The following is a 282,922-nucleotide window of genomic DNA, read 5'->3' on the forward strand; positions in this document are numbered from 1 at the left end:
AATCTGCCGATGACTGCATGAAATCACATCAAGAATGAGTTAAATAAAGCAAATAATACTGAAAGAAGCAAAATGTAAAAGACTCTTAATGAAGTCTCCTTACATAGACAATGAGTATTTTGATAAATCTTTCTCTCCAACAAGTGTGGTAATTAAATCTATCATTTGTCCAGAGGCAGTTTGGAATTCCACCTATAAAAACATGTTGCCAAAGCCAAAGAGAAAAAAAAGTTCAGCATTATAAAAAGCTAAATGCAAAGGCCTCCTTGCGCGTAAAAAGTCCCACCTCATTAAATAATTCAAGAAGATCAACATAATAAGGCTTTCCTTTGAAGTGGTTCTTCAGAATTCTTGGGATGTGGTTGCGAAGAAGTATGCCATCATTAGCAGCAATCATGCCTACCTGCAAGAAATATTAAAACAATAATCACTCGCACAATCAAATCACTGTGTAGATATAACTGCCCAACACTTCAAAGAGCAAAATAGTACTCCCTCCATCCCAATTTATGTGAAGGTGTTTGACCACGAAGTTTAAGAATGAAAAAGGAATTTTGAAACTTGTGGTCTAGAACAAGCCATAGATATTTGTGTGACTGTAAATCATTTCAGTAAGGGTATAATTGGAAGTTTATAGTAAAATTGTTACTAAATAATAGGAATATGTCATTCTTTTTGGGACTGACTAAAAAGGAAAAAGTGTCACATAAATGGGGGTGGAGGGAGTAGTCTTTTAGCATAACACACACACCTTGGGTAATCTGAACCAGCATGGTTGACCTCGGCGTGTATGAGAGCCATCCATTATATCATCAAGAACAAGGAAATATGCTTGAAGCTGCAGGATACATTCCCACCAACCATACACTCAGAAGAATTAGAAAAATAGCAAATGTTTATTGGGGGTTAGAAATCAGGCTCAGGTGTTATGTTGCATACCCATTCAATGCACCAGCCAAGGGAAGACGCTTGAAAGATTTCATCACTGGTTAGTTCTTTCCCCTCTTTCAACAAACTGTAACTATCTATAACAGAGAGCCCCCGATTCAGTTTTCCTGTACACAGAGTATGCAGTACTTAGAATAAACCCTCTAGCTACGAAAAACTACGAAAGCAGTAGAAACTTTCAGAATTGCTAGAAGTAGAACTTCATTCCAACCTCCAGGTACATTGTAGTCCAACATCTGAAACAATCACGAAAAAGTATATATTAGATGTGTAAGACGAGGACAAAGTGAGACATTGGACATTGGCTGTAAAGAAAATTCAATAACTCGGGAAAAAGCAAAAATTAACAGAAGTTGGCCTCTGGCTGTAATGAAGGTAGAAACTTGTTATATCAAAATTACTCAAAATGTAATGAAGTTAGAAATTTGTCATATCAAAAGTAATAAACTGACATTCAAAAAGCAGCTAGTTTATGTTGCATGAAGCATCAGGAGATAAAACACATTTGGGACCCACTTACGCTAAATCAAATCATAGATTCGCCTCTGTCACAAAGATATTAACTAATTCTCTATTTATATCTTTGTAAAAACAAAGAACAGATCTGCAAGCATTCTCCACTTCCTCCCCCGGAAAAGCATAAACACCCAGTAAAACTGCACACACTCTCAATTAATGAGATCTTGGATTCCAGTTGGTGTATATGAAATAAATTGGCTATCCTTTTATAACATCAAAATTTCTACTTAACAAGCATCTTCTTCAGTGGACATTTGGAGCATATGGTAGAGGGGTGTAAAACTAATCCCTTTTCAGTTTATATTCCATTATCAGTCCAATATCAACTGCCTTTCATGATAGTTAATAAAGTAGTTTTCTGAATTATGTTAGCTCCCTTTCCCTCTGCTGAATTTTGTTAGCACACAGATTAGTTTTTTTTTGTTTTGGTCATCTAGAGCTACCAATTTAACAAGATTAGCTTATTCTCTCTCTGTCCCTAGGGACTTTGCTAGCTCTCTGTTCTAGCATAGACATATTTAATGGAGCTAACGATACATATTTTGTATACATTGCATTTTCTTGATGCCAGTAACGAAACAACTAACTTCATAAAAAAAGATAGTCGAGAATAGTTTCCTTCTGATGCAATGGAAACATCCTTGTGTGCTCATTTCTTTGTTCAGTTGATCACAGATAAGGTTTATCTTTTGCCCCCCCAAGCTAGAATTACAAGGCCAACTCTTTTTGATGGAAAATAGGACTTAGTTCAAGTACTGTCAAATAATGAAAGGTCCATTCATCTACTTTACTCCCTGAGAGAGTTGAAAGTGGTGACAAATGGGTCGATGTTAATGTTTGTTTTAAAGTAGTATGTGGTATATATAGAGAGAGTGATAGTAAAAGATTTTTGGGTTGTTTGGTAGTCGGTTTTGAGGTGAATTATGCATATACATATTATGTTTGGTAGTTAATATCGGTTTTGCAATTTGGAAATATGCATAACTAATACATATATAAGTTATGAGAAATTTATGTATTATTTTATATAGATAAAAGTTGAAATAACTAATCACTGCATAACTAATTCTTGCATAAACGAAAGAATAAGCCTTTATTTTACCTCATGTTAATCAGTTCAATCACAAACTAAGTATACCTTTCCATATAAGACTAGCATATCACTCATAATATGATAACATGCCAAGAATCACCAGCTGACCATCTTTTATATTTTGGATCCAATACCACACTAAAAACCTTTTGGATAACAGGACTGGGATGATAAGAAAATGAACTCTAGACCTAACTCAACCCCAAAAGCTAACTCACTCATAAGTTGAGGATTACTAAAGACCATATAAAGAGACCAAGTCCTCCGCACACCTAGGCCTACCAACTGGAGTGTGAACAATATAATCTGGAGGCCTAACATCTGATAAAGAAAGAATATTGATATACTATGATAATAAAATGAACGTTGGGCCTAACTGGTGAACAAAAGCTAGCTCATAAAGTGAGGATTGCCTAGGACCAGAGAGCAAGTCCTCATCCCACCACATCAACAACATGAATAAATGATAAAAATCAAACCATTATGTTAAAGAAGGAAATTCTTACAAAAAAAAAAAAAAAAGATTCTCCCATAAGAATGAAGCATAAAATAACTCTGATTTCCTTTCTTAATAACCATATCAAAAGCATAACCTCAGTAGTATAAGAGAACCACATCAAAATGCACTTAAACAGTTCAATCAATCAAGTTTTGTATCCCAAAACTGTATGAATCTTTTGAATCAATTTCTAATCCACTATATGAATCTTTTACGAACCATTTCATCTACACGGGTCATTTTAAAAAATACTCATATAACCATATTAAAGCATGATTTCAATACAAAGAAACCACATCAAAATGCACCTACACAGTTCAATCAATCAACTACACCTCAACCCCAAAACTATATGAATCTTTGGCCCATTTTTCTATCTGGGACATTTTAAAAACTAAATATCAAAATAGGAAAATAAGAAACAGAAAAAAAACATCAAATGCACCTAAAGAGCTCCCAAAACTATTGAATCTTTTATATCAATTTCTAATCCAATATATGAATCTTTTATGCCCATTTTATCTATCTGGGTCATTTTAAAAACTAAATATCAAAATGAGAAAAGCAAAAAAGAAAAAAAAAATTAAAACTGTATGAACCATATTAAAACATGATTTTAGTATAAAAAAACGGTGACGGATCCAGGATTTTCACTAAGGGGTTCGCAAAAAAATAACAAAAGCTAAATACAAAAAATAATATTGTCCATTCCCAAGAAGGAGTGACAATTTTGAACACCCTAGACCTCTTGAGCTAAACTTTTGCATTTCAAAAGTTAATATACATACATAAACACAGAATATCTACCCTTTAATATACAATGTAATTTTTTGCGGAGAGTTTTCGGGTGAAAAGAAACCACATCAATATGCACTATATGAATCTTTAATGACCCATTTTATCTGTATGGGTCATTTTAAAAACTAAATATCAAAATGGGAAAATCACAAAAAAAAAAAAAAAAATTACCTGTTCAACCCATTGACGAGCATCATCAGTAAACTCAAAATCAGGATCATTAAGAAGCTCAGATTTTAATACTGCATAAACCTCCAAAAACTTCGACTTCAAATCACTCATTTTTGTTTCACAAATGAATTGTTCCTTAGTTCTTGAGAAAAAGGATAATTGTTGTGTTTTTGGAATGCAATATTGTTGTTGTTGTTGTTGTTCATATATAGAAGAAAAAGAGAGTTGTATTTGGTTGAAAAGTTGGAGAGTGTACTTGTAATTTGTCAGCAGCCTACTTTTTTGATGTAGTAAGTACATAATAGTATTTGTTGAATCGAATCGAATCAACCAGTCAATTATGTATCCATTTCATTTTTAAGTTAGCCATCAATTGTGAAAGAATAATACAATGAATGCTACGTAAGACTACCTACTTTAAGGTTTTTTATTTATTTTTATTTTTTATAATGATGATGGCATAAAGATGCCTTATACATATATGTTGACTTAAAAGACATAACTCAAAGATGTTCATGGATTCGATGTAGATTATATATCACAAGACTTGTAATAAGAAAAAGCCATTTACGCTCAAATCCATTTAGTGAATTTGTTTGTCTTTTATTAAATCTTTTTGCGTTAAGACATAGATATTGCATAAGCCAATGATTTTTAAAGCTTTTTCTAAATTATTTTTATGTTTACTTAAGGCAGGTTCAAATCTAGAATTTTAGTATTTTCAGCTATCTTTTCAAGCGAAGGACAAAACTTAAAGGCGACTAATTTGAAGGACAAAATTAAAAACTTTTTATTTTTATGCTTGAGTAGGGTTCAAATCTAGAATTTTAGTATTTTTAGCTATCTGATTCTAGATTTGCAAGCAGCCCAAGCCCATATCAAAAGCCCAAAAAAGCCAATTAATTTGTAAATCAAGGACAAATAAAGTCCATTAAAAACCACTCCATAAATTCTTCTCTCTCAAGAATGCCAAAAAATGATTCTAGTAATTTGATTTTCAATTTTACTTCAAGCCCTTATGAACTGTTATTAAGGGTTTATTAGTGATTAAAAAACAATGTTGCAAATATGTAATAAGAGAATGAGATATGAAATATTTATTTGTCTTTTGAAAGGTTATTTTCGATTTTACTACTCAATATTGAGCTGCCTGGACTATAGAAATAAGATTTTGATTCAGTTTTTTTTTTTCTCTCTGATTCTACCATTGTTCCTCGTTTAACGTTAGGTAATTTGATTTGCTCTTGTAATTTTACTTCAATTTCCGTTATGAACTGTTATTATAGGGTTTATTAGTGACTAAATCGCTGCAACAATGTTGTTTTTTCTAGGGTTTAGATACATGTTTATGTTTATATATGAATTATACTTATTTGCTTCTTTTTACACTAGTTTATTTTCGATTTTACTACCAATATTGAGCTGCCTGGACTATAGAAATAAGATTTTGATTCAGTTTTTTTTTTTTTTTTTTTTTGGTTGAGTTTATTAGTATTGTTGTTGTTATAGTGATGGTGATCATGACATTAGGTAATTTTGATTTAATTTTTTGTGTTTTTACTTCGATTTCCCCTCTAAACTGTTATTATAGGGTTTATTAGTGTTTAAATAGCTGGAACGATGTTGTTTTTTCTAGGTTTAAATTTTTGTGTGTTTATATGCAAGTTTCAATGTTTGTTTTTTTCTACCACCGATATCGAGCTGCCTGGACTATAGAATTAGATTTTTATTCAGTTTTTTTTTTTGGTTGTTGTTTTTGTTGTTATTGTTTATATATGACATTAGGTAATTTTGATTTAATTTTTTGTGTTTTTTTTTCCCCTTTAAACTGTTATTATAGAGTTTATTGGAGTTTAAATTGCTGGAACGATGTTGTTTTTCTAGGGTTTCAGTACATGTTTGTGTGTTTATATGTATGGTTTCCTTCGTTTCATGTTTATTTTCGATTTTACCACCGATATTGAGCTGCCTGGACTATAGAAATAAGATTTTGACTCGTTTTTTTTTTTTTTTTTTTTTTTTGTTGAGTTTATTAGTATTGTTGTTGTTTTTGTTTTTATCATGATGATGATCACGACATTAGGTAATTTTGATTTAATTTTTTGTGTTTTTACTTCGATTTCCACTTTGAACTATTATAGGATTCATTAGCGTTTAAATTGCTGGAACGGTGTTGTTTTTCTAGGGTTTCAGTACATGTTTGTGTGTTTATACGTATGGTTTCCTTCGTTTCATGTTTATTTTCGATTTTACCATGAATATTGAGTTGCCTGCACTAAAGAAATAAGATTTTGATTTAGGTTTATGAGTTTGTTTGTACTTTTATTGTTGTTTTTTGTTGTTATAGTGATGGTCATCATCAAATCTACAACTTTTTAAGATCAACGACATGAATCCTACTGTTCTGTTTAACTTCAATTTTCCATGTGAACTATTATAGGGTTCATCAGTGTTTCCATTGCTGCTACGATCTTGTTTTTCTAGGGTTTCAGTTCATGTTTTTGTGATTCTACGTATTGTATTAGCTTAATTCTTAGATTTCTATGGTGGCTTCGTTCGTTTCACGTTTGTTTTCGCTTTTACCACCGATTTTGAGCTGCCTGCACTAAAGAAGATTTCTATTCAGGGTCCCAAGTTTATTATTATTAATAATTAGTAGTGGTGTTGTTGTTGTTGTTGTAGTAGTCCTTGTTATTGTTGTGATGATTATCATCAACTCAATTATATTTTGTTTGTTTGTATTTTCACTTCAATTTCCCCTTTGTGAACTATTATAGGGTTCATCTGTGTTTCCATTGCTGCAACTATGTTGTTTTTTCTAGGGTTTCAGTAGATGTTTTTGTGTGTATATAAGTATGGTATTTTTTATTTTATTTTTTGCTTCTTTTACCCTAGCTTAATCCATACTCATATGGCGGTTTCCTTCGTGTCACATTTGTTTTCGCTTTTACCACCCGTATTAAGCTGCCTGCACCAAGGAAAGAATAATTCGATTCATCTTTAACACTTCTCAAAAAAAAAAAAAAAAAAAAAAAAAGAAGAAGAAGAAGAAGTAGTAGATTTTGATTCAGGTTGCGGAGTTTATTAGTGTTGTTGTTGGTGTTGTTTTTGTTATTATTGTGACGATGATCATCAACTCTACCTCAATCGAAAACAGTTTAGGATCAACGGTTCTAGTTGTACCCACTTCCATTCCAGTTTGGGTTTTGAGTTTCATCATCATCATCACCAATCCTGAATTAGTTGGGGTTGTCTATATGAATACTCTGTAACAAATCCAGGCTATTTGACCCCATGTAGTTCCAATTTTAGTTGATGAATTTACTTTTACTGTTATTATCAACAATGAGTGAGTTAGTCTCGCATTAGTTGGATCAGTAGTCAGCACTATGAGTCATCTCTACCCGTTTGGTACTATTTGGGCCTATTGATTCCAATTTGGGTTTCTGATGAAAATTACATTTTTTTGGATAGATTTTGTCTTGGAGAGCTAGAAGATATGACGACGGCAGCTAGACCTACTTGGGCACCTGCTAAAGGTGGCAACGAACAAGGTGGAACTCGGATATTTGGTCCATCTCAAAAATATTCTTCAAGAGACATTGCAGCTCATACAACATTAAAGCCCAGGTTAGTATTCTTGTCCCTGTCCTGTCCTTTTATTTTCAAGTTTGTTCGACTTTTAAGGAGCTTTTGTACCATATATTTTCCAATGGGCATGAAGAGACTTTAACAGTAGGTGATGTCTTACCGAGTATAGGAGATATGGGCTTGTGGAAGTTCATTGAATTAGTAATATAGTTTTCCGAAGTCATTTCATTGGGTATGATTTGGTGCTGTTGGACGATAGAACAAATGAATGTGATAATAAATTGGTTAAAATCATGATAAAATTAAAGTTGTTAAAATCAAATTGATGTTCCTATGATGATGTATCTATAACTGAGATACAGGGATAACTATGTGATTTCACGTTTTCACAGTTCTTTATCAAGTGATTTTGTTTAACATGTTCCATAGCCAGTAGGATTCTAAAATTATTAGCAGAAATATTTGGGAACTTGTCAGAAATTTGGGCTAAGACTTAACTTTGATCTGTTATTCTGTGTTACATATATCTTATCCACGCCCCAACAAAGTAAATTAGTTATGACCACCCGATGAAGTGGGTTGGAGTATTTATTTATTATTTTGGGGGTTGGGGTAGGGGTCATGGATGTATCCAAAATTCAATTGCAGTCTGTGTGTTTTTTCGAAGTAGAATCTCCTTGAGGCAGTTGCACTGGATATTTTCTACTGACTCCTCTTATTATTCTAGTGGTCAAAAGTCTGTTGGAGATTTAAGCCCAAAGCGCAATTAAACAGTGGCCTTAGCAAAGAAAAGTGGCAATGAAGAAAAAATAAAAAATTGAAATGTAATACAAGCAGTGTTGTTAAAGGCGAGCGCCTTCTCGCCTTTGGCGAGAGGCGTGGCGGCGAGGCTCCATCGCCTTTTATAGGCCTTCGACAAAAGGCGAAAAGGCGCTAATGGCGCCATGGCGAGGCGCCCAGTTATGGCGAGGCGAGCAGAACTCTTTCTAAAAAAAAAAAACTGTGGAGGACTTAAATAAAAATTAGGGTTTTTTGTTTGCCTCCTCCTCTCTTCTCCTTCAAGGTTTAGGTACGTCTCTTTCTCCTTCCTTCTTTTTCTTCAGTTCTTCTTCTTTCTTATTTTCGACTTCTGCTTCTTCTTCTTTCTTCTTCTTTTTTCCGGCGACAACTGCCCTATTTCCGGCCACCTCTGTTTTTTTTTTTTCCCTTCTTCTATTCTCTTCTTCTTTTTCTGTTTTTTCTCTGTTTTTTTACCCTCTGTTTTTTTCTCCTCTGTTGTTTGCTCTTGTTTTTTTCTCTCTGTTTTTTCCTCTGTTTTTTTTTTTCTCTGTTTGGACCAAAAGTTCAATAATTGTTTAAATTTTGTTATACAGCTACAAACAGTAGGTTCAAATTCAATGGACTTTTAGTATTGCACTATTTAAGTGTTGCTTGTCTTGTCACTTATGAATTATTGAGTCATTGACTCATTAGTTCTAGAAGAATTTTAATTTTTGGAATTGAAATATTTGCTAATATGTTATTGCTAGTGAGATTTTGATTATTTACATATGCAATTAAATATTTTAATTTTTTTTTTAATTGGCGCCGCACTTCAAAAAATACAAGAAATGGAACTATAAAACACTGAATACAAGAAATGGAACTATAAACACAAAAGATAATTATTTGTACAAAAGAATGGCAAAGCTATAATTTGTTTACATATGTTGTTGAACCCTTAAAGATAAAACCAGCAGGGAAGGTGCACCCGCTTTTAGCACCTTAACACCTACACTAAAGCGCCACTTAAGATAGGCAAAGCTCATTACTGATCTTTAGCGAGTTTCAAGGCGGAAGTGCTCTTTAAATGAGCCTTTAACAACCCCGCTCTTTTTTTTAATAGCCGTGGTATGCGGGCCAGCTTTCATGCACCTTGACTAATTCTATAAGGTACCTGTTACCTTCCACCAATACAAGTACCGGGTAAATTTGTCCACCAAGGCTTGGGCAGATGGAATAACCACCTAGTGTTTTCTTTCCGCTGGGAACTGAACCTGAAACCTCATGTTCTCAATCTTCTTCATTAATCTCTAGGGCACAACCTTGGGTGCGAAACTGCTAATGAACCATCTTTTTTGTTAACCCAAAAAAAAAAAAAAAAAAAAAAAAAAAAACTAATAAACCTCTAACAACACCACTTTGAAGTTGAGGTAGTTGCCTATTTGGGGACTGGTAATATTGCTCAACCAACTTTGCCGCAGTTGAAGTTCAGGTGGAAAAGGTTGAGCCCTGCACTATGCGAACTAAGCCTGGTATTTAAGTTGAGAACAGTGGACGAGCTGATCCATTATCACTGAGTTTCGGAGGCTGCAATTGGTCCTAAGGATTTTGCCTCAGACAGATTTCTCGGTCATAAAAAATATTGCTTAACCAACCTATGAGAGTAAGCCAAGTCAAGATTTGTTCATAGATGACAACACTGTAATGTAAAAACGTTCTTCATGTGCTTCCTGTATCAGAAAAATGTTGAGAGTATTCTTCATTTGAGTCTTTTGAAACGTTATGATTCAGAAGTATGATAAGGACCTATTTGCATCTTAAAATTTCCAAAGAAAGGCATGTGCAATTTAAAATCGTTCCACTTTTATTTGAAAGTAAAAGATGTTTGTGATAAAGATTTAAAAGCTAAAAGATATAACATGATGTGTCTGTTTTGGGACCAGCTTGAATGGTCAATACTTAGATTACTTCTACATTGATTGATGAATTTCCTGGAATGTGAAATTGGAATGCTTATTACAAGTTCTAGAGTTTCTCATTGCCTGAATAACTTTTAATTAGTTGTTCTTGAGATGAACTCTTAATTAATTGTTTTCTAATCTATAAGCTGATTCCAAGTTGTTAATGTCTTTTACTGTTGTCATGCATGGCACAGAAAGGAAGGACAAGACACCCAGGATGAGTTGCAGAAGAGGAACCTACGGGATGAGTTGGAGGACCGTGAGCGGAGGCATTTCTCTAAAGATAAGGGTTATAATGGTAATCAAGTCTCGACATCACTCTCTCCTGTTACCCCCCACAACCAAAAAAAAAAAAGAAGAAGAGGGGGGGAGAGAGAGAAAACATACCTACCCGCAGACTTTTAAATTGTAGGCTGACTTTGCTCAATGCCTGATTTTTGTATTGTTATTCGATTGTAGATGACAGAGATCGTAGGAAAGGTAGTCAACTCTTTTTGGAAGGTGAGTTGCTGTTATTTGTTGGATTAGTCTTGGATTGCAGACAAGTTTCTCATGAGCTTTCTCGATTAATTGACGATATTGTTGTTGCAGGATCTAAACGAGAGATTGAAGATCGTATTGTTCCACGGAGTGCTGATGCTGATGATGCTGATGTGAATGTCAAGAGTGATGATGAGAGGTTTGTAACTTCTCCTGTATTTGTACAGATAGATTGTTATCCATTTACAACTTAAGGATTAATATTCCCAGGAAAGGCACATCGTTTATTCATCTTTCTTGTACTATAACTAAACTGGTAGAATGTCACGCGCTAAGTAAATGTGTACCATTGCTTTTTCAATGTGATTTCTTCTCTTGTTTGTAGAATCTGCTGTTAAACTTTATAATAATTGTGAGTCAGGAACTTATAAGTTGTTAATCTGTTTTCCCTGAGATTAGTGATGATGATGATGATGACGACGACGAAGATGATACAGAAGCTCTCTTGGCAGAACTTGAACAGATAAAGAAAGAAAAAGCAGAGGAGAAACTTCGGAAAGTAAGTATAATTAGATGCCCATACTTTATTTACTTGTAACTTTAGCTATTAATTTCGTTGTTCTATAGACTACAATTATTGAGGTTAAGATCATATGGATGGAGAGCGCTCTCTCTTGGACGAGTCTTCGTGTGAAATTTCTGTAATTTTGCCTGCTGCCATCCAAATATGGCATTATGTGATGGGATTTTATCTAATCATAAAGAGGAACTACCAATTTCACATTCATGTAAAAAGGCAAACAGTCATGCAATGTAGTCTGACTTGTTATTCGCTTTGTAATTGTGTGATTTTGGCAGGAAAGGCAAGAGCAAGAAGAAGAGCTTAAAGCAAAGGAGGCAGAATTATTGAGAGGAAACCCTCTGTTAAACAGCAACCAGCCAACAACTTTCAGTGTGAAGAGAAGGTTATCCACAAGATCTGGCTTTTACAAGATTTTGTAGCTTCTTTTTTTGTTTTTCCTTTTGTCTAATCAAAATGCTTCTCCTATTGTCAGGTGGGACGATGATGTGGTTTTTAAGAACCAAGCTCGTGGTGAAATGAAGGCAACCAAGCGCTTTATCAATGATACTATCCGCAATGATTTTCACAGGAAGTTTCTTCACAAGTACATGAAGTGAAACACGTCTCTGAAAAATGCTCCAAATGGCCAATATTGTGTGTCCATTCATGCTTAGCATGCAGTGTACCATCAACTTAATCGAAGCGAATTGAACTGTTTTGTTGTGTTTTGTTTACTGTAGTGTGTATGTATTATCCTGTTAACAAGCATTTATGATCCTTAAGTTCTATGTCACGATAAGTACCGTGACATTGCCATATTGACTAATATGCATTTGCTGTGATTAAACCAAATCGCTATTTTTCATCTTTCTATTAGGATCAAAAGTCCCGAATTTGCCTATGCTTACTTTCTAGGATTTCTGGTTTCATATTTCAAATTGTTCACCTCTTAAATTTCAAGAGTTGATTGCGCCTATGGCTGGCACTTGTTGGCATTTTCCTCCTGATTTAAATTGATTTAGGGAGAATTGTGCAAATGCCTGGTTTAAGAAGTTGTCATAGCACTGGTTACTTTAAAGGTGCAACCAGCCCCATGTACAATATTATCGATTGAGTTTAAGTTATACATGTTCTGATGGTGTAAAGTTTATTTGTTGTCAGTGACTATAAGAGATCATTTCCTCGTTTATTATTATTTGAACTATCAGGTAATTTATTAGGTAATGATAGGTAAATTTCTTGATAAGCATTACTTAGTAATTTAGTAAAGATAGTACGTAATTAACTGGCTATTACGGGTTAAAATTCATTAATAGTATAAAGAGATTTAAGATCAGTGTATATGTAACTTAACTCATCAATTTTATCAGTTTGTTGCATCCGCAATGAAGTGAACGACATAACAAATGACAAGATCTATAACATAACTCTCTGATAGAAAACACTCAAAGGCGTGACTTAATAGTCAATGAAGAGAGATTTTGCCAGATCAAGCTTCAATTCCCAATGATAAAATGACTCTAGATGATTTCTTCGTATTCACCTAAGCATTAGTGAGCATACATCGTATTTGTGCTGGTCGGAAATAGCAAGTACCTGGTGAATTATTTAAGTTTCAAAAAGGAAAAAAATGAAGAAGCTCTTTGATAGAAAGAATTGGCTGAAATGCTTCAATGCGAAGCTGCTAATAATGTATGATGATTTCTTTTCCAGCAAGAACCAAGAAGATGAGTATATGCATGCCATATCAAGAAAATATTAGTAAAAGGGAAATAAGACATTAGAAGCTTGCAAATTGTGGTAACTCTCTTCACACAAACCAACATTCAGAAAAATGATATACATAAATATACAGTAACCAAGGAGCTAGCAACTTACCTACACAAATTGACAGATCTTGGAGGCATACATAAGACCTCGAGCCAATTTGCTGAAAAAGAAGAATTGACAGATGTTGCAGACATACACAAATATCGAGCCAATTTGCAAAGAAAGACGAATTGACAGATTTTGGAGACATAGTGACATACATAAACATCGAGCCAATTTGCAGAGAACAAAGACAGTCAATCACAGGGAGAAACAAAGCCAACCATTGATCCGCGAAAAAGATTCAATGCTATTGTAATACTTCGCGATCAAGCTAAGTTGCAGCATTTCTTCCCATGGCTACGAAATGTTTTCAGCAGGTGTTGGAAACACTGGTTTTTGTTCTACTCATTCCTTCTGTGCTTCCAGTACAAAATCAACATACAAATCTTTAATTCCAATCACAACTGTAGTTATTAGCGGCCCCATTATCGCTCCCTGCATAACATAACCACGAACAATTAATATCAAGCAACACCACCTTTAAAACGAAAAAAACAACACATTCTCTTTCTAATGCTTTTAGGAAAATCACATGCATTTCTTCAGCTAGCTCCGCACACCTCCACGATTTTACCAGTACCTGCTACCTCTCATCAGACATGTATGAGCTATGAGGTATCAGGGAACTCTTCCCACCAAGGGTTAGGCAGATGGGAAGAAATTAATGACCTATTGTTTTTTTTTTCCTACTAGCATTTGAACCTTTGTCCCCAAGGTTTTCACTTATTTTATTGACTGCTAGGCCGCACCCTTGGGTGTTGGCACTACATAAAGAATATTGCTACTCTCTCTTTTCTCTTCTTCTACTTCGTCTATTATTCTTCATAGTGTCCCATAATTCGGAAATACAGATTCGAAATATTCTATTAAACTGCTGCATAAGTTCTTTAGGTAACGCCATTTCATCTGAAGTTAACTGAGCAGACTCTTCCTCTAACGCCATTCATCGGATCCTAGTTATTCATGGAACCGGTAATTCCTCGACTTCATAGGCATGACTTAAACTAAGGTTGAGAGACAGAAGAATAGAGTTTAACAGGAAGGCACTGTGTTTTTTTTCCCCAAAGGGAACATTTTTCTTTCTTTTTTGTGTTTTTTTCGTTCTGTTGGATAACGATATATGAGCCTCTTACACTTTTTCTTCGCATGGTCAAGTAGAGAAAAAAGAGAAGAAAATACAGTCAGACCTCTCAATAACAATCCTCCTCTATAACAATATTTCACTATAATGGACAAGTTTTTTCTTGGAACTGGTTTTACATGTTATGTTATACATGTTCTCTACAACAGCATTTCGCTATAGCAGCAAAAAAATAACGCCGTTATATAAAGGTTTGACTGTACTTGAAACATATGCTAACAAAGATGCAACTATGCAAGGAAATCTATGATAGCAACTTAAGGGAGAAAGATGTTTGTTATTTACCTCAACTGCTGAAGAACACAATGTCATTCCACCGATAATGCTGAGACCAGTGAGATAAGCACTATAGCCCTGTATATCATCTTGAATTTCGGAAGTACCATAATCCATAAGCACAAGATGAATAACGGATAAGCTAACGGCCAATATATATCGACCTTCAAACACTAACTGTAATGCTGCTGGAACAGTCGAAAGCCATGTAGGGAAAATCGGAAACAGAGGACTGATAAATGCAAGGACGGTCGACATGTACAAAAAATGTATAGAGTATAATCTGAACAAGAGCCAAGTCAAGCATCCCTGAAAGAACGCAATCTCAGCAGTCGCTAAAATAACTCCAGAAATTGCTTTATCAAGAACTTCAACACATCGAGTCCTTGCAGATTGGGATATCGGAAGCATGCATATTACTTGTTCCGTTGCTCCTCCGGACTCCGATGTGATGAGATAATATAGTACCCAAAAGAACACCATCGATTGAGACACGAAATTGAAAATTCCTGCAGCTCCTGAAAGTATAGAACTTCCGATCAAGAACATGACCTGCACCAGTGGCGAAGCCAGAAATTTTGCTGAGGGTGTTCAAACTTTAATAAGTAATATATATTTACAAAAATAATTTTTGACATATATAGACAATAGTATTATTTTCTATATACAGAGTATAAATTTTGACAAAGGGTGTTCAACTCATCACCCTTACTGACCTGCACGCTGCTACCTAAAAGTGACGTGCCAGTAACAAGTACCCCTTGCATAACATTTGTTCCTTGAAGGGCAAAGCCTTTTGCCTTTTCAACCAAGTCCTTTCTAGTGATCAGCAATTCCTTGAAAATCGCATCCGCTTCTGCGTACATTTGTGCCCATTCACGATCCTTAATCCTCCTTTTAACGCTCATGATTTTCTGAGTAAATCGAGAGCGGGATGACAAAGCCGTAGACCGTTCATTATTCACCGGTGTCCTAATAAAATGTTTGATCCCGGAAACAAATTCAGTCATATTGTATTGCTTCGCGTAGCTATCCATCTGGTCGAATACTGTCTCATACAATTGACTAGTATAATTATCCACCATCCCAGGTACATCATTTTCATCCATCCATTGTTTGATGCCAATTTTCTCAGCATAATTACTCTCTTCTACACGGGATTTCAACGCAATAACCGCGTCTTTTCCTTCCAATCCAATTTCATATGAGAAAAAAACCGTACCTGCCAACGAACCAACACTCAATCCGATAATCAGTCCTACCGCCACTATTGTTTTCAATCGTTTCAATATCCCTCTAGTGAAAAAAGCCGATATCGACAGTCTACGGAAACTTTGACTTCTAAAAGACGTTACGGCATTCATAGTAGACTCCACACTGTTAGCAGGAACCATAAATCCCAATGCAAGAAGTACTAGTGATCCAAAGAGACCAATTTCCTCATATGCCATAACAAACACCCAAAATGAAACTAGCCACCGAAACAACATAAAAAACCCGCTTCGATTGCGCTTCAAAGTACTGCCTTTTTGTCTCCTAAGAACAATTCTGAAAATCATTTCCCTAATATCAACAAGGGTTCCAACAAAAACGTGAAATACAGCAATAGGGACAGCCAAAATAGTCTCTGTGAGGCCTAGTTTCAAAGGTTCAGACCAAAATTTAACAAGGGCTTGCTGAATTCCTCTTAAAGGTATTGAACAAAGCACTGCCCACAAAATAGGCCTCAAATATTCTTCAAGCAATTTGCCAACAGCATAAAGAATGAAAATTGTGAATGCAAGACCAGCATGAGCCATGGCTATAAAGAGGGCCAAGCGTACCTGCTGAGACATAATATAATTAAGTTATTAAAAGTATGCTCTCTCTAACATCTTAAGCATGTAGAGGTGCTAGATTTAAGTCTTACTACAACAAATTATAAAGAAAAGAATTTCAACGTACGTGCCCCATGAAAAAGGAATCAGGCCCCCACGCGAGGAGCATATTGAGACATAATATAATTAAGTTACCCATTGTATTGTATTACTACTTTAATACAGTGTCTGTTTTAGTTGTTATTTAAATTTTATTAGTATCGTATTGTTAAATCTGTTGTTATGTAATGACGAAAAGTGTCGGTTTATGGAACTACCAATTTGGTGTTACTAATCCTATAGTACCTTCTACCTTACCTTTTCTTTTCTACCCCTACTGTACTTTTTTGTTTGTTTATTTGTAATATTGTAATTATTTTTCAAATTGTTGGTGTGTGGCAATATGACAAGACAAAAGACAATGACAATAAGGCTATCCAATCATTGTATTTATCAAAACAATACAGTACAATACGATACATTATGAAACAATATATAACAACCGTCCAAACAATTAAATTAAATGACCACAAATTGAAATAGTACCTGAGATTCATCTGATAAGAAGTTATGATCTTTGGTTTCTTGGGTTTTAGGGGGAGTTTGTGTTGAGCCATTGTTCTTGAATTGTGCATCAGTTTTCATCATTGAAGCAGATTGGAACATTTCTTGCCATGGTGGACTAGAGTTACTTGATTCATTCATGGGGTCAGAGTAACTTACCAGCTCCATTAACAACACACAATCTTTCTCTCTATTTCTCTCTCTCTCTCTCTCTATATATATACTGAAAATGTCAAATAAAAATCAAATATTTGACACTTATATTCCAAGAAAGTTTTGGGAAATCTAACAGGGCAAGAATGTTGGATTTTTTTCAGGAGAATAAAGTAATATGCTGACAAAACAAGTTGCAGAGTAACTGAAAGGAAGGAGGCATTTTGATTCCAAGAATGGGAAAGTGTAGTTAAACTTCAGTCACTGACCACAAATGATGTCAACAGTATCTTTTCTTTTTTGTTTTGTTTTTTAAAAAGACGTTACTTAGTATTTTGTTTTAATTTTCTTTTCAATGACATGATTATTTTTCTTAACTTTTTGGAATCAAATATCTCACTTAAATTAAAATGATGAAAGTCATGTTTGTTGGTTCCAGTGGGACCTGCCTTACTTTGTTTGCTGTCAACTTGTCTCCTCATTTTTTATTCATAATTCCTTATATTAGCACCTTAGTCTTAAGACCTGTTTGACCACAAGAATTATTCACTTTTTTCCGATTTTTTTTTTAATTTTTTCCGGAATCAGCGTTTAGCCATGAAAATGTCAAATACAATTTAAAGTTGTATTTGGAAAAACAAGAAAAACTTGTTTTTCAAGTTTTTCACAATCAAAATAAGTACATTTCAACAAAAAAATACAATTTCAAAAACTATGGCCTAACACAACTACAACTCCAACTCCAAAATTTCAAAAAAAAAAAAAAGTGAAAAAGTTTTTGATTTCTATGGCCAAACACCTAATTAAAAAATCAAAAAAGGGTTAAAAATGACTCCAATGTATGGAAAATAATTTATATTGCCCTTTTTTCATGTATTGGATCACACTTGCTCTTAACGTTAAATTTTGGATTGAAAATGTTATCAGTCAAACAGGTACAAATATAAATTTGAGGACACCGAAATTTAACTTCAGACCTATTATCTGAAGTTTGAACTTTGCGTGCAAATTTCGAACTTTTGGATTTAAAGTAAGGCTTGACAATCCCCAACTTTAGATCTGCAAGGCTAAAATAAGCTATTTCCAACTTCAATCTCGTGATTAAAGATTTTCTCAGTTTTCTCAATGGAACTAAAACATAAAGAGCTTGAGCTCTTTTTCTGGTTGACCTTTAGCCACGCGTTGCGGCTATGCACATGTATCCCAAAGTGATGTATATTTTTTGGTAATGGGTATACTCTAGAGAAAAGTTTTGAAATTTGACCTCCCCTTATATGCTCTAAAAAGGGGTCACAGATGCTTTTTTGTTTTGAAGAGATCAAATTTTAAACAATTTGCAAATTTGAGCTATGCTTTAAATAACGTCTCCAAATGGTGGGCATTTGCCCCGAAAATATCCGCCGAAACTACAAATAATCCAATATGAGACTTGTAAAAACACTTTTTCAATTCACACGTTGCAACAAACACAAATTATTCTCTGCTTGTTGTAGTAATAGGGATCGAATCAACATACAGGATTCACCAAAACGCTTACATAAAGATGATCCTCCATGCGTCAAAGCACAAAACTTACACATTAAGAACTATTTCGGTCACCTAGTACATATAGAAGATTAAATGATCACTTGTTCATACATTATAGACTATTTTCTTTACACGGTGTATATAAAGCACTAAAATGATCATTTTTTCCATACATTAAGTATTATTTCGGCTATCTCATATATAAAGGACTCAAATAATTATTTTTTCAATATATTAAGTACTATTTCGGCTACGTCGTATATACGAAGGACTAAAATAGTCCAATCCCCCATACATTAAGGACCAAATTGATCATTTTCTCCAAATAATTCAGTAGCATAGTAGGAGTAAAACACTTCTAACAATTTACACATTGCAACAAACACAAATTTTGCTCTGTTTTCCTATAACGGGGATGGAATCAATGTACGAGATTCATCAAGACGCATACAACAAGCTAATCCGAAATGACAATAATTAACAATTTACAATATTTAAAAGACATACAAAAACATTCCGGTAAAAAAAGATTTAGTTGACTCTCGAAATTTGAAAGATGCCACATAAACTGAGACGAATGGAGGGAGTAATTTTCATATATTACTGAATCTGAGCTTTTTCATATAGTAAGCTCAAAAAGATATATATGAAAGATTAAAATAACCACTTTTTCAGAATTACGTGATATATACGAAAGACTAAAATAATCATTTTTCCATAAGTTAAATACTATTTCGGCTTACGTCCTATATATAAAGGACTAAGATTGTCCAGCCAGGAGCAGAGCCGGTAAGTGCCAAGGGATGCATCCAAAACCCCTTTCGGCGAAAAATTACGAGTGAAAATTATTTTATATATATATATATATATACTAGATGTTAAACCCTTTAACTTCTTCGTTTATCTACTTCTTCATATTTTTGAACCCTCTTAGTTAAAATCCTAATTCCGCAATTGTCCAAACCCCATACGTTAAGTACCATTTTGGTCATTTTCTCCAAATAATCCAGTGTTCTTAGCTTCAGGTGCAATGGTAATGGAATCAACGTACGAGATTAACCAAAACGCATACATCAAGTTAATCCTTCATGCATCTAAGCACAAAACTAACGCCGTTAACAGCATTCTCATCGGCCGTATCTCCGGCGACGATAACAACGCCGTCGAAATAACGGAATCCGTTCCGTTATTCCATTCACAAATTGGCCTACTTCCTCCACTTGAAATTGCCCTAATTATGGTCCGTATACTAAACTGAAATTAATTTTTTTTTTTTTGTTGAATAAATTATGTGTATATATATACATACACATAATATGTGTGAGTTTGTGCTTATAAAAAATTGTATAAATACTGCATTTAATTGGACCAGTATAGAAATTTTTTGTTTGAGTGTATATATGAGCTGACTTAAAATCTCGGATCTGCTCTCATATAATACGTGTGTGTTTGTGTTTATATGTAAATTTGTATAAACAAGTGAAACTGTGTATAATTTTTTTTTTTTTTTGGAATATATTATGTGTGTATATATATAGAGGCAGATCTAGGATTTGAAATTTACGAGTTCTTACAATGACCTCAAGTTAATATAGAAAAAACCGGGTTCACGGTCAAATATTTATATATATTTAATGGATTTGTTATTGCACATTCACTGTGTTCAACTGGAACTGTATACAATTCTGTTGTTATTTGCGGATCAGGATTTGAAGTTTATGAGTTCCTACGATGGCCTCAAGTTAATATATAATGATAATTGAGTTCACACTCAAATATTTATAGATATTTAGTGAATTTGTTAATGCATAGATAGTGTCTGTGTAAAAGTTATTGGATCGCCCCTGTATATGTACATACTCTGAGCTGACGTAAAAACTCAGATCTGCCATAGAAATTGCCCTAATTATGAATTTATTAAACTTCATATTGCAATATTCACTGCGTTCAATTCTAACTCTATATAAATTGTTTGTTTGAATATACTATGCGTATATATATATGAACTGACCTAAAATTTTGGATCTGCGTCTACGAATATGTGTGTGTTTGTGTTTATATGTAAATCTGTATAAATATTGAACAAGTGAAGCTCATATTGCACATTCACTTCGCTCAACTGGAACTGTGTATAAATGTTTTGTTTGAATATACTAATACACACACACACACACACACACGTATACTCTGGGCTGACCTAGAATTTTGGATCTGCGTCTACGATTATGCTTGTGTTAGTGTTTATATGTAATATAAATATTGTATAAGTGAAACTCGAACCAATTTTCACAGGGGAGTGGTGGATATGGCTGAAAATCATTCAAATGGAACTGTATATAGATTTTTTGTTTGAATATATTACGTGTATTTATAGACATACTATGGCTGAAAATCATTCAACTAGAACTGTATATAATTGTTTTCTTTGAATATATTACGTGTGGATATACACACACTAGGAGCGGACTTTAATCTGGATCTGGCTCTGAGAATGTCTATGTGTTTGAGTTTTATGTGGAAATTTGTAAAAATATTGTCTAAGTGAAACTCGAACCGATTGTCACAAAGGAGTGGTGGATATGGTGATACTTAGCACTTGCTGACTGAAAATCATTGATCTGCCTATATATAAATATTGTTTTGATTATCCTCCAACTCGATATTTAGTGAGTAAACTTTTCAATTGGAACAATATAGAATTTCCTTAATATATTATGTGTATATGCATACTCTGAGCTGACTTAGAATCTTCAATCTGCCTCTGAGAATATGTGTCTTGTGGTTTATATGTAAATTTGTGTAAATATTGTATAAGTGAAACTCGAACCAATTGTCACAAGGAAGTGGTGGATATGGCTGAAAATCATTCAACTGGAACTGTATATATTTTTTTTGTTTGAATATATTATGTGTGTATATTTACATACTATGAGCTGACTTAAAATCTCGAACCTGCCTCTGAGAATATGTTTGTGTTTGTGTTTAGATGTAATTTGTGTATATAAATGAAACTCGAACAATTGTCACAAAGGAGTAGTGGATATGGCTGAAAATCATTTAAATGGAACTGTATATAAATTTTCTCTTTGAATATATTATCTGTATATATTTACACACTATGATCTGACTTATAAAATCTTGGATCTGCCCCTGATAATGTGTGTATTCGTGATTTTTATGTTAATGAAACTTGAACCAATCGTCACAAAGGAGTAGTGGATATGGTGATACTTCATACTTCTAACTTGCTGAATGAAAATCACTGATCTGCTTCCAAGTTCTGCGTTTAATTTAGGATTCTGATCCTGTTTTATTTGGACAGATAGAGGAGTATTATTGTGATAAAGGTTTAAGCATTGTTGGTTACTTTCATGCCAATGAGAGATTTGATGATTCCGAGCTAGGAAATGTTGCCAAGAATATTGCAGATCACATCTACCGATATTTCCCTCAAGCTGCTGTACTCCTGGTAAGTTTTTGTTGACTGAACATTGTTTTTCTATGTTAATAGAAAAGTTTGGATCTTTGAATTGTTGTTGGCAAATTGCTTAAGCTGAGAGTTTTACGGTTTCAGTTGGATAACAAGAAGTTTGAAACTTTATCAAAAGAGGGGAAAGACAGGAGTCCAGTAATGCAGGTCAGTATAGAACTTTATGTAGCCATTGGGTTTTTGAATTGAAGCTTAGCGCATGGCTTTTAGCATTTTTCCTCCATCTAATGATTGCTGATGAAGTTCAGAGTCCTCAATCTATTTGGTTTTTGTGGGAGCATTAGTATTATATATGACAAAATATTTTTTATATGGTTAGTCGCTCCCCACCTCTAACACCTGCCAAGGTCAGCAGCGACCTTGATGCACGGAATATGTAGCCTCATGATAGAATTAGCTGCCGTTCTGAAGTAGGCATAGTCTCACAGAGTTATGCTTGTTTGTTTCTGTTTGATGGCAGTTGGTAATTACTCATATCCTTGTGCTAGTATTACTTTTGATCATTGCCTAATCCTTCCCCTTAAATTGTTTTTACGGATGATGGACAAGTAACCATTCTGCCACCTATCATGTGTTTTCTGGTGAATAGTTCTAGTTTGCATCAAGGTTCATTATCAAAAATAGTTCTAGTTTGTATGGAGCTGTCAAGGTCTCCCTAGAATGTTTGTCTTGGCTTGTTCTATGTTCTTGCACATACCTGCCATCCTGATGCATTCTCCTTGCAACTAGTTTACTAATTTTTGTTCTCAATGATTAGTACTGGGACACTCTATGGTTTCAAAATAACATGTTCTCCAACTTATATGATAATGCTCTGTGCCCTTGCCATGTTAATATTATCGTTTTTCTCTACATCTCCAAGTTGACATGAACAACAAGAAAACATAGTAGTCTTAGTTTTTGCTCCACGTTGGTTTTGGTCCCCTTATTTGTTGGCAACATATCTGATTGTTCATAATTTTCACATTGTTCATGATAGTTCTTTTTGTCTTGATCATTCACTTGTGTTTCATAAAAAGAAATTGATCATTCACCCGTCTTGCTAGTATACCATGATTCTCTTCTCCGATGTTGTAATTATGATCTACAAAAGTTGGTCCTGCCTCTAAAGCAGTTCCGTTATTGTATGTTTTGCTTCTTGTTCAGCTTTACACCAAGGATGCATCTAGGAGCTGGAAACTAGTGGGTTCAGATGGAAGCAGTCGCTTGAAAATTAAACAGCCATCAGCAAATGTGGTCCTTCTAGATTACATTTCATCAGGGAAATGGAAGGATATTATAGATTTCGATGACCACCTTGATGACATTAGCAAGTAAGAGTTTTATACTATAGATTGATTGAACACGTCAGTGTCCGCATTCTTTCTAAGAGTCAAATGTGTTTTTGCTTTTGCTCATCAAATTGGCAGGGACTGGGTGAACACAGAGCTCTTCAATTGAAGTTTTTATATGGAACGGGCAATTGGCCTGTTGTTGCCGTCTCTGAAGGAAAGGATTCATCACTTCAAAGTTTGCAAACACGAGAAAAATTCACCATTTCAGTTATGGCATTGTGATCCTATAGAAGGTTGCCTGGGGTTATATTCTCACCAAAAGCGACACATTTGTCAAAAGTGCGCACAGTAGTACCTGTGCATGAAACTACATATTATTTGACCTTGGTGGTGACTGATGATGAGGTTTTACTAATCTTCAGCTTCTTTTATAATCAGAAATGATTACGATTTAGTTGTCGTTTTACTATTTTAGTGTAACAAGGAAAATAGTAAATTCTCAAAGTGTTTAGCAGGTCAAAGTGAGAACAGAGAGATGCTTCAGTTTTACTGTGTTTGGAATTCTTCACGTTATGCTCTTCTCATAATTACAGGCTTTGGATTATGCTTGTTAGTGATATTGGGAGATTATTCCAAAACGAGATCTTCTTTTTTACTTATATAAAAAGAGGCAATATCATGACGTGATAAAGTCACATGACCCTCCAAAATAGAAGCTTCAATCATGCAGTGACAAAATAGCTTTGATTTTGGTTGAATGCAACTGAAGTTAACTAGATTTAAGTGTTTTTCATTTATAGGATTTGGAGAAGTACTGAAAAGAAAACTAACGCAACCAAAAGAACTTTTAGCAGCCTATGACTGATACGTTCTTTTAACCTTAATGGAAAAGTGGGGAAAAGAAAAGAATTACGTCTGTACAATTATTATTATTGTTATTATTACTATCATCAGCTTCATGATTCAATTATTCCTATTGGTGATCATAGCAATCCATTTATTAGATTGGAGAGGCGAGAGGTCAAACGATATCATGGCATATTGGCATGTCAGTCCTGTGGATGCCAAGTCCCTGTTTTTTCCTTTCGTTCCAATGTGAACTGAATGAGTATAAGCTTTTGTTGCTCGAACATGACTGGTGCATATCACTTTTAGGTGCTACCGTGGTAGCAGGAGAGGTCAGATGATAACAATATTGATAGGTCTGGAAATGGTAAAGTATACGCAGACCTTATTTCTACTTTGGACGGTAGAGAGGTTGTTTCTAAAAGATCCTCGGCTTAAGAGAAAACATGACGAAAAAGGTCGATAAAGATAAGTTCAAAAAAGATCCAAATGAAACTAACAAAAGCGAAAAATGATAAAAATTAAAAAAGGAGCAGTAGCTAACACGGATAAATAAGATAATCTAAGTAGAAACAATAAATAGTAGCAATAAACGATAGAGCAAAATTGCGACTACTAGTACGAAAGGATAAACTATCTGCTAGCCTTTCACCTTAATGTGAGACATCTCCATATCCTCCTATCTAAAATTATATTCTCGGTAAGTTGAAAAATATTTAAAATGGTAATAGAAGACCACACCTTTATTTGGCTCATCATGAAGTATAGTCCATATCCAAACATCTAATTGAAAAATGGGTTAATGCACATGAAGCTCCGGCAAAAAAAGGAAGTAAAAACGTGATGAAAGCTCTAGAAACTTAGCTAGTCTTCTCTGTTTCTCTTTTTGACTTTTTTTTTTTTGGACTATTCATATTCATGTGAATGAAATAAAGAACAGTTAGACTCTTTCTGTTTGTACAAATTCTTGTTAGTAAATAGACCTTTATGTTTAGCTTAACCTTCCATCAGTCAACTAGAAGTGACTGGTCAATGTTTGGTTTAATAAGTGACCTAGTGAATACGTCTGCATCCACACAGAAAGCCTGAAAATCATTATAATCATACAAAAATGGATACCCAACTTCAAAAATATTGCACCTAATATGGACCATAACCACTAGTTTAGTTTTTTTTTCTTTCTTTTTGGATTTATATCTTACTGTATAATATTTCATCAAAATCTCTCTCTCTCCTTTCTTTGGGAAAAGATTCAAATTTTTCCAAGGCTATATGGAAAATTTCAATTTTGCCTTTGCGTTACATTTTTCGTCCAATCATTTCATACCGTTAGCAAATAATCTCATATTTATCCTTGTTTTAGTATATTCTACATATTCAAATTTTTAAGAGTGTTACATCTTTGGTCTATTTTATCGTTAACAAATCATTTACTCGTAACATTTACCTTTGTTATTGACGGAATTCCAGCGTAAACTTTGTTAACCTCTATGCATCCAAATTTTTATTAGAGAAAAATATCAAAATATATTCTTTAACTTTTGATTATGATTTGTAATTCCTTTCAAGTGAAAGCTCCATTAGGAGTTATCGACAAAAATGACTCTTTTTTCTAACTATGAATGGATAATATTAGTCAAAGTTACTCAATCTCTTTGACTCTTCGTACTTCTCTTTAATTCAACTGTCAACAGAATTTCTGAATGTTTGGCAGATCTTTATCATCAAAATATTAGGTTTGAAAATTCTCTTTGGATGAAGTGGATAAGTGAGAAGATCGGAAATTTTTCTAATTTACTTACTAGTACTATATATTTATATAATATAATATAATATAATATATAATGAAAGCATGAGAGACAGGTTGGAGACTGTGGTGGCCCATATGTTGATCCAGACTCCTGTTTGGGACAAAATACCAATGAAATAATTGAATATGAAAAGCTTCAAACATACCAACAAAACTTGTGCTAAGTGATAAGCACTTCTTCACTCATGATTTGAGTTCTCAAACTTGAATCCTGAGTATGAATTCACATTTGTCGAGGAGCTTTTACCTTCCAAACTTTCAACGTGAGATTTTCTGCCGCGAATTCAAATTTAGTCATATCCAATACAAATACGGAACATCTGTTCGAGTTGAATTTTTTTTTTTTTTTTTTTTATAAAAACACCCACCCCCTTTAAATTACCAATGAAAATAATTGAACATGAAAAGCTTTCGACACACCAACAAAACTTGTGCTCAGTGATAAGTACTTCTTCATCCTTAATACGAAGTCTCAAACTTAAATCCTGAATATGAATTCAACGTTTGTCAAGAAGCGTTTACCTTTCAAACTTTCAACGTTAGATTTCCCGACGCGAATCCAAATTTATTCCTATTCAATACAGATACCGAACATCTGTTCGGGCTGAAAATATTTTTTTTTTTTAATTTAAACCCCACCCCCTTTTCTCTTCCCCATCCAAATTACCAAACTTCAAACACACCAACAAAACTTGTTCTCAGTAATAAGTACTTCTTCATTCTTAATGTGAGATCTCAAATTTGAATCCAAAGTATGAACTCGCATTTGTCAAGTAGTGTTTACCTTTCAAACTTTCAACGTAATATTTTCCAACGCGAATCCAAATTAAGTCATATTCAACACAGATACCGGACATCGGTTGAAAATTAAAAAAAAAAAAAAAAAAAAAACCCATCCCACACCTTTTTCTCTTCCCCATACAATTGTTAAATGTATTTTGTTTGGTAAAGTCCCCAAAGCTTCTTTATACACTCTCAAAAAAGCACTTCTCTTCTTTCTTCCCTCTCCACACAGTTTTCTTTGGAGGTCCCCTCACTCTCTTTATCTCTGTCAACAGTAGTGCTGCTAATTCCCTCATTGCTAAAAAGTTTTGATCTTTGTGACACTTCAGGTGACCATTCTTTTAAGCTGCTTTTTTATGCACTTTACAAATGGTCCTGTGTGTTTCTTGATGTGTTTCTTTCACTACTTTGTTTTTTAGCATTTTGGGTATTTCTGGGCAAGTTTTTTGATCCTTTTTGTAGGGTTTTCTTGGAACAAGATCTGTATACTTTTTCATTGACCCTTCTATATTGCCTTTTTCCTTGTTTTTCTATGTGGGGTTGTGCTTATATTATGCTATGTGGTGTTTAATGGCTTTTAGATGCTATTGAATGTATGCATTTTTTGATTTGTTGGTTTTTTTTTTTTTAACACTTCATGCTTCTAAGAAAAAAATTTGGGCTTTTGAGGTAAATCACTGAGATTTTAGTTTCCTTAGTCTGCATTTTTTTGATGTTGTATTCTGTTTCACTTCATGGTTTTAACTAAAGATTTGGTCTTTTGAGGTAAATGACTAAGATTTTAGTTTTCATAGACCCTTCTACATTGCTTTTTTTCTTGTTTTTCTATGTGGGGTTGTGCTTATATTATGCAATGTGGTGTTTAATGTGTGCATTTTTTGATTTGGTGTTCTGTTTCACTTCATGGTTTTAGCTAAAGATTTGGTCTTTTGAGGTAAATCACTTAGATTTTAGTTTTCATAGACCCTTCTATATTACTTTTTTTCTTCTTTTTCTATGTGGGGTTGTTCTAATAGTATTATGCTATGTGGTGTTTAATGTGTGCATTTTTTGATTTGGTGTGCTGTTTCACTTCATGGTTTTAGCTAAAGATTTGGCCTTTTGAGGTAAATCACTGAGATTTTAGTTTCCTTAGGCATTTTCTTGCTCTAATTCTGATTTGGGTCTGCTAAATGAGTTGCTTATTGAATGTGGATTAGGCATTTTCTTGCACTAATTATGTCCTGTTCATTTATTTATTTAATGTGGATTAGGATATTGTGGAGTGTGGACTTTGTTTTTCTATGTGGGGTTGTTCTTGTATTATGCTATGTGGTGTTTAATGGCTTTTAGATGCTTTTGAATGTATGCATTTTTTGATTTGGTGTTTTTTTTTTTTTTTCATGCTTCTAAGAAAAAGATTTGGGCTTTTGACGTAAATCACTGAGCTTTTAGTTTCCTCAGGCATTTTCTTGCACTACTTATGATTTGGGTCTGCTAATGGAGCTGCTTATTGAATGTGATAGGCATTTTCTTGCACTAGTAATGTCCTGTTACTTAATTTATTTAATGTGGCTTAGGATATTGTGGAGTGTGGACTTTGTTTTTCTATGTGGGGTTGTTCTATGTGGTGTTTAATGCCTATTGGATGCTGTTGAATGTATGCATTTTTTGATTTGGTGTTTTTTTCCACTTCATGCTTCTAAGAAAAAGATTTGGGCTTTTGAGGTGAAACACTGAGATTTTAGTTTCCTTAGGCATTTTCTTGCACTGCTTATGATTTGGGTCTGCTAAATGAGTTGCTTATTGAATGTGGATTAGGATATTGGAGATTATGAAGTCATCATGTATATCTCTCAGTCTGCATTTTTTGATGTGGTATTCTGTTTCACTTCATGGTTTTAACTAAAGATTTGGTCTTTTGAGGTAAATCACTGAGATTTTAGTTTTCATTGACCCTTCTATTTTGCTTTTTTTCTTGTTTTTCTATGTGGGGTTGTGCCTATATTATGCTATGTGGTGTTTAATGTCTGCATTTTTTTGATTTGGTGTTTTGTTTCACTTCATGGTTTTAGCTAAAGATTTGGCCTTTTGAGGTAAATCACTGAGATTTTAGTTTTATTAGGCATTTTCTTGCACTAATTATGTCCTGTTACTTATTTATTTACTGTGGATTAGGATATTGTGGAGTGTGGACTTTGTTTTACTATGTGGGGTTGTTCTTGTATTATGCTATGTGGTATTTCATGCCTTATGGGTGCTGTTGAATGTATGTATTTTTTGATTTGGTGATTTTTTTTTTGTTTCATGGTTCTAAGAAAAGATTTGGGCTTTTGAGGTAAATCACTGAGATTTTAGCTGTCTTAGGCATTTTCTTGCACTACTTATGATTTGGAGTCTGTGTAATAAATTGCTTATTAAATGTGGATTAGGATATTGTGGACTTTGAAGTCATCATATATATCCCAGTTTGCTTGTCCTGTTACTTTATTTAGATCTATATTGTTTTCTCTCTTAAGTACCTTTTGTTGTTTATTACTACTATATGTTTTCTGTCATTGTATAACAGTTTTGAAGTTATCTTAATTTATTGTACTTTACTTGATCCTATCGATAACCTGGCCTCCAAGTTCACTTTATGTCTCTTGTGTGTATACAGTTTCCTACTTCCAATCTGGGAACTTTTATGCTGTTTATGGAGCTTCTGATCATGATCACTCTTGCTGAGTAATGGCTTCGGTCGAGCTGACTGCATTGAGGAATCTGCCTTCTTTTTAATGGCGTCAACACCACCTATCAAGAGTTCACTTGAAAAGGTGAATAAGTCAGCCGGAATTCAAGCAGTAGAACGTAATTCTCGGAAATCAGCACCTTCCCAAGTTTCAAATAGTAGCAAGTCTGAGAGCACAATTTCCAAAGAGCTAAATAGCAATGATTCTACCGACTTATTGGTCGATAAGTTTAATTCGAGCTTATATTTGGGAAACCTGAAACATGCTCCAAATGTAAGCTCAGCTTCAGCCAAAGTAAGCGATGGGGCCAGTAGCCTTGCAAAAACAAGTGGAAGTGGCAAACCTAGTGATCGAGCTGATTTTGTTGATAGTGGAAAGAGCAGCATCTGTAGGGGAAGCACAAGCACCGATGTAAGTGATGAAAGTAGTTGCAGCACCTTTAGCAGCAGTATTAATAAACCTCATAAAGCTAATGACTCAGGATGGGAAGCAATTCAAGCTATTCGAGCTAAAGACGGAGCGTTAGACTTGAGACATTTCCGGTTGCTAAAAAAGTTAGGAAGTGGTGATATTGGAAGCGTCTATCTGTCGGAGTTATGTGGAACAAAGTGTTATTTTGCCATGAAAGTTATGGATAAAGCATCATTAGCTGGCCGTAAGAAATTGCTGCGTGCTCAAACGGAGAGAGAGATATTGCAGTCCTTGGACCATCCTTTTCTGCCAAGTTTATATACCCATTTTGAGACGGAAAAGTTTTCGTGTCTAGTAATGGAGTTTTGCCCTGGAGGTGACTTGCACACACTTCGTCAGAGGCAGCCAGGGAAGCATTTTTCTGAACAAGCTGTGAAGTATGATTACTTGACCCAAAACCTCTTTATTGATTAATCTATTTTTTAGATAAGTACTTAATTCATAGTCTTAACATGGTTCGCTTTCTTTTTGTTTGCCTGGTTTTGATGTTTAGTGTTAATTGCTTTCGGGGTCGTGTTTGCTGGTTAGGAAGTGAATTTTCATATATTAAAACCAGGATAACTAGTACCTTGTTTGGTAGCATTTTAGTTGTTATGTATAAATTTCAGCACACTAAGTTACCAGTTTACAACCCCGCATAATTAAAACATGTATAAACTGTGAGTCAATTTATGTTCTATTTTATGCAGGGTAGAAGATGGAATAACTAATATACCGACTTCTGCCAGAATACCGAAAGGTCCTTAAAAATTTATGTTACATAACTGGTTTATCTTTTGTCTCTGGACCATTTGCATTGCAACGTTACCTCCTGCAGTTTTCTCTTCCTTTATGGTTAGCTTTATTTACTCAGTGGTCTTGAGTTCCTCCTTATCTTTGCGAGATAAAGAGTTCCTCCATATCTTAGGTTCTTAAACCAATATGTATAGCCGTGGCCGTTTTAGTTAGTATGTCATTTTTTATGTTTCTTTTCTTGTATCCAATAAATTTTGTTTCCTTAGGACCATTGATACCAAAGCTTTCATGTTACAGAGTGTTCCTTCCAGTCCATATTCCTGCCAATGCTAATTTTGCCTAGCTTGATTTACTAGTTAACGGAAGAAAAGAGCTTGTTTTAGATTCTGTTGGTATTACCTTATCAAAACAAAAACATTCTGTTTGCATTATTTTATGAAGTGTTAATTTTTATCTCAAAATTTCAGGTTTTATGTAGCAGAGATCCTCCTTGCAATGGAATACCTCCACATGCTTGGCATTGTCTATCGCGACCTCAAGCCAGAAAATGTGCTTGTTAGAGAAGATGGACACATAATGCTATCCGATTTTGATCTCTCGCTTCGCTGTTCCGTGAGTCCGACACTCGTCAAGTTATCGTCTCTTGATGTGGACCCACTCCGGAAGAATAATTCCGGTTACTGTGTGCAGCCAGCATGCATCGAGCCGCCCTCGTGTATCCAGCCAGTGTGTGCGGTTCCTACAACATGTTTCGGGCCCCGCTTCTTTTCTAGTAAGTCGAAGAAAGAAAAAAAACCTAAAAATGATACAGGGAACCAAGTTAGTCCGTTACCGGAACTTATGGCTGAGCCTACTGGAGCACGTTCGATGTCTTTCGTTGGGACCCACGAGTATTTAGCACCCGAAATAATCAAAAGTGAAGGGCATGGAAGCGCAGTGGACTGGTGGGCTTTCGGGATATTTTTATACGAGTTATTGTTTGGTAAGACGCCTTTCAAGGGGTCCGGAAATCGAGCTACAATTTTGAATGTTGTGAATCAACCCCTTCGGTTTCCAGAATCTCCGGTGGTAAGTTTTTCAGCTAGAGATCTTATACGAGGGTTGCTCGTGAAAGAGCCACAGAATCGATTAGCATACAAAAGAGGAGCTACAGAAATTAAGCAGCATCCTTTCTTCGAAGGCGTAAACTGGGCTTTGATTCGTTGTGCAAGCCCGCCCGAAATCCCAAGGCCAGTTGAATTCGAGAGAATCTCACCACAGCAGCCATCATCGACTAATGAGAAACCCGTAGCCGTACCTGTCCGACACCAGCAAAATTCTGGTAACTATCTCGAATTTGATTTCTTTTAATCATTTTTTTTTTCGTTTCTTCTTTTCGTTAGTCAAAGATACGAAGTTGTACAACATTTTGAAGATGTCAAATGGTTTTTTTTTTTTTTTTCTTGTTTGGTAGTTTGATGATCATATATATTGTTTGTTCTAACTTATTAAACAGTTACACAGTTTGTTGTATGGCAAATGTTGTTAGTGTTGATGCTACCAATTGATACTGTGAATTTGGCAGTTAATAAGCAGTTCTTGTGTACATGTTTAGGTAATGCTACATTTCTCTTGTTTGATTTCCCAAGTTGTTTTTGATGTAATTCATGAACTATCAAAAGTATACACGTTAATATATTGTCTCCTAGACAAATGTGTCGTGTTAGTTGGAGCAAGTTATATGAAGTTAGACGTCAAGATGATTGTAAGGAAATGACTTATGCCCATAAGCGAGGGAAGCCATTTTTCCACCTTTGATGGAAGAAATTTCTTTAGAGAAATTTTCTCGGAACCAAACACCAAATCCTTTTCTTGAAAATCGAGAAATACCTGAGGGCTAGAGGCTCAACGGTCGAAACTCGGCAATTAATGAACATCGCTGTTATAGTGAAATGTCGGTTATAGAGGATGGTTGTTACAGAAAGTTCTGAACTCGTGATGTGTTTCTGACTCAGACGTCACAAGCAACGCTCTTATCAATAGGCCATTTGTTTAAAGGTATAAAAGCAAAATAGTATTGTTAGAGGAGAACCATTTGTATCATTTATCTTTCTTACTTTATGCTTAATGTTATTTAAAGGTATAAAAGCAAAATAGTATTGTTAGAGGAGAACCATTTGTACCATTTACCTTTCTTACATTATGCTTAATGTTACCGTTTTTAAACTCTTATTTTGGCGTAAAATAATTGGTCCTCAGAAAATCAAATACTGTTATAACTCTACACTATACTCAAATGTAAATATTTGCAACAGAAGTGAAAGACCGTTGCTTATGATGTGTGAGTTAGACGTGACGAATTCGAACCTTGCCGCAAATAAGTAGTACATAAAAACAAAAACAAAAACAAAAACAAAAACTGGTAATAACTCTTTATGTAAAGATAATTACATTACACTATGCTCAAATGTAATATTTGCAACAGAAGAGAGAGTAAAAGAGAACAGATAATGCGGTGCACGTGGATCGAACACGTGACCTTTAGATCTTCATCTCCTAACTTAGCATATAAATCTATTTCGTTGTATGCGATTATACTTTAGCATGACTAACCTCCATATTAAAATAAATTTAGCACAAATTATACCATGCTTGTTCTGAGTTTGAAGAGATTTATACGATGTTTGGAAACAACGCGACCACACGTCAAATCAGTTGTTACTTAAAATGGGTGTTTTTATTGTTACGTAACGATAGATTTAACAATACAATACAACAAAATTTAAGTAAGAAAATATGGTATCTGAAGTAACAATACAATACCATGTAATAGTTAACAAGCATCCAAACAACATGCATTAATCTCCACGTAGAAATCAACATAAATTGTAGTGCAATATTAATAATACTAGCCAAGAAATATTTGCATTCTAAATGAATCAGTGAGCTGTGAAAAAAAAAAAAAGGGCTCTTGCGGTGAACGCGGATCGAACACGTGACCTTCAGATCTTCAGTCTGACGCTCTCCCAACTGAGCTATCCCCGCTTGTTGATACGCTCCGTACTACAAATTTTAATCTTTCTACAACTCTGACTAACCATAGGATGATACAAAATATATGTGGATATATAAACTAAAAAGGGAAGCTCGGTGCATGAACGCGTTCACTCAAGGTCCAACATGTACTAGTTATGTTTAACGTGTTATAGAAAATTATTGCTTGTTCTTGTGCCGAGGGTCTACCTCCCAAGGTAGAGGTAAGGTGTGCTCTGATACTCTACCCTCCCCAAACCCCAATTTGTTGGATTTCACTGTGTATGTTCTTGTTGTTGTAGAAGAAAATTATTAGGTTAATTACCATTAATACAATTTACTAATTACAGTTAAATTATATACTATGTGAATGTAAATATTCTTTTGACATTATCAGATCACCCAAATAATGTCTTACCAAAATGTAATTGAAAATCAAACAGCTAAAGGTTGCATTGAACGATGAGCCTCTTGTTAGTTTTGCAATTAGTTCTGTGAGCATTGATGAAATAGAAGAAGACAGAATGGCTAAATTGAAGAGTGTATCTCCCTTTTCAATTTGAAGTTGGGTCTTTAATTTTTGTCCCTTATATTTGTGGCATTTAATTTTTGTTCCTGTGGCTTATTTAATAAAATCATTCAGACATGCTTCTCTCGGCATAAGTTCTGTAAAAATTTATTATTCGAAAACTGAACTTTTGTCTGGCTCAGCACAAGTTTTGTAGAAATTAAGTTATGCGGTATAAATAGTATGTAATTTTCATTATATTGAGTGTTGAAAGTTTTGTCTTATTCGACCTTACTTGTAGGATGTTATAATACATATGCCGAAGTTAAACATAAACTTTGCCAAACAAAATTTAAACAAAATTTAAGTTATGTTGCTCCCAAAACACTGAAGGATAAAAATTAAAAACCACAAATTTGAGGGCCTGTTACAGTTAATTTCTTCTAGCACTGAGTCACTTTTGTACTTGAAATCTGCAAAAATGTAACCAAAAAATAAAAATAGAAAATGTAAAACCACGACTGACATTCTTAGGATGTTTTTGCGAAATTTGTAACTTACATTATATTTGGCGTACAAAAGCTTTTGTATGAGCAGGGTCAAGTATTATAAAAAATTTCCTTTTGAACAGGTACTATGTTTACAAAAATAATTTTTTTAGGTGAAAGCTAATGTTTAAAAAAAAAAAAAAAACTGAAACTAATGTAATACAAGTACATATAAAAACACTTTCAAGATTTTTATAACCACTTATTTCCATTTTATTTTATTTGAATTCCATAGATAGAGAAGATGATTTTTTTTTCTTTCATTTTGTCTAAATATTATAGTAGGGATTTCAATATTCTTACAACTAATTGAGTAATGCAGAGAATATTTGAAGACGTATGGGTTAAAAAGAATGTAGTATCAAAATTGCACTACAAAAAGCACAATATAGGAACATTATAAAGTTTTGTCATGTAAATCAAGTTTTGTTACCAAAAAATGTAAATAGGGGTGGTATATGTAATATCTGAAGTTACTGATATTGAGGCAAACGTGGAGGGAGATCTCTTAAACTATCCCAAACACTCTATTGTTAATGTCTGTATAAGATGATGCTATGATCTTCATTTTGTTAATGTCTTAATTAATCTGTGAACTATTGGCTAAACCGGGTAATTATTTTGCCCTAATTAACATGGAGTGTAAAAATCCCTACTTTTAATGTCTGTATAAGATGATGCTATGATCTTCATTTTGTTAATGTCTTAATTAATCTGTGAACTATTGGCTAAACCGGGTAATTATTTTGCCCTAATTAACATGGAGTGTAAAAATCCCTATTTTTAATGTCTGTATAAGATGATGCTATGATCTTCATTTTGTTAATGTCTTAACTAATCAGTAATCAGTGGACTATCACTACGGAAACATATAATGTGATCAAGCTTGGTGCTTTATTTTCTTTAAAAAAAAAAAAAAAAAAAAAAAAAAAATTGTTTTACAACCTTTTTGTTATTTTCGTTTGTCGCTTTTAACTTTTCTTTATAAAAATTGCCTTTCAATAGATGATGCAATCAGAAAGATAAATCACTTTCTAAAATGAAAATCTAAAAGATAACATATCTCCTAAACGTATGATTGGAAGAGACATACAAAATGAATAATTCTATTAAGAGAACAACACAACAAGAAAGAAAATAACAGTTAGTGTGTCATTTGATAATTCTAAATTCTATCAGTTGGGTTAAATTTACAGGACATAAAGTAATTTTACGTATGTGTAAAAATATTAAGTTTGAAAGAAAAGGGCTACCAAGGACATATTTACAGTTATAGGCCTATGCCCTATTATGTATCTTTTTTAATTTATAAATAAGAAATGCTCGATGGCTAGTGACCCACAGATTGAAATTTATAAATAGATTCGTCCCGCTATCCTTTTTCATTTAAATATCAGCTTTTTTTGCTTATGATTCGCACCCGTGACGTGCATATGTATCATTTGTGTAGAGGTATAAAAGCAAAATACTATTGTCACTTTGTACCATTTTCCTTTCTTACATTATGCTTAACTTCAGAATTTATACTCTTATTTTGGCGTAAAAATACTTGGTTCTCATAAAAAGATTGATATACTACTCTTTATGTAAAGATAACACATATGTAAACTCAAATCTAAATATTTGGCTATTTACAACAACAGAGAAAAAAAATCAATTATGCCGTAATGTAAATAATTTGCTATAGAAGAGAAAATAAGAAAATATAAAAAAATATGCGGTGAACGTGGATCGAACACGTGACCTTCAGATCTTCAGTCTGACGCTCTCCCAACTGAGCTATCCCCGCTTTGTGTCGATTGCCTGGGCTCGTTTATTGCATCTTGTACATTGAATTATAATATAAGGTTTATAATACGAAAATTTAAATAATGACGGAATTATATTGTGGATCTATTTTTTTTTTTTTGTTTGTTTGTTTGTTTGTTTGGTTTATCAAACTAATAATGAGATATACCAGTATATATACTAGAGAACTAAAGGCAAAGAAAGGATTTTGAGCTTATTGGGACGAGATTCTAGTTCTTTTGAGTTAATGGGTTCTAAATTAATTATTTGTACATGTTTAATAGATTTTTAAGATAAATACAAAATTTGCACCACCACCACCACCAACAACAACAACAACAACATACCCAGTGAAATTCACACAGTGGGGTCTGGGGAGGGTAGAATGTACACAGACCTTACCTCTACCATGGTAGAGAGGCTATTTCCAGTAGACCCTCGGCATAGGAACAAGCAATTCAAAGCAAGACGAAAAAGGAATAACGAACAAACCATGAAAACAGATTAATACAATAGAATTTGCACCAAAGTTACTGAATTTTGCCCAACGAGTAAATTATACTCCAACTCTACCCCTGTATAGAACATATGGTTTGTTTTACACTAGATAAACTTTTATTTCCAATTTTCATATTGATTTTCTTAGAAACTTCGGGAGAATAGTTTTGGAGAGGGACAAATGTGCCTTTTCTTTGTTTTATTCCCGGGATTAGTAATTCCCGGAATAGTTATCCCATATAGATGTGATATTAAAATAATACTTATCACAGCAAATAATCCTGAGATTGCTTATACCAAAATTAAGAATCAAATCAAATAGATGATAAAATAATCCCATATTGTATTCGAAAATTATTATTGCTTTTATCATTTTAATCAAACGATCCGTAATACTGTATGTAAAGTTTCTTGGTGCAAGTAATAAGTGAATTATCATTTCTTATCATACCTTTTAAAACAACAACGAATATACGATTTAGTAGAGAGAACTAGTGGATTTTAACATGTTTTTGTTTTACACGTTTTCAAAGTAGGATCTCAATATAATTATTCCATTTTAGAAACTTTTTCTCCTTTCCATAATTTAGAACCTACTCTTTCTAGGAAAGCAGAAATTCTATTAAACTAGGATTATGTTAGAGAATTAATATTAAACATTTTAGAATTTAAACCTACTAATTAACTTATGGAAAGGAAGTCCTAGTTCAACAAGGTTTAGGCTATGGAAATATGCCCTATAAATAAGTTCTTTGGCAGAGCTTGCCAATACAAATTTCATTACGTTCTACTTGTTAATCAATTCTTTCTTTCTCTTATTAGTCTTCGTATTGGACAAAAAGAAATTAAAATGGCAGTATATCTCGTCCCTTCTACTAATCATTGGCAGAATGCAAAGTTTCCCGTTATTGGGAATGCTACTGATTTTTATAACGTCGGATCAGTACCCCGACAGACTGATGCACCCGTCTATATCAGTTGGTCGTTTCCTCCGTCGGGGTTTATTAAGATAAACACGGACGGGAGTTTCATGCCAAACTCAGGGTTAGCGGGTTTTGGAGGTGTTGCAAGGGACGATAAGGGAAGGTGGTTAGGAGGATTCTTAGGGCGACTTGGTGTGATAGCATCGTCGAGTCTTACTGCAGAACTGTGGGCCATACACGGCGGTTTGACCCTAGCTTATAACTACAGGTTGAAGAAGGTCATCATCGAGACTGATTCGAGTGACGCCTTGATGCTGCTCACTGTGGGAGAGGTTGTCGATAGTCACCCCGATCGCGCTGTGATAGAGGAGTGTCGACGTCTCTTGTCCGAGCTTGGGATTTCCGTGATGCATACTCTGAGGCAAGGAAATAACTGTGCGGATCACCTGTCGAAAATGGGAAGAATGCAGCAAGAAGACCTAGTAATACTACATCATCCGCCACATTCCATGCACCAACTACTTCTCGCGGACATGGCTCACGTAGCATACCCTAGGTACCCCAAACATGTACGGTAGTCTAGTAAATATAGCACAAAAATATGAAGTTTTAAACATTTGTACGTAATATTGAAGAGAATACAATGATGATTGAATTCCCTTTTAAATGTCCGTATAAGATGAGGTTATGATGTTCATTTAGGTAATGTCTTAATCAGTGGACTATCACTGTTGAAAATATAATGTGATCGTTTTGTTATTCTTCTTCGTAACTTTTTTTTTCGTTGCCTTTCAATAACTCACTTAGAAAGATTAACAGCTCTATTAAGCGCACAACAAACAAGAAAATAGCAAAATAGTATCCATTTATGCGAAGACAGTGCATACATGCGGCACAAGCAAAATTGCCCAACATTAAGTTATATTTAACATGTTATAGAAAATTATTTAATTTACTTTTTAGGTTACATAATTCAAGTTAAGTATTTGCTTATACTATCAGATTACCCAAAAGATATCTACATATAAACTTTCTTAAAATATAGGATTTAAATTTTTTAAAATAAACAACTACATTACAATAGACAATACTGATCTGATGGTGTACAATTCTTAAGCCAATGTTACATACTTCAACTCATTCAATATTACCTAAATTTGATGGTAAATTAAAATTATATACTAATATTGCACAGAAGTTTAATTCACAACATAATATATAACCGATTCAAACTATACTACAATAATGTCAATAAAATTCCAATTAAATAGAGAAATTACAACTAAAGCAAACTATAAAAAACATGAACATATATCTAAAACATGAAAAAGTATAAATACTTCTACATGAGTAAATAGAGAAAGACCATAACACCCCCAAGAGCAGTAACAAAATACGAAAAAACAGAAAGTGCCATTGTAGAATTAATCGACGGTGGGCCCAAGAAGTCAGAAGCCCACCCATCTCCGCCATCATCACCACCACCAACGGCCGGTGCCGGTGAAATATCCGGTGCAGCTACTGGTGAAGAAATTTCAGAAGGGTGCATTACACGAATAATGAGTCTCTGGCCAGATTTGCAATTACTTTTGTGGCCACTAATGAAATAGAAGAAGCCAGGATGGCTAAATTTGAAAACTGTGTCTCCGGTTTCATATTTGGAAATTGGGCTTGATGTGTTGCAGTTGAGGTAATCAGCTGGTGTTACTTCTAGTACTGAGTCACTTTTGTACCTAAAATCTGCAAAAATAGAAAGGAAAAAAAAAATATAAAACCACAAATGAAATTTTTACGATTTTTTTGGGTATAGTTTGAAACCTACATTATATGCTATAACGTAGGCAAGATATTGTACGACCAAATTAATATTTACTTTGTAGTAGTTGTAACTTTAAGCAGTCTTAGACTGTATATTTGCAAATTTATTTAATTTTAGAGAAATATCATTAATTATATGCATATGGAGTATAAATAAACTTTTTGCCACGAGGATATTTAATAAAGGGTGTCTCAAACACTAATTACAATTTACATGTATTTGTTTATTAGTACGTATCTAATATGCAGGATATGCACAGTGAAGGAGAAACACCTTTAATTTTACTATGGGGTATCATCCATCACAAAAAAGAATCTCATTTTATAAGCGTAAATAATATATATATCTCAAAAAATTATTTACACCACACTACTCCAAAATCATTTTGAAATGATAAAGAATATATATATTAATTTGAAAGAAAGGGAAGTCTTAATATTGTAGTAATAATCTTGTGCAAAATTTTTTGTACGCAACTAAATATGCATGGACAATTTTACAGTTTTAGTACATTCATCTAACACAGTCATGTTAATGAAAGTGATGAATCCATGGAATATTGTAGCTTCAAACTAATCCTTGTAAACAAATTTTATAAACGGCCAAAAAACAAGAATATTAATGCATGATAATTATGAAACAAATTAAAGATAAATAAATAAATCTTACAAAGGGTATCTCCAATATGAAACCTATTTCTTGCAGCCCATTCATTATAAGTCTCAGACTCGTTACCAATTGGTTTAGTCCAACCAATTTCACCTCCAACTCGAAATTGAAAAGATGACACGAAGATGGTTGCAACAAACATGAACGTAACAACAAATGTATTAAATCGATAGAGAGTACTTCTCGAAAAAACCTCAAAAGAAGCCATAGCTAGAGAGAATAATTGAGCTTAATGGGTACTTAAAAGGATGAAATTAATTACTCCAAATTGCTAATAGGTTTCTGCTCGAGTGTTTTATGTGTAAATATATAGTGAAATCAATTAGATGGATGATGGCAGTTAATTAGTGAATGGGAGAAGTGGGAATTAGTGGGTTTTGTGGTCAGTTTATGAAGGTTTAACAGTTAACACTACGTGACTTATTGGCGCCTAAGACTAAGTCAAATCTCATAACTAAGGTCTAAAACTGATCAGATGGATAATTAATATTTGGTATGTCATATAAAAAAAATTAATATCGGCAAAACTAATTCATAGTTTGGTGACAACTGACAAGTGAGGGTGTTTAGTTGGTAAAGCACCTTCACCCACGACCGGTAGGTCCAGGTTTCAAGTCACGCAGGAAGGGAAGTGTGGAAACATTATTGATCCTCAAAAATGGGGGGAATAAAAAATAAAAAATCACAGTTTGATTATTGGTAATTACATCATTACATGTATTAAGTTGTATATATGAAAATTTGTATATTAATTTATACTTGCATATAGACATGAATAATACATTAAGCATTCTGAAAATTAGTAATTCCTACGTGATGTTCTGTATTAGTTTTTCATGGTGTAGTAATCTCTGCTCATTGTTAGTCGCATAGTGATTCCTTTACGGCTTGTTTGGATGATTGTTACCTATTGGATTGGATTGTATCGTTAGTTTAAATATAATATTTGTTTTGATTGTTATTTAAATTTTATTGTATCGTATCGTTAAATTTATCATATCGATTTAATGTGATCGCGTCGTCGCTTTTTTTTTTTTCCCCCTTCTCATTTTGCTTTGCTTATTATCTAATAATCCTATTTTATCCTTACCGTACCTTTTCATAATAGCTTCTACCCCGTACCCTACTATTCTGATAGGTTTATCCTTCAAATTGACAATTTGTAATACTGTATAACGACGGAAAATGATATAATTTATTTAAATATTATTTTAATATTATTGCAGATTGATACTGAACTAATGTGTGTGAACAGAACTAAATTAAGTAGGGGTTTGGCCATAGAAACCCAAAAAAAAAAAAAAAATCACTTTTTTTGGAATTTATGAAGTTGGAGTTGTGTTTGGCCATAGTTTTTACAAATAATATTTGGTCGTTGAGATGTACTTTTTCAAAAAAACATGAAATATGATTTATACCCCTCAATTTCTAAAAACTAGCAAAACTATCCAAAGCAACTAATAAACATAATCAGTGCGAGAAATATAGCAATTATACTTGAAATCAGGTTATGGAGTGCTCAAAACTGATGGTTTCTTTCCATCAAAAGGTTTCAACTGGGAGGCTTACTGGTGTACACAAAAAAATATATCATTTCTAAATATGGTTTTGTTGCAAAATTCCCACCTGCTTTTTTTCTTTTAGAAGCTTTTTAGCACATGATGTTCAATGTTATTGGAGTGGAGAGAAACTAAGCAACATAAGTTGCCTTTGACCAATTAAAAAAAAAATGTATGAACTTTTAGGGTAAAAATTGAGCAACATAAAAATTGTTGGGATAAAAAATTGAAAATAAAAAAATAAAGTAAAGGTCCAAAACAAAAAATGGAAAAAGTGAAAAACAAGATTTTTGCTGTTTTTCAAAAAATTGTATTTGGAATTTTTATGGCTAAGGCCATGTTTGGCCATAAATACAAAAAAAAAAAAAAAACACTTTTTTTTGAATTTTTGAAGTTGGAGTTGGAGTTGGAGTTGTGTTTGGCCATAATTTTTGAAATTGTAGTTTTTAGTGAAATGTAGTGTAAAAAAGTGAAAAAAGTTAAAAAATTTTGAAAAATAAGTTTTTTTCGTTTTTGGTATTCCGGAGTTGTATTCCGGAAAAAAGTGAATATTTTTTATGGCCAAACGCCAAAAGTAAAAAGTGAAAAAAAAATTCGAAAAAAATGAATAAATTTTATGGCCAAACGCTCACTAAATATCATAAAGTAAAAAAATATTTCCAAAAAAAAAGTAAATAATTCTCATGGCCAAACGGGTCCTAAGAATGTTTTAGTGTGACGCATGGGATGACCTATGGGAAATCTAACGCCTAGTTGTCCCACTCTGAAGTGACAAAGAACCTGTGAAGTACGTTATATATGTGTGTTAAAAAGTAGTATTTAGACAGGCACAAGTAACATGGTCGAAATCTAGAAAATCATGTGAGTTATTGCGTTGACAAAAATCAGAATTCATAAAATTAAATTTTTTAATTTGTCTCAGATAAAATATAGTACTACATGATTGAAGTTGTGAAGAGCATCTCCTTATCACAAAAAATAGTGGCGGATATAATAAGTATCTCGTCATTCTTAATCATAAGTCTCTGAAGGAAAATATTTTATTGATAGATTATATGAATATCTACAATATCTTTCGTTTATCGATCTCTCTTGTTACGAAATAATTTATATCCTTATTTATAATAGTATAAAACTTATTTTAACTCAAAACAGAAAAACTTATTCCTATATTAATTTGACTATAAATCCTAATTAGACATGAATTAAAATACCAAATTCTAACCAATTTTGATTTCCTACAATTTTGAATTATTATTTCCAACATTCTCCTGTAATTTAAAATTGTATATCTAATTCTTGATCCACTTGTCACAATCTTTAAATTGCCGAGGCACTTGTTTCCAACCCATCAATCGTTGAAGCACTTTCTCTTCAACCGTCACTCACCATCTTCCGTTGAAGCACTTTTTTTTAACCGTTACAATAGCACTTTCTCTCCTTCTTCACAACCGTTGGAGCACTTTCTCTCCAACATTCCATGACTTGAACACTTTTTCTTAGGCTTCAATAGTTGGAACACTTTTTTCTCCAACATTCCAATTTGTTGATGCACTTCTCACCAACCTTCAAAATCAAGATTGTTCTCTTCAACTCTTCATAATCGTTGGAGCACTTTCTCCAACATTCAATTGTTGATCTGCTTTCTCATAAACCTTCAATTAAAATCATTTCTTAACCTTCACGATCGTTGAATTTTTTTCTTCTCATCGTGTTTCACTTTAACACTTTCTCTCCGATTCCAATTTTGTTGATATACTTTCTCTTGAAGCATTTCTAATAAAAATAGTTAAATAGACTTTATCTCCAACATTCAAATTTTGTTGATGCACTTTCTCATCAACCTTCAATTGTTGAAGCATTTTCTCTTCAACTTTCACAATCGTTGAAACACATTCTCTCCAAAATTTCAATTTTGTTGATGCACTTTCTCACCAACCTTCAATTGTTGAAGCACTTTCTCTACAACCTTCACAATCGTTGGAGCACTTTCTCTCCAACATTTCAACTTGTTGATGCACTTTCTCATCAACACCCAATTGTTTTTAACTTATCCTATACAGAGAAGAAGGTTTATTCTCTTGTCATATTTTCTTGCACCTCTTTAAACTTGTAATAGTTTCTTAGTCCTTCTCTTTGATGATTGTTTTTCATGCATATCAAAAAGCTAACGTTGCCAACATCATCATCATGGCCGGACGGGCGCATATATGAGTCATGCCATGCTAAACGGAAGCACTTTGATTTTCTACTAGGATCGTAGAAGATCTGATACCAATTTGAAGGAAAATATTTTATTGATAGACTATATGAATCTCTACAATATCTCTTGTTCTCTCTTGTTCTGAAATAGCTAGCAGCATCCTTATTTATAATAGTATAAAATCTACTTTAACTCAAAATAGGAGAATCTATTACTACATTAATTTGACTATAAATTCTAATTAGACATGAATTAAAATACTAAATCCTAATCAATTTTGGTTTCCTACAATTTTGAATTATTATTTCCAACATTCTCGAGTTCAAATTTTGAAAATGAATTTGCTTTTGGTAAAATGAAAAAATTTAAATGAGACTTTCCGGCACAAATTTAAAAATAGAACGGCACTGTACAAAGATGAAAGAGGATTTTTTTTTATTTTTTTAAAAAAAAAAAAAAAAAAAACAACAACAACAACAAAATAAACATCATCTTATTCGAACCATCTTTTACAGTCCACTATATCAGTCTAGTGTCATACTTTGAATTCAAACAACATCTGTCCTTGACTTTGAATTTAAACAAGTATCGTTGACAGACTTATTTGCCTAATAGCAACTTTGACTAGGAAACTGATGAAATGGACTGGTTTGTTTATCCTTAATTAATATTTTTCGGGGGGGGGGGGGGGGGGGGGGGGGGGGGAATTGAGAAATTTTTAGTAAAAAAAATTACTAACTTTTTTGGTGAATTTTTTCTCCAATGCATAAAACTCCAATTTTATATTTCTAGTGAATTGCATTTCTAAATATAATAAACAATTTTCAAATATCATTTTTCAACAACAAATACCTGCGCGCGCAGGTGTTTACACCAAACCATATAAATTTACTATAATTGAGTGACATAAGGAGGTGAATGAAAATGCATACTAGATAACCATGATTAGCCTTAAAGTCTATGTGTAAACACATATCGTACATCTAATGTTTATTTAGCTGGATCGGTACTCAGGATCTTTGGCCTTTATCCGGATCAGATGAAAAAAATTGAAACGCTTCTTATGGACTCTATGAGAATGATTCTAATCCAGTTCATGATCTATTAGAAATGGAAGGTGCTCAGGTAGAATCTTCATGGACAGAAAAAGATAGCAGTCAGTCTTATAACAATTCAGTGAAATTGCTTCTTCAACTCAGATCGAGGAATCCCTAAGATATGATGCAAAAGGCATGTAAACTTTTATCATTCTTATACTTCAACATTTAATTTATTAAAATTTCAATCAAATCTATATCCCAACGCCTACTAATTAATCAGGTCAATAAATCTCCCACATAAATGATAATGAAAATATATATATATATATATATATATATATATATTGAAACTATATAGAAGCATGAGTTTGCACACATGCTTCGTCGTCCGTTTTCCACTAAAAAAAAAAAAAAAAAAAAAAAAAAAAAAAAGGTGTGAGCCCCAACAAAACAACAACCAATATTTAAAAAAAAAAGTGTGGGCCCCAACTAAACACCAACCAATATTAAAGAAAAAAAAAAAGTGGAACCCACCATCTCCAAACTCACGAAAAAAAAGTGGACCCCATATTAGCAAAATCAAGCAATATAAAAAAAATGAATCCCATAAAAAAAAAGAAAAAAAAGTAGAACCCACCATCTCCAAACTCACGGAAAAAAAAAGTGGACCCCATATTAACAAAATCAAGCAATATAAAAAAAAATGAATCCCATATTAAAAAAAACAAACAATGTCAAAAAAAAAAAAGTGCATCCCATATTAAAAAATCAAACAATATTTATGTAATTTCCAAAGTATCTCATTAAATCAATAATGATGGATTCATTGCCACATGCGTATCAATCCATTAGTGGGAGCAAATTAAATTATTGTACAGCAACATACTTAAAATACTTATATATTAAAACAAGATAGAATTTAATTACTTTTTCATTTTTTCCTTACTCTAATAAATGTGAAAAGAGATTAATGTCATAAAAGAAAAAATAATATTAAATGGAGATCAAATAATTAATAAGGTAAATTAGTGAAATTCTAATTCTAATTGACGTTTCCTTAAAAAATCATGCAAAAGAAAACATGACAAGTAAAATGAGTTAAACCAAAAATATTTACCAAAAATTAAAAAATAGTAGTTCTTCATTTAAATAGAAAATCAAATTTCTACTTTGTTTCATTTTAAACATGTAAAATTAATATAATAATTTGAATTAGAATTATCCAAATCAAAATTTGATAAAAAATAATAGGTATTGTTTAGGCCCAATCTACATACATTAACAATAGAATATTTTACACCTTTAAATTAATCGAATTAAAATTCAAAGTATCAACTGATGTTTAAATATTGCTATTATTTTATCTCAAAGAGAGGAAAATAGTTTCCTTTTAAATAAGTCTATTACTAAATTTTTACCAACTTTGTATTCGTAGCAAACACTAATATAATAAAGTTTTGGATACGGAGCACAAACTACAATGTTATATTAATCGTATTTTGAACAATATTATATTACTTTACTACTATATAGAAGAAGCGGGTTTATAAGCAAGATCGTCCGTCATTCTTTGGTCCACTTTTTTTATTTAAGGGCAAAAAAATCCTTTGTGGTCCCACCCACTTTTTTATTTAAGGGCAAAAAAAAAAATGACATTTTATACTCTATATTATCAATTCTTTTAAAAAGTAGATAGAAATACTTTATTATATTTCTATTTTTCTATTATAGAAGCATCGGTTTACCATGCTTCGTAAATGGAACCACTCTTAAAAAAAAAATGCTTCTATGTAGTTAAAAAAAAAAAAAAAAAAAAAAGTGGACCCCACCCTCTCCAAACTCATAAAAAAAGGTGGATCCCACTCCTTCCAAATGAAAAAAAAAGCAACCCCATATTAAAAAAAATAAGTAATGTTAAAAAAAAAAAAAAACGAGCAATGTCAAAAAAAAAAAAAAAAAAAAAAAAAACGTGCACCCCATGTATTAAAAAATCAAACAATATTCATGTAATTCCCAAAGTATCCCCATCAATAATAATAGTGGATTCATTGCATACGATTAACCCATTAGTGAGAGCGAATGAAATTATTGCATAAAGAAAAAAACATAAACCCCATATTATTGTTTTTCTTCAAAAGGTTTAGTAGGCAAATACATACAATTTCCTTTCTTTTCTTATATTAGCCAGATCTAATCTAGATATTTAATTCGTATTTACTATTCCCATGTCATTTATTTGTTATGATTACTAAAATAAATATACTTAAAATATTTATATTTTAAAATAAGATAGAATTTAATTACTTTTTCATTTTTATTCTTACTCTAATAAATGTGAAAAGAGATTAATATCAAATGGAGATCAAATAATGAATAAGGTAAATTAGTCAAATTATAATTATAATTCTAATTCACGTTTCCTTAAAAAAACCATGCAAAAGACAACATGACAAGTAAAATAAACTAAACCGAGAATATTTACCAAAAATTAAAAAATAACATTTCTTCGTTTAAATAGAAAATCAATTTCTACTTTGTTTCGTTTTAAACATGTAAAATTAATTTAATAATTTGAACTAGAATTATCCAAATCAAAATTTGATAAAAAATAATAAGTATTTTACACATTTAAATTAATCGAATTAAAATTAAAAGTATCAATTAATGCTTAAATATTCTTTATTGTTTTATCTCAAAGAGAAAAAAATAATTTTCTTTTAAATAAGTCTTCTCTTTTAAAAAGTATTAATAAATTTTTATAGCAAATACGAATATAATAGAGTCCTTCCAATATCCACTTTGGGAATACCGTACAACTAATCAGTTGAGTGGGAACCCCGCGACTTGCTTGGAGCTTAATGCTCACTAGTGCCAAGTTGTCAATGTCAATGTGTGATGGCTTAAGGCCGTTACCTTATTTGTCAATCAACAATAATTATGACTCCCATTTAGATTCCATGTAAAGTAGGTAAAATTGAATGTAGATTTGGTTTAAAATATCCATTGTGTTTGGTGTCACAAATTTGAAATAATATTTGGAGATTATTTTAATATTATTTTAGATAAGCGTTTGTTTATTATCCATGTCTACTAGGCCTGTGCATGAATCTGCTTAGTTCGATTTGATTTCCACCGTCATCGGTTTGAAATTTCAAATTTCGATTATCTAAAGTTCTCATCCAAACTTGATCCATTCAGGTCCAATTCAATTCGTTTTTTCATTATTTAGGTTCGATTACACGAATCGATTTGTTCGATTTCAAAAATTAAACAAGCAACTATATTTATTTCAGTTTTAGAGGAAACATAACCAAAAGTAATGAAATCCGAAATTTGCAGCCTTATAACCAAGACAATAGCCAAGAAAAAATCATAAACTTGCAAGCATAATAGCATATAAGTAGCAAAACAAGAGTTGACAACTTGTGCAAGCATACAACCCCTGCAGTCAACAGTCAACAACACATGAAAGTCACTGTAAACAATTGGAATCTCTGGACTCTTGAGATTGAGGTAGATTGTCTATTGAAGGGGAGTGAGAGAGTTAGGCTGAGAAATGCAAGTTTAAGTCTAGAAATTAGGAAATATCGAAGGAGATGTATTGGGATTTAGACATGGGCAATTAAGTATATTAGTCATATAGTATATACACAAATTCGATTTGTCGGTCTGTTGAGTTTGTAAATATGCCCAATCGTATCCGAACCGAAAAATCATAATATTTTATAATTTAATTCATAAACCAATTTCAAATTGTTCTATCCAAATTGTATCTGAATCGCTACGAATCGGTACCGGTAATTCGGGTTGAACCGATTTATGCACAGGCCTAATGTCTACTATTCAACTTCAAACTTGAAATATGAAATTCAAAATTTGCAAAACAAAGTTCTAAATATACTTCAAATTTACTCTCACAGAACTTCTATTGTATTTTCATGTCCAAAACAACTTCAACTTTTAAGTATAATTTTTTCGCCTTAAGTCCAAATGCTCTCTTCCAGAAAATATCAACAAATTCATATTCAAACGAAGGGCGGATGTAGCAAGCCTTTCGGCTACGGATTTATCTGAATTTATAACATGCGCTACAAAATATAGATGCATATGTTTAAAACCATAGTATTAACATTAAAATAAATTCAATGCTGCAAATCTTAAAGTTGAACCTATTAAATTTAAAATCTTTGAAATCGCCTCTAATCCAAACACCTACTTAATATAAATACCCTGTATTTCAAATTTATAATTTGACTAATTTAAATCTACATCGATCCACTTAAAAGAATAATTTTATCCATCTCATCACCCCCGCAAATAAGTTAGAGCTTTGTAATATTGGTGAAATTACTATAGCTTCCCCACCACAAAAGCCGCCACCAAAGAATGTGGTGCAGTGAATGTGACTGTTCCTTCTTTAATGGTCTCAGATTCAAATTCTGTATATGAAAAAATTCATATTAAGGAGTGCGCCTCCCGAATGGACCCTATGCGGCGCGATTCCGAAATTGATCAGACTCCAAATTAGAAAAAAAAAAAAAAAAGACCACCGACGAGGCGGCTTTTGTAATGGTGACCCAAAATGACGCAACCAACTGGTTGTATTATTCTTTGGGAACGTGTCACTGGGAGGTCCCTCATTACGCATACAACACAGAGTCGTCTTTTTCGTCGGCACAATTCTGCCCATTCAACCTTGCTACGAGCCTACGTCATTATAATCAGAAGCGAACTCAAAATTTTAAGACGGCGAGTACATTATTATCTTAACATAAATGTTAATAAAATTTTTAATGATGATTAAGGGATAATACTGTATTAAATCGATTATTAATAGCGTAGCAGTGATGAAAATATAAGTATTAAATTAAGTATGTGTAATAAATAAAATTTAATACAATAAAGAAAGAGATAGGCTGGTATAAATTTGAACGATTAAATATATACGATTAAATATATATTAATTTTTTAAAATATATATACATAATTTAAATGATAAGATCATATAGGTGGGAAGAACCAAAACTAAAAAAGTTTCTGTATCGACCACTCAGCTAACCCCAGCCCTGCCTATTTATTTCTTTCTCATTCAATGTATCGCTTGCAGAACCAAAACTTCACATTATTATCACCTTAGAAATTTGGTGCATTGACAAATAATTCAGTATTTTCACCTAAGCAATTCAAAAAAGCTGAAGCTCCATTTTCAAGGCAATTATATACTTTCTCAACCTTATCAGTGAGTATTAATGGTTACTCTACTGAATTTACAATATTCTGTTTTTTATTTTCTGAACTAAACTGTGCCTTATAACCTGTTTGACTAAGTTTTTTTTTTTCTTTTCCTTGAAAGTACTTATTTTTTCAGTAAAAAAGCTTATTTTAAAAAAGTGAGATATTTGACTAAGTTTTTAGGAGAAAATAAGTGTTTTTGAGAGTAGCAGAAACAGTTCTTTTGAAGCTAAAAAAATAGCTTTGCGTAAAAACACTTTTTGAAAAGTACTTTTGAAAAAAATACATTTTAAAATATTTTTTTAAAAGTTTGGCTAAATACTAATTCTTTGTTCAAAAGTATTTTTTAAAATAATTAGCCAAACACAAGTTGCTTTTAGTCAAAAGTACTTTTTTGAAAAATAATTTTTTTAAAACACTTTTTAAAATAAATTGATTTTAGAAGCTTGGCCAAACAGACTATTAATCTCAAATTAGTTGTACTGAACTCTGTAAATTAGTACTCCCTCAGTTAAATTACTTCCTTCGTCCCATATTACTTGTTTAGTTTTCCCTTCATCCGCCCTTTAAGAAGTGATAAATAAATGTATACTTTTATAACATTACTCCTATACCTTTCCAATAAATTGCGCTTTGAAGTATAATTTGATTGTCTTTGCTTCATTTTTTTTTACATGTACACTTTGTTTTTCTCGCTTTTACCTTTGGAAAACTCGTTGTTTAGTTTGTTATGAAGATGAATTTTCTGTGTTGGATAAAGTCATTTTTCTTACATAAGTAATTTGGTGAATAATTTTATCAAACAGTTAGTTCGCGTGCTTCTGCCTTTTTTTTTTTTTTTTTTTTTTGCCTTTCTGAAAGCTTTATTCTACTTTGAAAATTATTATACCGGAATTTTTTTTGTACAATATTAATTTATTGTTATTGTTGTTGTTGTTGTACTCCCTCCGAATCAAAGAGAGTGTACACTTAGTCTTTATTTTTAGATTCAAAAAGTGTGTCCACTTACCAAATCAAGAAAGAATTTAACCTTATTTTTTCAAATTTGCCCTTATTAACTGTTAAGTAACCAAATCCCAATACCTATTTAATTAGAGATAATTTAGTCAAATTACCTACTTTTGCTAGAAGTTAGTATTTTCTTAAGGGTGTGCAAATGACTAAGTGGACACTCTTTTTTATCCGAAAGAGTAGTATATGGCTAGACAAATTTCTCTAGCTTGTGTTAGATTACAAATTTGTGGTTTCCGACATCAATTGGGCATGGAGTTATTTCCTTTTTTTTTTTTTTTTTTTTTTTTTTTTTATAGTATATAGTTTTAGATAAATCTCAACTTATGTATGATAATTCTCAACTTATGCACTAGTTTTTGAAAGAGTTATTAAGCCCAATGCCCATTTTCTTAACATAATATGAATCAGTAGCATTCCAATTCTTTGTTTACCCAAATTAATATCGTCCACATTTCAAATGTTTAATTTTGGGAGTGCAAAGGTGTTGATTTCCTGCATCAATAGAGTACTTTCTTGCTTTTGAGGTTGAGTTATAAGCTCAAAGTACATTTTCTTTTATAAATTCAAAATCTTTTTTTTTTTGTTCCCCATATAAATTGGAAGGAGAAAGTACTATGTCCTAATTTATGTGGATTGTTAGACAAGGCACAAGTTTTTTTTTTTTTAAAAAAAAGAAAAATGAAGATTTTGAAATTTGTGGTCTAAAACAAATTTTCATATTTGTGTGTCTATAAATTATTTCATTTAGATAAAGAGTAACTTTAAATTTAAGTTGTCTCTAATTATAAAAAAGGGGATATTTTTTTAGGGACAAATTGAAAAGAAAAGTGTGTTATATTAATTGAGACGGACGTAGTAAAAATTAATGAATATTATTACTTATTTATTTTTACTTGTTCGCATTTGATTTTGCACGCTCCTTAAGAATTAATAAATGAACATATTAATTGGTATATAATTTCAATAGACTTGAAAAATGAGTTGGAATGAGTAATTAATGTTAATGATAAAATAAGAAAAAAAAATTATCTATTTATTTTTAATATAGTAAACAAATAAAACTGAAGGACAGGAGTGAATTTCAAATATATACGTAACTCTAGAAGTACAATAATTTAAATGGTAAGATTATATAGGTGGGAACAATCCAGTCCTTCCATTTATTTCCTTTCTCATTCAATGCATCGCTTGCAGCAGCAAAACTTCACATTATCACCTTACAAAATTTGGCTTAAAATAATATTATTGTCAGTTACCCAAATTTAAACAGCATTTTATATTTTGTCCATGTTTCAAATATTCAGTCATGTGGGTGCAGATGTGTTTGTTTGCAACTTTGGGTGCCTTCTTGCTTTTGAGGTTGAGTTATTAGCTAGAAGTTCATTTCCTTAACAAAAATTCAAAATCATTCTCTTTTAAAACCTTTTCTTTGGTGCCTCATGTAATTAGGAAGGAGAAAGTGCTAGATTTTAATAAATACTCCCTTCAGTTTGTTTTGTTTGTCATGTTTATTTTTTTCACGTCCCTTAAAATATATATTAACTAAAAGAGTAATTTGACTAAGTTACTTTTATTTATTCTTTGACCTCAATTTAATACTACTCTTTTTTCCACCGTATTAATCTCTCTCCACGTTTGTTGAGTAAGGGTAAAGGTTGAAACTATTAATTAATTATATTTTAATTTTCTAAAATGATAACTATTTTAGACTATCTGTTTTTAATAAAGACGACAAGTAAATTTAACCAGAGGGAGTATTAAATTCCAAATACAACTCTCTCTGGTTCAAAAAGAGTATTTACTTAGCCATTTAAGAAAATACTAACTCCTAGGTAAAAATAAATAATTTGACGCCCCTAGTTAAATAGATATTGAGATTTGGTCACTTAACACTTAATAAGAGCAAAAAATAAGGTTAATTATTTCTTGATTTGATAAGTGAAAACTCTTTTCAAATAAAAAAATGAAGGCTAAGTGGACACTCTTTTTAAACTAGAGCGAGTATATATTTCTAAAAGTAGAATAGAATAATTTACTCCCTCCGTTCACTTTTACTTGTACACTATTCCTAAAATAGATTTTCATTTTTACTTGTCATTTTTCACATATCAAGATAAGACAAATTCTTTTTTTCTGTTTTACCCTTAATATTAATTACTCATTCCAAATCATTTTTTCAAAACCAATACCATTATATACCAATTAATATGAGTATCATAATAAAATACACACTTTATTTATTATTTCTTAAATAACGTGAAAAGTAAAAAATAGATAAATAAAAGTGAACGGAGGGAGTAAATGGTAAGATTATATAAGTGGGAACAATCATAACTAAAAAGTTGCTGTATCAACCACTCAGCTAACTCCAGGCCCGCCTATTTATTGCCTTCTCATTCAATGCATCCTTGCAGCACCAAAACTTCACATTATTATCACCTTACAAATTTGGCACATTGAGTAAATATCTCTGCCTAATTTACTCCACTATTTTCACCTGAGCAATTCAAAAAAGCTGAAACTCCACGCAATTATATACTTTCTCAACCTTATTATTAGTGAGTATTAATGGTTACTCTGCTGAATTTACAAATCTCAGCGTTTTGTCTTTACTCAATTAAGAGCCTGTTTGGATGGGCTTAAAAAAAGCAGCCCAACTTATTTTTTTTTGTCTTATAAGTTGTTTTCAGCTTATAAGCTAATTTACATAAGCTAAGTTTTAACTTATAAGCTAGATTTATATGAGCTAAGTCAAACGGGCTCAATTATTTTTTTGGATTTATTTTAATCACAAAATAACTCATAAGCTGGTGAGCGAAACACTCAAAAAAGCTTAAAACAGTTATAAGCTGTTTTTAACAACTTATAAGGCAATCCAAACGGGCTCTAAATTGCGTCTCAGAGCCTGTTTGGATTGACTTATTTTAGGTATTTTTAAGCACTTTTATAGTATTTAGATAAAATAAAAAAAAGCTTTTAAGCTCTTATTTTTAAGTCTAACATAGCAAAAATAAGCTAAAAGCCATGAGCCTAGAATTTTCAATAATTTTTAACTTATAAGTCAAAAATCATAAGCCCATCCAAATAGGCTCTTAATCTCAAATTAGTTGGAGTTAATTATTTAAATTAATACTCCCTTCGTCTTAATTTATGTGGCACATTTCGAATTTCAAAAGTCAAACGAGTTTATCTTTGACCTCAATTTTTTCATGTTTTTTTAAGTAATTTGAGTTGTTAATTGTTGTGATTTATGATACTTTTTACTCAGTTTTTAAATATATAAATTTTTTTTTTTTTAAAAAACTTAAAGTTTCTACGTTTGAATTTACCGTCAAAATTAAGAAGTTTTAACTTTCGAAAACTAGTCGTTTAGTTTAATGTGAAGATATATTTTCTGTGATGGATAAAGTGATTTTTACTGCATAAGTTATTTGGTGAACAATTTTATCAAACAGTTAATTCGCGTGAGATTCTCCATTTTTTTTTTTTTGTCCTTTCTGAATTCCTTATTCTGCTTTTAGAATTATTTAACGACAATAGTTTCCATATGTATAATCATAGTTTTAGCCAATCCAAACTAATTTTGAGGTGAGACATTGTTGATGATGTGATAGCCATATTTTGTTAGATTAGAGGTGTCAGGGAGCGGAGCTATAATATTAGATACGGGTTCGGACGACCCCTATAGCTTTTGCTCATATCCTGTATTTGAAGGGGGAGCGTTGGCGTAACTGGTAAAGTTGCTGCTATGTGACCAGGAGGTCACGGGTTCGAGCCGTGAAAATAGCCTCTTGCAGAAATGCAAGGTAAGGCTGCGTACAATAGACCCTTATGGTCCGGCCCTTCCCCGGACCCCGGGCATAGCGGGAGCTTCGTGAACCGGGCTGCTCCTGTATTTGCAGAGGCAGAGCTGAAATTTTGAGTTTATGGGTTCTGGATTCTAGAAAAGTCAGTTTACTGGGTTCTCGATAAACCCATAAATTACTTATAGATATTTTGTGGATTTTTAAACACTAATACAAAGTTTGAACCAAAGCTACTGGGACCGTAAGACAAACTGTAGCTCCGCCCTTGTGTATTTGTATTAGGAAATTCATTAAATTTGTATAAATATTTAATTGCGAATACAACAATTAAAAGGAGCTATGGATTAGTTACCAAGTTCAGAACTCATAAACTGTAAATCCTGATGTGTCTATGTTATCCAGGGATTGTGTTTTTCAGGTGTGCAAGTAGAAATTTCTACTGCACAAATTTGGGCTAAGTTGAGATCCTATGGCGAAACTCGTGTTTCAAAATGGTTTCAAGAAGGATGAATTGCTTCCTGCAGTAAATGATGATCATATGGAAAAATTCGTGTTTCAAAATGGTTTCAAGAAGGATGAATTGCTTTCTGCGGTAAATGATGATCATGGAGGAGTTATAGTGGACTTAAAGGAGCCTATGGACCCCAATACCTTTCAAAACATGCTTAAAGCTTCATTATCCAAGTGGAAGTTGCTGGTATGATGCTTTTTTCTTCTTATTTTTGAGTAAAGATGAGCATTATTTTGATGTTGTCTGTCCTCCAGTTTGTAGCTTCCCACTGAATTATGGCTGAACAATAGAACCACTGGACACCACAATTATCCAAAATTTCTTTATCCATTATTTATTGCTGTGTGTGTTATACCACATATTTCCCCTTCTTACGGGCATTTCGTATTGTTAGGATGAAAAGTAGAGTATGGAGAGAATAAGTGAATCTTCTTTTAAACCAGGAAGTTCTCTCACCATTATGGTTGTGGTTGATTTAGTATGAGAAGTTTCTGTTGACAGAAATGGCAATGCAAACTTAATAGACCGTCTAGCGCCTTCTGGTTAGGTTAGGTTGCTTGAGTTTTTTTCTAGTATCGAAGGCAGTCAACGGTGTAAGCCATTCTTCCCCCATTAGACTTGTCAATTCTTTGCTCTTTTTCTGTATCCTTTCCCTGATTCTGACGTCCCGGTAATTCTCGTGACTTGTTGGCAAAGAAAACATGACCTTGCAGAGTCAAAGCGACCTGATAAAGGGAAAACTAAAAACAGGAGAAAAAAACGGATATTTTACACAAAAATCATTTGTTTGTCTTTCTAAGGATTAATTTTACTTGTCGTAGTTCATATTCATAATCAAGTTTTAAAAGTTCTTCTTATTGTGGAAATGGAGGGAAGGCAAGAGTCCGTAGGAGCTATTATTAAAAAAAAAAAAAAAAAAAAAAAAAAGAAGGTCCGTTGGAGGCCAACTATCAGTATTAACTGACTATAGTTTTCCTGTTTGGCTGACAAGACTGTAGCAGTTTCATAAAAACTATGGTTCCTGTCTTCGTTTGTTCGATAATCTGCAACTTGCGTGATGTTTTGACCTCTTACAGTGTTATATGATCATTCTATTGTCAAAGTGAGCTGCTTGGCCAAAACAGCTCAGTAATAGAGTGTTTATGGTAGTGGGCTAATTTTGTCTCTCAATTCTTTTCTGAGGGTTTGACATTATATATTTTGCAGGGGAAGAAGGGTGTGTGGATTAAAGTGCCGATTGAACTTGTAAATTTGGTTGAAACTGCAGTTAAGGTAATTTCTCTATACTTTTTTTGGAACTTGAATTAATATGATAGTGGTTATGTTGACATAAGGAGGCTCATGTCAGGGGCGGAGCTAAGGGAGATGAAACCTCTTTGTCGGAAAATTACACTGTATATGCAAGGGTCAAAATTATTTTTTATGTATATATAGTAGATGTTAAATCCCCTTGGCTTTTTCATGCATTTACTTCTTTGTATTTTGAAACCTCCTAAGTGAAAATATTGGCTCTGCCTCTGGCCCACGAGATCTCATTTGTACACTTCAATGTGTTGGAGACTTGCTACTCATACTAGAGGCTTAAAATCCGTACCATGTGCAATATTTTTTCACACAAACGGACTTGCTAATAAACCAAAGCCATTGAATAATGGGCATTGTTATATTTCATGCTGTTACGACTTACGATCGATGTTGTTGGAAGTTGAAATTAGAGAATCACCCTTGAATCTGTACATAAGTTTTCATTTACTTCGAGAAACTAAAAAACAACATTGTTGAACAAACTCAAGTTCTTAGTTGTCTCATATATCATACTTTAGGTTGAGAAGAAAATATCACTAGTTTTGCGATGAGATTGACCCAAATGTATGAAATTGACTACAGGAAGGGTTTTGGTACCACCATGCAGAACCTGATTACCTGATGCTTGTGTATTGGATTCCTGAAACTGAGAATACCATCCCTGCAAATGCCTCACACCGAGTGGGTATTGGCGCTATAATCTTAAATGAGAAAAGAGAGGTAACTCAGAGCTGCTTTCATTATATGAAACTATTGGCTCCCGTTCTGGTTTTGTATCCATGTAAAAGATATGGTAATATTTTTGTCTGTGATTATTTTACTTTCCTCAGTTTCTTGTTCCCTGATCGCATGATTACACTTCTGTAACTTTAAAGTGGTATATATAGGATGCACTCAGTGCTTCAAATGTCTTTCTAGATGATTAATGGTTGCTTTCGACCAATCAACTAGCTTTTGTCTGTCATGATAGAAGGCGAAGCTTATTTTCATTTCATGCCTATGAAAAAAGGTTTTGCACACTTCAATTCTTTAATAAAATGTGGATTCTCAGCTAACAACTGGCCCTGCTGATGCAGTTTCACTTTTAAGTGTGTTAAAAATAAGAGCTCTATCACTTGTAAAATGCTACCTATTGGTGGATTTACTGATCTATCAGAGATCACCTTGCCTAAATAGTTCGATTGCACAATAAGTTTGAAACGAAGGAATATTTTTTATCATTAGAAATATTTCTTGTTCTCTCAGATCACTATGCTTGAGCATCTTGGTGCTGATAATTTACAGGGTTCACAATTTTCTTGTCTAAGTTTGGGAAATGTTTTGCTTTTAGTTGCTTGTAGTCCAAGAAAATAGCGGCAGATTAAAGGGAACTGCTGTATGGAAGATCCCTACTGGCGTTGTTGAGGAGGTATGCACATGCTCCGTTGAGCTAAAGTCAGCAGCAAAATTAGTCACACGCCCTCTAAACTGTATGTTGATAGCTTTTATTCTGCAGGGCGAGGATATATTTGAAGGCGCGATAAGGGAAGTAAAAGAAGAGACAGGAGTAAGTTTATTAAATACTGAAAGCTACATAATCAAAATAAACCAATACGTGTCTTTTTCCTGCTGTACATGACTGTTATTGCTTCTCTAATATTTGTCGGATTCCATTTATTGCAGATTGATGCTGAATTTCTGGAAGTTCTTGCATTCAGGTAGGAAACCCATGCCATTTTTATTTTTGTGAGGTTTAAGTACATGATAAGCTACGAGTCTGCATCTTCTGCTCGAAAGTGATCAGAAGATGCAGACTCGTGCCATTTTTTGTTGGGGGAAAATTGCATATTCTGCTCTATAGTGATCCAGTAGTCTCCTTTTGCTCCTTACATTCCCTTGTTGGGAAATGAAGCAAAACTAAAATTTTCCACCGTAATCACTCAGTGAGATCACCTCTAGTTTACAGAGAGTGGATTATGGAAGTGGAAGAGGGTAGACATCAGTTTGGCCTAGTTTCTACAACATAGGTGCTTGCAAAAGAAAGGTTCTAATTCGAAATGACAACTGCTCTTTCTCTATGCATAAATATATGCTTAGGCTGTTTGCACCCCCATGTTGTGGCTCTAATTACTGTGATACTAAAGAAAAGGAAAACCAGGAAAAATGCAAACAAATTACGAAAAGACATCAGATCTTCCAAAATTGAGCATTTTCTGTGAATGAGTTCAACTTAACTTATGGAGAATAAATTTGTATATTCCGAACCTTAGAAAGCATTATGACATGCAACCTTTTTCCATTTTAGAAGTTTTTAAAATGTCAAAAGCTTTATGATCAAAGATATTGAAATTTGATTATCACAATGTGAAGGAGAACATTCAATTTGAAATGAAGTAGACATTTTACCTATGTTTGAGAAAAGATTAGTTTCACGCGATATGTCTTTTGGATAGTTTTGCTGAAGACAAGGAGGAAAAGTTATTCAAAAAGGAAGTACATCTTAGCATTTTGAATGACTAGAGGATTGTAGTTTAGAGCTTTCTTGTCTGTCATGCCTAGAAATGTGCCCATGTCTGGATTTCGGCAGCAATAACATTTCTTATCTACAGGCAAACGCACAAGGCATTGTTTGGCAAGTCAGACTTATTCTTTATTTGCATGATGCGCCCTTTATCATTTGACATTCAAAAGCAAGATTTAGAAATTGAGGCAGCCCAGGTATGTCTCTGTTCAATTCTTAACAGTATCCTCGAGTCCAGTGGCGGAGCTAAGAATTCTAACAAGAGGTCTCAGAAAAGTGCAAAAATGACACTTGAGATCTGCCCCGAGGGGTTTATCTCAATTAGCAAAGGTTGACGGACTTGTGACTAAGGTCACAAGTTCGAGCCTTGCACCAAGTGAACTAAGTCCAGTATTTAAGTAGAGAAAGGTGGATGGTGGGTCCATCATCCCCGAGTTTCAAAGGCTGCGATTGGCCAAAGAGTTGGCTTTAGATTATTTTTTTGGTCATAAAAAGAATGACACTTGCTATCTTCCTTCATATTAAGGGGCAATTCAACAAATTTTATGTATTCAAAGACCTTACTTTTATCCCATTTGCAAAACACGACATTACAATGACGGGATTCAATTGAACCTCGTCAATACACTTAGCTACGCCACTGCTCGAGTCCTATAACAAAATTTTAACATAGTGTTACTGCATTCTCAGTGGATGCCCGTTGAAGAGTATGCAGCTCAACCTTTCGTTCAGAAACATGTCCTTTTCAAGTACATCAAAGATTTATGTCTCACAAAGTCTGAAAGGAGTTACCCGGGATTTACTCCTGTGCCGATAACATCATTTTTCGATGCTACTACGAGTTTCCTGTATCTGAATAAGGATGGTCTGGACCAGGAAAGATCTGCAATTCATCTCTGAAGGAGGTTTGGAGCTTGAAACTTGTATAACTATTTTGATCTAATTCATAAATTAATATTTTATAGTAATTATTTCAATCTTATATGATGAAATAATGTGTAATTTCAATTTTCCTTTGTCATATAATCTATGCGTTGATGCTTGCACGTCATATTGTTTTCTTTTTTGTATTAACAATCCCGTTTAGGACCCACTGGTCCTATTAATCGGGAATATAGGACTCTAACTTGATACTTCTGGTTAAGGATAGAGGAACCGTTAGCATTTCACAAAAAAAAAAAACTTGTGGTCAGTGGCAGATCTATGTTGGAGGCATGATGGATTCACCTGCACCCCAGGTATATTATCTCTTCAAAGGTAATATATATATGTGTGCACTCAAGCTCAAAGAGTCATATGATGGAAGCGTTATTGGGTGCACCTCTATAAGTTAGGTCAGGTGTTCAATTCTCAGGTTCATCTTCTTGTTTTCATTTTTTTGCGCGGAGTGCCCTTCTTTTGGGGTGGTCTTTAAATTTTGCCCCTCATATTTGTGGTCTTTAAATTATGCCCCTCATATTGCCGGTCTTTAATTTTTGCCCTTCAACTTTGAAGTCTCTGAGTTCGAACCCCCGCTCAAGCAAAAATTAAAAAAAAATCGCAAGACAAGGTTTGAGTCGCGTGTATGCCGGACCCGGCATACTTTTGTTAAGGAATTACAAATTTTATGCCGGACCCGGCATACTCATGCCTTATGGGCATACTTTGGCATAAGTATGATAACTTTGATAATTCCTTAAAAAATATACTTTTAATGGGCAAACTTTTATGCCGGACCCGGCATAACTTTGTGAAGGAATTATCAAAGTTATGCCGGACCCGGCATACTTATGCCAAGTGCTAGCCCAACTGCGAAATATTGCGGTTGCAGGTCTTGAAGGAAGATTCTGTGTTTATTGTGACTTCAAAGAGATCGACTCTTGATAAATGTAAGCTGCCTGTTGGGCTTCGATTGTTTGTCTCAGCAGGGCACTCAAAATATATGGAGAAAGCTATATCATTGAAGAGAGTCGCAGCTTTATTATTGACAGATCAGAGCTAGCAGAAGGAGGTTCATCATCTTTAAAGTTTACTGAGATGTGGTGAAATAGGTTCATGGTAAACTATTAAAGATTCTTTTTTTCACTTTGTTGTTCATTAGTGTTTGCATGTCAACTTATATTAGATAGATCAAGATTTACTTCTTGAGGTTGCCATGCTGCAAAGGCCACAAGGCCACTTTTATGCCGGAGTAACGTGCAGGAATTATAGGTCAGGTAGTATGCCGGTGATAACTTTGGTAATTCCTTAACAAAAGTATCCGGGGCATATCGAAATTTAAACTTGCCTTGCGAATTTTTTTTTTTAAAATTTTTGTTTGTTAGACCGGGCGTTAAATTTTAAAGATTTCAAATATGAGGCAAATTTAAAGATTTCAACCCCAAACGGTGCATGTATCTAATTTTAATCGTCTCTCTTGTTTTTTCCTTTCTTTTGTTAGAATTGAGCCCACCAATGGGAGATGGGTATGCCTGGTGTCCTTTCACATGTTTTAACGATCCCAACATTTTCTACACGAAATATAAAAATATATGTAAATTTTACTAGAATTTCAAAAAATAAAATAATTTGTAACCTATATAATGGGGTCTAGATATAATATTTTATCGATATTTTAGTATATGAGTTCAAATGAACCCATAGCCAAAAAGGCTACATCCGGTGTTGTTACTTGGTACTTGGGTTAGTGGAAGGTAGCGGAGGTACCAATAGAATAGTTGAAAGTGTGTGCAAGTTGTCTTTGATCAGGGGCGGAGTTAACCTGTTATTGGGTTCACGTGAACCAACAACTTTCACCCAGATCCAATAAATGATTGTGAAGCAATAATTATTATATATTAACTCGAGGTCGCTTTAGGAACCATAAATTCAAATTTTGGATTCGCCTCAACACAAACTTCAATGAAAAAAAAAGAGAGATTTCTTATAAACTGCACAATGACTTTGCCTGTTTGCGAAGGTAAACATAAATAGGTTCCACGTAGTCGATAATGTTCTCACGTTTCATAGCTCGTGTAGTAGGGAGCTAAATAGGGGGAAAGAATCAAAGGATGAAACTTTTCCACTTGTTGTCGAATATATAATGCTACACAAAGACCAAAAGCAACTTAGTACTATTTTTTATAATCAAGAAATCTGTCTGGAACCGATTCTATAGATCATCCACAGTTTTTGGAACTCGAGATGATGGGTCGGTACTTCTATCCTTCTTCACTTAAATACTAAAAGCTAGATCGCTTGGTGCAGGTCTTGAACCTGAAGCAACTTAGTACTGTTTTCCTCCACTATTTTGGCTTTTGGGGGTTATAATTCAAGTTATTGAGAACCAAATGATTAGTTTAAGACTTTAAGCCTAGACAATTTCTACTAAACTTTTTAACAATTGAAGCTAGGCCGATGAATATGTAACCAAAAATTAATGAAGCCAGCAGTCTTTCCGGTGCTTCATAAATATTAAATAGACCAAGCAAACCTGTCTGTTGTTAGAGTTTAGCCAGAATATATCCTGTCCTTAAGTTCAATTAATTATAGGGCATTTTACATAAATAGCAAACATTTGGGGTTTAATCAAACTGCATAGCTAATGTTTCAATATTTACGTTCTGTAGCAAATCAGCCTAGCTCCTACATGTGTATTCAATTTTTTTTTTTGAGCTGTATTCATGAATTCAACAATTTTTTTTACTGTATTCATGAAATAACTATTTGTATTCATAAATTGGCTTGTTGTATTGATGAATACAACAAGTAAAAACTGAATACATATACACCAATAATTACACAAATACATCATATTTTTCGGTATGTATACAATAGATACAGGCGAAAAATACAGTATAAAACATTCATACACCAAAAAATTAACAAAGATGCCATATTTTCCGGTATGTATACAACAAATACCAGCGAAAAATATTGTATACACGGTAAATATACAACAAATAAAGTGAAAATCTGAACTTTTTTCAGATCACCGGAAAAAATTCCGGCGAATCCAGATCTGACCGGAAAAAATTCCGGCGAATTTTGATGTTTGGATTATTATGCCCACTTCTTACCTGTTATTAAACCCGTAAAGAAAGTCCATAAAGAAAAAAAGAAAGAAGTTTGTTCTAGGTCGCCAATTAGTCAAAAAATGTATGCGCATAAGGTGACCAGATCGTGTGTAATGCATGAATAGAGGAACAGAAGCTTTTTTGAGTTGCAAACAAAAAGAAACGAGGCACTTGTAAGTCAATCCCATCTGAGGTTTTTTTCTTCTTTTCCGGCATAGATCTTAGTTTTTTTTCTTTTTTGCTTCCAACAATGCTCAGATCCGTCAGTATTCCGGCGATCCAGATCTGACCGGAGTAGTGCGGAGAAGAGGGACGGCATTTTCGCCGGAGTAGTGGAAAAAAGGGCACGGCATTTTCGCAGGAGCAGTGGAAAAAAGGGCACGGCATTTTCGCCGGAGCTCCGACGGCGGTGGTGGCCAGCGGCGGAACAGTGAGGAGAAGAAGGGGGGGGGGGGGGGGGGAATGGGAGGAATGGGTTGAAAGTGAATAGTGGGATGAGTATTTTATTTTTTGTGTATATGTATATATATATATATATATATATAGTTATTAAATGGTATTAATACACAAATGTTTGCTATGAAAAGTAATTAAATTAAACTGTAGCTACTAAATGTCAATACCCACTATATGTTTGTTATATCATGTAGTTATCCCTTAATTATGCATACATGGCTAAACACTTTAAAAAAAAAAACATATAAATGATTAAATTCGTCCTGAATTCACCGATTAATACAATAATAGCAAGTGCAATAGTATTATGCATTTATTAGCTTCAAATTTAGATCGGATTCTAACTAACCATACAACTTCCGAATGGCTCCTTCATTATTTGATTAAAAGAAAGTTGTCTCTTAACGTTTTACTGGCGATTAACTGACGCCCATGACGGAGGTCGGGCAGATAAGAGCGGGTCACAGAAAAGGAAAAACAGGATTTTAAGCCGACGAGTTTCTAATGAAGGGTCGCACATGATAAATTAGGTGAATCTCACATTGAAATAGAAGAGTAAAGTGAAAAGCTTTATATGACATAACACAAGTTCACATCCTTCGCGTGTTTTTTGGCTCAATGATAACATAGTTAAAAAATATAAGTCAAAGTCATGATAATTTTTTCGAACTCGTCCCGATTTTTCATTTAGACTTCAATCGGTGGTCGTACCATATGAACCCTTCAAGACCACTTTATTGTACCACTTGGACATAATTTGTTGACGTGGCACAGTGTGTGAAACACACTTGCTCTGAGTGCGTGAAACAATTTCAAAATATAATTTTTTATTTTTTTTTAGCTTGGAAATATGTGACTATAAATAAATAATCAAAAAAGAAAATAAAAATTAACTAAAAAGGTAAAGGGCAATTCGCAGAATTGTCCTTCTTTTGGGGTGGTCTTTAAATTTTGCCCCTCATATTTAAAATCTTTAAATTTTGCCCTTCGGCTAAAATCCATGGGTTCCAGGTTCGAACCCCCACACAGTCAAAATTTTAAAAAAAAAAAAAAATTGCAGTAGTTTAAATTTATTTATGCCCCCATCAAGACACTTGTGAAGGAATTATCAAAGTTACGACCCGACATTTTTATGCCTTTGCGGCGACTTGGCATAAGTATGTCGAGTCCGATATAACTTGGTAATTCTTCAGTTGTTTACGCCGGTCCATAATAAAAGTTTGCCCATTAAAAGTGGCGCCCCCCGGCATAAATTGTTAAGGAATTACCAAAGTCATCGAACCCGCATACTTATGCCAAGTTCCCCTACAAGGCATGAAAGTATGCCGGGTCTGACATAAATTTGGTAATTCCTTAACAAGAGTATGTCGGGTCCGGCATACACGCGACCCAAACCTTGCCTTGCAATTTTTTTTTTAATTTATACTTGAGCGGGGGTTCGAACTCAGAACCTCATGATTTCTGCGTGAACGCTCAAAGTTGTAATGCGAAGGGCACAAATTAAAGACCAAAGAATATGAGGGCGATAATTTAGCACTTCACACGAATAAAGTGCAAAATTGAAAGACCACCCCAAAAGTTATGGCAATCCGCGCAAAAAAAATGAAAGGTAAAGTCATCTTCACGCCTGGCCCACCCATCACCACTTCACCATCCTTGCCATTGCAGCCACCGTCGCCCCTCCCCCAAGCTTCTATTCCTTTAGTTTTTTTATTTATATCTTTATTAAACATATGATACAATAATTTTCAGTTAAATATAGACGAGCAAGAATCCGACGAGAAATTATAGCGAGATCGCCTTTGCCACCACCATCTGCCCAGATCATCACCATCTCCGCAAAGAGGAGAGCACGCCCACGACCAGATCTTGTCTCTCTTTTGCCTTAAAAACAGAATATAACAAGAACAACAATGGATTAGAACTGAGAAATCAACGAAATAGACTTGTTAGAAGATCTGAAAGGGACAACTCCAAACATGTGATTTTCTTTTTATTTAATGCTTTCGCCGAAAAAACGCCGGAGAAGCATCAACACGACAAGGCGTCTCTTTGGAAATTTCGAGAGTTCAGTGTTAGGGGAGAAAGGAGGGAAAGGGGTGAGCATCGTGATTGTTTAATGGTTGCTCCGGTGAAGCTGCTCGATGGGGAAAGTGAACAGTGAAAGAGAAGAAGAAAGAAGGGGAGTCCGGAACCAAAATGCCCCCAAAAAAACCATTTTGATCCAAAATACCCCAACAAAAAAAAATATTACCGAACTATCTTTAGCGCAAGAATTATTGCGCTAAAGCAGATAACGGGAATGGCTCCGTTAATCGCTATAGCGCAAAGAATTTCCTTCCGATAGTGTCCGTCTTTTTTTTCCCCTCTTTGGTTAACCCTTCTTCCATTACACTTTTTAACGTACTTTGACCATAGATTAATCATGCGGGACCCCGAAACTTCAATATTTTATATAGAACCCTACTTATTTTTGTACGATTAATAAGGTAGGATCAATACATCAAGGATACACAAAAATTCGGATGGCCGTTTTAGTGGTTGAAAAGTGCTCGAAAGCCATTTTCGTTTGAAGGCTCGGTGTCATTATCTTGAAGTTCTTTACGAATACTTAAACTTGTTCATTAATAATTAATCAAAAGTTAGTCAAAATGGCAGCATTCATAAAAAAAAAACTTCATTAAATTGCATCATTCATAACATTGAGTAGATGAAAATACTTAAACTTGTTTATTAATAAGAAACCCAAACTTTTTAAAATACAATCATCAAAGTAAGAAAAAACTTAAAAAACATTCATCAATTAATTCCCTTGAGTTGATCTTCGCCACCACCACGAGATGTGCCACCACCACTAGATCTACCACCACGAAAGTTTCCTCCACCACGAGAGGTACTTCCACCGTGAGATGTAGTTTGACCACCATGTCGTAAGGGAAATTTGCGCTTATCATGACCAACATAATTGCAAAATGAGCATTTTCGAGTGTATCTCCCTAGTGGAACATCCATTTCATTATGAATACGCGAGTATGCATTCTTTCTGAATTTACGGATAAATGCTTTATTTGCAACCATTGAAAATGGATCAGGTGACGATAATTCTCACTACAGTGGGTAGAACCTTCCAAAGATACGTTCTTGCATAATTTTCAACGTATATTCCTCGGCCGTACGGAGGCGTTCTTTTCCCATTGCGATAAAACACTTGAAGGCATGAGAACATGGTACGTGATATGATTGTCTTTTGCCGCGTGTGCATGTTCTTGGAATCTCACAAATTGTGTGGATGTTACCTCTTTTACCTTGGTGCACACTTGTTGTGAGTTCAAATATGCGCTGCGTAGTCGTACTCTCTATCCGGCAATGTTTCTGAGCCTTATATTTGTGGTACTCGAACAGTTTTGACGGTTTTGGCCTCTTTTGATCTATTGACGAACTTTGGCCTCTTTTGATCTATTGACGAACCGCTCCACAACCTGCTTAAATGTCATTCTCACCATTGCGGTGACGGGTAGTCCCCGTGCAGATTTCAACAAGCCATTGAATGACTCGTTGTTGTTGTCGCATACCCATCGCCTACCTTCGTCCTCGGTGTAATGTCCATTTGTCTTTATCAATTGCATTCAACCAGTGGAAGGCTTCCTCATTCGCTCGCCTAATAATGTCCATCTGCAGGTTAAACTTCTTCTCCTGATGCTCTGTTGCAACCGCCCACATCAAATTACAAAGTGCTGGGGTTTGATATGCCTTTTGAAAGTTTGCCTTCAAATGCCTTAAACAATAACGATGGTAGGCAAAGGGTGGTCTTTACCCACTGAAAGAATTGAACATATTGTGCAATATGCCGCATTTACGTACGATATCACACATATTCCCATGCGATCCTTAATAGCGTGTTGCCTTAAGTAGTCCAAAAACATACCCCACGTACTAATGCTCTCATTAGCTGCAATTGCAAAAGCAAGAGGGAATATAGCTCCATTTGCATCAATTCCAACTGCTATCAACAGCTTTATGTCATACTTCCCGTACACATGTGTTCCATCTATTGATATTACAGGCCGACAATGAGCAAAACCATCAATGCATGGTTTGAAGGCCCAAAACACCAGGCTTCGATTTGAGCTTCCATTCAACAACAGTACCATGATTGAAGTGTTGTAGAGCCCCCATGTCGGCAACTTCTTGAAAGAGCCCTCCCAATTGCCGAAGACTATCTCATGTGCACGCCTACTCCCAAGATACGCCTTCCTCCTAGTAACATTTTTGCTATATACTTTCAGGACGGCTGTAATACAATCTTTAATAGGGAACCTGAAAATTTGAAATATCAGCATATAACAACGAGGAACATTATATTAACACCAAAAATAAAATAAACTTAGGCGAAGGGGATACCTTAGGTTTTTTCCAATGTCAGCAACTAATACACGTGCAATCAAATTAGTATCTAGATTGCAATGATCATCTGGGAGGTCACCTATATCACAAGTGTGCTTTGTGTAGAACTTTGAAATAGTCCACATCTTTTCGGCAGGTTTTACCACGAGCATCCATTCGCGACCTTGATATTTTCGACTTTGCCGGACCAATAGCCAAAATTTTCGTGTGGAATCGTCAACTTTAAACTCCCTCATCCCCCGGATGCAATAAATCTTAACGATACTTTGCAATGATTTTTTTATTTGAAAATCATGCCTTTTTCAATACGAGCCTTTTCTTTTAAAAGATCCGCTGGCTCTTTCCACAAACTTCGCCGAATATGATCATCATCCCTAGTAAAGACAAAGGCATCTGGGCGATCTTGAAGATGATCAAGGTAGGGGATCTCATCGGAATGCCACTAAATCGGGGTCGACTCTTGCTGTTGAAATTGGCTTTGCGGGCCGAACCGGTGAGTCGACTCTTCTTCGTTCAAATGGTTGCCGTGAATTCGCCCTCCCCGGTGTGCGGACCGTTCATCATGTCTTGCTTCCTCTACTTGATGTGAGATTAGTTCCAACCTCAATCTTATCATCACTTTCCTCCACATTAGGTATTTCCTCACTATCGCTGGATGATGTCACTATTTAATTCGGATAATCCGGACCATCCATAGCAGGCCTTTGCCTATAATTTGGTGCAACCACCACATTCTCCCCGCATAAGAAATTGGTATTTTAACTACTACACACATAAATAACACTATTGATGTTAAAAAAAAGTACGTACCGATAGTAGTCAACTACACCGAAACTTGAGGAAGGACCGTCGTTTTGAGTTGTTGGATAGGCCGAGGATGTTCCAACCCGATTCATCCATCTGATTGAGGAGACCGTCCGATATGATCCATATCAGGTGTATAACCCCTAAATAATATAATCGACATCATTAGTAGCATTCAAGTGCCACTACACAATAATGCAAAAAATGAATATTTACCATTGCCCGTCAAATTGCTGACTTAAACTATCCAGAGGCATTTGGCTAGTCAAAATGCTTTTATAAGTACTCATGTCAGGGTAATTGTGTTGATAAGTAGGTTCCGCTTGAGTGACTTCCGGCCCGAATTATAGACGGGGCTTCCGACGAGGCCTATTTCGGGCTTCCCGAGGAGCCCTAGCCATGAATTCAAGTCGATTAATGGGGATCTTCTCTATATACATTTCAAGGATGTTTAAAGTTATGCATTGCCTATAATCATAAGGCGCCTTCAAATAATCAGTCAAAGAACCATCGTCTTGAATGTACCACTCGTCCATAACTAGTTACCTTTTGCGCGTAAATGACATTGGATATTTTCCAATTATATTTAGATCAAAATCACTTCTACTAACTCGTAGTCTATTATACAAGGCTTGGAATAGTTTTGAGAATTTTAAATCAAGCGGAAACCCTAACATGGTATTTTGGAGGAGAATCAGCGCAAATTATTTTCCTTGAATATAATTTGTCCATCCCGAAATAAAAAACTCTAATTCTTGGAACATTTGCCATATTTTGAATAATTTAGGAGGAATACAAAATGCTAAAACTGGATGAAACTTAGAATTTTTTGCCTTATACGAACTCGGTATTAATAAGATTTGAAGTTTGAATATACAACCAACGCATGCATGCAATTAGTGTGTCTTGCAGTGTTACATCAAATCAAATTAAGTACGGAGTGTTGCATAACGCATGAAATAAGCGCGTTATCGGAGTCGACGAGAATAGCGCGATAAATTCGCGTTATTAATCGTCACAACGCAAAATCTTTGCGTTATGATAGTATAACGCAAGAATTCTTTGCGTTATACGCTCTAACGCAATTTTATTTTACCTCGCGTCATACCGCTGCAATATATTGTCACCTCAACTGTCAAATAGAAAAACGTCATAATTCGAATCAAACTTTAAGTGTTGTTATATAACGTAATTTGACGAATAGTTGTTACCAACCACACAAAATTGAGTTACTATGTCATTTTTTGACCAATTTAGAGATATTAGTCGTGTTATATCGTTCACTCCAGCAAACATATTTGAAGCAATGGGTAGGACCTGAGAACTAGATGATGATGATTTTCATTACTCAAATAACCCTAACGACAGATTCAATCGAGAAAGCAATAATAAAATGAGAGAGGAGTGGAATTGGCGTGTTAGGGAGGCTGCAGCACTGGAGCACAAGTGTCACGACCCAACTCCGAAGGCCGCGACACGTGCCCTAGTTGGGCACTCATACGTACCTTAACCTAAATTAGCAAAGTATTAAAGACAAACAGAAATAATAATTTAACAAAGACCAATGGCCACGCCGCACGAAGGCCGATAAGGCCGTCACAAAACATAGATAAACTCTAAACGTACGCGAATCTCACGGAACATATACAGAACCCACACCACATGTCTACAGACCTCTACAGAACGAAAACATAATCATATGACGGGACAGGGCCCGTCGTACCCGAATAAATATGTACAAATGTGGAGAAAAGTCTATACCAACGTATGGGCTCGGGACAAAGGAGCACTTCCCGGCGAGCTAACAACCTAGGCGGGCGAATCGAAAATGAACCAAATGTACGCCCTCGCGCGGCACGAAACGCGACCCCAGGAAAGGGGTCGGTACGGAAAATGTGCGAATATGTAAAGCGAGAAAATGTAATGAACAAAACTAAAATCGAACGAGAATGTGCGGAAAACGAACGAGATGCATAGCTAATCAAAAATGCGTACCGAAATCATACGTAATGCATACGAGAAAACATATGCAAAATCCGGCCCCGCTATGGGACTCGGTGAACGAGCCGAGGCGCTCCGCCACGTCGCGCCAAAACAACATACTTCGAGTAGGGAATATCTCGAAACAAATCATAACATACCAAGTGGCCACGTCACATAATATAATCGGATATCGAGAATATATGTACATGGCACGTCATACTTCGGACCCGTGTACATGTCATACCGCCTTGCCACCGAGGCACGGCGAACAATGCAGTGGAAAACGCTTGATAACAAATCCTGGCCCGGGCTCAGTGGGGGAAACATTGAGGCATCCACGAATGGAGTAGTGAGAAACTAATGCAATAAAAATGACATACATATTTCCAGAGACTCAATGAGGCATATCGAATAACGGATCCAATCAATGAAATCGGACTGAGTCATAATACGTACCTTTCGGACATCACGGCGGATTATCTCAAACAGAACTTTCAGAGTCGAAGTACATATCAAAACATTTCTTAGGGCTTGAAGAAATATTTAAAATGATTTTTGCTTAGTAGTTAAAACAGTCTTTGAAAGCCGCTTGAAGACGAATCGTAAATATTGGAGAATAAAATCGGAAATAGTGGGCCCACCTCGGTCAATTGAGGTGGCGGGCGCAAATTACATATGTTAAACTCGTAATGTTACTTACAAGGATATTAGGACAATCGGAATGCATTTGTACAAGTTTTAGAGATTTAAACAATCTTTCTAACTATTTGCAAGATATTTAGTTCAATTCGACTGAATGAAAAAGGGGCATTTTTGGACGTGGATTCCGAGGAGTAGATGTGCCCCCGAGGTCCAAAGTCAAGCCTAATGCATCTAAGACGTGCCAATAGAAGAAATGGGAGAGCTTTACATACCTTTCCTGCTCTTCACGATTGCCAAAAATCAAATCCATTCGTCGAAAATGCACAAATGGTCATCTTTAGGTTACTATTCATGCAAGTGACATTTCAATCTTTGGTTTCTATTTGGCTACCGAAATTTCGTGACACTTCCTATACATATAGCACCCCCGAGTTTCAACTCCTACCAAAACAATCACCAAAACCCAACAACAACATCAAAAGCATCGACAGTTGCAACACATTCCAACATAAATAGTCTTCCTTCTTTCATAATGTCACAACTTCTACTCCAACCTCATACTTCTAACTATTATCAATATTTTTCTATTCATACACTAACTCAAACCATTCAAATGCAAGTTGGAAGCATTTCACATTATTTCCATAATATATACACAAATTATACAAAATGCACAACTTTCACCAAAACCATAATTCATCCAAATCTTCTAATCTTTAACATACGTATTCATAACATATTTCCATCTTCCAAATTCATCAACGATCATCATAATTCACACTCTAATATCTCAATTTCCATAATGTCATAAAATCATACAAATACGACATAAGTTCCTACATTCCGTTTCAATGCAAACTTTCATCATTTTACTTCCATTTACATTGCAAGGATCACAACGACACAATTACCATATTAAACAACATTAAGCCATTTCCATTCCATCACACCTAGTCCCGCGCCAACATGGAATTTTCAACTTCAACCCGTTTTCGTTCTACTTTCATTTCCAATACAAATTCCACACTACTCACAACTATAATACAACATAAAATTCAACATAGCCATATTACATATATTCGGCCACGTGTACACTTACACACCAACTTTGCAACCTTCCATATATCCACGTATTCTACTCGTTTACATACTCAACACAAATCAACCTTAGTAACATAAATAATTGGAATGAAATCTTACCTTTTTCTCAAACTTCTTCACTTCCTCAAGTGTTGAATTGAAGAAACCAATGCTTATTCTTCCAAACCAATGGTACCAAGTTGTAAAGAAACCTTGAATTGGTATGAAAACCACAAGAAAATAATTTTGGAACAAAAATTCCCATAGTCAAATCTCTATGGGGTTGGCCGAATGGCCTCCCTTGCTTTCTCTTTTCTTTTGTTGTTCTTTCTTTCTTAATAAAAGATGAATACTCCTCTCCTTATATATTCATCCTACTTGCATGCGTATGTGGGCACATGCCCCTCTCTAGATTTTTCTTTCATTTTCCTTTCATTTCTAAAAGATGACTTATTATTTGGTTGTCATCTTTTCTCTCTTTCTTTTATTTTATTTATTTTTGTCACATGGCCATTAAGGCCCTCTTAGGAATATTCTTGAACCCTTATGTGAAATTCCCATTTTGCCCTCGACTTTTCTCCAATATTACCGTTTTGCCCCAAGTCTTCCGCATTATTTCCATAACCCATTTTGCAAATTTCTCTTTCCGCCCTTAGCCTCTCCTAATATTTTCATACTACCACTGTCCATAAACATTATTCATAACCTACTCACACATAAAAAAAATTTGAAGATGGTCTCGCCCTTAACTTTCCGCGACGACCTTAAAATATCCAAACGTGCGGAGTACGGGCTATAACAACAAGTTAGCGTCAGTAGGGCTTAAACGCCCAAAAAAACATGCTATGTCAATGCCACGCGGAACTCCACAAGAGTTTAATTTTGCTCTTAATCGTTTTCGCGAAGAGAACAATCGGATGCAAATACGTTACCATAGGGTAGAATATGATATACGTAGTGGCATAAGATTTAGATCCAAGTGGGATTGGTGTGAAGTGTCAGGAAGTGATTAATATTTTCTTATAATAAGGTAAGTAGGTAGGGTCATAAAGACCCTCACACACTCCCAGGGGTACTCGGGGGTTTGTAATATATCGTTAGCCGCTTTCTTTTTGTTGTTAGACTACACCACATTCAATGTCGAGTGGTAGAAACCGAACTTGGTCTTTACTCTATTTCCAAAAGAACCAAATATCGGTGATGATGAGAGTTAGATCATAGAAGTTTTCGAGCGATACAGTGATTTCAAACTAGATGAGCTAAATCCCCTTCTTATAGAGCATAATGATGATTTACGTAGTGTGAAATATTCGGATCCTTGAAAATATTATTGTGGTTTACGCCGAGAATGGTCCACGTCGGAAACTTGGCAGAATCGAACATCTTGTTCGTGACTTGAAAAATCTCAACGGCTCTAATCCATTAAGGTACTCGCCATGCCTCGAAAGTAGGTCCGGAAACTTGCGGGAAGCAGGTACGAAAAGTTAGAAAACAACGAGAATCTTTGACGAGGCAAATTTAGATTTTACATGCTAAAGTTGGCGGGAAGAACAACGTAAATCAGCGGGTAGAGAACTAGCGCTGCGAAAAAGATGTGTCTTGAAACTAGCAAATATTTTTAAGGGGCGATATTGAGGACTTGTACTGCGATGATGATTAAGAATGTTGTGATTTTAGTTTTAAGTTTAATTTATGATGATCTTGTTATTTTGAAGAATATTAGTATGTTAAGTATTTTCATCTACTCAAGGTTATGAATGATGCAATTTAATTAAGTTTTTATTTTTGTATGAATCGCCATTTTGACTAACTTTTGATTAATTATTAATGAACAAGTTTAAGTATTCGTAAAGAACTTGAAGTTCAATGACACAGGAGCCTTCAAACGAAAAAATGGCGTTCGAGCACTTTTCAACCACTAAAATGACCATCGAACTTTTGTATATCTGATGTATTGATCCTACCTTATTATGTCGCACAAAAATAAGTAGGGTTCTATATAAAATATTGAAGTTGGGGTCCCGAAGCATGATTAATCTATGGTCAAAGTACGTTAAAAAGTGTTATGGAAGAAGGGTTAACCGAGAAGGGCGTAAAAAAAAAAGCGCCTGTATAGCGCGATGAAACCGTACCTAAAGGTAGTTTGGTAATTATTTTTTTTTGTTGGGGTATTTTGGTTCAAAATATTTTTTTTGAGGCATTTTGGTTCCGGATCCAAGGAAGGGCGGGGTGGGGGTGGGAGGCTATTTGGTGAAGAAAGAGACCAAATTTATTTATTTATAGTAATTTTTATTTTTTTAATTAAAATCCACGTGTCTCCATTTTACTGGTTGTTTTGGCGTGTGAATGCACGCACTTTTAATGTTTGGCTATATATTAATTTTGTGTTCAAGTGGCACATTAACAGTTGTCTTGAAGGGTTCATATGGTACGACCCTCAGTTGGGGGTCTAAATGAAAAATCAGGACAAGTTCAGGAGTCCATCTATGACTTTGGCCAAAAATATACTATTACATATCATAGCTCGACAAATTCGCGAAGCTTATTAGACCAACGCGGACAATATATCAATCCCTCCGCTTCAAAATAAGTGTTTCACTTAGCCTCTACCACACCTCTTAAAAAAATATCAAGTCCTAGAAAAAATAAGTAAATTGACTAAACTACTTTTCCTACCTAATTAATATAGTTTTTTAATTACATAAAAACGTACTTATCTAAATAGGGATTAATTTGGAAGAAAATAATTAATTTCTTCTTGATTATGTAAATAAATACTTATTTTAAATAAAAATAAAAAAATTAAGTGAACGCTTATTGTGAAGCAAAGTAAGTATGCGGTTGGATCCTACCAATTAATAGGCCGCCACACTAGGGATAGAGACTAGTGAATATACAACAACTTTTGAGGCAAACATAAAAACCAAACACCGGTTGTCTGATACAAAGGAGAGTAAACAATGACCACAATTTTCAAAAGTGGACCACTGAAAACGTTGTCATTGTCACATACTTACTGGCTTCCCAACGGTGCCTAAATCATCAACCAATCCAATGGTCCGCTACTGACCCCAAAATGTAAACACAAAGTTTTAAACTTCTTGGATTTTATGGAACATGGTCGACTGGTAAGGGACTAGTTGGAATAGCTGAAGTCCCTCCTCCTAAACTAAGAGCTCGTTTGGATTAGCTGAAAAAAAGTGACTTTTAAATATAAGTACTTAAAGTAATTTTAAGTATTGAAAGTTATTTTATAAATAAGTTGTTACGTGTTTGGATAAAAGTGCTTAAAGGGTTTGTAAAAGTAAGAATAGTATTGGAATTAACAGAAAATATAAGGGATAAAACGGTAAAGTTGTTAATCCAAACCATAAATGATTTTAAGCCAAAAAATAAGTTGGGGGTGAGCAATCTATTTTGACTTATTTTAAGCACTTTTTAACTTAATTTAAGTTGTTTTATTTTCTGACATCCAAATAAGTTAAAAATGACTTATAAGCTGATTTGACCAACTTATAAGCCAATTCAAACGGGCTCTAAATTTCCTGAGTTCTAGCTTACCTCATAAAGAGCCCATTTAGCACAAAATTATTACTCTTTTCTTTTTATTTTTCATTCGATACTTAATACTCATTTTGAGGCTCGATAAATTGAAATTGCACTTGGAAAGTCCCCCTGATTAGGATAAGCACACAAGTGAATTTAATATTTGAAGTTTATGAATATCTACAACAATTTCAAGTTAATAAGTAATAATAATAATAATAATTGTGTTCACAGTCATATATTGATAGATACTCCCTCTATCTCAATTTATGTGACACTTTTCGCTTTTCGAGATTCAAACTATGTAACCTTTGACTAATATTTTAAAATATATTTTTTCACCAAATTTGATATGAGAAAAGTTGCAACTTATAATACTTTTCATTTAGTTTTCAAAAATATAAATTTTAATCTTAAAATGTTAAGTTAATCTAATCCAATTTAGTTTCAAACTTTAGTCAAATTAACTCTCGAAAAGTGAAAAATGCCACATAAATTGAGATAGAGGGAGCATTTAGTAGTAATTTTACATATATAGTTCCGAGAAAAAACTAATGACTGCACGTGAATACATAAACGACACTCTAGATTCTCCTCTGAAGCACTCTATGCCAAAAATGATTCCATGCCTCAAGCTCAAAAATGAGACGTTTGATTAGAAAATGAAAAAATACTTATCCTCTACCATATATTACGGAGATATGCGAATTCAAACTAATCGAACTAGTACAATTTAAATAACCATTAGGAAAAAACAAAAGGAAAATGAAAATGGATGACAAGCTGGCTATTGAAAGTTTGAAACATGTAACCAGTCTGACAAGATTTATGGATTACAACTCACAGCTCGATATCCAATAATTCAACTCATAAATTAATAAACAAATACTCCTATAGTCCAAGAAACAACAAAGAACAAAATATAAGTACTACCTTCGGTTCAACATAATTGGGATTTAAATTTGGACATACAAATTAAGGAATTCACGTGCTTCTAAAAATTAAGAAACGTATTGACTAAAATACTCTTGATTAAGAGGTTTTGAAACTATAATAAATATTAAATTTGTTCATTAAATTAAAAATGTGTTGAGGCTAAATTTGAAAAAAAGAATAAAATATTTTTTTGATAGATTAAAACCTCAATTATTTTGGATCAATTTTTAAAGGTTAAATCCTCAATTATTTTGGAGGAAGGAGTAAAAAAGTTCTAAAACCAAAAAGAAACAAAAGAAGACAAACACAAAACTCCTAGCTATTCTAATACAAGTACAAATTACAATTTGATAACATAATAGACAATAAATTATATCACAATCAAAAGAAAAATAGCTTAAAGCAATAAATTGTCCAAGAAATTCATTCATAAAACAAATATTATAATCAAACAAACACCAACGAACAAAATAAACCAAAAAATGTTTTACTAAAAAGAAAAAGAAAAAGACCAACACAATTCCTAGCTATTCTGATACAAATACAAATTACAATTTTGATAAACATGACAGACAATAAATTATATCACACTTTTAATCTTAAAGCAATAAATTGAAAAAACACATGCTCAAAACTCCAACAGCCACATTTCCACCACTATAATAAGACGCGCCGTTATCTTCATCCGCCGGAGATTCCACAGGAGTATCCACCGGCGCCGGCGCCGGCGACTTATGTTTCTTCTACTTCGATTTTGATGACTCAGCACCAATTTCTATGATTTGTTTTAAACTACAAATTTTAATAATATTTTTTTATTTCTTAATTTTATGTCCAATCAAACACTCATATAAATGGGACGGACTGAATAGTAAAAGTAGTAAAAAAACAAAGAAAAATAAAAAGGTAAAACAAAAATAGTGACAATGATGTGTGGATTAACATCTCACAGCTCAATATCCAAAAAATTCACTCTAACAAATAGAATCCAACAACCAAACAAACAAACAAAATAAGCCAGAAGAGGTGTTAAAAAGAAAAGAAAAAAACCCACAAAACCTACCAGCTATTCTAATACAAGTACAAATTACAATTTGATAACATAATAGACAACAATTATATCACAATAAAAACCCCTTATATCTTTTTTTTTTCCTTTAAATATCTCAAAGCAATAAATTCAAAAACCACATACTCAAAACACCAACTACCACATTTCCACCACTATAACTTAACACACCGTTATCATCAGCCGCCGTTGAATCTGCATAATCATCAGTGGGTCCATCCGCCGGTGAATCCGCCGGAGTATTTGCCGGCGCCGGCGATTTATGTTTCTTCTTCTTCGATTTTGGTGACTCTGGGGCCGGTGCCGGTGCCGGCGCCGGAGTATCAGCAACCACACCCTTAAATAGTTCCTTAGGCATCAAAACCTTATTAATCGTGTAAATAGCAACCGGTTGTTCGTCGATTAGGGTTCCGGTGATCTTCGCCGTTACAACCTTCGTCTTCAATGTTACCTGTTTGGAAATAATAATTCAAAATTGTCGGAAATCAAAATTAAAACCCGTTTGGACATGATAATTATTCACAATTTTTTGGAAAGAATTTTGACTTTATTGAAAAATCAGCGTTTTGTCATGAAAATTCTAAGCTAGCATTTGGCTATAAATTTTGGATCAGGTTTAGAAAGAAAATTTACCTTCAAATATTTGTTTGGCCATAGATTTAAATTCAGAGTTCGAAAATCTATCCACAAAAAATTTTCAAGTTCCAAAAATTGATTCAGGCCAGTTTTTGAGATTTCCACTCATAAAACTTTAAATTTTTTCTAACTAAAATGCATGACACAACTTCAAGTTCCATAAATCACAATTTCAAAAACTCAAATTTTTAAGTTTCAAGTTTAAACTTCAAAATTTATGGCCAATTGGAAGCAATATAACTTCAAGTTGTATGTGGACTTTGAAAAAACCCTAAAACCATGATTATTTGTTTTCACTTTTAAAATATTCAAACAACCAAAATTTTTTTGTCAAAATCATAACCAAACACAAATCCAACTTCAAAAATTTCAAATAAAGTGAAAAATATTTGATTTCTGCGACCAAACTCCTACTTAGTCAAACTAATGCATTTGATTTGAATAAGTGGATCACTAGGTAAAAATTTAGTTAAAGTAGGTTTCGTTCATTTACCACATCGCCATCATTTTGCACAACGAAATCATACTTCTTAGCTCCATCAGTAGCTAAAGTGTTCATCACGCCATTGTTCGCTTTCAAGCTCGCCATTGATTGATACACCGGAACTCCATGATATTCGAGCAACGATTGCTTCCCCTCGACGGTTAAATTCTTAAATTTCGGCATGAAATTCTTCATCGCATCATCTCCGGGACAAAATACAGTTAATCCACCATCAGCATTTTCCTCAAAAGTCTTCTCAGCAGCAGATTTCAACAAAGTTTCAGCAAATACCTGTTGGATTCGAAATAACAGGTGTCAGACGAAAACTAACCATTGCAAACCTTAGACGATAAATCAGAAGAAAATAAAACTATACTAAAAGAAGCATAATATTTTGATATTATTTGATCAATTAACCTATTTATGAATAAACTAATATAAATTGACTGATTATTTCTATCAAACACAATCCGACTTTAGTATTACCAATATAACAACATACTAATATATATTCTAATTTAATTATGTCATCTTTTAGCTAAGATTAACAACAATTGTATAAAAGAGTAGCTCTTAATTAAGTTAAGTGAATGAGCAAATATTATATGAATAAATATACCTAAAAAACCATGTATAAAATATTGGTCATATTTTTTCAATTTAATTTTTCTTCTGAAGCAGATTTGGGTTTAATAGACACACTTAAAGACGAACATAATAATCTCTCCTAAAAAAAAAGATAGACTCTTTATGAATAAACTAATATAAAAGACTGATTATGTACCATTCGACAGAACTTATTTACCAATATGACCGAAATATATAAAACATATAAGATTATGTATATCTTATAATCTCTCCTAAATTGAAGAATATGAAAGATACCTTTTCCACTGAGAACACATTAAAATCCAAATAAGGTATGAAATTTATGGCAAATCCTATGTACACATGGATATTTTTTACTTGTTTTTCGAAATAATAATGTTTGGAAATAAAATTGTTACAATTTTCCGAAGAATCAAAAAAACTCAAAAAGCTGTTTTCACAATTTTCACTCCACATCACTCGCAAAAATTGAAAAACAACTCTAATTTGCATCAAATCCAAACACTACTCCAATTTTCAAATACTCTTATTATTTTCAACTTAAACACCAAAACATTTTTTTTTTTTCAAATTTCACATTATGTAACAATACCTTACAACCATGAGCAGACATTAGTGAAGTAAGATTCATTTGACTAGGTTCCGGTGTTGGAGCTTCAGCTACAGCAGACGGCAACATCGTACTAATCTGAATAACAGATATATTATACGGTATCTCTTCAACTGCTTTAACAAACGTTGCCGGAAGGTTACCTGAAAAGGAAAATATATTTTATTCATAAATCTCTAAAAACTCTCTACAATCTCCAGTTATGAAAAATAGATCCCTATTTATAAATAGTATGAAACATATTTTGATAATAAAAACTAGAAAATTTATCCCTATATAAATTTGAGTGGCCATAAGAATTTTTTACTTTTTTCCAAAAAAAATTTACTTTCTTTGAAAATCAGTGTTTGGCCATGAAAATTCCAAATACATCTAAAACTCTGTTTGGAAATTGAAAAACACCTGAAACGCCTTTTTTCACATACTATGAGCCTGTTTGGATGGGCTTAAAAAAAACAACTTATAAGCTTCTTTTTTTAAGCTAAGCCAAACGGGCTCTATATATTAAAACAACCAAATATTCTTTATAAAAACTATAACCAAGCACAACTCCATCTTCATCTTTAATTTTAAAAATTTCAAATAAAGTGAAAAATATTTGATTTTATGGCCAAATACCTGCTTAAAAACCATGTTTTCACTTTCAATATATTCAAACAACCAACTATTCTTTTAAAAAACTATAACCAAACACAACTCCATCTTCGACCCAACTTCAAAATTCCCAAATAAAGTGAAAAGTATTTGGTTTTCATGGGCAAACGCCTACTTAATTTGAAGTTGTATCTGTTATCTGAAAAACACTTAAAACACTTAAAATCCTGTTTTTATTTTTTTTCACTTCTTTCACATTCAGCACATTCAAACAACCAAATATTCTTTGCAAAATATATAACCAAACACAACTCCATCTTCAACTCCAATTTTAAAAATTCCAAATAAAGTGAAAAATATTTTATGTCTATGTCCATACACCTACTTAAAATCACTTTTTTTTTCACTTTCAGTACATTCAAATAACCAAATACCTTGCAAAAAAATATAATCAAACACAACTCCATCTTTTACTTCAAAATGCCAAATAAAGCAAAAAATATATAATTTTCATGGCCAAACACCTACTTTAACCTGTTTGCACATTTTTTTTTTCTACTTTCAATACATTCAAACAACCAAATATTCTTTGCAAAATCAATAACCAAACACAACTCCATTTTCAACTCCAACTCCAATTTCAAAATTCCAAATAAAATGAAAAATACTTGGTTTCTATGGCCAAAAACCTACTTAATTTGAAGTTATATTTGGAATTTGAAAAATCCCTAAAACCACAGTTCCACTTTTTCTTTCACTTCCAGTACATTTAAACAACCAAATATCTTATTACAAAAACTACAACCAAACACAACTCCATCTTCAAAAATTAAAGTGAAAAATATTTGGTTTCTATGGCTAAACGCCTACTTAACCTGTTGTCACTTCTTTCACTTTCACTTTCACTTTCAGTACATTTAAACAACCAAATATTTTTTTTCCAAAAACTATAACCAAACACACTACTATATTCTAACCAATAATTTTAGTTTCATACAAACTTTGAATAATTATTTTTTCTCCAAACATTACCGTGATTTTCTGCTGGTCCAAACCCAACTTTTCCACCTTTAAGATCTGTAATATTAACAAACCCGGTCGAACCGGGTGCTGAACCAGTAGCTTGAAACATAGTTGCAGCTAAAGCAGTTCCATTAGTTATTTGATGTAACTTTTTAGCACCAAAATAATCTAATAGTATATGAAGAGAAATAACATTTTTGATAGTATGAATTGAAAGATGTTTTGAGAGTAAATCAGACATGCCAGTGTTATCAACAGCACAAACGGTAATTGTTTCACGGCTGTTAATTTCAGATGCTAGATGTGTTTCTGTTAAGTAATGGTTGAATGTGGAAAATTGTGGGTATTTTGCGAGAATACGTGTAATATTGTGGGCTGAAGTTGCATTTGGTGAAAGTATAAGGACTAAAACAACCACCGTGGCCACAGTGGCCACTGACCGGAGTTGCATTATTGTTAGAGAGAGAATAATGTGTTTGTGTTTGTGTGTGTGTAGAGAGGAGTGGTGAAGTATATAGTAAAATAAAGTAGATCTGAAGTGTGAAGTGAGTGAATATTTATTCGTATACAAATATATATATATATATATATATATTAAACTGACTTAATTTGTTACAGTATATATAGCTAAGTAATTTAGGTATCGTTTGGTAGTTAATTAGTTGATTAGTGTTATGCAGGTATTAGGCTTATATTCTGTATAAGAGATTTATGTATTATTTTATATAGGGATTAGTTATGCAGGATTTAGTTATTCATGTGTTTGTTGTTCCATTTCTATCATGTTATAAATACATAGATTCATTCACAATTTATACATGTATGAGTTACGTGGTATTTAAATTACAAATCAAAAATTGTATTAGGTGTGTTAAATTTTATACATAACAAAATTTTATTACACCAGAATGATTGTAATACTTATGCAGAATTTAATACATGAATAACTTAGCTCCTAACTAGCTACCAACTGTTCCCTAAATACTTATTTGTAATGAGTGGTTATACTAAACCAAACTAAATTTTTTATAGTTAAGTAATTTTGTTAGCTATAATATGTATTAGAGTAATTATTATATCAAATGAAAGAACCATCATGTCCATGGTGGCCACAGACCTGAGCTGCACTATTTGTTTTTAGACACAAGAAAGAGAGTATAAGAGAGAACACTCTGTGTGTGTGTGTGTGTTTGAAATAAAGAAGGATGGGTTTGGGGATAAAGTAGATCTGAAGTGTAAAGTGTGTACAAAGTTAAAAATAATGAAGAAGTTTTGTTGAAGTGGGGTATTGTTGTCTGAGTTTTCCTTGTATATACTTTGATCTTAGTCAACTTAAGTTTTGTTTTTTCCTCATAATCGTAATCTGTTATTTTTTCCTCATTATCTTGCACCAACACATTTTGGTAATTCTTCGACAAAATATGAATAGATCGGAAGAAATAAGGGTCGTTTGTTAGTTGGTTAGAGTTATGTAGATATTAGTAATAATATATATATATCAGTTTTGAGGAATTCTATGTATTATATTATGCACGGATTAGTTATACTGAATTTAGTTATTCATGTATTAGTTATTTCACCTTCTATCCTGCAAAAAATAGTACTTGGTTTTTCTCGTAACTTATACATGTATTAGTTATATAGATTTTTAATTGCAAATTAAACACCGTATTAGGCGTGTTAAATTTTTTTTATATAAAAAAAAATGCTACCAAACATGGTATGACTTGTGCAAGATTTCATACATTAATAACTAGCTCCTAATCAGTTACCAAACGACCCCTTAAAATTTTTGTTTCCATCAAATTTGAACATTTTATGATTCTCAACTTAGTTCGTTGATCAATACCACACCTTTAGATGCAAGTTAATAGAATGTAATTTACTTTTTTTTAAAAAGAATTATAAATTTGAAAACCTGTTAATTTTAATTCTGCCGCCAAAAAAAAAAAACCATTAAATGAGAAATGCTTCTTTCTAGGATTTTCCAATTCTCATGAACCAATTAACGCAAGCTTTCTCAGTAAGGTCGCAACAGTTTAATTGATGTGGAAGCTACTTTTGTCGTGGAGGAAAAGTAATTAGTGTTTTGTACAGCATCAATTATTGCAAATTAACATTAATATAGTAACATAGGAAAAACACTCACACGTAGCAAGTTCCAACAACATGTGCACTTCAATGAAAATGGAATCTAGTCTCTTAGGAATATGTGTATTTTGACTTAGTTAATGCTAAACTAATTACAGTTAGTAAATTATAATTTAATAAAATAAACTCCTATTAAATACTTTCTTAAATGAAGTGTTAAGTCAAATGAAATAGAGGGAGTACATATTAACGATTTTAAAAAATTACACTATCAATTAAAAATATTTTAAAAAAATTCTGCACCAAAAGTGAGATTTGTAATTTTAAGAATAACATCAATTACAATGAATATATATAATAACAAGTCGAATAGATGCCATAAGTAGTATTCCATCGGTTTCACTTTAGTAACCACTATTTTCTTATTAATGGATAAAACAAATAGTTACACATTTTTATATTTTCTATTAAAAATCTTTATAGTCATACAAATATTATGACATATTTAAAATTACAAATTCTAAAAATCTTATAATCACACGAATATTTTGGTACAAAGACCTTTGTTGTCCGTTAAAAGTCATTCTGAGACAACTATACTAAACAAATCGAAACAGAGGGAGTACATAAAAAGTTATTTACGACTACGACTACGGGCCTCCAACAACAATAATTTTACATTGATAGTTTTTCTTAATATGGGCAGGAGCCATAATATTAATTGTGGGTTCAAACAAATTCAATAACTTTTATTTAGACTCTATATTTATATTAGAAAATATATTAAATATGAACTATAAATTTAATGACAAGTTCAAACTTAATGGCTTTGGTCACATGAAATCCAAGCATGGAATGACTTGCCTCATTGGTAAATGGGGGCCCCAATAAATCGAGCTGGCACGTGAACATGCCACGTGTATAAGACAGTGAAGCCACTGATGCATCCACCGACGGACTACGTAGGCTTCTCTACAAGGTTGTCTTCTGTTCTTTCTTTTGATTTTAATTCGGTGTCCGATATTTGCGTTGGAATCCGATTAAATTTGAATCGAGTGCAGAGTTCATTCCTGGGATGGCATTCCCAACAAAATTTTTCTATTTTCAAAGGCTCAAACTCGAGACTTCTGATTAATATGAAGGAACTCCAATCATCCCACCACAATTCATATTATGTCCCTTCTTTTTTTCTTCTCTTTTCTTGCAGAGTGCTTTAGTCTTTTACATAATGAACTTATTCGATACAAATTCAAATTATTTCAAATAACAAGTTTTGAAAATTAACGATTAAAAAACAAATGGTTAATACATTCACCTTTTGAATTCTATTCTGAATATTGAAGAAGAGAGGAAATTTTATGTATTTCAAAACTTGTTGATAACATTTTTTTTAATACTCGAATTTTTGGTCGCTTCTTCATATGTATTGCCTAATTTGACGCGAACGTGATGGATTTTGTCTTGAGAAATCGCCTTATAAGGTAAAGTGGAAAGAAAGCTTATAAGTAGTTAATTCGAAAAATTTATAATTTAATGGTTCTGATGAAAATCTCCTACATTAATAGGTAGCGATTCATTTCCCATTATTCCCTCATTTTTTTTCCCTTTTCGATCCTCTAATATAATCGAAAATTTATAAGAAAAATATATTTTTAAGAAAGAATATGTGAAATTATTTAAATTGGAGATTGTTTTATGCTCTGTCGTGACATAAGATGACAACCACCTAAAAGGAATGTTCCTATTTGAGTCTATATGATTGAAGACTTTTTGGTGTTTTGTAATTGAACAACGCATGATTAGCTGTGAGCTTAATGTCACACTTTGAAATCGTAATGAAATGTTGTCATTATGAATTACTTGTACGACTCTTACTAATTAGCAAATTCAAACATGTATCAAATGTATATGTAGACACATTCGGTGTCCGTCCATATTAGTCCCGACTAATTTGAATTTACGCCGTGTAACGTCTATTTAAGAGGTAAGTGCTCCCGAACTTGAATGTTTTTTTTATATCCAAGATTGAATATGAAATCTCTAGTTAATAGTGGATGAATCTTATCCATTCCATCACGATTCTAGATGGGTTTTGATGAATTAACTTATATGCACATCATCATTGAAAGAAAATTTAGATTATCAATTTTATCCTTTTAACTTTTAAATACTTTTTTAACTTTAACTTTGCAGATATTAGTTTTTAAACTCAAATTTAAGTTTCGATCAACTTCAATAAAATATTGTCCAAATGCCTACAAATATGTTGCTAAAATTTGAAGATGGTGATCCCAAGTTCGATAAAGGGGCAAAAGTAGTGGTTCAAAAGTCCATAAAGCAAGTTCTATAGACTTTGATCATTACAATCTACTACATCTCCATTTATTTTTTTTTTCTTGTCGCTTTAACTTTGCACATTCTTAAAAAATAATAAATGAAGTCCATATTTTATCACGATACCCATATTAATTGGTGTATAATTGTATTGAATTTGGAAAAATGATTTGAAATGAATAATTAATGTTTAGGGTAAAATAGGAAAAATAAATTATATTTCTCTTGATATGCGAAAGTGGACAAGTAAAAGTGAAAATCTATTTTTGAAATAATGGACAAGTAAAAGTGAACGGAGGGAGTAAAAGAGTTTTGAGGCCCAATTTTAGAATCAATACCAAAGAGATCCAGAACTTTGTCATGCAAGTGAATCCAACCCAAAGAAATTTTTGTATCAATACACCAGCCTAAGATATTAAAATTTCAACTTACCATACAAGCAGGACGGAGCTAGATGTTGGCAAGGAGGTTCAATTGAATTTTTTAATAAGGATAAATAGGACTTTGTGGTAATATAATTCACTTAATCCCTTTGATATAAAAGTTTTTTCTTTCCTAAGCGAGGAGCGTAGTCGAGGTCTTTGGTGCGTGAATGCTTGACTTAGAGCTTGAACTAGGGGCAATCCAAAGAACCATTTCAACCGGATACCATCAAGAGGGCAAGAGAGGAGGAGCCGATGAAATTCTTTCGGAGTTCTTCCCGCCGACGTCTAAGCTCTCAAGCACTCCGGATTAGTCAACAGGAATGAAATCTAAGAAAGCCGGTAGCTCGAGCGAGAGCGGAGCCTAGCCCTATAGCTATAGGCTATATAATATTCAATTTCCTCTGCTTTTCATAACTTAATCCCTTTGATATAAAAGAAGATTTTAGTGTATTAACCAAGGGAATTCAAAAATTATTAGGTCACACGATCAATTCAAGGTGCTAAATTTGAGTTAGCTTGTAATAGTGAATGCAAGTAACAAATGTAACTTCTCTTATGAAGTGTTAGTTTTTAGCTACCAAAGGATAGCATTGATCGTTGAGGAACGCGCTAGCTAGGTGGAGTTTTCTCTCGGAACTACTTCTTTTCTCTTCTATTCATACATTTAACTATATCCTATTCAAAGGCAAGAAACATAGAAACATTAAGTTCATTACCAGACAGAAAGGATCATATCAAAAGAGAAAGGTTAGGCACTTTCTAAAGTCAATTTAGTAAGAGGCTGGTTCTTCGTCTTTAGCTAATTCAACTATTTTAGAATCCTACTTTCCTCAACTATACATAGATGATGGCCATTGCCCGAAACATCCTCATTTTATAACTGAAATAGAATATTACTATCGAAGTTACATTGTACATCTAGAATGGTCTATTAGTTCCGCCACAGCATGCATATATAAGAAGGAACATTCTACATTTTTTATAATAATAAAATAAAATTACAACGACAAAGTGAACTCTTTTAGTAGTTCTTTTTAACAAAAATACAAACTTGAATATTTCCAAAATCCAACAAAAATGAAACTAATTACATATACATAAAAATTGGGCCTTTACAAGTATTCAAATCACCATAGCAGCCCAAATAGCAAGCCCACTAAGAAAAATTGGCACCTCAATTTTTGAAGTTGCCGCAAACATATCAGCCACAATGCTCCTTGATCTCTCCGGCGAAACACTTTCCGGTGCCGGAATTGGCAAACTACTGCTTGAATTCAACATCTCCGGTGCTTCTGATGGTGTAATTGAACTTGAAGGAACACTTGATGATGGTGATGGAGTCACTGAACTTGCCGGAATTTCTGTTGTTACCGGTGAAGCTGCCGGAGATGATGCCTGATAGTGGCGAAGACAGAAATTTTATCAAGGGTTATCTAAATATATTAGGAAAAAAAAAAATGAAACACAGTAAAAAAAATAAAAAAAAATAAAAATTAAGGGGAGTCAAGGTATACTACTTCTATCTCAATTTATGTGGCACCTTTCCGAAATCGAGATTCAAATGAGTTTTTCAATGACCATAATATTTTTATATGTCCTTGAAATATTTGAATGTATAATGATTGTGACTTATAATAAATTATAGTCTTTAACAATTTATTGATACAAGTTAAATTTGACCATACGACATGCAATTTTTATATTTTTTTAGAAATGATTTACATATTTAAAAAGTACATAAAAAGTATGATAAGTCACAATAATTAAAAATTTAAAATATCTAAAGGACATACAAATAAATCATGGTCAACGATTTTTCTATTTGATTTGTTGTATTATATAAATTGAGACCGAGAGTATTCAGACTAAAATCTAGTTTAAACATGAATTAAAATATCAAATTCTAATCAATTTTTATTTTACTACTTTCAATTATTTTTTCCCACGTGCAAGAGCACTTACTGGATTTTCAAGTGGCACTGGAGCAGATCTATTGGTTGATGGACTGAGTGCCGGCGAAATGGCTACCGTCGCCGGAGTTTCCGCCGGAGAGTACGCCGGCGAAGCCCGTGATCGCCTTTTAGGAGACTCTGGCACTGGTGATGATGTAGGAGTAATTACATATGGCACCGGAGCAGCCACAGTGGATGACGGCGTTGTCGCCGGAGAATTTATCTGTTGGAAAAAATAATTCAAAGTTATAGGAAATCAAATTGTTTTAGTAGTTCGTTTTATATTTAACGAAAAAGACAAACTTGAATATTTCTGAAAATGAAACTAATTACATATAATAAAAATTGCGCCTTTATAAATATTCAAATTATCACAGCAACATTAAGTTGTAGAAAAATCAAAATGTGTTAAGATTTACATTTTAATTTTTGTCTAGATAAAGTTTATAGTCAAATTTATATATGAATATGTGTTTCAATTTAGTCGTAGGTTTCGTACTGTTTATAAATAGGGGGCATTGCTAGCTATTTTTATATAATAGAAAAGTAGAGGATAATGGAGATTATAGAGAGCATACAAGAAATTCACGAGTTAATAAATAAAATATTTTTCATTATAAGTGTGAAGTTGGTACAAAGTTGAAAATAATGAGAAGTTTTAGCGCACTTGGACATAAAAATGTGATACTAACTTACTAGAATATCATAATTGTGTTTTCGACGTGTATTTAACTAAAAAAATATTACTAAAATTTTGTGAGTGAGACAGATTATTCACTTGAAAAACTGATCAAAATTACACACCGGTGCTTTAGGAGTAGTCTTAGATGGTACCGGAACACCGTCATTGGATGACGGTGTTCTCGCCGGAGAAACGGCAGGTTTCTTCGGAGTTTTCGCCGGAGATTGCTCCGGCGAAACAAATGGACTACTTTTAGGAGACATTTTAATCGCCGGAGACTTGTCAGGCGATATATGAGGAGGAATTGCAGGAGCAAAGACTGGAGAAAACACTGGGGAATGAGATTTTGCTGCCAGTGATGTGCCATTGGAGTTTATTACATGAAGTAGCAAAAAGGTAAATGCAAATACTCTGTACATTTTTGTAAGTTCAACAAAGTGATATCATGAGAATGAATAATTGCTTGTGTTAGTTAATTTGATTTTCGATGAATAATGTAGTAGTGATGTGAAACTTAAACGTTGCAATTTGTAGAAAAACAATGCTAAACGTTGCAATGTTTAGTTTTAAAAAAATAGGAGTTACTATATTTTCAAAAAACAATAAAACGGTTATAGAACAGCTTTTGGGGTGAAAACAACTTAAGAAAATAATTTTTCAAAATAAATAATTATCTTTTAGGAAACTTAAGAACGATTCTTGCTGATATATCTTTTGTATTTGTAGTTATATAATTAAAGCACCACTTATAACCATACTAAGTACTTACAAGTTCCTACCAAGTAAATACTCATAAATAAGTCATGCAGCGATAAAATAACGGCAACAAAACTATTGAGGGCGTGGAGGAATAGTTGGAGTCTCTTCACTTTTAAGCAGATATCTCACTTAAAAATAAAAAATATTTTGCTAGAATGGAAATATAGCGGAATAATATTGGCAGTGGTGGAGGGACGGTTTTATTTCTTGGTGATTTGCATTGGTATTTAAGTGGAGAAGGGTAAAGTAACGGATCCACTATCCAACAACCATCATGTGTCTTTAATCTCAGGGATTATCAAAAAGTATCCCACGTCTTTGTCACAATATAGCTTTCTTTGTTGTGTATAGGCTTTTATATGAACTTAATTCTTTTTAGAGATCTTAAATTTCAAGCTTATATAACATGTACTAATAGACTTGTGTATGTAATCACAAGAACAAAATAAGATGTACGATGTCCATACATTTCAATTTCCAACCTTGAATATGATTTACTCCCTTTAATGCCTTTTGATTTCCCCATTATTCAATTGTTAGACAATCACATACTTGCCATTCTAGTTTTTTGTTCTTTGGATGACCATAACATCCGTCTGGAACCAACCCTTGGGACCAACATAACTTTTGGAACTCGAGAGTAGTGGCACCCTTCTCCAATTAGATACTCAGCTTAGTTCACATGGCATAGGGCTCAAATCTCTGACTTAGGTCACAAGCTGGCCATACTTGCCATTCCTGTAACTAGACAAGATACATTATGATCATAACAGTTATGACATTCTAGAACAGATTAATCAAGATATACGTTGAATAGCATGTTGGAGTTCTGCTCACAGGCAGTGAGACCTGTCTAAAACCAAAATTATGCAGCACATCAGCCAATAGATGGAAAGTCTATCTATAAAACATTGGACCTAAGATGTTCTCAACGTGTGTTAATTACAACACTAGCATTCATAGTAATACATGAAATGATCAGTGCTTTCCAGGGAAAAAAAACTACAAATGTTGTTTACACAGTAGGCTGCAATCCTGCACTAAAACCTGACATTTCGAGTTCTATGACTTACTAGCCAGTGAGCAGTGGCGGATCCAAAATTTTCAATCAAGGTGTTCGGAAAAACAACTGAACCAACTTTTGCATTTGTTTAGGGTGTTCAAAAGTCAATATATACATGAACATAGAAAATTTACCCTAAATATACACTGTAATTTTTTGCCTAGGGTGTTCGGGTTAACACCCTGAGCCTTTACTACATCCGCCCCTGCCAGTGAGTTAACCGCAAAGTGGAACATTAACAATAAACTAGATCCGGTCCAACTCATTATGGAACACAATTCAGGCATCAATGGAGGGAAAAAGGGTCAGACCTCGAGATAGACAATATAGGCTACCTTCTACACTTTGGAGAGAAGGCTGCTACGTTATGACTATATAAGCTCCAAATTTCAACTTCACACCACATGTTCTATTGTCATTATGAGCTCAAAATTGAAACTAACAAAAGCCGCCACTCAATTTTGATATCGGACCTGCCTTCTGTTCTATTCAAGCAGAGAACAATCAAGGGTCAGTATTTTTGAATAGAAATTCTCCCTGCATAAATAAAATGAAAATCTCGCTGAGGAGCACATCCAAGTTAAATTGCATCAATTTATCCACGTACAAGTGACATAATTCTTCTGCCTCATAAGCAAATAAAATGCAACATTATGGTAGCAAGGAGTATATCCTAAAATCAATGTATGGTCTTCTTACTAGATTCTTGGGCCTGAATTTGAAAGAAAATGGGCCAGCTCGTGTCTCAAGTTCCCTAACAAGGTCAATGGTTCCTCCACTATAAAGGAAACTACAAATAGAGGTCAACTCTTAGAGCAGGGGGTTCATTTTTCAATTCAATCCATTAATTTTTCTCTAAGGAGCAAATGTCCTAGTCTAAGAAGGGAATATGTCTTGACAGCCTCTGAGGATATTAGAATGCATTTCTAGTTTCTCTCTTTTTGTTTTCCTTTTGACCAGTACAAGCCCTCAATCATCAGTCCATGCATCGACTGTTGACAGATAAGTATCCTAGTTCTCTGGTGTGCGTCAGATAAACTTAAAGGCAACTCCTTTGCGTGCATTCATCATTGTTTGTAAATCAACCGGCCTTGAAGCAACCTCTGAATGCCTCCACAGAACAAAACAGATTAGTCTCATAAATTTTGAAGGCCAGTCATAACAAATCTACGAAACAGTCATGAAACGGCTGAACAGTAAGTGCTGATAAGAAAACCTAATTACGGATTAAAAATTTATATCATTAGATAGTTTATTGAACATAGTACTCCTGTATAAAGAAAATCACAAACAATTACAATACAAAATCTATGTAAAATTTTTGAAGGACTGCTATCTGAGCTAGAAAGATTGACTCACTCCCTCATTTCTAAGTGATTCTGCCAGATGCAAATGTAGGATGATAAAAACTTACAAGTTAAAAATTGTCTCTAAAGGAGCAGATAAAATGCCACTAAGGGGGGAAGGGGGGGAAAGGGGGGGGGGGGAATGTATCAGCTCATGACAGCAGAATGAGAGATCCAGAGCAGACATATCCGTTAAGCCTATGGAGTTGTTTCATACATAAGATTCAAGAACTTAAAACATTTATCGGCGCTTTAACCCAGATCGATTATGCAGGTCCAACAGCTGCTCAAGAGACACTAAAGTCCACCTGTCCTCAACTTGTGCAAATACCTTCTGATTGAGAGAATCTATAATAATACTAATGTTACCAAAACCATATATCTGATGACCATCTTGCATCCTGCCGGGCTTAGGCTTGAACAGCAAACCATTCTCTTGAGCATGAACTTCAATAATTTCTTTCATGCTCATGTCAACCCCACCACCCGTACCATCCGAAGGACGGGATTGAGCTTGTGCTGCTGCTTTTTTCTGAGTCTCAAACTGCCTTTGTTCAAGAACCCTAAGGTAACTTATGTTCTCCCTCAAACCAGGCTGAACCACCTCCAAGCCTTCAACAGCCTTGTTCATCATGTCTAGAGCAAGATTAAGTCGATAGCGAACGTGTTCATTTGCCAGAAGTTCGGGTGGAATAAGTTCCTTCCAACCCAAATACCATTTTGTCACTTCTTCAAAGTTCGGGTTTGAACATAACCAGTGGTACAAAACTTCTTGCCACTTGTTGAAGAATATATCCAGTATTGGAAGCATGTGATGGATGGGAATAGCAGTAGCCCAAGTACGAACCCAATAGAACTGATCAAGGTTCTGATTTGCTGGATTTATTTGGAATTCATGCATCACTGCCAACAACTTTGGAACAATAAATCGAACCATCAGTTTTTCCCAGTTAATTGCATCAAACACAGTCTTCCAAGGAGACAATATATAGTATGCAGACATATCACTCGGGTGCCAAGCATGCAGTACACTTTCCAATCTGTTACGTATAGTGTGGTAGCAACTTTCCAATCGTTGACCCAATAAGGGCAACCATGGATGAACCCATGAATGGATCGGAATTGTTTCTCGACGTGGATCCCACGAGTCCACAGCGGCTGATAACTTGGGCAAAACAATGTTTTCCAGTATTGTCTGAAGGACTGCAGAAGGCAACAGCTTCTCCCAAGAGTCCAAAAAACGAAGCATTGGTTCAGGATCCCTTGCCTGCCAAGTATTAGTGCCAGATATTCTAATAGCAGGGAATACAACTTCCATAAATAGTTGAGTATAAGGAGATGCAGCATCAGAGATAATAAAAATGTCATCATTACCCCCTTCCAAAAGATTCTTCCACAGGGAAACCACCTCCAATCCATGTGTTGGAGTTTGAAATGGATTCCATCCCTGAAAAACTCGAATAAATAAAGGCAGAGCGTATTCACACGCTATGCTCGACAAGTTGCAGAGTTTGTATTCCTCACCATATTGCTCCTGCAAGTCAGAAAATGCTTTCGCAAGGGAGTCTAGGGTTAGGATACCCGACGTGCTCTCTTCCCCTATCCGGTCCAATATGCCAGCAATCTCTTCCATATTATCAAACTGCCTTTTTTGGCGAGCTGCCTCAGCTTTTAGCTTCTCTTTCTCCTTCTGCAAAGCAACAACTGTCTCCCTCTCATTTCTCAAATCACTATCAATTTTTTGTATGTCGAGTTCTGCTAAATCAACAATCAACCTGATATTATGCTGAAGTTCAGGCATTGGAACATCATTTTCCCTTGCTTTTTCTTCAGCATTCAAGTTCTCCAAATTCGTCAAGACTCGAACCTGTGGACCCCTCATATCAAACACCTTCTGATGAACAACTTCTTCCAAACCCTGCTCTTGCTTTTTGGCTAACAACTCTTCAGCTGTAATGTAAACCTTCTTCACTTTTTTAGCTTGCTTTGACCATAGCTTCCGGCTTTCCATGGGTTGAGCAGGACGAGCAACAGTCTTTTTTTCATCCAATTCTTTAAGAGCTGGGGCACTAGTAGTCTCCTTATAATCATTGAACCCCATTCCCATATTTTTCGGCCTTAGCTTTGCCTCGATCGGAGCCGTAATTCCTTGCTGATTTTTACCCAATCCACCTCCCTTATAACCCATTTTCTCAAGCAACTTCATCCCAATTCCCTTAGTATACTTCTCAAATCCACCAACATTATCACCACCAGGTTCCCTTCGCCCTAATTCAGAAGATTTCTTAGACTTCTCCTTTTCCTTTTCCTTTTCCCTTTCCTTCTCGCGTTTTAGTGCACCTTCTTTTATCTTCCTGCCAAAAGCACTAGGCAAAAAGCTTTCAATTTCATCAGCATTACTATCAATAGAACTACTATTAGTACCAAACCCTAATCCCGAACCTTTATTGCTCTCTTCTTCGATTAGCTTTTCGTCGTTTTCCTCTTTGGAATTCTGATCAATTTCCTCGTTAGGCATAACAGTTCCAGTTGAGACGAAACTAACAGGTTTGGTTAGGTCAGCCTTCGAGGAAAGGCCACCTTTTTTCCGCTTTTTGGACGATGATCCTTCATAGTCGGAATCACTATCACCAGAAGCAAAAACACCATAAAGTACATCATCCTTTGTTTGAACTTTGTTTTTTTCTTTGCGCTTTCCATAGTAAAATTCACCATTGATCCACTGTCCATCTTCATAATCATTCTCCATCCCAAACCTTTCCATTTCCTGATAATCATCCATGTTGTTGATTGAACTTGATAAAAGGAGACAATGGGAATCGACGTCGCCGGTTGCTGCTGCCTGTTTGATAAAGAAAAGAAAGAAGAGAGGATGAGAATCGGCAACCGCCGGTAGCCAAAATAACTACTATGTGCTGGTAAACATTTTGAATAATTACTAATGGTGAATGCGTTCCATAGTTCAAATAACTAAATATTCAAGGTTCTCCCATCAAATTTTCACCAATTTTAAGTAGGGAAAAGGGTCAAATATACCCCTCTACTTTGTTTTATTAGTTAACTTTACCCTCCGTTAGCGAAAGTGAACAAAAATACCCCTGCCGTCTATAAACTTCACACTTATACCCCTATTTGGATGGAAACCCCCAAATCCTCTTAAATTACCCGATTTCAAAAAAATTACCCACTTCCTTTATTGACCCGACCCGACCCGCCTATCATCATCATCTTCATCAAGCTTCTTTACGGAGAAAAATGGAAAGAAGCAAAAACACATTTGATTAGTTGTACAATGAGATTAGTCAAGGAATGAGATTAATTTCTTTATGGTTGTATAATGCCAGAGTTTACAACATGGGCAATCGACGTTTCCAGTTTTAATGACTTCTACAACTCCCACAACTACACATTTGATTTATGGAGCACAATTTATAAGATCAGCAAAACACAAATTCAATGCGCACCATTCTTCTAGGAATTGAACTAGTACTGATCAACGAGCTTCATACATTTAGTTTCAACGAGTATTTATTTCATAAATTCCAGTAAGCATATGATTCCTAAAAGCCAATTTCACAGGCAGCTGAGCGAATATCCAGATTCTTGTTGATAAAAATTTACAAAAGATATTCACAAGCGGCTGAAGTTCTTCTTGATTGCCATTAAATAAAACATAAGTATGAGTAAACACTTTTATTTAGATACAAGCAAACAACTGTAGAATGCCAGAGTTACAAGGTTTAAGCCAATTGATCTTTCCAGTTTTAAGGACTTCTATAAAGTTTAGGCTTATCTCATGGTTATTCCTAAATCACAAGTCCCACATTTGATTTTTGGGTACCACAATTTTTCAAATGGATTTTGGGGTTTATCAAGCTAAGAGTTTTAAAGGTGAAATGGATTCTGGGGTTTATCATTTGGGTGTGTGTTTTTGCTTCTTTCTGTTTTTTTTTCTCCATGAAAGAAGCTTGATGAAGATGATCATAGGCGGGTCGGTGCGGGTCAAACAAAGGAAGTGGGTAATTTTTTTGAAATCGGGTAATTTAAGAGGATTTGGGGGTTTTCATCCAAATAGGGGTATAAGTGTGAAGTTTATAGATGGCTGGGGTATTTTTGTTCACTTTCGATAACGGAGGGTAAAGTTAACTAATAAAACAAAGTAGAGGGGTATATTTGACCCTTTTCCCTTTTAAGTAAAAAATGCAGATTGTCACCCAACTTTATTAAAGCAAGCTAACTTCAAAAAGAAAAACCTTTTTAGTTCCCCCCTTATAATGGCTATCTTGAACAGTTCTCTAGATCTCAAGAATGATGAAACAGAATTCTTTCTTATCAATAACCACCACACTAAATCTACCTAATTTTTCACTTTTTTCCGGAATTTTTTTCAATTTATTTGAAGAGCGTTTGGCCATGAAAATTCCAAATACAACCTGAAGTTGTATTTGGAATTTAGTAAACACATAACCCTGTTTTCACTTTTTTTCGCTTTCAGTACATTCAAACAACCAAATATTCTTTGCAAAAACTACAACCAATATTCTTTGCAAATCCAACTTCAGAAATTCCAAATAAAGTGAAAAATATTTGATTTCTATGGCCAAACGCCTACTAAATCTACCTAATTTTTCACTTTTTTCCGAAATTTTTTTCTTCACTTTATTTGAGAATCAGCGTTTCGCCATGAAAATTCCAAAAACAATCAAGTTGTATTTGGAATTTGGAAAACACCTAAAACCCTACTTTCACTTTCAGTACATTCAAACACAACCAAATATTCTTTGCAAAAACTATAACCAAACACAGTAAACTCTATCTTCAACTCCAACTCCAAAATTCCAAAAAAGTGAAAAATATTTGGTTTTCATGGCCAAACACCTAAGTAAACAAATGCAGATTATCACCCAACTTTAATAAAGCAAAGCTAAATTCAAAAAAAAAAAAAAAAAAACCCTTTTTAGTTCCCTTCTTATAATGGCTATCTAAAGAATGATGAAACTGAATTCTTTCTTATCAATAACCACAACACTAAAATCTACCTAATGCTTTCTAAATTAGTACACTAAATGTTATTCAAGAGCAATTAATTAAGAAAACAAAAATATTAGCAATATGATATGGAGAATAAATTAAAGTATTATTACCTTTTATGACCGATTCTTTATGAGATAATCGCTTCTCTTTAGAATTGAGAAATTGAAATTAGGGCTATGCCTATGGACTTTAGTTCCCGGTTTTAAAACATGGATCGAGCAAAACGGGTCGGGTTGTGATCTATATGCCGCCCAAGTGAATGGAGAGATTGATAATTTATGGGCAATTCGCAAGAATGTCCTTATTTTGGGTGGTCTTTAATTTTTGGTCCTCAAATTGGTGGTCTTTAATTTTTAACCTTCGTCTTATACCATGAGGTTTGAGATTCGAATTTCGGTTCAATCAAAAAAAATAATTGCAAGGCAGAGTTTTATAGTAAACTTAGGTCTATTCAGGCCAAAGTTAGGTTTGAAGGCAAAATTCAGGGAAATGCAGCAAAAGAAAAGGAAGAAAAATCCATGACCGACCCCATCATCTCCACTCCGTACGAACTACGAGATCACCCCAAGGACACCTTCGGCATCCAGGGGTCACAGACCGACCATAGAACCCTGTTCAACAAGTGGAGAATCCAAGTTCTACGTGGCGATTTTATTTAAAAAATTTTGACTGAGCGGGGGTTCGAACCTTAACATTATCCTTGGAAGGTATATGAACCGGTATAGGAGATGATGGAACAGGGAAGTCTAGCCACTCAGTGGCATAGGGAAACTGCTAGCAAAAAGAACGACCGCAGTGAGGAATAAAAAAAAAAGGGTTTTCAGGCGATCGTATCCCCATAAGGGGGAAAGTGATGAAGAAATTAGAAGAAGGAGGAGGAGTGCGAACCCGGAACCTAAGAGTTTTAGGCGAAGGACAAAATTAAAGACCAGCAATTTGAGGGACAAAAATTAAAAACAAGTGCATTTGAAGGGTACTCCGCAAAAAAATATGATAATTTATGAGTTTAGTTACCCCTAATAAGATGAATTATTATTTTTTGGGTAAATAATAGGGCCCCATATTATAGAAAATAACACTCTATGTCTATTTGGAGAAAATATTTACTCGAAATGGCTATATTTCTAATAATGGGCCCTTTATACATTATTATACATTTTTTACAGGTTTATACATTGTCTACAGTAAGTGTATAATGTTGTATATCATGTGTATAAACCTCATCCAAAAAAAAAAGTTGGCTATGTGGATGTAAATAAAAAATATGGCTACATGGATGTAATATTTTATGTTGGATTGTATATTATTGAAATTATCCCCAATTATAGAAATATGTGACTTATTATTTTTTTTTAAAAAAGAAAATTGAAGGAAAATATTTTATTTATGAACTCATAAATCATTGAATAATCACTATAATTCTCGTTTACTCTAGACTACTTCTCCACTATATGAAAATAGGTATTAGTATTCATATTTATAGCAGTGCAAAATCTAGTTTAGCTAGGACTAGTAGAAAACTTATTCCTATATTATTAATACTAAAATTTTTATTTAGACATGAATTAAATAAATATCAAATTCTAAATTTTTTTCCTTTAAATTTTGTGTCTAATCAAATATCGTTACATGAATTAAGATGGAAGAAATAGTTTCGGACACGTAAACCTTTCTATGCTCCTACTTGGTACATTGACAACACTCGTTTTTTTTTTTTTTTTTTTTTACACAAAACACACTAGCAACTTTATATATTTAAAAATTATTTTAATTTAAATTTCTCATTTTGTTATTAGTGACTTACTTTTATAGTCATATCACACAACCACATATAACAACAACTATGCCTTAGTCCCAAACAAGTTGAGATTGGCTATATAAATCCCCACTTCTTCATTTAAGAATAAGATTAACATATAATTTAAGAAAATTAATCCAGAGACGAGCAGTTACATACATTCCTTTCTGCAGATGAAGGAATGCTCATATCTCAAATTGGTAAATCTAAATCACTTGTATATTGAAAAGAATCAAATGGCTCATTGGCTTACAAATTCCACTAGAGGATTCATATAGTCGATCCCAACTTGTTTGGGACTGAGGCGTAATAGTTCACAGGCAGTGAAATCTAACACCGATAAAAATGGACCTAAGGTAGTCTCAGATAAGTGTTAATGACAACACTTGCATTTCCAGTGCGTGAAAAGATCAGTGCCTCCAAGGAAAAAAAAAAAAAACTTCAAATGTTGTTTACACAGTAAGCTGCAATCCTGCACTAAAACCTGACATTTCTAGTTCTATGACTTACTAACCAGTGGGTTAACCACAAAGTCGAACACTATCAATAAATTACACCCGGCCAAACTCGTTACGGAACACAATTCAGATGTCAACCGATGACGAAAGAGACGGATCTCAAGGTAGACAATATAGGCTACCTTTCAAGCCTCTACACCTCGGACAGAAGGCTGTTTTCCATCCTCTTCAGTGTTTTCTTCCTCGTCCTCTTCATCAGCCTCGTCGACTAACCTAGTAAGCTCATCCTGGATCATATTCTTCACAGATGACTTTCTAGGTGTAAGATCTGTATCATACCGCTTGGCTGAAAAAGACAAAACTCATCAGTTGGATTCCGAAATTGTATTACTATGGCCTCGTATTGGATGCGTTATCAACTTTCCACTAATCAACAAGATCACCATTTTTTATCGGACTATGAAGGTTGTATAACTAAAGAATAGAAAAACCTTTTTTACAGGACACTTACCAAGTATGTTCACAATGTCAGAAAAGGTGGCCTGCAGCATAAACAAAACCGAAGTCAGCCATATGAGAAAGTAAATTTCAAAATATCAATTTCCATTATGGAACTATGATCATCAAAATGCGCAGACGCAAGAGCAAAATCTGGAAATGGTCCAATGAAGATAATTCCTTTTCCTTTTCCGCTTTTTTTCTTCTTTTGCTCTGGATAATGGTGGTGCTCTAGCCAACTTGCGTGCAGATGGGAAAAAACAACTCCTTTTTAAATTAGCATGGAACACATAACAGGGAAGTTGAGAATCGGGATCTCCTAAAAAGAAGGGAGACATAGAGGCGATAATATTATATAACTTAGGGACTCCATAACTTAATAAAAGTTTATTCCTCACCGTGTTAAAGTCAACTTCTTTTAGAACTTCACAAATTGCACTTCTCAGTTCATCATCACTTGGCCTCAGTTTATCTGCTTTCTTATGGCCCTTTCCATTCAGAACTTTTTTCCCTGCACAATCAGATAAGCTAATAATGAAAGGATTTTAAGCAAGAAAATAAATACATAAACAAAGAAAGCAATTTCAGATGGATACACAACACACATGACGGAGAAATTTATGAAGATACCCATATACAAATCTTTGATCATCTTGACAAGATTTTTTTGGAGTACACACAAATGGGGGTAAACAATGCTTCTCACCAGTATTGTCTTTTGAACTAGGCTTCTTCGAGGTAGATGAATTTCCCTTAACAACTTCAGCAGTGTTCTTCTCTGAATACACTTCTGGATTTGCATCATTATCATCATTATGCTTTGAGCCTTTTGATGATTTTGAAGGTGTTTTTATGGGTGGAGAACTTGGTCTCTTAGAAACTGGAGTTTTCTTGGTTTTAACTTTTCCAGCACGTTCCTTATTTGAACTTTGCTTATGCTTCTTCTTGTCCTTCTTGGATTCTTCTTCAGATTCACCGCCTTTTTCCTCACTTCCAGCTTGATTCGACAACTCATCATTCGATCTCTCATGAACACCATTAGCCTTTATCATTTCAGGTCCCTCCTCCTGGTCAGCTTTCTCCAATTCATCTTTTGGTTCATGTATTTTCTTCTTCTTCTTCTTCTTCTCAGCCTTTTTAGATGCAGTCTCAGTCTTGCTACTCTGCAGAACATACCAGACAGAGAGATCATGATAGGAGAAGTCCCCATAAGCACAAACACATGGTTGGACGAGAATCCCCTTTTCTTCTAGACTTTTCTGGTTTCTGTTTAAAATTTGGAAGGAAGAACCAACCTCAAATGCAAAAGTTATAATACACCATTTAAGGGTTCACAATAGCATGCCAGACACGTATAGCATGTATCCTGGCATGAAAAAATTAAGCCTTTTGTTTGATAACCTTTTTTGTCTTACCAGAAAGCTAAAAGATTTTGCACTCTCGTCCCCTGATCAGAGCTCAGTAGAGCTTCAGAGAGAAAGCCACTTCAATCAGCAGAATTACGTTCACAAACTGACAACTTCAATACCAGTACGCCAGATAACGTGATTTAACGTCTCAAATATCAAGGGTGTAAACCTAAGTACACTAAATGGAAGGTGATAGCAAGTGAGACTAGAAGCAGATTGTGTCACAAAATTTAGTATGGCCAAACAGGTTACAACAATTTCACTAGTCGAAGGCTATAATCATTCACTCGCTGATGCCATGCAATTAAGTCAAGCTCAAATGTTAATGAGAAAGGGTGATACCTTAGTTGAACCTTCCAAACTACCAATTATTGACGAAAGACTACGCTTCTTTCCTTTACTCAACTGTTCAATGCACCAGGGATGAATAAGCGTGCTATGCAACAACTGGAAGAAGTCACAGATACTTCATTGCAACAAAAAGTTTGTGCAACCAACCTGATCCTCTTCAGCAAGCAACTCGGAAGTCGTAGAATAAGGAGCTTCCAAAAAATCCATCAACTGTGGTACTAAGTCTTCCTGATAAAAACACAGAATTAGCTAAGAATCTTGAAGGAAGATTGCACACAAATGCTTAGCAGCAGCTTCTGTTAAGAACTGTTTTATATGGACTTAAGTGACAAGTTTAGGACTATGTCAAATTTAAAAAGGAAAAATATTGACTAAACAATGTTCCGAGCCAAAATTCTCGAGAAGAAGAAGAAATGTTTAACCTGCCATTGGTATACCCTCATAAGAAAAGTTACAAACACACAGAAGTAAGAAGAAATAACTAACGACATACAAAGCTTAACATGCAGTGGTACTAAGTGAACGCACCTTTCTTGATGTAGCCTGGGCAACAGGTACATCTAGTATATCACATAATTCCAACAGCTTCTCTTTTATGCACTTGTCAAGCTTTTCTTTTACTTTCATCTTTTGCTTTTCCTGCAAAAATGATGAGTAGTCTAAGTCTCTAAGACACTAACCTCAAGCATATTTCCGGAACAATTGAACGAAAATTACTCAAATCAAATTAAGAGCCCAACAAGGAGACAATGAACAAGATATATAAACAGCCTCGCATGGGCAAGTAATGAGAGACTTTATATTCAAGTCTTCCCTATCCCAACCAGCTATACGCACTCCTGGCACAAACAAAAAAAGAAATAGTTATCTCTCTTAATAACTTTCTATAACACCAGACTCATTGATTACCTCATTTTCATGCCACACAAAGCCAGAAAACCGTGAAATATTACTCTTGAATTGAGCTGCCTGCAAAGGACAAGAACTATAAACACAAAGTATCAACAGAAAGAGAGTGAAGAGCTATAAATCAAAATGTCACCTTTCCCCGTCGTCCAAAAATAATTGTGTGTAGCAACTTGAGTGTGTCATCGGTATTCCTTTTGGATAATTTGTATGCCACTGATACATAATTTTTTGCTTCAACACATCATAGGAAAAACAATAGAAACACGAAACTGGCAGAATAGCAAAATCAACGCTAGATACACCAAAGAACTTAGGTAGCAAAGTCTCGGGGACTAGGACCCTCCAATTACCACATTCTCATACACGAGCAAACAAATGAAACTGATGCAAAGGAAAAGATAACTGAGTGAGAGGAGTAATAAAGCCGAGATTAGATCAAACACCTATAGCTGAACAGCGTAGACATGCAGAAAGAAGGTATTATAATAAAAAGTCACGAGTCAGATCAGGATTCATTTAGATCCGAGTTGGTTATAGATGAACCTCCATACAACTTGAACGAGAACAAGATAAAAGCAATATAGGTAGTAGTCTATCTTTTGTCACATTTTAACAGATTGAACTACTATTTGACTCATCTTCCCTTTTTCCTCCTCTATTTGATGGGAAATGAAAGCTTTACCCCCAACAAAAGCAAACATCTCACGGAGCCAAACTTACAACACATAGCACGAGTAAGATACTTGCTATACCAATTGTATTTAGTCATAATTATAGTCATAGCAAACTATAAATGGTATTCCTCATTTTTCACTATAATTCATTTTTTATGATGCAAGTGAAGCTCCATCCCATAAAATAATAGAAACTGGGCGAAGCAGCTCATATGGGTTATATGCTTCTCGTTTCAAAGAACACATGCTATAATCAGTGAGCTAGTAAGTAATATACCATTTGGAATATCTTTCAGTGCAGTTCCACGACCCTGCAAACAAGATGGATCATAAATTTAATTTCATAAACAATCATAAATTTGCAGTCCGGACCCAACTCATAAAAGGGGATAACAACAACAAAGTTAGTACTGCTATCACAGACCTTTTCAATATGGATTTCCTTAGTGAGTTCTCCTTCAATAGATGCAACCAGCCTTTGAACAGATTTGCGTTGGCGTGCAGGGCGCTCAATAGTTGAAGCCAGAGGTGTTTTAGGCTCCAGTTCCTTCTTGTCTTCCACTTGCCTTTTCCTCTTCCTGTCTTTCCTCTGAGCACCACTCTCGGATTTATCACTCTCCTTTGATCCTTTCTCAATTTCATCTTTAGGGCCTTCTTTTTCCTCTTTAACTGGTTTTTCAGATGTTTCCTCTTCCATTGCCTCAATCTTCGTATCTTGCTTCTCTTTCACTCCTTTGACTTCTTCACTCTTATCTTCCACTGCTACATTCTTGTTGGCAGATACCTCAGCCAATTCAGTGACTGTGTCCCCCGCTCCCATAATTAAAGTTCAACTCTAATAGGTCAAAACAAAACCCTTGAACTCGGAGCACGGATGAATAAAACAGAAAAGATTCATAGCAATTGGGAAGAATCAATGAAGCTAAACGAGAAAAACCAGAAATCAATATGTCTCTAAATTTACATGCAAATGATCTAGCCAACATCTTATCAGATACCTCAAAACTTGAAGCATACACGAACCGTAAATACAATTATATATACAATGCACCTCAATCCCGAAACTAGTTAAGGTCAGCTAGATGAATAATTCTTATTATTCACTATTTCAAACTGGCCGTCAACCTAGACTAGCTATGTGCATTAAAGGATTTAACCCCAAAAAGCCAATTGAGAAACGAAATCGATAATTATTACCTGAAAGTTTCAAAAAACCCTAAGCTGCAAAAAAGATCCAATCTGTCTATCAAAATCCAACAAAACAACGCCAAGAATGATCAACAAAGGAACGAAAACTTCAATCTAAATTTGCGTGCAAATGATGCATCCAGCATCTTATCAGATACATCAAACATAACAACACCAAGAATGATTAACAAAGGAATGAAATTTTTAAGCTAAATTTGCATGCAAATGCTGCATCCAACTTCTTATCAGATACTTCAAACCTTCAAGTATAAAATGAACCCTAAAAACAATACACACACACACACATATATATATAAAGATAAATAATCTCTACATTATTCACTATTTTAAACTGGCCATCAACCTAAACCAGCTATATGTATTAAAGAAGTAAACCCCAAAAACAGAAAACTACTGACAAATGAAATGCACAATTATTACCTGAAAATTCAATAACCTAAGCTGCAAAAATGCAATCTTTATACAGTAATTCGACACGCCAACATCAAGAATGTAAAACTTTAAGCTAAATTTGCATGCAAATGCTGCATCCAACCCTAAAAACAATACACACACACACACACACACACACACATATATATATATACATGTGAACAAGTTAAGGTGAGCTAGATGAATAATCTCTACATTATTCACTATTTTAAAATGGCCATCAACCTAAACCAGCTATATGTATTAAAGAAGTAAACCCCCAAAACAGAAAACTACTGACAAATGAAATGCACAATTATTACCTGAAAATTCAATAACCTAAGCTGTAAAAATGCAATCTTTATACAGAAACTCAATACACCAACATCAAGATTCAAGAATGTAAAATTTTTAAGCTACATTTTGCATGTAATTAATATGAATTTAAGGTACTTACAGGAAACTTTGAGAGCTAAATTTATGAGTTGTACTACTCTTGTCAATGAAGTGAAGTGAATCTTTTCTTTCGTTTGTTTTCTCTCAAACAGCGATAGCGGTGGCAACTTTTATGTAGGGTGGCAACAAGTATTTCTAAATAGTGTCATATTATTTATAATTAAAATTTTATTTTATAGTAGTACTTAATAAAATATTTATAAAATCACACAATTGTATATTTTCCGTTTTAGAACATAAGTTCCTCAAAATAATATACCACATTGGTGATGGATGAAAACTCAGAGCTCCTTGGGCAATCCTTCTCCCTTTAAGCTAGCTTTTATGGTTGGGTTAGGTCCAAAATTCATTTTCGGACTGATGGGGTGAAAAATCTATTTTTTGCACTGATTGCCCTTCATTTGGGGTGGTCTTTCATTTTTGCCCTTCAAATTGGTGGTCTTTAAGTTTTGCCTTTCGCTTAATATCCCGAGATTGTGGATTCGAACGTTAGCTCAGTAAAAAAAAAAAAAAAAAAAAATTGCAAGGCAGAATTTGCATGTGCAGAATTCTGCCTTAAGGCAGAAATTTACAAATTCTGCCTATAAGGCCGCGGAATTTGCATGATTCTGCCTTGAAGGGCAAAAATTAAAGACCACCCCCAGTGAAGGGCAATCCTGCAAATTAATTTTTTTGCACGGATTTCCCTTCAAAGGCATTGGTCTTTAATTTTTGTCCTTCGCTTCAAAAAGTGAATGAAAATACCTTGAGGTTCTGGGTTCGAGCACCTGCTCAGTCCAAAATTAAAAAAAGAAAAGATAAAGTTTGGATTCGCAAGGTAGAGTTTGGTGGCAAACTTTACCTTGCGAATCCAAACTCTGTCTTGCAAATTCTTTTTTAATTTTGGACTGAGCGGGTGTTCGAACTCAAAATCCAAGGGTTTTTAGGCGAAGCGCAAATATTAAAGACCAGCAATTTGAGGGGCAAAAATGTCACGACCCAGCCCCGTAGGCCGTGACTAGCGCCCGATCCGGGCACCCGTACGTACCAGAAACCCAAAAGTAGTAGCTCCAGTATCTAGAAAAATTTGGGCAGAGTTTCCTTTGTTTTTCTTACTAACCAAAATTAGCTTGCACGCAGAAAATACCAACAAAGACCATACGAGCCAACACAACATATCCACATACACATATATAGTTAATTGATCCGATGGCGGGGAAACCTCCGTAATATATCACATATACATACACCGCACGGACAACCATAACCTAACATGTCTACGTGCCTCTAACATACATAACGAGAACCGGAAGACGGACGGGGCCCCGCCATACCCAAATAAGCATATGAATAAATGTATGTGACAAAAGTATATATACCAAAAGTGTAAGCTCGGATCGGGAGCGACTCTGACGACGAAACGAGATATCCTACGCCGGTGGCGTATCACGCGGTGCGTCCGTACCGCGGGCATGTAGCGCGGCCCCCGAGGAATGGGGTCGTACGGAAAATGTACCGAGTATGTAAAGCAAAGAAGGTAACAAGTATAATCGTAATCAAAGACGGAGTACAGAAATATAACAGACGGAGCTATGGTCGAGTCTGAAGTATAAAAAAAAAAAATAATACCTTGTCCGAGACCTCAGTGAACATAATGCATATCGGGTCATGTAATGTCATGCAAATATGTATCGTGTCCCGCCCTTTGATAAGGGACTCGGTAGATAAAATCATGCATACGAAATCATATATCATATGTGCGGATGACGTGTCCGTTCTTTGATAAGGGACTCGGTAATATGGAATCATATCTGTCAAAATCATACATCATGTATACATAACGTGTCCGCCCTCTCTTGCGGGTCTCGGTGGATAATAATCATGTGCCATCACGGCCACCATCCCCGTATCATCGGATCATAGCCATATACAAATAACGTGTCCCGACCGCAAGTACGAGGGACTCGGTGAATAGTGCAAAGGAGTCGCACGAGAACATGTCTGGCCGGCTCGGTGAAAAGACATATCATAGCTTGCACGAACGAGTAGTGCGAGAAACATATGCATATAAGTCCGGACTCGACGGACAAATCACATAATTAGTCATAATACGTACCTTTCGGATGCCATGACGGATTATGTCAAATCGAGTTTTTTGAGACTATTCGTACGTAGCAAATATATCATGGGGCTTACAAAAGATTCAGAATGATCGTTCTTACGCAAACGGAACAATACAAATGACATATCATTTCAAGGGAATCGGACGATACTCGTATAGGTATATGTATGCCCTTTTTTTTGGGGATGGCACGATTGCTTACTTCAGATCATATTTTTAGGATCATAACTCATGTCAAGACATATCATAAACTCATCATATTCATTGTTCGATAACGGTACAATCATCAAAAGATTTCTTTAAACATTGTATAGAAATAAATCAATTAAAATCATAATAAAAGGTCTCGGATTCTATGGGCCCACCTCGGGTCGAATCGAGGCGGCGGGCATAAATTATGGATCATAGACTTTATAACAATCATTTAAAAGCGTTTGGGACAATTTGGAGTCCATTGGGAAGGTTTCGTGCATATAATTCATTTTGGCGACGATTTGTGAAGAAACGGGTTCAATCTTCTTCCGAACGATTTGACGCTATTTTCAATCTTAGATTATGAGACGCAGAAGTGCAACCAAGGCTCACTCTCAAGCCTATTACACTCGGACATGCCAAAGAAGGATAGGAAAGGCTTTACATACCTTCGATATGCCTTGCGCTTGTCAATCTTAATTCCGTTTCGCCAAGAATACCGCAAATGGTCATCTTTACCGATTTACTATTCATGCCGAGTTAACATTTCAACTTTGGTTAAGTATTTTTGCCGAAATTTCGGCACTTCCCCTATAAATACGACACCCCGAGATTCAACTATTACCAAAACAACCAACAACAACCAACAACAACATCAAGAACATCAACAACCACAACATGATACAATATAACCTATTTAGTCATTTTTCCAACATAATGTTATACCCCTCATTCCAACTTCGCGTATTCCAACTCCAATCCAATATTTTCACATTCATTATTCATCAAGATCATTACAATACCATTCGGGAACATATCATAACATTTCTAAAATATATACTCAAAATATACAAATTATGTCAATTTTCCACCAAAGTCATAACTTATTCAATTCTTCCAATCTTTAACATATAAGTTCATAACACACTTCCATCTTCCAAATTCATCAACATTACTCACAATTTGCACCCTAACCACTTCATTTTCATAATTTCATAAAATCATACTAAAACGACATACGTTTCTATATCTCATTTCAAGGCGAACTTACATCATTTTACCTTCATTTATATTGCAAGGATCACCACAACACGACCAACATATTACAAATTAATTCAACCTCACTCCTCCTTAATGTGCCACGGCCAACTCTCACCTTGCCAACTTCAATCAAAATCTTTAAACTTCCATTACCAATGTAAAGTCCACAATAACTATAATTAAAATACTACAATAAATTGACTTATCTCCACCTACACCATGCATGCACACACACACGGCCATATGTCTATATCCACAACCATCATGCAAACTTCCATATTTTTACTAAATCTACTCATTTCTATATTCTACAACATCAACAAGACCTTTATAACATATGAAAAGGGATTGAATCATACCTTGTTCTTCCAACTTCTTCACTTGGCTCAAATGGTGAAGAAGCAAAACGAACGACTTATTTTCCGAAATAATTACACCACGTTGTGGAGGACCCTCAATTTATAGGATTATCACAAAACAATAATTTTTGGATCAAGATTTGGAGGGTGGAATTTCCTGGAGGTGGTACGAATTCTCTCCTCTCTTTGTCTTCCTCTTCTTTGTTTTATTTTCTTGAAATTTCTAGAGCATGACCACGTATATATCTTCCCCCTTAATAGGAAAGCCACATGGTTGGCACATGACATTTAATGGGTTTGGGCCATGCTTGGCCGGCCACCCTTCAATGTTTGGGCCTCATTTTCTATTTTTTTTTGAGTCCAATCCTTTATAATTCTTGTTTTGTAATTTCGAAGCCAATTTTCGAAATTCCAAATTTGCCTAAGCCATCTCCGATGTCTTTATCAACATTTTTCCATGAACAACATAAATATGTTAATTAAGATCAACAATATTAACTTATGACATACGAGTCACAATTATTTCAAATTTTCCGAATATGCGAAAATGCGGATATAACAAAAAATTAAATACCACCCTCGAATAAGGGCAATCGTGCAAATTTCTCACATGCCCCGGTCCATGAATGTGCACGCTTCAGACTGGACAATATCGTCACATAAATGAACATTCTAGTTAATTGATCCGATGGGTCCAACAAACAATTAATTCTAACAAATATCTAAATTCTATATTTTAAAAAAAATAGACTAAGATTCTCAAAAAAGGATAATAAATAAACGGGGTCAAAGCGTTGATTACTCAGATTGGTTCTCGCATCCCTATGCCCAAAAGGATGGGCCAGTTCGGTTTGAGTGTTCATCGATCGGGTGGATCTAGATGCTTCGGGGTGGTGAGACTAGGTGTAGCGCAAGTCTGGTCAGCGCATCTGTTTTGGGTAAAGCGGACACACACTGGGTATGTTGTGCATTTCCGGACAACCTTCTCATGCTTAGGGGTGGGCGTTCGGGCCATCGGATTGGATATGGAATTTTCGATTTGGATATTCGGTAATCGGATTGAAAAAATTACAATCCAAATAAGTTCGGATCAAATTGGACTTTTTAAGTTCGGTTTCGGATTATTCGGTTTGGATATTTCGAATTTGACTCTTGAAACTTAAGGCAAACTTATTAGGAACAAAATTCATTTGTTAGTTCCACAGAGGTAAATGTAAATCTTAACTGCTTAGTAAAAAAAAGCCTTCTAGTTCAAATTAGGATTAACAAATCCAAGTCATGTCCAACATAGTAAATCCATACCAAATAAAAGCATTCCAGAAAAATTGAAATGAACAAAATAAAATCTAAGTAGTCATCTGAAAAATAACAAAGTACTCTGCATTGGGTAGCGGTGGGTACAGTTTGGGCCAACCCGAAATCTGAAACTTTTTCAATATTTGGTTTGGATATTCGGATTATGGATAGGATTTCGGACTTTTACTTTTAAAATTTATGGATTTCGGATTAGATATGGATTTAGTACTACGGATTTTTGGATATCCGAAAATCCGAAATTTTCATACCTTATGTCTAGCCCTACCTATATCATATGTGCCCAGTACTAATACGTCTAGTTCTAAAGGTTCAATAGATTAGTACCTAAGGCCCTTCCTATTAAACTATTAAGTCCAATTTACAATTCTCTACTAAATCAAATATGATATAGGGTTTTCTTACTTCTCAAGTTTCAAAAGTCTCACATTAGTGTCACCACGGCAGAGTTCATTGTTATTTTGCAGATAACTACTTATATTTTATTTTGTTCATTTTCACTTTTCCAGAATGCTTTTATTTGGTATGAATTTACTATGTTGGACATGACTTAGATTTGTTAATCCTAATTTGAACTTGAAGGCTTTTTTTACTGAGCAATTAAGATTTAAATTTACCTCTGTGGAACTAACACATGAATTTCATTCCTAATAAGTTTGCCTTAAGTCTCAAGAGTCAAATCCGAAATATCCAAACCGAATAATCCGAAACCGAACTTAAAATATCCAATCCAATCTGAATTTATTTGGATTGGATTTGGATTGTAATTTCTTCAATCCGAAAATCAAATATCCAAACCGCAAATTTCATATTCAATCCGATGGCCCCAACGCCCACCCCTCTGTGGGTGACACTAACGTGAGACTTTTGAGACTTGAGAAGTAAGAAAATCCTATATTATATTTGATTTAGTAGAGAATTGTATATTGGACTTAATATTTTAATGGGTAGGGCCTTAGGTACTAATCTATTGGATCTTTAGAAACTAGACTTATTAGTACTGGGACACATATGATATAGGTAGGGCTAGATATAAGGTATAAAAATTTCGGATTTTCGGATATCCAAAAATTTGTAGTACTAAAACCATATCCAATCCGAACTCCATAAATTTTAAAAATAAAATCCGAAGTCCAATCCATAATCCAAATATCCAAACCAAATATTTAAAAAGTTTAGCTTTCAGTTTGGATTTCGGGTTGGCCCAAACTGTGAGTTGACAACCTCCTTTTTTTTAATCAGTTTCACAATTCTTTGTAATTTTAAATTTCTCATTTTATAGTGAGTGACATACTTTTATGGTTATACAAATACTCCATCCTTTCCTTTTTATTTATCCAGTATACATCTTGCACTCTTCTTAAGAAAGAATTAATTTCGACTAAACATATATTTTTGCACTTCACTCTCTTCCATTTTCCTCTTCAATCGAAAGATGTTTTAGAAAAATTACTAACCAATGGCCATTTAGCTTATTTCATCCCAATATCTTTCACTCCAAATTTGCAATGCTTGAAGTATTTATCCTTGTGTCACACCAACACAAACAGTATCAGTTGCTCATGACACTTCACACGGCACGAGACGTTCTAAGAGATAGATCCAGAATGTAAACTTGATAGATTCGATCTTTAACTACAAATTTTGATTGATCTTCATATATATATATATTTATACTCCGCGTAAGAAGTACTAAATTCGCAGCCGAAGAGCTGCATCCGCCATTTATCATGTCGCACCAGTCAGTAGTCATATCACAAAACCACCCATATATTTTAGAAATCTAATCCAGAGTAGTTCATGTATGTTCCTTTCTGCAGATGAAGGAATGCTACTACATATCTCAAATTGGTACCTCTACATCACTTGTATATTGAAACATCAAATGGCTCAGTTGACTACAAGTTCCACCAGAAAAAGGCGCTTCGCGATTTCTGTAAGCAAATTTTCAGAAGAACCACAATTCAGAGTACAATTTTGAGTTGAGTAACCTACCACTCCACCAACAAAGCCACAATAACTTTACTTTTTTACTTAATACTGTATGTACACAGTGGCGGAGCCACATAGAGCCGAGGGTGTTCATCTGAACCCTCTCGGCGGAAAAAAATACTGCTTTTACAAGGTTAAAATTATTTTTTATGTATATATAGTAGATGTTGAACCCCTTAGGCTTCTTCGTATGTTTACATTTTTATATTTTGTGCCTAATCACTAAAAAATCCATTCCGCCACCGCATGATGCATTCTATGAAGTGGATAGAGTGAAAATCGCTCGGGTGCTTAATTAGGACGGAAATGGCTGCAATACTTGCACAAAAACACTCAAAGACACGAGGAAATAGCGTTCCATACTCAAATGCGACTCCGCAAGTGTAGTGTCAAATCTGTGGTTGACAAAGTTCCAGATTGGTCGACATCAAGACTTTCAAACTCGTCTAACAAAAGTGGTATGTCCTCTTGGTTGATCTTCCCCATCTCCTTAAGCTTATAAACCACAAATTCAGCAGCCCTTTGCATATGAAAAGAAAAGTGGAGAGAAATTAGAATAACTAGAACTAGAAATACAACTGAGGAGAAATGCTACTTTTTTTATATTTAGAAACAATTTAACTTAATGAGATGATTTATACCCAGACATTTATCTAAAGCTTGTTTTGGATAATAAAATTTCAAAAAATCTTCTTTCTTTCTTAAACTTCGTGCCTAATCAAATGGTGCCACATAAATTGATAGAGAGGGAATAACAATTTAACTTTAAATTTACCATTTTACCCTTAATGAGATGATTTCTAGCCACACATATTCCGATGGTTTGTTTGAAACCACAAGTTTTAAAAGTCTTCCTTTATTTCTTAAACTTCGTGTTCAATCAAATACCGTCGTATAAAATGATCGTATAAAATGAGACGGGGGAGCGGGGGGAAGGGTTTATATATTTTTCTTTTGCTTAATCCAAAGATTTGACTTATGTGCTCCAATCTATTATAAGCACTTCACACTCCTCCATTTTCCTCCGCTCCAAAGATGTTTCAGAGAAATTACTAACCAATGGCCATTTAACTTATTTCATCCCAATATCTTTCATACTCCACATATGCAATGCTTGAAGTATTTATCCTTGTGTCAACCACCAATACAAACTGTATTAGTGGCCCATCACACTGCATGTGACGTTCTAAGAGAATGTCCAAAATTTAAAATTGATCGATCCGACCTTTAAGTACAACTTTTGATTGATCTTCACATACATATTTATACTCCGCATAAAAAATAATGGGTTCATCTGAAGAGCTGCATCCACCATTTATCACGTCGCCCCAGTCATAACTCATATCACAAAGCCACACATATATTTCAGAAATCTGATTCAGAGTAGTTCATATAATATGTTCCTTTCTACAGATGAGGGAATATGCTACAACGTATCTCAAATTGGTAAATCAACAGCACTTGTATATTGAACATCAAATGGCTCAGTGGTTTAATTACCAGTTCCACCAGAAAAAGGCGCTCGCAGTTTCTGTAACAAACTTTCAAGAGAAAGCACTAGTCCACCACTCCACCAGCAAAGCCACAATAACTATACTTTTTACTTTTATTACCACTGCATGTGGATGGTCCATTTTATGAAGTGGACAGAGTGAAAATGACTCGTGTGCTAAATTAGGCGGAAATGACTGCAATAGCGATCACACTCAATGACACAAGGAAATAGCGTTCCGGACTCAAATGCAGACACTTCAAGTGTAGTAAAGAACATGCTGGCCCCAGAAAAACTCACAGAAGCTCATGGAAATAGGGATATGGAATATAAGGTAGTATCACGATCACCTTCCCCTTCAAGATGATTGAGCAAGTGACAAATCTGTGTTTGACAAAGTACCAGACTGATCGACATCAAGACTTTCAAACTCGTCTAACAAAAGTGATACGTCTTCTTGGTTGATCTTCCCCATCTCCTTAAGTTTATAAACCACAAATTCAGCAGCCCTTTGCATATGAACAGTGAAGAAAAATTAGAATAACTCGAGCTAGAAATACAACTGAGTAGAATAAAAGAGAAATAAGTACTCTCTCCGTCCCAATTTATGTGAAGGTGTTTGACTGGGCACGGAGTTTAAGAGAAAAAGGAATACTTTTAAAACTCACGGTCTCAAATAAGTCATAGAAATTGATGTGGCTATAAATCATTTCATTAAGGACAAAATGGGAAGTTTGAAGTTAAATAGTTACTAAATAAGTAAATATGGACAGATGTCAATTCTTTTTGGGACTGACAAAAAAGGAAAAAGTATCACATAAATTGGGACAGAGGGAGTACTTGTTTGACAGATTCGACGAGTTAATTATTGGTAATGGGCTTTGAATTTTAGTAGTATAACTTACCCTACAACCCCATCATTATCAAGATCAGCTTCTTCCAAGTCCACATTTGTCATCCTTCTTGTAAGAACCCATTTCACCAGCTCCCTCTGTCTCCTTTCCGAGTTAAATTCAGCAACATAAAGGAAGAACTGAGCCACACATACGGTGCTGGTCAAAATCCAGAATATAGCAAAAATACGCCCCGCTTCAGTTGAGAAGCTTTTGTCTCCATATCCTAGCGTTGTGATGGTAGAACAGACACAATAAAACGCATCAATGGTACTTAACTTTTCTACCTTCGCAAGAAACACCGTTCCAACAACCATTAGCACCACAAGAGAGGCCGTTATAACAATGCACTTGTACCTTACTTTGTTGGTTTCGAGTTCCTCTAGAATTTCACTCGGACCGGCTTTATCACGCATATGCATTGCTTTGATTAATAATGTTTCCTGTTTCTCCACTAAATAGTCTGCTCCTTTGCTTAGAACCATTCCAACAAATGCCATCCCAGAGAAAACAAAGAAAGAAGCAAGCAGTTTAGTAGTTGCGCTGTCAGGCACGAGGTCTCCGTATCCAACAGTGGTCATTGTCACAACACAGAAGTAAACAGAATCGAGTACCCCGTTTACTTTCTTTCCCCCGATTTGGTCCTGAACAAAGTAAAAGCACGTGGTACCAATAGTCACATATATAACCAAGTAAAGAATGACTTTCCTAAAACTAGGATGGAGTTTATCCAATATTGTCTCGTAACGTGGGAGGGATCGGTCGTCCTTTGTGTCATTCATTTCTCCTGGAACAAATTCTGCCATAGGAGCACTTTTATGTCGGCGAAGTCTTCTTCTCCTTGGATCAACATTTTGAAGGGTTTTAGGCAGCCGATCTATTAAGGGCTGCTTTATGTTGCTGCCCGCCATTTCAAGCAGAATCAAGTGCCTCTACAAACCCTGAGAAAATCAAGGATAAGAATGTTGAAGCCCTCTAAGTTCACTAATCCCAACTAATACACTAACGGAGTTGGTTTTTTGCAGAGAGGCTCAAATTTCAAGCCAAAAGAAAACTAACAAGATTGTAAAATAATAATTATAAGACAATCTTCTCACATTCTTCATACACTATAATTGCACCTTCTTCGCCAATTAAAGACAATTTAGTTTTTAGAAGTGTGAAGAAACTAGAATCCTAGATGGACCTGATATACATGCATAAAATTGTTATGAATTTGTAGGCATACTACTTCAGCAAAACTTACGGTTTCAGTACATGATACCACACAACTATAATGTAACTTATGTTGGTATCATGAAGCCTATGATAATATTTTGTACGAGATCATCATCAATGCTCCAGATAGCAAATAGTTTCCGGCATAATTTATCAGTTCGGATCTTCCTACGTATTACATCCTTATCAACTAATTCTAGGATATAGAGGTAGAGTCTGGTCAACTCGATGTCAATATTGATCATAATCTTAAATCTGAAATGTCAACAGCTAGTTATGCAGTCACATGCTTCTTCTTGCTAGAGAATCAATAAAGTCTAACTAATACTCAAAGAACTCCAGATTTTCCTCATCTAGCTAGTTCCAGGTCAGACTATCATCAAAAGCGGATCCAGGATTTGAAGCTTAAAGGTTCTGGATTCTAGTCCTTTGAAGTTATTAGGTTCTAAACTAATAATTTGCACAAATAAGAATGATTTTTTCTAAGAATGAGCCGAAGCTAGTGCGTTCTGCCAATCCCTTATGGTAAACGGTAAATCCGGCCCCGGCTTTCATGATGAGTAATCACAAGAAACAAATAAATATAGAACTAAACCCCTAAATTGAATTCAAATAGGAAAAAGTAACATGTAAGAACCAAATTATCTCCTATTTAGAATTAAACAAGAGCCATTACTATATTGGACACCCTTGAGTGGAAATTGAATCCACCAAGCAACTGAGCAAGCTACCTTTGATTTTAATATCAATAAAAGGCATAGAACCTTCAAAATTTTACAATCTATGAATACTACTAAATAGGTTTAGAGTGGCTAGAATTATATATTTTACACACACCCTTTAAACAAAATCAGAACATATGCTCCAGATTATAGATCTAAACAAAAAAAAAAAAGTGAATAATATGAATTACCTGCAGAAAAAAGTTACTAATTGAAAGAATAAATTTGAATCTTCTTCAATAAGTTACTGTATATTTGATTCCATGCGTATCTGTTCTTCAACTTTGTTGTAAGAATATTACAGAGTCATTTGCTGTTGCTTTCAGCTTTGTTGACAAAATTTTGGTGATCATTTTTGGCTCTTAATTTAGTGCGATACTCTTTAATGCCTAAAAAAAAATTAATACATTTTTTTATTCGATAAAATTAAATTTAAATGATTTGTAATCATATAAATATTTTTAATTTATTTTAAATTAAAAGATTCAAAAGTATTCTTTTGTTTCTTAAATTTTGTATCCAATTAAACTATATCATACGCATTGGACAGTTGGAGTAATATTTTGTTCAATGCAGAATATATCCTCCAAATTTACAGGTAAAAACCATTTCAAATAAATACTTCCTCCGTCTCTATTTACTTGGCCACTTTTTATTTTATACTTTTATTAAGAAATTATAAATAAGAAGAGTATTTTTACTACATTATTCTTATCTCTTTCCAATTAATAACACTCTAATCAATATTGATTACTTAAAAAAATAATTAATGTTAAAGGTAAAATGAGAAAAATTTAATTAATTTTATTTTAATTTTATAAATAAATAAATAATTTGAGATATATATTTTTAATAATAATGTGGGAGGAAGGGAGTAAATAAATTTATCAAAGAGGTAATGGAAATTTTCTATAGAGAAACAAGTCGGCAAGTGGCCACGTTTTAATTGGAATTCTTTCGAGAAAACGTTCCTTATATTGCGGTGGGATAGGTTTGAAATAATTGCTTAAATATAGTACTATTTAAATACTTTGATACTTTATATTGACTTCCCCCAACCCCAAATATGTAATTTGAATTATTAATGAAATGTGTTTGGCATGTGTTCTAAGTTATTAACTGTAGGGGTGAATGCAGCTTTAAGTTACAGGTCATGTAAATTCAATATTTTTTATGCAAAACATAAATTTACGTGTAAAAATTCATGAAAATTATAATAACTAGGAATAATAAATATAAACTCATAACTTTTAAAAATATAATATGGTTCAATGTTAAGAACCTTATGAATCAATATAAATAAAATGTTGAATTTGTCTCTAGTTAAAAGAGGTAACGATAGTTTGAAAGATGAATTTAGCTTAAATAGCACTTCTGAAATGCTAGCTTATAAACCGCATTTTTGAAATGCAACTTATGCCCCATAATCTTCTAGACTTATAAGCATTGTGGTGTTTATCAAATGCGTAAATAAGTTAAAAATTATTTAAAAACTAGTTTGGTCAACTTATAAGCTTAGCCAAAAGAACTCTACTCCTTCCGTACTTATTTATGCAACATATTTCTTTTTAAGTTTGTTCCAAAATAATGTCGTACTTTTTTATTTAAAAATAAGTTATTTTAATTCTTTTATTTTATATTTAATAAAATATTTAAAATCACACAAATGTTTATTTTCTTGATTTAGATACAAGTTTCAAGAATTTTTCGTTCATTCCTAGACTTTGTGTTCGGTCAAATATAGTCACATAGACTAATACCGAGGGTGTAGTTTCAGACACGTAAACATTCCATTCTCATTCAAAATAAGTTGACGACCTCCTTTTTACACTGTTACACAATTAACTTTAAATTTCTTTTTTTATCATTAGTGACATAAGGTTATAGCAATACACCATCCTTTCATTTTTATTTATCACAATCTTGCACCCCTCCTAGGAAAGAATTAATTTCGACTAATATATATTTTGCACTTCACTTTCTTCCATTTTCCTCATCAATCCAAAGATGTTTTAGAAAAATTACTAACCAATGGCCATTTAGCTTATTTCATCCCAATATCTTTCACTCCAAATTTGCAATGCATGAAGTATTTATCCTTGTGTCAACCACCAATACCAATTGTATCAGTTGCCCATCACACTGCAATTGACATTCTGACGTTAAAGAGACTTTTAATCTGAATTTTGATTTTCACAAACACACACACACACGCACATATATATACATTCTGCATAAAAAATACTGGGTTCGGCTGCATCCGGCATTTATCACGTCGCACCTGTCATATCACAAAACCACACATATTTCAGAAATCTAATCCAGAGTAGTTCATGTATATAAGTTCCTTTCTGCAGATGACGGAATGCTATTACACACCTCAAATCGGTGAATCTACATCACTCGTATATTGAAACATCAAATGGCTCAGCGGCTTACAAGTTCCACCAAAAAAAGGCGCTTCACGGTTTTTGTAAACATTCAGGAGAAGCTCAAATCAGATTACAATTACCAAGTAGCCCACCAGCAAAGCCACGATAACTGTACTTTTACGCTGCATGTATATAGTGCATTCTATGAACTGGATAGTGTGATAATCGCTCGGGTGCTAAATTACGATGGAAATGACTAATTACTTGTACAAAAACACTCAAGATACGAGGAAATAGCGTTCCAGACTCAATGCGGCTCTGCAGGTGTGGTAAAGAACATACTGGTCCAAGAAAGACTCACAAAAGCTCGTGGAAACAGGGTAACACCGTAGCTGAACATGGACTGAAATCGCATTCCAATTCAAGATGATTGGGCAAGTGTCAAATCTGCCGTTGACAAAGTTCCAGATTGATCGATATCAAGACTTTCAAACTCGTCCAACAAAAGTGATATGTCGTCTTGGTTGATCTTCCCCATCTCCTTAAGTTTATAAACCACAAATTCAGCAGCCCTTTGCATATGAAAAGTGAAGAGAAATTAGAACAACTTGAACTAGAAATGCAACCGGAGTTGAATAAAAGAGAAATAAGTACTGTTTGCCAGATTCCACAGGCTAATTATTGGTAATGCGCTTTGAAGTTTTATACTCCCTCTCTCCCAATTTATGTGAAGATGTTTGATTTAGCACGGAGTTTAAGAGGAAAAAAAGACTTTTAAAACTCGTGGTCTCAAATAAGTCATAGACATTTATGTGGCTATAAATCATTTCATTAAAAGCAACATGGGAAGTTTGAAGTTAAATTGTTAGTAAATATGGAAAGATGTCATTCTTTTTTAACTGACTAAAAAGGAATAAGTGTCACATAAATTGGGACAGAGGGAGTACATGTTTAACAGATTCGGCGAGTTAATTGTTGGTAACAGGCTTTGAATTTTTGTAGTAAAACTTACCCTACAACCCCATCATTATCAAGATCAGCTTCTTCCAAGTCCACATTTGTCATCCTTCTTGTAAGAACCCATTTCACCAGCTCCTTCTGTCTCCTTTCTGTGTTTAATTCAGCAACATAAAGGAAGAACTGAGCCACACATATGGTGCCAGTCAAAATCCAGAATATAGCAAAAACACGCCCCACTTTAGATGAGAAGCTTTTGTCTCCATATCCTAGCGTCGTGATGGTAGAACAGACACAATAAAACGCATCAATAGTACTTAACTTTTCTACCTTGGCAAGGAACACCGTTCCAACAACTATTAGCACCACGAGAGAGGCCGTTATGACGATGCACTTGTCCCTTACTTTGTTTGTTTTGATTTCCTCTAGAATTTCACTCGGACCAGCTTTATCACGCATATGCATTGCTTTAATTAATAGTTTTTCCTGTTTCTCCACTAAATAGTCTGCTCCTTTGCTAAGAACCATTCCGCCAAATGCCATTCCGGAGAAAACAAAGAAAGAAGCAAGCAGTTTAGCAGTTGCACTGTCAGGCACGAGGTCTCCGTATCCGACAGTGGTCATTGTCACAACACAAAAGTAAACAGAATCAAGTACCCCATTTACTTTCTTTCCCTTGATCTGGTTCTGAACAAAGTAAAAGCATGTGGTACCAATAGTCACATATATAACCAAGTAAAGAATGACTCTCCTAAAACTCGGATGTAGTTTATCCAATATTGATTCGTAACGTGGGAGTGATTGGTTGTCCTTTGTGTCATTCATTTCTCCAGGAACAAATTCCGCCATAGGAGCACTCTTATGTCGGCGAAGTCTTCTTCTCCTTGGATCAACATTTTTAAGGGTTTTAGGCAGCACGGGCTGCATTCTGTTGCCACCCGCCATTCCAAACAAAATCAAGTGCCTCTACAGACCCTGAGAGAAATCAAGGATAAGAATGTCGAAGACCTCTAAGTTCACTTCTCCGAACGAATACACTAATGCATCTGTTTTTGTGTGTGTGTGTGTGTTTTTTTTTTTTTTTTTGGTGGAAGAGAAGCTCAAATTTTAAGCCAAAAGAAAACTAACAAGATTGTAAAATAATGCCCCCTCCGTTCATTTTTACTTGTCCACAATGGACTTTGCACCCCTTTTAAGAAATAATAAATGAAATGCATACTTTACCATAATATCCATCATTAATCGTTGTATAGTCTCAATGGACTTGGGAAAAGATTTGGGAATGAGTAGTTAATGTTAAGGGCAAAACAGGAAAAAAAAAGATTGTTTTTCTCTTGATATGCTAAAGTGAACAAGTAAAAGTGAACAGACGGAGTAATAATAAGACAATCTTCTCACATTCTTCAAACACTAAAATTGCACCTTCATCGCCAATTTTAAGACAATTTAGTTTTTAAAATGTGAAGGGACTGGAATACTGAATTGATTTGATATATATGCATAAAACTGTAAGGGGCTTGGAGGCATACTATTTCTGGAAAGGCTACGGTTTTCAGTACATAATACCACACAACTATAATGCAATCTATGTTGGCATCATGAAGCCTATGATAATATTATGTACGAGATCATCATCCATGCTCTGGCTAGCAAATAGTTTCCAGCATCATCTTCCTATGCATTACCTTAAAAACTAGGCAGGTTGCATGCCTCCTTATCTTCTAATTCTAGGATATAGAGGTATAATACGGTCCAGTCGATGCCAATATTGATCATAATCTCAAATCTAAAGAGTTAACTGCTTGCTAGACAGTCACATGCTTCTTCTTGCTAGAGATTAGTGAGTCAACAAAGTCTCTAACTAATACTAAAAGAACTTCAGATTTTCCTCATCTAGCTAGTTTCAGATCAGGCTTTCATGATGGCGGAAATGGTACGGAGAAAACAACAGTAAAGTTAAAAACAACATAAAATTGAAGTACAACCCTTCAAATAGGAACCAGTAAGGTGTATAAGAACCAAATTACTTCAGTGTAAGAACATTGGTGAATCGAGGATTTTAACTTGATGGGTTCGACCTTTAAATTCTTAGTGTAATTCTAAAGTTATGGGTTCTGGATTTAATATTTGTTGAAATTTTAGTGAGTTTTTTCACATATATATTTATATTCCCCATAATAAAAACTAGGTTTAGATGAACCTGCAGTCAAAGTGCTGCATCCACCACTGAAGTAGAAATCAAATCCACAAGAAAGCTACCGTTGAGTATAATGTCAATAAAAGGCATACAACCTTTTTTTTTTAATTTTTTATAATGGTAACAAAAAAGGCATACAACCTTCAATTTCACAATCTAGATTAATAGGTTCAGAGTGAGTAGAATTATATATTATACACACATCATTCTTGAAAAAAGATTCAAATATTATATAGATGGTTCGATTCAAAAGCAGGGACGAATTTATATGGTAGATTATAGTGCACGTGAATCCATAATCTCTCTGCAAAACTAGATATTTTATGTACATACTTTCTAAAATTGGTACAATATTAACTGATATCACACATGCTTCAAGAAGACTAACTTGGTTGACGATTGAGTTATTTATCAATTCCCACTTAATACATTTTTAGTGCAACCATGGACTAGAAATCCTAGATTGCAACCACGGACTAGAAATCCTAGATTCGCTTCTGTTCAAAAGCATACCTCATAATGTAGATCTAGATCCACCCTAGTTCACAAATCAAGAACAAGTTAAGGTCAGCTTCTGTCATAGTCTCTACATTATTTACTATTTTTAAACTGGCTGTCAACTTAGAATAGCTATGTGCATTAAAGGAGTTAACCCCAAATAGCTAGAATGTAAGTTTTTTAAGCTAAATTTGCATGTAATTAATAAGAATTAAAGGTACTTACATGAACTTTGAGAACTAAGTTTCTGAGAGTGCAGTGTTTCTGAGAGTGCAGTGAAGTGAATCTCTTATTTCGTTTGTTTTCTCTCAGACAGCGACAGCAGTGTGTCAATTTTTACTTTCTGTTCCGGATTTTATTACTCCTTCCGTGCTTATTTATGTACTTTCTCTGTCCAAACTTTGTTAATACACTTTCCTTTTTTTAGTTGGTTCTAAAAGGAATGGTACTTTATCTATATTTAAGTACCCGTTTGGCCATAGGAATTATTTACTTTTTTTTTTTGAGTATTTTTTCACTTTTTTCAAAAATCAGTGTTTGGCAATGAAAATTTCAAATTGGAATTTGAAAAACAACCAAAACTTGTTTTACACTTTTTTCACAATCAAACCTTGTTAAAAAAGTACATTTCAACAACAAAATATTATTTTCAAATAATATGGCCAAACACAACTCCAACATCAAATATTCCAAAAAAAGTGAATTTGTTTTTGAAATGGATGTCGCATTTTTATTTTTAGAAACAATTTAACATGATATATTTACCATCACACAAATATCTAAGACTTATTTTGGACCACAAATAATTATTTTAGACTACAAACTTCAAAATTCCTCTTTTTTTAAAAAAATTTGTATCAAGTTAAATTGTGCCACATAAATTGGGATGGAGGGAATAACAATTAACTTTAAATTTACCTTTTTACTCTTAGTGAAATGATTTCTAGTAACACAAACTTCTATGATTTATTTTAGACCACAAGTTTCAAAATTTTCCTTTATTTCTTAAACTTTGTACCCAGTCAAACACGCTCATATAAAATGGGACGGAGGGAGTTGCATTTTTTTCTTGTTTACAAAATAATGTCATATTTTTTTATTTAAAAAAAAATAATTAAAAAATTGTTTTATACTTAATAAGATATTTAAAATCGTACAAATGTCTATTTTCGTTTTAGAACACAAGTTTCGAAGGCCTTTCTTCATTCTAGACTTCGTATCATGAATTAATACATAGTGTATAGTTTCAGACACGTAAGTTTCAAAAATCTTTTTCAATCTACTTCAAAAGTAATTGCCACTTCTCATTTTATCATTAGTGACGTACTTTTATGGTTATAGAAATACTCCACCGTTTCCTTTTTACTTATCCAGTATATTTACATCTTGAAAGAATTAATTTTGACTAATACATTTTTCTTTTGCTTAATCAAACGATTCGATTTTTTCTTAACGTGTTCCAATCCCATTATTAGCACTTTACTCTCTTCCATTTTCCTCTTCACTCCTAAGATGATGTAGAAAAATTACTAGCCAATGGCCATTAAACTTTTTCTTCCCAATATCTTTCATACTTCAAATTTGCAATGCTTGAAGTTTTTATCCTGCACGAGGCATTTTAAGAGACAGATTCAGAATTTAAACTTGATTGATGCGATCTTTAACTACAAATTTTGATAAATTTTGATTGATCTTCACATATATACTTATACACCGCACAAGAAATACTAGGTTCAGCCGAAGAGCTACATCCACCATTTTATCACGTCACACCTGTCATATCACAACGCACACATATATTTCAGAAATCTGATCCAGAGTAGTTCATATATATGTTCACTTCTGCATATGAAGGAATATGCTACAACATATCTCAAATTGGTATATCTACATCACTTGTATATTGAGCATCAAATGGCTCAGTGGTTTACAAGTTCCACCAGAAAAAGGCGCTTGCGGTTTCTGTAACAAACTTTCAGGAGAAACACTAGCCCACCACTCCACCAGCAAAGCCAAAATAACTGTGCTCTTTATTTTAATTAACACTGCATGTACATGGTGCATTTTATGAAGTGGACAGAGTGAAAATCACTCGTGTGCTAAAATAGGCGGAAATGACAGCAATACTTGTACAAGGTCACAAGGAAATAGCGTTCCGGATTCAAATACAGACTCTTCAAGTGTAGTAAAGAACATGCTGGTCCCAGAAAAACTCACAGAAGCTCATGCAAATAGGAATATGGAATATAAGGTAGTATCGCGATCACCTTCCCCTTCAAGATGATTGGGCAAGTGTCAAATCTGTGGTTGACAAAGTTCCGGACTGATCGACATCAAGACTTTCAAACTCGTCTAACAAAAGTGATACGTCTTCTTGGTTGATCTTCCCCATCTCCTTAAGTTTATAAACCACAAATTCAGCAGCCCTTTGCATATGAAAAGTGAAGAAAAATTAGAATAACTCGAACTAGAAATACAACTGACTAGAATAAAAGAGAAGTACTCTCTCCGTCCCAATTTATGTAAAGGTGTTTGACTAGGTTAAGAGAAAAAGGAAGACTTTTAAAACTCATGGTCTCAAATAATTCATAAAAATTTATGTGGCTATAAATCATTTCATTAAGGGCAAAGGAGAAGTTTGAAGTTAAATTGTTACCAAATATGGAAAGATGTCTTTCTTTCTGGGACTGACTAAAAAGGAAAAAGTCTCACATAAATTGGGACAGAGGGAGTACTTGTTTGAAAGATTCGACGAGTTAATTATTGGAAACGGTCTTTGAATTTTTGTAGTATGACTTACCCTACAACCCCATCATTATCAAGATCAGCTTCTTCCAAGTCCACATTTGTCATCCTTCTTGTAAGAACCAATTTCACCAGCTCCTTCTGCCTACTTTGCGTGTTAAATTCAGCAACATAAAGGAAGAACTGAGCCACACATACGGTGCTGGTCAAAATCCAGAATATAGCAAAAATACGCCCTGCTTCAGTTGAGAAGCTTTTTTCTCCATATCCTAGTGTTGTGATGGTAGAACAGACGCAATAAAACGCATCAATGGTACTTAACTTTTCTACCTTGACAAGGAAAACCGTTCCAACAACTATTAGCACCACGAGAGAGGCCGTTGTTACGATGCACTTGTACCTTACTCTGTTGGTTTCGATTTCCTCTAGAATTTCACTCGGACTGGCTTTATCACGCATATGCATTGCTTTGAATAATACAGTTTCCTGTTTCTCCACCAAATAGTCTGCTCCTTTGCTTAGAACCATTCCAGCAAATGCCATCCCAGAGAAAACAAAGAAACAGGCAAGCAATTTAGTAGTTGCACTGTTAGGCCAGAGGTCCCCGTATCCAACAGTTGTCATTGTCACAACACAAAAGTAAACAGAATCGAGTACCCCATTTACTTTCTTTCCCCTGATTTGGTCCCGAACAAAGTAAAAGCACGTGGTACCAATAGTCACATATATAACCAAGTAAAGAATGACTTTCCTAAAACTAGGATGGAGTTTATCCAATATTGTCTCGTAATGTGGGAGGGATTGGTCGTCCTTTGTGTCATTCATTTCTCCAGGAACAAATTCGGCCATAGGAGCACTTTTATGCCGGCGAAGTCTTCTTCTCCTTTGGTCAACATTTTGAAGGGTTTTAGGCAGCTGATCTAATAAGGGCTGCTTTATGTTAATGCCCGTCATTTCAAGCAGAATCAAGTGCCTCTACAAACCCTGAGAAAATCAAGGATAAGAATGTTGAAGCCCTCTAAGTTAACTAATCCCAACTAATACACTAAAGGAGTTGGTTTTTTGGCAGAGAAGCTCAAATTTCAAGCCAAAAGAAAACTAACAAGATTGTAAAATAATAATTATAAGACAATCTTCTCACATTCTTCATATACTATAATTGCACCTTCTTCGCCAATTAAAGACAATTTAGTTTTTAGAAGTGTGAAGAAACTAGAATACTAGATGCTATGAACTTGTAGGCATACTACTTCAGCAAAACCTACGGTTTTCAGTACATGAGACCACACAACTATAATGTAACTTATATTGGTATCATGAAGCCCATGATAATATTATGTACGAGATCATCATCAATGCTCCCGATTGCAAATAGTTTCCAGCATAATTTATCTGTTCGGATCTTCCTGCGTATTACATCCTTATCAACTAATTCCAGGATATAGAGGTAGAGTCAGGTCAACTCGATGTCAATATTGATCATAATCTCAAATCTGAAAAGTCAACATCTAGTTATGCAGTCACATGCTTCTTCTTGCTAGAGAGTCAATAAAGTCTAACTAATACTCAAAGAACTCCAGATTTTATCTAACTAGTTCCAGGTCAGACTATGACTATCCAGAGGCGAATCTAGGATTTCTAAAAGATGAGTTCACTACTAAAGAAAGGAGGGAAAAAAATGCTTCAAGTGGGATTGATCCTTGAACCTCTAGGTAAATAACTTAGCTTTCAACCAAGTGCACTACCAAGCCTTTTGTAGCATGTGTTCCAAAAGGTAATATTAGATATATTTTAAGAATTATACACATAATATACCGACTTTAGTCGGGTGACCATGTGTTCACGTGACCCATTTTTACCCCCTAAATTCGCCATTGAGACTATCATCAAAAGCGGATTCAGGATTTGAAGCTTATAGGTTCTGGATTCTAGTCCTTTAAAGTTATTAGGTTCTAAACTAATAATTTGCACAAATAAGAATGATTTTTTTTAAGAATGAACCGAAGCTAGTGGGTTCTACCGAACCCTTATGGTAAATGGTAAATCCTCCCCCGGCTTTCATGATGAGTAATCGAAAGAAACAAATAAAGATAGAACTAAACCACTAAATTAAATTCAAATAGGAAAAAGTAACATTTAAGAACCAAATTACCTCCTATTTAGAATTAAAGAAGAACCATCACTACATTGGACACCCTTGAGCAGAAATTGAATCCACCAAGCAACTGAACAAGCTACCATTGAGTTTAATATCAATAAAAGGCATACAACCTTCAAAAGTTTACAATCTATGAGTACTAAATGGGTTCAGGTGGCTAGAATTATATATTATACACACACCTTTTAAGAAAATAAATTATTTTCTTTGGTAAAAATGGTGTTTGGTTATACGTATATGCACATCGACTATTTCATTAGGCACTCGCTAACTTTCACCAGTATTTGTACCGGGCAACTCTGCTAGAGGAGGATTTAGCATTTGAACATTATGGATTCAAAGGTAGAGATAAGGTCTACGTACACTCTATCTTCCCCAGACCCCACTTGTAAGATTACACTGGGTATGTTGTTGTTGTTGTTGGGTTCAAATTCGAAATTCTACCACAGCTTATTTGATTTTTGGGTTTAAAATCTATTAGATATACTTATTTAGTGAACGTTTTAACACATATACAAGGGCTGAGCTAATCTTTATCCTACATCCTCCACTCTATCCACCAAGTCATAGGTAGATTGGAAGAAATAAGTTACATATAGATAGTTTATTCAAGAGCATTTCTCACTTATGTTACTCGAACTCTTCAAAAATACTGTCAGGTGTGTGTTTGTATTCTCCAAAAGTTATGCTTTTTTTTTTTTTTTTTTTTTTAAGGATCCGACACATGTGCGACAACATTTTTTACGGGTCCAAGAAACATAGGTTCTCATAATGTAGATCCATCCACTTTCACAAATAAAAAACAAGTTACTCAGCTATAACTCACTGCATAATTTCAGCAAAAAATTCACAAAAAATAAGGAAAAACAATAGGAAAAAAAAAAAAGTGATTAATCTAAGTTACCTGGAGAAAAAAGTTACTTATTCTGGTTGAATACTTCTGCTTCTTTTTTGGAAACTGAAAGAATAATTTGAATCTTTTTCAATAAGTTACTGCATATTTGCTTCAATTTTGTTGTAAGAATATTAACAGAGTCATCTTCATATACTGTTGCTTTCAGTTTTATTGACAAAAACTATGGCGATTATTATTGGCTCTAAAATCTTTTTGTTGTTCAGTGTACGTTGTTTGTATCTTTGTAGGGCCCGTTTGGCCATGGATAATATTCATTTTTTTTAAGGAATCATGTTTGGATATAAAATTATCACTACTCCCCCGCCTCAATTTATGTGATACAATTTGAATTTCGAGAGTCAAACAATAAAAAATTTGATTGTGATTTTGTTCATATGCCCTTTAAATATTTATAATTGTTAATTATTATGATTGATAATACTTTTATGTAGTTTTTAAAATGTAAATTATTTTTCAAAAAACTTAAAAATTGTATGTCTAAATTCACAGTCAAAATAAAAAAGTTTGACTCTCAAAATTCGAACTATATCACATAAATTGAGACAAAGTTTTGGGAATACGAAAAATTTCAAATAACTATTTTCACATTTCTCACTCCAAATCACACACAAAAATTCAACATTCGTACAAATTGTATTTATATGGAAACACAACTTCAATTTCTAAATTTCATTTTTCAACTTTATTTCAAATTTATTGGTAAACATTTCAAATAAATAAATTTATTAAAAGAGGTAATGGATATTTTCTCTTTCCCTCTATATAAAAACAAGCTGGCCAAGTGGCCACGTTTTAATTGGAATTCTTTCGAGAAAACGACAACAAAAATGGTCCCTTATTTTGGGGTAGGTTTAAATACTAATTGCCTAAATATACTATTCAAATAAGGCAAAAGACATAAATTAACCCTTAAATTATACCCCAAATATCGATATCACACTTAAACTTTATTAGTGACCTATTATACCCTTAATATATGAAAAAGTGATATTATTTACCCCCTAAGAACTGAAAACCAATCACATAGTGGGAGGTGTTACGCATTCTCTCGTCACATCAGCGCCATATCAACACCACATCAGAAATCTTTTACTTTTTAATATTTTAATACTGATATGAAAAATTATAATTAAAAAAAATTAGATTTTAATAATCCATTTCACCCCATCCCCCCAAAACCCCGACCCCCCAAACCCTTCTTCTCCATTAGCACAGCCCCCCCCCCCCCCACCCCCAAAACCCCCTTCTTCTTTTTCTTCTTCTTCATTTCCTCCACCCTCACGCCACCCCCACCTCCAGAACCCTTCTTCTTCGTCACACTTTTTTGTCAGAACCACCATATCCACCTTGTGATTTTTTATATCGCCTCTGAAAGGGTAACATCTACTATTTATCATTTTTTTTTATATATTATGTGTGGCCACCACTTGGCTCCGCCACTGACCATATAAAGTTTATGCTTCTTTTTTAATTTTTTTATCAACAAACTAATATACCATTTCCAAAAAAAAAAAAAAAAAAAAAATCCTTATGTTCCTGTTTGGGAAGCAACAACAAAACAAAAAAAGGGTACTTGATTTTGTATATTCGTTGATATGAGAAAATGTCTTTCTAGCTAGCTCGACCCCCCGAGGGTGGGGATGAAGAAGTAGAAGGGGCCACTTCCTAAACCCCCAAATAATAAGTTTTAATAAGAGGTTTAAGTGAAGAAGAAAATGATTTGGGGTGGGGTTACAAAAATGAATTTTTAATTTAAAAAAAAAGGAAAAACAAATAATATATAATCAAAACGCGCATTCATTTTTTGTTACAAGTCATCTAAATAATACTTTTGATGTAGAGTGATATCGACACAAATTTGTGTAATTTATGTCTTTTGCCTTTAAAAATTATAATAAATAATAGATATGAATTCATAATTTTAAAGATATACGGTTCAAAGTTAAGAACCTTAAAGGTTGAATCAATATAGATAATATAAATTCATAATTTTAAAGATATATCAAAGTTAAGAAACCTAGTTAATCAATATAGATATTTCGAATCCGCGCTTAACGAGCATATATATTGGAAGATGAATGTAGCTTAAATAGCAGTTTTGGAATGCAACTTATAAATCGCACTTCTGAAATGCGACTTATACTCCAGAATCTTCTACCGAGAAGAATTGATGGAGTTTCTCAAACATACTATTTTGTCCAAATTGTAACTGGTCATACATAACCTATCATTTTCTCTCTACAAGTGTAAAATATCATTTTTTTAATGGTCTATGCATAAAACTTAAAACTCGTCTAAAAAAGAACCCAAGAAAATTACCTAGTGATCAAAGAAATAGATTGAAAACAATATGGGATTTCGAGCTCAAATCTCAATGTGTGAGGCAACAACAGTATGTGACTTTTTCCTATCTGTGCAAGCCGAGGTGGACAGAGTTACTCGGTATCTATGTTGGTGAGAGGTAGTAAGTACCACATGTAATTAGTCAAAGTGCACTAGTAATTCTTTCCATCTATCCAAAGCTTAACGAATAATGTTATCTGATATTTGTACTAGTGCGAGGTAGTAGATATCTCTTGGAATTAGTCGAGGTACACGGATGATGTCTTCCCATATCTCCAGGTCTTGTGGGCAGAGTTATTCGATGTCTGCACTAGTAAGAATTAATAAATATCCCGTGAACTTAATTGACGTATACGCAAACTGACGCGAACACCACGGATACTCTAGACCACTTTCCTAGTATCCATACTTGAAATCCTCTTCTAACTTCAATCCAAGAAGGCAAGAAGCCAATTAACAAATACTAGCAAATTATATGTTAAGTCAATTATCATAAACCTAATTGAGCAACTAATCATTGAGTTGTATTGTCTTTAGTTGTTTCTGGTGTCTCATCATGAAAATCAGAGATTCTAAAATCGATTTGTTATTAACATCTGTCCACTAAATGAGTGGATATATAGAGTTAGACATATATATACATATATATACACACACCATATATTCGAGTTTAATTTATATTATATAATAACCACATTACAATGTATGAGAATCTAAGACGTTTGGTTCACTTAAAAAATCATTTTAGATGATTATTAATAATAATAAATAAAATTAGAAACAAAAATATAACTAAATTTGTTTACAAGAAGTTAAGGTATATATTGACAGTATAAAATAATATTTGTACTTATATATAAGTTGGTTCCATTCTTATATTGGCTATCATTTTTTACGATGTTCTCCGGGCCAATTATCTCTTCGCATCTCGATTATTTTAGATACTTGTTGTTTCACATCGATACAAGAGCAATGCTATATATATATACACGTGACTATCACCTTGTGTATAATCCAATTATCAGTGGATTGATATATACTCCTCTGGTCCTATATTTATCAACTATAAACTTTAACTCTTCTATTTTACTCTATTAAAAAGGTTCTTTATAAAAACGGTACAGTAGAAATGTCAACGATTATTCCATCAACTAATGATTATTGTAAATAACAATCTTTTCGGCCAATTTTTTATATAGCTTTTTCTGACAATATCCCAATCTATATTTCAAACATTTCTCAGCTAAATGTTTAATGACGTGCATGTAACATGGAACCGACAACAAAAAATGAACCAAGTCAAAAACATCCAAACGAAATTCTAATCACTACTAAAATGATGAAGAAAACAAGTCAAATACATTTTTTTTTAGTAATATATATAATGAAGTGAAAACTTGATCACCACCAAATGTTATGGTGGAGTAGTTATAAGTACCCCTTATTGTTAATCGGAGGTCTTGGATTTGAATACCGAAATGAAATTGCCTTTTAAATGAAACACTTTACCCTCATTGTTGAGGCAAAGCAAGGATATCAACTTCTCAATTTTAAAACGACGACATCGAGTACTAATAACTGGATATTTTAAATATAATATGTGTACATATTTAATGAATTTCCTAACACAAATATATACTGTTTAAACAAAAGCTATTGGATTCCTCCAAATTACTGGTATCCAGACAATTCTATCTTTGCCCCGGATTCACCCTTGCCCATATTAGAATTTTTCATTGCGAATCTAAATTATGCAAGCCCCATAAAAGGTACGGGGCAGGGCACTTGATGAAAACCAAAAAAAATGATTACTTCACTCGGACCAATTGTTGCTCATGAACATCCACCCTAATTTCTTGCTCCATCCTCTTAATAAATTCTTCAAATATCTTGTTTAATTCCTCTATACTCAACTTGTTCAATGGCTCATCATCACTTTCTTCCACTACTTTTCCTCCTTCTGCCTCTTCTTCTTCGTTTTCTTCTTCAATATTATTTGTGAAAATGCCATTTTCATCCACTTCCACTATTTCTTTTGATGCCTCCAATTGCTTATTATCTTCTAATATTACAAACTTTATTATTTCTTCTTCTTCTTCTTCTTCATTGTATTCAGAAAGCGCACTACTGTTACTTTCCAAAAATACTTTTAAATATGTTTTCGAGAATTCATTAAGATCGAAATCCAAGGGAGAAAGAAGAATATTAACCATGCCTGAAGTCTTTGTCAGGAGTAGCAAGATACCATTGCAAATGAGAAATATGTAGTTCTTATCCCCAGCAATATGGTTTAGAATTTGGAAGGGAAATGCAAGGAAATAGAAGTACTTATAATAAAAATATGTGTATGAAAAGAGGAATGAGAACAATGACAGTAGTGATACTAGAGTTAACTTCTTTATGCTTTGTAGGTTTTGGTACTCCATTTCATTGATCATCTTGTTATGCCTAATTTCTTTTTTTTTTCTTTTCTTCTTTCTTTGTGTGATCTTCCTTTTGAAAAGGGGAAGAGGGCAATAGGAGCTTTCTGGCAAAGAACTAGTAAGGATGTTTGCTGCTTTTAAAGGCTTTAATTTGAAAGGAATTTTACTTACACACACTACCATTATATATGTTTTAATATGTGTTGCCTATCTTATATTTTAGGTTGTCGATTCACCTATTATTAACTATATATGTAATTATTTTTAGTTGACATGATACTTGATATATATATATATTTCAAAAAAAAAAAAAAAAAAAAACGTAAGGGTCATTTGGTTGATAGGTCGGAGAGTAATTAATCCAAGCAGAAATTTTCGCATAAGATAATACGCTATTTGGTTGGTCGCATAAGAAAAGAGTACCGCATAACTATGCAATGTTGGTTGGCGGTACAATATTAAATAATATATGAATTAATTTATGCAAGAATATACTTATTATTCTATGTGTGATAGAATGTGAAATAAGAATAATTTGTTAATAATATTGCCGGGATTAAACTATTAAAGACAAAAATGGCCTTTCAATGTAAAGTAATGCATATATAACAATCATCTCATAATTAATTATTGTATAAAAATTCAACAGAGACAAACAAATAGGCGATTTCTTTATGTCTGCCCAACCTTTGGTGGACAGAGTGACCCGATACTTGTGCTAATAGAGATAACAGATTCCCCGTAAAATTAGTCGAGATATGTGCAAGTAGGCATCACAATTATAAAAAAAAAAATATTACTCTAATAATTTTTTTATTATTAATTCTCTCATTAAGTCTCTGTATAATTGGTATGTGAATTAAAAGAGTCTTTTGTGTAAAAGCTAAACTCATTTGAAAGAGATGGTCCGTAGGAGTAGTCTTGTCATGAAAACTAGTTAACCTTGGAGGCGATTCATAGAACATCACACAAAATGAGGCATCCCACAATGTAGGGGTTGTGATTAATTGTGAATTGTGAATTTGTGAATGATTTGGTTTGGTTTGGTTTTAAATTTGAAAAACCGATAATATTTGGTTTGGATGGGGGATAATTATATACATAAAATTTATATATTTATATGTATAATATTACTTTTCATAAATAATTAAAGATATTTTATCTTTTAATTATTAATTTAATTTTGGTCTACTTATTTTTAAGCCCATGTCTTAAAAGAATATGTTCCAACAATCCAAACCCAACTCTAATAAGTCGTAAGCATAAGAGTAAAAAGTAAAAATCCTACTATCTCTTTTCATTTTACACTAGTGAGATGTATTTCCCTAATATGCAAGAGTTCCCTTGTGGGCCGTGAGGAAAAAGAGCTTCATAAGAAATTTGAAGAATGTAGAGAGAGAATATTTGAATTGTCACGCTAGTCATAAATTGAAAACCGAACCAAACCGACAATAACCAAACCGGTGGTTATTATTTTACTTGGTTTGGTTATGGTTTTAGACATTTAAAAACCGACTAAATTGGTTTGGTTATGGTTTTAACCAATAACCGACCCAAACCGAAGCATGAACACCCCTAATTGTGATGAGTTAAAGTTGCCATGTGGATGGGGAAAGCTATATATGGATTATATCCATTCATAATATACTCAGAGCCCGTTTGGCTTAGCTTATAAGTTGCTAAAAACAACTTATAAATTTGTTTTCCTTTTTTTGTTTGGGTATTAACTTATAAACTATTTGTGCTTAAAATAAGATCAAAAAATAAGTTGGCCAATTTTTTTTATAAGCTATTTTCTCATTTTTTAAGCCCATCGAAACAGGCACTCAATCATTCGTTCAAACAAAATTGAATTTAGTTGTTAAATCTTTGATGTTCCATATCACCAAATTTATGTATGTATTGATTAAGTTCAGAGAAATGTGTAGAAGTGTGTTTTACTTTGTATTATGACCGATGTTTGAATCGCGTGAACTCGGAATTTACTAATCCGACTAATTTATTGGATAATATCATAAATCTCCTTTCAAGTTTGGCCTCGTAATACTGATCTCTCTTGTGATTTATGATATTAAGTTTATCTCTCTTCTTTTAAGTTTTTAAAATAAATTTTAAAACTATTATTAAAAAAATGATACTAGTTTTAAAATAAATTTTAAAACTAGTATTAAAAAAAAATGTTTAAATACTGAAAGAGATTAGACAAACCAAAGGAAGAAAAAAAACTAAGGAACACGCATCCAGTGGCCATTCCACACAAGCAAGATAACCTAAAACCAAATATTATAAACCAAACTAGGTCTGTTAATGTATTTCTTGTCCACATTAATTGAAATATTTTTTGTTCTCAAAATAGTCAAATCATACATTTTTAATATTAATGATAAATAGATTAAAAATAATTGTTACAAGTTTAAAATAAAGGAGGTAAGCGAAATATCGTAAATCACAAAGGAGGTTAGTGTTATGAAGTCAATCCTAAAAGGCGGTCTCTAAATTATCCGTTAATTTAAATTTGCATCGCGTAGAGTCCATAAAGATAAGGGCAAATATGTAGTATTTGGTGCAAAATCGATAAAGTTCAGTTTTTCAATTTAGACCCTATAAACATATTCAAATACACAATATCCTTTACCCTGATAGTAGAGGTAGAACAAGGATATTTTAAATCTGAATTTACATATAAGGTGTGGTGAAATAGATACCTTCATCTTTAACAAGAAAATATGATTAAATCAAACTCTTTATTTAAAACCATGCAAGCACAAAAAAAATGCATAATACAACGACAATCCATTAAACTGGCAAGTAAAATTCATTTAGATATTCGAACTACGGCATATTTTAATTGATCACATGAACATATGATAAATTGTTTCTATTATACACTTATGACTAAAAATTTGATAAAGCTTTTGCGCGTATTCTTAAGTGCTCATTACATAGATAAGTTAACCACATAAAATACGCACCTACTTTAATTGTATGCATTAATCTCAATAAGTTGTAAAACCTCATGCACGTTCCAATTGATGCTGATGTATATAATTAAAGGAAGAGACATATTTTATGTGATTAACTTATGTACGTAATGGACGGTTGTGAATACGCACATAAACTTTTTGAAAATATGAGAGGAAAGTATCTAACAAGAACACTTTCATCATGTGCTAAGGCGCTCAACTGGGACAAACCATATTTCGAGTATCCAGATGAAATTTACCGACAAATTTAAGGGTTTATCGATTTATTCAACCAAAAAAAGACCGTTGAACGTTTAATACTTGTCTGAATAAATGGTCCAAAACTATATAATTACACATAATTATACCCAAATTCGATTACAAAGTGTCCATCCAAACCTCTTAATTTCATTAAAGTTTCAAAGGTTTATAGTTGTTTCAAAAACGTGAAGGGGTCTAACTTCACTTTGTTTGACTCAAATGATTATAATCGTTTTCAAAAGAGTGAAGGGTCTACTTTTGCTTTGCTTAAACCTCAGGGTTCTAACAAGCTAACTTAAAAGAATACGACATATCCGCCTTACAGCCTATACCCCATTTGAGAGAGAATATAAAAAATGGTTCCTTAGATTGAGGTAGGTTCAAAATAGTTTCTTAAGTATGTACTTACCGGTTTTGGTCCTTTAAGTTTGGCAAAAGTTAATATTTTTATGTTGTGTCAGGTTTTTATCAAACTCAGTCTGTTAGATTTGACAGAAACAGTGATTTTTTTTTTAATGATAAACAACAAGAAAGTCTCATCAAATTCTAAAATATGCATCATAAAAATTACACTAGACATTGAAAAATAGTATATACAAAATAGCAGAAATTATACCCAAAAAACTGCCATACTCTAGAGATGAATTAAAAATATCAGAAACTGCAAAAATGTACCTTCAAATGTACATTCCTGCTAATTTCCTTTTTTTTTTCTTCACTGTTTTCATCAAATCTAGCAGATTGAATTCGATAAAAATTTGACGGAGGTCAAAGTGTTAACTTTTGGCAAAGTTGAAGACCAAAACTGTTAAATGCAGTATTAAGGGACTATTTTAAACCTACCCTTAAACATAGAGCATCATTTTTATCATTTTCTCTTCCATTTAGTCAATCTTCACTTCCTGTCATTGCGAAAACCTTAGAGTTAGCTCCATTGGTAGCTTACGAGTTTACGTCCATTCCTGATCAGGTACAGCTTCCTTTCGAATTCTCTTTTGTAGCCGTTATCCGAATTCGCGCAAATGTGTCCACACCCCATTGTTTTTTCAATTCAAGTTGAGAAGCGTTGTGTATCAAGTTGGGATTTAGTATTCAACAGAAAAAGGTAGCCCCTCAAACATAGAAAGAACTGTCAAATAGAGAGAAAACCGACAAAAAATGGTCCCTTGTGTTTGAGTATAGATGCAAAATCGTTTTGGTATGTAATGAATACTTTTGGTCATTCATGTTTGCCAAACGTTAACACTTTTTGTCTTCTTTCAATATTTATCAAACTTTATTTATTAAATTTGACGGGATTATGAGAAAAAATACAAAAAACGAGAACTCAAATTTTATGACAACAACAACAAACCCAGTGTAATCCCATAAGTTGGGGCTGAGAAAGGCAGGGTGACCTTATCAAAAAGTGTTCAATATTGACACACTTAAAGAACCAAAACTGTTAAAATACATACCTAAGGTACTATTTTGAACCTAACCTCAAACACAAAGCACCAGTTTTGTCATTTTCTCCTCCATTTGATCACTGTTAAACTAAAAAAAAAGGGTCAAATTCATAAACCCTACTACTTCTTTCGTCATTCTAAAATCTTCATTTTCTTCGCTTAAACCCTAGCAAATATATTCACAACAATGTCTGCTATAGCTCGATCAAAATCGCGATTTTTTTCAATAATATCGAGAAGTAATAATCGGCGATTTTCTTCGAACATTACTACAAAATCTCCAAAGGAATCAATAATTACGACAAGTAATCGGCGATTTTATTCTAAAGAATCTCTAAAGGAACCGATAATTTCATCATCTTCAGTTATAAAAGATGAAATTCCAGCATCTGAGAATTCTCCTCCAGAAGGTTCTGGAAGTTCTGAGAAGAATGGATGGAGTTTTCTTAAGTATAGTGTTATTGCTGCTGTTACTGGTGGTGTTGCCACTGCTGGTTACGCTACTTACGGTTAGTTTTTAAATTGTTTGGTTATATTTTAAAAATTTTGATTTAGGCTTTTAGGTCATTTTAATGCTGCTTTTTGAATTCACATAGAAAGTGTAGTGTTATTGCTACTGTTACCGGTGGTGTTGCCACAGCTGGTTACGCTACATACGGTTCGTTTTTTTGTTATGTTTTAAATTTTTGGTTATATTTTAAAAAATTTGACTTAGGCTTTTAGGTCATTTTAATGCTGCTTTTTGAATTCACAGAGAAAGTATAGTGTTATTGCTACTGTTACCGGTGGTGTTGGCACAGCTGGTTATGCTGCGTACGGTTCGTTTTATGGTTGTATGTTAAAAAATTTTGGTTATATTTTAAAGTTTTTGACTGGGGCTTTTAGGTCATTTTAATGCTGTTATTTGAATTCACATAGAAATTATAGTGTTATTGCTGCCACAGCTGGTTATGCTACATATGGTTAGTTTTGTGGTTTGTATTTAAAAAATTTTGGTTATATTTTAAATTTTTTTGACTTAGACTTTTAGTTCATTTTAATGCTGCTATTTGAATTCACATAGAAATTATAGTGTTATTGGTGCTGTTACCGGTGGTGTTGCCACTGCTGGTTACGCTACATATGGTTCGTTTTTTTGGTTATATTTTAAATTTTTGACTTAGGCTTTTAGGTTATTTTAATGCTGCTATTTGAATTCACATAGAAAAAGTATAGTGTTATTGGTGCTGTTACCGGTGGTGTTGCCATTGCTGGTTACGCTACATATGGTTCGTTTTTTTTGGTTATATTTTGAATTTTTTGGTTATATTTTAAATTTTTTTGACTTAGACTTTTAGGTCATTTTAATGCTGCTATTTGAATTCACATAGAAAGTATAGTGTTATGTATAGTGTTATTGCTACTGTTACCGGTGCTGTTGACACAGCTGTTTACGCTACATACGGTTCGTTTTATGGTTGTATGTTAAAATTTTTGGTTATATTTTAAAGTTTTTGACTTAGACTTTTAGGTCATTTTAATGCTGCTATTTGAATTCACATAGAAAGTATAGTGTTATGTATAGTGTTATTGCTACTGTTACCGGTGCTGTTGACACAGCTGTTTACCTTTCATAACCATTTTCTATTCCTTTATGGTTGTATGTTAAAATTTTTGGTTATATTTTAAAGTTTTTGACTTGGGCTTTTAGGTCATTTTAATGAGGCTATTTGAATTCACATAGAAATTATAGTGTAATTGCTGCCACACCTGGTTATGCTACATACAGTTAGTTGTTTGGTTTTTTTTTTTTTTTTTTTTTTTTTAAATTTTTGGTTATATTTTAAATTTTTGACTTAGGCTTTTAGGATATTTTAATGCTGCTATTTGAATTCACATAGAAAAAGTATAGTGTTATTGGTGCTGTTACCGGTGGTGTTGCCACTGCTGGTTACGCTACATATGGTTCGTTTTTTTGGTTATATTTTAAATTTTTGACTTAGGCTTTTAGGTTATTTTAATGCTGCTATTTGAATTCACATACCAAAAAAGTATAGTGTTATTGGTGCTGTTGCCATTGCTGGTTACGCTACATATGGTTCATTTTTTTGGTTATATTTATCATTCACATAAAAAAAGAAAAATGAATTTTTTGGTTATATTTTAAATGCTGCTATTTGAATTCACATAGAAAGTATAGTGTTATTGCTGCTGTTACTGGCGGTGTTGCCACTGCTGGTTACGCTACATACGGTTAGTTTTTAAATTGTTTGGTTATATTTTAAAAATTTTGATTTAGGATTTTAGGTCATTTTAATGCTGCTATTTGAATTCACATAGAAGTTATAGTGTTATTGCTGCCACAGCTGGTTATGCTACATACGGTTAGTTTTTTGGGTTGTATTTTAATTTTTTTGGTTATATTTTAAATTTTTTTGACTTAGACTTTTAGGTCATTTTAATTCTGCTATTTGAATTCACATAGAAAGTATAGTGTTATTGCTGCTGTTACTGGCGGTGTTGCCACTGCTGGTTACGCTACATACGGTTCGTATTTTTTGGTTATGTTTTAAAGTTTTGGTTATATTTTAAATTTTTGACTTAGGCTTTTAGGTCATTTTAATGCTGCTATTAGAATTCACATAGAAAGTATAATGTTATTGCTGCTGTTACTGGCGGTGTTGCCCCAGCTGGTTACGCTACTTACGGTTCGTATTTTTTGGTTATGTTTTAAATGTTTTTGGTTATATTTTAAATTTTTGACTCAGGCTTTTAGGTCATTTTAATGCTGCTATTTGAATTCACATAGAAAGTATAGTGTTATGTATAGTGTTATTGCTACTGTTACTGGTGGTGTTGCCACTGCTGGTTACGCTACATACGGTTCGTATTTTTTTGGTCATATTTAAAATTTTCTGGTTGTTTTTTAAAAATTTTGACTTAGGCTTTTAGGTCATTTTAATGCTGTTATTTGAATTCACATAGAAATTATAGTGTTATTGCTGCCACAGCTGGTTATGCTACATACGGTTAGTTGTTTTTTTTTTTTAAATTTTTGGTTATATTTTAAATTTTTGACTTAGGCTTTTAGGTCATTTTAATTCTGCTAGTTGAATTCACATAGAAAGTATAGTGTTATTGCTGTTGTTACTGGTGGTGTTGCCACTGCTGGTTACGCTACATGCGGTTCGTTTTTTGGTTATGTTTTAAATTTGTTGGTTATATTTGAGATTTTTTGGTTTAGTATTAGTACGTTTTGATTGGATTAGTCTATTAGGACATTATAATGCTGCTATTTGATTCAAGAAGTTCGTTTTTTGGTCTTCTTAATTATTTTTTGGTTTATTATCTGTATTTTTTAATTGACTTAGATTTGTAGGACATTATAATGCGTCTATTTGAATTTACAAATGCATTTGAGCATGATTTGGATTTTGAAATGAAGTGAAATGTGTTGAATCGGTTCGTTTTAATATTTTTGGTTTGTTATCTATATTCTTTGATTGACTTAGGCTTTTAGGTCATCTTCATGCTGCTATTTGAATTTACATATGCATTTGATTTTGAAATGAAGTGAATGTGTTGAATCGGTTGTTTTTTTTTTGGTTTGGTTTATTATATGTATTATTTGATTGACTTAGGCTTTTAGGTCATTTTAATGCTGCTAATTGAATTCGCGTAATGATTTTGATTTTGAAATGAAGTGAATGTGATGAATTGGTTTTTTTTTTTTTTTTTGGTTAATTATCTGTATTATTTGATTGACTTAGGCTTTTAGGTCATTTTAATGCTGCTAATTGAATTCGCGTAATGATTTTGATTTTGAAATGAAGTGAATGTGTTGAATTGGTTCGTTTTAATGTTTTTGGTTTGTTATCTGTATTTTTTGATTGACTTAGTCTTTTAGGTCATCTTAATGCTGCTATTTGAATTCACATATGCATTTGATTTTCGAATGAAGTGAATGTGTTGAATCAGTTCGTTTTAATGTTTTTGGTTTGTTATCTGTATTATTTGGTTGACTTAGGCTTTAAGGTAATTTTAATGCTGCTATTTGAATTCACATATGCATTTGATTTTGAAATGAAGTGAAATGGAGTTTTCTTAAGTATAGTTTTATATGCAATTGTATTACTGCTTAATTTCTAGCTAAATTTCCATGTGTTATAAGTTAACATGTTTGTTGGCAGAAGCAAAACTCTTTTACCAGATCATTTGTAGTATGCTTGATTGTTGGTGGATTTTGGTCAAATGTTTAAAATGGACTTGTATGTTTATATAGACTGTCTGTGTGGAAACACAGAGGTAAGGGGATGATTCTTGGAAATGCCTAGTTGGTTTGGCTGGTTCATCAAATATATATTTGTTCTCGTGTATATAATTCCGCAATCTTTGACATATCCTTTATCTGCAGCATACACGTCGGATGAAATTGAGGATAAGACCAAGAGTTTGCGTGAATCTGCCAAATATACTGTTGGAGATGATGCATCTGCTTTGGATGTGAGTCTTGCCTTGCACTATATTTAGTAGTACATGTTTGTTTATTGTGAGCTTTTAGTGAAGCTGTGCTTGATTGAAGTTAAGCTTTTGACACGCTCGCACACAATATATATATATATAGTGCTTGATGTGGTGGTGGGAGAAGGTTGGCTCTACTTATTGCAAATTCAATGCAATGCACTTCTTAGCTTCAACTGATTAGCTTGATTCATGTTTACCATTTGTGCTTATTTTTGCAACATATGGCTACTCATGGATTGCTCAAAATTTGAAACGGAGTGTAAGTGAAATAATAGGATTTGTTAATGAATTTTAGAGCCTAAATCACACACTACACAAATAAACAGCTTATAGAGTATATGGCTTGATCTTATATGCATTGATTCATCTTTTACTTAAAAAGCTTTTGGCAGTTGTATCAGAGTTCAAGGAGAATGAGAGGTTAATTGTGTCTTTTCCTTTTTGTGCAGAAATTTCAAGCTTTACTCTACTCCTCGGCAATGACAGGTTGGTGATGTTTCCAACTTGTCTTTGGTACACATCTCTTATTTTTAGTCAAGAAGGGGCTAAATTTTCTTATTTGTGTGACTCCTTGACCATGTGCATGTCAACAATAAGTTATGTTATCACAAACCTTTGTCTCTGCTGTATAACACTTACCATTTCTCTGGAAAAAAAACTGTTGTCTCTGTTGCATGTATTGTGTACTATAATTGTGGACATACTCTTGTTTTCAACCATGCTTTTCCATTTTAATGATACAATTCAAGCATTAGTTTGTTGATTTTTACATCGCATGGTGTTGCTGTTACCTGGTCAGTGCATTGTGGCATGCAAAACAGCAAAAGCCTGTAATGGATTCAGATTATGCACTCTTATCACTTTTGGCACATGAAAGTTTCTCTGCAGGTGGATGTCTGTCCATGAGTTTAATTATATCGCACATCCCACTACTTGTATGCTTAGTAATTTTCTGGGTTTCAGTGAACATTCACGTGCTATAATACGTTTCTTAGTGCTGGCGTATAATGTCATTTTACATACATTACCTACTAATTAGTATTAATTGTTAATTTTAAGCCCCAAAGTCTCTTTTTAAGCTGATATTGGTTAATTTCTTTTGATATTCCAGTGCCTGCCAAGTTAGTTGAATTTTACATTGAGCTAAGGCGGTTGACTGAAGATCAAGTTCGAGTTGAGTATTTTTTCAGGCAATTTTATTCTTAATCCCTCTCTTCTTATGCTTTAACCTTCACAAAATTCACCTAAGATCTTTTTGCTATGTTTTAGGGTTTCAGTGAACCAACATCAGACAAGCTCCTGCCAGATTTGCACCCACTTGAGCAGCATGTCTTTACCCTTGTTCTTGATCTTAGTGAGACATTGATATACTCTGATTGGCAGGTAGAAATCCATGTCATAAACATGTTGATTTTATTATCAATTAGTGGCCGGAACATGCTTTAATTTACTTTATGGATCACTATTAGTACGATACATTGACAATTCAATGCTAGAGTTTCCTTATGGTTTTTCCGTCTGATATAGCTTTGTGTGCTTAAAGCATTCAGATCTTTCCATCTTTTAATATTTCCTGCATGACTACTGACTCCTGTAGCCCTTTAAAAGCGTGACAGAGGCTGGAGAACATTCAAAAGACCTGGGGTTGATGCGTTTTTAGAACATTTGGCTCAATTTTTTGAGATCGTTGTATACTCTGACCAACTGAGCATGGTACCTTTTACTTCTCTCATAATGTCTTCTAAATATTGTTTCAGTTACGTACTTAAAACTTCTGCCTATGGTTTTTGCAGTATGTTGACCCTGTTATCGAAAGATTGGATCCAAAGCACTGCATCCGGTATAGGCTATCAAGAGGTGCAACTAGATATGTTGATGGCAAGCATTACAGAGTAGGTTTTTTGGCCTCATCCTCTAAATGTTCTAGTGAAAATTTTCTGTCATTAGTTATTTATATCTGTCCTGTAGCTGCGCAATACTATTTGTGATTCCAAAGCTCTTTTTCTTATCATTTTTCTGCCACTGTATTTGGGTTGGATGAACCAAGCAACCATTGTGGGCTTTAGCCATTCTTGTAGGAATGGAATTTTTAATTGCCAAGAACTCTCATGCCCCCACTTTCATATGATTTTTCTTTTTGAAAGTCTTAGCTCCAAACAATTAGCTACTAGAGAACACTATTTCTTGAAGGTTTTTTAGTTGTAATGGTGCCCTCCGGCAAAGAGCTTACGCTTTCTGGTCACAGCCTCCCCGCGCCCATCTAGGAATTGGGAGCTTATTTCAAGTTGCATGGTACGGGAAATACGGTTTGCATTTCCCTATATGGCATTAATATGGGCATTAATATGGAGATAGGAAGCCCGGTTGATAGACTAAAACTCGGGAATGTGGCAAGGGAAAGGGAATAAATAACCTGGCTATATGGAAAAAAATGAGTTGCTTGACTAAGTGAAATTATTTGCAGCTCTCTGAAGTTATTTGACTGGTGTTCAGATAGAGTAATATGTGTTAATGAGGAGACTGGAAAATTATACTCTCTAGGAGGCAAAATAGAGGAAGAACTTGTCCAAACTCTGATTAGTTAATAGCTAATCCTTGATCTATGTCAATGTTGTTTTAGTAATAGCAGTTTTAATAGAAGATACCTTTACTTGATTTAAATCAAGAAAGGCAGTCTCGTAGAAGCATACTATAGATGTTGTTGCATGGTGTAAGTATTTGATTAAAATCAAGGGTACAGAATAATGAAGAGCAAAAGATGTCGTATATCTATATATCCGTAAACTAACTGATTTTCGTGACAAGTGTGTATTGATTTTATGCATTTTCTTCTTCGATCATCTCAAGTGGATAGTTACGCGGTTAGTAGCTCCTTTTTTCGTCTTGTACTGAAGAAAGAGGGGAGGAGATTGTTTATAGGAACTTAGGGGAGGCTTGATCAAGTGAGGAAGAATCAAGAAGCATTCAAATTTAAAAGGTCACAACTAATTGATATTGTAAGAAAGCTGAAGAGACAAAAGAGATACGGGATTGAGGAAGTAAATTTCTCCTGTGTCTGTTTTGTATGTATAGTAAAATGTGATAGATTCCTTTTTTAGATCCCACTGAGTTTATAGCTAAAAGTGCGCGGCTCAGCAAGGACCGAATCTGCTATGCCTTTTGGCAGATTGTTACATGATACATTAACATTTCAAAGAGTGAAAAGTCAATTTAGACGGGTAATAGAAACTTAGTGAGAGTCTAGCCACTTGTAGAGTTCTTGAACAATGCATAGCCAAAAGGCTTGAGCTTCAAAAGGCTGTTTGACTCTTTACCTTAGCCCATTGGGAATAAACAAAACACCTATAACTTGGTCGGAGTAAGACCAGCATTGAGTACTTGACTGTTCTCATTGGCTGAGTAAGACCAGCATGAATACTTGACTACTCATCACCTGTCATCCATGTATATGTGAATGTTTCTATCACGTGATCACTCTAGTTTCTGTACATTCTCCGAGATATACTTTAGCTTCCACCTGTAAAATCTAGAAGACTTTTTTTTCTTTCTAGTCTTTTTCTCTTTTTCTTAAATTTTTATATTACCTCTTTTTTCTCCGTTTCAACTCCTTGCAAATAATAATGATTGTGAATTCATTTTTGGCGCATATGCTTCTTTGGCAGGATCTTTCCAAGCTGAATCGGGATCCATCAAGGATTATATATTTGAGTGGACATGCACTAGAAAGTAGCTTACAGCCAGAAAATTGCGTAGAAATAAAACCATGGAAAGGAGAGGCGGACGATACCGTGCTTTTGGATCTTATTCCGTTTCTTGAATGTAAGCATATTCATAAGTAACGACGTAGCCTAATCATGTCTTCACTTTTGGGAGTATTGGAAGTTCACTGTTAACGACTTCTGAACTTTGAGTGCAGATGTTGCTAAACACAGGCCAGCTGATATCCGAACTGTATTAGCTTCATACCAAGGACGTGATATTCCTAAAGAGTTCATTGAGCGATCCAAAGAGCACCAAAGGTCAAGTTTCCCACTTCTTGTATCTATTAGTTCTTGCTGGCTATTCAACTGCATTACAAATCCTCAACACTTGCAATTTAGGATGATTTGGATTTTTGTCTTGAATTTTACTGATGAAATTTGCCTCTTAATATGTTCTCCCTCGCCCTTTCCCCTTTTGCGACACCAAAGCTAGAATTCATGTTTCTTCTTTATTACTCCCTCCGGATCAAAAAAAGAGTCCACTTATCCATTTACACACCCCTTACGAAACTACTCTCTCCAAGAAAATAATATGTAAATTGACTAAACTACCCCTAATTAAATAGACATTGGGATTTGATCACATAACACTTAATAGGAGCAAATCTGAAAAGATAAAGTTAATTGTTTCTTGATTTAATAAGTGGATATTTTTTTGAACAAGAAAAAAAGGCTTTTTTTGATCCGGAGGGAGTAGTTTTTTTTTTTTTTTTTTTGGTTTTGGAAGAGGGGGGGGGGGGGGGGGGTTACAGGTGTAATCTAACTTTGCCTCGGATATTGGAAACATTACTTCTACTATATTTGCATCTGCACTCTGCTATTGTATTTTTCTTTCATATTCTCCAACCCATGAGCTTTCTCTTTGTGAGCTTTATGTTGTTTTTCACCCCGTACTGTTAGTTTTGGGGGAAATTTTTCTGGAGTTGGTTACTATTTATATTTGAAATATAATATATCGTTTTGTTTGATTGATCTTAACATAGTTGGTCTGGTGGTTGCAGGCGTATGCAAGAGCAAAAACAGCATGGTCGATTATGGCGCCGCTAGAGATACAACTTTATCTGAGTTAGTTTTGAGAGGCAGAAATAAGAAAAAAGTATTCCTTTGTAAGATTAGAACAGTCGATAGATAGACATAAACTACAATCCCATTTTTGTGTAGCTAAGAGAAAATGATTTGTCCCAGTTGAGAATGGTAACTCCTCTAACAAAATGCATGTATTCTTTTTTCCCTCCAGCAAAAGGCTTTTGTCATTATCTCATCCTTAGTAATAATATGTTTGTCGATATTTTGTTAGCAGCTGGGTGATTCAGTATCTATTTTTCTCTGAATTTTAGGATGGTAAGGTTTCATCATATGATTCAATTGAATTCTATTGAAAACCAACCCCCAAGGTCTTTGTTCTGGTGATGAGAGCGCATTGTGCGATGTGTGGGTTATGTGCACACTATGGGTTTGAACCTACGGGTTTGAAACTACCCCAGACAAAAGTTTGGTATTTAAGCGGAGAAAGATAAAGGGGCGGACTCATTATTCATTGAGTTTCCAATTGTGCGGCACTGTGATGGTGGAAGTAATAGTGCATTGTTGAGCATTACTCATTATTTCAGCATTTTTAATATCGATCATTTGAATTTAAAGTTAAGACTCTGAAATATGAGTTGAATGTGTAGTTCGTATGAAAATATTGTTTTCCACTCACGATTTTTTTTTGTTCATTCATACTTTTGTCGTCAACATATTGTCTTGTATTTGCCTTTGCCGTTAATAGATTTTTTGCGTGAAATGGATGTACTTAACATGTCCAGATTGATCAATTAAAAGGTGTAGATTTACCTATTGAAGTTGCACAATCTCGAATAGAACATCAACAAATTACACCTTTTCTCGTAACTTGTTACTTCAATTTCGATTTCGATTTTAAGTACTTCCCTTTCAATTTTAATTCAAATATTGTCCAAAGGCCAACTAAATAAATTTGGGCAGAGCGATCAAAACCAGAGTAACGAGGAATGAAGATGCAAACTGATGCGGCCCAAACCTCACCTTTTTACTATTTTTCAACATCGTTTCGCTGCTCTTTGCAAAATAGTAGAAACACAAAGTAAAAATTGTACTATTTTAGGGACTGTTTTTCTTTATTTATTTTATATCTGGTGTTTGAAAATCATTAAAATATGTGGAAATGTGGTGATATTATCATGATTTTTTGGAAGTACTTATTTTAGAGAATCGAGGTGTTTAGCTTAAGTTTTTTTACGAGAAAAATAAGTACTTCTGAGTAGTAGTAGAAATTGTTTTTAGAAAGTGAAAAAATTACTTTTCCCTAACATTATTGAAAACCTCGATCAAGCATAAATATAGCTCCATTAGGAGATGCAAAGGCTATCAATTGCTAATGATGCAACTGCATAACCTAGACTTGAGAATGACATGGAACGTTTTTTAGAAAAATACAAATCTATCATGAGAAAAAGATTCTTCAATAAGTACCCACCTTTTTTAGGCAAAGCTAAAAAAGTTATAATCTTACCAACTTCAACTGTCCAGATTTGTTTCATCTGTTATCTTAGTTTCTTGAAGCTTGGTTCTTTTAACCTTTGTAGTGTTCATATTGTGAAATTGATTAACTATACAGGGTGTATCTCTCCCTCACTTTAATAAGCCGTAATCTCACATTTGATAATATGACTATGGTAGGACTACACCTGTGAGCATGTATCTGTTGCGAACTCGTATGCCCTGCTTCTTGGTGATAAGAGTTTTGTGAAAGGTGGAAGTGGAAGATCGTCAACAGTAAACCGAATGACAAAATACTAATCATGATGCTTCAGGGGTGCTTAGTGAGTCTATACTCCAGCTTGTTCTTATTATACAATTTGACAAAGAAATTGTATCTATGCATCACAACTAGTAACAGCCAATTTGAAGATATTTCTTTTCAGGAGTATAATATTGGTATTGAAAGTTTATCTTTGTTTAGGAATGTCGAGCTTGCCTTTCCTTTATGACAAAGATTTTATTTAGGTCTTGAAAAAAGAAACATGCATCTGGGACCTTTAATGCTTGAAAACTTGAACATATATGTGACAACAACATCAAACCCTGAAGAGAACAGTTGGGGGACGTATTGTCCAGGAATGGATCCCCACCTTCCTCGTAATATTTCATATGTTTGGGAGACTTATATAGTGTTGTATGGATGAAATATAGGTAATGCTAAATAAAAGATTATTTGAATAACTAGTAGTAGCTTAGGGGATTATTTTGTAGATTAATCTGCCAAAGTGATGTTAGAAGTCTTGTGAGCTCAAGTTGCTAATAATTAGTCAATGTTTAACTTGTTTTCTTGCTAGTGGCCTAAAGCATATTTTAATAAGAGACTTTTTTCATAATATTTTTTTAAGATGTAGTGTTCTTAAAAAACATAAAATATTTAACTTTACATCGTACTATTATTATTTATATTAAAAAAATTAATGCAAGGTAATAAGATAGTCATGTATTTGCAATACATTATCTTGGATATTGTTGTAAAAAATTTAATTTACTAATTTGAAGATTTAAGTAGTTTAATTCAAAGATCAAGAAATTTATAATGTTAAAAAGTATTGAGTCTTTATTTTTTTCTTTTTCTTTTTTTAATAAAGATTTTTTACTATTTTATTTATTCTACAAACTTCAATACTCCGTATTATCTAAGCAAAAATAAATCATAATTTTTTTGAGACATTAAAATTTTGGAGGCCTAAGCCTCCCTTTGAGTCACTCCTGAGTCATGACCTGAAGAAGAAACCAATAAGACAAAGAAGGTGAAAGACCAAAATACTTTTATTTGGGACCTCTAATATATTCTCGTGTGTTATATTTCAAACTTCAACAACTATAATTACTATAATGCTGAATCTTATTTGCACCAAGGATTTGATCCTGCCATGACGAATATTCCTGCAAACAAGATTGATTTGTCCCTTTTGTGTGGAAGTTGTAACAGGACAAATTTTCACACGTGGTCTTTTTGCACAACGTCATTTAAGGTGTAGCCACATTTTAATTTCTTAAGTCTGTAGTTAGTTAAGAGTTTTTAGCATTAAAATCATGTTGCAAGTTTGAAGCAGTCCGCCTTGGATTTTAAATATGAAAATTGAGTTTAAATCAAATAAAGTTTGAAAATCTTGGCATGAATGAAGATTAAATATCTTTCAGTTTTGAGCAAATATGTCTGAAACTTCAGGGTCTTGGTACGTTTGTTGGAAGTTTGGCTTGGTGAACCAGACATTAGGCAAAACTATGTATAATTGTTATTTTTCTACTTCAACCAGAGTTAAAATTGTTGTTTAGTACACTGAACAGCTCCACTTTTGTTGCCATTAGCTTAGTTACCTGAAGTATTTAGAAAAGAGAAAATTCTCATGTCTGAAGTTTACCAACATTGCCCAATAATTAAAAAATTTGAAAAATTGAAAATAAGCTAAATAGCAAGATGAAAATTAGTTACCGGGTGTAATTCTACACTTTAAATAAATTTGGGTCGAACAATCAAAACCATGATGAGGAATGAAGATGCAAACTGATGTGGCCCAATTCCCTCCTTTTTCTTTGAACGTTAGCTCAAAAATAGAAATATCAACCATTTTTTTTGTGCGGATTGACCTTCTTTTGGGGTGGTCTTTAATTTTTTCTCCCTCAAATTGGTGGTCTTTAATATTTGACCTTCGCTTAACATCCAGAGGTCCTGGGTTCGAACCCAGGCTAAGTAAAAAAAAAAATATATATTCGCAAGGCATAAGTTGCAAAATTTTGCCTCTTTTGCCCAAAGTCGGGCCCAAGGCGAGAGGTTTTTATATATATATATATATATATATATATATATATATATATATATATATTTTTTTTTTTTGCCTTAAGGCGAGTTTGAAATCCAACTTATGCCTTGCGATTTTTTTTAAAATTTTTGACTGAGCGAGGGTTCAAACCCGGAGCCAAGGAGCTTTTAGTGAAGGGCAAAAATTAAAGACCAGATTTGAGGGGGAAAAATTAAAGACCAGCCCCAACGAAGGGCAATCTTGCAAATTGCCCAATATCAATCGAGCAATTTAGCTTTTTTTCACGCGGATTGCCCTTCATTTGGAGTGGTCTTTAATTTTTGCCCTTCAAATTGGTGGTCTTTAATTTCCGTCCTTCGCCTAATACCTCGAAGTTGTAGGTTTGAACCCTAGCTCGGTAAAATAAAAAATAAAAAAATCGCAAGGCAGAATTTCGCAAATTTCGTCCATGTGCAAATTCTATCTTTAAGGCCCAAATTCTGCCTGAAGGGCAAAAGTTAAAGACCATCATTTTGAGGGACAAAAATTAAAGACCACCCCTAGCGAAGGGCAATCCTGCAAATTGCCCCAATTTTAGAGGGTATTTTGTTTGGCTTATTTTAAGTGTTTATTGACTTTTAAGCTTTTTTCACTTTTTGTGGTATTTGAGAAAGATAAAAAGGGCTTTTAAGCACTTATTTTTAGGTAAACAAAAGTACAAAGATAAGTCAAAAGTCAAAAGTTGGGTATTTCCAACTTATGGCTTTTAGCTTTTGACTTATAGGCCACGTTTAAAAAGTCAATTTGAACACCCTCTTAGTCGTTAAAGTTTGTTAGAAGTGCTTCCGCTAAATATTTATCAAGCTCTGATTGTTAAATTTAACTAAAATTATGAAAAATTATTGTTTAACTAAAAACACCAGAGATTTTCATCAAAATTCCAAAATCGCCACTTAAAGAACTACACCAGATACAAAAAAATTAGACAAAGAAATAACAGAAATTGGACCTCAAACAATTTCACGAGACTCTTAAAATAGATCAAAAATAACATAAACTATAAAATATGTACTTTGAAATATGAGTTTCCGTTAAAATCTTTCATTGTCATAGTTACGATAAAACTGAATAATCAGAGTTTATTAAATATCTTACGGAGACAAAAAATGTTTCACTTCCGACAAACTTAAAGGACCAAAAACTCCTCAAATGATACTCAAGAGACTATTTTGAACCTATAACCAAATATAAGATACCATTTTTATCATTTTCTCTCACTTCACTACTTATTAAAAAAAAACATATATATATATAATTACTCCAGTATGTCTCTTCTTAGGATAAGCCTATAGAAAAAACTGCATAAAACCTTCTCAAAATCACCAAATAAGAGACCCAAAATTGAATTTCATTGAAAACACAAATGGCAATTTCATCAACTTCATTATCAGCAACTCTTTTCCCAGTATGTAATTCATCTTCCATTTCAGGACAACCCAAGTTTTCTGTTCTTTCTTTACCTGTAAATTACAATTTTTTCAAAAATGTTTTCATCAAGTGTTTATCAAACTCTGATTTTTAAATTTAATGAAAACAGAGGAATCTTTTTGTTTAACCAAATATACTAGATATTTCAGACAAAATTTCAGAAACCGCAACTTAAATAGTTATACAAAAAATAACTAGAATTGGACCTCAAACAGTTTTACGAGACTCTTGAAATAAATAACACACAAATTACAAAATATGTACTTTCAAATCTGAGTTCCCGTTAAATATTTTTCATCTTCACAGTTATAATATTCAAGTACCAAAAACTGCTCAAATAATACTCAAGGTACTATTTTGTCATTTTTTTCTTCACTTCAACGAAATAAGTAGAACCAAAAAAAAATAAAGAAAACATCTACTGGAGGTTTACTCTTCTTCGGATAAGCCTACATAGAAATTTGCATAAAACCTTATCAAAATCAAATTTCATTGAAAACCCAAAATGGCAATTTCATCATCTTCACTATCAGCGACTCTTTTTCCAGTATGTAATTCATCTTCCATTTCAGTACAACCCAAGTTTTCTATTCTTTCTTTACCTTCAAATTCAACAAAGTTACTTATTTTCAACCAATCTAGAGTTTCAACAACTAAGATTCTTGCTTCTCCTGAAGTATTAGATGCCCAAAATGTATCTACTGATGTTGAGGTTTGTAAATTGTAATTGTTTAGTTAATTATCAATATACCATAATGTATTAAGATAAACATGTGCTTTCTTTTTGCTAAATTAATGTTGGGTATTCGTCATTTTGCTTTCTTTGTAGGATATTCCAGTTGTTTCGACTCTGAGTGTTGGTGGTGACACTGATAAGGTAACCTTTCCTTCTTGTTTTTTTATTTATAATGGTGTTGTTTGGGCTAGCTTGTGCGCAGTGGCGCATTCAGGATTTTCACTCAGGGGATTGAGAAAAACAACAAAAGCTAAAAATTAAAAATAATGTTGTCGAACCTAGGACACTAGAGTGAATTTTGAACACCCTGTACCACTAGAGCTAACCTTTTGCATTTGTTTAGGGTGTTCAAAACTTTATATATGTACATAAACACATAAAATCTACCCTATACATACACTATAATTTTTTGCCGAGGGTCTGCCCCTGCTTGTGCGCACCTCGACTAATTTCAGAGGGTACCTACTACCTCTCGCCAACAAATGGGAAGAAATCACTTTCACTTACTCCCCTTCGTCCCAATTTATGTGAGGGTTATTGACTAGGTACGGAGTTTAAGATTGAAAGAAAGACTTTTGAAACTTGTAGTGTGTGTATATATATATTTATATGTGAAGTTTAAAGTTGTGTGGCTATGAATTATTGAAGTAAGAGTAAGATGTGAAGTTTAAAGTTGAATTCTTGCTAAATATAGCAACTTACTGCCTCTGTTTCAATTTGTTTGGCTTAGTTTGATTCGATACGGAGTTTAAGAAAATAAAGAAGACTTTTGAGTCTTGTGGTCTTAAATTAAAGATGTGCATAATGTATCAAAATGTCATTTGAATCTTGTGGTCTTAAATATGCCATGTAGGATGTTTGGTGTAAAGAGTTACTAAATATAGAAACTGACATTCTTTTTGAAACAAACTAAAAAGGAAAGTAAGACAAACAAATTGAAACGGAGGGAGTATCGTTCATTTTGGGATTGACTCAGAAGTAAAGAGTGTCACATAAATTGGGACAAAAGAAGTGGTAATTTTGCCTCCGCTGGGATTCTCTTTCCCAAATTATTTAGGTTTGCCTATATGGATCATATGTATGCATTCACCACTATTAAGGCGGTGTTGTGAGGGATTCATTGTAGTTGGACTATTTTTAGTGAACCTATCTCAATCCGTAACCTTTATCCAGCTTGGGACACTGCTGTGCTTTGCTAATTTCACATAGGCAGTGTTCTCTATCTAGTCTTCGGGGTGATGGTCGACGAGTCATGGTTCATTCAGAGCTTTTCGAACTGATGTTTTATATTATCTTCATTTTGTGTATTTCTAAGAATAAAGGTTGAGGCCTAGTGGTTAATGAAGTGGGTTGAGAATCATGAGATCTCATGGTCAAATCCCAGTGGAGACAAAAATAATAAGTGATTTCTTCGCATATGTCCAAGTCATGATGGACAGAGTTACACGGCACTTGTGCTGGTGGGAGGTAGCAAGTACCCCATCCCCCATCTGTCCACTAGTTTTTGTCACTGCTAACAGAAACTAGCCTCATGGTGCGGGGAGAACATATGTGGACATCAAAAAGAAAAGGTTTATTATGCATATTATATCAGTAGAGAACTACGATGTCTATACCATCTAGGAGAATACGGATAGGGTTTGTTTGTCCAAGCAAGTTATTGTTATAATGTTATAAAAAGCATTGCCAAACGTCCAGCTGTCTGCAAATCTCTAAATTTCAGTTGACAGTAGGAAAATTTCGTTCATCCAGCATACACACATTCTATCATTCTTTGCTTGTCAGTCTGCTGCGCGATGGAAACTCATCAGTGCCCGTTGTTCTTCTAGTATGAGGTTAATTTGTTCTAGCCTGTGAAGTAAGGCTAAGATTCACTTGCATTTAATTGGAAGTTTCTTATAGGGCAATTTGCAGTGATATAATAGCCTGCTCAACAGCCAAACAACTTTTGATAAATGAGAGTACAAAGTGTTACACTGTTAGATTCCTCACGATTGGGGAAACAATGGATCGTCCTCCCTTTCTGAAATAACCTGGAACTTTAGTAGTGGTCTGATCGCCCAAATATCTATGTGTGGACTATCCTTTCTCTATGAACTTTAGCTGATGCATCAAGAAGCAAAAGGACGGAAGTTTTTCTAATTGATAAGCTTGTACTAATTTGTCTGAAGGAAGCTACACCTAATGCTATTAGGACCTTTCACTATTCTGTTGTTATGCTTCATTATTATAGAAACCGCCAAACTGGGGTCATTAATATTAGTAGTGTACTATCTTTTCTAGGCTATTTTGAGTTGCATTCCTTCCTGGCTAATAATGTCCTATTGATCTTTCAATATTTCACGTATTGGCATGCTATTCTGAAATAATTAATTGTTTGAAAGGTTCACTTCCATCCAGACTACCTATGTTGTAGTTTGGTTAAACTAATTGATGATTCACTTGTTTGCACTGGTGGTAATTATGTCCTTTTAATGCTGAACAAATATTAGAATTATGACGGAATTGGGAAGTCCATTCGAGGGATTCCTTGGAAAGCTCAAAAAGTATTACTTATAGTTAGGATAGTTCCCCGCACTCTGCGTGAATGCCAGATGCTTCGTGCACCGGGCCTCCCCTTTTTATAGTTAGGATGGACTTGGAAAGGTCATAGTCAGATAAGTAGTCAGTATGAGTTAAGGTTACGAACTATGGTTGTTCTAGTTCAACATTAAGCTGGCTGTGCAGTATCAAAATTTACTAGCTTTAGTTGGATAAAAACGTTAATATTTCACTCTAAGTATTGTTGGCATCACCTAACGATCCATACTTATTTCCAGGCAGCACCAAAGCAGAAGATTAGGATCAAATTGAGGTCATACTGGGTACCCCTAATAGAAGACTCTTGTAAGCAAATTATGGACGCTGCAAAGACGACAAACGCAAAGACCGTGGGTCCCGTACCACTGCCCACCAAGAAGAGGATTTACTGTGTCCTCAAATCTCCACACGTTCACAAAGATGCCAGGTTCCATTTTGAAATAAGAACTCATCAGCGCCTTATTGACATTCTTTACCCGACTGCTCAAACTATTGACAAGTTAATGCTGCTCGACCTTCCTGCTGGTGTTGACGTTGAGGTCAAGCTGTGAGAAAATTGCTTCTCCTCCTTGTTTAATGTAGTAACCTTGTTTATCTCTTGCTAGTTCGTTTCTGGTTTTGGATTATGTACTAGTAGAGACTTTTGCACAATCATTTGTTGGGGAAAGTATTGTAGATGCTTATCTTTTTTGTGTAACTATTTGGATTACTGGAATAGTTAGCATCTTTTCAATCTCATATCATTGTGCACCATTACATGTTAACAATTTTCCTTTCGATGATGTCGCTTATTGCTTGATAATTCTGATGTCTGTTGAAGTTGAGTACTTACCTAAAAGTAGGAAAAAAAGCTGAATAAGGGTTACTGATTCTGGTTTGGAAACCTGCATTACTTCATTTGGCCCATCTACCATTATGCTTTTGGTCTTATGCATTCCAAGAGCCTTCCTTGACCATTATTTAAACGGTTTTACTGTTGTCTGTTTGGTAAGTTCCCGAATCATTGTAAGGGTATTTGGTAGTCGTTGTTGATATGGTGGAATAGTCAAGGTGCAGGTAAGCTGGTCGGACACCACTATTGTTTGTTTTAAAAAAGAATTGTGCTCTACTTGATTGTTGTCGGATGACTCAAACTCAACATGGTTTTGGAGTTGAACCAAGTTTCTTTCTTACTCATTGGAGGGAGAACCAAGTGCTAAGAAAAGTAGATGTATATGCATAGGAGCGTGGGACTTGCTATTCTTTTACCACGTGGGGTGGTAAGTAAGCCCTGGGAATGGAGTCGCCATAGGAAGCATTTTATTTTAAAAGTAGGATTACGCGACGCGAATATGAATTATTCGGACTTGAAAGTGGGTACCTAATATCGGGTGGGAACCCTAAAAGAAAAAAGAGATTTGATATTTTTAAACTAAAGAGAGTCCAAAAGATGGCGTAAACAAAAGTGTAGTATAAAGTTGCAAAGTATAATTAATCTCTCTCTCTCTCTCTCTCTCTCTCTCTCTCTCTCTATATATATATATATATATATATATATATATATATATAAATAATCGTATGTGATTTTAATGTATAATCTGTGTATATTGGCTAGAGCAATATACAGTGAATTCGACTGGCTAGTTTTATAAAGATTTCAAGTGTCAAATGCCAAAAGCCCAAAAAGTGGCCCTTAAAGAAGCTGAAAAGGTGTTTGTATCTCTAGTCTCTACATTCGTTTGTTTGATTTTTTTCACATTTCTATTAACTTGATTGACTAATAAAAGTGAGACACTGAGACTCAAATTCAAATATGTCATAATCACTTTTGGTATGGTGAAAAAAAAAAATCACTTTTGGTACAATGTTGGAGTTAAAATCGGAAAAATGCTCACATTTGCTTATGTATTATTCGAAATTGAGTAATTTTACATTTGATTAGATTTTTGGTAATATTACCTTCAAATGAAAGTCTATCGTTTTCCTCGACCTTTAGCAGAACTCCAACTTGAGGGTAATTTTAAGTTATAGTCAAAAGTTATTGATAAATTTGAATCTTTTTTTTTTTCCCTCTCTCTCGAAGTATCTAAAAACAGGAAGTCCACATATTTACGCCAGAACGAAAGCTTCATTTATTGTAGGAGCAAATACGAAATAATTTCCTAACAATAAATATGCATATGATAAAAGGTCAAATCCATCGATAGACACCTGTGATCGTCCGGTTCTTTCACTTGAACACCTCAACTAAATCTTGTTTTATTTAGACACCTGAGGTAGGGTCTGACTGTGCCATTTAGACATTTTTCGCTGAATCAGCCAAATTTACCAAGTGTGTGCAATACACTCGCTGTTGACGTAGCAAATGACGAAAAAATGAGGACATGTGTCTTTTTTAATTAAAAAAACACTATTTTAAAATATTTAATGACAAATTAAAAGTAACTCTCAAAAAGAAAAAGAAAAAACTTGATTTACACCCAATCAGAAAAGGACGCATTATTTAACAAAAAGAAAAAGAAAAAAAGGACACATTGAAAAATCTAAAATGAATAGTTGTTCTTGGTATTCTTCACCATCTTCATGTTGTTCTTGTTACAATCACGATTTTAATCCAAATTTTCAAAAGAAACTCCTTCAAATTTGTTATAACTTCAGCTAAAGATTCTCCACGAAGACCCAAAGACAATTCAACATTATTTTCATCAAATCAATTAACTCATTTTAAACCTTCAAGCTTTCTAAAGACTCCATTAATGGTAAAAAAAAAATTAATCTTTTTGGGAATTTTAGTTATCTTTTGTTAATTAAATAGATTTATTCAAAGAAAAATCATCTTTCTTGTCTTGTAAACGCTTATGGAGAGAAAGGGTGGTGGCAGTCTTGATTTTTTCCGGTGAATAAGATAACAACGGTGGAAGGTTTGTTAAACGGAGAAGAAAGAGAAAAAGAATAAAGAGGAAGGAAATAAAAAGAATTTAAAAAAAAAAAAAAAAAAAACTGTTTTTTGCGCTCTTCACGAGCCAGTTTGGTGTGAAAATCACACAAGTTCTTAGCAAGTCAGAGAAAAGTGTCTAAATGGCACAGTCGGGCCCTACATCATGTGTCTGAATGAAATAAGGTTAAGGTTTAGTTGAAGTGTTCAAGTGAAAGAATCAGACGACCACAGATCTCTATTGATGGATTTGGCCATGATAAAATTAAGCCATTTCCTCTCCTCCATAGAAAGTGCTATCGCTATGTGTTCATTTTTTATGCTAGATTCCAAGGCCTTGTGGTCCACATTCAGCATATGATATTAAAAAGATCGGTCTCAATAAATCAGCAAATATTAATGAAAGTAACGCCAAGTAGTTACTTTTGAATTTTTAAAGTTCATTTTTTTATTGGAAAACATAAAGTATCTTGGGAAATAGTTTTTGACAACCCCACTTTGAATTGTTAAATTCGTTATTGTTACATGGAGCCCTTAAATCATCACATAAATAAAAACAGGACAAAAAAAAAAAAAATCTGAATTGAAATATCTAGTGTTATTAAATTAGTCATCGTGGAAATAGACATCGTAGAGGCCTGGACCAACCCATATTGTCTAAATTGACAAATCAAAGTCACTTACATATCCTGCAACAAAAGCAAGTGATTGTTTTTTTTCTTTTCTTTTTTCTTTTTCTCACATGATATTTGATATTTATATTAAGACTTGATTAAATTTAATTCGCGTAGAAAAATTTTATATTAAAAGGAAAGCGCTTCCTAACATAAATGATCCTATGTCCAATTCAAATTCGAATTATCTACTAAAGAACTAATGAATGCTTACCTTTTCACCTCAACCCTTATGGTGTTATATTTATTTTTGAATTGAGTATTCAATATTCTTCATAATAATATGCGATCCCACAGTTCTAATCAAGTGATTTACTTTCCTTTTCATTTCTTTGAATTTACCTACTTTCTATAATCACTTAGTATCACAGTATTACTGTCCCGACTAATTTAGACGCGCCACATATGAACCATTAAAGCGAGGAGAGCTTTTTATCAAGAATTCCTTCATTTTTTTAAAACCCAAAATCACTAGTTAAAGATGGAGAGATTTCATCACACCGCACCACAACAGTCTTACCGAAAAATCATTACAAAATTTTATTAAGTGTTTCAACTAATTTTGATATGCCGTCTACGATCCATTAAAGTGAAAAGTGTTGCTTATGAAAAGCTCTTTAATTTCTCATATTCAATCTCGAAAATTTAGTAGGAGAGAGATCTCATTCATCCCGCTATATAATTATTGTCTTACCAAAAGAATCATTAGCAAATTATATTACTATATTTAAGTTTATTCCTTCATAGCCTTCTTTACCATATCCATTGCTTTGTCTCTCTCTTTCTCACTCTCTTCTTCCTAGCCACCACATATTTTCTTCCATACACTTTGCTTCCATGTCCACTAATTTCCTTGGATCACCACTCCTTCACAAAAATGCAATAATAACCACTCCTTGCAATAATAGCCCTCTAATGAAACTCTCCACTTTCACCATTAAAGCTTGTTTACACTCTTCAAGAACCAAAACTCCTAATCCAAACAAACCCCAAATCAATGATCATGTCTACAACTACACCAAATACTGCCAACCCAATTTCTCTGACCCTATTTCTCAAATACCCATTTCACAAAAAGAGCCAAAAATCACCAAAAATGGTGAAAAAGGAGGTGTTCTTGATTTGTGGCTAAAAATGCAAAATGAGGCTAGATTAGACGTTGAGCAAGAACCCATTTTGGGAAGTTACTATAAAAATTCAATCTTGACACAAGATTGTATAGAAAGTGCTTTGGCTTACCATCTCTCAATGAAATTGAGTAATTCAAGTTTACCTAGTGAGAGTCTATATGATCTTTTCATAGGGGTGCTCACACAGGATCAAGAATTGATTTTTAATGTTGTAGCTGATTTAAAAGCTGTTAAAGAAAGGGATCCAGCTTGTATTAGTTATGTACACTGTTTCTTGAATTTTAAAGGGTTTTTAGCATGTCAAGCACATAGAATAGCACATAGGTTATGGTCTAAAAATAGAAAGATTCTATCTTTAGTCATACAAAATAGAGTATGTGAAGTTTTTGCAGTGGATATTCATCCTGGTGCTAAAATTGGTGGTGGGATTTTACTTGATCATGCTACTGGTGTTGTTATTGGTGAGACTGCTGTTATTGGTGAAAATGTGTCAATTTTGCATAATGTGACATTAGGTGGTACTGGTAAAGTGTGTGGTGATAGGCATCCAAAGATTGGTGATGGTGTTTTAATTGGTGCTGGGACCTGTGTTCTTGGAAATGTGAGAATTGAAGATGGTGCTAAGATTGGTGCTGGTTCTGTTGTGTTAATGGAAGTGCCTGCAAGAACTACTGCTGTTGGAAATCCAGCTAGGTTGATTGGTGGGAAAGAAAATCCAATGAAACTTGATAAGATTCCTAGTTTGACTATGGATCATACTTCACATATGTCTGAGTGGTCTGATTATGTAATCTAGATATGTAGGATCGTTGCGTATGGACTTAGAGATCAAATATAATACATTAGTATGTTTTTTTTTTACCATTTCTCGTGAGCCATTTATTTCTTCGAGACAATGGACCATACTTCACATATATCTGAGTGGTCTGACTATGTAATTTAGACGTAGGATCGTTGTGTGCGGACTTAGAGATCAAATATAATACAATTTGTATGTTTTTTCCATTTCTCGTGAAAGACTTATTTCTTCAAAACAAGAGATGGAAGTCTATTTTTGGTCTGTCAGAGGTCGGTCGGTTTTATGTACCAACCAGCTCTAAACCGACCAATCTTTTTGGTAGGTTTCCCCGAAAACCCATTGACTGTGCATCGTTTTGATGGCAGTTTTCGCCCTTTTTTAAGTAGTGGGAGTCGCTCCAAATCTTGTCCTTTCCAGTTTGAAACCAGCTGGTTCCGTTTTTTCTGTATCCATGTGATCTAGTAGTATTGACCATATAAAAAAAGTAAATGTTGGTCTGCGGAGTCCCAAGAAGGTAAATTCTCTAACTTGTCCAATGTTTATTTTGCCAAACACGATCTACAAGTGGGACCTGCACTATGAGCAAGCTGAAGTTGTCATTGGAGAGACAGCAGTGATTGATAACAGTGTCAATTTTGCATAATGTGACATTGGGTGGCACTGGCAAAGTGTGTTGATAGGTGCTGGGACTTGTGTTCTCGGAAATGTTAGAATTGAAGATGGTGCTAAGATTGGTGCTGATTCTGTTGTGTTAATGGAAGTGCCTGCTAGGACTACTGCTGTGGGAAATCCAGCTAGGTTGATTTGTGGGAAAGAAAATCCAATCGAACTTGATAGAATTCCCAGTTTGACTATGGACCATACTTCGCATTTGTCTGATTGGTCTGATTATGTTATTTAGATGTGTAGGATTGTAATGTAGGGACTTAGAGATCAAATATAATACACTAGTATGCTTTTTCCATTTCTTGTGAGCCACTTATTTCTTCGAAACGACAGATAGAAAGTCTAATTTCCTCTTTTTTCCTCAAAAAGGTCGATGACATTATTGAGATACATCAGATAAACTACAGTATATATATGACACACCACGCTAAAAAAAATTTCTCGAAACTGTTGGAGTCGTCTCTCCAAGCCTTTTTCTCCTAGTGTGAAATCAGTTGGAAAACTTCAAAAGCATTTATAGGTCATGTAGTAGAGAGCTATATTGCTCGAACCGATAAAAATGTTGGTGCACCCGTGTCGGATCCTCTAAAAATGCATTACTTTTGGAGGATCCGACATGCACCGGTCGACATTATTGAACGAGCAACATAGAGAGGTGTATATGTGGAAAGCTTTTTTTTTCCTATTCTCTTAATGTGTTTTCATGTAGTAGATTTTAGTAACTAGCTGGGAGAATCAATGCTCTATCAGTTGAGATGTTAAACATTACCATATGAAACTGTTCTAATAAAAGAATACAAAAGGAGATTGCCTACTATTTGCAAATGTTCATAAAGAACCATCTGAATAAAGATTGAGCTTCCATATTCTTTTTTGCTACAAATTATTATTGAGGGGATTTCTGATTTCTGAATTTGGCATAGAAATTAAATGGGTGATACAAGATATGGCAAGTCATTGTTTGCATAGGTGCAGATTATTATCAAAAGTCAAATTTGATCTTTGAAGTACTTGAATTTGCATCTTCATCTTGGAAGGTAGTACTAGTTAAAGAGTGTAGCTTATTATGCTCAACACAAGCTGTCTCCAAATATTATGAGTCAGAATTATGTATGTTAAACAAATTCCATCATTCATCTGATTTTCTGCTGATGGAGGCTAGTGTCAAGATTCAAGAATTCGATTTTACAATTGAAAATACTGTAGTTTTCATATTCATACGCTTGAGTCCTTGGATTTTCGAAATAGTTTAAGAAGAGGTACTATTTAATTTGACGCGGACTTGTTCTTAAAAAGTTGAGGTATTTCTTATTGTTTGTTGACACAGACAAAGTCAAGGAAATCCTCTTGAATCATTTCAATATTGAAACTTGATATCTACTGTAAGAGTTTCGAAAATGGCTCTCCTTCACTAGGAGGACTGTCTTTGAGTGGTTATTTGGCAATATTTTTTTTACTCTAATGCCCATCACATCCCAAACTTCACTTGTGTGAGCTTGCTGACACTCTCCATCTCAAGCTGGGGTAAAGGAGGAGGATCGCGTTAGGTTGACAGTCAGTATAAAACGAGTCAATTTACAATGAAATACTCATAATATAGAATACGTACGGACGTGCTCATCTATGCACACATTACATCAGTGACTAAGACGAGTTTAAATGAGATGAAGAATGAAAATTCACTTAGTCGACCCCAACTTGCTCACAATTGAGACATATATAGTTGTTCTTGTTGTAGTAATCCCATCATGTCCAACCTTACATGTAACTTATGTTCATCTTTCACTTAAACAGTATGTTTCTTTCAACAAAAGACAGAACTAAAATTTAGTGAACTCCAAGCTTTGGTTATTATCCAATGATGCATTATTAAAAAAGAGTTTAGGAAGATGCATATCAATCCTTGTGGCTAATACTTTCCAGACTCTTATTTGGCAATTTGCACTATTGTCCTTATTAGGGTGTGATCTTTAATTTTCGTCCCTCAAATTGCAGGTCTTTAATTTTCGTCCTTTGCCTAATACCTTAGGTTCTGGATACGAATCCTAGCTCAGTCAAAAAAAAAAAATCGCAAGGTAGAGTTTCGTAGCAAAATTACCCCTATTCGGGCAAAAGTTAGGCCTTAAGCAGAGATTTGTCTTAAGGCCTAATTTTGGACAGAAGTTGAGGCAAACCTCTATCTTAAGGCCTAACTTTTGCTACGAAACTCTACTTTATTAATTTTTTTTTTTTACTGAGTCGGAGTTCGAACCCAGAACCTTAAGGTATTAGCGAAGGACAAAAATTAAAGACCAGCAATTTGAGGGACAAAAATTAAAGACCAGCCCCTTTAAGGAAATCCACGCAAAAAAACATTTTTTTGCGCGGAGTGCCCTTCTTTTGGGGTGGTCTTTAAATTTTGCCCCTCATATTTGTGGTCTTTAAATTATGCCCCTCATATTGCTGGTCTTTAATTTTGCCCTTCGCATTGCAACTTTGAGCTTTCGTGCCGAAATAATGAGGTTCTGAGTTCGAACCCCCGCTCAAGCATAAATTAAAAAAAAAAATTGCAAGACAAGGTTTGGGTCGCGTGTATGCCGGACCCGGCATACTCATGCCTTATGGGCAGACTTGGCATAAGTATCTTGGTCCGCAGATAACTTGATAATTCCTTCACAAAGCTTATGCGGTGGGGGCATACTTTTAACGGGCAAACTTTTATGACGGACCGGCATAACTTTGTGAAGGAATTATCAAAGTTATGCGGACCAAGATACTTATGCCAAGTGCGCCCATAAGGCATAAGTATGCGGGGGTCGGCATAACTTTGTAATTCCTTCACAAAGTTATGCGGTGGGCATACTTTTAACGGGCAAACTTTTATGCGGATCCTAAGATAAACTTTTGAATGAATTACCAAAGTTATGGGACCCGGCATACTTATGCCAAGTCTGCCCATAAGGCATAAGTATGCGGGTCAGGCAAAACTTGGTAATTCCTTCAGCTCAGTGTATCTTAGTTGGGGGCATAGCGAAATTTAAACTTGCCTTGCGAATTTTTTTTAAAATTTTGACTGAGCGAGAGTTCGAACACAGGAACCTATGGGTTTATGCGAAGGGCAAAATTTAAAGATTTCAAATATGAGGGGCAAAATTTAAAGACCACCGCAAACGAAGGGCAATTCGCAGGATTGCCGCAAAAAAATGACTCTTATTTGGTCTAGTACACAAAAGCCCAAACGAAACAATGGGCCTATTTATATCCATCGGCCCAATACCCACCAAATTTACAGCTAGGTTTAGGGTTTCAAATTTTTATCATAAATAAAGCTGCAACTTTGCAAACACTGCAACCTCAGTAGCTCTTTCTCTCCATAAAATTCTAAAAAAATTAAGTTCATAGAACTTTATTTTTCTTCCACAAGGTGAAATGTATGTATTTTTTTTATTTTTATTTTTTTTATAATGGTGAAATGCTCTTTAGAGTTTTTTTTTTTTTTTTTAACTTGGAGATCTCCAAGTGAGGATAAAAGACTTTTCATTGTGTGTGGTAATAAATTTTATTCAACTTTTTGCATATATATGTATATATATTTTAGTTTTTGGAAACTGAGGGTTTTATTTTGTAGTTGGGAAATGATGAGAATATATCGATTATATCAGAGGCTCAGTTTATCTGTGCTTTGCTGAATAAATTTTGCACGTCAGTCTGATCCCAATTCATCTAAAAATATGAGTAATATTTTTCGATTTTCCTACGTTTTTGCTTGGTCAAAATATTTTGAAAAACATTCTCTAGAAAAATAATTTTCCTTCCTACTAAACACACCCTAGTTCAACTTTGTCTATTAATGTTTCTTATTTGGAGCCCCTAATAGATTCTTGTGTGTTATCATCATCATTGAATGTGCTATGTTGTGCTGCAGATTCTATTAATGTTTATGGATGTTTTAGTTTGTCTACACACATTATAAGAAATTATAGGCAACTCTAGGCTAGAGCGTAGATGCAATTGGAGTTTTTTAATATGTAGTATAGTCTGTCTATGATGCTGATGATATAATAATGTGCAGCTATATATGCGGATTCTCTTGGTTCAGAACAAAATTAACCTGTGAAATGAAGTGGGGTATATTTTTTAGGTAGTAGTTTCTAAGTAGTGTTTGGCTATGAAAACCAAATATTTTTCACTGTATTTGGAAGTTGGACTTGAAGATGGTTATAGTTTTTGCAAATATACAAATTTTATTTCAAAAAATTTAAAGATTTTATATTCAGTGAAAAACGAAAAATATCAAGAAACAGAAAGGATAGTTCAATCAACAAAAAACACAACTAGAATTTAGTGAAGTGAACTCCAAGCTTCTGTTATTAGTATAGATGGCAATGATGCAATCTCAAAGATGCATCTAATCTTTTGGATAATTCCAAATACAATGGGGACTCTTATTTGGTCTATTTCACAAAAGCCCAAACGATATAAAGGGTAATATCTCTTCAACATGGTGAAATAATTTTTATTTTCTAATATCATTTGATTTACAAGATTTACTGGCCTAACTAATTTAGATTTGTGCTGACAGAAATTTTTTATCCATTCCACTACACTCTTTTTCATTTTTTTTTTTCATACTATATAAATATTGTTTTTCAAAAACTGTTGTAGTTGGGAAATGATGAGAATATATCGATATATCAGAGGCTCAGTCATATGTGCTCTGCTGAACAAAATTTTGCACGTCAGTCTGATCCCAATTACTTCTAAAGCTTCTGTTTCATTAATTTAATTTTTTTACACTAGTTAAATTGAAGTTTTATAATTGTTTTATGCAAACAGATTTTTTATTCTGGTAGCCTAAGTTTTTTCTTGTCCTGGTTAGTGAAACTAATTTAGTTTGTGAAATAAAAAGAGTTTCACACAATTTGCCAAATGAGCTTTTTTGGCCACTTACAAATATACTGATTTAAATAAATCAGATTCACAAAAGGGAACGACAACATCAAGGACTATGACAATAAAGGAGCAACCTATGAAATTAGATCATATATGCACTTATTTAAGGAAAAAAGAAAATATATTTCTGGAAAATGTTTAACGAAAAGTCTTTTTTGTTTTTGTTTTTGTTTTTGTTTTTGCTTGTTAAAAAGAAATGTTTTTCACCAAATGAAAAATTGTGGTTTCCTTCACTTTTGGACAGAAGTATATTGTTTTACAATTATCTGATATTACTACTATCATTTTTTAATTGAAAAAAAAAAGCATCAAAATATAATCAATTTGCTAACATTATTATCGACCTTGAATAAATGTTTTATGAAATAGTCAATTTGCTCGATTTTGAAATGTTTAAGATGCTTTTACAAGAAGTTCAGATATCAATACAGATATCCTTAACAAGTACTAGGAAATTCTCTAATATTCTTAACAAAGAATACTTTAGCCAATATTAAATTTAAATTCAGGTTATTGCGAGGCAATAATTTAGTGCTTTCATAATCCCAAATAAACTTCTCTCTGTTTATTTGATTCATGGGAGGCATATATTGATATTGGAAGTTCGCTGATAGCACCTATTTTTTTTTTCAGGGGTGTTTCAATAGTACCTCTCCATACACAAATTTATCTTAGTAGAGAATTTCATTTAGGAAATTCTTTTTGAATCTTTATATGGAAAACATAGGTATAAATCCCTTGTTTTTTCTTTTTAAGTTTTTAGCTACCCAGGAAAAAGACGAAAAGAAAAGAAAAAACTTAAAGTGCTTGAAATGGGTCGGGGATTGGTTAAACGGGTGGGTTCTAAAGGAATCGGGTATTTAAAATTGGGGTGGGTCATTTTATTTTGAGCTTGTCACATATATCCCTCAGTTAAAATTAAAGGCAAATTTGTGTCAAAGTATAATAAGAGAGGTATAGTTGGGACAAAAGTATAACCCGAAGAGTATTTTATACTGAAAGTGTAACAGTATATTTAAACTATTGTTGATAGTACAGAGGTATATTTGGCCCTTTTCCGTTAATTAAATTACAGAATACCGAGTTATATCATTTCAAATTGTTTTGGAAAGGTCAAATCCTAGCTTTATTTGGTGGTGTCTTTGTGCGGCAAAATATCATCTTCAGAAGGGATGTGCAAAGAGAATTGAAATGGGCTTGATACACAGATTTACTATGACCCATGGCTACTAACTGGCCAATCTATGTTTATTCAAAGTGCTCCAGATGATGGGTTCATGAATCTTTTTGTTGCGGACTTGATAGATAATGATACAAGAAAATGTAACCTTCTTTACTATAGCTGAGATAAATTGTATCAAAACCAATCACCTGGGATGATCGTTGGATGTAGAGGCTAGATAGACAAGGAAGATATACTGTATATTTTGAAGAAAATATGGAAGCCAAAATGTCACCAAAGGTCTTAAATTTTGCTTGGCGTGCATTGAAAGGAGGATTACCAACAGGTGATAACTTACTTGCTCGAAAGGTCCTTTAGCAGTATGTTTGTCCTGCACGCCTTCAGGAAGCCGAAACCATCTTTCATTGTCTAGTAAAGTGTAATACAGCAAATCAGGTTTAGCTCAAGTCTTGTTTGGGTTGGCGGCCGACGGAAAACTCGTTAATGGACTGGTTTAAGACACTAGTACATGCTGTGACGCGTCATCAACTTCATGAGGCTATCATGCTCCTCTGGGAGATATGGAATGCTCGTAACAACCTGATCTGGAATGGCAAAAATACACGGCCAGACACTGTCATACATCAAGCCAGTCGCTTCTGACAAGAGTGGACTGCGGCACCTATTAGTATTAATATTTACTCTGTGTCTGAACCTGATTTTATTGTTAAATGGTTTTGTCTTGATCCGGGTATTCTAAAATGCAACATTGATGCTTCGTGTGATATTATCTCTGGAAAGGCAGGGGCTGGTATGTTGATCTATGATACTCGTGGAAATTTTGTCAGAGGATTTAGCTCACCACTTAAAGCTTCATATGATGCGCTAATGGCTGAAATCCTGTCAGTCCGTGAAGCTTTGAGCTAGTTGAAGAACTACTACTGCACATCCCCGATTGTTGTTGAGATGAATTGTCTTTTGGCGAAGCAAGCATTGGAAAAAATTGAGAGCGGCAATTCTTGTTTTGATATTATTGTGCAAGATTGTAAAGCACTCATGTATGACTTTACATCTATATCCTTGTCTTTTGAAAAACGATCAGCGAATCAGTGTGCCAATATGTTAGCCCAGGCTACAGGTTTTATGTCTGATGCTATGGAGTGGATTGCGCATCCCCATCTTTGATTCATGATGTATTCATTTACGATTTGAATAACAATTGAGTTTATTGCTTCTTTTTAAGAAGAAAAAAAAAAAAAAAACTTATTGCTGAAGCTGGGAATGTTAGGAAAATCGACCATCTTTTGGATATATATGAAATATCTTTACAGTCACAATTTAAAGATTTAATATAAATGTATTTAGTTTAAAATTCAAGAACAAATAGGCAAAGGGTATCAAAAAGTATCCAGTGAACATTTCTTTTGTCTTGATCATCACCTCACCTGCTCACCACCCTCGTCTTTTTCCTTGTGAGCAAACTTTTTGAATCCAAATTTTTTATTCTTTTATGTTAGCTCATAATAATAATAATGAAGGGCTTTATTATTACTAAAAGAAAAGTAATACGTGTGCATATATATGTTGCCAGTCAAATCTTCGTAACTATTCCAACGACCTAACTAACCATTGATTTAACGCCTTCTTGATCGACTTATATTCCTTTAATTTGGTATTATTATACCAAATCACATTAGTTTATAATAAGTAATTTAATGAAACGACAATATTTAACTAGTCATGATTGAGTAATCCATGTATAAATACATGACATGTATCTATTACTTTAGTGTAAACACTAAATAGGAGTAATAGATTATGTATCATTGATTTATTTTTTTCAAGTTGGTCCTAGCTTTGAGGGTTGTGGCGGAGCCACGTTTATCTAAGGAGATTCAACTGAATCCCCTTTGTCGGAATTTCTTTCTATGTATAAGTGCCAAATCTTTTTTTTAATGTTTATATATAAAAAAAAAAATTGCTAAAACCCCCTCGACACAATGAGATCATTTTTAAAAATTTCTTTGATAAAGTTTTTGCCTCCACCAGTGTTTAGAAAATGAGAAAAGGTGCAGTATATGCAACACAGCTGTACATGAGCTTTGTATCCCCTTTTATTTCAATGTTGTGAAGGATCTGATGCAATCTACTTAGTTATCATCAAAATTTGAACAAAGACTCTACTCATTGTTTCAACAAAAATAAAAAAGTGCCAGACAATAGGAATGATAGTTCCCTAGTAAAGATTTATTTGCCAGCTACCTCTACAGTTTGTTTTTGGCAAGCATGGGGAGACAATGCTGGGGATGTCTGCCTAATGTTCGTCAAATTGCCACTTTGTGCAAATTTCATATTTTAGACATGCTTTGACCTGCATGTTTGCAACTAGGGTTGAAATAGTACATGGTCATTCAGATTTTAAGAATGAATATCATTGCCCTTCTCCGAGTTAGTATACTCGTGATGATTATATCAGAAGCGCTTTAGGACGTCTTTAAGATATGTTTTCAAAATATCGCTATACAAGTATGACATGTTTTTGCTCAATTGATACAAAATAGTACCTCATGCTTTAAAGTACAGGCATGTGTCAGTGGCAAAACAAGAAATTTCGTTATGAGTGTTCGAGATGTTAATGTACAATTACGATCGGTTTTTGCTCAATTGATCCAAAAACACCTATGCTTTAAACCTATCGGAATGTGTTCAGTGGCCACTCCAGGAACTTCGCTGAGAGTGTTCAAGATAATATATATTTATAAAAAATAATTGTTGATCGATACACAATTATTTTGTATATGTAGAGTATAATTTCTCAATAAGGGGAATGATAGCTCCGTCGTAAAGATTTATTTTCCAGCTACCTCAAGTTTTGTTTTTGGCAAGCATGAGGAGACAATGCAGGGGATGTCTGCCTAATGTTTGTCAAATTGCCACTTTGTGCAAATTTCATATTTAGCCGTGCTTTGGCCCGCATGTTTGCAAGTAGGGTTGAAATAATGCACGGTATTTTGATTTTAAGAATGAATCATTGTCCTTCTCCGATTTTTAAGGTTGTTCAAGATATTGCTATACAATTACTATCCATTTTGCTCAGTTGATCTGAAGCACCTATGCTTTAAACTATAGGCATGTGATTCAGTAGCGACTCCAGGAATTTCGCCGAGAATGTTCAAGATTTAATATATATTTATAAAAAATATTGTGGGCTTATATACGTAAAATAGCTCCCTAGTAAAGATTTATTTGCCAGCTGCCTCTAGTTTGGTTTTTTATGGCAAGCATGGGAAGGCAAAGCAGGGGGATGTCTGCCTAATGTTTGTACCACTTTGTGCAAATTTCATATTTAGCCATCCTTTGGCCCGCATGTTTGCCCGTAGGATTGAAATAGTACAGGCAGAGGTGGAATATAGGATTTGAAATTTCATTTCTACAATGATCTCGGGTTAATACTATAATTATAATTGAGTTCACAGTTAAATATTTAGCGATATTTAGTGAATTTCTTAGTATATAAAGAGTCTTGGTAAAAACTAGTACATTCATGTGAAGTCGTAATCGACCCTTTAGATCCGCCTATGAGCATATGGTCATTCTTAAGAACATTGGTTTTAAGAATGAATCGTTGCCCTTCTCTTGAGTTTGTGTACTTATAATGATATCGCGAGCCTTTTAGGATATTCTCAACATGTGTTTTCAAATACGATCCGTTTCTAGCTCAATTGACACAAACCAAAACCCATGCTTTAATTTAAAGTATAGGCATGCTCTTCATTTTGTTGTTTTGATCTAAACATAAAATACTGTCTACAAGTATTATGCAATGATGAATAGGTATCTTAGAAGGTATTTGATGAAACAATTGATGAAACAATTGAAGTGCGTCCAAGCTGATCAAATACCACAATTATTGTTGGGATCCTATAACTATATCCTAATTATTGTTGGGATCCTATAACTATATCCTATCATATTTAAAGTAGGCATTGCTTTCTAGGTGTATGCATATTCAAAGACAATTACCAATAAAAATTTGGTTAGGTTGGCACAAGACCTCATGAGTCATAGCCCTTAAAACATAGACCAGTCCAATGCTTTCTTTTTTCAGTTAATGATTTATAGGTGGTCCATATGTCATGAGAAAGTAAGGCTCTCAATTACCAAATGAAGAATAAAAGCATAAGAAGACCACTTTGAAATATTTTAGAACAATAAAAGCATAATATCTAGAAATTGTGCACATTCATATATTAAAAATCAAACAACCTTAATTATTCAATTTTCAAATTTAGAAGTTACATTTTAATATTCAAACATCTTAATCTTAATAAAATTACACGGCTCCTAAGTGCTTTAAAATTAAGATCCAACATGAAAAATGAGGTAGTATTTGTCAACATGGTTGGTGTTGTAAACAATACTAATGTTTAAAGAGTCAAAACCTTTCCTGCAATGAAAGGTCACTTTTGCAGTAGTTTTGCAAAACTACCAAGTTTTCTAGACAAAAATAGGCATAAAACTTCGTATATTCTTTAATTAACTCATTCAGAATTCAAAATTGGAAAAAAATTATTTAGTAGGCGTTTGGACATTTCAAATCATCGTTTTGTTTATGTAATTTGCACAAAATTTCAATTTTAACTTCATATCATAATTTCAAATCCCAAATAATCTAAAAAGACATGATTTGAGATTTCAAATATTTTAACCGTAAAACTTGACCCATAAGTTTATATTTTGTAAAAAAAATATCCATAAGTTGGTAGATATATTCACCAACCATGTTTACCAACTATTTATATCAAATATTAAAAGATCTGTAAGTTGATAGTATTTTTATAACAAATTTTACTCTTACCAATCATGTAGAAGGATTACATTAAAGAGTAGTTACACTACAACTATGTTCAATTTTTCTTTTTATTGAACTAAAGTTTGATCAATTGATATTCTATTTATTTAGAAAACCCTTCTAGTAGCATATTAATTTTGTTATGAATTATAATTTGCTCATTTGATAAAATTGTGTGAGAATTAGAAAAGTTTTGATGGTTTTCACAACTTGTAGAGTTTTTATTTCTATGAAAAAAAATACAATTAAAGAAATCCAAATTACATGTCCGAATAAAACTTCAACTTCAAATCATTGTGATTTCAAATCACTGATTCTATATCAAATCATGTCCAAACTGTATGCAACAACATTGACTTGTACTACTACTACTGTAATTGCTGTGGTTGACATTATAACTTAATTCTTAATAATTCTATATTTTGAATAAGCAACAAACATGCATGGAAGAAGAAAGAAGTATGAAAATTTGATTGCATTAATCACTTATAGGGTTGTGATTGAATGATAAGTATACCTTCATCATTAATTAGTAAATCTCGAGTTCAAGCTTTAGGTATGAGGTTGTCTTTAGAAGAAAGTGTTTTACCTTTTATATAAGGCTTTGATTCGGATTCAGATTTAGTAAGACCTCAATGCGTACTGATCACTGAATGGGAAATCAAGAAAAAATTAATTAGCAAAATTCAGATGTGAAAATTGAATGCCTAAGAAATATTCTCCCACTTCGTTAAAAAAATTCTTCGCCCACTTTACTAAATGTGGTCCACACAGGTACTGCTTTTATTTATTGGTAAAAAATCATGAAAAATCTTTACGTAAACTTTTATTGTCTTTGCTTAATCAAATATATTAACACTAGTGTCGTTTGGCCCGGGCCAAGCTACATTAAAATTTACATTTGCAATTCTTTTTTATTTTTTTAATGTTTTTTTTTTTCCTACTCTTGCTTTTTGTGTTGTTTTTGTATCATCATATCAATTGTACAGGTAGGTTAACAATTTTTCAATGTTTCTAAGATATTTAATTATATAAAAAAAATTGTAAGCTAAAAAACAACATTTTTTAGAATATATTTAGACTTCCTTTTTATTTTCATACAAATTAATGCATGCATCAAAGCTTTTCTCCCTTTTATCTTACTACATTTTTTGAGAAATCTTTACTGATCCAAATTAAGTTTTACCTTACGTTGATTTCAACTTAATTTTTTTCATTAAACTTATATTGGCTAACCCATTTTTTGGAAGAAAAAAATAATTACGATATTCAAGTAATATAAAAAAATATTTAATGGTACAAATTGTTTTATAATAACATCAATGAAGTTAACTTATAAATAAAGATAGCATTTAAAATTAAATAATTAAAAGTCTTGATACAGCGAAATACTTTAGATGCTTCTTCAGATTAAACCATACAAAAAGGAACTGGAAAGTTAATGAAATTATTTGTTTTTCTTACTTTAATCTTTCATTTTCTTTAAAAATATTGTAGTTTGTTTTTCTATGAACTGTTATAATTTCTTAAACGTGTATGTAATTTTAGTGTTTCATGTTTATCTAACTATTTGTCCTTAATTATATAAAACATTGATTATCTCATCTTTTGTAAAACATTTCAATATCAAAAAAAATGTGAAAATGATTACTCTCGTTTTCAATTATTATTATAATTTGGAGAGCTACAATATTTCTTTAATTACTTTTTCCAAACAATTTTAGATATATATGAAAAATAATTTTAAATTGATAATTAAGCGTGTATTAAGGTATATAACTTTTAAGGTATATAACTTTTTTACTTGTCCGTAATAAATTTTATAGAAAAAAAAATTGAAACAAATTTAATCATTTCCACATAAAAGGAAGATAATAAACTTTTGGATCAATTTTTAGTTTGGTTGAATTAATAATATTTTGTGGTGTCACTATCACCCTTCCACATCATCCCTCCTAGAATTTAATTAGCCCACATAATTATTCAAATTTACCAAAATAGGTGAGAGCTTACAAGGTAATTAAACCTTCAATTAGGGGTAAAATGGACAAAAAATTTCATGTGAGGACTATAAAATTTTGAGATCCTCCCTTATATATAATAATAATATTTGTTTGTCTTTTTTCGTGCTAGGAAAAGATTCGCTATTTCCCCAAAGATATGACCAGAAAAATGTCAAAATCTCATGAAGGATATTGCTTGTCAACATAATAATATACAAACAGTAAAGGTGCAAATTTAAAATGTAAAACCCTCCCCAGAAAAAAAACCTCATTGAGAAATGCCAGTAAAATTACATAATTATATGAATATCAAATCTCTTTAAACATGTATTTATACTAATTCTGAACGCGTAATCACAAACAAGTGGTAATATTAATGCTATTTCTCAACCATTGACATAAGAGTTTAAATTAGTCCTTGTTAGATAGCCGAATTGTTCTTTAGTTGACTACATTTTTCTAAAATTTTATAGAATAGTTTTAAAGTATTTAGACTTTATTTTAAAACTGCTAAAAGAGATTGTTTAATTTGTCTTTCTATTTAAGGCTGATTTATGCAAATGTATAAAAAGATTACTAAATATGTACAAAAATTAAATTAGGAACTCCATCACTAACACCTGATGTCGACATGCTAAAATATAGAACTCATAAAGTTCAAAATCTGACCACCTCTGCTTACGGGGCCTTAGCACTCCCTTATGAGGATTGAACTCGAGACCTCGTGGAGAGATTTCCAACCACCTCGCTCAATGGTGGAGTCAAAATTTTTACTAATAAGTAGGAGTTTGGACATGCGATTTGAAACCATGGTTTGAAATCATGAGATGAAATCAGCGTTTGGACATGCATTTCATCTCATGAATCCCAAATCATCCAAAAAGTCAAACCATGGTTTCAAAATTTTATAAATATAAAACTTGACCCATAAGTTTATATTTTGTAAAAAAAAAAAGATCCATAATTTGGTAGATATTTTTAACAATTACTCCCACCTACCATTTACCAACCTTTATTTATGTCTATCATGTGGGAGGATTATATTAAAGAGTAATTACATTACTATTCATGTTAAACTTTCTTTTTTATTGAACTAAAGTTGGACCAATTGATGTTTTTTTTTAGAAAGGCCTTCTAGTAATGTATTAATTTCGTTATGCACTATGACTTGCTCATTTGGTAAGATTGTATAAGAATTGAGAATATTTTGATAGTTTTCACAATTTGTGGGGTTTTTACGTCTATAAGAAAAAATACACCTTAAGAAATCCAATTTGCATAAACATAATTTTAAGTCATGATTTCATCTCATGGTTTCAAATTATAATTTCAAATCATGTCCAAACGGCTCCTTAAGGAAGTTCAAAATATGAAAAATTAAAGTAAACACACGAATAAGACAAAGACATTCAATATCTATTATAAATATATAAAAAAATAAAAAAAATTAACCGCCTAGACGGTGTAATTTTCCTCTTCCTTGCCCTACCTGGCTCCGCCCCTGACCCACCATAGTGGTCAAATTTGTTTGTCTTTGTACTTGGAACGTATCATTCTCCAATACTATAAACAAGTTGTCCATATCTTACGTAAGGTAGGCGCCCCCACTAGTATTCTTTTACAGCACGATTTGCCACAACCAAATTGTACAGATCAGACATATACGCACGTAGTCTCTCATTCACGGGCTCAGCCTTCATCTACTTGTCTTATCTATCTATATTTTCTCCCATCTTATTTTATTCTTTTTATTTTTACGTATTTGGCTTGACTGATCTAAAATAGTTGACAAATATTAAGTACTAAAAAAATACTTTTAAAAGTGTTGAAATTGATTTAATATATAAGTAATTACATGTTTGAATAAAAGCAAGGGCGAAGCTGCCATTTGAGTTACAGGTTCGACAGAACCTAATAACTTTGGCTTAAATTCTGTATTTATATTTAAGAAATTGCTTAATATATATAAATAATCTATCCAGAACTCAGTAAGTAAAAAAATTATGATATGAAACTCATAAATTAAAAATATGGCTCCATCTGAGGATAAAAGTGATAAAATTAATAATAAGCAGCGGAAGTGTTCGGTAAAAAAGTGAAAAGTGCTTTTTTTCTTAATATAACCGATATATCATCAAAGTTATTTCCAAAATATATACAACAATAAAAGAAAAGTATATGATGCGGGATTATAAGAGGAGAGGCATCAAAATAGAAGTAGCAACGGATAGTAATACACATCGAATCATAAGAGACTACATGATAACTGAATACTTATTAAAAGGATGAGAGGGGAGAAGGAGGATCTCTCCTCACTTCTGCTACATCTAACCTCTAGTACCTCTTTCTTTGGCGCAGCCTCGCATTTCCTCTTCACATGCCCGAACCATCTCAGCCTCGCTTGCTCATCGTTCCTAATCATATCTCTTCAGGTATGCCAACACGTCTATCTGAGCATCCTTATCTCCGCTACCTCCATCTTCTGAACGTGGGAATTCTTGACTGACCAGCACTCTATCCCATACAACAATGTTCGTTTAACTGCCACTCTGTAGAACTTACCTTTAAGTTTAGGCAACATATTCATATTGCATAGAACCTCGGAGGTGAGCCTCCATTTCACCCACCTCGCTCCAAACAAATGTGCAACATCATCGTCAATCTCCCCGTTTCCTTGAATTATGGACCCAATATATTGAAGCTTCATCTCTTGGGTATGGCTAGTTCCCCAGTCTTCACTTTCTTCGCCTCATGCGTTACATCACTGAACTTACATTCCATGTATTCTGTTTTAGTCCTGCTTAACCTGAAACCATTAGACTCCAGGGCCTCTCCCCAAATTTCCAGTCTATCATTAACTCCATCGCGCGTCTCGTTAATCAATACTATGTCATCAGCGAAAAACACACACCACAACACCTCCCCTTGACACATGTCGTGTCAGTTCGTCATCACTAAGGCAAATAGGAATAGGCTAAGAATTGATCTCTAGTGCAATCCCATCATGATCCGAAAGTGTTTGGTGTCACCTCCCACTATCCTGGCCCGAATCTTGGCTCCTTCATACATGTCTTTAATAGCCCTAATGTACGCCATTGGTATACCCCTAGACTCCAAAACATTTCCAATATGAAATAAAAATTTCCTTTACATAGAAAAAGTCTAGCGATGGAGATAAAATACATAAATAATTAAAAATAATGTTTTTAAAAGGAGTATTTTGAAGATTATAAGAAATATTAGGGATAAAATCGTAAAAGCACTGGTCAGAGACCAAAGGTGCTTATAAGTTGTAAAATTATAAGTTTGGGTGGTGATCAACTTATAACATCTGTCTGATTTGGCTTAAAAGCAGAGACGAATATAAGATTTGAAGTTTATGCGGTCCTGCAATAATATCAAGTTAATATACAATAAAAATTAAATTCACAATGTAATATTTATATACACTGTCTGTAAAAAAGTTACTCATTCCCGTGAACCTGCACAATATGTGCTAGATCCGCCACTGCTTATAAACACTTTTAAATTTTAATATTTATTAAACGCGCAAATAAACTTAAAAGAAACTTATTAATTTAAACAACTTATAAGCTTAGCCGAACACCATACTAATCTATTATATTCAAGAATTTCCATCCCCTTTTTATCTGTATTTATTTTTATATATATTCAAAGTGAAATAACCAAAGAAGAGAGGGACATTTGGGGAGAAAGAGAGAGAAAGGAAGAGAGGTAGAGGATGAGCACTCACATCCTCTGTTTTCACCTTATTCCAATAATTATAATAATAATATTAATAACTACATAGCTATATACCCCTCTTTTTAGATCCCTTGGTTATAGTTTCTAACCATTTCCCAATTTGGTTTCTTGAAAAAAAAAAAAAAAAGGTTCAATCTTTACAAATGGTATGATAATATACTTCTCTTTAAGTTTCCTATTTGCTTCATACATACACTTTTTTGGAATTTTTAAGGTTCTGATCTGTTGGAATCTTGATTTTTTTTTTCAGTTACATTGGATTGTTATTTGATTGATGATACAAGGATCCATGTTCCAACTTGCTGTCTGATCCCTGATTTTGCTAGATAAGGTTTGTTTTTGTTTTGTTTGATTCTTTTTTTAATCTACATTTGGATCTTTTTTGTGCTTGTATTTTGATGTGGGGTGTTTTAAATTTCCAAGATTTTGTTATATCAAGTTGGTAATAATCATCTGTCTGTGTTAGGCAATTTTTGCTAATACAGATTCCTAGTGATTGAATTTGTCCAGTAGTAGTAGTAATTTTTTTGCATTATCTAGTGCAAGATGTGATTTTGTTATGTTGGTGAAACTTATTTTTGTGAATATTGAACTTATGATTATGATTGTAGATTTTTTATTTTTTTTGGTCTAGTAGTATTAATTTTTTGCATTAGCTTGTGCAAGATGTGATTTTGTTATGTTGGTGAAACTTATTTTCTGGAAACTGAACTTATGATTGCAGAAATATAACTGTTTTATAGATTGAGTGGAAGAATTTGCTCAAATTCTAAGGGCCCGTTCGGCCATGAGAACTATTCACTTTTTCCTGGAATAATTTTTGACTTTATAGATTGAATCCAACACTTCACACTTGTTGTCTGATCCCTGATCTGCTAGATAAGGTGTGTTTTATGTTGTGTTAATTCATTTTTTTATCTACATTTTGGATCTTTTTTGTGTTTGTTTTTGATGTGGAATGTTTTAAATTTCCAAGATTTTGTTATATCAAGTTGGTGATAATTATCTGCCTCTGTTAATTAAATTTGATTAAGATGCAGGCAGTTTTGGTAATACAGATTGTTACTGATTGAATTTGTCTAGTAGTAGTATTTTTTTTTTTTTTTTTGCATTATCTTGTGCAAGATGTGATTTTTTTATGTGGGTAAAACTTACTTTTTGTGGATATTGAACTTATGATTGCAGTTTTTTTTTTTTAAATGTTGAGTGGAAGAATTTTGCTCAAATTCTTAGTGATTGTCTAGTAGTATTAATTTTTTGCTTTGGCTTGTGAAAGATGTGATTTTGTTATGTGGGTGAAACTTATTTTTGTGGATGTTGAACTTATGATTGCAGAAAGAATCTTTTTTTTTTTTTTTTTTAATGTTGAGTGGAAGAATTTTTCTCAAATTCTCAGTGATTGTCCAGCAGTATTTGTTTTTGCATTAGCTCGTGCAAGATGTGATTTTTTTACGTGGGTGAAACTTACTTTTTGTGGATATTGAACTTATGATTGCAGAATTAATTTTTTTTTAATGTTGAGTGGAAGAATTTTGCTCAAATTCTTAGTGGTTGTCTAGTAGTATTAATTTTTTGCATTAGCTTGTGCAAGATGTGATTTTGTTATGTGGGTGGAACTTATTTTTGTGGATATTGAAGTTATGATTGCAGAATTAATTTATCTTTTTTTATGTTGAGTGGAAGAATTTTGCTCAATTCTTAGTGATTGTCTAGTAGTATTAATTTTTTGCATTAGCTTGTGCTAGATGTGATTTTGTTATGTTGGTGAAACTTATTTTTGTGGATATTGAACTTATGATTGCAGAAATATACTAACTGTTTTTTCCTTCATCAAAAAGAAATATACTAGTAGTATTAATGAATTGCAGAAATATTTGTTTTTGCATTAGCTTGTGCTAGATGTTTTTTGTGTTGAGTGAAAGAATTTTGCTCAAAACCTTCATCAGATGTGATTTTGTTATGTGGGTGAAATTTATTTTTGTGGATATTGAACTTAAGATTGCATAAATATACTCCCTCCGTTTCAATTTGTTTGTCGTAGTTTGGTCTTAAACTAAAGATATGTACTCCCCTCTGTTTCAATTTGTTTGAACCTACATGCCAAAATGAATGTTTAAGAAACAAAGTATGAAAAGCCACACAAAGCCTTTTGAACCTTGTGGTCTTAAACTAAAGATATGTATAATGTACCAAAATGCCCTTTAGTCTTGTGACCTTAAATTTGCCAGGTGGATGTTGGAATTAAAGAGTTGCCAAATTAGGAAAGAGACATTCTTTTTGAAACAAACTAAAATGGAAAGTAAGTTAAACAAATTGGAACGGATGAAGTAACTGTTTTGTGTGTTGAGCGGAAGAATTTTGCTCAAATTCTTAGTGATTGTCTAGCAGTATTATTTTTTGCATTATCTCGTGTAAGATGTGATTTTGTTATGTGGGTTGAACTTATTTTTGTGGACATTGAACTTATGATTGCAGAAATGATGGAGTCAGATCTGGGTAAGCTATTCATAGGTGGGATTTCTTGGGACACGGATGAGGATCGTCTTAAAGAATATTTCAGGTCATATGGAGAAGTGGTGGAAGCTGTGATCATGAGGGATCGTAATACTGGTCGTGCTCGTGGTTTTGGTTTTGTTGTCTTTGCCGATCCTACTGTTGCTGAAAGAGTAGTTAAGGAGAAACATATGATTGACGGGCGAACGGTAGTTTTTCCTTTTTTCATTTTAATTCTCTCTAATTTGTCTTAGATGAATTTAAATAGAGAAACATGGTCAATGAGGATTGTTATAGCTGAGCTCAACTTGTTTGGAGTTTAGACATAGTTGTTGTTGTTGTTGTTTATCTTAGATATCGGAGTGAAATGGACATAGAGGATGCATAAAGCCGACCCCAACTAGTTTAATATGGAGCCATAATAGGTGTTATTGTAGTATTTCATCGGAGAGATTAGAGTACTGTACTCAACTCACAAGTTAAATAATCATAGTTTACCTAAATGTGAACTTGACGGGGAAGCGGAGGCGGATCCAGTATTTAAGCTTTATGGGTTCAATCTTTAAAGTTATTATCATTGAACCATTATATTTTTAAGGTTATGGGTTCCTAACTACTATTTATCGCAATATTAGTGAATTTTTACACGTAAAAATAGGTTTAACTTCAAAAGTACTCGGTTCAGATGAACCGGTACCGACACCCTGTATCCGCCTCTGCTGGAAAGCTGTAATGGAAAGTTTATGCTAAATGATTGGTTATACTTTTGCAACAGCTAATTGATAGAGACCTCTTGTTTACATAAAACTTATAACGTCAAACCTCTTTATAACGGCATTGTTTGTCCTTGTATTTTTTGATTGTTATATCGAAACATTGTTATAATAAAGAACATCTAGTGTAATATAACATGAAAATCGGTTCCAAAGAAAACTTGGTTGTTATAGTGAAATGTTGTCATAGAGAGTTCTGACTGTATACACTTCAAAGGCTCTTTATCAAATTGATAGTCACCTCCATCTCTACAAGTAATAAGTTGCTTCCTATTTCAGGTTGAGGCAAAGAAGGCTGTTCCTAGGGATGATCAACAAATAATAAATAGAAACAATAGCAGCATTCAAGGATCTCCAGGTCCTGGACGCACAAAAAAGATATTCGTAGGAGGCTTAGCATCTACCGTTACCGAGAGTGATTTCAAGACATATTTCGATCAGTTTGGTACAATTACAGATGTCGTAGTGATGTATGACCATAATACTCAGAGGCCAAGAGGATTTGGATTTATAACTTATGATTTGGAAGAAGCAGTTGATAGGGCATTGTATAAGACTTTTCATGAACTAAATGGTAAAATGGTTGAAGTAAAGCGGGCCGTGCCGAAGGAGCTATCTCCCGCACTGGGCCCCCGCAGCCCGCTCGTGGGATACAATTACGGACTCAATAGAGCCAACAATATCCTCAACAATTATGCTGCTCAGGGGTATAATCTAGCATCGGTTGGAGGATACGGGGTCCGCATGGATGGAAGGTTTAGTCCAGTTGCCGGTGCTCGTGCTGGTTTCTCTCAGTTTGCTTCTCCAGCTTATGGAATGGGTGTAAATTTGGACCCAGCTTTGAGCCCTACATTTGCAGGAGCGTCCAACTTTAACAATAATCTTGGTTATGGGCGAATACTGAACCCGTATTTTGGTGGAAATTCAAGCAGATACAGTCCTACTCCTATTGGATATAGCACAAGCGGAAATAGAGGGGATTCTTTTCTAAGCTCCCCTACCAGGAATTTATGGGGAAATATTGGCCTTGGCCTCAACACTTCAGCAAATTCTGGTGGGCCAGGTTCATTTGTGGGGTCCGGAAGTGGAAATTATGGCGTCTTCGCGAATAACAGTGCTAATTGGGGTTCTCTTATTTCTGCTCCGGGTGGTAATTCTTCTGGATATGGTGGTGGGAATAATTATGGGCTGGGATCTGGAGGACTTGGAAGAAACAATGCAGCGGGTCCTGCTACAACTTCATCGTTTACAGTATCAACTGGTGTTACTTACGAGGGGTCTTATGGAGATCAATTCCGGGGCGGTGCTTCGGTGTATGGTGATCGAACTTGGCAAGGTGTTTCTTCTGATGCAGATGGTTCTAGTTCATGTGAATATGGTCTTGGAAATCCAGCAGATGTTTCAGCTAAAGATTCTGAGGATTATATCGGAAATTATAGTATTGCAAATAGACAATCGAATAGAGGTAACATTATACTCCGTCCGTTTCAATATGCTTTTTTAACTTTCTGTTTTAGCATGTTTAAAAAAGAATGCCTCTTTTCCAATTTGGCAACTCTTTTATTTCAACATCCAACATGACATAATTAATAGCAGAAGATTAAAGGGCATTTTTGTACATTATACATATCTTTAGTTTAAGACCACAAGATTCAAAAGTCTTGTTTATTTTTTAAAACTCTGTGCCAGTCAAACTAAGACACATAAGTTGAAACCGGGGGTGTACTTCCAATCGTGTCCCTTGGTATTAATTTGATAAATTAATTCCATCATTTCTTAGTTTGACCATGAGCCTGTCTTTTCGAGTATGTTGCTTTGAAATTTGAGATATATCTTGTTTTATTTCCTGATACTGGTTATACAGATATGTAAACAGCAGTCCTCTAGATTTAATCTCTATCATTTTATAAAAAATTACTCCTTCTGTCTCAATCTATGTGGCACACTTTCCTTTATTATTATAAACAACTTAACTTTAAAATTTCCCTTTTACATGATTTATAGCTACACAAAAATGTCTGAAGTTTCTTTTAGACCACAATTTCAAAAGTCTTCCTTTGTTTCTTAAACTAATAACTTGGGACGGAAATTTCAGACCTTTTCTTTTACAGCTTGAAACCTATTGCTACCCTAGCTACACAAAAATGTCAAAGACATCGGATTCTTCGGATCTAGTCAAACGACATTGGATACTTTGACGAAATCCATGGACCAATTTGAAAAAATTTGAGGCCAAATTGAAAGAAACGGAGAGCTCTTGAAGAGTGGACACTTATTAATCTAGAAGAGTTTCAAGTTAATTAATATTTAATTATAAATGAAACATAACATAAAAAATTATTTTTGTTTTTATTTCTAGGCATAGATTTAGTTATTTTCCTTATAATTTTATACATCCGTAGCACCCCCGAATCTTAAAATTTAGGAATCTAGATCCTTTTCTTTGGCAGGATCATAGCTTGAAACACATTAGAATATAGGCACAGTAGTATACAAAAAGAGTGTATCCTTTCTGATAGTACTATCTTTTTGGTTCAAAATTTGAGCTCAGTTTATAAGAAATGTAAAACCTTAGTGTCAAAGTTTCTGACCAGAAGATTTGAAGTTTGATGAGCTTGGAGGAGTCAAAACATATAGAAAATGCCGTCTTGCACCCTTACTTTTGTACGTGCAGGCGTACACATGCACCCACACAGAGGCATGGGTGCGCACACTCACGCACACGTGCCTGCACACACTCATATATTATATGTATATACAAAGGTATGGTAGGGGTGAGACGGGATACGGTTTTCCTCCCTTTTCCAGATCCCATTGCCATCCCTGGCCATGAGACTTATCTGTGGTCACGGGTTACCCAGACTAGCCAACAAACACTAGTGACTAGGAGGGCAGTACTCGATCCTGCATGGTATGGGGGTCACTATTTTCAACTGACAGCAAACTCAGCCTTGCTCATATGTGGAGATTGTTGACAAAACTTTTTTTTTTCTAATGATATCCGTGGTGTCTGAGGCAGCTCGCGCACCTCGACTATTTCCACAGGATACTTGCTACCTCCCACCAGCAACAGGTGCTAGGTAACTCTGTCCCCCAAGGCTTAGACAGATGGAAGAAATCACCTAATGTTTGTCTGTCTCCGCTAGACTTGAACCTGATACCTCATGGTTCGCCTCCCAACAAAACTTGTTCTATCTCATGGACACAATGTTCAAGTATATACAAAAAAAAGATTGTCTTCAATTAGAGATATATGATACCGGTGTGTGATCATTTCTGTTAAACTTGCGGTTGGATGCATAAAAGAACGTGATGTACATATATTATCTTTCTCCAGCACAAGTAAATTCTTGAAGGAATGCTATTTATTATTCAGGAATTGAGACAAAACTCATCTTTTCTTTTTTACTGTTTCCAGGAATTGCAGCATAGAAGATTTCGTTATTTGGATATCTGAAGATACTTAGGAGAACAGACTTAAGAGAAAGAAGTTGAAGTTGATGTTCATAGTACCCCTCACAATATATAGCTATACTATATATATTTCGGATATAAGAAAACTGATCTATAGAGCTAGCAAGGCGATTGGCTGAAAGTATCAATATAGTAAAAGCAATAGGCTCGTTTTTCAGCACTCGATCGAGATGTATATCAGATTGCAGAGGTATACATGATACCGTCTATTGTAGCTGATGTGTTTGTGCACCCCACGATAAGATCAGTAGTACCTCTGGTACTATGTTGAGAGTTAGAGTTGTCATTTTTTATATTCTTTTTTCTCTTTTTTAACGTTTTGTTCACTTAGAGTAACCGGCAAAGTTGCCGGTGTTTGTTCTTATAGTTCCCCTCTTTTTTCTGGGATTTGCATTTCTTTTCAGATTGTATGTGAGATCATGTTTGATTTACTAGTGTGAAACAATTAGGGATACCAACTTAGGATCCCATCAAATAAGTACTGAATATTTTGATTTATTTGACACTTGCAGATTTTGTAAACAATGTATTTGAAGCTTTATGTTTGTGTATGGGACTGTATTGCACATGAAATAGACTTTGGCTTCATTCAAATCATCCATGTTGAATTTTGTTTTGACTTGTATGGTTCTTTATTTTTTAGATTTGTGTGTTTTTGCTATGTTGTTCGGACTCTCCAAAAATGTTGCCGCACCCGTGACGGATTCTTTAAAAATGCATTACTTTTGGAGGCTTTGACACGCACCCGCCAACATTTTTGAAAAATTTGAGCAACATAGCAAAAAACACATGAACCTACAAAATAAAGAACCATACAAGTCAAAACAAACCTCAACATGTATGATTCAAAAATGTTGCCGCATCTGTGTTGGGTCCTCTAAAAATGCACTACTTTGGGAGGATCTTATGACATTTTGAAAAATTCGAGCAAAATAGGCTTTTTGCTCAGCGGTTAGGTTGAATTAACACACTGTTTTACCCAAGCGGTTAGGCCTGGTGGCAATTGACTTGAGCCTTGGGGTGCTCCCTTTCAAGGTCTCAAGTTCGAAACCCGTGCCAGGTGCAAACAATTTTGAATTACCCGTGGTGCACTTGCGGAAACTCCCCTTGCACCCCGGGATTAGTCGGGAGCTCAAAGAGACTCGGACACCGGTGCTTAATCAAAAAAACACCTTGTTTCACTTTTGCTAAATTTTTGTTCTTTTCAACTATAGAATAGAAGAATAATGAAATTCTAGAGATCAACTAAAATATTTTTCCCTTATACTGCTTTTATGTAGGACTTTTGAATTAAAATATACATGAAGATCAACAAGGGAAGAGATTGAGTTGCAATTTAATTCTCCCGAAGTATTTTTGTTCTTTTATTTTCACACAAAGGTTTGGTACTCCAAAGTTGATTGATAGTGCAAGATTATGAATGTCATAAAATCCAGTTTTTAAAAGCGAAAGGCGCAAAGAAACGATAAGGTCCATGAGGCTTGAAGCGAAAATCAAGAAATGAAAAGCACTTCTTTATGGTGATGAATCACTCTATTCATGCAAAATCAAAGGCACCATACTTATATGAGTTTTGGTATTATACTAGTTAAATTTCAACTAGAGTAACTAATTTGAACGTTGAGTCACATATTGCGCATTTACCGCTTTCGAATTTTTGAAATTGATTTATACTTTATCGACTTATTTCTTATCATGGTTCAGGCGTTAAAAATTAGTGGAGTTTACTCTTCCTTTTCGATGCTCGTGGAATTACTGTCAATGATTTACTCAATTACTTCTTGGGAATGGTAAAAAATAAATTACGACGTGTTTTTTTGAATATGCAGATGTATCGCCTTTCCTTCATTGATTTGATTCTTCCGAGATTCAGATTGGAAATAAAAAATATAGTAATTCAAACTATAAGACATATGCAACTATGTTGATATTAATCACCAACTACTCAAAATTGAGATTCAAAGAAGCTCTCAGCTGGTTGAAGAGCGACTTTGCTAATAGTCGTGTGGTGACGGAGACAGATAATCGGCTAGTTCATCAAGCTCTCGAAGGAAACATTTCAAATAATTCTTATTTTGATTCTCTTGTTTATAATTGTAAGTCACTAATGAAAGGTTTTCAATTAATTTCTATTTCTCTAGTTAGAAAATCAACGAATCAAGCTTGCTCATGCTTTAGCTAGAGCGGCTATTTCTATATTTGGTCCGATGAAATGGAGGTCTGTCCCACCATCTTTTATTTATGATGTACTCGCTTTTGATTTTTTGAATAATAATTAACACACATTTTCAAAAATAAATAAATAAATTATTTGTACCAAATTGGAATAAATAAGAAATGCAGGACTCAATCAAATTAGACGGTAAACAACAAGGACTAAAATGTAAACCAAGGACAAAACCGGTATTTAATTACAGCTAGGGTTTTAAAACTGGTATAAAAGCCCAGTGAATCTCACTTAGCCTCACCATCGCAGTGCACAATTATCGGAACCCTAGAATCGTTCATCGCCGGCAACAATGGGTAACGAAATTGATCCTTTTAGCTTTCATTTTATCTTCGTTGTTAATATCGTATGTTTGTACAATAATGAAATTGCGAGAAAAATAAGCTTAAACTAGCAAATAAACTTAATAGAACAATGTTTCATTTATATCTTCGTTGATATCGTGTGTTTGTTTTTCAGTTATAATGAAATTGCGAGAAAAATAAGCCTAGAAAGAGTAATTGTTCAGTTTATCTTCGTTGATATCGTATGTTTGTTTTATGTTATAATGAAATTGTGAGAAAAATAAGCTTAAACGAGAAAATAAACTTAAAAGAGCAATGTTTCATTTTATCTTCGTTGATATCGTGTATTTGTTTAATGTTATAATGAAATTGCGAGAAATATAAGCCTAGAAAGAGCAATGTTTCATTTATATCTTCGTTGATATCGTGTGTTTGTTTTTCTGTTATAATGAAATTGCGAGAAATATAAGCCTAGAAAGAGTAATATTTCAGTTTATCTTCGTTGATATCGTGTGTTTGTTTAATGTTATAATGAAAATTGCGAGAAAAATAAGCTTAAAAGAGCTATGTTTTGTTTTATCTTCATTTTAATATCGTGTGTTTGTTTAATGTTATAATGAAATTGCGAGAAAAATAAGCCCAGAAAGAGCAATGTTTCATTTTATCTTCGTTGATATCGTATGTTTGTTTTATGTTATAATGAAATTGTGAGAAAATAAGCTTAAACGAGAAAATAAACTTAAAAAGAACAATGTTTCATTTTATCTTTGTTGTTAATATTGTATGATTGTTTAATGTTATAATGAAAATTGCAAGAAAAATAAGCTTAAACGAGCAATGTTTCATTTTGATCTTCGTTGGTGTACCTGTTTTTTGTTCTAATGAAATTGCGAGAAAATAGGGAAAATTATGCTCTATGTCTATTTTTGAAAATATTTAGGCCATGTGTGTGTTTAGCATAAATGGGCTTCTGTAAATAATTTCAAAAGCTGTATATTTTTGAAAATATCTTGAGAAATATGCTTAAAAGAGCAATGTTTCATTTTTTCTTCGGCTTCGCTGATATCGTATGTTTTTTTATGATCTAATGAAATTGCTAGAAAATAAGCTTAAAAGAGCAATGTTTCATTTTATCTTTGTTAATATCGTTATGTTTGTTTTCTGTTCTAATTTAATTGCGAGAAAATAAGCTTAAAAGAGCAATGTTTTGTTTTATCCTTATTGATATTGTATGTTTGTTTTTTGTTCTAATGAAATTGCGAGAAAATAAGCTTAAAAGAGCAATGTTTCATTTTTTCTTTGTTGATTATCGTATGTTTGTTTTCTCTTCTAATGAAATTGCGAGAAAATAAGCTTAAAAGAGCAATGTCTCTTTTTATCTTCGTTGATATCGTATGTTTGTTTCCGTTCTAATGAAATTGCAAGAGCATAAGCTTAAAAGAGCAATGTTTCATTTTATCTTCGTTGATATCGTATGTTTTTTTCTGTTCGATTGAAATTGCGAGAAAAAAAGCTTAAAAGAGCAATGTGATATGGTATGTGATAGGTATCTCTCGGGATTCGATGCACAAGAGACGTGCCACTGGAGGCAAGAAGAAGGCATGGAGGAAGAAGAGAAAGTAAGTGACAATTATTGATTTATCTCAGTCTGATGTTACTAAATTCGAACCTGATTATAGTTTAATGGATACAGAGGATTACACTGGGTATGTTGTTGTTGGATAAAGAGGATTCAAAGAGTCTATCTGAACTAATTTGGGATAAGCGTAGTTGATATATTGAATATTTCTACTATTTCGTAGCTTATTCATTATCTCAATGTGATGTTACTTGTTTGGGCTTCTGATTATAGTTTAGAGCCTGTTTGGATGGGCTTATTTTAAGCAGCTTATAAGCTGCTTTAGATGTAAGTCAAATTGATTCTTTTATTTTTTGAGCTTATTTTAAGCACAAAATGACTTTAATGGCCAGCCAAACATGAAATTGTGAGAAAACAGCTTATAAGCAACTTATAAGCCAATCCAAACGGGCTCTTAATGGATACAGAGGATTCAAATAGACGATCTGGGCTAATTTGGGTTGAGTGTAGTTGATATATTGAATGTCTTCTACTATTTTGTAGCTGAATAAAATGGTGGATGCAGAGGATTTATATGGTTTACTAAAACTAACTTGGGATTGAGCAATGTTGATTGTCTAACTATTTTGACCTGAATGTAGTGAAATGTGTACCTAATAGTGATATAGTCGACCAAACTAATTTGGGATGAACATAGTTGATTTATTGAATATTTTCTACTATTTTGGAGCTGAATACAGTGGAATGTATGCAAAGGATTTATATAGTTCACTAAGAGTAACTTGGGATTGAGGAAAATTAATTTATTGAATGACCAACTATTTTGACCTGAAGTAGTGGAATGCGTACATAGGACTCATAGAGTCGATTGAACTAATTTGCGATTGAGTTTAGTTGATTTCTGATGTTCCTACTTTTGGATTCATATAGTTGAGCCAAATTAATTTGGGACTGAGTGAATTTAATTTGTGGACTGTCCTACTGCTTGTGTTCTGACTTGACAATTAGGTTTCTGTTCCACCTTGAAAATCTCATTATTTTATCCCAATCTGATGTTACTAGTTTGGACCTGATTATAGGTTCAGTGGATACAAAAGATTCAAATAGTCCACCGGTCCACCCTTTGGTATGAGTGTAGTTGATATCAAATATTTTCTACTATTTTGAGATGAATACAATGCAATGCATGCAAAGGATTTATATGGCCCACTAAGGCCTTATTTGTTTTCATTAAGATTAAGACGTACGAATCGAATGCACATAAATCATTAAGATGTTGTCTCTGTGATGATGATTAAGTTTTGATATATTGAATATGCATAATGTATTTATTTAAACATAATAAATATGCAATTCAAATTAAAAAGTAACTAAATAGTAGAAAATAAATACAAATTTAATAAAAAAATATTATTTGATAAAAAAATGAAATATTTATGCTCACTAGTAATGGTGGAGATGTTTTGTAGTCGTGGTGGGTGGTGAGTGGGGTGGAGGGTGGGGTTGGTGGTGTGGGGTGGGATTGGGGTTGGTGGTGGGTTGGAGTGGAGGGTAGGTAGTGGGGTGGGGTTGGCGTGGAGAGCGGGTGGGGTTGAGGGTTGGGGTTGAAGCGGGTGATAAAAAAGTTACATACAGAAATACCTCTTAATGATATTGAGACTTGATTCAAGATCTTAATTGTTAACACCTATTCAGACCCAATAAGTGCTTAGATCTTAATGCAAACAAATGCACTTAATGGCTTAAGGTCTGAACCATTCAGATTCAGACCTCCAATAAGTGCTGACAAATGAGGCCTAAGAGTAACTTGGGATTGAGCAGAATTGATTTATTGATTGTCCAACTATTTTGACTCGAATGTAGTGGAATGGGTACATAGGACCAAACTAATTTGTGATTTGAGTGTAGTTGATTTATTGGATGTCCTACTTTTGAAATAGCTGAAATGGATGCTACATGAGGATATTCATGTAGTTGATCCAAATTAATTTGGGATTGAGCGTGTTTAATTTATTGAATGTCCTACTGTTTGATGCTGGACCATTATAAAAGAAAAAATGTAAATTCATTTGGGTGTAGAGATTTGTGGCTTTCGTTAAATGATTGCAATGAGTTAGTCCTAGTCTTTTTCTTTAGACTAGGTCTTCCCAAAATCTTATTTTGGTCTGTCCATAGATATAATTTCATTTGGGTGTACATTATGACATTGACTTTTGATTTGTTGTCACTGTGAAGGTATGAGATGGGAAGACAGTCTGCAAATACAAAGCTGGTGCCTAATGCTAAGACTGTTAGGAGAATAAGGGTCCGAGGAGGCAATGTGAAGTGGCGTGCTTTGAGGTTGGACACTGGAAACTACTCTTGGGGCAGTGAAGCTGTTACTAGGAAGACCCGTTTATTGGATGTGGTGTACAACGCCTCAAACAATGAGTTGGTTAGGACACAAACTCTAGTGAAGAGTGCAATTGTTCAAGTTGATGCAGCTCCATTTAAGCAGTGGTATCTCCAGCATTATGGTGTTGAAATTGGTCGCAAGAAGAAGAGTGCCGCCAAGAAGGAAGGAGAGGTATTTGCATGAATGCTTTTCTTATCTTATGTGGGCTCTTTTATGCATGGTGATCCACTTCTTTTGATTTGATAATCAATTTATGGTACAGTTTATTGGGTTGAAATGCAATATTGACACACTTAATTGTAAGAGGTTTTGCTTGAGCATCTGTGAAGCTATAAGTGTTGCTGCTCATGCAAATGGACATTCATAATTGTTTGTGTTAAATAAATTTTTTAAGACTTCTTTCCCTTCTATTGTGAAGGAAAATTATCTTTTCAAATGTCACTTCTGGTGAATTTTGTCGTAGTATATGTTTACAGCGTGGTGTTCTACTGATTTGGTTGGCCTAGAGTGTCAGTGCATTATGTGATGGTTTCTATTTGATTGGTTCACAGGAGGCTCCTGAGGCTGTTACTGAGGAGAAGAAAAGTAACCATGTCCAAAGAAAGCTGGAAAAGCGTCAACAGGATCGTAAGATCGACCCACATGTTGAAGAGCAATTTGCTAGTGGTCGTCTATTGGCTGCAATCTCCTCACGACCTGGGCAATGTGGTCGTGCTGATGGGTACGAGTTTTCTTCTCTATTAGGTTTGGTCTTTTGTAGAAAACTGTCGAGCTCAAATCTGCAGTCTCTTCATTTCACTTTACTGACCTGCTAAAAAAATAAGGTTTTACCTTTGATGTCATGCATTTAACGACAGATAGAAGTCCAAAATTGTTTTTAAATTCTCCTGGAATTTGTAGACATCTTTTAAACTATGAAAATTTGGACCCAGGCTAACTTAGATGCCAGTCTTTGAATTGGAGGTCTGTAGTATCTTAAATTTTCTTTGGCTATGAGAGTGAAATTTGCATTGTTGCTGATTTTTTATGGCTAAACTAAGTTCATATGTGATTTAATGATCTTTTCCTTGTTGATAAGGATTTAACTATTTGTATCTATTTTTTATCCAAATAAACCCTGATATAGAATTGTTAATCTAGACAAGAGTGTATTGTTGGTCTTGAATATACCTTTATGTTTCTTTTGGAATCTATTAGTTGTGAACTTTAACTTTGGACTTGTAGGATATATAGAACTCCCTCTGTTCTAGTTTATGTGGCAACATTTTTTTCTAGTAAGTTCCAAAAAATAATGACAGCTTTCTAAATTTGGGAACATTTTAACTCTCCGTTACCCCTAATGAGAAAAATGTGATGAAATGTTAAGACCAGATGTCTCAAAAGCTTATAACGAAGTTATGACACATTTATGACCACAATTTTCTAGAGTCTTCTTTCTTAAAATTCCACGCCTATTCAACTTTGCCATGTAAATTGGAACGGAATGAAGGGAGTAGCTATCATGCTTGATTCTTGCAGCTATCACTTACTTACATTTGTTATTTAACTTTTGACAGTTACATCTTGGAGGGTAAGGAACTGGAGTTTTACATGAAGAAGCTACAGAAAAAGAAAGGGAAGGGTGCAAGTGGTGCTACTGCTTGAGAGTTATAAGTCATCTCTGTTGCATTATCAAAAGTTTTATATCAGATTGCCTATGTTATTACTCTTCTATAGGATGGAAATTAAGAACCTCTCTAGCTATTAGAGTTTAGATGGACCAATCATTTTGTAATGTGATGTCAGAATTGAGGACAGATCCATCTTACATCTCTACTGTTTTATTCTGTTATTCAACTTTCAGGTTTTACATTGTTGAAAATTTTGCGTACTCTGATTGCGATAACCTTGAGGAATTTGGGTATCACAGTGTCTTCACGAGTGAGGCAATGTATATGTACTTCACAATAAATTGGGCAACTAATAGTGTCCTAAAAGAGAATGAACTTAAGTTATATACATGATCACATATGTAGTTTAGCTTTGTAATATCAGGTAAGTTATCGTGTTTGTCAGGTTGGTTGTTAATTAATACTATCTTTTGTAAAGGTTACTTGTAAATTTTATTTTAGAAGTTACTTCCTTCATGATTACTATATTAAAAATAAATTTTAATACTTGTTCACTTTAATAATTAATATGAGTATCACAGGAAGTTGCCACTTTATTTATTGTACATTTTTTAGAGGATGTGAAAATTTATTGTGGATACGTAAAAGTGAACCGAGGGAGCATGTATGTGTAAATTTTTTTAAATTAACTCGTGCTTTTGGTACTTTTGGAAGAGAGAGTAGAAGACCAGATATAGATTCAATTGAATTCAGTATTTAACATTTAATTATTATATATTGAGTAACTCTAATCTTTTTAAATTCAGGCCAACTTAAAATATTACTTCATTTTTGCGTCTTTATCAAAATATAAGCACTTTTATTTTTATTATTATTATTATTATTCCTTAATTGAAAGAAAAAATGAAAAAAAAAAACTAAGATTACTAATTTAATTTTAAAAGAAAAGGAAAATGAAGAGATATAGTCACATACACTAAAAGACAACAAACGTACAACAAACTCTACCAATTGTTCAACAAAGCAGAATAACACTTCGACACTTGTGTAGTTTTGCATGATATTTTCGGCCTATTACCAACGTGTCAATTTTTCCAGTTAGCACCGCAAATTTTGTTTTTCTTTAGCTCTCAGTTTTCCAGCAACTATACACACATTCATATCTATATCATGCAACAAATAATATACTGTGTAATAAAAGAAACAAAGGGAAAAAAAAACATAAGGTGTTGATCTGGTTTGGAAAAAAATGGCTTTGTTTGATTATGTGATTGACCTTGGGAGGAATGGAAGTAGCCATGAGATGGTTGTTCCATTAACGGTTTTTGTGGCGATTTTGTGTTTGTGTTTAGTGATAGGTCACTTACTTGAAGAGAATCGTTGGGTTAACGAGTCTATCACTGCCATTATCATTGTACGTATTTAGATACTTTTTCTCTCTTCTTTTGTTCTATGTATACTTTGTAGATAGATTTTGAGGTGTTAATATGATTTGTTTGTGTTCAAGTGATAGTTTAAAATTTCAATTTGACGGAGAACATCTAACATCAAGATTTGGATATTCAAAAGTATTACTCCCCCTGTTCCAATTTATTTGACATAGTTTGAATCGACACGGGCACGTTGTTTAAGAAAAAATGGAACCTTTTCGAACTTATGGTCTTAAACATGTGTGGCTATCTTATGAAATTTGTGGTCTTACTCAAGCTTCTCAATGAGAAATGTAAAGTTAATTGTTTCCAAATATAGAGACATGTCCTTTTTTAGGATGGACTAACAAGGAAATAGTGTCACATAAACTGGAACGGGGAGTAAAAGTTAAGAGTTTAAGGATGTAGTCTAGCTGTTGAACAGAGCGAATGGTACTCCACGAAAATTATGGGAGTTAAATCCTAGCATAATTAATTATGGGAGTATCCTAGCTGAGCTAAGAAAAGGTTAGGTGATTGGTTTCCATCAGCCTAATTTTGATTGACCAAATTATCCGATTCCTATGTTGATGAGAGATGGTATGTACAAACAACAACAACAACAACATACCCAGTGTGGTCCCAGAGATGGTATGGACCCTGGGGGAATAATTGAGGGAGCGGGGTTAAGATGTTGTCGTTGACAGGAATTCTTGTCTTTATAAGTAAATCCCATTAACTAGAGACTTTGAACAAGGTTCTAGCACATCCCAAATGTGGCCGGAGAAGAAGAGCAAAGCAAATGAAGAATGCCCAAAGGTAAACCAACCCCCTGGTGGAATATTTGAGGCGCATAAGCTGATTTGGACACCTTTTCTGAAAAGAATATTAGAAGTTAGTAATAATGTTAGCGAACTAGTGTTATTGTCATGGAGCGAGTACTTCTAATTCATATCACATAGAATCAATGACATATAGTGGTTCATACATATATATCATTTTAGTGGCTTGGTGGTCAATGAAGTGGGGGCAGAACCATGAGGCCTCGGGTTCAAGTCGACTGAGCGAAGCAAAAAATAGTAGGCGATTTCTTCCTATCTGCTTAAGCCTGCGTCCCGTACTTGCGCTGGTGGGAGGTTGCAGTTACCCCGTTAAATAGTCGAGGTGAGGATTCTGCTTTTCACATTCACTCTACCGGGCCAAAACGAGGCCTGTCCTCGCTAGTTGGAATAAAAACCTCAACTCAAGTTCCCTCTGTAGGATTGAGTGAGGTGACCAGAGCTGAAGCCGAGGTTCCTTGCTATGCTCCATAGATGTTCGTTTGCGCTATACACCACCGTGATTTAAAAACAGTTGAGGTGGTACTCATTCATCTTGGAGCCTAAGGATGGAGAACTTATAATATTCTTCAGTCTTGTTCATATCAAGATGGACATATGATCAAAAGACACAGAAATATAGCTTTTGTTGATCCAACAAGTCCTTTTAACCACTAACAAGCTATCCAACAAAATATAGCGTGAAAACTGCAATACTCATTTTCATAGTTTCCCTGAATTGTTTCGTCTCTGATTGCTTATTTTATTTTTAAATTTGTTTAAGAATTATCTGTTTAGTTTTTCATTGGCTCTGAGAGTAATAATCTACTCCTCTGGTGCATAGGGTCTTATATCAGGGACAATAATACTTCTGATAAGCAAGGGGAAAAGTTCCCACATACTTAGATTTAATGAAGAGGTGTTCTTCATTTATCTACTTCCACCAATAATATTCAATGCAGGGTAAGAAGGTTTATGTTAAATTATAATTCCATTTATCTCAAGCATTTTACATTTTAAAATGACATGTTTATACATATCTTATCCAGATTCCAGGTAAAGAAGAAGCAGTTCTTCCATAACTTCTTAACCATTATGTCGTTCGGAGTTATTGGGGTTTTTATATCATCAAGTATCATTACAGCTGGTAATTTCTCATTCCTGAGCTTCTCGTTTTGTCATTTATCTAATTCTTTGGTTAACATTCGTCTTCTATTGATATAGGTAGCTTTTGGCTGTTTCCCAAGCTTAATTTCAATGGATTGAGTGTTCGCGACTATCTTGGTCTGGTCCTTTTTTCTATTTGAATTTATTTGCTTGCTTTTTCATTATTGATATCAGCTAATTCATTGACATATTAACTTGTGTAACTGTTCTGATTAAGGTATCGGAGCAATATTTTCGTCGACCGATACCGTTTGTACATTGCAGGTTAGTTAAAATAGCATGTGAGGTCAGATGTCCTGTTTCAATAATGAGAACTATTTACATCTGCATTGCTGCAAAATTCATGTGTAGGTTCTTCATCAAGACGAGACTCCATTGCTATACAGTCTCGTCTTTGGGGAAGGAGTAGTGAACGATGCTACGTCGGTTGTTCTCTTCAATGCAGTGCAGAAGATTGATGTCGATAGATTCAATGGCTGGTCGGCTCTCCATATCTTTCTAGATTTTCTGTACCTGTTCTCCACAAGCACTGCTCTTGGAGTTTCTGTGAGTCTTCGACTCTTTTAATCCTGTACTATGTGGTAGAGATGGGATATAGCTATTTACATTTGATTAAGGATTCAATATTCGAGACATTCTCTTGCCCATTCTATCTACAGCATAACTATTCATTTGTAATCCCTCTAAGGTAACTTGCATTGGACTTGACATTTGACCTTGTTACTAAGAGTATTGAAGGGGGATTCCTCTGAGAGAATGAAGTTGAAGATGCATTTAGATATTGGGCCTGAACTTCCTCAAACACTTGGAGATGTTAGTCTAATGTTTAGTGGGAGTCTGACGGGTCTAGCATAAGCACTCCCTCAAATATAACGGATGGCACGGCTTTGTCAAACATATATAGAAACAAATACACCCTCACGTATGCACAGAGGGAACTCCAGAGTATAATTCAATTGCGTCTTGCTGTTGCTTATGCATCTATAGAGGAAAGCCATACCTTTCCAAGACAAGAATCCAAAAAATTGAAAAGACTTTACGTTGTGTTCAAGGATACACGATGGTGTAATTGATAAATTATTGTCTTCTAAGAAAGTATACTAGAAATTAACTACAGTATGAAGTAAGATGACCATTTTATCAAGGATGAGGTTGAGTTTAGTTTCAAGATTATCCTTTCCACTGATTTGGCTTCTACCCGAATATTGACAACTATTTGTGTTTTTCTGGGAGGAAAAAAATCAAATACCATGTCATTTTTGTTGATATTTGATGTCTTTCCCATATATTTTTACTCTTAAGCTTAGTGAATTCTTTAGTAAGTTTATCCATTCAAGTGCATAGTTATTTATCTGAAAATGTGATCCGCTCCAAGAGTGCTGTGTGCAAAAAACCTTGCTGAGTGTGTCCCATTTCTGCTTGCAGGCTGGACTTCTAACATCATACATTCTGAGGGGCTTATACTTCGGGAGGTAAAATTTGTGATTGGTGTTTCTGTAGGCATATATGGAAGCTTGGAGTCTACATCATCCTATAAATTGCAAAGTAAATGAGTGTTAGTGGTTATGCATTAGTGAGGACTTATCTGTTCATATTTGTGCAGACATTCTTCGGTTCGTGAAGTATCTCTCATGCTTCTGATGGCATATCTGTCCTACATGTTGGCTGAGGTATAGCAAGTTCTTTTACTCAATTTTCAGTTTTGCAGTAGTTTGTTCACCAAATCTAATTCATTATTTTCACCAGAAATTGTGGTAGTCTGGGTGACTTCGTAAATCTATTTCAGGGTGGATATAGAGTGCAAGATATGGGTTCGGATACTCAATAACTTTGGCTCGGAACCCTGTATGTGTTAAGAAATCACCAAATTAGTACAAATAACTGATTTCGAACCCAATAAATCCAATGGAACGTGGTAGAATCCCGAACTCAAATGCCATAAAGTTCAAATCCTAGATCCGTCTCTGAAATCTGTATATGCAAATCTAACAGCTCTCCGTCTGGTAGGAAGAACTTAATCGTACATTTAGGACATAAAGCATCACCCTTCAACAAATTTCATGCGCTGGTTACTAAAATCTACTTTTTGAAGGATGAAACACACAGATTATTTCATCTTTCTGCAGTTGGGTGAGGGTAAAAACTGGTTTCGTCGTTTGGTATTTGGTTAGGCTATGCCGAGTAGGTCGCTATCCGTCTTCTAGCTTGGATGTTATGGCGCAATTTATAGATGGATGCCATAATCTCTAAGGATTCAATCCAAGCAGTTTTACCTCTTGATATTAACTTACTTCCTCATGTTAAGGTTCTCTTTTACTTTGTGTCAATTTCATCCCCTCCCCTCTTCCACTTTTTTGAGTTCCCTTTTATGGTAATCTTTTAGCCATGCTATCATATTTAATCTTTTTGGGCTAAGCAAGCTCCTAGGAGCTGCTGATCTGTCCCTTTGCATGTTTATTTTCGTATATTACCAAATTCAGATTTTTAAGTGTTGTCATGGTATTTACAAAGTGATTATGTTGTTTAAAGCTTTTCAACCTCAGTGGGATTTTGACCGTCTTCTTTGCCGGAATCTTGATGTCTCACTATGCATGGCATAATGTAACTGATAGTTCAAGAATCACTACGAGGTATGCATGAAGGTGTAATTCATATATTTTCTGCAATTTCGACCTATCATGAAATGCACTTTTAGAAGTATGATTATGTATTGATAATTTAGATATTTTGGACTACAGGCATGCATTTGAAGCTATGTCTTTCATTGCTGAAACATTCATATTTTTGTACGTCGGGATGGACGCACTGGACATTGAGAAGTGGAAAATGAGCAAACAGAAGTGAGATCTCCACTCAATGTTAAGTCATTCAGCTACTATTTATTTTTAATTGGTCATCAATTCTTCTTAGGACGTGTGTTGCAGCGCCTCTCCGGAAAAAACATAAGATAGTAACATTATATGAGAATAAGGAACTGTAGCTGGCTTCTATTTGGGATTTTGATTAAAGAATTCAATTGTATATTTACTGCCTTTTAACTAAATAGAGGTTAACTACTGTTATTAGATGAGTTGGTGCACATTTTCCTTGTGGGAATTGTTCTCACCATAAGATTCCATGTAGAATCAGTAATACACATTTAACACTTAATAAGGCCACTCGACTCCCTAACCTCGGTTTTTGATTTCATGATCAAATGATGCAATCATTAGCATATTGCTTCAAAGCTCAGTGAAAGTTCATCTGTTCTTACCTTTGACTCCACGTAAACGTGAGAACCATTGACACACTGCACATCCACTGCTAGACCCTTAGCAGAGCCACTCCACTCCACGCCCTAGTTTATGATATTGTTTGGTAGAATGATGTCTCTTAGAGGGACTTTCCTGTGCTTTACCGCCTAAGCTTTGTAAAAACTTGGTGGTTACCGTGAGGGTGGAAGGTTCCTCTTTTTTATCAACTCATTTATGATGTCTGCATTTAGTAACGATTTGACTAATGCATAACTAGAAAGTCACCTTCAGTTTATCGGTATAGCCAGTAAAGACATAAAAATATATCTAGAAAATGAGTTGATTGTCAATTTGGTGACTAGAACAGAGACGTTGGATAATATTCTGTTTCCTTTCATTCATCTAAATTGTATATATCTGCAATCATGATAAAGTAGACTTCGGTTTGCGTCTGAATGTTTAATTACCAGCTCATTCTTGCTGACAGTGTTTGGACTTCAATGGGAATATACTGGACCGTGCTCTTGTTGATGGCTGTTGGACGTGCTGCTTTTGTGTTCCCTCTCTCTGCTTTTTCCAATTTCATGAACAGACGTGCTACACGAGCGCCCTCAATAACTTTCAAACATCAGGTCATATTCTAGTTACTTCTTAAAATAAATCATGTTGTGAATATGTGCCCTTATGTTGTGTGCTCTTTATCAGATAGTAATTTGGTGGGCTGGTCTTATGAGAGGAGCTGTTTCTATCGCCTTGGCATTCAAGCAGGTAATTTAGCATATTTCCCAAGATATGGATTTTAGTTTTGAATTAAAGCGGAACAAATATCTTCAAATGCGTCTGATTAATTTTGAACCTTTTTACTTTTGATGCAGTTCACTTATTCTGGTGTTACAGTTGATCCAGTGCATGCCGTAATGGTTACGACTACAGTAATTGTTGTGCTCTTCAGTACACTAGTAAGTTAATGGCAAATCGGATAATATAAAAAGCCTTGATTTCTGACATGGAAAAATATATTAGAACTGCAGGTTTTGGTATGTGTTGTCCTTAGAGCCAGTAGCAAAATAAATCATCTCACAGTATCCAATGTCCAACCCATCTAAACGTAAACGGGTTTGGGTAGTCACGCTTTTCTTGACTTGACCCAGACAGGTTGAACCCGAAATGGCCTTGTCATCAAACTATTGGTTAAAGGCAGGTCAAAACGGGTCAAAATCCAAATCAAATGCAAACATACTTGTATACGCCCTCCGTTTCAATTTACGTGTCTTAATTACTATTTGGGGAATCAAAGGATATTTTCTTTGACCATGATTTTCTTCAAGTACTTTTAAAGATTTTGAATTGCTAGTTATTGTGACTTATAATACTTTTTATTTAGTTTCTAAATCAAATTCGAATATATGAATTGTGTAAATTTGGAAGAACTTTAGCTAATAATCGAAGAAAAATATACAACTACTAGTTTTTGCATTTTTTCTCAAAAATAAAATAAAAAAGTAAAGAAGGCTGGGTCATGCTGGGTTGGTTGGGTTATGACTTAGTTATTTGAGTTACTTGACCCAACTCATATTGCTCCCGACAAGATCTGGCCGGGTTGGGTTATGACCTACTTATTAATTTGACAGTTTTGACCCTCCCAATTTGACACAACTCGTAATTTGCCACCTCTAATGGTCCAGTCTAGTACTCCCCCCTCTTTTTTTTTTTTTTTGGCTTTGGGTAACCCCAATTGGTCTGATTGCAGGTGTTTGGCTTCTTGACAAAGCCACTTATTAACTATTTGCTTCCGCATAGTGACAATACACGGAGAAGCATAGACAGGGAACCAACTATCTCAAAAGATACGCTCCCTTTGCTTTCGTTCGACGAATCTGCCCAAACCAACCTTCTACGAGCGAAGGATAGTTTGTCCATGCTGTTCGAAAGACCTGTATATACAATCCATTCCTACTGGAGGAGGTTCGATGACGCCTACATGAGGCCGATATTTGGTGGGCCCGCTAGAAATGAGTCCCCGGGATAAAAGAATAGACTTGCTACCATATACGGTAGTGATACTGAAAATCATCCGTGAGGGATGACGTCTTCTTGGGCATCTCAATTTTGACATTGGAGCTTTCCGCGCTTGTTCTGACGAAGCAATCTTGCTGGAATTTTCGCGTCTCTTGTTCCCTCCACTCTTTTCTTGAAGTGGAGAAAAGAAATCAGATTGCATATAAGAACGAGTTGAAGATTCGGTCTCTTTTCCAAGAAATTCTAGTTTATATGAATAGGAGAATTCTCTCTTTGTTGAAAATGTCTTTTAACATGTTTTTGTAATGCTGCCAATACGGAGATGGTGATCATAACTTACTGGTTGCCCACTGACCAATTAGACAAACTTGTATAACATGGAGGACTCTTTTGTATGGTGCAAGTTCCTGTTGGAACTATTGGTAATGAACTAATGATGGTGTGCTTAGCTAGTAAATAAATCAATGGTTGTTTACATCTATCTTGCATTTTTCGTTTGGCATATGTAAGTTAACAGGTGCACCTTTGTCTAAACAACCAAGAATGCTTCCATTACCCCCGGCCCCTATGATAAGAAATTAAGTTTTAGTTCGAATTTCATTAATAGATTTGATTTCTGTGAATCAGATGAGTTATTGTAAAATTTAAACGTGAACCAGCTCAAATGTGGGTTCAACACTAAGTTTCATAGCCGCACTTCGATTGACTTCACAAATTGACTTTTATGAAGTTCTACTTCACAAATTGACTTTTATAAGAGAACTTCGACAAAAATTCGTCTTATTTGGTATGTTGCGTATTTGCATATAGTTTTCTCTCGTGATGTCACACATTTTCTCTTGGTAAGAAAGATTCTCTAGTTTGGTTTTTGGTTTAGTGACCAAACAAATTGTAAAATATGGAACAAACAAGTGGAAAAAAAAAAAAAAACTTTTTGAGTATGCTTAGCTCCAATGACAGGAAAAGGCCTAAATTTGGCATTGTATTATTTGAAATTGAGCAATTTTGTTATCGTAAATACTTGACTATACCGTATGTTTACATCAAATTGTTGCAACTTATGATAAAGTAAATTATACACTAATTAGCTATGATTAAGTGATAATTATGTATGTTCTAACCCATGTCATACATTTATTAATTTGATATAAACACCAGTGTTGGTAAATTTTTATCTATATTATTATTGTTAGAAAATCATCTCGTATTAGCTTATATCATTATCCGTACTTCAGCATAACTCCATTTATCCAAAATTTCCAAAAGAAAAAAGTTCAAATTTACTCCCTGTATATTTTTCCTTACATCTTTTTTGGATGGTTATTACCTATCGCATGGTGTTGTTAGTTTAAATACAATATTTGTTTTGATTGTTACTTAAATTGCATTGCATTATATTGTTAAATTCATCATGATGTAACAACAAAAAAGTTCCATTTTATGTAACAACCGATTTGGTATGATGCGTGATTACCTTTTTCTCCTCCCTCATTTTCTCTTTACCTATTATCTAATAATCCTATTTTATCTCTTTTTACATTTTTATAGTAGCTCTACCCCGTTCTCCCACTTTTCTTGTAGGTTTATCCTTCAAATTATTGATGTATAACATTATGCAACAACGAGAAATAATACAAGTTATTCCAATATTATATTCATCAAAATAATATACAATATAGCTCCCTGTGTGATTTGCGAGTTATTACACTGGAGCGGATATATTTTCAATATAGAATAACAACCATCCAAACAAGGTGTTATGGAAAAGGCCAAAAAAAACTAGAAGGCCCACGTATAAATTAGCCACTCACTACATTAACCGCCTCGTCTAAACAGCGAAATAGCGATTTCTGAGTTTCTAGATTTCTCACTCACTACAACCACCAAAATATTTATTCCTAATTAGGGTTTGCAACTCTCTTTCAACAGGTACACGTTTATTATATGTTAGTTGTTTCTTCCAATTTATATGAACACTGCCCTAATTATTTTGCTAATTATTTGAACGAGAACCCTGTTTTATGAATGCATTTTTGTTTTCCCCTATTTTGTGATTTCTGCTTTGATTTTATAATTAGAAAGTAAATTACGATGTTTTTGGTTTATTTTGCTTGTAGGAAAGTAGTTGGAATCATGATCATGTGTTGTAATGATTTTATAATGTTTTATCCTCTGTTTAAGTGTACCAATTGGAAGAAATCAGTTAAAAGGGGTCTTTATGACCCTTTGTATACATGGACGATTCTGATATAACACAGAGGCGATCTGTTATATTTTGTAGAGGGTCATTTAATTAGAATAATATGAACAGGTACAGTTATTATATGTTACACTATGTAGTTTCTTCGAATTTATATAACACAACAACAACAACATCATGCCCATTATAATCCCATCAGGTGGGGTCTGGGCAGGGTAGAGTGTATGCAGACCTTACCTCAACCTTTTGATGAATTTATATAACACAACCCTAATTTTTTTGCTAATTCTAAGAATGAGAACTCTGTTTATGAATGAATTTATGTTTTCCCTCTTTTCGGTTGTCTAATTAGAAAGTGATCATATGTGTTTTAATGCTTTTCTATTTGTTTTTGGTCTTTAGTGGTCTATGTTGTGCATGTTTTGTGCGCTCAATCCTCTGTTTACGAATGCATTTATGTTTTACCTATGTAGTTTCTTTGAATTTATATACACAGCCCTAATTTTTTGCTTATTATTGGAACGACAACCATGTTTATGAATGCATTTTGTGTTTTCCCTTTTGTCTGATTTCTGCTTTGGTTGTCTAATTAGAAAGTGAATGACATGTTCGGCAACGTTTTTCGGTGGTATGAGTTACGCCCTCCGTCCTAATTTATGTGTAGGTATTTGATTGGGCACGGAGTTTGAGAAAGAAAAGAGACTTAAAATTTGTGGTCCAGAACTAGTCTTAGATATTTGTGTGGCTGGAAATCATTTCATAAAGTTAAATTGTTCCTAAAGTATTTCTAAATATAGAAAGGTGACATTCTTTTTGGGACAGAGGGAGTATTTATTTTCCTTGTTTTTGCCTTTATTCGGCAGTGTAGGGAATTGGTTGGAATCATGATCATATGTGTTCTAATGCTTTTATATCGTTTGTGGTCTTTAGTGGTCTATGTTGTACATGTTTTATGTGCTCAGTCCTCTGTTTACGAATGCATCTGTGTTTTTCCCTATGTAGTTTCTTTGAATTTATATACACAGCCCTAATTCTTTGCCCATGTTTATGAATGCATTTTGTGTTTTCCCTTTTTTTCTGATTTCTGCTTTGGTTGTCTAATTAGAAAGTGAATCACGATGTTCGGCAACATTTTTCGGTAGTTTGAGTTACGCCCTCCGTCCTAATTTATGTGAAGGTATTTGAATGGGTACGGAGTTTGAGAAAGAAAAGAGACTTAAAATTTGTGGTCCAGAACTAGTCTTAGATATTTGTGTGGCTGGAAATCATTTCATAAAGTTAAATTGTTCCTAAAGTGTTTCTAAATATAGAAAGTTGACATTCTTTTTGGGATAGAGGGAGTATTTATTTTCCTTGCTTTTGCCTTTATTCGGCAGTGTAGGGAACTAGTTGGAATCATGATCATATGTGTTCTAATGCTTTTATATCGTTTGTGGTCTTTAGTGGTCTATGTTGTACATGTTTTATGCGCTCAATCCTCTGTTTACGAATGCATCTGTGTTTTTCCCTATGTAGTTTCTTCGAATTTATATACACAACCATAATTTTTTGCTAATTCTAAGAACGAGAACCCTGTTTTTTGAGTGCATTTTGTGTTTTGTCCCTCTTTTCTGATTTCTGCTTGGGTTGTCTAATTAGAAAGTGAATCACGATGTTCGGCAACTTTTTTTGGTGGTATGAGTTACTCGCTTCGTCCTAATTTATAGGAGGGTGTTTGGTATACACGAAGTTTAAGAAGGAAAAGAAGACTCTTAAAACTTATGGTCTAAACTAAATCACAGATATTTGTGTGGCTATAAATCATCTCATAAGGGTAAAATGAGCATTTTAAAGTTAAATTGCTACCAAATATAGAAAGGTGTCATTTTTTTTTTTTGGGACTGATCAAAAAGGAAAGAGTATCACATAAATTGAGACAAAGGGAGTATTTGTTTTCCTTGTTTTGCCTTTATTTGGCAGTGTAGGGAAGTAGTTGGAATCATGATCATGTGTTGTAATGCTTTTATATTTGTTTATGGAGGTCTTCCTAGGAGCTCTAGTGATCCAAATAGACTCAAGGGAAGAAGTACCTTCCTCTCTCACTTAGCCTTTTATAATAAGAGCTAACAGTGAATAATCCATCTCCACTCTCTTGCCAATTCCATACATCCGATAATTATTAGGATTGGCTAGCCCGTACAAAAACTCAATTAGATTGTGAAATTCTTCCATCTCCCAATCTTATAGGTTCCTTCTGAATCTTAAGACTCAGTGAATACCCCCCTTGTTAGACCTACAAATTTGTTGGACTGTCATCTCTCTATGGCAGGAAACACGATATATATTAGGGAAGACTGCCTTCAACTCATTCTCCCCACGTCACTTACGTGCCCAGAAACTAATTCTGCTTCCGTCCCCAACCTTAAAGGAACCTGTCTGCAAAAATCTTCCCACCCCCTCATAATACTCCACAAACCACACCCGTATGGGGTTATAATGTTTCTAGTTCTCCATCCCCCTTCCATAGTACCATACTTTTCCGCTACCACCCCCCTCCAAAAAGCATTTTCCTCCACCCAAATCTCCATATCCACTTCCCTAATAAAGCTTCATTGAACACCTTGATATCCCACTCCTTTGGAGAAGAACAACTTCCCAGTTGACGAGATGATGCTTCCTAGTGCGTTCCGCTGTGTCCCACAAAAAGTTACGCTGAAGTCTTTGCTTTTGATCAACACTTCCTTCCCCCTTTCAACAAGTATCTCTTTTGCCATCTTGCAAGCTGCATCTCCACTCTCTCGATCTCCGGATTCCACACTGCAAACACACTGCAAGGTCTTTTCTAGAAGCATCCAAAGGTAGTCCCAGATAAGTAATAAGTAGAGTACACACCTTGCAATTTAGCACCTTCGCCATCTCCTCAATAATATTCACTACTCCCACCGGAGTGATCTCACATTTTCTGAGATTGATCTGGCCTGACACAACCTCGAAACGAATAAGAATCTGTCTCAAATGATCTAGCTGGGACACCTCTGCATCATAGAGAACCAACGTATCCTCTGTGTCTTAAAAGGGCAGCACCTACCCTATTTTCAACTTCCTTTTATATTGGATTTCAAACCACTTTTGAATAGGTTTAGTCACTCTCTGCTCTAGTGAGTATTTAAGACTAGTGATTTGTCTTGATTACAAACTGTTTATACTACAAATGGTATCTTCATTTTTTCGCTGCATGTAGTATGGCCTGGAACTTCCTCTTTTTGATAACAATGGTATTCGAGCCATCTTGCATGCACTTTGTGTACTGCCTCCTCTTAGATTTGAACCTGCAGCCTCGTGGTTTTCCTCCCACCTCATTGACCACTAGACTACACCATTGGGTGCATGACATGGAACTCCTTCCCATGGATGGATTTATCGATGCAGGGAGCTAGTGCTTAATCTAAGAAAAGAAGATTACACACGAAAATCGAATTTCCTTTTCGGGTAAAGGTTTAACTAAGAATTCCAGGTGGTGCAATGGATGAATTAAGACAATGATCATACATAGGTCATAGAAAGGAACCAGGAACCAACGTTTTTATTATTTCTCTGTTCTCTACTAAGATTGTGAGTCCAGCTCAAACAAGTGAGTGAAAGGCGCTGCCGGTAACGTTTTTATTATTTCTCTGTTCTCTACTAAGATTGTGAGTCCAGCTCAAACAAGTGAGTGAAAGGCGCTGCAGGAGGGCGAAGAGAGCGAGTTCGACTCGCACCTTGCTTAGGAAGTGTATTGGTTGTTGTTCTCTTGAATGCTGTTCCTATCCCACTTTGGCAAAAATCTGCCTTAATGATAAACTCCTAATTAAGTCGGGCAGAGCCAACTTAGGGTTGCAGCCGTGGCGTCGTTCAGAGTCTCAAAAGCATTTTTAGATTCTTCATCCCTTTAAAATGCATTTTTTCTTTAACCTACTGGTGAGGGCTTTGCTTATCTTCCCATAGCCAGTATTATAGACCAAAGAATCCCCTAGCGTTTTTGTTTCCTTTTCAATAATTATGTGTTCTTAGGGATACTCCACTCAGTCATAGCATGTAACTTGCTGGGATGAGTGGCGACTGCTTTTGCTGTAATTATGGGACTTAGACACTCCACCTTATGTCTTCCAAAAGAACACTTAGCCCTTATAAACATCTGAGTCTTAATTAATCAGATCTCAGTTATTAAGTGCGTCTCTTTTTTTTTTTTTTTTTTTTTTTTTTTTTTTGTTGTTGTTGTTGTTGTTGTTAGGTTTGGATCTTAATCTTTTATATCTAATTTTTTTTGATAAATCTTTCATATCTGAATTATCAAGTGGGTTTTTTGTTTTTATTTTACAACCATTTGGTAGTTTGAATAGATCTGAATGATTAAGACTTATAATAGCCGTCCACGAGTCTCGCCTTGTTACTCTTAATCACCCTTCAATACTCTCAACTAATTTTGACTAACTTCTAAGTATGCCTTGCATAACAGGATTGGATTCAAAAGTGGTGCATAGCTCCAATTTTAGAAATATACCATGCTTAACAATCATAATTTTTACAGCGATGTAGGCTTCGTTTTCATCTAAAAAAAGTTTTCTACTGTATTACCTTATAAAAAGAAGTTTTCTACTCTATGGAGTCAAGTCTTAACTTCGTGCTTCTTAATCTTTGTATACTGAATGAATTTCATTGGCAGGTAGTCAGTTATTCCCCCGGAGCATTTGGGGAAAGTGGGAATGGCATCTTCTGATGATGAAGCTGAAGCAGTCCCGAGTACAGTTTCTAACTATGAATTTGTGGATGATAAGGATGAGCCTGTTTCATTTGCGGAGCTAACATTTCAGTGGAATGATACTGAGAGTTTGGATGGGAATAAAGGACATGTTTTCTTGCGTGGGACTGCTGATAATGGCCTTCAGAAGATTTATAAGCAGGTCACAACATGGAAGATTGATTCTTCACGTATAGAGCCAGCAATTTCAGTTTTATCTAAGGAGAACGATTGGATCAAACTTGAAAAACCAAGGAAGGCATTCCAAGATACCATTAGGTCAATTTTGATCACTGTGCATTCCTTGCACTTTCTGAAAAAAAATCCAGAATCTTCTGGCAGAGCTTTGTGGGATCACTTATCTAAAGTCTTCAGGTTCACATATTGACATTTTGTGTATATTAGCATATTTTGTTTTTTTTTCCTCTAGAGAAATCTGGAATCTTACCCATGTTTTTGTAGTGTGTATGAGCCCAGGCCTTCGGAGAACGATCTAGTGGATCACATGAATTTTATCAATGAAATTGTTAAGCGTGACGGAAAATTGTCTCAATCCAAGGTTTGTATGATTCCTTTCTGTGACCAGACAGTTAACACGTGGAAAGATCTCTAAATTCACTTTTGTGCTCTGTTGGTTTTCCCTCATTTTATTTTCTTTTTTACAAAGAAAATGCCTTACATTGTTTACGGAAATACAATTGCATAAGGAGGTAAAACTGAATGTAAGTTAGCATGTTCTTGGCTGATATCACTATTAAAGTTTCCACTTTGACCTATGCTTCGAATTACTTATGGGGTGAGGTTGCTGGGAGGCACTCAGAATCCTTATTTAAAATAAACAGGGAAATATTTAGTTATGAGATATCACATAACAATAGTTTATTTAGTGCTTGAATTGTTGGGCGAAGAAAACTTTGCCGGTTAAGGAGAAGTAGGCAAGGTTTTTATTTTTTCTGAAACAATAGGCAAGGCTTTTTATAAGAAAAGACTATTAACTAAATAGGTCTAAGGTACCTTTTACATTACAGGTGAGTTACAAGAAGTACTAATTAGAGTCTCTGTCTAGATTAATTTAAAAGAATTATTTACTGAGCCTTGAAACACTTAATTGGAGATTGAATGAGTCAACAGCCTTGGTGGTGCCCAACAATAATATTGGGACATTAGCATAGAGATTTTTGATACTACCCCCCCCCCCCCCCCCACACACACACACACACAAAAAAAAAGAAAAAAAAGAAGGGGAAACAGGAATAAGAGACATGCTCACTGTCGAGAGTCAAAAAGTATTTTTCTTCGGCTGGCACTCAGGGTGTGGTCTAGTGGTCACTGAAGTGAGATGGGAACCATGAGGTCTCTCTCAGGTTCAAATCCTAGGCCCCAGCAGAGACATCTTCCATCTGTCCAAGCCTAAGTGGACAGAGTTACCTGGTACCTTTGCTGGTGGGAGGTAGTTGAGGTGCGCGCAAACTGCTACATATTTGTGAATTTTCATGTATGGCTTTAGTTGTGCTTTTCACATACTTCCTAGATTGGACTCCGTCCATTCCGTTTTTACATGGCTCTATTTGAGTGTACACGAAGTCTTAGAGTCGATTTTACTTTTTGTTTTTTTTTTTTTTTTTTTTTTTGAATAAGGTACTATTTGAATTTCATCCAAAAGTATCAGCATATCAATTGCTGCTCAAGGTACTTTACAAGTAAAACCACAAGCAGTGGCCTGGGGGTAAAAGTCAAATTACAATTTACGTATTGCCTAGAAAACCTACCAAATCTCCTATCTCCCCCACTATATCTTGTTTACACAAAAAAATACCAGAGACTAAGACATTTTGTTTTAACTATCTGAATAGAATTTTCTTTGTCATCAAATTGTCTTGAGTTTCTCTCCTTTCATATTGTCCACCAAATACAAGCCAGAATGGCTTGCCACCAGTCTTCTTGTGCATTTCTTCTTCCAATTGCTTTCCAATTGCATTAGAGTTCTAAAGTTGATCTTGGTAATACCCAATTCACCCCAAGTATACAAAAGAACATGTGCCACAGATGTGCAGTTGTCTCACAATGAAGAAATAAATGCTCATTTGTTTCTGCATTTTCCCCACAAAATAGACATCATGAGCATATCTGTAGACCTCTTCTTTGTAAGGCCTCCTGTGTAAGACAAGCCCTCTTCAAAACTAACCAAACAAAAGCAGAAACCTTATATGGAATTTTGACTTTCTAGATAAATTTCCAGGGCCAAATCAGTGATGGGTTCACAACCTTGTTTTTCTCCCAGTATAGTGACTTGACAGTGAAGCTCCCTTTGCTGCATAGTTTCCGGACCGATTTTTTTTTTTTTTGGAGTATTTGTGGTACCAGTGAAGGAATTAAGCAAAAAAAGCAGATCTGACACTCTCCCTATTTCCCAGTCATTTAATGCCCTTCTAAACACCAGATTCCATCCCTGTTCTGTCCACATTTGAGAGATTTTTTCATTCTTTTGGAGACTGATGATGTGCAAATCTTGGAACAAAGTTCTGAGATTACAATGACCAATCCATTGATCTTCCCAGAAAGAAGTTTTTGTCCCATCCCCCACCTTTATGCTCAAATTCTCCTTACATTCATTCCACATTCTTCTAATAGTCTTCCAAACACTGCATCCATAGGTAGCATTCACTTCATTTGTTGCCCATTGGTTCATCAACCCATATTTATGAGATATGTAATTCTTCCAAAGAGACTTATCTTCCTTGCAAAACCTCCACAACCACTTCTGTAACAAACTCTGGTTGTGTAAACTGAGATTCTTAATCCCCAAGCCCCCATGTTGCTTATTAAGGGTCATAGTCTCCCATTCCACCAAGTTGTCACCTTTTTTTTTTTCCTTTGTTACCTTGCCACAAAAATTCCCTTCTAATTCTGTTCAGCTTCTTCTTTATACCCTAGGGATAGGGAATACAGACATCATGTAAGTAGGCAAAGCATCCAAGACTGAATTTATCAATGTCAGTCTACCCCCAAGTGAAAGGTATTGACTTTTCCATCTTGATAATTTCTTTTCACCATCTTGCGAGCACATCATTCCATATCTCTTGTGCCTTATGATTAGCACCCAATGGCATTCCCAAATATTTTGTGGGCAGTGACTCAGTTTGACACCCCAGATTACCTGCCAACACTTGTAAATCATTCACCTGATTCACTGGATGTAAACAGCTTTTATTCCAGTTGACATGAAGCCCAGAAATGGCTTCAAAGATGGTCAAAATAACCCTTAAATGTCTGATTTGGTCAACCTCTGCCTCACAAAACACCAAGGAATCATTAGCATACAATAAATGTGTTATTTCCATGTCTTCTCCCCTGTTGTTTTGAGCCCCAAAGCCCCTTATCCATCCATTTGTTTTGGCTTTTCTGATCATGTAATTTAGCCCCTCCATAGCCAGTAGGAATAAGAAAGGAGAAAGTGGAGAAAGTGGATCCCCCTGTCTCAAACCCCTGCTAGAATGAAAAAAACCCTCTGGACTTCCATTGATTAGGACAGAAAACTTCACATTGGATATGCAACATTTGATCCAATTAATTCATTTGACTCCAAAACCCATATTCTTTAGAATGTTCAGCAGATAAGCCCAGTTGACATGATCATACTCATTTGCAAGTGAAGTTGCATCCATAATTTGTCTTCCCCTTAAAAAAGCCATTTGATGAACATCCACTAGCTTTTCCTTGACAGTCCTCATTCTCTCTGTGAGTAACTTGGATATGATCTTGTAAATGCCCCCTATCAAACTTAGAGGTCTGAAATCCTTTATTTCTTCAGCTCCAAACTTCTTAGGGATTAAAGCTATGAAAGTAGCATTAAAGGATTTCTCAAATCTCTCATTTTGGTGAAAATTGTTGATGGTTTGCATAATGTCACCTTTTAGTATTTCCCAGCAACTCTTATAAAAACCCATGGAAAAACCATCAGGACCTGGTGCTTTGTCAACTGCACACTGATTCACTGCTTGCAACACTTCTGTTTCTGTAAATGGTCTTTGGATCCATTCTTGTTCTTCTTGTGTTATCTTTGGACAGTCAACATATTCAAAAGATGGCCTCCATGCTTCAGACTCTGAGTATAGCTTCTCATAAAAATCAACCATAGCCTCTTTGATCCCTTCAGGTTCTTTTATTTCTTCCCCTCTAATCATCAACCTGTCAATTGTGTTATACCTCTTATGGGCAGTTGCTATCCTTTGGAAAAATCTAGTGTTTCTGTCCCTTTGTTGTAACCATAGAGCTTTGGATTTTTGCCTCCAGCTGGATTCCTCTTTTTTTGCTAGCTCCTCTAATTCCACCAATACAATAGCCCTTACCATCAATTCTTCCTCATCTAGGACTCTATTTTCTTGTACTAAATCCAGATCTGCCAGTTCATTTAACAGACTACTCTTTTTGTTGGCTAGCTCTCCAAACTTCGCTTTGCTCCAGACTTTGATTTTGTTTTTCAACATTTTGAGCTTGATGCTCAACTTGTAATCTGTCCATCCTTCAACTTCAAATTCATTCCACCATTTGTTTATCAGATCAAGAAAACCTTCTTCCTCAAGCCACCCGTTCTCAAATTTGAAGTAAGAATTTTTCCTCCCCCAATTGCCACACTCCAGAATTATTGGACTATGGTCAGATCTTGTCCTTGGAAGGATTTTTTGCCTAATATTCTTGAAAGCTTCATCCCATTCCATAGAGTATAAAAATCTATCCAATCTAGCAGCACTAACATGATTTAAGCCTCTGAACCAAGTGAAATTGCCTCCATTAATATGTGGATCATGTAATTCCATCTCTTCAATCCACCTGGAAAATTCAGACATTATGTTTGTGATCCTATTGCATCCCCTTCTTTCCACCATAGTTCTGTTAGTGTTAAAATCTCCACAAGTGATCCAGGGGCCCCCACATAAACCTCTCATTGCAGCAATTTCCTCCTAGCAATCCAATTTTTCAATTCTTGTGTGGGGAGCATACACAGCTGTAAAATACCAACTGAAGGTATGATGAACAGAATCAAATCTATAGGTAATGGAATATTTCCCTATATTCACCTGTTCCCCAGCCCAAAGTCTACAGTCCCACATAATCAGAATACCACCTTTGGTTCCTTCAGCCGGAAGAAAACCACTCCTCATCCATCTACAAGACCACAATTGTTTAGCATGTGCTTCCACTCCCTTTTCCAGTTTGTCTCTTGCAAACAAACAACCTCAGCCCTCCATTATAGCATAAGACTCTTAACAAGCTTCCTTTTAGAGAATTTGTTAAGCCCCCTCACATTCCATGATATCAAATTGACTTTCATTGATAAGTCAAATTTTGAGTTTTCCCCCTGCTTCTGACCCATGTAACTTCATTTAAATCTGAAGCCAAAATTTTCAATTCATTCTTCCCGATACCTCTGCTTTTTGTTCACCTTATCCAACTGGTTTTGTTTCTCCAAGAATTTTCTTTTGGCATCTAATTTGATTAGAAGTGCCATAGCTTCCTCCTCGTGGCCTTCAAACGCAGCTCCATATATGTTGCCCAATTCCAAAATATTAGAGTTAACCCAGTTAGAAGCTGCAGTCTCAATCGCCCGACTACTCTGGCTCTGAACAACTACTGGTTCCACTTCATGAATTTGTTGTATCTGCATGTCTTGGTCGATAGGTGTTGATTGGCTTTCTCCGTTGCAAAGATTTATCATCAGTGCATGACAAATATTATTAGCATCCTGCTTCGCTCTCATTGCCCCGCTTGATTGTATGGAATTCCTACTTGGTTTCACCCTAGTCGTGTTGATTGTATCTTGTGAGGTTTCTGATCTTTCCTCCCACTGTTTAAAAGACTCAAGAAATTTGATTGCTATGTTTTTTAGAGCTTTAAGTGAATCGTCCACTTCTGGCCTCGTATGCTTCTCACGTGCCTCATTTAGTGAAGAGGTTGAAAGCTCAGCTGTTTTAATTGAGAATTGGCCCATATTAGTTTGGCCCAAACCACTTCTGTCCACCACTAACAACAACATACCTAGTGAAATCCCACATGTGGGGTAGGGAGGGGGTAAAGTGTACGTGACCTTACCCCTATCTCGGAAGATAGGGAGGTCGTTTCCGAAAGACCCTACCAAGAGAAAACACAACGAGAAAGGTTAGATAAGCACAAGCGAGTTCAAAGCAAAATGCAAATGAAGCTAAAGAAAGCGAATAAGTCAAGATAGAAGCGAGCCTAAAAAAGGAAGAAGTAGCTACCACAGATAAATAAGATAATCGAAGTAAAAACAACATATAGTAGCAAGAATCAAAGGACAATAGACTATAGATCGAAACAGCGACTACCTACTAGCCTTCTACCCTAATCTGAGTCCTCCATAACCTCCTATCTAAGGTCATGTCCTCGGTAAGCTGAAATTGCGTCATGTCCTATCTCAGCACGTCTCCCCAATATTTTTTCTCCCCCCCCCCCCTCCCCTCTTCTGAAACCATCCATAGCTAACCTCTCACACCTCCGCACTGGGGCATCTGTGCCTCTCCTCCTCACATGCCCAAACCATCTCAGCCTCGCTTCCCTCATCTTGTCCTCCACTGATGCTACTCCAACCTTATCCCGAATATCTTCATTCCTAATCCTATCTCGCCTGGTGTGCCCACACATCCATCGCAACATTCTCATTTCCGCAACTTTCATTTTTTGAATGTGAGAGCTCTTGACTGGCCAGCATTCTGCCCCGTACAACAAAGTCGGTCTCACAACCACTTTGTAGAACCTGCCTTTAAGTTTTGGTGGCACCTTCTTATCACACAGCACTCCTGAAGCAAGCCTCCATTTCATCCACCCTGCACCAATACGATGTGAGACATCATCGTCAATATCCCCATTTTCTTGTATAATAGACCCAAGATATTTGAAACTTCCTTTCTTTGGGATGGCCTGGGTACCAAGCCTCACTTCCACGCCAAGCTCATATGTCATGTCACTGAACTTGTACTCCATGTACTCTGTCTTGGTCCTACTCAACTTGAACCCTTTAGACTCCAGAGTTTGTCTCTAAACCTCCAGCTTAGCGTTCACTCCGCTGCGTAGCTCGTCAATCAAGATTGTGGATCACGTGGAGACTCACGTGCTGGGACCACACAATCTTTAAAAGCCAGGCTGTTATGATCTGGTTCTTTACCCTTTGTGCATTTCATCGATATCTGTTGGACAAAGACTTGGTCCCTTCCTTCTTCTCCGATACGAAATCTTACCGGCGATTCTGACCATATCTGGACTTTGAAGAAAAGCCCTCCATTCTCGATCGTTACTTCCTTCGGGATAGATGATCCGTCTCCATGAATTTTGATTCTGCCCCATTTGAGATGATTTCTAAGCTGCGTTTCTTCTTCTGTTTCTATCCATCCACCGCAAAAATCTCCGATGGCCTTGAAATTCTTTTGTGACCAAAGATGCAGAGGAAGACCAACAATTCTAGCCCATGTTGAGTTAAGATTTGCTTTTTCTCGACGGCTCCAACTGTAAGGCTCCACCACTGGAACCTGATGTGTAGGTGCTTCCATAACCATTCTCCATTCATTAATTGTTCAGCCGCAGCTTTAGAGGCAAACTCAAAAAGGAAGAGGCTATTTCCCATTTCATAGATATTCAGCCCAAAGATTTTCCTCCAAAGGGTAGAAGACCATCTTCTAATCTCTGAGAGAGTTGGAGTTTCAACAGCCTTGAAGTTGCCGACCAGACTCCTATTAATAACTTCATTTTGGTTGTTGGGGTCGTCTTTAATGCAAATTACTCCTCCCTTCACTGAAACATCTGCATTAAATGAGGTTTCCCCTCTGTTGGACCATTTAATACTTCGAAGGGCTTCAGAATAGGGAATGTTCTTGTCAGCCAACCTTGGTTCCATTTTATATTTTTCATTCTTATGGGAGTTAACAAACCTTCCCAGCTTTTCTGCAATGAAGCTCCAGCCTGAGTTGAAAGATAACTCAGGAATTATCAACACCGATCTCCTTCTGCCTTTCAGATTAATGATGCTAATGTATCTGCCAAACTTGTTGAAATTCCTTGCACAATAAGTTTCAGAGAAACTTCTCCAAAAAAAAAAAAAACCCTCTTCCACCTTCTCACCGATCTTCCTTTTGATAAAGAAGCTTCTTTCAATCGTTGGATCAACCATATCATCGTCCTTTACCGATATCATCGTCCTTCTGGTAAACTGAGTTCTTGTGATGGAGTTCCTACTCCTTTCAGTCCATTCGTAACCCCCCCCCCCCTCTGCATCAGAATCTCGTGAAACATCAAAAGATTTGAAACCCACAGCAAAATAAATGGTATCGTCTGCCGTCATAACTGGAGGAAGTGGGTGTCAAAAGAAAGAGGAGAGAGAGAAAGAGAAGAGAAGGGAAGAGAGAGGGAAGGAAAGATAAGAAGAAAGGTTGAATCCGGTGATCAGAAGGATCACCGGAAGGGGAGCAAGTATCAAGAAAGGAACTAGGTCATATTCTTGGGGAATGTGCCTGGGAGAGTTTGAAATAGGAGAGAGAATTTTTTTTTAATGTTGTAATGACCTTTAAGACTTGATTAACTTATATATTATGTTAGTGATGACCAAGGAAAATATTGTGTAAGGTGCATATGGTGGACCATCTGGAGGGACAAAAATAGCAGATGTTTTGAGAACAAAAGTAATCCAACACAGAAATTAAAGATGAACTGTATCTTGAGCTTGAATTTTTGGTGTAGAGAGTTTTGTATAGAAGATGCTGATTCCGTCCTAGACTTTTTGAAAGCCTTGTGAAGTGTACATAGGCTTTTTTCTTTCTAGTATTACAGTTGCCAGTGCAATCTTTGTACTGATGAATATAACGTTACCATTCTCAAAAAACAATATATACATTTAAGTGGTGGTTGAATAACAGTTTGATAGAGAAGACGTCATATCAAATTTACATGTTGGTGTATTTGAATTCTTGAAAATTGTGAATTTTACATAGGAGCAGTAGATGGTCAAACATTTTGGGATATCCCAAAATCGAAAGTGAGTTATATAAAATGAGCCCGTAGGAGTATTCTTTTATGACGACAGAGCCCATTTAATTTAGTTAATTCTCATTTCCGTATTTGAAAGTACTTCTGATATATCCCATAAATACACATAATTTCGTTCTGCCAAAAACTAACCAATATCTGAATTGAGACGGAATCCAATCAGGTCCTTCTTTTAAGCTTGAGTTTTTCCTTTTCTTTTTGGATATGTTTTATTTTTCTTTTTCTCTTATCAAATATTTTGCATCTTTATAGCAAAACGTCAAACTGAATTATTTTATGCAGGTTTTACTTAAATTTTTGGAGGAGAAGCCTAAGAAGAAGAAAATCTTTGATGAGGTTGTACATATTCTTTCCCTCGCTTTTCTAAGACATGAAAGCAGGAATTGAGGATCAGAACATCTGGCTCTCTTTTTGAGCTTGTGCTTGGTTCTTTTGGCAGGTTGGATCAATATCCGACTTTATAGTCGATGAGATCATAGATGACAATGAAGAAGAAGATGATGATGATTATAATCACTTTGAATCTCTCTGCGCTATATGTGACGATGGTGGTGAACTTCTTTGGTATGGGCAGGCTTTACCATTCCACAAATACAATTCAATGTCCAGCTTGTGTTGGCTCTTTCCTTGAATCTGCACTTGCATAATGGAATTATAAGTTTGCCAAATGTTCTATCTCATCTGATTTTCTTTGTTATATGTTCCATTGTTGATGTTGTGTTTGCACCCCGATACAGATTTATACATAGGCGTAGACCATTGATTCAGTTTGTTTGGTCATCTTATTAGTTCAATAAACTATGAAGAAGGGAACAATAGGCTTGGCAGTTCAATGTCTAACTGAACACATAGTGACATGCCCACCTCCTTTGTTGAGTATTTCTTATTTTGTTCTACGAGTGTCAAACTGGCATTTTTGTTTGCACCTACTTCTAAGAACTTTTGTAATTTCATGTCAATATACCTGATAGTAGCATGTAGTTAAATCTTGCTTCTCTTTCCAGAGGTGGTCAGTTTTGGTTCTGAATTGCTTGTTATTATCTATTGGCTTTTTCTGCTACTCCAAATAATATGCCTCTTGTGATCCCTACCAGTTGCGATGGGAAGTGCTTGAGGTCATTTCATGCTACTGTGGAAGATGGTGCTCAATCTCAGTGTGAATCTCTTGGTTTTACAAAGGCGCAAGTTAAGGTATGTCAAAATTTGCCTGGCTTTCATTCCTTCTAGTGATGTTATTCTCGTCTCTGGCTAGCATATTGCTTCCTACTAATACAAGTTTTCCTCTTCCAGGCAATGAAATATCAAGATTTCTATTGTAAGAATTGTGAATATCAGCAGCACCAGTGCTATGCTTGTGGGAAGTTGGGTTCTTCTGATCAATCATCTCATGCGGAGGTACTAACAAACCTATGAGACCTGCTGTGGAATAGTACAATTGCTTGAAGATGTTGTAGCGATTTTTCGTTAAGAAATAAATAATAAGTGTGCATCCCTGTGTTAAATTTATATTAGCATTTTTGGGTTGGTACTTAGAATTGCATTTTCTCCATGGTATGTTTAAGTCAAAATTCAGGTATGGTTTTCAGGTCTTCCGTTGCGTTAATGCGACTTGTGGCCATTTTTACCACCCACATTGTGTTGCCAGACTGCTTCATCCTGATGCTCAGTCGAAGGTTGATGAACTTAAAAAGAAGATTGCCGCTGGTGAATCTTTTGCTTGTCCTCTGCATCAGTGCTGCGTCTGTCAACAAAGAGAAGATAAAGATAAACCTGAGCTACAGTTTGCCATGTGTAGACGGTGCCCAACATCATATCATCGGAAATGCTTGCCTAAGTACTTGCTTTATTTTTTTTTTCTTGATGTTTCCGTGGACAGTACTTTGTGTACAAATGTAACGGGTTTTATGTAAATTGCCAGGGAAATTGTTTTCGACAAGAGCAACGATGAAGAAGAAAATGAGGAGGAGGAAGGGGAGGGGGAGGAAGAGGAGGAGGAGGAGGATGATGTTATGCCAAGGGCATGGGATGGTCTTATAAAAAATCGCATTTTGATCTATTGTTTGTGAGTTCTTTACACCCTACTTGTACTTTTACTCTATCCATCTGTGCTGGTATTTCAAGTGACCTTTAGTGTAATTTTTTTCAAATGACTTATGCTAACAAATTCATCAGAAAACACGAGATTGATGAAGAACTTGCTACACCTTCAAGAGATCACATCAAATTTCCGGGAGATCGTAGGAGGGAGAAACAAACACAGGAACAAACGGGAAAACCAAAAGGAATATCTGCAGAAGTGACTAATGGCAAGAGAGTGATTGCTAAAAAATCAGAAACTGTTGAAAAATTGTCCAAGGCAGTGAAGGTTGATTTTTCCAGAAAGAGAGAGAGACCGCCTCTACCTGATTCTTTGAAAAGACAAAAAGTTATCGATGCTAATAGAAAGAGTTTGAACAAGTCTTCGTCCGCAAAGCTCAACAAAGCTACCAAAAGTGAAGGTAAAACCTCTTTGGGCGATAAGTTATATGCACTCATTAGCAGAGAATCACAAATTGATGAGTCTGGTGAAGAGGAGAAAACCAAGATCGTGAAGTCTGACAAAAAGGAGAGAAGCAGTTCACAGACTTTAGATGCTGCATCAAAGAGCAGGTGAAGCACTTTAGCTCTGTCAATAACTATTTGCACTTGAGGTTCCAGAGATATCTCAACTTTTGCTTTTTCTTGGCTTAGGATGGGTTTTTTAATTCATAGCAACAAACTTTGGCTCAGTGGACATGTGTGCTTATCTTAAAATGGTTTCTGACAATTACTCCAAATGCAGGTTTAAATCAAAGTGGAATAATATTTTAAAGGTTCTTTTTCTCAAGCAAAATAAGAAGAGATGAAAATAGAGTAGTGTAGTTTTTATATCGAGAGACTAAGGCATTAAAGATTTAGCCCTATGGATGTTAAGTTAGTGTTTCAGTTTCGGGTTCAAACTCCAGGAGAGGTACTCTATTGAGGTCAGGCTTTGTTACTTGTTGTATGCATTAGTTGTAGCCTTGTAGGAGCACCTTTTTCACTCTTTCATTATGTTAACAGCCAGTTGAAGGATTTGAAAGTGAGCAGATTTGGACCAAGATCTTCAGTTTTTAGACTAAACAAGTTTTAAATTTGCATTGTATAGCATTAATGATACTTCTACTTGTAAACAATTTTAATGGATTATTTATCATTTTCTGTCAAACAATAGTAGTGGTGTGGGATCATGAACTTTGGATTGAAAATGCTGTGGTTGAGTCTACTAGTTTCTGGATGAATGTCCCCTAGCCCCAATCGCAACAACAACGTATGCAGTGTAATACTGTAATCCCACAAGTGGGGTCTTGGGGGGGGGGGGGGTAGAGTATATGCAGACCTTACCCCTCCCTTGGGAGGTAGAGAGGCTGTTTCCGATAGACCCTTGGCTTGGGATAAAGCAAAAACAAAGCAGGTCAAAAAGGAAAAAGGAACAGTAACTACAACAAAACAGTACACTAAGAAAAAAACTAGTATGTTGGAAGAATTGAATCAATGTGGTATGTGCGTTGATGTTTTTAGTTCTCCTGCTCTTCTTTTATTCTACTTTCGCACTGCCCCACAGTAGGATGCTGTCTTTGTGCCTTTTCTCATCTGGCCCATGGATTCCTTTCTGTTGTCCCTGACTGATAGGACACTGTTCTCTTTTCTTTTAATGTCTGTCATGTAGAATATTGTCTATGATGGAGGACGCTAAATCCCTCATAACTATGGATAAAATAGTGAAGCACAAAGTACCTACAACGCATGCATACTCATCAAAATTTGACAAATCTATAACCTTGGGGAAAGTTGAGGGTTCTGTTGAGGTAAATAATTTTTCATGTTATTTTCTGTTGAACCTATCTTTAATGTGACCTATTTTATCAGATGTCCTGAAGAGACATATCATAAAAAACGACTTTATTTCTTGCAGGCTATTCGTGCGGCTTTACAGATATTAGAGGAAGGGGGCAAAGTCGAAGATGCAAAAGCTGTCTGTGAGCCTGGGCTTCTTGCTCAGATAATGAAGTGGAGGGTACTTGTTTCATTCTTCTATTTAATTTGCTTATTCTAGTCAGCAAAATGATGCAATGCCTCCCCCCTCTCAAACCGAAAAAAAGAAAGTGATCTTCTAGAGGGATGTGTATTTCTGGAATACCGTAGTATATAATATACTTACTCCCCAGATCGGGTCAGTCTTCAAGTGTCCAACTGCAAACCTTGAACTCGAGCCAATCCTGGCCCCTCCACCTAATGGAGGAAAGAGTACATTCTCCAGAAGTAAATATATGGTCACAAGTGGCAGTGGCCCCTGGTGGGAAATGGGTGAAAGTAGAGAGAAAGATGGAAAAGGATACATATATGTCTCACTAAAGATCTTGTATCTCTTTCTATTATTAGTGTGGACATATCCGTGATTAAATCAGCATTTGCTTTGAGTAGTTGGTGTTTGGTTGCCTTATCCAAATAATTCAGTATTATTTTATCTCATGAAAATCACTTCTCAGACTAATGGCCAACCATTTCTTCTATGAAGGTTATTTTTAATTGATTTGATATCATTTATGAAATTATCTTTAGTTTACCAACCATTCCCCGAGTTAATCCTGGTATATAAATTTCAATTACATTTTTTCTCGACGAAAAAATTTCAGTAACACTTGTATAACTAGGCAATGTCATTAACTGAATCGGATTGAATCAAATAGCTGGCTTTCTTTCAGCGTATTTAGATGGCTGTTTGGTGGTTGTAGTGCTGAAACATTAATCAATTCCGCGCAACTAGCTCTAAGCATTTTAAATTAACTGGTCAAGTGGGTTCAAGGTGTTCTATATTGCATTTTCAACAGAACTAGATGGCAGTGATTGCTAAAAGTTTTACCTCTCTTTGCTTTCTACATTATTCTTCCATTTGTTATTCTCTCTATTGTGTCCCAAATTTCTAATAAATTCCGAATTTATGTCGATTGCCTCTTGGGCTGTTTTCTAATTGTATGAATTATTCTTATTTTGTAGAGCAAGCTGAGAGTGTATCTTGCTCCCTTTCTACACGGCATGCGCTACACGTCCTTTGGTCGCCACTTTACTAAAGTGGAGAAGCTGAGAGAGGTGAGCTAAAACTATAGAACTTATTTGTCATCAGAAGATATATGTCTTTAACGACTGTGATTTCACCTCTCTGCCTGGTGGCATCCAGGGGTAAGCCAGAAAGAAGATTAGTTACCTTGAAGTTTAAGGGCTTTTAAATTTGGGGTGGGGTGGGGGGGTGGGGTAGGGAAGCTCAAGCTGAGAGAGGTGAGCTAAAACTATAAAACTTGTCATCAGAAGATATATGTGTCTTTAATGACTGATTTCACCTCTCTGCCTGGTGGCATACCTTGAAGTTTAAGGGCTTTTAAAATTTTGGTTTTTGGGGGTCCGGGGGGGGGGGGGTGCAGCTTGGGGTAGGGAAGCTCCTGTGGTTACTAATTTGTCATTTTTTTTTTGAAAAAAGGGCACAAAGAGCCCATAAAATTTACCCTTCCCACATTTTAACTTGTGCACCTTCTGGCTGGATCATTTGAGCAGTGCTTTCTCTTTGATCTACTCATCAGGCTGTAGTATTTTTACATGCCATATTTTACCTGACTGACTGTGATTCTATTGTGCAGATTGTCGATATGCTTCATTGGTATGTTCGAGATGGTGATATGGTAGGAATCTATACTGGCCTTACGCTTCATGAGTGGAAATCTTGTTACCAACTTTGAGTACAATAATTTTCTCTGGTGTAGATTGACTATAATCCTCCAACTTTATTCATCGGTATTCTGCTATACCAATATTTTTATAGGGGAAACGCAATCGTCTGTGTTCCTCCTGTTGTACTTTGGAAAATGATTAGTTGATGTCTAATTAGTTGTGACTTGTAAATCTTCCAGGATCATGTTATTTATGATTTGTGAAGTTTCTGCTATCAGGCTAGGTTTTTTGTTTAGCGGGCAGCGAATTTAAAGTTTTTGTTGTTTGTTGAGCAGATTTTGGATTTCTGTTGCGGTTCCAACGATTTCAGTTGCCTCATGAAAAAGAAGCTGGATGAAATTGGGAGGGGTTGCTTATATAAAAATTATGATCTATTCCAAGCAAAGGTGAATGATTTTCCTTGTTTGTTAAAGTGCATATTTCAGGTGGAGAATGCCCTAAGAAATGATGATAGACGTCCAAGATTTGACAAATGACAAAGTCAATATGCTTAGGTGGTTGGCACATTACTTATTGCAGTTCTTTGTCCTTCCTGCAGAATGCTTTTAATTTTGAGAAGAAGGACTGGATGGCTGTACGCCCAGAGGACTTGCCAGTAGGAGGATCGAAGTTGGTAAGAAATTTTTTCTAAGAGCACAACATTCACAGAAATATACCAGCTCCAAATTTCATTGATTTTCACCATACATTGCTTGCACTTACATTTTTCACCCTTGGTGTAGATCATGGGGCTGAATCCTCCTTTTGGGGTCAATGCTGTCCTTGCTAACAAATTTATTAACAAAGCACTTGAGTTTAAGCCAAAGCTTCTTATCCTCATTGTTCCGAAAGAGACACAACGGTATTTTGCATCTCATTTACTTATGTGAACTTCTCTTCTTTCTCTTCTCTCTCTGATTTTGATAAAGCTTTTCTATTGGAACCAGGTTAGATTTAAAGGGGTCTCCATATGATCTAATTTGGGAGGATCACGAGTTGCTTAGTGGGAAGGTAAACTGTTTCTCCCCTTAAAACTGAAAATGTATTATTAAGAATATAATAAGTTTACTGTCTGGTGGCTCATCCTTATTCCTTTTCCAGTCATTTTATTTGCCTGGATCTGTTGATTCAAATGACAAACAAATGGAGGATTGGAATGTGAGTACACCACCACTTTATCTTTGGAGTCGCTCTGATTGGACCGCCAACCATAAAGCAATTGCTCAACAGCATGGCCACCCATCCAAGATAAAATTAGAAAAAAGTTGCTCCGACGCACCTGTCCCTCGTTCACTGGAACATGATGAAGATGTGTCAACAAAGATCAATAACGACATTGGTTTTGAGGATAAGAAGCGACATCAGCCCCAAGAATACAAGGAGAGATCACAGAATAAAAGGGGCAAAGAAGGTGGTGATCACCGGGGCCACGGGAAGAACAAATCTCATGAAAAGTCAATGAAAGGGAGTCAGGATAAAAGCAAGAATAGATCTGATGAAAAGTCAATGAAAGGGAGTCAGGATAAAAGCAAGATGAGATCTGATGAAAAGTCAATGAAAGGGAGTCGGGATAGAAGCAAATCTCAGAGAGATTTGGATGAAAAATCAAGACAGGACAAGTCCACAGCGAAACGACAGAGAGATTTGGATGAAAAATCAAGACAGGACAAGTCCACAGCGAAACGACAGAGAGATTTGGATGAAAAAGCAACAGAGGACAGGTCTGTAAGGAAAAGATCTCTGTCTCATCATTCCTCCCCCAGCATGACCAATCGTGAGTCGGTTGATCGGCACACAATTTTGTCTTCTAAGGCTGAAGAGAAGGATAGCTATCAACATTTTGCGGGCAAGAGCATTTCTGCATTACGGACGGAGCAAGAGACAGGGTATGGGGTACATCAGGACAGTCACATGGAAAGAAGGCACATCTTGCCAACGGAGGAACCTTATTCAAGTTTAGCTCACCAATATCCTCAGTCTGCTAATCCTGGTCCTGAGTATATGGGGAACAGGGCACATCAGGATGGTGACATGGCAAGAAGGAACAGCTTGCCAATGCAGGAGCCTTACTCAAGTTTAAATCACCAATATCCTCGGTCTGCTAGTCCTGGTTCCGAGTATGCATTCAGGGCCTCTGAAGAACGATTTATGGGATATCAAAGAGAGCATCCAGATATACCTGGTAGACCGTACACCAGTCACCGGAATGGGGGGATATATGCAAGGGAGTCAGATGTACGGGCACAGGGCAACCTTTATGGGCAGCAGGGTGATGAGTTTTTGACTCAAAGAAGCAACTACGTAGCGGGTGCCAGCACTGGATATCCCCATCCCCCCTATGGGCGGTTGAGTCCAGCAGCTGATCCAACCTACGGCAGGATCAATACGCCTGTGATGCAACAGTATCCTCCACATGAGGATTTATATCCCGGTAGGATGAATGGCATGGAATCTGACGGCAGAAGTGGCATCTACGGTGGTGGAGTTGCTCGACCCGGTTTTCAAGGTAGCTCATCGGGCTTTGCTCCCAGGCCTTACTACCCCTATTCGCAGCAAAATTCGTCAGGGTGGCTTAATGAGTAGGCAATGTGGGCTGGTTGGTTTGCGGAGTATTGAAGATGTCCTATTTATGTTGGGTTATGGTTTTTTTCGTAGTTTCCGCTTATTCCTTCCTATCAAACTTCTTTTTTTGCTTTTTTCTTTTCTTTCAGTAGTGAAAATGAAGTCATTATATGTATAAAGTAAAAGCTAGAAATGCCCAGGCAGTTATGCTCTCCTTGAATCTTCTCTAGGTGTTTCTGTTATGTAATTTATTCTGTTCCTTGCTGCTCCTCCACTTGACCACCTCTTTAAGTGGTGTTGTTTTGGTCTTACTTCATGGAAGTAAAGATTAGTTAGTGGGCTTGTTTTGGGTCATCGCGTTAAAGATGGTATATTCGACGTGCAATTTGAACATGTGTTTGATTTTGAAGTGCTGTGTGTGAGAGATGGGGGGCTAGCCTTTCCATCTCTTCTCTCCTTTTTCTTACTAGTACTATTTTGGTATCGCGTAGACCATTATCCTTAGGTGTGTATTATTATGTGCTGTTCCATTTGTTTGGTATCTTGGTATTTTGCTGTCTTTTTTCTCTTACATTCCTACATTTGGCTATGTTTCTTTTGAGCAGAGGGTTTATCGGAAACAATCTCTCTACCCTATAAAGGTAGAGGTAAGGTCTGTGTACATTTTATCCTCCTTAGACTCCACTTGTGGGATTACACTCTGTATGTTGTGGTTTGATTTTGAAGTGCATATATACCTTGAAATTTGCTAGAAGTCTTGGAAAGGGGCTTCGACCAAATGGCTCGCCATTTTTCTTGTTTTATCCAGAGTTATAAATGATCCTGCTATTGTTATTCCACATTAAATGTGGTAAGAAATAATACCAAACTTCCAGTATAAATTTATACTTGAGTCATCAGAGTGATTCTGTACGTGATGTGTTTTTTCTTCTCTGTAAACATAAATCAATTGGCAACGTATGAAATGAAACGGAATATTATACTCTGAAGAGTAAGCATCCCTGAGCTAATAGAGTATTCCCATGCTCCTCGTGGCTCTTGAATCACTAACATTGCTTTCTTCTTCACAATTCTTCTAAACCCAAATGAAAAGCAAATTAGTTTCGAACTATGAACCATTTGGAATCAACTTCCCTTTGTCATTGATTTGGTTTCAAAAGTTTAAAATAATATTTGACGATTATTTCACCGTTTGTCTATTATATTGGTCCATACGGAATTTGAAGTTTGAAAAATAAGTTTTTCAAAGTTTGTCGAGTCTTTACTAACAAAATTTCAGTTGTATTTCAATGTCTAAACGCAACATCAACTTCCAAATAACATTTTCAACTTAACTTGAAACACTACTTTTATCAAAGATCAACCAATTCATGTGCTATCGCCTATTCCTGAGTGCCAGAATTTGTCAAAGATGAATGGTCTAAAAGAGTCTCATGAATGTAAGACAGCATTGTACTGGCAGATTTCACATTTACAGCCCAGCCGAAGCTATTTCGACATCACACTTCATGCATCCCAAGGAGAAGATGCAACATATATTACATCAAACACAATAGTTATGTCCTACCCAAAAAGGTGAACAAATGCAGTGGATATTCACCCCCACTGTCCCATTCCAAAGGATCATAGAAAGAAAGACAATTCAGGTGAAGGGGTAAAGGAAAACATCCTTTCACCGAAACACTCAAACAGAGATGGCAACAAACGCGCAGCATCCAGATCTTCCTTCCAGGCCTGATCAAGAGCAACAGACGTTTTACCTTGCCCACCAGCCATCTCCCTTCTACCACTGGCTCTCAGCATATTCTCATTGTGCTGCAAGCCATGGGGTGCTGATGATACACCAGTTTCGTGTCCAACAGCTGGTCCTTGTGTGCCTACTGGCAGAGAATTTGCCGACATTGAACGTGTTGGACCATCTGTCATTAATCTCTTGGCTGGAGGCTGTGTCATCATGTTATCCAAGCTTGCTTTGCGTTTGCCTAGACAAAAAACCTTTATGAAAGTGTTTGTCGAGACAATCAAGAAGCAATGATAGAAGTGCATTATACATTCAAAGATAAAACATAAAACATTGCAGGAGACATGCAAGTTGAAGCATTTGGACATAGAAAGACATCCAAAGAGGAGGATTCTCAACTTTAAGTTCAAATGAAAGACCACACAAAACTAGCAGGATAAACATATATTAACGATTTATAAGTCCCTAATATATCAATATACACCGCCAATGTTAGCATGAAATTTCTTGACATTATACTGCAAGGAGATGGCTCAATGTGTAATCCAAAAAGAAGATGAGACTAATTGAAGAAGATGAGAATAATTGAAGAATTCGGTCATAAAGATCATATCTTGATAATTCTCCACATTATACAACAATTTGGGTTGTTTTTCGTGTGTATTAGTACATGATGATTTTCCAGAATTTGGTTGACAGGCTCTGATTGAACTGGAATTTGGTGGGTCTATCGGAAACAGCATGGTGAGCAATACTCACCATGTTCGCCACGACAAACGTCGTTTATGTTGGCGTTTCGGTGTCATGAAACCCAAATTCACGAATTTGGTTGTTTTCACGTGTATTAGTACATTGATTTTCATGAATTTGATTGACGGGGTCCGACTGGCTTGAAATTTGTGGGTCCATCGGAAATGGCCTAGTGGGCATTACAGACCATGTTCGCCATGACAAACGTCGTTTATTTTGGGTCATGAAATCGAACATATGAATTTGGTTGTTTTTTGTGTGTATTAGTACATAAATTTTCCTGAATTTGGTTGACGGAGTCCGAATGTCATCAAATTTGGTGGGTCTATCGGAAACGTCCTATTGAGCAATACCCTCCACGACAAACGTCGTTTATTTGGGCGATTCGGGGTCATGAAACCCGAAGCTATGAATTTGGTTGTTTTTCGTGTGTATTACATGGATTTTCCTGAATTTGGTTGACGGAGTCCGATTGACCTGAAATTTGGTGGGTCCCTCGGAAGTGGCCTAGTGGGCATTACAGACCATTTTCACAAAGACAAACGTCGTTTATTTTGGCGTTTTGGGTCATGAAATCGAATTTATGAATTTGGTTGTTTTCGTGTGTATTAGTACATGGGTTTTCCTAAATTTGGTTGACGGAGTCCGAATGGCCTGAAATTTGGTGGGTCTCTAGTAAATGGCCTATTGAGCAATACTCACCATATTCTCCACGACAAACGTCGTTTATTTTTGGCATTTCGGGGTCATGAAACCTTAATTTATGAATTTGGTTGTTTTTCGTGTGTATAATACATGAATTTTCCTGAATTCGGTTAACGGAGTCCGATTGGCTTGAAATTTGGTGGGTCCATCGGAAATGGCCTAGTGGGCATTACAAACCATGTTTTCCATGACAAACGTCGCTTTTTTTGGTGTTTTGGGGTCATGTTTCGGGGTCATGGAATCAAATTTATAAATTTGGTTGTCTTTCGTGTGTATTAGTATATGGATTTCCCTGAATTTGATCGACGGAGTCCGACAAGCCTGAAATATGGTGGGTCCACCTGAAGTGGCCTACTGGGCATGACAGAACATGTTCGCCATGACAAACGTTATTTATTTTGCGTTTTTGGGTCATAAAACTCAAATTTATGAATTTGGTTGTTTTTTGTGTGTATTAGTACATGAATTTTCCTGAATTTAGTTAACCGAATCCGATTGGCCTGAAATTTGGTGGGTCCATCGAAAAAGGCCTAGTGGGCATTACAGACCATGTTCGCCATGACAAACTTCGTTTATTTTGGCGTTGCAGGGTCATGAAATCGAATTTATTAATTTGGTTATTTTTCGTGTGTATTAGTACATGGATCTTCCTGAATTTGGTTGACGGTGTAAGAATGGCCTGAAATTTGGTAGGTCTATCAGAAACGACCTAGTGAGCAATACTCACCATGTTCTCCACGACAACGTTGTTTATTTTAGCATTTCGAAGTCATGAAACCCGAATTTATGAATTTGGTTGTTTTTCGTGTGTATTGCTAGTATTTAATACATGGATTTTCATGAATTTAGTTGACGGAGTCCGATTGGCCTGTGGTTTGGTAGGTCCATCGGAAGTGGCCTAGTGGGCATTACAAACCATGTTCGCTACTTTGCCATGATAAACGTTGTCTATTTCGGCGTTTCGGGGTCATGAATCGAATTTATGAATTTGGTCGTTTTCCGTGTGTATCAGTGCATGGATTTTCTTGAATTTGGCTGACGGAGTCCGGATGGCTTGAAATTTGGTGGGTCTATCGGAAACAACCTATTGAGCAATACTCACCATGTTCTCCACGACAAACGTTGTTTATTTTGGCATTTCGGGGTCATGAAACCTTAATTAATGAATTTGGTTGTTTTTCATGCGTATTAGTACATGAATTTTCTTGAATTCGGTTGACGGAGTCCGATTGGCTTGAAATTTGGGGGGTCCATCGAAAGTGGCCTAGTGGGCATTACATACCATGTTTGCCATGACAAACGTCGCTTTTTTTGGCGCTTCGGGGTCATGAAATCGAATTTATGAATTTGGTTGTTTCGTGTGTTAGTAAAAGGATTTCCCTGAGTTTGATTGACAGAGTCCGACAAGAGTGAACTATGGTCGGTCCACCGGAAGTGGCCTACTGGGCATTACAGAACATGTTTGCCATGACAAACGTCGTTTATTTTGGCGTTACGGGGTCATGGAATTGAATTTATGAATTTGGTTGTTTTTGGTGTATTAGTACATGGATTTTCCTGAAGTTAGTTGTCGGAGTCCGTATGACTTGAAATTTGGTGAGTCTATCGGAAATGGCCTATTGAGCAATACTCGCCATGTTCTCCATGACAAACGTCGTTTATTTTGGCGTTTTTGGGTCATGAAACCCGAATTTATGAATTTGGTTGTTTTCTGTGTATTAGTACATGAATTTTCCTGAATTCGGTTGACGGAGTCCAATTGGCTTGAAATTTGGTGGGTCCATCAAAAATGGCCTCGTGGGCATTTCAGACCCTTCCTGAGTTTGGTTGATGGAGTGTGAATGACCTAAAATTTGGTAGGTCTATCAGAATGGCCTAGTTAGCAATGCTCACCATGTTCTCCACGACAAACGTCGTTTATTTTGGTGTTTCGGGGTCATGAAACCAAAATTCATGAATTTGGTCGTTTTCATATGGATATTTTTGAATTTGGTTGTTTTCATATGGATATTTTTGAATTTGATTGACGGAGTCTGATTGGCCTAAAATTTGGTGGGTCCATAAAAAATGGCCTAGTGGGCATTACAGACGATGTTCGCCATGGCAAACGTCGTTTATTTTGGCATAGTTTCAGGGTCATGAAATCGAATTTATGAATTTGGTTGTATTTCGTGTGTATTAGTACATGGATTATCTTGAATTTGGTTGACGGGGTACGAATGCCCTGAAAATTGGTGGGTCTATCAGGATCGGTCTAGTGAGCAATACTCACCATGTTCTCCGCGACAAACGTTCTTTATTTTGGCATTTCAGGTTCATGAAACCCGAATTCATGAATTTGGTTGTTTTCATGTGTATTAGTACACATGGATTTTCCTGAATTTGATTGATGAAGTCTGATTGGCCTGAAATTTGGTGGCTCCATCAGAAATGGCCTAGTGGGCATTACAGACCATCTTTACCATGATAAACGTCGTTTATTTTGGCATTCCGGGATCATGAAATAGAATTTATGAGTTCGGTTGTTTTTCGTGTGTATTAGTACATGGATTTTCCTGAGCTTGGTTGACGGAGTCCCAATGGCCTGAAATTTGGTGGGTCTACCGGAAACTGCCTATTGAGCAATACTCACCATGTTCTCCACGACAAACGTCATCTATTTTGGCGTTTCGAGGTCATGAAACCCGAATTTATGAATTTAGTTGTTTTTCGTGTGTATTAGTACATGAATTTTCCTGAATTTGGTTGACGGAGTCCGAATGGCCTAAAATTTGGTGGGTCTATCAAACGTGTCCTAATGGGCATCACAGACTATGTTCGCCATGACATACGTTTATTTTGGCATTTCGAAGTCATGAAACCCGAATTTATGAATTTGGTTGTTTTACACATACATGGATTTTCATAAATTTGGTTGACGGAGACTGAATGGCCTGAAATTTGGTGGGTCTATCGAAAACGGCCTATTGAGCAATACTCACCATGTTCTCCACTACAAACGTTGTTTGTTTTGGCGTTTCGAGGTCACGAAACCTGAATTTATGAATTTGGTTGTTTTTCGTGTGTATTAGTACATGGATTTTCCTGAATTTGGTTGACGGAATCCAAATGGCCTGAAATTTGGTGGGTCCACCGGAAGTGGCCAAGTGGGCATTACAGACCATGTTCGCCATGGCAAATACTCGCCAGGACAGAATATATTTAATAGACAGCATTACACAAAAGTTCACAAGGAAAAAGAACTAAAATTTGTAGTTATGCATTCATAGTTATAAACTCCTCTGTGGGAAAGAATGGAATAAGTAAAACAAAGACCAGGACGTACTCGACAATGTAGTTGAGACTTTCCATTTACTCTTTAGGAATGTGCGAGTAGATGGAGATAGTGAAACAGGCAGAAACTTGAAGCGCTCATAGATGCATAAACCAGCAGCACTCTGCGAACCCAATACATAATTAGAAGAGTAATTGCAGTAATGCCAAAATATCTAAGAATAGAAGTTAGAGAAGCCACATTTGCTATGTTCAATATCACATTGAAATAATTGGACAAAACAATGAGGTAAGACTCATTAACCATTCAAGAGAACTAACCATCAACGCTCCATATACACGCCAAGCTTCAAGCCTCTTCATTTCATTTTTTTGCTTCTCGAGCTGCATTTCAGGCTCTAGCAATTGCAAATAAATCTCAAGATTTGGCAGCACAAGTAGGCGAACCTATACAAATTAGAATATATCACGAATTGCAGTTTACACTTCAAAATGCAGTAAGTAGCAACGAAAATGGAAAGGAAGTACAGAGAGAACAAGGAGATACCACCCCAGGTCCAAGAGCTGCTAGCCCTTGAATTGCTCCATAATGTTGCGGCAGTGCCTTAGTTGGATCCAGAAAAGCATGCAGCAAAGTCCTGGTGACACGTGGCTGGAGATTGTGGTATACTCGACCATATCTGCACAGCTTTCACTTGTGAATAATTCAGCACCAGTTGATAAACATGGATATATTACCAATATCATGGAACTCAAAAGTAAGCTCAATACAATCTATAATGCACAAAATAGAAAGATATGTGTTGGAATTGCCAACTATACAGAACATGCACTAGCAATCATTAACAACCCCCTTCTCAAGGGGGCAGCAAAAAGAAAAAGGGAAAAAGAAGCCCATGTAACGGGACAATCCAGTTAGAGATAATAGCTTGGTCAACATAAAAGCAACAGCTTGTGAAGCAGATGCATTTTTTCTGTAGCTCCAAATGTGAGAAATTGAGTGATCCTTACCTCTTGCATATTAAAGCAACCAACTTTGCTGAGAAGTCTCTAAGTTCCCAATGATTGTCAGACAATCGGTTTCCCAACCTTTTTGCAACAATGCATGTCACTATAGAAGGCATCAACTGGTGCAGCTGGAGATGAACTCGGCAAAATAAATAATTAAAAAGAATACTAAAAAGTGACATAAAGGAGAAAATCATCAAATCAACCATGGGAAAATTAGACAACACCAATAGCCAAAGCTGCAGGGTTGAAGCCGAAGCTTAGTTTTCCATTATGTATGCAGCACTGCTGTAATGAACAAAGTAAACTAACAAAGCTTATTTAAATTAAATAGATTAACTAATGCAATTAAACCCCATCTCTTTACTCAACAGAGATGTACTTAGCTTTTCCACTATCATTTTTAAGTCATTTTCATAAACAATGAAGTTCTACTAGTTCAATCAGCAACATAATACATTATCCTAAACCTACATTCTAAAGAAAGAAGTATGTCGCACCAAGATAACAATAATTGACTCACATATGGTTCAATATGTATTTGTGTATTCTGGAGAAGGCTCCAGACTAGCCGCATCAAAGCGAAAAGGAGAGGAAAATTGTTCAAATTCCGAGCAACCTGACATGTAACAGACTATCATTATCCTTTGTCCATCACCCACAAATGTAACATGAACTGGGCTTAAATTGGCTTACAATTACCTCATCAGAAACAAAATATGTAAAGTAAGGAACTAAAGGATGAATCCCTGAGTCAGTTGCTAAGCTTCGTAGAGCTTCTTTAAAGAGAAGGGGATTAGATCTATTCACAGTAAGCTCTGTAATTTTGTCATAATAGAGCTGCAAAAAAACCCACTGATGCATAAGGATAAAATCATTTTGGATGGGCAAAAAGGATGAAAATATTTTGGTACAGTTATACCTGCAGCTCACGGGATAGGACATGCTTAACAGGTACTTTAATATCAACAGGAACTCCATCCTCCTTATACTCGGTCTTTCTATTATCAGACGGCATAGCTAAAGCTGCGATAAATTAATATGTTAGTCTGGAATTTTTTATTTTTTTGAAACTGGTAAATTTAGTCTGGAATATTGAAATAGCATTAGATACAAACTTTAACTAGTACTAATAATACTACAAGAATACTCCTCATTTCTTAGCAGTCATGGGGAAAAGGAAATTATTCAAATCAGGAGGCAAACTAATCAGTTGGAAAAGAACACGACGGATGACAAACTTTTTTCAGATGACTACACTAAAATCAAATGCTAAAACATCCGGACAACCTACTTGCAGCAAAGGTTGTAACAAAATACGGACCTTCAGGTGGAGGGTTTTCAGGAATAGCAGGCTGTACTCCTTCTACAGCTAACCAATGGGCAACAACAGCAGTGTCTAATGGCGCTTTAGGCAAAGGAGCTTCAATTACCTAAACCACAAAACACGGCAACTTACTTTGAACATCACTTCAATAATTCACAAACTAAATCTGGTATTTAAACCTCAGATATCAAAGCTCTTTACATCTTTGAATTCTACATCCTTCTCTTCAATGTAGAACAAATCCTTATGTCCAGCTGCTCTCTTGAACCTTAACGGATCTCCAGAAGCAAAACCATATATTGGCTGCCCAAGACAACACAGACATAAAGGAACAATCAATTATACCACAATTTCAAATTTATCCATCAGCTACAGCCTATGTTGCTCGGACTCCAAAAATTGTTGCCAGCCCAGAGTTGGATCCTCCAAAATTACACTACCTTTGGAGGATCCGACCCGCAAAAATCGACATTTTTGAAGAGTCAGAGCAACATTGGTGCCTATAGCATATATACACTAATACACAAATTGGCTGGTATAGAACAAAAGAAGTACCTCAACACCTCTCAAGCTGAGTGCAGCATCCACATCATCAGTAGATAATGTAGTTCTCTTCGAATGACGCATACATTTAATAGCTTCCTAAAGTATACAAACAAAATTTATGCAAATTGCATGCGCAAAAACCTCAAATAAGGTCAAAACTTCACCAGGCTTATGTTCCAAAAGTAATCTCAAAGAGAAAATTATGCACAATTTAGCTTCTTTTTTTTTTTTTTTTTTTTTTTTTTGCGTGTGTGTGTCAAATCAGGTGACACATACATTTAATAGCTTCCTATAGTATCAAACAAAATTTAAGTAATCTTGAAGAGCTAACCATTGATAATTTAGCTTTTCCAAAAGAAGTGTGTGTTTTTTGAGTGGAATGTGTGTAAAATGAGGTACCTGCATGATCTCTCGTATTCGAGAGATCTCAAAACTACATTACATGTGTGATAACCTCACCAAAAACAGAAGTCAAAACTTCACCACGCTCATGTTTCAAAAGTAATCTCGAAGAGAAAATTATGCCCAATTTAGCTTTTTCTGTGTGCATATACAGTGTGTGTGTAAAGTCAGGTATGCGATAACCTAAATAAAAGTCAAAACTTCACCATGCTTATATTCCAAAAGTAACCTCAAAGAGAAAATTATGCACAATTTAGCTTTTTCTGTGTGCGTATACAGTGTGTGTGTGTGTGTGTGTGCATAAACAAGTGATCTCGAAGAAAAATTATGTGTGTGTGTGTGTGTGTGTGTAAAATCAAGTACCTGCATGATTTCTCGAATACGGTATTCTACATCAGCGGCGAGAGCAGGCAAAACATCAGGTGATAAATTGTTTACACCTATGCTTTGTGATATCACTTCTATTGTCTCTTTCGGTACTATACTCATCTTTTTTCTTTTGCTCCGTTTACTTTAGGTTAAATTCAACAACACTTCGATCAGATTTTTACCGGTAAAACAGCTACGGAAGAGGAACTTTTACGCGGCGGAGAACGGCGGTGGAGTGGTGGAAAGGAGAGAGAGAAAGAGAGAGAAGGGGAGAGTAGAGAGAGAAAAATTGTAAAGAGGGGGAAAATTGGAGTGGTCAATGCTCAGTGTCGCGATGGGAGTGTGACCCGACGGGTCGGTGCGATTGTAGTAATGGGTTGACCCGAACCCGAACCCAAACCCGCACCAGCCCAACGAATGCAATAGACTAGAAGTGAAGTTTTTTTTGTCCGGACTGTCTTTAATTTTTGTCACTCGTATATGTGTTTTTTAATTTTTGTCATTGCTGTTTATTTAATGAAAATATCCGCACTTACTTTGCCCATCATAAATTCTATAATATTTATCTTCAGAAATTGAACTTTTGCTTCGCTCGGCATAAGTTGTGTAGAAATTAAGTTATGAGGTATAAGTTGGATAGTATTTTTCAGTGTAGAAAGTTTTGTCGTTCCTACATAACTTGTGCGGATGTTTGATACATATGTTGAAGCTAAATGTAAACTTTGAGAGCAAAATCTAAACTTATGCCCTTTTTTAGATTATGTTGAGTGTTGAAAGTTTTCTTTTGATCTGACATAACATGTGGGATGTTATGATACATATGCCGAAACTACACGTAAACTTTGCCGAGCGAAGTTTAAATTATGCCGCGTCAAAAGTGCTTAAGGACAAAAATTAAAGAACACAAATTTGATTGGAAAAATTAAAAACCACCACAAAATTAGGGCATTTGTTCGAATGACCCTTTCTCTTCTCCCTAAAAAAAATTACAGTGTGTAACTTCTATATATCAATGACTTAGAAATATTTCTACAATCAAAGTTACTTATAAAGTAATTACTGTAAATTTCTATGATTTTATTAGTAATTAACAACTTGATAAAGGGATAAATAGTCTACTTTAGTTGATAACTACACTAATAATGTGGATTATCTTTACACTGTTAATATACGTAAACTTAAAATCCTACCGAAATCAATAGACCACTTCAAACTGGTAATATTGTGACTAAATTATGGTTTCTTAGCTGAAATGCCTCCATTATATTGGAATGATATTTTTCCCTCGCTCTATAGATTGTTCATCATTAACAATTTCAAAAATTGCCCTCTTTCTTTTTAAAATAATCGAGAAATCGGTGTCTCCATCTCTAACTACCCCACTCCTCTGCCGCTCACCCCCACCACCCCAACCACCACCCACTACCTCTCACCACCGCCCAACCCCACCCCATAACCACTCACCCCCACCCTACCACCCACTACCCCCACCCTCATCCCAGAACCACCCACCTCACACCACCCATCCAGGGGCGGATCTACGTGTAAGTGAAGGTGTTCGCCCGAACACCCTCGGTAAAATATTACAGTGTATATATAGGATAAATTTTCTGTATTTATGTGCATATATTAACTTTTGAACACCCTCAGCAAAAAAATAGTGTATATTTAGCTTCTTCTTTTTTCCGAACACCCTGAATGAAAATTCTGGATCCGCCACTGCACCCACTCCTCGACCACCCCTGCCCACTACCCCTCAACACAACCCAACCCCACCCCCACAACCACTCACCCCCATCCTACCACCCACTACCTACTTATTTTTTAAAGTTCCTATTTTATTCTTTACTTGAGTTTTATTAATATATATAAACTAATTTCTATATTAAGAGTTAAAAGTATTTTAGTAAACTTACAAGTTATTATATAGTACCATACAGTCAAACCAAACAATACAAATGTCATTAAACCACAACAAACGATACAGTCTATCCAAACATTATGTTCATTAATACAGTACAATGCAATATAACACCATACTGTACCAAACTGTACTGTACATTAATGAACCACGGGAAACAACCATCCAAACAGAGGGTAATGGAGTAGCTATTTGTCTTTCTACTTATTGCTTTTTTACCATTTACCCTCCAGGACAAGGAATAGAAATTGATGCTCAATGCATGAACGAGGCAAAGAGGGTGATTTTCAAGTCATGTCACAGGAAAACTATAGGCAACAGCCTACTTTTGTTTAAGAAATTGTAAATTATCATAGCAAAAATCACTCATTTAATGAAATGAAATGTTAGTCGTCCCTTTACAACACTCCAAATAGAAAAAAGGACTGCAAATTTACAATAATCCTCAAACGAGATATAAAGGGAAAGCAAATTTCCTGTCTCAGCATATTGGTAATCGAAGGAGGGCAACATCATTCTAGGGAGCCGTTTGGACATGATTTGAAACCATGTTTGGACATGCAATTTGAATTTCATAAGTTGTATTTTTTCTTATAAACATAAAAACCCTACAAGTTGTGAAAACTATCAAAATATTTTCAATTCTTATACAATCTTACCAAATGAGCAAATCATAATTCATAACAAAATTAATACGCTACTAGAAGACCTTTCTAAAAACTACAACATCAATTGATCAAACTTTAGTTCAATAAAAAAGAAAAGTTTAACATGAATAGTAATGTAACTACTCTTTAATATAATCCCCCCCACATTAAAAAAGAAAAGTTTAACATGAATAGTAATGTAACTACTCTTTAATATAATCCCCCCACATGGTAGACATAAATAAAGGTTAGTAAATGGTTAGTGGGAGTAATTGTTAAAAATATCTACCAACTTATAGGCCTTTTTTTTTTTTTTTTTACAAAATATAAACTTATGGGTCAAACTTTATTTTTAAAATTTTTAAAATCATTGTTTGAAACTCCAAATCATGCCTTTTTGCATGATTTGGGATTTTAAACCATAGTTTGAAACCATGAGATGAAATGCATGTCCAAACGCTAATTTTATCTCATGGTTTCAACCCATAATTTCAAGTCGCATGTCCAAACGCCTACTAGAGTAACATAACAAACAGGTGCAAAAGAGCAATTTATAAGCGGATAAACCAACGTAAAATTGACGTCCCAAATTGTAGGAGATAATGCCAAAACTCGATATGAAACCACTAAAAACTTATGTTGCTCGGACTCTCCATATATGTTGTTGCACTCGTGTCGTATCCTTCAAAATTGCACTACTTTTGGAGGATGCAACACGCACCCAGCACCATTTTTTAAGAGTCCGAGCACCAAAGACATAGACATACCCATGAAAATTTAATATGCTTATGCGACCACGTAAGCTTATCTTTGTTGCCCTTCGGACTTGAAGCCAAATGATTGTTGACACTGAAAAACGGCTTGATCAAAATGTACAAGCTTTTTTTCACATTTGATATGTGATCTTTTGCCAACTAAGAGATTAACTTGACAACCATTGAGGCAAGATACTATCTGTAAATGCCATAACTGGTCATCTTTGGAAAATTCACCAACCATAAGTAGTAACCAACAGAGATTTAGAAGCCTATTTAAGTTAATAAGTGAAAGAAACAGTTCCATCAATAAGACAGTGATAACTATAACATATAAAACAGCACTAGAAAACCAAGGAATCCCATCAATTAATTAAAAACAGTGATGTAACTGAACAAACATCTCTCTAGTGGTTATTTGGACAATTTGCTTGAGATAGAAGCAAGAATCAATTGGTTTTCATGTCTCCTTCACCTTCAATCGTTCTCACTGGTTCTGCCTAGAAGATCACAATTTCACAATGTCATCTAGGAACGCTTCCAAAGGATGTCAAAGTCTGAGGTTAGAGTTACACGTCGGAAGTTGTGCTAGGGACAGAGACTCAAAAGTGTTTGGGGTAATGAATTCTCTATAAAGATCTTTTCTGGTCCGCTCAAACCTGTCAAGGGGATCATCAGTGACAATTGAGCAAATCCAATGGGACCTATATGCTGCAATCTGATATTTCACACCATGCAAGGCAAGGAAAAGATAGATAATAAGGTAACTTAGGTAGACCAGAGAGAATGAGAGTGATGAAGCCTACCAGTTTTTTATTGGAATTCTCTTCTTTTTTTTCTCTATATTAACCTTTATTTACTTACAAAAGATTGTTAACATTTTACTCACCTTTTCCTCTTAACTCTTTCTTTTTGAAAAAGGAATATATTCTTCAACATCAAAAGCATAAAAAGGCTGTTTCCTTGGAAACCACTTTTCTTGTTCTTAGCAATTTCTGCATCAAAAGAGAGCATTGGAGTAGTTAGAGGAGATGTAGTGTGGCTTCATAAGTCCACCTCAGCTGCTGTTTATTGGCTTTGTTAAATGACACAATGCTGAAGGCCCAACTGCTGATTTCTTCTGCTATGAGGCAAACTGGGAATCTGCATAAATACAGAGGAAGCACAGAAAAGTTGACCACACTTACCAGAAACCAGTGGTCTGAATTGGGAAAGCTTAAATTGTCCACTTCTTTCCTTGCAAGGTAGAAGTAGTAAAAAGCTACTTAGTTGAAGTTGAACCAGAACCAAGAGTAGCTTAAGAACTCAAAAGGGATTTGTTGGACTAAAGGGTTGGATATTGTTATCAGGTTATTTCAAAATTACAAATGCTCCATAAGAATCCAAACCAAAAAGTGGGTAAAACAATTGATTCATGATAATAAACTTCTCATTGATACAACAATTTGCAAGCCTAGACCTCACTGCTCAAACTGCATCCACTGATTGCTATCAAGGTGTATCCCATATAGCCATCAGCCTTTCACCACACGTTTGATTTTTCTACCACCAACTGACAACTTACTAGATATCTAAAGGGAAAGAACACTAATGAGCAGTCGTAACCCAGGCTTAAATATTTGCTAGAGGAAAACTGCATTAAACAAATGGAGCTGCAACACAAAACCACAGCATGATTAAAAGTTGCTAAAGAGCTTTTACTTTTAATTCATGCCTGCTTCTTCTTCTCCTTCAAATACAAGTAGTTTCTCTGGAAGTCTAAAACTACCCAAATTAAATGCCTCAAACCTATCTCAGGCCATAGAGCAGTCGGAGAATAAATAAGACAATGTGCACTCTGCCACAAAAGAAAGTTGCTTAACCGATTTTCTCCAGAAGTCCGTATAATAATGTCTGGATCAGGAACAACTGCCATGTACATATGTCTGTCAATATCTGTCACACCAATACGATGCTCATTTTTGTACTTCCCATTTTCTTCGACTCTGATTAAATTGCCTACAGCATTATCTGCATCTGGTTTTCTAATTTCATCCCATTTTTCTTCACAAGATTCTTGAACAGCATGCACAATCTCGTCTGTTGAAGTGTAGGCAACACAAACAGATAATACAGCTTTTGAATTACCTGCTGTTTTTACCATAGCCCTCTCAGCTGCTGATCTGACAGGGTCACTCAGAAGTTTTAGGTTTCCTTGAAAGTATATCCTAATCCCGAGGCGGTTTACAATGCTCTCCTCTTTAATTAATTCATCAATCTTTTCCTGCATCAGTTTCATTAGGGATTCAACTTCTTCAGGCCTTCGTTTGAAGTTTTCAATGCTGAAGGCATAAACAGTTACGTATTTTACACCAAGCTCGTAAGAATATTTTAGCATGTTCATAAGAGCGGAAAATCCAGCTCTATGTCCATCGCCATCTGGCAAGTTCTCTTTCTTAGAATATCTACGGTTTCCATCCATGATGAAAGCAATATGACTAGGAACAGGACCCACAGAAAGCACAGAAAATATACATTGGCGAAGAAAGCTGCTAATATTTTCAAATAGACGGCCCACTTGTTTAACGTTCACACCTTCCATATCAATCCTCGAACTAGTGCTAGATCATGCACCAAGATCAACCTAATCAAACATTAGAAAATTTAGTCTCAATTAACAGCCCATATAGCATGAGAGCAGAACGTAATCAATTTTTTTCCTATTGGTAAAAAAACAACCAATGCAGAACAAGAGCAAACATCTGGAGGTAAGTTGACATCACAATAACTACTAAATAAACTTAGCATAATGAGCTACTTCCCATCATGCACTAGACTCCAAGTTTTGTAAAAATATGTGAGCAAGCTAGAAGCTTCAGTAGTGCCAGCATCAGAAAGCACATTACAATCTATCTAGAGTAATTATTATTGTTTTCTTTTCCTTTCCTTTTTTTTTTTTTTTTTGTGCTGTGGTAGGTGAGATCCAAGGGGATACCCGCTTAAGCAAAAAAAGAGTCCAAAGACAAAAAGGGCGTTTCAAAAATCATATACAACAGGAAACTGCACAGGAATACAAGCAAAAAAATAGTACTAGATTTATGTTAAAGTTCATGAACCTAAGTTTCCTTCTGCATTTCCTAACACTTAAACCAGCAATGAAATTTAAAACATTAAGGAAGATAAAACTAATGATTTGGATAAAGTATAGTTTGATTAGAAAAACATAGAAGGATCAAACACCATCCATCATTTAGCATTTGGTCAAATATGAGTAGGATCTAGCATATATTGGATAATCCAGTAATCCCACATTAAAAATAGAAAGAAAGATTAGCTAAGAACCATCAATGTATCTGCAACAATTCATTAATAGACGACGGTTATTTGACCAAGAGAGCATGTAACAATTCATTAATAGACGACGGTTATTTGACCACGAGAGCATGTATGATTCGTGAGGACTAAAGAAGACATCAATTCGTGAGGACTAAAGAAGACATCTGAATAAATCTGAGATAGGTTCTGGAAAATGAATTAAGACATCTGAAAACTTTATGCTTATCAGCTATTTTATCAACCCCCCACTCCAAACCCCAAGTCTATCTCCTCATTTTCACACTTCTATGCACTTCATCCTCCTCCCACCCACCCCCGATCCTCCAAATCATCATTAAAGGTGGCAAAATTAGCCCCTGAAATCATAACCCGCCCAACCGCTCTAAGTTTGGGCCGGTTATTGACCCACCCATTTATTCGCTCAGCCCATTTCAGCCCAACCCGTTTCAACCAATCAAAATTTGGGCTGATATTTAGCCCAAATTGATCCATGAGAAATCTTATCAAAATATTTCCAAAAATACTTTTTTTTATATTTGATATGTTATATATAAGTAGCGTGGTTACATATTTCATTTCTCCATTATACCCCACCCTCCACCACCCCAGCCCCACCCTACTACTCACCCCCATCCCATCCCCAACTACCCCACCCCTCTGCCACCCCACCCCAACCACCATCCACGAGCCCCACCCACTACCCCTCACCACCACCCACACCCCACAACTACTCACCCCCACCCTACCACCCACTACCCCCACTCTCATCCCACAACCACCCACCTCACACCACCCACCCCTCCACCACCCCCACCCACTACCCCTCACCACCACGCAACCCCCCCAACCACTCACCCCCACCCTCATCCCACAACCACCCACCTCACACCACCCACCCCTCCACAACCCCCACCACCCACCAAATGACCACGCCCACCCATCACCTACTTATTTTTTAAAGTTCCTATTTTATCCTTTACCTGAGTTTTATTGATATATATAAACTAATTTCTAATTAAGAGTTAAGGGTATTTTAGTAAACTTATGTAAACTATTATACAGTACCATAAAGTCAAACCAAACAATTCAAACGTTATTAAACCACAACAAATAATAAAGTCTATCCAAGCATTATGTTCATTAATACAGTACAATACAATACAACACCATATTATACTATATCATACTATACATTAATGAACCACGGGAAACAACCATCCAAACAGAGGGAGTAAAGCATATTTATACATATCCGAAATAAAAAAACAGACAAAAAAAAAAGTAAATGCGAAGCTTAAGCACACCACAGAGAATCAATTAGAGATAGAGATTTGAAACCTTGAGTGATATTTTTCACTTTGATTTCATTTGTTTTGCAGAGTCGTCTCCATTTTGCTCTCCCTTTTACAGAGAAATTTTGTTCGTTGCAACGAGATTGAAGAGCTCTCGTAGCAATGGCAGTGACAAATGGAGATCCTCTTTCGATCTTATCAGAATTCAGAGAAAATGCTGATTTTGACTTTGATGGGAGTGAGCGGCGATTTGGCGGAAAAGAGATGAGAGCTTTTAACCGAAAGCACCCTTCAAGCCTTATATATTTTTTCCCAAAAAAAAAAAAAAAAAAAAAACAAAACAAAGACTCTTTGACCAACTATTCCCACCGTCCATTTTAAGTGTCTTGGGCGTTTGACCATAGATTCCCAAAAAAGTTTTGAAAATTTTGATTTGGGCGAAGTTTTTCAAGGTTTTTTGATACATGAGAATCCGCAGTAATTTATCTTCATGCAGTACACAGGTGTAAATTCAGCCTACATAATAAAACACAAACCACAAAGAGAGATAACCCGAACTAAGGCAGTTCGCGCAACGAGCTCACCGTAAGTGCAAATCCCTAGCTATCGTAGGAGGGGGTTTCGAACCTGAGATCACCATTATGAAAGCCCATCAAGTTTTGAAAAGAGTAAAAATGCCCCTCTATTTTGGTAAAAGAGCTAAAAATATCTTCCGTTATAAATTTAGGTCAAAAATACCCCTCCCGTCATTAAAGTTATCAAATATACTCCTGTCTTAAAGGAATTTTTCAAAATAACTCGATTTTATTTTTAAACCCGACCTAACTGCATTAAAAACTCATATGCAACCAACTTTTTCCCGAGTCTTACATCTGGAGCCATTAGGCACATAAGCGGGTAATCCATATGGGTTTTTTATTTAGTTGGGTCAAGTTTAAAATTGAAATCGGGTTATTTTGGAAAATTCCATTAAGACATGATATATTTGAAAATTTTAATGACGGGAGGGGCATTTTTAACTCAAATTTGTAACGGAGTATATTTTTTGTCCTTTTCCCAAAGCAGGTAGGGTGTTTTTGACCCTTTCCCCTTTTAAAAATGTGTTGTCATAGTTTTTCAAAACATATTTCACTTTTTGTTTTGAAAAACATGAAACATTAATTATACTCATAAGTTCTAAAAACTATCAAGAATACCCAACCATGCAAAATATAGTTATTTGTTAATCCCAAATTATGCAAAATATGATATTTTAATAATAACTACTAATAACACATTTACTAGTTAATACAATACAAAGATCCATTTTTATCTTTGGAACAGATTTCTACAGTTGGCATAGCAATTTTCCCTAGAATTTCTTTTTTTACTGTTTGAGCACAGCTTAGCTCGTTCACTTTATAGAAGAAACTGCTTTAAATATTGTAGAAACATGGTGGATATGGCTTTAATAGAGGGAACATGGTAGATAGAATGAGTTGGCTCATAAATAGATGGAGCTTTTTTATACAATACAAAAGTTTGGGGTAGTTTTTAAGAGTTTTGAAAAGGCCAAAATGTAGATCTTGGCTCAAAAACAGCTTTGAGCCATAATTTGAAATGAAGATTTATTTTCAAAATCTATCAAAATTTTATGGCCAAAAAAAGAAAATGTATGGCCAAACGGAAGCTTAGTTTGATTGGGCACAAAGTTTAAGGAATAAAAGACAACTTTTGAATCTTGTGATCCTAAATTAAATATGAAACTTTTGAATCATGTGATCCTAAATTAAACATGTATATAATGTACTAAAATGTCCTTTGAATCTTGTGATTTTAAACTTGTCACGTAGGATGTTTGAATTATGAATTTACTAAATATAAAAAGAGACACTCTCTTTTTGAGATAAACCAAGAAAGAAAATAAGACACTTAAATTGAGACGGATGGTGTATAACATATTTTATGGGCCGAGCTAAAAGCTAGCAACGGTTTCTTACATGTCATAATCATAGACTTAGGTGTAGTTAGGTTGGGCAAGGTTAGAATTCCTTCGGTAAAAAATTACACTAGTTATATAAAAAATTAAAATTATATTTTATGTGCATATAGTAGATGTTGAACCTCATTGATTTTTTTGTGTACTTATTTCTTTTTATTTTTGAATCCCTTAGTAAATATTCTGGCACCGCTATTTTTTTATATTTTTGAACCCTTAATAAAAGTTCTCGTCAAGGAATTATAGAATGAAGATTTTTACTAAATATTGGGGGTTTCGATTAAATAATTAAAATATACGCAAAAAAAGCTAACCCACAGTGATAAATATATTGTCGGAAAGAAGAAAAATTATGGAGAAAGAACTAGCATTTTGATTGGCTTTTATTCTTGCGCTTGTGAAGTGGAGGCTAGAGTTACATATAGATATTTTTCAAAAAGGGACAAATACAAAAGTGGCATAACAAATGACAACAGCAATAATATATCCAGCAGTGAAATCTCACAATATGCAGTCTTGGGAGGATAAAATGTACACAGATTTTACTCCTATCTTAAAGAGTAGGAAAGCTGTTTCCGAAATCCCACAATGTGAGGTCTGAAGAGGGTTAAGTGCATGCAAACCTTGTCCTACCTTGGCATGACAAATGGCAATGTTCCGATTAACCTTATTATAAGTCTGTCCCTTTTTTAAATAATCGAGAAATTCAATTGTCACCATCTTCAAAATTCGGTCGATAATCGAGAATTTGTTTCTTTATCTCTATTCACTTAAATACCAGGCTCGTACTCCCATTTGTCACTGAACTAAAACTTTGGGGGCAAAAGTTCTTCCATCAAGGAGAAAGAATACTTCTTGGTCATCAAATTAACACTAATGTCCACTCAAGACCTGAAGTTTATCACCCCTTAAAATGCTGTTAACTCCGTTTTCAGCCATGAGAAAACACATCAAGTGGAAAATGAATTTAAAATGCCTCTAAAACACAACTCACAATCAAGGAATGCATCACCGCACAAGCCATGCATGCAAAGAGGAGTAAAGAGGGAGATTTTCGAGTCGTCATCCCATATGACAGGAAAAAATTTCAGCAATCAACTTGTAGAGAAATGTGGACTGGAACTATAGATAATTCTACATTTTGGAAGTTGTCAATTGTCAATGCGAAAATCACCTGTGAACTGATATCTTAATGATCTATTTTCCACACTCCAAATAGGAAACATTGCTGCAAATTTACAACAGGTGAAGGGCCAATATCCACAATCTCAAAGCAAGGTGGGCCTTCTGGTTCGGGCTCATGTATGAGAGACAAGATACAAAGGGAAAGAATTTTGTATTTCTGCACAATAAAACTTATGAACAATGTCCAGCAAGAAGTTTGGGCACTTGCAAGATGATTTTTGGTTGTGTGTGTGTGGAGTGGCGGGGGGGGGGGGGGAGGGAACGGGGACCGCATCTATGAACAACATTCAGTTACAACAAGAATGGTAACAACAGTTAATCAAGCCATCTTCACAAACAAAACCATAAAAGTGAACAAACCCAAAAGAGAAGCACATAGCTCAAACAATCCAGTTGTGGTAGGATGCACGCACTTCATTGACCAGCTGAGGGGTTTGTCAACAATTCAAGTGATTTCTTGAGGTAATCTACAGCAATAGAAACATCATCAAATGCCAGAGCCCCGACAGCAAACCTTGCGGCCTTGTGTGCTTCAGCAATTTTCTCCGGTGGAGGTTGGTAATTGCTGTCGTATTGATACGTTTTCGGAGGAGGCACTGCAGCGTCCGCAGCACTCCCATTTCTATCACTCAATTGACTGTTTGATGGATGATTAGCTGATGGTGGCAACGTGGAATAGGAAGTATCAGACCCTTGATAGTAAGAAGGGTTATGTGATGGTGCAGCAGGTAGGCTACTCTCTGTAAAGCTAGGGTACGACTGGAAATTGGGATATGAAGAGGGAATGTCTTGAGAAGGGTAGTGGTTTGGCAAGTGTGATGGGGGTTCTTGTGGGTAAGGTTGATGCTGATGGAACTGAGAGTAAGAAGAGTTTTCGTGTCTGCTAGCTGATGGAGGTTGCGGAAAATTATGAGAAGAATGATCTTCATTAGAAGGATAATCATTAGTAGAATATGGAGGAGGAAATGGAGGGAAGTGTGAAGGAGGTGGTGGTGGGATGGGTGCTGAATGCGACTGTCTATTTGCAGTATACTGTACATTGTCGTGTAATTGAGAGGAAGAATCTGATTCTGGTGCAGGTTTGATGGCTGGATCAGCTCCACTGAGTTCAATATCCTGCATAAATGCTATATTCAGATTTGCCATGATAGACAGCAACTATTAAATAAGAAATGAACTAAGTATAAGCGTTTCTAGCACTATCTTGGCCTGCATGTAAGAGTTTAGCTCCTGATCTATTGAAACACAGCCAAATATCATTTTATGCATCATAAAAGGAAAATTTTCACATATTAATTTGCCTTAAATAGCCAGCAGGGAAAAAGAACAAACCAAACATAGTTTCTAAATTCTTAACAAACAAACTTAAGACTGATCCATTTTAGTAACATTTATCTAGAAGCATGTCCATCTCATAAATGGGAAGTTGCGCAGAGCTAGTGGATGATCATGCTGATCCACCTCCCATAATTTTAAGTGAAGGAAATATGCTTAATCAACTAAATATAAATTGTGGACCGCTCGTGAGTTTACATATTTAAGTGACTGTGAGAATTTAATTTTCACTTGACCAAAAGTTGCCAAAAACTGAAAGCGGATCCTACTTTTAAACTTTTTTTTCCAAGAAAGATAAAAAATTCGATGAAAATGAAACATGACATCCTAAAAAGTGAGATGATAGAGATACCAAGGGGATTAACCAGAATTCTTAAGTTAGTGGCATGAACACAAGAAATTTTGGGTCCTTAAGGATACGGGATCTATCAATAGTGTAAATTATGCTGAGCATGAACCATACATATTCACCACTTTGTGCAGTGGAGAACTCTGAAATATCACTTTCACCACCAGGAGGGCCTGGAACAGGCTTCCGACCTTCTTTTATAGCTTTCCTTATGTCTGCTGCCTTCCAAGCTGCATACTTCTGTTTCTGCTCAAGCTGGGGATGAATAAAGAAGTCAACAAACAGGGGAAACAGATGGACAAAAGAAAAGAGGATAAACAGAGGCTACATGGACACAAAGACATGCTTTTTCAAACTTACAAGATCCCCAAGGATGCTAGAAAAAACTGTAATTGCATTGTAAGACCCCCCCCCCGTCCCCACCATTCCCACCACCCCCCCCCCCCAAAAAAAAAAAAAAAAAAAAACAGGGAAGGAAGACAGCCAAGTGAAAAAGAATCCTCGTTATTGCCATGGTATGATAGAAACTCACATCAGGCTGGAGTTCACCGAACTGATTAAGGATCTCAAAAAAGATACTTGCAGCATAAAACGTCTTTGCAGTATTCCTGTAAAACACAGACAGTTAATGTGAAGAAATTCCTAATCAACAGCAGAGAGAAGAGCTCTGATAACAGGTCAATATTCAAAGCATGCAAGTGATGGATCAATGTTTTTACAACTAGTATGACCTATATTCAATATGTTGTACAGAACAAATGAATATAAATAAAATCAGAAGATAGCCACGGATAATATTAACTACTACTCCCTCCGTTTCAATTTGTTTGTCTTACTTTCCTTTTTAGTCCGTTTCAAAAAGAATGTCTCTTTCCTTTTTTGGAACACTTTAATTCCACTTTCCACATGGCATGTTTAAGACCACAAGATTAAAGGGCATTTTGGTACATTTTACATATCTTTAGTTTAACACCACAAAAGCTAAAGTCTTCTTTACTTTCTTAAACTCCGTAACAAGTCAAAACCACACAAACAAATTGAAACAGAGGGAGTAATAAAGAGGGAGGGTGGTGGAGTCCCAGAATTCCAGCAAATAAATTTGGGTTATCTAAGAGTAAAATTGCTAATTTATTAATATAGAGGCCACAAAAGAGTTAAAACTAAGCATTTAAATGTATACATTACGCGGCTCGAGGATAAACCAGATAGAGCAGGCGGAGTGATATCTTTACAAAAGACAAGCATATGACCATTGATTTCGATTAAGAAAAGTGCATTCACATGGTGTAGTTTAAGTGACTCTTACAAGTCTGCTCGTCCAGCTCGATCTTGTTTGTCTGCCTTTGCAAAAACATTCAAGGCAAATCCCTCCAAATGCAAATGATCATCAGGCCCCAACTTCACTGACGCCTTATCCTATAGAAATAAAGAAAAAACGATTAATGAAAACCAAAAAAAACGCATATAACATTAACACGTAGGTAAATCCTTAGCTACGAGCTCATCATAACCATTACGCAAGATTTTTGATAAGTATAACCATTACGGGAGATCTACTTTAATTTAGCATGATCAATAGATTGGTCACTCTAAAAAAAGAACATTTGACCGATCCCGACCTTGAGCCGGAACATGTCAAAAACATAATAGGTAATTTTGTGTAGACATCAAAATTCTCTATTACATCACAATAAAAATATCCTACCTAAACGTTTTCTGGTGTCTACTACCTGAGAAACAGATTGGTTATCATATGGCAATCAATGATAATATCACCATGTTTAAGTTAAAACAAGAAATATGAATGGCTATGCATGTCAAATTGTCAATATTCCTCAATTTCTACTACTTGCAAAAATGACTAGATATTCTGCAAACTGTCATAGTATTCTTTCTCAATGTTTATTTTACAGCTCGCGCACCAAAAGTTTCTAATCATTTAATCTTGCACCCAAGTGATATCCCCAAAAAAATCAATCAACTACTACTCAATCCAGAACTAGTTGGGATGAATTCTTTATATCCATCCTGCCTTATTCAAACCTATTTCATTCCAATAACTGGTAACTAGTTTGTTTATTATGGCCCCAAAAAAATGCAAACAAAAAATGAAAACAAGAAAAGAAGAAAAAACCTTTTCAAGTTGTTTCATAAGGGACACAAGGAGGGCATTAGTGGTCTTTGTACGATCACTTTGAGGAATCTTCAACCCTCGTTCCATCGCGTACAATCGACCTGCACAATATTTGCATAGTTAGCATACAGCTTTGAACTAATCAATCGCAAACTAATTGGCTCCACTACAGATTCTCTGTAATTCTTATTTTTTATAACCGTCTCGACCAGCTTGTCAGCACCTCAACAACTCCACCTAGTACCTGCTATAATTTCTCTATAATCACTCATCTAACAAACATATGCATAGATAGTCCTTTAACATATAGCTTTGAACCAATCATATAACAAACATATGCATAGATAGTCCTTTAACATACAGCTTTGAACCAATCAATCACAAAGTAGTTGGCTCAACTATATAAATTTTAGTTGGCTCAACTATATAAATTTTCTGCAATTATTCTTTTCTATAACCATCTCGACCTGCTTGCCAGCACCTCAACAATTACCCCTTGTACCTGCTATAATTTCTCTATTATCACTCAAATTACGTACATATGCATAGATAGTCCTTAGCATACAACTTTGAACCAATCAATCAATTACAAACTAGTTGTCTCAACTATATAAATTCTCCGTAATTATTTCTTTTTATAACCGTCACAACCAACTTGCCAACACCTCAACTATTCCACATAGTACCAGCTACTCATATAACATATATACACATGCATATATAGTCCTTAGCATACATCTCTGAACCAATCAATCAATCACAAACTAGTTTGCTCAACTAAATAAATTCCCTGTAATTTTCTTTTTATAACCGTTTCGGCCAGTTTGCCAGTACCTTAACTATTCCACCTAGTACCTGCTATAACTTTTCTCTATTCAATCGCATACAATCGACCTGCGCGAATTTCAGTAGATAGCCCTTATATAATCAATCAATCAATCACAAACTAGTTGGCTCAACTATATAAATTCTCTGTAATATTATTATTTTTTAATAACCGTCTCGGCCAGCTTGCCAGCAACTCAACTATTCCACCTACTACCTGCTATAACTTTTCTCTATCAATCACATACAATTGAACTGTACAGTATTTAAGTAGATAGTCCTTATATAATCGATAAACCAATCAATCAATCACAAACTTGCACAATATATGAGTAGATAGTCCTTATATAATCACTAAATCAGTCAATCAATCAAAAACTTGTTAACTCAACTATACAAATTCTCTGTAATTTTTTTTTTTTAATAACGTGTCGGCCAGCTTGCCAGTACCTCAACTATTCCACCTAGTACCTGCTATAACTTTTCTCTATCAATCACATACAATTGAACTGCACAATATTTAAGTAGATAGTCCTTATATAATCAATAAACCAATCAATCAATCACAAACTTGCACAATATATGAGTAGATAGTCCTTATATAATCACTAAATCAGTTATAACCAATAAATCAGTCAATCAATCAAAAACTTGTTGACTCAATACACAAATTCTCTGTAATTTTTTTTTTTTTTTATAATCTGTTGCCAGTCAACTATTCCACCTAGTACCTGCTATAACTTTTCTCTATCAATCACATACAATTGAACTGCACAATATTTAAGTACATAGTCCTTATATAATCAATCAATCACAAACTAGTAGGCTCAAGTATATAAATTATCTGCAGTTATTCCTTTGTTTATAACCATCCGGCCAGCACCTCAACTATTTTATTTTTGGTACATTGCACCTCAACTATTCCACCTAGTATCGCCGTAACTTCTCTATATTAATGGCATACAATCGACCTGCACAATACTTGAGTAGACAGTCCGTATTTTATTTTTTATTTTTTAATTTCTTTTGATAACCGTGGTGTCCGGGCCAGGTTGCATGCACCTCGACTAATTCCAGGTAACTCTGTCCACCAAGGCTAGGATAGATGTTTTTATAGTCCTTATATAATGACACTTAAATAATAAATCAAACAATCAATCACAAACTAATTGGCTCAACTATATAAATCCTAAATAATTATTTTTTAATAACCCTCTTAGCCAGTTTGCTCGAACCTTAACTATTCCACCTAGTACCTGCTATAATTTCTCTATAATCATTCTGCTAAATCTTGGGCACACACACTCATAATAATTAAATATTACGTAAGAGAGAACACATAATTCCCAATTTACGAAACTAGGGTTTAAAGATGTTAAAATTGAGGCAAAAAAAAAGACGTACAGTAATAGGCAACAAGGGGTTCGTGTTTCTGCAACTCATCAGCACGTTGAAGATAAGGTAATAATAGCTTTGCTGGTTCGTTTTCGTTAGACATCGTTACAAATTCAGCTCCAAATTGCACAGATTTTGTTCGATATTTTGGGAAAATCAGAGTTTTGGTTTGAAAGAGATTTATTTATTTTGACTTCTCCGTGAGGTTGATCATGTTTTTTAACTTAAACGACGTCGGTTTGCGTTTTTTGATTTGTATTTGACTTCTAATGCGTACCGTAAAAATTTACGAAATCAACTGTAATTATTAAAAGGGCAATCTTTTATTTTTATTGTTTTAAAAAAAAAATTGTTTTATTACATAGGAATAGGCGAAGGGGAAATAGGAAGGTGATTATAACGTGGGAATTTAAATCTTCACTAATAAGGGTAATTATTTATAACTATTACATCCGTTACAATTTATGTGACACCATTAACTACTACAGAAGGGATAGATTTTTTAAATTGTGGTCTAAAACAATTATTAGCTATTTGCATTGTTATAAATTGCTCCTTCCATCTAAATTTAAATGTTTTATTTTGACTGGACACGAAATTTAAGAAATAAAAAGAGATTTTTAAATTTTGTGTTCTTAAATTAAAGATGTGTGTTATGTGTGTAATGTATTAAAATATCTATTGAACCTTGTCGTTTTAAAATTGCCACATAAGGTGTTTGAATTGTCAAGTTACTAAGTACGTAAAATAGACTTTTTTCGAAACAGACCAAAAAAGAAAGTAACATACTTATATTAAATTAAGACGGAGATTTTTTTGATATTTCGCAAAAATCGGAGTTTTGGTTGAAAACAATTTAGCTCAAATTTTGACTTCTCCGTGAGGTTGACGATGTTCTCTCGTTACGACATTGGTTTGCGTTTTTTTGCTTTGCCTTTTGACTTCTAATGCGCGCCGTAAAAATTTATGAAATCAATTGTAGTAAGTACTTATTAAAAGGGCAATTTTTTTAACTACATGGTATTTGGTCATGATAAACTCAGCCAAAATAAGAGACTCGTAAATAATAATGATCAAAAACCTATCTTATCCAAGTTCATCACTTGCGCTTTGGGCATTCATCAGTAGCATCATAAGAAAGACTCCTAATTTACATGTACCTTGATTATTTTATAATATACAGAACTTGCTATCTCCAATCAATACAATATCGATTAAGTCTGTCTATCAAGATTTTAGAAGATGAAAATAAATATCTTTTATCTTCGAATTAATTTTCAATTTTGCTTTTTTTAATTTGGTTAGTCACGGCCAAAGGCCAAAACATACAGTTGTTGGGCACTCAATTAGAATCTCCCACACAATACGTATCCTCTTTTCACTTCCTCGGCCCTAATCCCTTAAACGATAACAAAAGCCTAATTACTCCTGATCGATAAGTCTTGTTTCTTATGCAAAATATATATATATTGTTTGAGAGTAAGAATTCCTTGAAAAGTTTTTGTTATCTTGGTACGAAATGATCCAATCTTTTCCAACATCAGTGCAATATGTAGACTCTTTTAAAATTTTCTTAGAATACGCATGAGATAAACAAAACTTATTATCAAGATTCGAGTAGAATAAGGGGTACTTCAAAAGATAGATAGGCTTCTCGAACCTATGAGCTTTTTAATTAAGATTCCGTTACGTAGAGAAAAATAATCAGAAATACATGAAGCATCAAGCACCAGTGGTCTAGTGGTAGAATAGTACCCTGCCACGGTACAGACCCGGGTTCGATTCCCGGCTGGTGCATTTCTTTGGGATTTGCTGTGATGATAAATCTGCGCTAAATGCGGTGATTTGGGTCTCCGCACTTGTCCGATACACAGGACGAAGTGTTGCGCATCTGAGCTTCTCCCTTTTTTTTTTTTTTTTTTTTCCGAAAAGAACTTAATTTGGGATCTTTCTTTTTAAGGTTAGTCAATAAACTACAAGTGGTATATAAAAAGCCTATTTATATATGAGATAGTGTTTTCAGAATCCTCTGTTAATGTGCTTGTTTATTACAGTATAATTCAAAATTTTAGGCTACATTCGGACAATCTTGAGGTACACTTTTAAGTGTTTCGAAACAAAATGAACCTTTTAGAAACAATCAAGAAGGTATGTTTTGTTTAAAAAGTTCAAACTTTCTCTATGGCAAAGCGACTCATGAAAAATAGTTTTTCTACATAGATCGCTACTGAACTATATCTGAAAAGTTGAGTTTACACTCCAACTAATCGGGTAACCTATTACCATCTAAAAAGTGTATTAAATGCCTCCCTGATACACATATAACCAGTTGCATAAGGGGGAGGCGTTACATACTCGCGCCACGTCGGAAATCTTCTAAATTTTACTTATATATCCTTTTCCTTTTCTTTATTCATTTAATTTTTCTTTTGTTAATTATATTACACTAATTAATCCCTAATTAACCATTAAAATTCTTCAATAATTATATCTTCTTCATTACTAAACCACTCCACCACCCCATCTCACCGGAAACACCATATCCGCCGCCACCGCCACTACCACCAATATTTATCTTCTAAAAGTGTCATTTTGCTATTAGTTTCATAATTAATTATCATTTATTGTAACTTAATCTTTTTTCTTTTTCCATTTATCTTTTCAAAAAATCAGACGGGCCTCCAAAAATGGCAACATCCAAATCTAGGTGCCGGAAAACTCCATTAACGGTAGCAGGAAGGAAATGAAAAAAGCTCCAACAAGAACACAAACGTCCAAACACGAAGGAACGCCCATTTTTTGCTTGTTTGAAAATTGATGAAAAAATCAAAAAGCCTTTTGCTATTTCTTTTGTATATCACCGTGGAAGGTGATGGGGCTTTAGCACAAGTTGAAAAAAAAAAAAAAAAAAAAAAAAGGAGAATGGAAAAGGGAAAGAAGGAGAGAGAAAGAAGATGGAGGAGGCGTGAGGAGTGTGCGGATGAACGAGAAGGGAGATGAGCTCATCGAGGAGCTCTAAGAATGGCCGAAATGGGAAGGTCGTGAGATTGTGTGTGGAAAGTGGGGGGAATGAAGAAGAAAGGGAGGGGCGGGGTGGGGGTGGATTAAAAAAATATGAACTTTGCAATAAAAAATAAATGAATAAATTTTTATCAAAACGCGCCTTTTTTCAATTATTTTTATATTTTGTGCCACATCAGCTCTCGGGGAGGCATTTAATACACTTTTTAGATGGTTAAGGGGGTAATAAGTCACCCGATTAGTTGAAGTGTGAACTCGATTTTCAGGTATAGTTCAGGGGACAATCTATGTATTTTGCCCTTATAAAACACCCTCGACCATAAAAAGAGAACTTCAAACTTCAAAGTATTACTCCCGCTGTTTGAGTTTTCGACTAATTTTACGTTAGTTGTTAGCTTATCAAATTTTTCATCTTTGAATTTGGATCGGCAATGTAAGAAAATTCACACAAGTCAGATAATTTTGGGATCTCAACATCTTTAGCAAATTGGTGAAAAGAATCACTAGCCTAACTATAATAGTTCTTAAAAATAAAGAGATAAAAACTCGATAACGAATTTTAACTGGACCATTAATTGGGTCTCGTATAATGCACAAAAAAGTTGCGTTAAAGGTAGTTTGATAACTTTTTCTCTTTATGGAAGGATCTGACACGCACCCGATGACATTTTAGGAGAGTCCGAGTAACTGAAATCTGAGGTGGTGTTTGGGAATCGGTTGTTAGTTATTACAGTATTATTCAACTTTTAGGCTTGATACTGACAATCTTGAGGTACACTTCTAAATATCTGGAAATAAAATGAACCTTGGAACAATCAAGAAAGTATTTTTTGTTAAAAAATTCAAAATTTCTCTATGGTAAAGTGAGTCATGAAAAATAGTTTTTTTCTTTCCTCTTATTAAATACCCTCCGGCCTCAACCATAAAAAGAGAACTACAAAGTAGTACTCCCTCTATTTTAATCTATCAATTCACGTTAGTTATCAGCTTACCAAAATTTGTTGTAAGCTTAATAAAAATAGTAATAATAATCAAATTAAAAGAATACCAGCTTAGCATGTGTCAAGTAGTAGTTATTGAGGCAAGAAAGATCTCAAGCATGTTGTTTACAGACAGGTGTCAGATGACTTTGGCAAATATGGGACCCACTACCCTGTCTATCGAGATTGACTACATATAAAGGCACTAAGCACGTGATTCGTTATATGCGGCCAGGTCTGACCAAATGCATTGACACCACGGCCGGTTGAGTCAATATGGTCCCATTCACACATTTTCTTATGACTTTTTTGCCCTTAATTAGTCTGACCAATTTTCTAGACTTTTAATGGGTCCGTTTGGCCGTAAGAATTTTTCACTTTATTCCGGAAAACGTTTTCACTTTATTTAAAAATCAACGTCTTGCCATGAAAGCTATATTTGGAATTTGAAAAATAACTAAAGACCTGTTTTCACTTTCAGTATATTCAAACAACCAAATATTCTTTGCAAAAACTATAACCAAACGCAACTCCATCTTCAACTCCAACTTCAAAATTTCAAATAAAGTGAAAAATATTTGGTTTTCATGGCCAAACGCCTACTTAGTCCCTAATACTCCGTCCGTGTTTGTCATTTAATTGTGTGTCTAGACAAAATAAATAATTTATATATATTAAATATATATATATATATAAATTTGAAAAAATATGGTTAATTATTTCTTAATTTGGTAAGTGAATACTATTTTTTAACAAAAAAAGTAAAGGCTGGGTGGACACTCTTTTTGAACCGAATGAAGTATTTATTACGTGCCTTAAAGACCAAGGTCAAATTGTTTTTTACTTTAATTTTATATAAATATTACATAAACTTTATTGCGTGAGCTTGCTCATATTGTTAGTCTCAAAGCGAGATGAAGGAGCAAGATATGATAAGAGGACAGTCAGCCTAAAACTTTGCAACTGATAATGAATACTCATAATACAATTTAACTGAAATTGTGAGGATTCATATAGTTTGAGCTCAGATTATTTGGGACTAAGAGCCCGTTTGGATTAGTTGAAAAAAGTGATTTTTAAGCATAAGTGCTTAAAGTATTTTTACGTGCTGAAAATTATTTTATAAATAAGCAGTTATGTATTTAGATAAAGTGCTTAAAGGGTTTTTAGAAGTAAGGGTAGTATTAGAATTAATAGAAAATATAAGGGATAAAAAAATAAAATATCGAAGTTCAAATAGATTTGGCAAAGACAGAAAATAATGTAACTTGGAAATTTTTATAGGTGATAACAATTAGAAAATAACAATATATCAGAGAATTTCTAATGGTAGAGTTAGATAATCCTCAAGTACGAAATATTATAAAATTATGAATTCAAACAAACACTCAGATAATGAAAATTCTCGCAACCTATTCCAACCAGTGGCGGAGCTAGTAAGAGCCGAGGGGGTTCCTTTCAGCAAAAAATTACACTGTATATACAAGATAAAAATTATTTTTTATGTATATATAGTAGACGTTAAGTCGGCTTCTTTATATTTTTGAACCCCCTTTGTTTAAATTCTGACTTCGCCACTGATTCCAACTAACTTCAAATTAAGACAGTGTTATTATTCTTATTTACATTCACCCATCTTTCTACAAAAGTGTTCCACTTATTTGTGTTTTGTGTCATTACAGTCACCTTATTTATGTAGATTTTTTGATATAGGATAAATGGAGCTTTGCTCACCAAAATTTAAGCAATATGTTTTTTGCCTCCAGTGACATTTGGATTTACGGTCTCTTCTCCTACTTTATTATTAACAACTAGGTCACACCATTGGGTAACCAAATTGAGCGTCGCTCTCTCTCTTGATCGTATTTCATAGGTAGCCTAAAGGAGGAACTAGACAAGAAGCACCAGTGGTCTAGTGGTAGAATAGTACCCTGCCACGGTACAGACCCGGGTTCGATTCCCGGCTGGTGCATTTCCTTGGGATTTGCTGTGATGATAAATCTGCGCTAAATGCGGTGATTTGGGTCTCCGTAATTGTCCGATATACGGGACGAATTGATGCGCATCTGAGCTCTCTCCCAATCTTTTTATTTATATTTTTTTTCAAATTATTGTTTAACTTAACTAGTTCACTAAGATGTATTTTCTTTCAAATTACTGTTTGGAATTATCGTTCATTAAGTTTTATTAGGGTTTCAAATGTTCATCAAAAGGTAAACTCATCATTAAGCAATGGGTGTTAGCCTTGTAGTAGTAAGTGTTCCATTGTCTTGTCCATTTTTCTTTCCAGCTTCAAAGTTTTTTATTTCTTCTTTTGGGTCACTTAGGAACAGGTATTCGACACAAGCAACAAAAATAGGACTGGCAACTATAAGTTTTATTAGGGGGTTCAAATGTACATCAAAAAGTGAATTCATTATATAAGCAATGGGTGTTAGCCTTGCAGTAGTACTGTCCCTTTGCCTTATCCAAATTTAATTTTTCTTTCCAGCTTCTAAGATAAGATTTTTATTCTTTTTTGGGGGTCAATTAGGAATAGGTATTTGGCATTTTTGTCGCGGAATACCAAAACAAAACTAGCTATTATAGGTACGGAATAGAGGAGTTGTAAACGGACGGAATTGTGATTGTATTTATTAGCTCTTATGTGTGGCGCACAATATCATGAAATGCAAACAGTTGTTATGATTGATTCGATAGAAAGGAATAAATAGTGATATAATTTTTCGTTCCTTAGTTCCTTATAATAAATATTCAATTCGCTAGAATAGAAGTTAAAAATGATATTTATACTTGTCTCTATGACATCAAACATAAGTTGAAGCAAAGATATAGAAGAAGTCACACTGAGAAGTACTTTGCTGCAAGTACCAAAGACAACTGACAATTATATGAGTTATTATAGATGAGCTAAAAATGGGTGAAATTGCGAATCTTTTTATTAGCTCTTATTTGTAGTGCACAATTTCCTGAAATATAGATAGTGGCTATCATCGATTCTATAGAAAAGAAGGATTAGTTTGAAGTTTTCGTTGGGATTTCCAGGAAAAAATAGTCTCAATTCCTTCGGTTCCTCATCAAAGATACTCCTTTTCAATTCGCTAGAATAGAAGTTAAAAAGAATATTTATACTTGTCCAATGACATTATTATTAATGAAAGCAAAGAACTAAAAGTCACACCTGAGATACAAACTGACGACCTAAAGCAATTTTTGAGTCACATTACTGTTGCAATAGAACCTTTCCTTGTGTCAAAGGAACGCAACTAAAAAAAAAAAAAAGGGGGTCGGTGCACTAAACTCCCGCTATGCGCAGGGTCCGGGGAAGGGCCGGACCACAAGGGTCTTTTATACGCAACTGCATTTCTGCAAGAAGCTGTTTGCACGGCTCGAACCCGTGACCTCCTGGTCACATGGCAGCAACTTTACCAGTTGCGTCAAGGCTCCCCTTCAAGGAATGCAACTATTTATACATAAACAAAAAAAATGTTCTTACTCAATTGGAATCCCTTCAAATCATGTAGTTTCGCCCAGAAAGGAACAAGAAAGAGCAAGCACATATTATTCTAATAAAGAGAAATTAAAGCGCCTCTGCACCATAATCGCCAGTTAATTAATATCATTAATTTAGTAATCAGTCATCAACCAAAATGCTCAAGGAAACTCTCAATCTGAGACTAAAAAGATTGGAACAAGAATGCAACCATCCATATTATACACCTCTTCCACAGCATATATGCATTTGTAGAGCTAAAGGGAGCTAAGGGGTTCAATTGAATCCCCTTTGCCAGCAGATAATATTGCACAAATAGGGTAAAAACAAATTATTTTGGTTACATATGACTGTTGAATCCCTTTGACATAAGAAAAGGATTGTAGCGGTAAATGGGATTCAAAAATCGCCAGGCACAAGTTCAAATCCCATGCGTGACTAAATTTTTTTAAATCCCCCTGTATGAATTTCTGACTCCGTCACTGTAGATATGACTCAGTACTCTATGTAACTAGTTAGTCGTATGGATTCTTGAAATTTTTGAGAAGTTCAGGGATGTCATAACCAAGCATGTCATCAACAGCTTGTATCAACTTGGGTTTCAACTTCTCAAACTTGTCAATGTTATAACCACTCAGAGCTTCTTTAAATTGTTCAACATTTGGAAAATCCCCAGCTGGCAAATGGTGTTGTTTCTGAATCTGTTTAGAAGAATAAAAACATCACTAAGACATAGTACTCCATATAGAGTTGTAACATGTTTCATCAACAAAATCTGCTTATTTTGAAAAATGCGTTTTGTCAGAAGTGCTTTTCGAAAAAGTAATTTTGGAAAGTAGAAGTGTGTGTTTGGCTAATTAATTTGAAAATCACTTTTGCCAATATTAGACCAACAAATTGTACTTACCAAGGTTTGAAAAGTGCTTTGATGGAAAAGTTACCTTTTCAAACTTCTGAAAACAACTTTTGCTACTCAAAAACACTTATTTTATTCCCTAAAAGCTTGGCCAAAACTCTATAAAATCAGCATTTTTTTTAAAAATAAGCACCTTTGACTTCTTAGAATCTTGGCCAAACCAGCTATTAGTGAATAAGGGATGACAGATACCTTTACGAATTCATCTTCCAAGTTATCAATCAGTCTTTTTTGGGTCTTCGCTTTGCCCATCATAGCCGGCATCTCCTTTTTCAGGTGACTTATGATATAAGCATGTATCTTGGCGGCTCTAGCACGTTTTACGAATTCATTTATCTGTACGTACACAAAAAAAAAAACTGTTTTTCATCCTCATTTAAAGTAAATCAGAAAGCAAAGTGTACAACAACAATTATGCTGCAATCCCAAACAAGTTGGGATCAGCTATATAAATCCCCACTGACCATATTTCCTCAATATTTAAGCATAGTTTATGATAAAAAAGAAAATTTAGGATCCCATTCAGACATGGTGAAGTGTGAACTTACACGGCGATCACAAGCCTTTTTGGGTATGTTTTTCAGGTCTGTAAGGAGATCATCTTGTTCCTTTTCAAAAAGTTCTTTCCCCAAAGGCCCGGTGAGATCCTCATCTATAGGTCTGTCATTAAATGATCTGTAAAAGCCAAACATCCATAGAGTTTAAGCAAAACGGGGAACTCCGAAAAGAAAACATTTTTTATCTTAGTTTCCATCAAAAAAGAAACATGTTGGATGACTTTACAATTATGCATTCAAATAGATAGAACTATTAAATGCACAATTATTAGATATTTGCGAACATTATCTCAAGAGTCTTAAATACAAGGTAGTAAGAAACGCGCTAGATCCGCGACCCATGCATGAAATCTCATAAGCTATGTTGCTCGGGCTCTTCAAAGATACTGCCACATCCCTGTCACATCCTAAAAAAATGCACTACTTTTGGAGGATCTGACACGCGTCCGTCGTCATTTTGAAGAGTCCGAGCAACATAGCTCATAAAGTGTAATGTGAAACTACTTGCAGATCTATATAGAAGTCCAAATGAGTAATCTAGATTTCATCTCTCAGCAATAGTTAGACCTAAACTGAAGAGTTGGTTCACTATATTTTCAAGTCATCATGGTACAACACGGATATTTCTGTTCTCACACAATCATTTTGTGCAGCTTAATCACAATTAGTTTGCTATATACTCCCTTCCAAGTCGATTATGAACTAATTGAAATATAGAGATCATACCCTATGTAGACACGTGAAACTTCAGGGGTATTCAGAACTTTGCCCAAAGACCACATCAACGCTCCATAAACCCTCATAAGCTGCAACCGGGACCAATTAAAAGAATAAATTTTAGCATAGTCTAAAAAGAAGGTCGTGAACATGAACGAAAAATGTAATATGCCTTACTTGTTGGGTATCAACTTGGTCAGCCTTGTTTAATACCACTCGTATCTTATCATCATGACCTTGAAGAGATGCAATCACGCGTTTGAATTCATCGCTAATATCAAGTTTGTGGGGATCAAACAATAGCAGGATGAGATCGCACTTGGAAGCAAACCAGGACGTCACCCCTGTAAACTCATAGCTCCTTTGTGTTCGTTGCTTTTCCCCTGATAAAACTCCGGGAGTATCGACAAATGTGATATTCTCTAACAGCTTTTTGGACACGAGAGAGAAGGAAAGTGTTTAGTTTCTATAAAAAAATGCTTTCACTATATGGTATGAGTAACGAAGATTTTATTAACTCACAGGATGGGGCATTTGAGAACACTCAAATTTTGACAAAAACGCTGTTCCAAAAGTTGTTAGGCCACTGAATGGCATGTCTGCTTGAACGGCAATTGTATTCCCTGGGATACTTCTTTCATCAGGTCCGTTCTGTATAATACACAATTAACGTCAGAGGCGTATCTACGTTGTAACCTATGAGTTCACGTGAACTCAGTAGCTTTTGCCGAATTCCTTTATATGTATTAAGAATCCATAAAATATCTATAAACATTTGATTGTGAACCCAGTTATTATTGTAAATTAAGTTGAGGTCGTTGTAGGAGTCCATATACTTCTAATCCTGGATCGCCTCTGGTTAAGGTGAACGGTTGTCTAAAGGGAAGCCCGGTGCACTAAGCTCTCGCTATGCACGGGGTCCGGGGAAGGGCCGGACCACAAGGGTCTATTGGCCTTACCCTACATTTCTGCAAGAGGCTATTTTCACGGCTGGAACCCGTGACCTCTTGGTCACATGGTAATAGCTTTACCAGTTACGCCAAGGCTCCCCTTCAAGGTGAACTATTGTCTAACAAATGATTTAGCATGCCAACACCATTAAACAAATATATGTTCAAGAATGGCTATCTGATTCTCCTTTCCTACTGAATGTTTCAGTTAACTGGCAAAATTAACAAAAGAACATTAAACTGTTAACTCCTTAATGAGACAAATAGGAATATATGGCAGACCCTAAAGTTAACTATAGTAGTTTATATATATCGAAAAGTAAACTGTTATAGAATCATAAAAACTTTGCCTAAAGTAGGGGTATACTATTTCTGGGACGTCTTTTAACAAAAAAGATTCAACTCCAGTATGATATAAGTTTTCTTCTACTCGGCACCATACCAAGGAGGACAGAAATTGAGTGAACACAGTAGTCAGTAAAAATCAGATATGTGAAAGTACCATGACGACAACAAATCTGTCCGTTGTAGGCTCCGGTCCAATATGAGCACCTATAGACATAAAAGAACCATAAATGTAAACTGCAGACAAAAGCACATACACAAGCAAGAGAGAATCTTTTTTGCTAACCGGGATAACTGGTTCTGAGTAAATGCTTAATGAAGGTTGTTTTGCCAGTGGAGTATTGACCCAAAAGCATCACCATGGGTTTGGCATCAAAGTCACTATTTGCCTGCCAACATAGTTTAATAAAGAAGTTAATGCAGCTATATGTATCACCGTCATCATGATACCGATAAGAAAGATAACATAGTTGAAGGGGAAGAAATAAAACTAAGTAGGCGTTTGGAATAGAATATGTGATATTTGAAGAAAAGTAGTATTTGAAGTTAAGTTGAAAAAACGTATTTGGAAATTGAAGTTGTGTTTGGACATGCATTTAACTTGAAAAAAAAAATTGAAATTTTGTGGGTGGAAAAGATATTTTCCCTTGAAAAACAGGTCAAAACCATTTTTTCAAACTTGAAATGAATCTTCAAAAGTCCAACATATGACCAAACATTGTTTTGGATTTTTGTATTTTTTTTTTGAAAAGGGAAAATTTTCCATGGACAAAGGGCTCCTAAGTTCTTTTCCTAGTTGCTTAATAAGCATAGCTAACTGAAATACGACACCAACCAATAAAGGAGAGACAAAATCACTGAAATGATATGTAACTTCCAGTGGCTTTAGTTTCTTGACGTACAACTTCTTCAGTCCATCGATTATTGATGTTACATAGTTTGAAGGGACCTGAGAGGGAAAAATAAAAGGACCAAGCATCATTAGTGTTTGGGACAATAGATAGTTCATGACATCAAAGTAAAAAACACTTTTCATTGACAGACGAGGACAAGGATAGGTTATTCACAAGTTAGCTACCTAGGGACTACATGGCATCATGTCTAAATTTGAACTACCAAATGAAGTCCTACTTGTAAACTGTGAAAATTATATAGAATATAACAGTTTAGAAGTTTGTCAATCATCTTAATACATCGCATAGCAGAAGCCTGTCATGTAATTTGGAGTGAAGATAGTGCGGATGTACTCCTTCAGGGAAAGGATACTAAATAGACAGCTAAAATATAAAAGCATGGCATTTGCTGCAAAACAGATGGAATCACTGAAATAAAAATAATATTTGGAATTTACAACAGGCAAACATCTGGAAAGTGCTTTAGTTAAGCAAAAAGAAAGTGCAAGATTTGAGAGTTTGCATCATAGAGGATAAAATGAGAGAAGGTGCTTGAGATGGTTTGGTCACACCAAAGGCATTCATTCATAGGTGTGAAATCATGGTAATTTAGGGTGTTAAAAGAGGACAAATAAACCTAAAATCACATGGAAGGAAGCTGTCTGAAAAGACCTACAAATCTCTTGGAGTTTATGCAGTTATTGCAAAACCGGCCCAATAGAAGAAAAAGATTCATATTGATAGTACCAATGAGTATGAAAGTTTAGTCATGTTGGTACATTTACATTAATCCCAACGTACTTTAGGAGTTGCATGCCAGTAGAGATGTCGAAAACTTTCAATGAAAAACCTATTGAACTGATACAGGTCTAAACGGAGCAATATGGTTAATGAGGATTCATATAGTCAACCCCACTACCTCAGTGTTGAAGCGATAACATAGTTGGTATATATAAAAGAAAAAAGACAATAACCACACACACCTTCTTTGCAGATTTTGACGATGAAAACCAATTAGCTCGTGAAGATAGCGAAAGACTGCCTGTTTTTCAATTTAATTAGTTAGATGCAGAGACAGCATCCACTTCCCCTTCCCAATTCCCCAAGAACGTATATAAATCATTACAAAAGGAACTGTCTTGTATGTAAAAGTAACATCACCATTACTGTCAGGTGTCCATTTTGCCACACGCTTCTTCTTCTGTAAAACATATTAAGTTAACAGTTAAGCAGTGAATGAAAAAAAAAAAAAGTGAATTTAGCATACTTACCGCTAGAAGTCCATCCAGACCTTCCATTGTAGGTAGTTGCAAATTTTCCAAGTCAACTGCATTGTATTGAAATCATTCTAATTATAAGACCAGTATAAGAGAACCAATTCTGCTTGCTAAAGAAAGCCAATATGAGGCATGACAAACAATCAACTAATTTTTAGAATAGCACTCATGTCAGATGCGGATCCAGGAACTAAGCTATATGGTTTTAACCTTTAGGGATCGTTTGGATGGGGACAAGGATATCCTGGAAGCTGGAATTATAGTCTCAGGATTGTAATTCCCGCATTCTATATGAGATAAGATAAAACCAAGATTCTGTATACAATTTATACCGGTTTTAGTTAATACCAATAACCAAACACAACATATATGTAATCCCAAAATTTATACTGGGATTAGGATTAGTATCCTAATTCCGGTAACCAAACGACCCGTTAAGGTTGTTAGCATTGAACCAATTGTATTTCTAGAATTATGGGGTTCATTCCTACTAATTGCTGCAATTTTAGTGGATTTTCACACATAGAATTATACTCTGCGTCGAAAGTTGAAAGTACTTGGTTCAGATAAACCCAGTGCCGCAATGCTACATCCACCTCCGGTCATTTGATAACTAACATGACTAACATACCGTTCAGGTATAGTTGAAGCTGTACTACTTACCTTCAGCATTTAAGGAATCACTTGTCAATGCATGACCAGCTTGAGCCAAAGAGACCAACTACATAGTGAAATGTAAAGAATGATCTGCATTTTAGAGGGAAATAAAATTAACTATAAAAGGTGAAATCAAAGTCCACACAAAGAGCTAGTACCTGCATTGCAGTAATAAACTCTTTAAAACCGAGAAATCCTTGCCGTTTGGAATCTGCAATCGCCCACACCTTAGGAAAAACAGAGAAGTAAAATGGTTTGTTGATGTTTAAACAGTAAAAGCAATTATCAAAAACTGCGAAGAACGAATATATCTGTTAATTGATGAAATATAGCTATTAAGTGACTTATTAAAATAGCTATTAAATAAATAACAAAAGACTGTCATAGAAGTCCAAATACAACTCCGAGGCTGCACATCATCAAATGGTATTTCAAATTGAAGAATGCTGAAATGAGCTATTGTCTTCATGAAATGAACAGCTAAAATTGCACTAGTTCAAAACTGACCATTCAACATAAACACCAAATAGTTAAGGTCGTAATATTGATTCAAGATGGCAAATTATTGGACAAAAAATAATCATTTAGAACACATAAACTATAGAAACAAGTAACCTAATAGATGCCTTCAGAGATGAGACAGTGGCAGAGCCAGAATTTGAACAAGGAATTTTTTTTTTCAATAATACAAGAATATCACTTCCGAACATGTGATCTAAAGCAAATTTTTGGATCCCTTTGCCACTAGAATAGAATATTCCTTTATGTGAAGGGGATTCAGCAACTTGATACAAACAAAAGAAGTTCTTTTTTGTCCTGTTCGTGCAGTATAAGTTTCCAATGGCTCCACCCTGCCTCCAGGGAAACACGCGAGCGCGCATGCACACATGTATATACATTCATACAGATAACTCGATGTTGCAATAAATATGAGATAACTACCCTAATACAGAGTTACAGAAGTGTGGAGACGATTAACAGTACTAAAAAAGTTGTAAAGAGACGCGAAGAAGCGAAGTAATTGTTTGAAATTAATTAAGCACAGAAAAAAAGAACCTGCTTGAGATCTTCACGAGGCAAGTTTGACATTGCAAGGAAATTGGTGGCATCCTTTCCGATGAGACGTCCATCCCCATCTGCGACACCATTAGTTTCAACAAATATTAAAGTCAAAGTATTTTGAACGCATGATTTCAAAACTACAATGTGTTCAGTTCTATAAACCATTGAAGGTCGGACATCTCAAATTTAAACTCTGAATTCGTCTCCACATGCACATATTTAAATACGAATGCTGAGAAAAAGAGAACAAACCTGAATCAGCAAAACTAAACCATTCTTGATAAATCTTCTCGTTCCTTTTGGAGCAATGACTGATGGGACAAGTATCAAACTCCATTCTTCACAGAAGTCAAGTTGTTTGTTCTGCTTTGGAACAAGCTAGCGCCTTCTTCTTTGTTGGAGGCTCCCCACTCTATTTTTCATTTTTTAAGGGGAAGATCCAACTTAGTTTGTTCTACCATCATTGAAAACATAATTAAGTTAAAAAAGGTATCATGGATCATATAATTAAATGAGATTAACTAATACACACCGATAATGACAAGAAATGTCTATATTATTTGGTTATATATCACGACAATATATATGACTTGATAGTATAAAAGTTCTTCATGTTATCGGGGTGTACAAGTTAAACTCTAATCAAAATATGGTATCACAACAAGTGAAGGCCTTGTGTAGTCTCATCATTATTCATAATTTTTAAAAATCAAATAAAAATCGCATCCATGAAAAAGATCAGGCCATATATATATATATATATATATCATGTACTTTGTCCATGATAAGAATTATGCAAATACACAAGAGGACGAATTGAAGACATAAAAATATAAATTCTAAAGGCGTACTTATTCTAAAAATTTAAACCTTTAGATGGAATGATTACATAATCCAACTCAAACGTGAGTAAACAGATAAATAATGAATTTAAGTATAGAATGACAATTCAAAATTAGATCAATAGAAGGTGTCAGTTGGATAACTTTTTTGAATTGTAGATTGAAAAGTATAAAAACAATTTGCATGTTGAATGAATTACAACTTTGTAATAAAATTACTATACAATAATATATTAGGATTTGGATGTTTCTGCATGAATCATAGAAAAACAGGGAGGACAAAATTGGTAACGATGAATCATGCATGCATTTTGTGTTGGTAAGCCCGAATCTAATTGCTCGAGCCAGTGAATTTCGAATGTCAGATGGTTAAATAACAAAAAAAATATCATGTACACTATGGATTAATGCTTACAAGATGAGCCTTTAGAGTTTCAATATGAAAGAATTGGGTTGAAATGGCTATACATATGTGTTATTGCTCTCTAATTTGTCTGTGTTTTTCCCTCTCCCGCTGTATATATTTGTTATGTATATCAAACTTATGAGATCAACGAGGAGAGGAAAAATACACAGTTTATGAAAGAGATGAGCCTTTGATGAATTTGTGAAAAGAAAAAATATGCGAAATCTGCAAGGCTTAACTTAATGGAAGAGATGAAAGCAGAAGGCGAAAAGAAAGGAGGGTAAAAAAAGATAGTAATTATATTGAGGCTTAGCTTAAAAAACAAAAAATAAATAGAAAAAGAACAGAAAAAGGGCAAAGATAGGGAAAATTGCAGCCAAATACCATTCGCCAATTTAGGTTACAAAATATATACACAATATATAGGTAGTGTATACTTTATACTAAATATACATAACATATACATAATATCTACATACATATACATATAATATACGTATACATATACATATAATATACGTACCTATATACAACATATACAACCAAAGTGTGTATATATTTTCTTGTGCCGAGGGCTCACCTAAACAACTTCTCCTACTTTCCATGATAGGGGTAAGTGCCGTGTACATTTTTACCCTCACTGACTCCCACTTTGTGGGATTTTCATTGGGTTGTGTCGTTTCCAAAAAGATATATATATATATATATATATATATATATATATATATATATATATATATATATATATATATATATATATATATATATATAAAGTTTAAGTTTATACTCGTCAATATAAATAATTTTTTATACTATCAAGTTAATCAAAGTAAAGTTTCCTTGAAATGTGAGGTTTAACATCTTGAAAATAAGATATATTATTTGCAACAATAGATAAAGATGACTATGATGTAAAAGTTAATTACCCGTGTATATTACTTAAACTAAAAAAAATGTGATAAATATTGGGATTTTGTTCTATATATGTCCACTTGACCATTTAAAATGCTTTATAAGTTAAACTTTTATACAATGTATTGAAACTTTTATTCTATTTAGTTCCCTAAAAAGTAATTACAGGTAAAATATTTACCATAAGTGGTTTATAATTTAAAAATAAATTAGTAGCATATTGGAAAAGTTTAAATTACTCTAATGGTATAAATATTATTTATTATGGTATATAAGTTAAATCTTTTTTCAATATGTCAGTGCTGTTTTATTTTTTTGGTCTCCCATATAATGTTCGATATGGGTTTTAGGCCCGAATAATCAGGATTCGATCCGCATAAGACGATTAAAGGGAGAAGCGCTCCCGGATGTTCTTTCTGCTGGCATAATTTGTTCTAATGGAAATCAATCATGGGCCACAAGTACCTCAATTTAAAATCATGTTTGCATACACAAAATCCAGAAGTAACATGGCATAACAACATTTCCTCAAATAGGTGGCATCAGAACTACAACTCATCCTGATAAGTTATTTAGCTAGCAAAAATACAAATAAAAGAAAGAAAGAATATGATATCAGAAATGATACAAAAGTAAGATCAATAAATAGATCTATGCATATGCTCGTCTTCTAAGAAGGGCTCGGACCTATGAACAGAATAACACAACAAAATGATGAAATGAAGCAGAATGAACAAGAGGCACCGGAGGAAAAGGACTGAGAAACTTGTAAATTGTGTTTGGTTAACTTCCGCCATCTTTCTCTTATATGATATCTTTAAACTCCAACAATTGCACAAGTCAAAAAGTCCGCTTTCGACTGTGTATGTTGCTCGGACTCTTCAAGAATATCAACTAATGCGTGTCAGATCCTTCAAAAGTAGTGCAGTTTTAGAGGATCCATCACGGGTGCGACAACATTCTTGGAGAGTCCGAGCAACATAATGTGTAGCTAATGATTCAAGAAATGCCAATGGTTTTCCCAAGCAACCAGAGCACCAATGAAAGTTCTAGCCCAAATATTGTGTGAATAGAACTTCTATCCAGCATGAATCCATAAATTGTTACTCCTGCTCTGTTGTTCTCAAAATATGTCACTGCAACAGCGTTGTCAAAAAAAAAAACTACCATTAGATGATCTCTAGCTATGCATTAATACAAAACTTCATAGTAATAAGATTAAAGTTATATCCACTGATAGATTATCAGTATATTTTAACATGAATAGTTATATGGCAGAGCTTAGGGGGGGAGGAAGCAGGTTCCAAATCCCATTTGTCGGAAAATCACACTGTATATACAAGGCCAATTTTTTTTTATTATGTATATATAATTGGTAATGAACCCCCTTATTAAAAATCCTGCCTGTGTAATAGGTAATTTAACTTGATGGTGCAAACTTATTATATCTTGTAGGTGTACAAAAGTTAAACTCATAGTAATAATAGTGCTCACTTTTTCAAGGGAGGAAATAAGAGAAAACAACATTAACCAGCATATCATACCTAGTGCCTGTCTTTTCTGGAATGAAATTGTGCTATAGGCATATGCAGGGACAAAATTCGTATTATCCAACTCGTCTTCTTCATCTCCGACATCATCAGCGTCAGATGATCCTCCGGAACATACAGGGAAAACTTGATCACAGGTCACTCGAGTAATTGGAGTCCCAGCCTCAGTCGAATCAAATGAATCTATTGTTGCGCACACATGCCACTTGGCTGCAAGGCAGGTTACAGATTGAGCCTTGTGTGTAATTCTGGTTGCACTTCGCAACAGTATCATGAGACCAGCAAGAAGGCTGACAGAGCAAAGCTGCATATTAAGACGACAACATTTAATCACGAGTAACAGCAATAAGAGACGATTCAGGATGAGGCCGAATGGGAGAGCCAGGGGAAAGGAGCTAAACTGCTAAACTGGAGGTCAATGTCTAGGTACTCCCACCGTCTCAAATTATTTGCTGTATTATATAATCACTCTTTATTGAATATTTACTCTATTCATGTGTCATCTCCCTATAATTGAGGTGTTTGTAGTCTTCAAGAACAATTACTAAGGGTAAAATGGGAAAAAATTAATTAATATTGTCTTGAACTTCTAAAATGACACATAATTTGAGACAACTATAATTAGAAATCACGACAAATAATTTGAGACAGAGGGAGTACTTTCTTGGCTTCATTTTATATGACGATGTTATTTGACTGAGCACGAATTTTAAGAACGAGAGAAAGAAAGATTATAGCTACATAATAGAAGTACCCTTAGCACGCTAAAAGACCATGTCATTACGGTAAAATGAGAAGTTTAAAGTTAAAGATGTACCAAATATAGAAAGGTGTTGTTCTTTTGGAATAGATTAAAAATCAAAGAGTGCCATATAAAATGGAATAGAGGAAGTGATTGATTTGGTTAACATGCTGTGTCACCAGAAATACTTAAAGACAGTGAAAACAGCATCAGTACCACAAATTCAGTGATAAGATTGTGATCAATGATGTAGTTTCAAGATTCATGTGCTTACGTTGAATACAGGAAACAATGAGAAATAAGAATGGTTATAAGGCATACCGCGAGTTCACCACTTTTGTAGATATGAAGATCTGCAGTAGAGCGTGTGGTCATGAGAAGGGACGCGAATTGACTTGCTGTAATGAACATCAATGCCCACAAGATGAAAGACCGGTACCTATGGCTAATAATCCTCAAGTGCCTCCTAATTCTAAGGTGCTCTCTCAACACCGATTCAACATCCGAATCTACATGAAAGAACTGCGCAAAATCTTGTAGTCGGAGGATTTGGAGGTAACATATCAACCGGAAAAGGATACAGACTAGGAAGAACACGACCGTCCTGTAAAGCCAAGAACTCAGCTCTAGAATACATGCAACTGTGTCACTCACAATGACATTTCCCAAGAAGGGAATTCGGGTCCCACCGGAACTGTACCACCAAATCTTGTACGCGCATTCAGCAGCAAAACATGGCAGGACAAATGTGAATAGGATCTTTAGTGAGCTCTGCATTTTGAGAAGAAGAATTGTTGTTACATCATGTTGTTCAAGGCATATAACTTGCCACCTAGCTACCAAATACTGATGAACATGTCCAAAGATGGATTAAGGATTTTAAGTTTATGGGTTCTTAATTCTCGAACGGGACAACGACTGGGTTCAATATAAATAACTTGTACATATTTAAATGAATTTCTTAATACAAATATAACGTTTAAGCTAAAGCTACTAACACTTAAAGTTGATCAATAGTCCATCCTCTCAACTTATATATAAACACTCTTTCTATTTCAAAATACCTCAAATAATCGGATACAATTCTACTGATCATATTGTCCTTTGTACTTATCAAAACTTTTAAGAATTCATTTAACTATTCAAATTTTAAATATTTGATCTGTTGTTTTCTATCAGACTATTTTTCAACAATTGCTTCTTCTTTTTTTCCATTAACGTAAAAGCCAAATCAAAGTCTTAAGCACTGTTTATTTTCCAACCATCATGTTTTAAAAAAGAATAGAGGAACAACACTGTCTGATCCTTGAAAATGTTTAGCAAATTTACAATTCCAATGGTAAAGAGAGTTTAAAAAATAAATTTAACTTGTATACATTCAAAAATGCAAAAGAATTTTTACGCTATTAGGTTATTTAAAAGAATAATAACACATTATCGTCTATAATAAGCACGATTAGTAAACTGAAAGAGCTAAAAAATTTCACTAGTCTACATAAGTTCAATCCAAAACAAAAAGATAGTAGTCATATCTAAATCAAGCCATGAAATTGACCGACAATATAGCAAAAGTGGAAGTGAGAGGAGAGAAAGAGGATTTAAGTTATATACACAGATAATGGCGGAGCCAAAATCTCCACCATCAGCATTCAAAATATAAGAAAATAATCCAAAAGGATTCAACATCTACTACGTATACATAAAAATAATTTTGACCTCCCATATACCATGTAATTTTCAGGCAAAAGAGATTCAAATGAACCCCTCGGGCCCCTAGCTTTGGCCCTGTACACGAACATTGTAAAAATTCTTTTACACTACTTTTTAACCGTTAGTTATGAACTAGCTAGGTTCTCCTGGAACGCTAGCTAAGCTAATCATTTACCTCTAACTACCCAACAAGTGACGTCAAACGTGACTGTATAAATATTTTTTCGCTATCCATGCATAAAACTCAAACTCGGGAAAAAAAGATAAGTAAGAATAAAATTACTCCCTTTTATGTGAACCTATTTGACTGGATACGGAATTTAAGAAAGAAGAGAACTTTTAAACTTATGGTGTTAAATGAGTCACATATGTTATGTGTAGCTACAAATCATTGCATAAAGGTAAATTGTTTTCAAATATAGGAAGGGGCCATTCTTTTAGGTTCAAGTAAATTGAAACGGACAGAGTGTACTTACATTGAGTTGTTCAGTGTAGCCTCTTCTAACTGTTTCACTCTCATCACAAAGCTTATCAAGGAACAAAAACCTCCTCAATCCATACTTCTTAACAAACCGTGAAAGACAAACAAATGACAGAGCAGCAACACAGCTAAGCGACAGCTGCACAACAGCATCGTACGGTCTACTGTGTGTAGCATCACAATCTCTACAAGCCAGAAGAAAATGCGAAAGGCAAGGTACGATAATGGCGAATAATACGAAGACGAACCATGAAAGACAAGCTGAATACGGGTCAGATTGATCCACACACATCCATTTTAACCATGTTCTGAAACTGCGTAATTCGTCGTATGAGTTTGATATTGTTCGTTCTATTTCCTTGCTCTTGCTCTTGTTCAGTAAAGTTTCGTTCTTGTCACCCATTCGTGCAAAGCTTATGGATTCCTGCTATAATCTTAAGTTAATACACAGTAATAATTGAGATTACAGACTTAAATTCAAATATATATATACATATAGAATCTATGCAAAAGTTATTAGTTCCTGTGAACCCCTATATTATACCACTACTAAACAAAACAGGAATTAGCTAACGGACAAATTCTGTTGCTAATCCTATTTGGCGACAGATGAACAACGAATTATCAAAAATTATGTTAGCTACTAGCAATTTAACAATGAATTAGCAATGAAGATTATAGCTAATTCTAGTTCTTCTTTACAGGGTACACTAGCTCCGCCTCTGAGTAACTACCCCACTAAATACTTTGGTAGATAACAGTTACTTGGTATCTCTGCTGGTGGTGGGAGGCATAGGCGGAGCTAGAATACATGAAGGGGTCATCCGAATGCCCTTCGTTCAAAAATTATACTGTATATAAAGTCAAAATTATATATTATGTATATATAATAGGTGTTAAATCTCCTTGGCTTCTTTGTATGTTTAATTTTTATCTGGCTCCACCACTGGTGGGAGATAGTAAGTACTCATATAAAACTAGTAAATATAGTTATCCAGACTGTGGTGATGGACGGTGACAGATACCTCATAGAATTAATTGAGATGCGCATAATCTGAATGCTACAGTTTAAAAAAAATGGAGTATCATACCTGAGATTTGAGTTTGTGATCTGAAGCCCTTTACTGTTTATTAGAAGAAAACTCTGTTTCTTTAAGACAAAATTATGATTTTGAGGTGTAAAGAGAATGTTTGCTTTATGTAGGGAGAGAATAAGTGTGGAGGAAGGAAAAGAAGATTCTGAAGCTTTATTTTAAGCCAAAAAGAAGAAAAAAAAGGCAATGCAGACTGGCAGAGGACAGTGAGAACTAACAAGTGTAGTATCCTTTTATAATGAAAAGTTAATTAATTACTAATGCCGTAGTGTTTCTGGATTCTTCCAATCACTGGCCAAATTAACTTGGCATCTGTGATTGAATTGGTGTCTATTACAATATTTCTCCTAACTAGACTACTTGTATCATACTTTAAATTACTTTGTGTTTTGTAATAGTAGCATGTACATGTTGAATATTGGTGTCTATTACAATATTTCTCGTAACTAGACTACTTGTATCATACTTTAAATTACTCTGTATTTTGTATAGTAGCATATACATGTGTGTTTTTTTCAATTTTATGTGACACTATTTACTTTTCTTTCCAGTTTTTTCTGAAAAAGAAGATATCTTTCTATATTTAAAAGTAATTAAATTTGAAATCTTTATTTTACGCTAAACGACATGTTCTTGTAGAAAAAATTTATCAAGGAAGCCGGGGGTAGGAAACTTGTATAATATTATGAAGGTGACAAATGGACTAGTTGGCCAAATTTGGAAGGATAAAAGTAGGTCAAATCAATAAATATGTCATGATTCGATTAGTCTATAACTTATTTGAGTTAAAATGAGTTGCCTCAGGATAAGTCAAATAGAGTAGAAATAGGGCTGCTACTCGCAGAAGGCGAATCCAAAATTTTACATCTATGAATTCAACCATTAAGGTCTATAGCATTTAACTTATTGTATTTTGAAAACTATAAATTTAATACTATATTTATTTTTTACAATATTTGTGAGTTCTTACGCATAAAATTATGTCACTTGTAAAAAAATAGTGAATTCAGATGAGTCAAATGTTGTAACGCTATATCCTACGGCTCTATCTTTACAAAATAATCACTGTCATAAAGTTTTACATTTTATAGAATGAAATTAGACAATGTCCTGGAGTTTCCTGTAATATTTGAAACATAGCCATTTTATTAGTGTTTGATTCCAATTGCATAAAATTATGAGATGATTGGAGTGAAGAGTGTATTCTCTCAATGATTTGCTAGCTAAGGAATCTTAGGTAAGTCCCCGTGTCAACATATACTGGGTAACCAAGGCTGTAAATATAGCACTAATTAAAATTGATTTGTTAGTTAACCATTTTTTGTCTATAGTATATATGAAGCAATAAAAGATACACTTTCCAAATCATAGGCTTTAATAAGATGACAAATCTCATAATCTCATATATGCAGATCAGCAGCAGCTACAGGTGTACCAAGTTTATAGAGCAAACATGCGATTATGCATATGGCCAACCTGCCCATTTCCACTTTCATTATAACCACATGTGATGTCTACCTTTCTTCTCTTTAGAAAATGCATTTGGCATCTAATATTATGGGCTAACAGTTAATGAAATGATGAAATTTTTGATGATTCGAGTTCAATTTTCAACAATAGAGTCAAAAAAAAAAAAAAGAACGATAAGTGATTTCTTCTCATTTATCAAGACTTTGATGGTAGAGATATTCGATATTTATATTCGTGGAAGATAACAAATACTCGGTGTGGTGACAGTGGTAGAGCCAGAATTTTGATCACTAAGGAAATTCAAAATATAAAAAAATATACACATGAAAAAACCAAAAAAATAAAAATTTAACATATAGTATATACACGTACGTAGAAGAAAATTGACCTATCTATACAATGTGATTTTTAGAAAAAGGGGTGTCAATCGCCTTAGCCAATGGTAGCTCCACTGTTGCCCCTTCGTATAGTCGAGGAACACGCAAGGTGACTCGAACACCATCACAATTGAAGAAAAATGTATATTGAGAACTAAAAAGACAAGGGTAGTATTATATTATTAATTTATTATGCAGAGTTTTTGTCATAAACTTTATTCTTGTCCGAATGACACATTAATACCTATTTTAGGATCAAACATTTTCTTTTTTACTTAGATTTTTCAATACGCTAAATACTTTTAAATATGAAAGTTTGCGGTTTATGGTACATGTCTTTTAGTTGCTAACCATATAATTTGTTTTAAAAAGTGAGAAATCATGCTTAAATCAACCTTCAAGAGGGAATAATGTAAAGGGAAGGGAAGGTAAAGAAATTTGGTAGCAGAAAGGGAAGGGGTTAGGTGGTACAATTCTTGGTAATCGAAGAACATTATTCTTTGATACGTGTGCCACTTGTTTTTTTTCTTATTTGGTAAGGAAGCACCATTATTTTATCGTACTCTAAAAGTTTTCTATTATTAATAAATATAGTATAGATCACCAACAACAACATACCAAGTGCAACATCACTGATGGGGTCTAGGGAGGGTAGAGTGTACGCAGACCTTATCCCTGTCTTGAGAGGTAGAAAGAGGGTTTCCAATAGACCCTCGGCTCAAGAAAAAGCATATGAAACCAGATCAAATAAGAAATAACGGGGAAGATGCAACCTTGACAAAGAACTATAAAACCAAGCCAAAGCATTCTTAAAAAAAGAATAGTAACTAAAACAGAATACAAATACTATATAGATCAATAGACATTCTCCCCCAACTTTACTTTAACAATCAAACTCTCCCCTCAACTACGAACAATAGACATTCTACCTCCTTTATCCTATGCAATGCCTACTTTACCGTGGACATTTTCAATCCTCTATCTATGTAATACCTTGTTATATATATATATTCACATAGGTATTAGATCTTTATTTAAATTCATATTATAAGTACAATAATCCTTTTATAAATTTATCACAAAGGTATGTTACTTTTATGATTGATATTTTAAGACACGCACACACACACAAACACACACACATACATTACCTGTTATTTTTACATATATATTTATATCTATACTTAAGTTTCACTTCTCCCTTATTCTCTATTGTCAATATATAAACGAGTTTTGATTGTCATTAATGGAATACTTTAAATTATAATTTAAAATTCATTTATAATAAATAGATAATCTTTTAGGAATTTCTTATAGAATATACTTCTTTTTTTATTAATTATTTTGTATTACCTGCATTGAAAGATATTTATAAAGTTATTATAACATGTTATTTTTACTTGTATAAATAGATATTAGAGTTTTGATAATTATTAATTAAAAAAATCTTTTTCTTCTCATTTATTTCATTATAGAATGACATTAAGCTATATATTCAGCTAGTATTTCTCACTTTTCTTTTTTCTTCTCGAAATTAATATTTAATTTTTTATAGAATTTGTTACATAGATTAAAGAGATTTAAAAAATCATGATTTTAAATAAGTGAAGTACAAAAGACAAATTGATAATATAAGGGTTGTTACCCTATTTAAGGAGGGTCAAAATAGTTTACAACATCCGGATAATTAGGGTTAATTAAAGTTAAGAGTCGCCACCTAATTATTTACGGTGAATTAGGGCACCTATGGTAACTAAAGTAACTATCTAAAGTTGATTTGTTTTAAAGTCTACGAAACCAAGTGATTCTAGGTGCGGGTTCAACTAACCTAGAGGGAAGGTATTAGGCATCCTCTAAGTTCCATTAAAATGGTTAGTCCGTCCGGACTCAATTTTAATTAGGCTAAGTGTGAATATTACATTTTAGAAAATAAAGTAGTTCGTAAATATTGTTAAGGCTCTTAAAAAATGTTATTTAGAATAAAGCTTGTACTAAATATGATGATCTTGCATAAGAGGAAAACTTCAAATGCCATTTAAAATAAAATTTATAAATACTACGAGATTTTAGCTAAAAATACTATTTAAAGTAAGACTTGCATAAAAATATATAGGTAGAAGAAAATAAGGTTTATGCAGCGTTTTAAATAAATGTTTGATGTATTAGTAATATTTTGAAATTACGGTAGTAAGAATATGACCCCTTTAATTCGAAAATATGAATTTAGGCTATCAATTATTCTAGAAATGAATATTATAGATACTATAAACAATTTAAATATATATAACAAAGAAAATGAAACTTAGGGGATTAAATATTGGTTTCCTTAAATTAACTACCTTTTATACTAAAACTAAATCACTAGTTTCACTAGAATTCGTCTAAGTTAAGAAAATGAAGTAAGACAAAGTGTTAGCCATACAAAACAAATCAAAATACACAACCATAAGATAAAAGAGAGGGAAAGAAAATTTAAATGGATGCCGGCCCATTTTCCGTTGCCCACCGCCGCGCGGTTTTTTTTTCTTCGTTAGTTTTCACGTGATAGTCGGGCCTAAGCCTTGATAGCAGTTATATCGCATAATGTTGCACTATGCTTGAAGAGATTAGATTAGGCGACTAGAGAATTTGTTTTACATTTTTCTTTCTCGTGGATAAGGACCGACTCGAGAGGAGTTGTGTTGGGTTTTAACCCAACGCCGAGTGCGGACGGAGATGACGAGTCGCTTGGACTCGTATGCGAGACGTCATGCAAAAAAAAAGTGAAAAGAAAAAGAATCAGCCCATAATCAACAGATAAAGCTAAACAATATATAATATAAATTGGAAACAACCAATGAATTATGTATTGTATATATTTAAGTATATCTCGGTATACTCATTTATAAGGATGCATAGAAGGTTAATATCCATAGGCAAACGAAACATCCAGCCGAAAACGAGAATTCGCAGTTAAACTAATAACATATAAAAATAGATAAGTCGGCAGCAAGGCCCAATACCAAGCGAAGCAGTTTAAAGGAAAATAGATGCAAGCTCAATGGTGTATCTAGGCAACAAAAGAAATGAAGAAAGTAGACCCAAACAAGTGGGACAATTTCAATTTCTGGATATGCCCCTGTATACACATTACATATATATTCAGGCATACACGCACATGATCGAATAATATCACAGTATCATAGTCAAATTCGAAGGGAAAGGGGAGAGGAGGACCACGAAATCAAACAAACATCTCTTATGTCATTAGTTTGTACACTTAAATTTTGGTTCAACATTTTAACTTAAGCTTACCTATATGAACAAATGACTCAAATCAGCTAATTTAGACCAAGATGACAATCAATCAGGTACAAACTGTTATAAACTAAGCACAAACAGGTCTCTGAACTAGATTGAGAAGCGTAAAAAAAGAATTTTGGATGTTGTACGTTGT

General features: G+C 34.6%; 27 protein-coding genes, 3 long non-coding RNA genes and 7 other non-coding genes across 66 annotated transcripts in view; 17 read left to right on the plus strand and 20 right to left on the minus strand.

Moving 5' to 3' along the window:
* Positions 1-4,430, minus strand: part of LOC132053163 (farnesyl pyrophosphate synthase-like) — a 7,550-nt gene extending 3,120 nt beyond the window's left edge. Inside the window, exons 1-7 of the mRNA XM_059445051.1 lie at positions 4,029-4,430; positions 1,160-1,184; positions 940-1,055; positions 752-838; positions 287-403; positions 104-192; positions 1-13 (exon numbers count right to left, since the gene is read on the minus strand). The exon at positions 1-13 is cut by the window's left edge and continues 39 nt beyond it. Of these exons, the coding sequence (XP_059301034.1) occupies positions 1-13; positions 104-192; positions 287-403; positions 752-838; positions 940-1,055; positions 1,160-1,184; positions 4,029-4,328 (747 nt within the window). The 5' untranslated portion in view covers positions 4,329-4,430. The remainder of the gene's footprint in view (positions 14-103; positions 193-286; positions 404-751; positions 839-939; positions 1,056-1,159; positions 1,185-4,028) is intronic.
* Positions 4,431-5,216: 786 nt separating this feature from the next.
* Positions 5,217-12,255, plus strand: LOC132053161 (uncharacterized). The gene is made up of 8 exons (XM_059445047.1): positions 5,217-5,256; positions 7,503-7,658; positions 10,537-10,640; positions 10,802-10,843; positions 10,934-11,021; positions 11,282-11,381; positions 11,681-11,787; positions 11,878-12,255. Exons 2-8 carry the CDS (start codon positions 7,528-7,530, stop codon positions 11,999-12,001), a joined length of 696 nt encoding a protein of 231 aa, XP_059301030.1. The 5' UTR covers positions 5,217-5,256; positions 7,503-7,527; the 3' UTR covers positions 12,002-12,255.
* A 909-nt stretch (positions 12,256-13,164) lies between these two features.
* On the minus strand, positions 13,165-17,531 carry LOC132053162 (uncharacterized). Of its 2 annotated transcripts, none has more exons than XM_059445049.1 (4): positions 17,076-17,531; positions 15,390-16,496; positions 14,683-15,225; positions 13,165-13,691 (listed from the first exon to the last, which is right to left on the minus strand). In XM_059445049.1, the coding sequence occupies exons 1-4, from the start codon at positions 17,259-17,261 to the stop codon at positions 13,602-13,604; spliced, it is 1,926 nt and encodes a 641-aa protein (XP_059301032.1). In that variant the 5' UTR covers positions 17,262-17,531; the 3' UTR covers positions 13,165-13,601. The 2 variants fall into 2 exon arrangements, with proteins under 2 accessions (XP_059301032.1, XP_059301031.1); XM_059445048.1 differs by having other exon boundaries at positions 15,390-16,499.
* A 2,260-nt stretch (positions 17,532-19,791) lies between these two features.
* On the plus strand, positions 19,792-24,175 carry LOC132053165 (ER membrane protein complex subunit 8/9 homolog). Its single transcript, XM_059445055.1, has 5 exons — positions 19,792-20,013; positions 22,096-22,242; positions 22,348-22,410; positions 23,410-23,576; positions 23,673-24,175. The coding sequence occupies exons 1-5, from the start codon at positions 19,804-19,806 to the stop codon at positions 23,701-23,703; spliced, it is 618 nt and encodes a 205-aa protein (XP_059301038.1). The 5' UTR covers positions 19,792-19,803; the 3' UTR covers positions 23,704-24,175.
* A 2,962-nt stretch (positions 24,176-27,137) lies between these two features.
* Positions 27,138-32,436, plus strand: LOC132053164 (serine/threonine-protein kinase D6PKL2-like). Of its 3 annotated transcripts, none has more exons than XM_059445052.1 (3): positions 27,138-27,305; positions 29,615-30,535; positions 31,361-32,436. In XM_059445052.1, the coding sequence occupies exons 2-3, from the start codon at positions 29,733-29,735 to the stop codon at positions 32,241-32,243; spliced, it is 1,686 nt and encodes a 561-aa protein (XP_059301035.1). In that variant the 5' UTR covers positions 27,138-27,305; positions 29,615-29,732; the 3' UTR covers positions 32,244-32,436. The 3 variants fall into 3 exon arrangements, with proteins under 3 accessions (XP_059301035.1, XP_059301036.1, XP_059301037.1); XM_059445053.1 differs by lacking the exon at positions 27,138-27,305 and adding an exon at positions 27,438-27,645; XM_059445054.1 differs by lacking the exon at positions 27,138-27,305 and adding an exon at positions 27,674-28,881.
* A 1,408-nt stretch (positions 32,437-33,844) lies between these two features.
* Positions 33,845-33,917, minus strand: TRNAF-GAA (transfer RNA phenylalanine (anticodon GAA)). Its single transcript has one exon. It is a non-coding gene; the product is annotated as a tRNA-Phe (tRNA).
* A 2,760-nt stretch (positions 33,918-36,677) lies between these two features.
* TRNAF-GAA (transfer RNA phenylalanine (anticodon GAA)) lies at positions 36,678-36,750 on the minus strand. Its single transcript has one exon. It is a non-coding gene; the product is annotated as a tRNA-Phe (tRNA).
* Positions 36,751-39,379: 2,629 nt separating this feature from the next.
* On the minus strand, positions 39,380-40,997 carry LOC132054756 (early nodulin-like protein 6). The gene is made up of 2 exons (XM_059446722.1): positions 40,659-40,997; positions 39,380-39,910 (listed from the first exon to the last, which is right to left on the minus strand). The coding sequence occupies exons 1-2, from the start codon at positions 40,864-40,866 to the stop codon at positions 39,513-39,515; spliced, it is 606 nt and encodes a 201-aa protein (XP_059302705.1). The 5' UTR covers positions 40,867-40,997; the 3' UTR covers positions 39,380-39,512.
* Positions 40,998-50,557: 9,560 nt separating this feature from the next.
* On the plus strand, positions 50,558-60,879 carry LOC132053166 (nudix hydrolase 2-like). Of its 2 annotated transcripts, none has more exons than XM_059445057.1 (9): positions 50,558-50,699; positions 55,915-56,209; positions 57,230-57,295; positions 57,911-58,048; positions 58,659-58,736; positions 58,824-58,874; positions 58,991-59,025; positions 59,917-60,025; positions 60,519-60,879. In XM_059445057.1, exons 2-9 carry the CDS (start codon positions 55,982-55,984, stop codon positions 60,726-60,728), a joined length of 915 nt encoding a protein of 304 aa, XP_059301040.1. In that variant the 5' UTR covers positions 50,558-50,699; positions 55,915-55,981; the 3' UTR covers positions 60,729-60,879. The 2 variants fall into 2 exon arrangements, with proteins under 2 accessions (XP_059301040.1, XP_059301039.1); XM_059445056.1 differs by lacking the exon at positions 50,558-50,699 and adding an exon at positions 54,115-54,264.
* On the minus strand, positions 52,381-54,138 carry LOC132053167 (uncharacterized). Its single transcript, XR_009414080.1, has 2 exons — positions 54,042-54,138; positions 52,381-52,859 (listed from the first exon to the last, which is right to left on the minus strand). It is a non-coding gene; the product is annotated as an uncharacterized LOC132053167 (long non-coding RNA).
* Positions 60,880-78,177: 17,298 nt separating the features above from the next.
* On the minus strand, positions 78,178-83,260 carry LOC132053168 (fasciclin-like arabinogalactan protein 1). 2 transcript variants are annotated; one of them, XM_059445060.1, is made up of 5 exons: positions 82,748-83,260; positions 81,104-81,264; positions 79,912-80,193; positions 78,954-79,233; positions 78,178-78,488 (listed from the first exon to the last, which is right to left on the minus strand). In XM_059445060.1, exons 1-5 carry the CDS (start codon positions 83,187-83,189, stop codon positions 78,457-78,459), a joined length of 1,197 nt encoding a protein of 398 aa, XP_059301043.1. In that variant the 5' UTR covers positions 83,190-83,260; the 3' UTR covers positions 78,178-78,456. The 2 variants fall into 2 exon arrangements, with proteins under 2 accessions (XP_059301043.1, XP_059301042.1); XM_059445059.1 differs by lacking the exon at positions 78,178-78,488 and having other exon boundaries at positions 78,632-79,233; positions 82,748-83,259.
* A 5,450-nt stretch (positions 83,261-88,710) lies between these two features.
* LOC132054079 (uncharacterized) lies at positions 88,711-90,641 on the minus strand. Its single transcript, XM_059446148.1, has 3 exons — positions 90,345-90,641; positions 89,551-89,763; positions 88,711-88,983 (listed from the first exon to the last, which is right to left on the minus strand). The coding sequence occupies exons 1-3, from the start codon at positions 90,639-90,641 to the stop codon at positions 88,711-88,713; spliced, it is 783 nt and encodes a 260-aa protein (XP_059302131.1).
* A 2,623-nt stretch (positions 90,642-93,264) lies between these two features.
* Positions 93,265-98,706, minus strand: LOC132053169 (septin and tuftelin-interacting protein 1 homolog 1-like). Its single transcript, XM_059445061.1, has 2 exons — positions 98,535-98,706; positions 93,265-96,232 (listed from the first exon to the last, which is right to left on the minus strand). Exon 2 carries the CDS (start codon positions 96,170-96,172, stop codon positions 93,632-93,634), a length of 2,541 nt encoding a protein of 846 aa, XP_059301044.1. The 5' UTR covers positions 96,173-96,232; positions 98,535-98,706; the 3' UTR covers positions 93,265-93,631.
* A 1,713-nt stretch (positions 98,707-100,419) lies between these two features.
* LOC132053170 (DEK domain-containing chromatin-associated protein 4-like) lies at positions 100,420-106,715 on the minus strand. Of its 5 annotated transcripts, none has more exons than XM_059445064.1 (13): positions 106,599-106,715; positions 105,701-105,742; positions 104,946-105,383; positions 104,799-104,832; positions 103,981-104,060; positions 103,848-103,907; positions 103,467-103,577; positions 103,086-103,166; positions 102,930-102,992; positions 101,885-102,341; positions 101,577-101,689; positions 101,192-101,222; positions 100,420-101,026 (listed from the first exon to the last, which is right to left on the minus strand). In XM_059445064.1, exons 3-13 carry the CDS (start codon positions 105,339-105,341, stop codon positions 100,866-100,868), a joined length of 1,587 nt encoding a protein of 528 aa, XP_059301047.1. In that variant the 5' UTR covers positions 105,342-105,383; positions 105,701-105,742; positions 106,599-106,715; the 3' UTR covers positions 100,420-100,865. The 5 variants fall into 5 exon arrangements, with proteins under 5 accessions (XP_059301047.1, XP_059301045.1, XP_059301046.1 ...); XM_059445062.1 differs by having other exon boundaries at positions 105,701-105,760; XM_059445063.1 differs by having other exon boundaries at positions 105,701-105,764.
* Positions 106,716-114,931: 8,216 nt separating this feature from the next.
* Positions 114,932-129,867, minus strand: LOC132053172 (two-pore potassium channel 1-like). Of its 2 annotated transcripts, none has more exons than XM_059445074.1 (3): positions 129,753-129,867; positions 115,994-116,922; positions 114,932-115,597 (listed from the first exon to the last, which is right to left on the minus strand). In XM_059445074.1, the coding sequence occupies exons 2-3, from the start codon at positions 116,890-116,892 to the stop codon at positions 115,447-115,449; spliced, it is 1,050 nt and encodes a 349-aa protein (XP_059301057.1). In that variant the 5' UTR covers positions 116,893-116,922; positions 129,753-129,867; the 3' UTR covers positions 114,932-115,446. The 2 variants fall into 2 exon arrangements, with proteins under 2 accessions (XP_059301057.1, XP_059301056.1); XM_059445073.1 differs by lacking the exon at positions 129,753-129,867 and adding an exon at positions 118,113-118,280.
* On the minus strand, positions 120,307-124,325 carry LOC132053173 (two-pore potassium channel 1-like). Of its 3 annotated transcripts, XM_059445075.1 has the most exons (4): positions 124,171-124,325; positions 123,836-123,985; positions 121,306-122,225; positions 120,307-120,865 (listed from the first exon to the last, which is right to left on the minus strand). In XM_059445075.1, exons 3-4 carry the CDS (start codon positions 122,193-122,195, stop codon positions 120,715-120,717), a joined length of 1,041 nt encoding a protein of 346 aa, XP_059301058.1. In that variant the 5' UTR covers positions 122,196-122,225; positions 123,836-123,985; positions 124,171-124,325; the 3' UTR covers positions 120,307-120,714. The 3 variants fall into 3 exon arrangements, with proteins under 3 accessions (XP_059301058.1, XP_059301059.1, XP_059301060.1); XM_059445076.1 differs by lacking the exon at positions 123,836-123,985; XM_059445077.1 differs by lacking the exons at positions 123,836-123,985; positions 124,171-124,325 and adding an exon at positions 123,451-123,506.
* LOC132053171 (two-pore potassium channel 1-like) lies at positions 120,847-129,898 on the minus strand. 5 transcript variants are annotated; one of them, XM_059445071.1, is made up of 4 exons: positions 129,753-129,898; positions 126,746-127,674; positions 126,213-126,371; positions 120,847-120,865 (listed from the first exon to the last, which is right to left on the minus strand). In XM_059445071.1, the coding sequence occupies exons 2-3, from the start codon at positions 127,642-127,644 to the stop codon at positions 126,221-126,223; spliced, it is 1,050 nt and encodes a 349-aa protein (XP_059301054.1). In that variant the 5' UTR covers positions 127,645-127,674; positions 129,753-129,898; the 3' UTR covers positions 120,847-120,865; positions 126,213-126,220. The 5 variants fall into 5 exon arrangements, 4 of the variants coding, with proteins under 4 accessions (XP_059301054.1, XP_059301052.1, XP_059301051.1 ...); XM_059445069.1 differs by lacking the exon at positions 120,847-120,865 and adding an exon at positions 125,620-125,718; XR_009414081.1 differs by lacking the exon at positions 120,847-120,865 and adding an exon at positions 125,624-125,718 and having other exon boundaries at positions 126,163-126,371.
* A 4,017-nt stretch (positions 129,899-133,915) lies between these two features.
* Positions 133,916-134,320, minus strand: LOC132054080 (uncharacterized). Its single transcript, XM_059446149.1, has one exon. It carries the CDS (start codon positions 134,318-134,320, stop codon positions 133,916-133,918), a length of 405 nt encoding a protein of 134 aa, XP_059302132.1.
* A 4,991-nt stretch (positions 134,321-139,311) lies between these two features.
* Positions 139,312-148,765, plus strand: LOC132053174 (mitochondrial import inner membrane translocase subunit TIM50-like). 2 transcript variants are annotated; one of them, XM_059445080.1, is made up of 11 exons: positions 139,312-139,445; positions 139,509-139,711; positions 143,596-143,684; positions 144,155-144,191; positions 144,817-144,878; positions 144,975-145,088; positions 145,314-145,418; positions 145,499-145,597; positions 147,368-147,524; positions 147,622-147,724; positions 148,468-148,765. In XM_059445080.1, exons 1-11 carry the CDS (start codon positions 139,390-139,392, stop codon positions 148,511-148,513), a joined length of 1,071 nt encoding a protein of 356 aa, XP_059301063.1. In that variant the 5' UTR covers positions 139,312-139,389; the 3' UTR covers positions 148,514-148,765. The 2 variants fall into 2 exon arrangements, with proteins under 2 accessions (XP_059301063.1, XP_059301062.1); XM_059445079.1 differs by having other exon boundaries at positions 139,324-139,711.
* Positions 148,766-154,242: 5,477 nt separating this feature from the next.
* On the plus strand, positions 154,243-157,813 carry LOC132053175 (small ribosomal subunit protein uS10c). Its single transcript, XM_059445081.1, has 3 exons — positions 154,243-154,471; positions 154,589-154,636; positions 157,315-157,813. Exons 1-3 carry the CDS (start codon positions 154,265-154,267, stop codon positions 157,624-157,626), a joined length of 567 nt encoding a protein of 188 aa, XP_059301064.1. The 5' UTR covers positions 154,243-154,264; the 3' UTR covers positions 157,627-157,813.
* On the minus strand, positions 156,496-157,027 carry LOC132053176 (uncharacterized). The gene is made up of 2 exons (XR_009414082.1): positions 156,693-157,027; positions 156,496-156,585 (listed from the first exon to the last, which is right to left on the minus strand). It is a non-coding gene; the product is annotated as an uncharacterized LOC132053176 (long non-coding RNA).
* Positions 157,814-161,415: 3,602 nt separating the features above from the next.
* On the plus strand, positions 161,416-162,650 carry LOC132053177 (serine acetyltransferase 1, chloroplastic-like). The gene has a single exon (XM_059445082.1). The coding sequence runs from the start codon at positions 161,501-161,503 to the stop codon at positions 162,587-162,589; it is 1,089 nt and encodes a 362-aa protein (XP_059301065.1). The 5' UTR covers positions 161,416-161,500; the 3' UTR covers positions 162,590-162,650.
* A 4,214-nt stretch (positions 162,651-166,864) lies between these two features.
* On the plus strand, positions 166,865-166,956 carry LOC132055039 (small nucleolar RNA Z122). The gene has a single exon (XR_009414502.1). It is a non-coding gene; the product is annotated as a small nucleolar RNA Z122 (small nucleolar RNA).
* Positions 166,957-167,901: 945 nt separating this feature from the next.
* Positions 167,902-167,992, plus strand: LOC132055040 (small nucleolar RNA Z122). Its single transcript, XR_009414503.1, has one exon. It is a non-coding gene; the product is annotated as a small nucleolar RNA Z122 (small nucleolar RNA).
* Positions 167,993-168,732: 740 nt separating this feature from the next.
* Positions 168,733-168,854, plus strand: LOC132055051 (small nucleolar RNA snoR83). Its single transcript, XR_009414514.1, has one exon. It is a non-coding gene; the product is annotated as a small nucleolar RNA snoR83 (small nucleolar RNA).
* An 11,891-nt stretch (positions 168,855-180,745) lies between these two features.
* LOC132053178 (heterogeneous nuclear ribonucleoprotein 1-like) lies at positions 180,746-187,263 on the plus strand. Its single transcript, XM_059445083.1, has 4 exons — positions 180,746-180,856; positions 182,448-182,674; positions 183,518-184,703; positions 186,657-187,263. Exons 2-4 carry the CDS (start codon positions 182,450-182,452, stop codon positions 186,668-186,670), a joined length of 1,425 nt encoding a protein of 474 aa, XP_059301066.1. The 5' UTR covers positions 180,746-180,856; positions 182,448-182,449; the 3' UTR covers positions 186,671-187,263.
* Positions 187,264-189,137: 1,874 nt separating this feature from the next.
* LOC132053180 (small ribosomal subunit protein eS8-like) lies at positions 189,138-195,058 on the plus strand. The gene is made up of 5 exons (XM_059445086.1): positions 189,138-189,235; positions 190,770-190,842; positions 193,038-193,368; positions 193,749-193,918; positions 194,754-195,058. Exons 1-5 carry the CDS (start codon positions 189,232-189,234, stop codon positions 194,839-194,841), a joined length of 666 nt encoding a protein of 221 aa, XP_059301069.1. The 5' UTR covers positions 189,138-189,231; the 3' UTR covers positions 194,842-195,058.
* Positions 195,059-195,908: 850 nt separating this feature from the next.
* Positions 195,909-203,933, plus strand: LOC132053179 (sodium/hydrogen exchanger 4). Its single transcript, XM_059445084.1, has 14 exons — positions 195,909-196,221; positions 197,879-197,997; positions 198,084-198,181; positions 198,259-198,318; positions 198,419-198,465; positions 198,553-198,747; positions 199,627-199,673; positions 199,805-199,871; positions 200,731-200,831; positions 200,940-201,041; positions 201,922-202,066; positions 202,140-202,202; positions 202,310-202,393; positions 203,185-203,933. Exons 1-14 carry the CDS (start codon positions 196,057-196,059, stop codon positions 203,461-203,463), a joined length of 1,572 nt encoding a protein of 523 aa, XP_059301067.1. The 5' UTR covers positions 195,909-196,056; the 3' UTR covers positions 203,464-203,933.
* Positions 203,934-205,238: 1,305 nt separating this feature from the next.
* Positions 205,239-228,124, plus strand: LOC132053181 (protein ENHANCED DOWNY MILDEW 2). Of its 5 annotated transcripts, none has more exons than XM_059445090.1 (20): positions 205,239-205,382; positions 210,335-210,784; positions 210,872-210,968; positions 219,743-219,796; positions 219,900-220,024; positions 220,555-220,651; positions 220,751-220,855; positions 221,047-221,294; positions 221,379-221,522; positions 221,633-222,109; positions 223,188-223,326; positions 223,434-223,535; positions 224,516-224,608; positions 225,151-225,192; positions 225,517-225,627; positions 225,780-225,854; positions 225,964-226,082; positions 226,168-226,231; positions 226,322-226,890; positions 226,942-228,124. In XM_059445090.1, the coding sequence occupies exons 2-20, from the start codon at positions 210,375-210,377 to the stop codon at positions 227,801-227,803; spliced, it is 3,933 nt and encodes a 1,310-aa protein (XP_059301073.1). In that variant the 5' UTR covers positions 205,239-205,382; positions 210,335-210,374; the 3' UTR covers positions 227,804-228,124. The 5 variants fall into 5 exon arrangements, with proteins under 5 accessions (XP_059301073.1, XP_059301072.1, XP_059301074.1 ...); XM_059445089.1 differs by having other exon boundaries at positions 226,322-226,667; positions 226,716-228,124; XM_059445091.1 differs by having other exon boundaries at positions 226,322-226,802; positions 226,854-226,984.
* On the plus strand, positions 210,976-211,609 carry LOC132053182 (uncharacterized). Its single transcript, XR_009414083.1, has 2 exons — positions 210,976-211,349; positions 211,380-211,609. It is a non-coding gene; the product is annotated as an uncharacterized LOC132053182 (long non-coding RNA).
* A 1,074-nt stretch (positions 228,125-229,198) lies between the features above and the next one.
* Positions 229,199-238,253, minus strand: LOC132053184 (transcription initiation factor TFIID subunit 6-like). The gene is made up of 12 exons (XM_059445093.1): positions 237,898-238,253; positions 237,142-237,228; positions 236,788-236,889; positions 236,584-236,692; positions 236,182-236,285; positions 235,962-236,099; positions 235,783-235,878; positions 235,263-235,387; positions 234,799-234,931; positions 234,573-234,698; positions 234,304-234,415; positions 229,199-229,764 (listed from the first exon to the last, which is right to left on the minus strand). Exons 1-12 carry the CDS (start codon positions 238,021-238,023, stop codon positions 229,406-229,408), a joined length of 1,617 nt encoding a protein of 538 aa, XP_059301076.1. The 5' UTR covers positions 238,024-238,253; the 3' UTR covers positions 229,199-229,405.
* A 4,368-nt stretch (positions 238,254-242,621) lies between these two features.
* On the minus strand, positions 242,622-246,118 carry LOC132053183 (dehydrodolichyl diphosphate synthase CPT3). The gene is made up of 3 exons (XM_059445092.1): positions 246,062-246,118; positions 245,880-245,938; positions 242,622-243,849 (listed from the first exon to the last, which is right to left on the minus strand). Exon 3 carries the CDS (start codon positions 243,805-243,807, stop codon positions 242,935-242,937), a length of 873 nt encoding a protein of 290 aa, XP_059301075.1. The 5' UTR covers positions 243,808-243,849; positions 245,880-245,938; positions 246,062-246,118; the 3' UTR covers positions 242,622-242,934.
* A 2,879-nt stretch (positions 246,119-248,997) lies between these two features.
* Positions 248,998-255,231, minus strand: LOC132053186 (protein HOMOLOG OF MAMMALIAN LYST-INTERACTING PROTEIN 5-like). Its single transcript, XM_059445094.1, has 6 exons — positions 255,044-255,231; positions 252,815-252,915; positions 251,987-252,096; positions 251,213-251,288; positions 250,795-250,935; positions 248,998-250,112 (listed from the first exon to the last, which is right to left on the minus strand). Exons 1-6 carry the CDS (start codon positions 255,135-255,137, stop codon positions 249,411-249,413), a joined length of 1,224 nt encoding a protein of 407 aa, XP_059301077.1. The 5' UTR covers positions 255,138-255,231; the 3' UTR covers positions 248,998-249,410.
* Positions 255,232-256,760: 1,529 nt separating this feature from the next.
* On the plus strand, positions 256,761-256,831 carry TRNAG-GCC (transfer RNA glycine (anticodon GCC)). Its single transcript has one exon. It is a non-coding gene; the product is annotated as a tRNA-Gly (tRNA).
* Positions 256,832-260,936: 4,105 nt separating this feature from the next.
* TRNAG-GCC (transfer RNA glycine (anticodon GCC)) lies at positions 260,937-261,007 on the plus strand. The gene has a single exon. It is a non-coding gene; the product is annotated as a tRNA-Gly (tRNA).
* A 1,572-nt stretch (positions 261,008-262,579) lies between these two features.
* LOC132054757 (EH domain-containing protein 1-like) lies at positions 262,580-271,420 on the minus strand. Of its 7 annotated transcripts, XM_059446723.1 has the most exons (17): positions 271,160-271,420; positions 270,155-270,356; positions 269,897-269,976; positions 268,999-269,067; positions 268,847-268,904; positions 268,178-268,233; positions 268,068-268,107; positions 267,890-267,948; positions 266,849-266,962; positions 266,300-266,402; positions 266,171-266,220; positions 265,241-265,369; positions 264,896-265,147; positions 264,728-264,807; positions 263,993-264,119; positions 263,637-263,780; positions 262,580-263,229 (listed from the first exon to the last, which is right to left on the minus strand). In XM_059446723.1, exons 2-17 carry the CDS (start codon positions 270,237-270,239, stop codon positions 263,044-263,046), a joined length of 1,632 nt encoding a protein of 543 aa, XP_059302706.1. In that variant the 5' UTR covers positions 270,240-270,356; positions 271,160-271,420; the 3' UTR covers positions 262,580-263,043. The 7 variants fall into 7 exon arrangements, with proteins under 7 accessions (XP_059302706.1, XP_059302712.1, XP_059302711.1 ...); XM_059446729.1 differs by lacking the exon at positions 271,160-271,420 and having other exon boundaries at positions 268,198-268,233; positions 268,999-269,051; positions 270,155-270,191; XM_059446728.1 differs by lacking the exon at positions 271,160-271,420 and having other exon boundaries at positions 268,198-268,233; positions 268,847-268,930; positions 268,999-269,051; positions 270,155-270,191.
* Positions 271,421-272,544: 1,124 nt separating this feature from the next.
* On the minus strand, positions 272,545-277,844 carry LOC132053187 (uncharacterized). Of its 3 annotated transcripts, none has more exons than XM_059445095.1 (5): positions 277,637-277,844; positions 276,541-276,969; positions 274,676-275,125; positions 273,607-273,916; positions 272,545-273,198 (listed from the first exon to the last, which is right to left on the minus strand). In XM_059445095.1, exons 2-5 carry the CDS (start codon positions 276,946-276,948, stop codon positions 273,062-273,064), a joined length of 1,305 nt encoding a protein of 434 aa, XP_059301078.1. In that variant the 5' UTR covers positions 276,949-276,969; positions 277,637-277,844; the 3' UTR covers positions 272,545-273,061. The 3 variants fall into 3 exon arrangements, with proteins under 3 accessions (XP_059301078.1, XP_059301079.1, XP_059301081.1); XM_059445096.1 differs by having other exon boundaries at positions 276,541-276,972; XM_059445098.1 differs by having other exon boundaries at positions 276,541-276,979.
* Between the last annotated feature and the right edge of the window lie 5,078 nt (positions 277,845-282,922).

This window comes from Lycium ferocissimum, chromosome 4, assembly GCF_029784015.1.
Source record: "Lycium ferocissimum isolate CSIRO_LF1 chromosome 4, AGI_CSIRO_Lferr_CH_V1, whole genome shotgun sequence".
NCBI classification, from domain to species: Eukaryota; Viridiplantae; Streptophyta; class Magnoliopsida; order Solanales; family Solanaceae; genus Lycium; species Lycium ferocissimum.

Bases quoted from the DNA above. Each gene is read 5' to 3' on its own strand.
- LOC132053161 (XM_059445047.1), top strand. From the start codon at position 7,528: ATGACGACGGCAGCTAGACCTACTTGGGCACCTGCTAAAGGTGGCAAC. The intron at 10,844-10,933 runs GTGAGTTGCTGT...TTGTTGTTGCAG, and splicing joins TAGTCAACTCTTTTTGGAAG to GATCTAAACGAGAGATTGAA. The intron at 11,788-11,877 runs GTTATCCACAAG...TCCTATTGTCAG, and splicing joins ACTTTCAGTGTGAAGAGAAG to GTGGGACGATGATGTGGTTT.
- LOC132053162 (XM_059445048.1), bottom strand. From the start codon at position 17,261: ATGGAGCTGGTAAGTTACTCTGACCCCATGAATGAATCAAGTAACTCT. The intron at 15,226-15,389 runs GTCAGTAAGGGT...CCACTGGTGCAG, and splicing joins TTTTAGGTAGCAGCGTGCAG to GTCATGTTCTTGATCGGAAG. The intron at 13,692-14,682 runs GTAAATAACAAA...TATGTTATGCAG, and splicing joins TGTGTTCTTCAGCAGTTGAG to GGAGCGATAATGGGGCCGCT.
- LOC132053165 (XM_059445055.1), top strand. From the start codon at position 19,804: ATGGTAATGGAATCAACGTACGAGATTAACCAAAACGCATACATCAAG. The intron at 20,014-22,095 runs GTCCGTATACTA...TTATTTGGACAG, and splicing joins TTGAAATTGCCCTAATTATG to ATAGAGGAGTATTATTGTGA. The intron at 22,243-22,347 runs GTAAGTTTTTGT...TTACGGTTTCAG, and splicing joins CTCAAGCTGCTGTACTCCTG to TTGGATAACAAGAAGTTTGA.
- LOC132053164 (XM_059445052.1), top strand. From the start codon at position 29,733: ATGGCGTCAACACCACCTATCAAGAGTTCACTTGAAAAGGTGAATAAG. The intron at 30,536-31,360 runs GTATGATTACTT...TCAAAATTTCAG, and splicing joins TTTTCTGAACAAGCTGTGAA to GTTTTATGTAGCAGAGATCC.
- LOC132054756 (XM_059446722.1), bottom strand. From the start codon at position 40,866: ATGGCTTCTTTTGAGGTTTTTTCGAGAAGTACTCTCTATCGATTTAAT. The intron at 39,911-40,658 runs GTAAGATTTATT...CTATTTTTGCAG, and splicing joins TCATATTGGAGATACCCTTT to ATTTTAGGTACAAAAGTGAC.
- LOC132053166 (XM_059445057.1), top strand. From the start codon at position 55,982: ATGGCGAAACTCGTGTTTCAAAATGGTTTCAAGAAGGATGAATTGCTT. The intron at 58,737-58,823 runs GTATGCACATGC...TTTATTCTGCAG, and splicing joins CTACTGGCGTTGTTGAGGAG to GGCGAGGATATATTTGAAGG. The intron at 60,026-60,518 runs GTATGTCTCTGT...CTGCATTCTCAG, and splicing joins TAGAAATTGAGGCAGCCCAG to TGGATGCCCGTTGAAGAGTA.
- LOC132053168 (XM_059445059.1), bottom strand. From the start codon at position 83,189: ATGCAACTCCGGTCAGTGGCCACTGTGGCCACGGTGGTTGTTTTAGTC. The intron at 81,265-82,747 runs GTAATGTTTGGA...TTTCCTTTTCAG, and splicing joins TGGACCAGCAGAAAATCACG to GTAACCTTCCGGCAACGTTT. The intron at 80,194-81,103 runs GTATTGTTACAT...CGAATCCAACAG, and splicing joins TGTCTGCTCATGGTTGTAAG to GTATTTGCTGAAACTTTGTT.
- LOC132054079 (XM_059446148.1), bottom strand. From the start codon at position 90,641: ATGTACAGAGTATTTGCATTTACCTTTTTGCTACTTCATGTAATAAAC. The intron at 89,764-90,344 runs GTGTGTAATTTT...TTTTTCCAACAG, and splicing joins AGACTACTCCTAAAGCACCG to ATAAATTCTCCGGCGACAAC. The intron at 88,984-89,550 runs GTAAGTGCTCTT...CGCCACTATCAG, and splicing joins CAGTGCCACTTGAAAATCCA to GCATCATCTCCGGCAGCTTC.
- LOC132053169 (XM_059445061.1), bottom strand. From the start codon at position 96,172: ATGGATGATTATCAGGAAATGGAAAGGTTTGGGATGGAGAATGATTAT.
- LOC132053170 (XM_059445065.1), bottom strand. From the start codon at position 105,341: ATGGGAGCGGGGGACACAGTCACTGAATTGGCTGAGGTATCTGCCAAC. The intron at 104,061-104,798 runs GTATATTACTTA...ATTATGTATCAG, and splicing joins ACTGAAAGATATTCCAAATG to TGGCATACAAATTATCCAAA. The intron at 103,578-103,847 runs GTAATCAATGAG...TCATTTTTGCAG, and splicing joins TTGTGTGGCATGAAAATGAG to GAAAAGCAAAAGATGAAAGT.
- LOC132053172 (XM_059445074.1), bottom strand. From the start codon at position 116,892: ATGGCGGGCAGCAACATAAAGCAGCCCTTAATAGATCGGCTGCCTAAA. The intron at 115,598-115,993 runs GTAAGTTATACT...TCATATGCAAAG, and splicing joins GATAATGATGGGGTTGTAGG to GGCTGCTGAATTTGTGGTTT.
- LOC132053173 (XM_059445076.1), bottom strand. From the start codon at position 122,195: ATGGCGGGTGGCAACAGAATGCAGCCCGTGCTGCCTAAAACCCTTAAA. The intron at 120,866-121,305 runs GTAAGTTTTACT...TCATATGCAAAG, and splicing joins GATAATGATGGGGTTGTAGG to GGCTGCTGAATTTGTGGTTT.
- LOC132053171 (XM_059445071.1), bottom strand. From the start codon at position 127,644: ATGACGGGCATTAACATAAAGCAGCCCTTATTAGATCAGCTGCCTAAA. The intron at 126,372-126,745 runs GTAAGTCATACT...TCATATGCAAAG, and splicing joins GATAATGATGGGGTTGTAGG to GGCTGCTGAATTTGTGGTTT.
- LOC132054080 (XM_059446149.1), bottom strand. From the start codon at position 134,320: ATGGTTAATATTCTTCTTTCTCCCTTGGATTTCGATCTTAATGAATTC.
- LOC132053174 (XM_059445079.1), top strand. From the start codon at position 139,390: ATGTCTGCTATAGCTCGATCAAAATCGCGATTTTTTTCAATAATATCG. The intron at 139,712-143,595 runs GTTAGTTTTTAA...CTTTATCTGCAG, and splicing joins TGCTGGTTACGCTACTTACG to CATACACGTCGGATGAAATT. The intron at 147,525-147,621 runs GTAAGCATATTC...CTTTGAGTGCAG, and splicing joins TCTTATTCCGTTTCTTGAAT to ATGTTGCTAAACACAGGCCA.
- LOC132053175 (XM_059445081.1), top strand. From the start codon at position 154,265: ATGGCAATTTCATCATCTTCACTATCAGCGACTCTTTTTCCAGTATGT. The intron at 154,472-154,588 runs GTTTGTAAATTG...CTTTCTTTGTAG, and splicing joins ATGTATCTACTGATGTTGAG to GATATTCCAGTTGTTTCGAC. The intron at 154,637-157,314 runs GTAACCTTTCCT...ACTTATTTCCAG, and splicing joins TTGGTGGTGACACTGATAAG to GCAGCACCAAAGCAGAAGAT.
- LOC132053177 (XM_059445082.1), top strand. From the start codon at position 161,501: ATGTCCACTAATTTCCTTGGATCACCACTCCTTCACAAAAATGCAATA.
- LOC132053178 (XM_059445083.1), top strand. From the start codon at position 182,450: ATGATGGAGTCAGATCTGGGTAAGCTATTCATAGGTGGGATTTCTTGG. The intron at 182,675-183,517 runs GTAGTTTTTCCT...TTCCTATTTCAG, and splicing joins ATATGATTGACGGGCGAACG to GTTGAGGCAAAGAAGGCTGT.
- LOC132053180 (XM_059445086.1), top strand. The intron at 193,369-193,748 runs GTATTTGCATGA...ATTGGTTCACAG, and splicing joins CCGCCAAGAAGGAAGGAGAG to GAGGCTCCTGAGGCTGTTAC. The intron at 193,919-194,753 runs GTACGAGTTTTC...AACTTTTGACAG, and splicing joins CAATGTGGTCGTGCTGATGG to TTACATCTTGGAGGGTAAGG.
- LOC132053179 (XM_059445084.1), top strand. From the start codon at position 196,057: ATGGCTTTGTTTGATTATGTGATTGACCTTGGGAGGAATGGAAGTAGC. The intron at 199,674-199,804 runs GTAAAATTTGTG...ATATTTGTGCAG, and splicing joins AGGGGCTTATACTTCGGGAG to ACATTCTTCGGTTCGTGAAG. The intron at 201,042-201,921 runs GTGAGATCTCCA...TCTTGCTGACAG, and splicing joins TGGAAAATGAGCAAACAGAA to TGTTTGGACTTCAATGGGAA.
- LOC132053181 (XM_059445087.1), top strand. From the start codon at position 210,375: ATGGCATCTTCTGATGATGAAGCTGAAGCAGTCCCGAGTACAGTTTCT. The intron at 210,785-210,871 runs GTTCACATATTG...ATGTTTTTGTAG, and splicing joins CACTTATCTAAAGTCTTCAG to TGTGTATGAGCCCAGGCCTT. The intron at 221,523-221,632 runs GTGAGTTCTTTA...CAAATTCATCAG, and splicing joins CGCATTTTGATCTATTGTTT to AAAACACGAGATTGATGAAG.
- LOC132053184 (XM_059445093.1), bottom strand. From the start codon at position 238,023: ATGAGTATAGTACCGAAAGAGACAATAGAAGTGATATCACAAAGCATA. The intron at 236,286-236,583 runs GTCCGTATTTTG...AATTTATCGCAG, and splicing joins TGAAAACCCTCCACCTGAAG to CTTTAGCTATGCCGTCTGAT. The intron at 229,765-234,303 runs GTACGTCCTGGT...TTTTTTGTCTAG, and splicing joins AGTCTCAACTACATTGTCGA to GCAAACGCAAAGCAAGCTTG.
- LOC132053183 (XM_059445092.1), bottom strand. From the start codon at position 243,807: ATGGAAGGTGTGAACGTTAAACAAGTGGGCCGTCTATTTGAAAATATT.
- LOC132053186 (XM_059445094.1), bottom strand. From the start codon at position 255,137: ATGTCTAACGAAAACGAACCAGCAAAGCTATTATTACCTTATCTTCAA. The intron at 252,916-255,043 runs GTACGTCTTTTT...AATATTGTGCAG, and splicing joins ACCCCTTGTTGCCTATTACT to GTCGATTGTACGCGATGGAA. The intron at 251,289-251,986 runs GTAAGAGTCACT...TGTGTTTTACAG, and splicing joins CGAGCTGGACGAGCAGACTT to GAATACTGCAAAGACGTTTT.
- LOC132054757 (XM_059446723.1), bottom strand. From the start codon at position 270,239: ATGGAGTTTGATACTTGTCCCATCAGTCATTGCTCCAAAAGGAACGAG. The intron at 268,234-268,846 runs GTAAGTAGTACA...AATACAATGCAG, and splicing joins TGATTCCTTAAATGCTGAAG to TTGACTTGGAAAATTTGCAA. The intron at 266,963-267,889 runs GTGTGTGTGGTT...TTTCCCTCTCAG, and splicing joins CGTCAAAATCTGCAAAGAAG to GTCCCTTCAAACTATGTAAC.
- LOC132053187 (XM_059445095.1), bottom strand. From the start codon at position 276,948: ATGGGTGACAAGAACGAAACTTTACTGAACAAGAGCAAGAGCAAGGAA. The intron at 275,126-276,540 runs GTAAGTACACTC...CTCAAAATGCAG, and splicing joins GCTACACTGAACAACTCAAT to AGCTCACTAAAGATCCTATT. The intron at 273,199-273,606 runs GTATGATATGCT...ACGCTGTTGCAG, and splicing joins CCAGAAAAGACAGGCACTAG to TGACATATTTTGAGAACAAC.